This window comes from Halichoerus grypus, chromosome 3 (genome assembly GCF_964656455.1).
Source record: "Halichoerus grypus chromosome 3, mHalGry1.hap1.1, whole genome shotgun sequence".
Classification (NCBI taxonomy): Eukaryota; Metazoa; Chordata; class Mammalia; order Carnivora; family Phocidae; genus Halichoerus; species Halichoerus grypus.
Genome location: NC_135714.1, coordinates 182,429,219 through 182,717,576, shown reverse-complemented (window position 1 = coordinate 182,717,576; position 288,358 = coordinate 182,429,219). Strand labels below are relative to the sequence as shown.

The 288,358-nt window shown below is 43.8% G+C and overlaps 3 protein-coding genes, 1 long non-coding RNA gene, 1 other non-coding gene and 1 pseudogene across 14 annotated transcripts; 2 read left to right on the top strand and 4 right to left on the bottom strand.

Annotated features, from left to right (window-relative positions):
* Positions 1 to 10,367: 10,367 nt before the first annotated feature.
* TRNAM-CAU (transfer RNA methionine (anticodon CAU)) lies at positions 10,368 to 10,440 on the bottom strand. Its single transcript has one exon. It is a non-coding gene; the product is annotated as a tRNA-Met (tRNA).
* Positions 10,441 to 48,756: 38,316 nt separating this feature from the next.
* On the top strand, positions 48,757 to 50,985 carry CLDN23 (claudin 23). The gene has a single exon (XM_036073678.2). The coding sequence runs from the start codon at positions 49,544 to 49,546 to the stop codon at positions 50,417 to 50,419; it is 876 nt and encodes a 291-aa protein (XP_035929571.1). The 5' UTR covers positions 48,757 to 49,543; the 3' UTR covers positions 50,420 to 50,985.
* A 7,191-nt stretch (positions 50,986 to 58,176) lies between these two features.
* Positions 58,177 to 97,883, bottom strand: LOC118523861 (prolow-density lipoprotein receptor-related protein 1-like). 5 transcript variants are annotated; one of them, XM_036073671.2, is made up of 33 exons: positions 97,751 to 97,883; positions 94,769 to 94,882; positions 94,129 to 94,248; positions 93,489 to 93,728; positions 92,534 to 92,647; positions 91,334 to 91,453; positions 90,274 to 90,399; positions 89,140 to 89,343; positions 88,241 to 88,409; positions 87,752 to 87,920; positions 86,392 to 86,617; positions 85,751 to 85,876; positions 83,735 to 83,959; positions 78,770 to 79,081; positions 77,896 to 78,108; positions 76,521 to 76,718; positions 75,765 to 75,980; positions 73,974 to 74,212; positions 72,754 to 72,883; positions 72,350 to 72,534; positions 71,396 to 71,582; positions 70,599 to 70,817; positions 70,023 to 70,206; positions 68,641 to 68,842; positions 68,391 to 68,555; positions 68,012 to 68,212; positions 66,465 to 67,014; positions 65,922 to 66,047; positions 64,722 to 64,832; positions 63,182 to 63,418; positions 60,589 to 61,066; positions 59,047 to 59,155; positions 58,177 to 58,252 (listed from the first exon to the last, which is right to left on the bottom strand). In XM_036073671.2, the coding sequence occupies exons 1-33, from the start codon at positions 97,824 to 97,826 to the stop codon at positions 58,226 to 58,228; spliced, it is 6,318 nt and encodes a 2,105-aa protein (XP_035929564.2). In that variant the 5' UTR covers positions 97,827 to 97,883; the 3' UTR covers positions 58,177 to 58,225. The 5 variants fall into 5 exon arrangements, with proteins under 5 accessions (XP_035929564.2, XP_035929568.2, XP_035929567.2 ...); XM_036073675.2 differs by lacking the exon at positions 83,735 to 83,959; XM_036073674.2 differs by lacking the exon at positions 94,129 to 94,248.
* A 15,588-nt stretch (positions 97,884 to 113,471) lies between these two features.
* LOC118523860 (ubiquitin-conjugating enzyme E2 N-like) lies at positions 113,472 to 114,212 on the bottom strand (annotated as a pseudogene).
* A 45,406-nt stretch (positions 114,213 to 159,618) lies between these two features.
* MFHAS1 (multifunctional ROCO family signaling regulator 1) lies at positions 159,619 to 257,746 on the bottom strand. 6 transcript variants are annotated; one of them, XR_013446653.1, is made up of 5 exons: positions 254,147 to 257,746; positions 181,512 to 181,595; positions 172,319 to 172,445; positions 166,573 to 166,682; positions 159,619 to 162,374 (listed from the first exon to the last, which is right to left on the bottom strand). XR_013446653.1 is itself a non-coding variant. In XM_078069665.1 (4 exons), the coding sequence occupies exons 1-4, from the start codon at positions 257,142 to 257,144 to the stop codon at positions 162,341 to 162,343; spliced, it is 3,243 nt and encodes a 1,080-aa protein (XP_077925791.1). In that variant the 5' UTR covers positions 257,145 to 257,745; the 3' UTR covers positions 159,619 to 162,340. The 6 variants fall into 6 exon arrangements, 4 of the variants coding, with proteins under 4 accessions (XP_077925791.1, XP_035929560.1, XP_077925792.1 ...); XR_004911291.2 differs by lacking the exon at positions 181,512 to 181,595 and having other exon boundaries at positions 254,147 to 257,743; XM_078069665.1 differs by lacking the exon at positions 166,573 to 166,682 and having other exon boundaries at positions 254,147 to 257,745.
* Positions 256,531 to 279,924, top strand: LOC144381422 (uncharacterized). The gene is made up of 3 exons (XR_013446654.1): positions 256,531 to 256,667; positions 262,344 to 262,517; positions 277,037 to 279,924. It is a non-coding gene; the product is annotated as an uncharacterized LOC144381422 (long non-coding RNA).
* The last annotated feature ends 8,434 nt before the right edge of the window (positions 279,925 to 288,358 follow it).

Genomic DNA, 288,358 nt, shown 5'->3' with positions numbered 1-288,358 from the left:
CAAGAAACTGAAGGCAAGAGCGTGCATGAGATTAGAAGCTTCAAGCATGGGGCACAACTGGAGGTTAGTGACTGAGAAGGGATGTGGAGAGTGGAAGCAGGGGTGGCTGCAGGGGACTTTATCTCTAGGGCAAGAAGAAGCTATTGAAAGGTTTCAGTCAATGTTAAGTGAATCTACTCTTTCCCAGGCCTGGTTTAAAGGATTCATGAAATCATATTTGTAAAGTACATCTGCAACCTTTAAACATGAGTATGAAGGAAAGGCAAGGTGTTTATAGCTCTTCTCCGAGATGGTAAATGCAAAACATCATCCATAAGATCTTGAGGAAAGAAACCCATGGATCTCCTTTTAATTGTGAAAGCAATCCCAGACATTTCCTCACACCAAATCCCAAGAAGCCCAAGTCACATATGTCTTAAAGGGCAAATCTCCACATATTTATAAACAGCTCTGAGAGAATTACACTTCCAAAGATGCTTTTGTTCATAATTCTCTGTAAAGTGGCAAAACCATCACCGGCCTGTGAACTAATTCTTCTCGAACACCTCAAGTCTACCCAGGTAACAACCACCAAAGATTCCCAAACCACCCTCAGTGATGGATTTCGGAGGCCCGCAACGAATGAGTAACCACAGCCCTGATCCAGGGAAAACTGTAGCAGATACTGAGCCCGTTAGAGAAAAGTGGAAAAATCCACTGTCAGAAAAGCCAGAAGATTAAAACCCAATTCCAGGACCCAGTGGGTCATGCCGCAACATGCCTAGGTAATCACTACTTTGCCAACAGGGACACACAATAGGTACACATGAATCTTCATCTTTCTTTATCCCTTTCTAGCCTAAGGACAGTGATGGATGATTATGACCATCTCTCTCTAGAACTTATAATCACTATGCCTATTCATCCATTCAACAAATTTTATTAAGCTTCTGCTCTGTTCTGGGCACTGTGTTGGGCACCAGAAAAGAGAAATTAATAGAACCTAATCCCTGCCTTTGAATCGCTCACGGTGAGATGGTAGAAGTAGGCAGGTTTAAAATATCTCCATATTTGTAACATAGAGTCAGGCCTAACAAGCATTGGAATATACCAGACTTTATTTGAACCTCTGAGATCTATGTTATCCCCAGAACCAGGGTCAGAATGAAAAATAAACAGGAATTCCCAGCTGCAAGGTCCTACCAAACAATCCCTTTTACCCAGGACAACAGTTAATCTCTAATAGGAAAACAGGAAGCATCCTATTCAAAATCCTGGCTGAAGGATGCAGGCTGAATATTCATTAGGATGGGGGTGGAGGGGAGCAGGAGTGAAAAAACAGCAGGAAGCCAGGAGCACCCAGGGCAGGAGAATTTCTCAGACTGCTGAGATGTGTTTCCTAAACAGTCTCCCCGGAGGAGGGATGTTGAAATTTTCCTATTGTGAAACTAAATATGACAATATCACCAGTTTAGATAACAAAATGTTCTTTAGTCCTCATTATGGTCAGTTCACAAACTCTAGATACATTTTTGCATTAAGGCACATGACAATAAAAGCATCCTTTGCTTTCTGTACTGTCACCTGAAGTCAGATTAAAGGAGTTTAGAAGACATATGAAATGATAATTATGATGTAGGGCAGCCAGGGAAGCTAACAAGAAAGAATACACTTTCTTCTTGCCCATTCTGTTGCTATTATTAAGCTCCTGCTTTCCTGCTACTGATAAATGCCCTCATTGGGTTTGGCTGAATGGGTGGTGAACAGGTAAGCCTAGAAGCTGACTGCCAGAGAGGGGATCATATATGTACAGTAGTGCTATAAACGCTGGACAATGAAATAGCTCAAGAAGAGTGAATGGCTGTCTTTTTCTCTCTCCTCTCCAAAAAAAAGGAAAGAAGAAATGCATATTGGCAGCATAATTAATAGTCAGCCTCCTTTCTGAATTGAGACATCATCACTGAACGCAGCTCTTCAAAGGGACAGCTCGGGAAATTTTAAAGGTGACCTAAAAAAGGGGGTTTTATTATAAGAACTGAAAAATAATTTGCTGGCAATATTTGAGTAGAAGCTAAATACATTTGGCTGTGCCACATAAAGGAAATCAATGTTCTCTATTAGCTAAATTTGAGGTCATTTGCGTTTGCTTTCCCAGCCCCTGAGAATTTATAAAATCAGACAACCCAATTCTTTCAGAGTGAGTCACAGCCTTCTCACCTTCCTTCCCCCCTCCCTCCCGCTGCCCACTCCACCTCCAGCACGCATCCTCTAGCTCTCACAAACCCTAGGAGCTTGGCAGGATCGGCCCTTTGTGTTCCTGCTCTTTCTCCCACATCTTCCTGAGGGAAGGGTCTGGGGCAGGGGTGAGAGCGGGCTGACTCCCTCACACTGCCACTCTGCCACCAGAGCCCCTTGTGGGTGTGCAGAGAACACCAGCTCCAGTAAGGGGGTCCCAAGGAGGCAAATGACACCACATACTCTAGGGTCACCTCCCCTTCCCCCCTCCCCACAACAGCCTGCTGGAGGGCATGGTGGGGTGTTCAGTAAAGTGAGCAAGACTGGAAAAGGGAATTTTGATTCAGGTTGATTCGATTCGATTTGATCTGAGAATATAGGTCTTGTGGTTTGTTATTTGCACGTCTTTCAAGTTGCCCCAGCTCCTTTCCTCCCTACCACTCTACTAAGCTCCCCACCACTGCACACAAGCCCTTCCTTTCTTTTTTTTTTTTAAAGATTTTATTCATTCATTTGACAGAGAGAGAGAGCACAAGCAGGAGGAGCGGCAGGCAGAGGGAGAAGCAGGCTTCCCACAGAGCAGAGAGCCCATGTAAGGCTCGATCCCAGGACCCCAGGATCATGACCTGACCTAGAGGCAGGCGTTTAACCAACTGAGCCACCAGGCGCCCCAGGCACCCTTCCTAAAGAAAGGAGGAAGCCTTTGGGAGGAAGGATCAGTGGTCACCTACCCTATAGCCAGGAGTTCTCTCCCCAGAAAATGAACATACATACATGTTTGTAAAAATACTTCAGCACTAGTTCTCTCCCAATCCTTCCCATGGTCTGCTTCTGCAAGTCAGAAATCCACCTCAGAGCTCCCCAGAGGAGGCCCCATCCAGCCCCTTCTTTGTGTGACCCCGCCAGGTGACACCAGGATGTTCCCTGGGGCAGAGCCACCTCCAAAATCTGAACTGCCCTCTCTCCATGCCTCAGATCCAACCGCCTGTGCTGCGGCATGACTTTGCCCTTTATAAAGCACTGCCATATATGTGATTCCATTGGAACCCTCTGGAACTTGGTGTGGTTTGTCATCCCATTTCAGGATGAGACACAAGGGCGTGAATGCATCTTGCCTGAGGTTGTACCCCCAGCGAGAAGGAGCTGGAACTCCAACCACATCTCTTGACTACAGGGCCCCCCACACCTCACAGCTTGTTGTTAGCATCTCCTATGTTAAGCCCTCATGACTGGGCACTTAAAATGAGATTCTGATCCAGATATTTGCCCAAGAATTTGGGAACCCAGGGAGTTCCACAATCAGAGTGAAAAATCCTTTTTTTTTTTTTTTATTTAAAACATTCTTTGGCATTGCATAGCATGAAAATAAATACTTTAGTGTACACCCCTTGTCTATTGGCGGATTTTCCACAAAGGGGTCCTTCAACATTCTTGTGAGACCAGGCTCAGCATTCCTCTTCAGCGCTCCCTGATTTGCTCCTCATTTGTTCTCCCTCTCCAAGAACAGGGCATCTGAAAGGCCAAAACCTCAAGGTGGTTAGGAGCATGGGATGTGAGGTTAGCAGTTGGCAGACAATTAGCATGTTGCCAGAGCTAACTTTTCCCAGCTTTGTTCTTTTAAAAAGGGTTTCACAAGAAAGCAATTTCAAATAAATCGTTTCATCTCTCTGGGATAGAGTCTCTCCATCTATAAAATAGGCATGACCTGCTTGACCTTTCTGTATAAAGCAGAGGCGTAAGGAAGACAAGGAGCTCTTCCGCGGTCAGAAGGCTTCCGGGCTCCTTGGTGATGGCGAGTGCGTCAGTGTCGTAGGCTTGCCTTAACCAAAGACCACGCACTGAGTGCCTTAAACGACCAAAATGTATTGTTTCACAGTTCTGGAGGCTAGAATTAGAGATCAAGGTTATCAGCAAGACCATGCTCCCTCTGAAGACACTAGGGAAGGATCCGTTCCAGGCTTTTCTTCTGGCTTCTGGTAGCTTCTTGGCTTGCGGCAACATAATACCAGTCTTCACATGGTATTCTGTGTGTGTGTGTCACATGGCACCCTTTTTATTTATTTATTTTTAAAGATTTTACTTATTTATTTGAGAGAGAGAGAGCGCATGAGAAGGGGGGAGGGTCAGAGGGAGAAGCAGACTCCCCGCGGAGCAGGGAGCCCAATGCGGGACTCGATTCCAGGACCCTGGGATCATGACCCGAGCCGAAGGTAGACGCTTAACCAACTGAGCCACTCAGGCGCCCAATGGCACCCTTTTTATAAGCACACTTGTCATACTGGATTAGAAGCCCACCCTACTCCAGTGTGACCTCATCTTAACTGATTACATCTACAATGACCCTATTTCCAAATAAGGTCACTAAATCAGGTGCTGGAGATCAGGACTTCAACATATGAATTTGGGGGGTGGACAGTGAAACCCGTGACAGCAAGCGATAATACCATTGCCCAGAGAGGACAGTCCTGTGTTGACGTGCCCATGTCTGTTATCAGTAATGGGTCTCAGTCATTCAAGGGCTATATTAGGGGAAGGAAAAAACAAACAACTTGCCCCTGCTCGTAAACTGTATGGCTGTGGGCCTGCCAGTGTTGAAGTAGGACTCCGACAACTGCCATGACAATTCCAAGTAGCCAAGGGGAGGTGACCAAATTCCGGTGTGGGGCCTTACAAGACAGCTGGCTTCGTTGGCTGATGGCCACAACAAAGGTGGGGCAGAGAGTGACCCCAAGAGGCTTGCAGGGTCCCAGTGAGAGTGTGGCATGAGGCTTCTGAGGCCTCAGGCAGACGGCCCTAGCTCACTGCCTTTGCCGTGTGCAGGGGCTGCCCCTCACCCCACCAGTGCCCTTCAAACAGATTCCCGGAGGCTGACTCACCTCACACTCAAGCCCGCACACTGAGATACCAGCTTTTTATTTCTGCTGAAGGTTATTTCTTTCCAGTAACAAAAATGCTCCCATTTCTATCAGGAGCCCAGAAGCTTAACATCCTAACATGAATTAGAAGGATGCTGAATGAGCTGGGAGTGAAGTCCGGTGAAGCCTGGTGCATTTTCCTCCCCTAACCCACCACGGTCAAGGCCTTTCTGGTGGGGAACCCAGGGGAGGGTGCCTGTCTCCCTTGGACATTCTGGGTGAATACTGCCAAGCTCTGCCCCTGCTGTCCTTTCTCTGCGCCCGGGGCTGGCCGCTTCCTGATGCTCACATGGTCTTTCTCTACCGAGCCTGCACTAAAGTCTTGTGAGGGCTCATCCAAATGTCCCCAAAGGAGCCCAGGGAGGGAAGGGGGAATGGGGGCCCTTTGTAGTCTCCATGGGACTAATGAGATCCTCTTTCTATGTGTCTGAGAAAATGAAGAAGGCTTCCTCTCTCCCCACCTTCACCAGCCCCCAGTAATCCAAAGGTCTTTTCAGCAAATCTACCTCAGTGAGTCATGTACCTAAGGATGAGCACAACTGCTTGGGGGGTCTGCTCCAGCATCCAGGCAGGTCAGAGGTCAGAGACACTCTAGGGACCACCCAAAACAAGGATACAGAAGTTCAGCTGCACCCTCTTCTCCCTTCCTAACACACACACACACACACACACACACACACACATACACACAAAGGTGTTCACTGGAGCTTTTCTTATATAATAGGAAAAGTTAAAAACCTAAGTGCTAGCATTGGGAAATGATTTTAAAACGTATATTTTATCCACACAATGAAATATGAATCAGCTGATTTAAAAACAAATTCTTGCAGATTTTGCAATGTCTTTGGAAGATGCCCACAAAATAATTATTAAAAGAAAAAAGGAGGCTCTGAGACTGTATTAAAATAACATTCTCTAGAAGGCTAGTGGTATTTATCCTTAAGTCTTAGTATATAAGTGTTTTAGTTTTCTTCTTTAGTCTTTTTTTTCTTTTTCTTTTTTTTCCTTTAGGCTCTTCTGTATTTTCTAAGTTTTCTATAATGAATATGTGTGATATATATAAACAGAAAAAAAACAACAACAATAATGGACGCATAAGAAAGAACCCATGTCTTGTTCTTTCCCTGATACCTTCCCACCTGGACCCTGGGCCTTCTGTGGGGGAATTTCCCCACTTCTTCCTGTGGCCCCCTAAAAAGTAAACAGTGCTGGATCCAGATCCGATACCTAGCCCAGGTCAACCTTGCTTTTCTTCACTAGAACAAGTCACTCTCCTAAATTCCTCTCCTCATTTCTCCTCCCAAGGCCCTTGACACTCCCAACTCCAACAGAGAGAATCCTCCCAAACTTGGCAAACAGCAACCTGGTCTTTGCACCTTGGCCCTGCAAGCTCCCCTTTGTCCTAGCCAGAGTGAAATCCCCAGAGAGAGCAAGCAAAGGAAGGAGGGAGAGACAGAGACAGAGAGAAAGGGGGTGGGGGACAGAAGTTGACTCATGTGGCATTCGGCCATCTTGGATGGAATTTGTCCAGTTCGGACAGGATGAATGAGGAACACAGGCCCGTTCCTTCCCACATGTTTGGAACCCTGACCCCGAGCCCTGAGCCCAGCATTCCATTTATCCTCTTTGTGGGCTGAACAGATGAAATTGCTTTAGCTGAAGAAAGTGGCATGAATTTAGTCATGTATTAGATTCACAGGATGCATCCATCATACCGACCTTTGGATCAACTCAAATCATGAGACAAGTACACACTCGAGCAGACAGATGAGGGCCAGGCGCTCATGCCTCGGGGCCGACAGGGTGGGCAGCGTGGCCCCCATCTGTGCACACGGGTCGGGGGCTGGCGGGCTGGGCCACTCCCCTTCCTGCATGTAGGGTGGATTTAGCAACGCTCACGAGATCCCACAACTGGAGAGAGGAAAGACTGGTCACTGGGACTCCACTTTCCATCTTGCCGCCATTGTGAGACATGGGCTGGAGGCTCCACACAGAGCCTCACCCCCCCCCACCCCCCCGTCCTTCCTCCCACAGACAAGAAACCATTTAACAAAGAGCTTGGCCTTGTTTCGTCCCTCACCTGTTCTAAGACATCTTAGGCTGAAATGCCACAGGGCCCATCTCTGATGAATATTAATATTAAACCACTCTCCTTCCCAGCACCAAGCTCTCCTCCAGACCTCAGAAGGCAGCCCCCATCCCCAGGCACTCGGTGCTCCAATTGCCCGTTCTCACACCCCCACGATGGCTGCATTCCTCCCTTGCCTGCCTCCCTTGCCAGACAGAGGCAATGTGTTAACGTGTCCCCACCTGAGACAAAGAAAGGAGCCTTTGTTATACCTGCAAGATCCTAAATATTATCATCATTTAATTACTGCCATTCTCCCAAGCCAACTTCTTGGCAGCAGACGCTCCTTCGGTTAAATAGGCTTTTAAGTTTTCCCAGGGAGGCTGCTTCAGAGGTAATTTGTGAATGGAGACTAATTTGGGGTGTTGCTGCTGGTATAAAGAGGTGGTTCCAAGGTAACAGAGCCTTAAAACACAAACGGGGGACAGGTTAAGCATGTCCATCAGGCACAGATTACCTTTTGGAAAAGGCCACTCCTCTCAGATTCAAGGTCTCGGGCATAAACCAGTGGACTGCATTATTAACTGGCCCAGATTCAATTCTTTGTCTTTTTCTTTTTCTCTCTCTCTCTTTTTTTTTTTCCCAACACGAGAAGAGCTGGGTCCCATTCATTATGCCTTTGGTTGCCAGGAATTGTCTCTGGGTTGTGTGCTCGGGCAAAAGGACAACTTTACTTCAGTCTTCTGGTATGTGCATCAGCCAGGAGTGTCTGCTTGACCCTAAAAGGTGTCAGAAGCTTTCAAATTCTAAAATGCCGCTCCATCTGCAAATAGTACACAGCATTCCACATCTGAAAGGACAACATTCCAGGCAAAAATGGCCCAGACCTTGGAAATGCGAACCCTGATTTGCTGCAAGCGTTAATGTGACCGTGGGAATTCAGACGCAGCTCACCCTGCCATTTCCTTATGACATTCTCATGGAGCATCTCTGATTATGGGTTGCTTTAATGCTCCCAGCTGTAGCAGTTCTTCAGTGGTACTCAGTTTGGGCCACCTAGGTTGGAAAGAAAATCAGCTCAATCAGGTCAATGAGATCACTGACCATTCTTGATGTCAGAGGACTGGAGCTAACACCCGCGTGCCCAGCCTCTCTCTTTCCGTCCTAATCTTATTATTATTATTATTATTGGGACATAAACGACATATAACATTGTGTAAATTTAAGGTGTACAATGTGTTGACTTTATATATTTGTATATTGCAATGTGATTACCATGGTAGCATTAACTACACCTCTATACATCACATAATTATTCTTTTTTGTGGTGAGAACAATTAAGATCTAGAGTCTTAGCAACTTTGAAGTTTATAATACAGTAATTGACGACTGTATTCTCCATGCCACGTGTTAGATCTCCAGTAATTATTTATCTATTAGTTGAAAGTTTGTACACTTAAATGACATCCCCCGGATCCCCCCAGCCCCACCCCCTGCTAACCACCATTTTGCTCTTTGTTTTTACCAAGTTTACCTTTTTAAAATTCCACATATAAGTGATATCATACAGTATTTGTCTTTGCCTATCTGACTTACCTTACTTAGCATTATGCCCTCAAGGTCCATCCATGTTGTGGCAAATGGCAACACTTCCTTCTTTGTCACAACTGAATAATATTCCGTTGTGTGTCTTCCAATGGAATATATACCATCCTAATCTCAAAGTTAAGGGTAATTGTACCTTGCAAGTTCTATCATGAGAAGTCATTCTTGGAGCACCATTTCCTTCCAAACTCTGGAATAGCTAATGAAATTATAGCAACAACTAAGAAAACGTATGGTGAGGTCAGGGGAAAGTGGTCAAATTTGAACTTGGGTGAACTCTGCAGACAGAAATTAATGATGATATGGCCACAAAAGAAAAAAAAAGAGGGAGAGAGAGAATACACATCACCATGATGGCACAACTTTTTTTTTTTTTTGGTAGATTTTGTTTTTATTTTGTTTTTATTTTTTTTTATTATTTTGTTCAATTAGCCAGCATATAGTACATAATTAGTTTTTGAAGTAAAAATTTTTTTATTTAAAAAAAAATGAGATAGATAGCTCATCTATTATCTCACTATTTTTATCTCCTTAAAAGGTATATATCAAGATTATCCCTCACATGCTTTTATCCACTGTCAAACCCAAGTGACCATTCTTGTTACATATGGAATGTAGGACAAGTCAAGAAGAGGGTTGAGGCGAGCGTAGGGACATTACCAGAAATTGCACCCTAAGAGGCCCTGAGGAGAAAAGTGAAATGGGAGATTAGGGCCCTGCTTAGAGAATCACCCACTCAGAATCCTTAACGTTTCATTTATTTCATCTTGACATTGTCTTCTTGGTTCTGGTGTTGAAAACACCGTGCGGTGGAGGGACTCTGCGCACACCGCCCGGCAAGGTGTGCGTTTGTGTTTGTGCGCTTGTGTTCAGTGACCCTTTCTGATGCCGCGTGTCTGTGTCAGCCGTCAGGTGCTTTGCTGGGGTTCTGCAGTGTCCGCATTGTCATCCTCTTTGAAGAGACGTGCAGCTCCTGGACAGCAATACCACACCCTGTCATCGCTGGGCAATGCAGGTAACCCTTTTCTCAAGGAAAAATACCCCAGTGCCCTTCTCTGCATCCCTCTTCTTACACTGAGAACATCAGTTACAGGACCACTCACTACCTGCCAAAATCTGGGATAAGTATCTTCCATTGACTGTAATATATCCGTATCATTTCATGTGTTCAGCTCACCTTGCCAGTTAGGTGTTATTATTCCCATTTTACAAATAAGGAATGAGCCTCTAAAAGTTAAACAAAACAGAATGGAAACTTTGTTCCAGGTCACTGGTAAGACGTGGCAGACCTGAGATTTGGAGCTGTTTTTTTAAGTTCAAAACTCCCACTTTTTTTTTTTTTTTTAATTCTTGGGAGAGCAGACAACTTCCTTTGGGCTGTGGCTTGCATCCCTTCTGTTTTGAATGAGGTTGAATGATCTGCGTGCAGATTGGGCATTTACCCACCGATGCCTTTGTGGGGGGCATCCCTGTATCTGCCTGGCCACAGGGAGCCTCTAAGCACCTTTGCTGAAAGTTTTTATTATTTTCTTCAAACGCCCTTTTATAGCACAGCAAAATAGCTGTGCCCTCTCTGAGGCTCGAACTCAGGACCTTCAGATTATGAGACTGACGCGCTGCCCTCTGCGCTAAGAAGGCTGTGGTGCTAGCCTTCAACATGAGTAATAACGCCTCCTTTAATGGCAGATTCCTTAAAGAGAAAGGTATCAACTCGTCTTTGTAGTTGAATCCAATGATTGAGTGGATTTGGAATAGCATCAAAATGTTCTTTTCCCACGTCTCCTCCCACAGCAGTAGATTCCTAAGTAATCTGGAAGATAACTCAGCACATGATACATGTACTTTGGAGAAACAAAAAGACCGCATTATGTTCACTGTAGGCCATAAGCAAAGGAACCAAAATGTATTAGGCTCATCTAAAAGAGTAGGTGTATAAACATACAAATATTAACAAAAATTAAACGCTTGTCAACTCTGACACAACTATCACTTCTTCCTTGGGTATTGGAAACTTATCCATTCTAGAAAAACCAGAGTCAAGGTGTAGACAGTTGAGTTGAAAAATTATTGAACAAGACTTCTGAGTGAAAATAGAGCAATGAGTGCACCTACCTGTGGCCACTCCTTCCTGAAGCCCTCATGAAATAATAACAATAAAAGGATTTTGAATGACATAAATGCGAAAGACAAAAGGAGAAAGAGAGGGGACAATAGCAAAACTTGGAAAATGGAAAGCAATGTCATGGAAACCCTGTCTTACTTTGTAGAAGCTTCCAGAAACTCAAGAGTAGCACCAGATACTTCTGAAACTGGAGGTAAAGATGGAGCTAAAGACAGAAAATTGGTCTACTTAGTTTGTTAAAAAAAAATAGTGAGGCCTTCAGGTGACCTCCCCAAATCCAAGCACCAGGCAGATTCTCCTGCCTTCACCAGGAGCAGACTGGAAGTATATTCTCTACAGGGTAAAACAGAAGGTCTCTGGACAAGAAAGACCAGGCCCATGGAGGGTGGGGAGCCATGTTGAAAATGGGCCCACATACCAATGTAGAGCTTCTCTAGCCTTTTCCCCTAGTTGGCTCCCAAAATACTGGAAGTCAGGATTGGACTTCTGCTTAAAAGTTCATTCTCTGTGGAATATGACCAGCTCAAGAGAGGGAGAAAAAAAAGAAGGGTACTAACATCAGGAATCTCCTCCAAGAAAATAGTGCAGCAAGATCACCCTACAAGGAAGACCACCCACAAGCACAGGGTTCTAGCAATCAGCTGTTTAGTACCTCATGCATAAACATGAGCAGAAAGTCACGGATCACCAGACATTTGAGGAAATCATATAAAATGAAATACAAAGACTTAACCTGTATTTTAAAGGTAGTTGGAAGAAACAAAGATTATATGGGGGTAAGAAAAAAAGTATTTAATTAATATTCTTGGAGAGATAAGATATATTCGGATCCATAAAGCAAGAATAGATGATGCACAAAATGAACATTTGGGATACATAAATTGCATTCTATTCATACGATAGAGTTAGAAAAGGCACTGAGACTGAATAATTATTGCTGTGTATTGTGATGAATCTCACAAACATGATGTTGAAATTAAAAAGCCAGGCACAAAAAAAGTATGTATTCTGTGATTTCACCTATATAATGTTCACCCAAAAAAAGGCTACAATGTTAAAATTCAGCATGATGGTTACTCTGGAGAGAATGTGTGGGGAAAATCTTTTCAGTTTCCAATACAAAAATAAAAATAAAACAGGTTTTATACAAAGAATCGGAGTCAGAGTAATATTGAATTTCTCAACTGCAACTGGAAGCTACAAGGTAATAAGCGATGCTTCAAATTTCTGAAGGAAAGTGATGTCCATATCCTGCTAAATTATCAATTACTTGTGAAGTTACACTAACGATATTTTCAAACATACAAGGTCTTTCAAGATTTACCTTCCTTTTACCTTTTTTCAGGCAAGCAACTGGAAGAAATATACTCAGGAAAAGGGACACAAGGGACCCAGGAAATAGATGCACTAATGGAAGAAAGAAGCAATGAGAAGTCCCAAGATGGCAGCCAAGGGGGAGCCCAAGGTGACAGGTACGCAGCAAGCCTAGAGAACCACAGTACAGTGATGTCCTCAAGATTCATTGACCCACCACATAGAGAGAAGAGATGTACACAATTAGGGAAAGTTTAGGATTAAATATATGTATATTAGATATATGTACTATTGTAGGTGTATATAATTAAATGGCATACGTGTAGTACTGTAACTAATATATTATGCACATTATGAAACAAAATGTAAATAAGAAAGGATGAAATAAAAATAAATACAAATAAGAATTCTATTGTTTTCTTCCCTTACCCTGGTTAATATCGGACACACCTCCTGCTTGCACCCCACAGTTCATCTCTAATATAAGTGATAACTTCCTTGTGGTGGGTGATCGGATTAGCCAAGGAAGATGGTGCCTTGAGGAAATGGGCCACAGAAAAGGTAAATGTTGACACCTGGGAGAGAAGATCAAACAGTGGTAAATGCCAACCTCCCCTGTGGTGGGTCTTGCCAGGTACCACAAGCAAGCCCCAGCCAGCATGAGGTCCTAGAGCCTCAAAAGGCCTGGATCAGAGAATCATAAACTCTCAGAGAAAGCAAATGCTTTTAAGACCACCTCAGTTATAGTTCTCAGTTTACCAATGAGAATAATTTACACTTCAGAATCTTGCCTAAATCTAGTTCTAAATCCACTTAACATTTCTACATTTTATGGATTCCCAAATGAATGTATGAAAAGAAAATATAAAGAAATTTGTTTATTTTTTTTGTATTTTCAAGTAATCTCTATACCCAACATGGGGCTCGAATTTATAATCCTGAGATCAAGAGATGTGTGCTTTACTCGTGTGCTCTACCTACTGGGCCAGCCAGGCACCCTACAAATGTAAAGAAATCTTATGTGTGTTTAATTTCCTGTCCTCATTGTCTTCCACCGCCTAACGGGGCTGCCAACTCTCCTGTTTGCCATGATCCAGAATATGTGCTTTCTCCTAATCAATGCCTCTGCAGCTCCCATCAGGCTCTGAGCCAGAGCTAGGTAGTTTCTTCAGAAAACATCCTCAGAGCGCCTGGGTGGCTCAGTTGGTTGAGCGGCTGCCTTCGGCTCAGGTCACGATCCCAGGGTCCTGGGATCGAACCCCACATTGGGCTCCCTGCTCAGTGGAGCGCCTGCTTCTCCCTCTCCCCCTGCCTGCCGCTCTGCCTGCTTGTGTTCTCTATCTTCCTGTCAAATAAATACGTAAAATCTTAAAAAAAAAGAAAAGAAAACGTCCTCTGAAATATTTTTTAAGAGCTTCACAGAGCCCTTGTTATCTAATAAATAGACCAAAAATCTGACTGCAGGCATGTTTTCCTTTTCTGTACCATCAAAGGAAAAATAAAGATGAAAAGACTTTTTCTAAGTGCTTATGTCTTATTAGGACATTTTTAAAGTAAATACCTTTAGTCATAAATGTTAGAGGCAATCTGCCTAAAACAGAGGTATATTTAAGTGGCTAGATTTAATAAATTCCAATTTATAAATTGAACTCACTGACCATAATTGGTTGCAACAGTTGGCTCTAAACAGAGAGATTAGCATAATTGTGATTGCAACTCCTATTAGCATTTATAAATATAATTAGAGCCAAGTATTGGGCTGTGTTGGAAAGATGCCATTGCAATTTCTCTTGTAAAGACGTGAGAAGCACATGTTCTTCCACCAGGAGGCAGCATCATGATTAAAGGATGGATTGGTCCCTGTGACCTCTAACCTCTCAGTGTCTCATTTTCCTATCAGCAAAACACTGTGTTTCAATATGCATTTAATATGCATTCAGTAGCATGGTAAAGAGGCATTCCATTCAAGATGGAGTAAAAAGGACAGATTTTGCCTGCTGCCTGAAAGAAACAGATGCACAAACAAAAAGCAAAATATATGACACGACAGTTTTCAAGATACTGGCTATCAGGCAATGGAGGACATTGGTCTCTGAAAGACAGGAAGCAAATTTGGAGAGCTTTACTATTGTCCCAGCTTACTACCTTGAGAGAGTCTCCAAGCTATGGGTAAGAAGGGGGAGTCCAAGCAGAGCCTGGTGGACTCTTCTACTACCCAATGCCCGAGGAAGACACAATCTGATAGGATCGGGTAAAACCAGCCGGCACTCTCACAGGGCCAAGAATATAGCCTGTTCCTACAGTCAGCCTGGAAAAAAAAAAATCAGACTTTTCAGGACATTGGGCAGAATACTTATGACGGTGCCTCAGTAGTGGGAAATATTTAGACCCAGACCAAACACTGACCCAGATCCACCTCATAAATCAGAAGATAGATCTGAAGAGCTCAAACTATTTCCAAGTAATTTAATGGCTTCCCAGAGCAAAGCTCAAGAATGGCTATAGGAAAACAAAATATCTCACATCCAAAGAAGGTAATAACACAATGGCTGGCATCCAATCAAGGATTGCCAGACAGTGAAAGTATAAGGAGAATATAACCCATAATGAGGAGAATAATCAATCAATCAAAACTGACTCAGAACTGAAATAGATATTAGAATATTAGCTATCAGGCAAGAATATTGAAACAGTAGTTATAACTGTATTTCAGATATTAGGAGTTAAGTATAAACATAAAGAATATTTCCAGAAAAGCACACCCAACTTGAACTTCGACAGATGAAAACTGCAACATCTGAAATGAAAAACCGATGGGATTAATAGTAGATTAGACTTTGCATAAGAAGACATTTGTAAACTTGAGGGGAACCTGAGTGGCTCAGTCAGTTGAGCAAAAAGCTCTTTTTTTTTCTTTTTAAGATTTTATTTATTTATTTGACAGAGAGAGACACAGCAAGAGAGGGAACACAAGCAGGGGGAGTGGGAGAGGGAGAAAGAGGGTTCCTGAAGAGCAGGGAGCTCGATGCAGGGCTCGATCCCAGGACCCTGGGATCATGACCTAAGCTGAAGGCAGATGCTTAACGACTGAGCCACCCAGGCACCCCAGCAAACAACTCTTGATCTCAGCTCAGGTCTTGATCACATGGTCGTGAATTCAAGCCCTGAATTGTGGAGCCCACTTTAAAAAGGAAGGAGGGGCGCCTGGGTGGCTCAGTTGGTTAAGCGACTGCCTTCGGCTCAGGTCATGATCCTGGAGTCCCTGGATCGAGTCCCGCATCGGGCTCCCTGCTCGGCAGGGAGCCTGCTTCACCCTCTGACCCTCCCCCCTCTCATGTGCTCTCTCTCTCTCTCTCATTCTCTCTGTCTTAAATAAATAAATAAAATCTTTAAAAAAAAAATAAAAAAAAAAAAAATAAAAAGGAAGGAAGTAGGGAAGAAAGGAAAGAAGGAAGGAAGAGAAAGAAGAAGGAGAGAGGGAGGGAGGGAGGAAGGGAGGAAGGAAGGAAGGAAGGAAAAAAGGAGACATTTGTAAACTTGAAAACATGGCAATAGAAACTAAGCAAAATAAAACCCAAAGAGAAAAAAATCTGAAAAAATGAAGAGTATCAAGTGGCCTAATATATGTGTAATTGGAGTTGCCAAAGGAAAGGAGAGAGAAGAGAGATGATGGAACAAATATTTGAAGAAAAATAAGGCCAAAAATATTCCTAATTTAATTAAAATTATGAACCCACAGATCCAAGTTCAACCAGCCCCCAAGCAAAATAAGCATGAAAAAAATTACATCAAGACCTGCCATAATCAAATTGCTAAAGAAACCAGTGATAAATGGAAAATTTGAAAGCATCTAGAGATAGGGATAAGATATTACATAAAAAGACACAAAGATAAGGGTGGGAGCAGATTTTTCATCAGAAACAACGTAGGCAAGAAGATATCTTTAAAATACTGAAAGACAGGGGCGCCTGGGTGGCTTAATTGTTAAGCGTCTGCCTTTGGATCAGGTCATGATCCCAGGGCCCTGGGGTCAAGCCCTGCATGGGGCTCCCTGCTCAGCGGGAAGCCTGCTTCTCCCTCTCCCACTCCTCCTGCTTGTGTTCCTGCTCTCGCTATCTCTCTCTCTGTGTCAAATAAATAAATAAAATCTTTAAAAAAATAAAAAATAAATAAAATAAAATACTGAAAGACAAAACTGTCAAACTAGAAGTTTATGCCCAGCAAGAATATCTTTCAAAAACAAAGGTGAAAAAAAAAAAGGTGAAATAAAGATGTTTTTGTTTTTTTAAAGATTTTATTTATTTATTTGTGATAGAGAGCAAGAGAGAGAGCGCACAGGCTCAAGTGCGCATAAGTCGGGGGAGGGACAGAGGGAGAGGGAGAATCAGGCTCTCCATTGAACAGGGAACTCCATGTGGGGCTCAATCCCCAGATCCTGGGATCATGACCTGAGCCGAAGGCAGATGCTGAACCCACTGAACCACCTAGGTGCCACAAAGATGTTTTTAGACAGACAAAACCTGTAAGAATTTACCAGCAAACCCACACTATAGGAAATTTTAAAGAAAGTCTTTTGAGCAGAAGAAAAATAGTACCAGATGAAAATATAGATCTACTTAAATGAGTAAAAAGCACCAGAAATGGTAAATATTATTTATTCTGATTAAATCTCTTTATATGATAATTGATTATTTAAACAAAAATTGTAACAATGTATTTTGGTGTTTATAATATATGTATAGATAAAATATATGACAACAATAGCATAATAACCAGAAGGAGGAGATGGAAATATTCTATTCTATACATGCATGAAGTGGTAGATAATTACTAAAGACAGTGATAATTTAGAGCTGTATACTACCTTATACACTGTACACACCATATTTTAGCAGCCATTAAAATAACAAAACAAATGTTTATAGCTAAGAAGGCAAAAAGGAGGGTTGATGGAAGCACAAAAAAAAAAAAATCAGTTAATCCAAAAGAAGGCCAAAAATAAGACAAAGTGGATGAAGAAGACATGGGACAGACAAAAACAAATAGCAAGATAATAAACTAAACTAACTATATCAATAATCACATTAAATATAAATTATCTAAACACCTCTGATTAAAAGACAGAGACTGACACATTGAATAAAAAAAACAAGTTGCAAATGAATGCTATCCATAAGAAATGTGCTTAAAGTATAAAGTATAAGTATAAAGACACAGGTCAAAGTGAAAGGATAGAAAATGATACACTATGCTAACACAAGTCAAACGAAATCTGGAGTGGCAATATAAATAACAGAAGCACATAATAATAGAACTTCAAAGTACACGAAGCAAAAACTGACAGAACTACAAAGACAAATAAATAAACCCAAAATTATAGTCAGAAATTTCAATAATTATCTCTAATTGATAGCACAAGTAAAAAGAAAACCAGCAAGCATATAGAAGATTTAAAAAGTCACTCTTAACCAACTTGATATAATGGACATTTATAAAACATTCCACCTAACAATAGCAAGATCCACATTATTTTTAAGTACACACAGATCATTTACCAAAATAGACCATATTCTGGACTATGAAACAAATTACAATAAATTTTTAAATGTTCAAGTTATACAAAGTATATTCTCCAGTCACAGTGGAATCAAATTAAAAATAACCTGTGGAAATAATCTCTGGAAAATCACAAATTTTTGCCTAATGGAAACTAAATAATACACTAACAAATACTAAGTGAATTAAAGAAGAAATAAAAAAAGATACTCGAAAATATTTTCAGTGAAGTGAAATGAACATATCAAAATTTGTGAAATGCTCTTAAAGCAGTTCTTAGGGGAAATTTATAGTACTAAATGCTATATACTTAAAGCAATTACCTCAACTTCTACCTTAAGAAACTAGAAAAAGGAAGACCAAATTAAATGCAAACTTTACTTATAAGAGTCTTTGAGTTTGCTTAACACTTATGAATTTTTTTATGATCCCTGCTTTAAAGTCCTTGTCAGAAAACTCCAATATTATATCATCTTATCATTGGTGTCTGTTGATTGTCTTTTCCCATATGCGTGGCGGTTTCTGCAGTTCTTTATATGTCAAGTAATTTTGGTTTGTGTCCTGGACATTTTGGTATTATGCTATGAGACAATCAATCTTATTTATATCTGCTACTTTGATAGGACTTAGAATTCTGGGCTTCTCCCCAATCTGCCTGCTGGTTTATTTTTCAGAGTTCTCAAACAGCTGTTCTAGCATTCTGTCCAGATTTTAAAGTTGAGCTCAGTAGGAAATAAAGGGAGATGTGTGTTAATTTCACATGATTCATAGACTTCTAAGATAGGTCCCAAAATTCCTGCCCCTCATGTAGATGCCCTTCATAATCCCCTCCCCGTGAGTGTGAGCAGAATTCATAAATATAATGGCATATCACTCCCATGATTATGTGACTTTTTTTTTTTTTTTTTTTTTGATGTAGTCCTATAGTTCTTTGTATTTTTTTAAGTAAGCTTTAGGCCCAACTTGGGGCTTGAACCCACAACCCCAAGGTCAAGAGTTGCATGCTCTACCAACTGAGCCAGCCAAGCTCCCAGATTATGTTAGTTTATATAGCAGTAGGGATCTTGCAAATGTAATTAAGGTCCCTAATCAGTTGAGTTTGAATTAATCAAAAGAGATGATCAGATCAGGATGTTCCTGATCTAATTAAATGAGCCCTTAACAGCAGTCAAAGAGGTTCAAAGCCAGATAGGCTTTCTGGCTAACCTTGAAGATACAGCTAGAATGCAGCTGAATTCTGCAAAGCTGCGAGGAAATGTATTCTGCCAGTAGCATATGCATTGAAAAGAAGCCATCAAGCCTCAGATGAGACCACAATCCCAGCTGCCACTCTAATTGCCATCTTGTGAGATCCTGAGCAGAGGACTCAGGTGAGCCCTGCCTGGACTTCTGACTTAGAAGAAACTGGGAAACTGACCCAATCAGTAGTGTTGCTTTGAGCCTCTGTGTTGGTGATAATGTGTTACACTACAAAAATCTAATATACTTTCTCTTACCTGCAACAGTGTTGGAAACAAAGTGCTGGCACTCTATGAGCAAATGTTATTCCAAAAGTGTTGATTATTTCTCAATATGTTTTTAACAAAGGTCTTTGTTGGTTTTTCTTCCTCTGAATTCCCAGTATAGTATTAGGAAAATAGCTCAACATTTCAGATCTGCTCCATATCAACTTTCTGGCAGAGTTCAATGTAGCAACTCATCTGCGTGTGATCATAAGCTGCTTTGTTACTTTCATTTCCTTCGCTCCTCTTGGCTCATGAGGCTCACTGAGTTTTAGGGAAGAAAAGCTAATCTTATTAAATTATTGTATTAATTATTACCACATGAATCACCCAACAGGGACAAATAGCAAACCTTTTATAATTAGTAAACTAGAAGTAGCCATTTATAGCCACCCATCAGATATGCCAAATTAAGGTCACCATGAACTGACAAGTTTTTTCCCCAAAATTTAACAGCTGTCAAAAGAAAGCATGATCTCCTGGTGAGAGATGAGAAGTGTCATACCATCTAATCCACATATGGGGGGGACATGGGACACATAGAAACAAGACAGCATATCTTTTGGGATACTCCTTGAGGAAAAAAAAAATCTCTAATCAAATATTTGGAAAACACTGAATACAAACAGCCCCTCTAATAGATTCACAACACTTAATAAAGACAATCCAGGACCTGTTTAACTTGGTTTATGCCAGCATTTCTCAAATTTATGTATTCTGTCCAGGTTTTACAGTTGAGTTCAGTGGGAGGCAAACAGAGGTGTGGGTTTAATTCACATGCTAGGCAGAGTCATTTCTTTGGCACACTTATTATCCCCTAGACACTCAAACATTTTACATGGAAAATATTTTGGGAAATGTGGATCTACAGATTTAAATTGATCGTGTGTTTACTTATCCTATCGATGATACTCCACTCCAGGCCAAGTGTTGATAGCATGTGAATTGGTGGGGAAAATCCCTAGCATAACTACTCTCAAATAGAAATTGCTCCCCAGCCTCACTTCAAGCTGATGCAAAGCACCGATGCTCCTGAGATAAAAGGCATCCTCTGGAACTCAAAACTATCACACCAAAGCATTCACCAGACGTTTGCTAGGAACCGACTTTGGGCTAGGCTCAGTGCATTCCTAGCATGCCAGCAGGACCCTGGCTTTGCAGGTTCACAGGGGCGTGGCCCTAACTTACGGAACCCCCAGAGGCTCCGGGGGGAAGAGGATGAGCAGCCAGGCTGGAAAGTGACATTCAGCCCCAGTACAGAGAACCTCCAACAAGGTGATGGGGTGACTGCTGCCGTGACCTCTCAAGCAGGGTCTTGGATGGGACCGGATGGGGTAGGGAACTCACCCCCCCCCAAAAAGCAAAGCCAATTTCCAGCAAGCATTAGGTTAAATCAACCCCTGAAGGAAATTTCTTCAAATTAAGAGAGAGAGAAGGAAAAAAAAGAGTAGGAAAGAAGGAGTTAATTTCCATTTTGCGCTGATTCTAAGATGTGCATTTTTTTCATATTTTAACAACTCTAAACTCTGAAATCAGAGTACATCTTGTGATGCAGAGCATCTTACAATCGCTGTCCTCCAGGCATCAGCGCGACCCCGTTGGCATCGCCTGGGTGTGCCAACTCGTTCATAGGCGTTGCTGTTGTCATCACTTCAACAAGGATCAGTACCTTGTGGTCCTGATGCAGGACCCCACTGCCCAGGGTCCCACTGCCGTGTAAAGTGTCTTCAGAAAGATTCCACCGTGATTCAGGACTGAACGGAAAGCTTCCGTGTATTCACGAAGGCGAGGGGACAGAGCAGTGGGGCATACATCTGTTATCTGTGAAGTGAATGTTCCTTAGAGGAGAAATGCTTGCGATTCCTTTGTTGCTTGCAAAGCAAACCAAGTGTTTTACCCGCGCTACTCAAACTGTGGTCCACGGACCGGCAGCATCACCTGGGACATGGTGAGATGCCGGATCCCGATCTCTACCTTAAACCTACCGAATCGGGATCTGCATTTCAGCAAAATCCCCAGGTGACTGCCCGTAAAAGTTTAAAGAGTACTGCTTTAAAGGACATGATGTGAAGCTCAGTCACATTGAATTATTGAGATACATGCAAAGGAATGCTCGTCAGAAGCCAAGCGGTGCAGCCGAAGACGGGGAGATTGTCAAGTCCTTCAGAATGGATGACAGAAGTTTCAACACAGGGAGAGGCACGTGTGACCATTTCACGCACAGGGAGGAATGTCATTAAGACACTGTCACAGCCTCGTTGGCGGGTTTTTTTTTTTTCTTTCCTCTCTTTGTGGTACATAAAACAATGGTATGACTTAAAATGGAGGGAGGGCATTTTCGATTCAATTAAATGTGGCATAGAGGGGCGCCTGGGTGGCTCAGTCGGGTGAGCGTCTGCCTTCGGCTCAGGTCATGATCCCAGGGTCCTGGGATCGAGCCCCGCATCGGGCTCCCTGCCCAGGGCGGAGTCTGTTTCTCCCTCTCCCTCTCCCCCTGCTTGTGCTCTCTCTCTCTCTGTCAAATAAAATAAATGTGGCAAGTAACCTTACTCCAGGGCCATGTGAGAAATTACAATAAAGACATTTCCTTCAGTGCAGGGGCACCGGCAGGGCGCAGAACAGGGAAAATGGAACTGGAAATCTGAGAGAGAAATCTGAACCTGGCAGGGGAACGGAGGCTCGGAGGCCCTGGGGGGTGCGGCTGAGTGTGAGCCATCCCACCGGCATGGTGGGTTCCAGGCTGTGCACCATCCTCCAGCTAATGACAAAAATGACATCTGACTCCTTATCTTTTCAAGTAATATTTACATCCATTATTTTGTATTTTTTCTTTGATAACTCTTATTGGGTTTTAGCCCTTTATCATGTCCTTGAGTCTGACAGCAATCCCTGGCGAGTTGCAGCATGAGCTGGAAGTGGGAAGGTTGGGTGTTACTGTCCTCCCAGGGTAGAGATGAGGAAAATGGGTCCAAGATTGCCCTGTTGGTAAATAGCAAATTGGGATTAGAACCTCAAGCTTCTGACTATACTTTGAAAGTTCTAACAGGAAAGCAAGTATTGTTGGCCTTTTGTGCAAGACAAAACAGGCTCAGGAAGTTCAAGTGTCACCCACGCATGAAACTGTCACAGTTGGGGGCTATCACCCAGTTACCCTGGCATCTAACTTAACAGCTGTTTCTTCTACTCCCGACTCCTTGGCAAAATCCGCATAGTTGTTCATGATTTGAAGAGCTTTCTGTTATGGCTACAAAGAAAAGAGCAGAATGATTATGTTAACTTCACCAAAGAGCATAGGTATTATTTGAAGTCCTGAGGCATAGCACTCACATGTATCTTTGAGTGTCGCTGGGGCAGAGCCTACACCTGCCACAGCTTTTATGCCAAAGCCCCATCCCCTCCCGTCTGATCCCAGAGAACAACAGAACAAGGCCGGGGTACTAGAGCCAGGCCATTCCTGCCCGGTGGAGGAATCTTCTGATGGTCAGTCCTCGCTCTGGGACTCCCCACCAGCCTGGCCAAGACTTTCTCAGAGAGGCGATGTGGACCGAGTGTCCTACCTGCTCCTCTCATGTCAGAGCTGCATGAGGTGTGGAGGTCTTCTCTGCCCGCTCCCGCTTCCTCCCTCATAAACCCCCTCTGCACATCTTCCTCCGAGAATTCTCTTGCTTGTGTATTTCCACCTTGGCACCTGCTTCTCAGAGGACCTGAATGAAGACACTGCCTTTTAAAAGGAAACTTCATAAATGAATATGATTGTGTGCTATTCGCAATAGCTCAGACCATTTTATCTGTGTTCCTCAACTTACCTTTCGGTTCTTCCGATTTTTTTCACTAATTTATTAAGAAATCTGTTTTTCCTCTCTACATTTCTTCCTTCGTAACCATTGGTAGACAGTAATATAAAAGGCTATGGAAAATAAAGGTCGAGAGGGATAATAAAAGATAAAAAGTGAAAAAATTGCTGTGATTCCAGAACCCAGTGTTATTCTAGCATTTTTTAAAAGATTTTATTTATTTATTTGAGAAAGAGAGTGAATGAGAGAGAGAGAGCGAGCACAAGCAGGGGGAGGGAGAGGGAAAAGCAGGTTCCCTGCTGAGCAGGGAGCCCCATGCGGGGCTCAATCCCAGGACCCCAGGATCACGACCTGAGCCGAAGGCAGATGCTTAACCAACTGAGCCGCCCAAGCACCCCCTATTCTAGCATTTTCTAAATTAAATTTTTAATTTTAAAAAAATTATAGATTCTCACACAGTTGCAAGAAATAATACAGAGAGCTCTTGTGCATCTTTTACCTAATTTCCACCAGTGGTAACATCTTGCAAACCCATCATACAGTATCACAACCAAGATATTGACATTGATATAGTCAAGACATAGAACATTTCCACCACAAGGACCTATGTGGCCCTTTTATAGCCACACTTCCTTCCCACCTGCCTCCACTTCAAGAATGTTATGTAAATGGACGCATGAAATGATGGAGCTTTGAGGGATTATTGGTGTTTTTTTTTTTTTTCCACTCAGCATAATTTCTCTGGAGATCCACCTATGTTGTTATGTGTATCAACCTTTTGTTCCTTTTTACTGGTGAGTAGTATTCCATGGCATGAATGCGGCACCATTTCCTTAACCATTCATGCATTGGAGGACATCTGGATAGTTCCAGTTTCTTGCAATCACAAATAAAGCTTACTATAAACATTTATCTACAACCTTTTATGAACATAAGTCTTTATTTATCTGAGATAAATGTCCAGGAGCACAATTGCTCAGTCATATGGTAGCCACATGGCAGCTTTTTAAGGAACTGCCAAACTGTTATCCAAAATAGATGTACTATTTTATATTCCCACCAGCAATGGACAAGTGACCCAGTTTCTCTGCATCTTCACCAGCACTGGGCATTGTCAGGGTTCCAGATTTTGGCCATTCTAATAGTGTAACGGTATCTCACTGTTGTTTTCATTTGCATTTCCCTGATGACACATGGTATGGAGCATTTTTGGGGGTGCTTGGTTACCATCTGTACATCTTTTTTTAAAGATTTATTTATTTGAGAGAGAGAGTGAGCGTGCCCAGGGTGGGGGGCAGATGGGGAGGGAGAGAGAGAGTCTTAAGCAGACTCCACACTGAGCATGGAGCCCGACGTGGGGCTCAATCTCAGGACCCCAAAATCATAACCTGAGCCGAAACCAAGCGTCAGATGTTTAACCTACTGCGCCACCCACGCACCCCCCATATGTACATCTTCTAAGGTCTCTGGCCCATTTTTTAATCTGGTTATTTGTTCGCTTTTCCACTGTTGAGTTTCGAGAGTTTGAAAATATATTTTAGATGCTACTTTTTTGCCAGAGGTTTGATTTGCAGATATTTTCTCCTGGACGGCAGCTTGTCTTTTCATCTTCTCAACATTCTGCTAAAGTTCAGTTTGTCAGTGTTTCCTTTTATGGATCCTACTTTTTTTGTCATGTCTAAGAATTCTGCACTTAGACCTAGATCCTAAACGTTTTCTCATATTTTTCTCTAAAACCTTCACGATTTTACATTTTTACATTAGGTCCATGATCCCTCATTAGTTAATTTTTTGGTATGAAGTGTGAGACTGAACACTGAGGGTATTTATTTATTTTTCAGCCCATGGAAATCCAATTGCTCGGCATTATCTTTTCAAAAGGCTATCTATCCTCTGTTAAATCTGCACTTTTGTCAAAAATCAGTAGGGCGTATTCACGTGTGTCTGTTTCTGCGTTCTCGTTCCTATCACATGGACCTATGTGTCTATCCTTCTGCCATTACTAGTTTTGATGATTGTCGTTGTAAAGGGCATCTCAAATTTGGGTAGGCTGATTCCTTACACTTTATCCTCTTTCAAAGTTGTTTTAGATACTTCCGTCCCTTTGCCTTTGCATGTGAATTTTAGAAGAATTTTGGCATCTACAGAAGTTTCATCTTGCTAGGGCTTTGTTAGAAACAGTGTTGAACCTGTAAATCAATTTGGAGATATTCACATCTTTACCATATTCAGTCTTCCAATCTATGAATCCGGTATATCTCTCCATTTATTTATGCCTTCTTTGCTTTTTTTTTTTTTTTAAGTAGGTTCCACACCCAGTGCGGAGCCCAACACGGGGCTTGAACTCACGACCCTGAGATCAAGAGTTGCATGCTCAACCAACGAGCTGCCAGGCACCCCTACCTTCTTTGCCTTTTTATTAGCACTTGTTGTTTTTAGCATACAAGTCTTATACATGTTTTGCTAGATTTCTACCTATTTTTCTGTTTTTTTTTTAGCAAATGATAAATAGTATTGTCTTTTTAATGTAGGTGTCCACCTGTTCATGGTTAGTACACAGATATACAATTGCTTTTTGTATTGTAATTTTATATCTTGTAACCTTGCCAAAATCACTCATTAGTTTTAGTACTTTGTAGATTTGGGGGAATATTCTATGCTAGACTTTCTAGCATTATGTTGAATCTGAATCCTGAAAACCAACATTCTTGCTTTGTTGTCTCTTTCTTCCTGGTTTTCTAAATTTTATCGTTTTACCTTTTCTTTCATGTTTGGAAAACTTCGTTTAGCCATTCTTTGAGGGGAAGTCTGAACTTATTTTACAAAAATCAGAGCAGAGCCCTGGCCATTTCTTCACATATTGTCTGTAGCTGCCTTCCTCCTGGAATGGCACATTTGAATAGTTGGAGGCAATGTCCGTGAACTTTCTTCCACTCCATGCGTCTCGCCAAATTGCAGACATTGAAGGCCTCGATGTAATGTTTTCTAATTCTTCTATACCCCTAACACTTCTGCCTTTCCCACATTTGCCAGGTCGGAAAGTTTCTTGCAACTCCCTGAACACCTATTGTGGAATGGAGGAAAGAGAGATTACTGAGGAATCTCAGCCCAGGTAACCACACCGCCCGCGTCCTGGGTGCCATGTCGGGCAGCAAATGGCCTCTTGAATCCCCTCCGCAGGAGGCTGAAAGCTGGTTGCCCAAAGATGTCAGGTTCTAATCTCTGGAGCCCGCAAAAGGTTACCTTATATGGTAAGTCTTTGTAGATGCAGTTAAATTAAGGATCTTGAGAAGGAGAGATGACCCTGGATTATCTGCATGGGCCCTACATACAAACTCACGTTTGCCTATTAGAGAGAGGCCGAGGCAGATTCTGCACGCAAAGGAGTAAAAGGCAATGTGACCCTGAGACAGAGACTGCAGTGATGTGGCCACAGGCCCCAGAATGCCCCAGAATGGGGGACAACCCTGCCAGACTTCCAGCTTTCAGACCGCAAGAGAATCAACCTCTGTGGGAGCTTGTTGGGGCGGCAACAGGGAACCAATAAACCCTTCCTTTACTTACCTGTGCAGGGGCTAGAAGTCAAGTTGTTAATATAAATTGAGCTGTTGTCAGCTCACGAAGTAACGATGAGGAGAGGCATTCGGTCATGTCTCTCACCGAAATTTTTTCCTAGTACTCTACTTCTAGAGTGCACTATGGAAGTAGAGAAGTAGAGAAGGCTAAGGCATTCTGGGGGCACCTTATCCTGAAAGGTCGGTAAGGGTTTGTTCTCATCTTTACAAATAAGTTAGCAGTGGCTCAGAGTTTAAGTCATGGAAGTACCCAAAGTGACAAAGCCCCTGAAAGATTTGCCCTGATATTTACCCCCAATCGCAAGCCATTTCTCAAGGACAACACTCTGTCTCTTTAGGGAAGCCATAGCAAACTCCGATAGAGGCCCTCCTGGTAAGTCACTACCCATTTGCTTCATCCCTCTCCCCCTGCCCCCATTTGGGGACAAAAGACTGCATCTTGGGACCGTGTATTTTACTCCCTGAGATTTACTGCCACCTGCTGACAAAGGGAAGAACAGCACAGAATAAAGACGTTTTTGTAAAAGGACCCCAGCGCAGCCCCGCAAAGCCACCGGGCAGAGGCCGATGTAAACTTGCCCGCAGGAGACCATAAGAGAAGAGCAGAAAGCACTAGAAAAGACACCAGGAGCTCTGAGCCTGCCCACCGGTCTCAGATCAAGCAGATAGAGCCACAGGACTTCCCGTTGCGCCATATAAACACTCTATGGTCTCAGAGTTTCTGTGTCCTGGTCTGCATGTAATTAATAGGGGTTTCATTTCTTGCAAGGCAAGTATTGAACTCACGGAGTCACGGTGAGCAGATCCCTGCAGTTCCTTGCCTCTGCTGTCCCGTGGCACCATATGAGACACATCCTGGAGATATCCTAACTAGCCTCTTACTGACACAGGTATGTTTAGATAAAAACCACCATGAACAGAAACATACAAACGCCATCCCCTTTCCAATTGGGTCTAGAGACAACCACCGCGTCTGGGCTTTTAAGACAACAAAATACCACTTTTTTCCACTAGGGGGAGCCAAAAGATCAGCCGAAGCTCATCCTGGGTCTTGACAAGTATTTTCCAGCGCTTGGCAGTTTTAAATTTGGTGGGATCAGTGAACAAGGTTTTAGGGAGCCCATAGCCATCCTCATTTATATGTCCCCCACATCAGCCATCCTTTTATGCATAACTTACTCTTCCGCCAAAACCCAAAACCACCCCACTGTGTATAGATGGGAGCTCTGAGCTCCAGGCCTTGCCTCCCTCCTGGGTACTCTCACCCAGTACATCTCTCTCTAATCTCAGCCCTAAAACTGGCAAATCATGCCATCAAAATACCAAAATGTTCCACCTCGCAGAGGCTACTTCTTCCTCAACTGTACTGACCAAAACAAACAAACAAAAAACAAGGAAAGAAACTGTTGATTGAGTACCTACTGTATTTCAAGCATTTCCACATGCCATCCACAGACGAATGGATAAACAAAATGAGCTACATACATATAATGGAATACTATTCATAAAAAGGAATGAAATTTTAGGGGCGCCTGGGTCGCTCCGTCGGTGAAGCGTCCGCCTTTGGCTAGGGTCAAGGCCCCAGGGTCCTGGATGGAGCCCCGCATCAGGCTCCCTGCTCAGCGGGGAGTCTGCTGCTCCCTCTCCCTCTGCCTGCCACTCTCCCTGCTTGTGCTCTCTTTCTCTCTCTGTCAAATAAATAAATAAAATCTTAAAAATTAAAATTAAAATTAAAAGTAATTTAAAAATAAAAAATAAGGGGCACCTGGGTGGCTCAGTTGGTTAAGCGACTGCCTTCGGCTCAGGTCATGATCCTGGAGTCCCGGGATCGAGTCCCGCATCGGGCTCCCTGCTCAGCGGGGGGTCTGCTTCTCCCTCTGACCCTCTTCCCTCTTGTGCTGTCTCTCATTCTCTCTCTCAAATAAATAAATAAAATCTTTAAAAAAAAAAAAAAATAAAATAAAAATAAAAATAAAAAATAAGGAATGAAATTTTGATATATGGATATCATATATCATATATCATATATGGATATATGGATATGCATGGATAAACCTTGCAAACATTATGTTTGGTGAAATAAGCTACACACAGAGGACAAATATTATATGATTTCACTTACAGGAGATGCCCAGAATCGGCAACTTCATAGAGCCAGAGAGTAGAATAGAGGTGACCTGGGATCAGGGGCGGGGGGAGTTATTGTTTAATGGGCACAGAGTTGTGTCGAGATGATGAAAAGCTTTGGAGATAGATAGTGGTTGCACAACATTGTGAAAGTATCTAATTCCACTGAATGGTACACTTACAAATGGTTAAAATGATAAATATCATATTATGTATCATATACAGGTATGTATTTTTACACAATTTTTTAAAACATGTCCTTACTTACATGCCTACCTCACCTACCAGATTGCAACTTTCCAAAGGACCAGATTTTACTCATGTTGGTATCCTCAACCCCAAGCCTGGACCCTGCCACACGGAGACAATAATGGGCATCAGAGTAAAAATACACAAAGAAAAATCATAGATTTTAAATTCATTCCAAAAAAAAAAAAGGACAGGAGAAACCAAATCTATTGAACGCTTACTGTTTATTAGCATTTTAAAAGTCTCACTCACTCCACGCCAATGTCACGAGCATGTCCTCTGTGCCAGGCCCAGGGATGTATCGTGAGGAAGATGGATTTCTCTGTCCTCACAGAGTGTGTATTTTACGGAGAGGAGACATACCATTGATGCGTAAGGAGATAAGTAACGAATACACCATCAGATGGAGCTGGATTCTGAGAAGAGAGGAAAATGGGGTCACAGGGAAGTGTTGGAATGGGGTGGAAGCCTCCCTTTGCCCAGCACGTCAGGGACAGCCTCTGAGAAGGAAGCATCTAAGACCTAAATCATGAGGAGGGAGCCCCTGACAACCTCAGGTAGAGAAGGTGCAGAGGGGCCAAGGGAGGAGGAAGCAGGACGTGTTAGAGAGACAGAAAGGTGATCACTGAAGCTGGATCCGGATGGACGAGGAGGAACTGCTGAGGATTTAGGTGGAGAACATGTCGGGCGTAGGGTCATGTTGCAACTAGAGGCTGGGCCACGGAGTTTGTATTCTATTCTAGTAGCAACAGGGGCTATTGGGAGGTTTCGAGCAGGAGGGTGGTGTCATCTGATTTACCCGATCACTCTCGTTTCTGTATGGATAAGGGATCGTCAGTGGACAAGACACCGGGTAGAAACCCAGGTGAGTAATCAGGGTGGTCTGCATTCCAGTTTTAGTCATGGAGATGATGAGGGTTGGATTCAAGATACATTTTGGAAGCAACCCCAATAGAACCTTGATGGGTTGGACGGGAAAAAGGAAAGAATGAGGTCCAGGATGACTTCTAGTTTTTTTCCCCCAACCATTAAATGGAAGGTAGAGTCACGGAGTCAGAAAAGGAAGACTAGTCAAGAGGTGGAGGGCGATGAAGATCGGGGGAGGTTCAGTGGGGCTGAGGTTGGGGTGCCTATGAGACTTCCCGGTGGACAACAGCGCCACAGGTCATTCCTGAGATGACAGACCAAGAGTCATTGGCATATGCATGAGATGGCCTGATGGCCTAAGCAGGGAGGGGAGAAGAAGAGAAATCTGTCCCAGAGCGGGGTCCTGGAGCACCCTCACACTTAGAAACCCACAACGAGAAGGGAACTACAGAGACATGAAAAATGGACTGTGCCGTGAGAGGAATTCCAGACAGCTGTGAAGTCTCGGGAGCCTGGAGAAACGTGTTGTCAGAAGGACAGAGTGCTCAGCCCTGAGACACTGCTCGGAGGACAGAAGACTGAACATGAGATAGCAGATGGAAGTCACTGGCGAACTTCACAGGAGCCATTCCCGTAGAATTCTGGGGACAGAGGACTGACTGGAGTGGGGTGGGGAGGGACAAGGGTGAGAGGGCAGGCGCAGCAGCAACTCCTTTGAGATTTACCCTCGTAGGAAGCCAAGTCCTGCGCCAGTCTCTGAAAGGAGATATAGGAATCAGAGGATGAAAGACAGCACAGTGCACTATACTTTCTCAGTTCTTCTCATCAAATGATAGTACAGATATTGTCTTGATTTCATGCATGAGAAAACTGAAAAAAAAAGTTAATTTCCCACCCGCCAAAAGTTTAAAATTAACACACAGCAAATGCCACCGTTATATAAGACCCGAATTATTTCCACTAAACCCTGTCACCTCCCATCAAAACAGAAAAAAGCAAAGGTTAAGAACCTCTGTTTTCCTGCTCAACACAATGACCCGGTTGAATGCCAAGCAGTATAAATGGCTATATTTTTTATCTTCCTGTTATTTGTTTACTTGGAATCATTCATTAAATACAGAAAGGTTTTGGTCACATTTTAATCACTATCCCGTGTTTGCCTTGATCAAGCCTAAATTTGGTTTCCAAGCCGGCAGTCCTCCTTCTAGCTTCACCTCTCAAATCTTTTGTGGGAAACGACACAAATTTTGAAGGCATCAAAAAGTTTCTTGTTATATTGCTCTTTTAATTCTTAAAAGTAGTAATCTTAGTTATCCTTGAGATTTTAAGGCTTACCAAGGCTTGCAAAGTCAAATGTTATCTTTAGCCATGACAGATTTCCCTCATAAGGCATAAAATCAATTGCTTATTTTGCTGAGATTAATATTTATTTGTTTGTTTGTTTGTATAGCATCCACTGTGTACCAGGTATGGTGTTAGATGCGGCTGGAGGAAGACACGAAGGGAGCGCCTATTAAGAATGAGGCAAAGTCCCTGCCGAGGTCGAAAAGGGCAGAAATACATAATAACCTGTTCCGTATGAACTGAGCAGACTCTATTCTTGAATTCCTATGCAAAACAATAGATACATTACACACAGAAGGCAGTAGTTTTTTCACTTGTTTGGAATTGTCTTAGAATTAGTTTTTTTTTTTCTAAGAGTTTTTCTGTTTTAGATTAAATATTATATACATATAATTATATATAACACAATATACAATCTACATCTATTATATAAGTATATTTATATTAAATGGTTTTAATTTTAGATCACAAACTTAATCAGTCGTTCTTGGGAAAATGCCCCAAACTGTCCGCGCGGAATTCCGCCTGACCGTGACTGCCAAATGAGATCCCCCTGGGCTCCTGGCCTCTGGCCAGGGGGCAGCGCCCATTGCCCTGTACGACTGGCGACCTTGCGTCTCGGTAGCGCTCGCAGAGAGGGGGTGCGCTCGACGGGAGCCGCTCTGCGCAACGTGCACTTGAAGAGCGATTCCGACCAACGTCCATTTTGCAGGCTCTGTAAGAAGCAGAATAGGGGGAGCCGGGGCTGGCACCGTGTTTCTGATGTATCTCACATATTCCTTTTCTTTTCTTTTCTTTAAGATTTTATTTATGTATTTGTCAGAGAGAAGGCACAAGCCCGGGGGCCGGCAGGCAGAGGGCGAGGGAGAAGCGGGCTCCGCGCTGAGCAGGGAGCCCGATGCGGGGCTCGATCCCAGGACCCCGGGATCATGACCTGAGCTGAAGGCAGACACCTCACTCACTGAGCCACCCAGGCGCCCCTTTCTGATGTATTCCCATGGCACCCTGGCATCCCTTGCTCCTTTCTCTGTCTCTGCTCTGTCCTGAATTTTTTTTTTCTTTCTATCAGCTCAAGTCAAATGGTCCACATTTATACAGTGAAGATTCTAGGAGGCATAACCAACATAATTCAGGGCCAGCAATGGGAAGAAATCCCTTGTGTCTTGGTGGAGAATCTGAGAATGCTGGATGCCAGCAGCTGGCACAGGCTCCCAGGAGAAGGCAGCCTTCAGAGACAACCTGAGATTTCTCCACAAAAGTGCCCTGTTTGGGGATTCTGCTTCCGGGTGGCCTGGAAACGTAACTGAGTGTTGCTATGGGTTGCGTTGTGTCCCCTCACCCCCACCACCGAAGATATGTTGAAGTCTTAGACCCCGGTATCTCAAAATGTGACCTTATTTAGAAATAGTGTCCTTGCAGATGTAATTCACTGCATGAAGATGAAGTCAGACCAGAGTAGGATGGGCCCTGAATGCAATATGACTGGTATCCTTCTAAAAGGAGGGAAATCTGGACACAGACACACAGGGAGAAGGCCACATGATGATGAAGTCATGCAGCCACAAGCCAGGGAGCTCTGGGCTGGGGCCACCAGAAGCTGGAAGATGCAAGGAAGAAGCCTTTGCTCAACTTCAGAGAAAGCATAGTCTTGCCAACACCTTGCTTTCCGACTTCTGGCCTCCAGAACTGTCAGAGAATACCTTCCTGTTGTTTTAAGGCACCGATTTGTATTACTTTGCTACGGCAGCCCTAGGAAACTAATGGAGGTGTGAACTGAAAACTAAACAAACTCCAAATGCCAACATCGCCCAAGAGCAATACAAGAAGGAAAGGGGAGGGGGAGTTCATAAGCTCGCTTCACAATATCCTTGCATTCCTTATTCTAGGCAGATATTCATAATAACACTTCTTTTCCACTTATTTACTAGTTTACTTATTTAATATTTACTAGTTCAGATGGGAAAATGGACTTTTGCGGTTGTGGGGTATACCGAGCCTTTGCTCCAAACTCTGGGAACCAAAAAGGACACATGTGGAGTCCAAGGGGCTTTGGTTTTTATAAGAAATAAAACTCGAGGGGTGCCTGGGTGGCTCAGTCAGTGAAGCATCTGCCTTTGGCTCAGGTCATGATCCCAGGGTCCTGGGATCGAGCCCCGCATCAGGCTCCTTGCTCAGAGGGGAGTTTGCTTCTCCCTCTGCCTGCCCCTTCCCCTGCTTGTGCTCTCTCTCTCTGACAAATAAATAAATAAAATCTTTAAAAAAAAAGAAAAAAACAAAACAAAAACTCGAGCTATCCTGAACCATACAACAGATTGAGTCTGACATGCTTCTAAAGCTGTCTTTTAGAACACAGCTTTCTATTCCAGCATAAAAATGCGGAATGACAAACTCAAGTCCTGATTTCTCTCAGTGGATTGTTTTTTCCACTTTGTCTCGTGTAGCCTGGAGGCGGGGGACGGGTGATGGTAGCAGAACAGGTTCTACAGCGATGTCTGGCATCTATTGTTCTCCAGCTTCGAAGACTGCCAAATACATGGGGGATTCGGAAATGTCACATTTAACCTCACGTTACAAAAGCATAAAATGAGTTGGTGTGAGCTCAGGATTTTGCACCATGCTGGCACACTGAAGTCGCCCAGAAAATGCAAGCCATTATTGTTTCGTCATGAAAGATACATAAGCTCAATTTTATACTCGGCAGAACAGTTGCTGAAGGTCGCCAAAGTCTTGAACCGTACCCATAATCGGAAATTCCACTTCCAGAATAATAAAGTTTTCATGTATCCCACTGCTTCAAGGCTCAATGAATGGGGATGAAAATGCTATCAATCTGAGCTTCCCAATGCTTCAAGGAGACATTTAGAGAAGGACAGAGTAGGCGGTAGTTGACCAACTCTGCAGGGCACAGACCGGAAAGACGTCCCAGTGTCTATTACTTCCCGCTATATGGGAAGATGGGAAAAGAATATTGAGAGAGGAAACACAAGCGGATAAATACGAGCTATGGGTATAAAGGTAAAAACAGAGTATGGAAGGTAGGAGAGCTGACAGCTCTATACTCTTCAAAAAAAAAAGTATTGTTATGTTAGTCGCTTTTATTTCCAAGTGGGTTGACCTGTATTGTATTCAATTTCACTCTAAATATTAGAACAGTCCATTTCAGCCGATGGTATATATTCATCTATCAGTGGGCACTTGGGCTACTTCCATAATTTTGCTTATATAAATAATGCTGCTATAAACATGGGGGTACATGTAACCCTTTGAGTTAGTGTTTTTGTATTCTTTGGTAAATGCCCAGGAGTGTGATTACTGGATTGTAGGGTGGTTCCATTTTTAACTTTCTGGGGAACCTCCATACTGTTTTCCAGGGTGGCCACACGAGTTTGCGTCCCCACCAACAGTGCAAGAGGGTTCTTTTTTCTCCACATCCTCACCAAAAGTTGTTGTTTCTTGGGTTTTTTTTTTTTATTTTAGCCATTCTGACAAGTGTGAGGTGATATCTCATTATGGTTTTGGTTTGCATTTCCCTGATGATGAGTGATGTTGAGCATATAGAATCTGTTCGGTTTTTTTTTAACTTCCAAAGTATCCAAAGGCAAATTCACCCACACTCACGTCCACAAGCCCTAGCCCTCCTCCTTCGCCAACACCTAAGAGTTACGAGTCCTTATCTTAACTCTTGGACGTGGTTTTCACCATTCATCCAGACACCAGGCTAAACACCACCCCCCACCTTTCCCTCACCACGTTAATTTTGCTTTTCTCTTCTCCAGTACAATCGCTTCTGTCCAAGTCTGACATCTGTCACCTGAAGCATTACAATAAACAGCCTCCTAGCCAGTCTCCCTGCCTCCCACTTCTCTCTCTCCTGCTCAAGAGATGGCTCAAAACCAAGTCAGAACATGGCGGTGCCTTGCTTTACAACCGCGGCACTTCTCTTGTCTGCGGAATGAGGGCGCCCCTGAGCAGGGCAAGTTCTTTCAGAGCACGCGCAGTGGCCGCCAGCTGGTGCTGCCGAAGCAGCCGGCCATGAGATTGCACACGCACACATTTATACAAACACACATTTGCTGATTATCAAGAACCACTCCGTGGTTTTGCTCCTACAGGTTCCTCTGCCTGACCCCCTTTCCCCTTTATCAGCCTGGTGAAGTCTCATCTCCCAAGGACCAGTTCACCCTGTGTCCTCCCGCTGGCTTTCCTCAAGCCACCCCCTGCCCCCTCCCATCCAGGAAGGGGGTCACCGCCCTGTGTGATAGGTGGGCATTGTTCCTCCTGAGGATCCTGCCCAATACCCGGCAGAATCAACGTGTGCGCCTAGGATGGTGGGGACAGAGGGTAGATGATGCCACTCAAGAAAATCAAAGCAACAAGAGGACATCGTTTTAAAGTGACAAATATGGAAGCAAACTAAATGAAAAGGCAAGAGTCACTGAAACGAGAAGAATGAAGCATGTGTGACAATGTGTCCATACTTTTAACTCACAAAATGAGACGACATGATTTTTTATTTTCAAGTAGCTTGGTGTGACATTTTGTCCAAGTTTACTTTAAGCACTGGAATAGTACAATGCAGCCTTTAAAAAAAAAAAGAGCCATTTATTTCCACATTCACCAGGAACAAGTAATTTGGCAGGTGCTCAGAAAAGATTCTGATTTCCTTAATAGTGTCAACAGCGCAACTTGTGAATGAGGATGGGGGTGAGTCAAGATAAAAACAATATTTGACATATTTTTTCCCTTTTATCTACAGGGATAAACAGATTAGCTAGACTACAGGCTGGAATTTTAAAACTCCCAGGAAACACATTTCCTTAGTTACATAATGAGACAATGAGAAACATTTGAGTCTGGGCCACATTCCAAAAAATGATATTCAGATACATTGCATCAGGAAGTTCAAGGGCATGCTTTGATGAAAAAGGGGAGTGTGCTGGAACAGATCAGGGTGAATTCATAAGGTCTCATCTTCCATCTTCTGCCCAGAAGGAAATCAATCCATTCATTTCAGAAATGCAGATTATCTCCAGAAGGCGAGAAAAAAAGAATTTGACTATTGGGTCGCCCAGTGACCCCCTTAACGACAACACTGCGGTTGGACAGTTGGCCCGGGGTGGAGAGTAGCACAGAAATGGTGGCTCCAGTATGAAGAAGAAGATCGACTGGTTTTCCTCCTATGTCCAAAAGTCCCTGAGGCTCTGGGCTCCCTATGGTGAGCTGTTCCGGAAGAACCACCACATAGAGCCCCGGGCCCCATCAGTCCCGATCAGGGGCGCCGGCCACCTGAGGCCTCGCAGCTTGAGGTCCCCGAGGGCATCCAGATGTCCAGCGTCCCCCTCCACAAGCGGGACAGGGGTTACTGCGCCTTGGTTTTTGCCATTGGGGGCATTCGCACTTCGAGTGTCCTGGGCGGCCACGGAGGCCAGAGCCTTGGGAGGCTGAGCTGGCAACGCAAGGCTGCAACCAAAGTCTCAGCCTTCCTCCTTAGCTTCTCTTCCTCACTCTCCCCTCAGTCCCAACTGTAAAAAATCTCCTGGCAGCTCGTTAGAGCATTTCTTGGGTCCCCTCGGGGCCAACAGGAAACTTTTGCAGTTTTTTCCAAGTATCTGGGGCCAACTGCATCTTTGAGAATGATCTTGGCCTCGGGAGAACCTGGGGCGATCGCTGTGTGTTTAATGAGAGCCTCTCTCAATCTTTCTAAGAAAACCATTGGCGTTTTCTTCCTGAGTTTGGGTGGACAGTTAGCATGTTTACCAACAGACGCAAATATCCTTTACCAGAGACTTGGAAAGCTTTCTTAACAATTGCCCATGAAAACTTGGAGACAGACAAGATTAACCACCATTTTTTACCAACAGACCCAAATATCCTTTAAAGGCGCAAACCTATGTCCGGTAATCAATGCTTTAGCACTTTATCCTATTTGCAAAAGACCTAGATGTAATCCCATTGATCATCCAAGCAAAACTTTCTTAACAATTACCCAAGAAAACTTTGAGATAAACAAGATTAACTGCAGTTTTTTTTTAAGATTTTTATTTATTTATTTATTTATTTTAAAGATTTTATTTATTTATTTGAGAGAGAGAATGGAAGAGAGAGAGAGCACATGAGAGGGGGGAGGGTTAGAGGGAGAAGTAGACTCCCTGCTGAGCAGGGAGCCCAATGTGAGACTCAATCCCGGGACTCCAGGATCATGACCTGAGCCGAAGGCAGTCGCTCAACCAAATGAGCCACCGAGGTGCCCAAGATTTTATTTATTTGACAGAGAGAGAGAGAGAGAGCACAAGCAGGGGGAGTGGCAGAGGGAGAGGGAGAAGGAGACTCCCCTCCGAGCAGGGAGCCTGATGCCGGGTTCGGTCCCTGAGCCGAAGGCAGACGCTTAACTGACTGAGCCACCCAGACACCCAGATTAACTGCCATTTTAACGTGAGTTTATTTGACCTTCAGCAAACCTAGATAGAATCATTCCCAGTTCTAAACCTCATCAGCTTGGACAACTGAACAGACACTTTGGTTTTTTCCACCAAAGTGGAAATATGCAGTCCATGTCAGGCTGGAGAAGACAGGGAATTTTCTCAAAACAAAGGGAGTTTCAGGAGTTTTGTGGTTTTTTGTTTTTTGTTTTTTGCTTCCATCTTCCAACACATCTACCCTCAAATTTAGGCTGTTATCTAATTTCATTGCTTAGCCATTAGTCATTTCTTACCAATGTCCTCCCTTACTTTTACCTGCCTTATCATGCAGTTCAAAACTCACATACTTTATAGATCTCTCTCTCAAGAAACTTCCTCTTCTCCTAACCATTTATAGATAAGCACCCTTGCCTCCAGGAGGTGACTCTCATTGCCCCTACAATAAGCAACTTTTTCCAGGTGATGTGACTAACAAGTAGCGCAGCCAGGTTTCTGAATCCTAGGTCATTACTTCGCTTGGAAGTCTTCCAGCTGACTCATCCTCCACAGCCAGCCTCCTCCCAATGGGATCGGCAGGGGTTCCCCCAGCAAAAGAGGGAGCACATCTTCCAATTAATCAAATCTGTTATTTATAGCAGAGCCAGCAGCCAAGTAACATCATGACTAGAATTGTTTATGAATTGCACTCTAGTAAAATCAATTGCCCAAGAAATTTAAAACATATTTATTTTATTTAAAGATTTTATTTATTTATTTGAGAGAGAGCACAAGCCAGGGGAAGGGGCAAAGGGAGAGGGAGAAGCAGACTCCCCGCTGAGCAGGGAGCCTGACGTGGGGCTCGATCCCAGGACCCTGGGGCCTTGACCTGAGCCAAAGGCAGACGCTTAACCAACTGAGCTACCCAGGCGCCCCTTAAAACATATTTAAATCAAAAACACGAATAACATGTGGCTGGGGTCTGATAATAGCATAATAGCATAGGGTATCAACTGGCCATCCTTCTAGGTATCAGACAGAAAGTTTCCAATTCTGATGTGGTCACTTTCTTTTGATTCACTGTCTTCCTCGTTATACCAACGATATTTTGTATATCCTCAACGAAGTGTTATTCCAATTTAGAATTTACACGTGTATTGTCCAATTATATATAAGCATTCTACTTTCAGAAATGTTCTACTACATTTTCAGTGACTGAGAGAAAATATTTTTAATCAGCTTTAGAGTTCTGTATCAACACTGGCCAGAACCAACTTCTAAGATTTTTATGTATCCCCTTCTGCAAAATGAACTGAATTTTTAAAGTATGCAGGTTTTCAACACTTGAATTTGCTTTACGGAATGAATAACTGAAATCTGAAGATAAATGGAACAAGAGCTAAGGATTCAGGTTGTTGTTAATGCTACATTGGTTTGTAGACTGGACGCACTGGTTTTAATGCCACGGCGTCCCATGCTGTCTCTTTAGCTTATACCCCATAGCTACAGAAAACTAGATATACCTAAATATTGCCTTTTATTTCAAGTCACTACCACATCAGCAACATGAACACACAACTCTCTGCTATGCCCTTGAGACTTACAGATTCCCATCTTTGTTATATTTTGGAAACATTATAAAGGTTAACTCATTCACCTTTATAACAATCTGGTTGAGCAGAGACTAACTGCTCCGTTTTATAAGGTAAGATTCTGGGAATCGAACTTGCCCAAAGGCAACCAAAGCGTGGCAGCGCCGGACTTAACTCTCACATCAGTTCAGCGTCAAAGCAGGAGCTAAATACCTTCACTCCATAGACCTGAAAGTCACTTCTCTCCGCACCTCTGAGTCCACATCAGGAAAATAAAGAGGCTGGAACCCCCTGAAGGTCCTGCCAGCCCCAACATGTGTTTCCTTGGACACACCCTGGTAGGCTTGCCCCTTTCTCCGTTGCTGAGTTTTGTCTGGGGGGTCTTTCTGATGTAGAACAGGGTCAGGAACTGAAGTGCGTCTGGTCAGTCATTAACATTATGTGCGGTTATTGATCCAGGGGAACCGAAAACTGATAAAATGCCTGGCTGATGGCATCCAGCTTCGCAAACAACTGACGAGTTTTACGAGTTTAACAGGTTCTGTTTGGAATTGCTTCTACAACGTGGAGGTGGAGAAGAATGCTGGGCTGGCGAGAAAGGGGTCTTTCTCAAAAGCTCTGGCTGAGAAATGGCACTCTGGTATGGCATTCATTTGCCAGCTACTAGACTAACCAAACCCCACACCAACTGGAAAGGGAGTAATAACACATTTCGGCAGGTTTCTCGGTGATGTGCTAGTGAAATCACTATCCAGATATCAGGGATATAAAACCCCTCTGTTTCTCATACTCAAGTTGTTTCAGTGAAATTCCCCCCAGTCTCTGTCTGTTAATGTGAAACGTAATTGTGAACGGGAACAAGACAGGGCAAAGAACTTTCCAGCGCAGTCTACACTGCAGTCTCCTCTTAGCGATGAGGGGCAGGGATTGAAAATGTGCAACTGTCCAGACAAGAGGGATTATCTTTGCTCTGAAAAGGAAGAAGACACATTTTCTTGTATTCCTTTTTCATTACCGAGTCCAAAGGATCCATCAAGCAAAACACCTGCTTGCTACATTTATTACCTTTTACTTTGTCCCGATAAATTACATCCTATGGGATAGGGCAATAGTTCCCTTTAAAGGCACTATAGTTCTGATATCTTTAGACTAAAACTTCCCCTTTAGTCTAATTTAAACTTCCTAATTGAAGCCTATGGACTAGCAGTATACAGTTTCTGCCTGTTACTGGGTTCAATGCATTTCCCACAGGTATTCAGACGTAGCATAATATGGTAAATACAACACTGAGTCATTCATAGAATTGTATTATGTGCTTAGCAACCACAGGAAAGTGTATTCAGAGTTCCAGGAAGAAAAGGAGAGAAATATGTTTCTTAATATTCATAAGTATAAGCATTCACCACAATTACGAACATATCATTAAAAATGCCTTTCCAAAAGAAGAAATAACATAAAAATGAGAAAATGGGATGTATGGTCATTCGGTTAGGAGTGAGTTGGACTGTGAGGTGGATGGTTAGTCAGGCCAGGGTCCCCAACAAGAAAATATGGAGTCAGGACAGCTAAGATAAAACAGCACTGACATCCTGTTCTGCAGCTTAGACAGGACCCGCACTAACATTCTGCTTGCAGCCTTTGCAGAAATGACTTCTGCAAAATGTCCTAAAATAAGATAATGAACCACAAAGCATTTGTCAATATCACGGACAAGGGGCAGTTAAGACACAAGCCCCCAGATGTAAAAAAAAAAAAAAAAAAAACCATCTGCACATTGACATTAACCTAATACGTAGACAGATATATGACCAAAGCCCGGTTTGCCATGACTCAGCACACCCTGATTGCTTAAGATATTGCCTTTTATTTCAAGTCACTACCACATCATCAACACGAACACACTACTCTGCTATGCCCTTGAGACTTACAGGTTCCCATCTTTATTATAGATTATAGATTTGTTGCTATGTAAACAGTGTTTCTATATTTATTAATATATTATAGATTATATATTTGTTGCTGTGTAAAGAGTGTTTCTATATCATGTATAAACATCAAAGATACCTGGAAATATAGAGAACAGCACCCAATTTTCTTCCTGAAATAAGTGCATATCATTTCTTGTGCATGCATTTCTGAGAACAAGTCAATGCCACATCACAATAGAATTCAGCTCTTTCACTTTTCACTTAAGACTAGGCCTACTTGCGGCCAGAAAAGATGATGCATTCACAATTGTGAAAGAGATATTTGTGTCGTAAGAATATGGAACTTGACTTTCAAAGTCAGAAAAACGGGGGAACTTAACTGACTGTGAACTTTCAAAAGTTCTGTTTTTCAAATTTAAAAAAGTCTACAGGAAGGAAATTTTGAAAATTTAGAAAAGCTCAAAGAAAATGAAAAGCAATTGTAAATCACACCACTTCAAGAACAGCTAACATTTTAGTATATCTCCTTCTAGTATCTTCCAATACCCACATACATCTTTTTAACATAATTGGTTTCATGATGCAATGCTATTTTATAATCTGTTTATTATAAAGGGTACTACAGTGAATATCCTTATAGCTAAAGTCCTCAGTTTATTTCCTTGGGGCAAATACCTAGAACGTTAATTGATAAATCAAAGAGACAGCACATATCTAAGGCTTTAAAAAACAAACTGTAACATTACCTCTACAATAAATACACGATTTACCTTCCCTCCAGTAATGACTTTTTCTCCAACTCTAGCCAAAATTGGGTACCATTTTCCCCCCCTTAACATTTCCGGTTTAAGAAAACTGGTTCCCCCATGTTTGGCTTTGGATTTATGTGAATGAAAGAGTCACTTAATTGATCACCTTTGAACAAGGCTTATTAGATGTTTATTTTCTTCTGTGATTGTGCATTTTCTTTGCCCGTTTTTCACTTTTAAGTATTACTATTGATTTGTCACATAGATATGAAATAGCAACTGATTTTCTGCCACGAAAACTAAAAAGATTTGCCCAAATTTTGAGGAATTATTAAATTTAAAATGTTAAGTTTCCATATAGTTAAGTGTATCAAATTTTTTCTCTATAATTGTCATCTTTGATGTTTTGCTTAGAAAGTCTTTCCTCAGCCTATATATTCACCTCCCCCTCTTCTTCCTTCCTCTTCTCTCAGGATTCCTTTTTCTATGTAACTCTGCAGCCCACCTAGACATTTTTCCCTTTGTTTTTCTACATATTTTGTGATGCAGAGACTTACATTTTTTCTTCCCCCAAAGCTCAGCAGTTGCCACAACACTACTGAATTTTCATGCCTTTTTCTACAAGCCGAAATCCCACTTTATCACATTTATAAGTTTGTACATAACTGCGGTCTACTTTTTGGTCTTGACTATATTTTATTAAGCCACCTTCCTATTCTAGTGCTATTTTCACACTATTGAATTATTACTTACAGCTTCGTAGCACATTTAACAGCCAGAGTGTGCATGCCCTTTCCATTTCTGTTGTCTCCAGAAATTTCTTGTGTATGTCACTCATTTATTTTTCCAAATGAACTTCGAAATTACCTATTTGATCCTAGCATGACTTTTTACTGGAATGGCATCGAATCTTCGCATTACTTTGGAAAGCATCACGATCATTAGTGTACTTGGTTTTTCCGTTTAGCAGTTTGCCACGGTTACCATGGATGATAAGTTTTTGGCACACACACGCGCACTCACGCACACCCACACAAAAACTTGTAAATAAAAAAATTCCATTCTTAAACTGAAAACTATCTCAAAGGCCTACAGGAACCTCATCCGTGGCATGGCAAATATTTTTGATCTGCGGTGGACAGGGATGGACAGGGTTGGAGAGAAGCGAGTTCCGTAAGGCAGCCGGGGCTGCCTTTCCCTACCCACACCATGCAGCCTCATTTTTGCCCAGCAGCAGCCTGATGCTAAGGCAAGAAGGGTTTGAAGCCTTTATTTTTTTAAAAAAGATTTTATTTATTTATTTGAGAGAGAGAGAGAGAGAGAGAATGAGCCGGGGGGAGAGAGAGAGGAAGAAGTAGGCTCTCTGCTGAGCAGGGGGCCCGATGCAGGGCTCGATCCCAGGACCCTGGGACCATGACCTGAGTCACACTTAACCAACTGAGCCACCCAGGGGCCTGGGTTTGAAGTCTTTAGAAGATAAAACTTAAGCAAGCTTTTTTTTTTTTTTTTAAGTGGCATGATACCTTCTGATATGTATGAGAGGGATGGCAAATAGGTTCTTGCTTTGGGTAGGCAATCACCATGCAGAATGAAATGGAATCAATTAGAAGTGATATGCCATCATAGAACCATTCTTCACAAAAGCCAAAAGGTGGAAACAACCCAGTGCCCATCGACAGATGACCGGATAAGCAAAATGTGGTATACACATACAATGAAATATTAGTCAGCTTTAAAAAGAAAGAAAATTCTGACAGATGCTAGAACGTGGATGAACCTGAGGACATTATGCTAAGAGAAGTCAGTCATGAAAAGACAAACAGTTTATAATTCCACGGATATAAGTTGCACAGAGTAGTCAAATTCATAGATTTTTTTTTTTAAGATGTATGCTGTGGGGTGCCCGGGTGGCTCAGTTGGTTAACTGACTCTTGATTTTGGCTCGGGTCATGATCTCTGGGTGGTGGGATTGAGCCCCGCGTCGAGCTCGGCGCACAGGGGGAGTCTCTCTTTCTCTCCCTCTGCCCCTCCCCCCTCTAAAATAAATAAATAAATCTTCTGTATGCTGTAACTTCCTTATGTGTTATTGTATGGACATTTTACAAAACTCCTTTCATCAGTTTAGTACATGTTTACATATTGCAACGACTGAGTACTCACTATGAGCTAGGCACTCTTCTAGGTGCCGAAATTACAGTCACAAACAAGACCAGCAAGGTCCCTAGTGTTTGGAACTTAACAAAGCTGTGGGAGAAACAGACTATAAATAGGTCAATACATAATTAATAAAACAAAATTTTGGTAGTGGTAAGTTTCATAAAGAAAATAAATTAGGGTGATGTGATACTGAGCTGACTGGGTGCTCCTTTAAATGAGATATCAAAAGTTATTATTATTATTTTTTTATAATATGAGGCACAAAGACTAGCAAAAGAGCTGTTGGGCTATTTGCCAACAAGGAAAGCTAATGTTATATTGAAGGGACTTTGTTCAATGCTAGCTGTTTTAATGCTGTTTTAAAATAGAGAATAAAAAACAAAATAATGATTATAGTTTAATTTTTTATAATTTATTTTTTATTCTATAACCTACTGAATTTGCCATTGAAAGACTAACGACAGTGTTTAGGGCCAATGTAAGGACCTTGCAGAGCGACTCTGAGGACACCTCACAAGAGCACACTGATGAGGTGGGCCCCTTGGGGCCTGCCGAAGTTTGTTGTGTGACTTCCAAGATAAAGTCAGTGCAGAAGACTGGAATTGTGTGCTCGGTGTTATCTGTGACCCAGCCTGTGAAGGCTAACAGGGGACCTAGCCTTAGTCCCTTTAGAATTAGTGGCTGGGAGCTCACTCTTCATCTGGAAACCTAGGGCATTGTAAATAGATTCTTGTCTTACAATAGGACCCGTCTTCAGAAAAGAAAGCTATTATAGGGCCTGGGGATCAGCTTACACTGACAGGTACTAATCTTAGCAATAATTCATTCCTGCCGCACTATGATTCGTGCTTTGTTTCTCACTCAGCCTTACAATGAACTTGGAAGCCCATGGAACAAAGAGAGAGAGTGATGCAGGTCTACAATCAGATGCTGCACTTGAGTGCAAACTTTTCTTTCTCTTACTACCATAGAAAGTTAACCCACAGGGCTACCCTTCTTTGTCAGAAATATCTGGAGCTAGCCTATTTTTCATTGTTTTCTATGCTGATGAACACTAAGCGCTCATACAACAAACAAGCAAATTTGTTTACTGAGATGCAGTAACAACCTATTTTGGCCAGGCAGTCATCTGGAAGAGAAGTCTGCGGATACTGTGGGGAAGAATGCAGGGCAGAAGGAGATACAATTGGGTTGTTGAGTGGCTACTGTGGCCAGGCCCTAAGATGGATTTCAGGGCAGAGCAGAACAAGACAAACATTACCCCTGCCCTCAAAGAATTTACAACCTAGCCAGACAACCAGGTAGTTCAAGTAACGAGAAATTGTGGCAGGTGCTATAGTAGAAGAGAGTGGATGGCAGGACACAACAGGAAAAGTTAACTCAATCCAGGAGATTGAGAAGCCCTCCCAGAGAAAATAGTATTTAAAGCAAAGATCTGAATGGTGCCTTGGGGTCCGGAAAGGGTAGGCAGGACTCCAGGAAAAGAAACAGCATATGCAAAGATCTAAGGATGAAAGGGAGCACAACACTTTGAAAAAAAAAATGAGAAAAAAATCCAGGTTTTTGGGGTAATGGTGTGGAAAAAGAGGTGGGCGGGGGAGGTGGGCAGGAGTGGGTAGTTCGGGCTGGGATGTAGATGGCCTTAAAAGGGGTTAATGTAAGAGCGCCTGGGTGGCTCAGTTAAGCATCAGCCTCTTGATTTCAGCTCAGGTAATGATCTCAGGGTCTTGAGATCCAGTCCCAAGTCAGGATCCACACTGGGTGTGGAGCCTGCTTAAGATTCTCTCTCTCCCTCTGCCTCGCGCCACCCCCTCCCCCCCCCCCACCGCAGGTGCTCTCTCTCTCAAAAAAATTTTTTTTTGAAGGCGGTGGTTAATGTAGGCACAAGATTCAGTTTCAGTTTTACAATGGCAGTTCTGAGGGCCTGGGTGGCTAAGAGAAAGGGAGAGAGAGAAAGCGTGAGTGTAGGAAACCAGTTAGAAGCCTGTTTAAGGGGAAGATGGTAGAATGTCATGGGTTGAGGTAGAGGCAAAAGGGAAGAGGAGATGTGCAAGGGCAGGAGACAGATTTAGGAGGCAGAACAGAGCAGATTCCCGTCCTCCTCCCAGGTCACACTGCCTGGGCTTCATTCATTCCACGCAGGACTCTACATGGGAAAAAGATTCAGATCCCATAAAGTCTTTACGAAGTCTCTCTGCTGTTCTAAACAACAGTAAATTAGAGATAAGCTGTGAAATGCATTCAAAGGCAAGTGTCCTTTCAGAACTGAAGGGGATTTCAATTGTTTTTGCCTACACTGGCTTTGTGTCCCATACTTCTCTAAACCTAAGAATCCCCTGGGGGCCTGCAAACCCTCAAATACCATCACACTGCCCTGGGGAATCCCATTGGGTGGGAATCTGTATTTTCCCTAAGTGGTAGCCCCAGCTGATCTTGAGTTCAGACAAATTAGGGGGCTGCCGGACCCGAGGAGACGCCGATGGTCTCTTGTATGCCGTCTACATTGTCTGAGGGCGCTCATAGAAAATTCTAGAAAGTGCAAACCAATGTATACTGACAGAAAGCAGATCAATGGCTGCCTGGGGATAGTGGTTGCCTGGGGACCCTGGGGATAGGCAGGGAGAGAGGAGAGGGAGGATTACCAAGGGCAGAAAGAAACTTCTATAGGTGATGGATGTGCTTACCGTCTTGATTATGGTGATCGGTTCGCAGGTGTTATGTATATATCAAAACTTAGAAAATTTAATGTGTGCACCACATTGTATGTCATTTATACCTCATTAAAAATATATACAGGTCAGTAACTTCAAATACTCAGAGAGTGTCTTAGATCGAATTTCAGAACACATTCATCAACAACATATTAGCAAGCAGGTGCAAAAACAGTCTTTGGATCTGTTCCGTAAATTTGGCGAAGTCTCAGTTCTCTCTGTCCATTGAGGTGCTCCAAGAGCATCTCTCAGGAAAATTCACTGGAAGCAATATTCTAGCAGCAGGATTAGCTAACCCTCGGGCTGGGGTCAAGAGAGATAGACTTCTCTGAAGCAGCCTCTAAACACAGGGTAACTTATAAATCAAGGCTAGGGCAGTATTCTTGCAGGTATTGGGTGTCTAGATTCTAACACCCTGTTCCTGGAGGGCCAAGAATGCCTTGCTGGTATTTCTAGCCAATCCACAAATCTCAGACAGGAATGACTTCGCCAGTGAAAGAGCATTAGTAACAGGTATTGTGTTCATTATCAAAGTACTTGGTACTGATTGGAGACAAAGATGGCTGAAGCCTGTAGTTTCGGCTTCTGGAGTGTGACTTTTTGATTCAAGGCTCTGAAATGTCACCTAATCACCCATACAGCAACTCAGAAGGTGGGAGCAAAGTGTGCATCAAAGGATGAATGGATAAAGAAAGCAAGGACATTCTGACACATGCTACAACATGGATGAAACTTGAGGACATTTTCTAAGTGAAATAAGCCTCATAAATACTGTATGATTTCACTCATATGAAGTATCTCACGGACTCAAATTCACAGAGACAGAAAGTGGGATGGTAGTTGCCAGGGTCTGGAAGCATGAGGAGTGGTGGTGGAATGGGGAGTTATTGGTCAATGGGTAGAGTTTCAGTTTGGGAAGATATAAAAGTTCGAGAGATGGTGATGGTAGCACAACAGTATGAATGTGCTTAATGCCAATGGGCTGTATACTTAAATATGGTTAAGACAGAAAATTCCATGCCATGTTATTTTACCACAATTTTTTTTAAAAATGTTTTTAAAGACAAGGGTAGTGATTCCTATACCTGGTTATTATCCATTCTAGAATGTTTTATTTCAAATCAACACAACTTTGATTTTTAGAAATAGTTTTCAGTTTAACCAATTATAAAGGTAATACACTTCCATTGTAAGAAATATGGGAAAATGAGAAAAATATTAAGAATAATTTTTAGAAAAATGTAAGATGACTCTCACACAAATATAAAATGAACATGTGTCAAAGATTGTATTTAACTCATTATTAATAAGGGAAGAGGTGTGATGTTACAACCAGTTCAAAGAAGAATGCAAAGAACACATTTACAGGTAAACAGCTAAAAAATTTACAAATCAATGTCAAATTGGTCAGTATCCATTGGGCAATCATCATTTAGGTTCTACTGACTCAAGTTCATTTGCATTTCCTTTTTTTTTTTTTAAGATTTATTTATTTATTTTAGAGAGAAAGAGGGGAGGATGTAAGGGGTACGGGCAGAGGGAGAGAGAGTAAGTCCCCAGCAGACACCCTGCTGAGTGCAGAGCCCCAGGCTGGGCTTGATCCCACACCTGGAGATCACCACCCCAGGGTTCCGGAATCAAGAGTCAGAGGCCCAACCCACTGAGCCACCCAGGCGCCCCTCATCTGCATTTCTGTGAACAAAAGTCACTGGCCGTACTATAGGCTTTCTACAATTTACAGAGGTATAAAGTAGCTCAAAGGCGATGACCAGACACTGGGACCCTATATGGTCAGATACAAGTGAAAAGTGTGCCACACAGGACATCCAGTAACACCCTTCCCTCTTTTGGCCTCTTCAAAATTTTCCATGGGGCTAATGATGATGATAATAATAATAATAATAATGATAATAAATCCTCTGGAACGCCTCATCCCAGAAAAACACTCCCTTCGATTCTTTCGAGTCGAACTGGCAGTGGAGTACGGAGCTTTCACTAAGCACGCTGAACAAGGTTTCCGAAGCAACCTAAGCGCAGCATCCCGGGACGCGCTACTCGACGGGGACCCCGGGCGCACACCTGCCCGGCGCATCGCCCGCGGCGCAGGGAGCAGCGCTGGCGCCGCCCCCTCGGCCGCGAGTGGCCCAAAGTCAACCGCGCAAAACTTGGAGCGGACGTCGGACCCGCTGGGAGTGGAGCGGGGAGAGGCTGCCTGCGCCGGGCGGACGGGCGGGGACGGAAGAAACTCCGGCAGAAACTCAGATCCGCCGCGAAGCAGGGCAGTTGCGCGGCCACCGAGCCAGGTGCGGCCGTCCGGGCGGCGCCGCCTCTTCCCTCTCCCCCCCTCCCCCCCGGTCCCCGCCCAGGGCCGGCCGGGGCCGCGGAGCCGCGCGAGGAGCAGGGGCGGGGCGACCTTTGCTCGGTCCCGGAGAGCCCCGGCGGCGCGGCGCGGTGTGGACGCCGCCCGGAGCCCGCCGCGCGCGAGCTTCCCCGCCGCCTCTCCGCTCGCATCCACCCCCCCCCCACCCCCGCCCTTCCCACCCGGGCGGGCCGGGCCGCGGCGGCGGTGACCGGGCGCTCGCGCCTCGGCCGGCGGTTTCGGTCACACCCGCCCGCGAGCTGGTTTCGACTGGGGCGGCGGGCCGGGCGGGAGGCCGGAGCGGCAGGGGACGCGCGGCGGAGCGGGGACGGTCCCGCGGCGACTTGGGCGAAGGCGGCAGGTGCGCGGTGAGGCGCGGGCGCGGGGCGCGGAGCCCGGGATGCGGACGCCGGTGGTGATGACGCTGGGCATGGTGCTCGCGCCCTGCGGGCTGCTGCTCAACCTGACGGCCACGCTGGCGCCCGGCTGGCGGCTGGTGAAGGGCTTCCTCAACCAGCCGGTGGACGTGGAGCTGTACCAGGGCCTGTGGGACATGTGCCGCGAGCAGAGCAGCCGCGAGCGCCAGTGCAAGCAGCCCGACCTGTGGGGCTACTTCGAGGCCGAGCCCGTGCGCGTGGCGCGGGCACTCATGGTCACGTCGCTGGCCACCACGGCCCTGGGGCTGCTGCTGGCGTCGCTCGGCGTGCGCTGCTGGCAGGAGCGGCCGCGCTTCCCGCTGGCCGGCCTCTCGGGCGTGGTGCTGCTCGCCGCCGGCCTCCTCGGCCTCGTGCCGGTCTCCTGGTACAACCACGTCCTGGCCGACCGCACCGTCCTGCCCGCCGACGCCAGCCCGGTCACGGTGCACGTCAGCTACAGCCTGGTGCTGGGCTACCTGGGCAGCTGCTTGCTGCTGCTGGGCGGCTTCTCGCTGGCGCTCAGCTTCGCGCCCTGGTGCGAGGGCCGCTGCCGCCGCCGCCGCAAGGAGCCCCCCGGCGGCCCGCGCCGCAGCAGCATCAGCACGGTGCACGTCGACTGGCCCGAGCCCACGCTCCCGCCCGCCATCAAGTACTACAGCGACGGCCAGCACCGGCCGCGGCCCGCCGAGCTCGGCGCCGCCCGCAAGCCCAAGGCCGGCTTCCCCATGCCGCGGCCGCAGCCCCGCGCCTTCAGCAACCAGCTAGACGTGCTCCGCGGGGAGGACGCCCACTGCCCCGGCGACTCCTTGGGCAGCACCGGGTCCTGCCACGCCTCGCTGCCCTGCGACTCCGACCTGTAGACGGCGCCCCCGCCTCCCCGCTCCGCCCCCACCCCCCAGGCCTGCTCTGGGCCGGTGATGCGCGGACCAAGGACTCGCCCTACCGTGTCCAGCCTTGAACTTGCCTGTTACCTTGCGGCTGGAAACACCTGACTCGGAGCCCGAACCCGGGACGCGTTCCTGTAACTGGCTTGGAGGGTGATCTTCCTTTCTTGTGGCTGAGCTAGACTTCTTGGACGACTAGGTCAGGTTGGGTTTGGTTTTCTGTCTGTAGAATTTAGTTTTCCTCCCCGGAGGGATGAGGATCCTCTTACGGAGTGACGGGCTTTTCATACTCGAAGCTGAAAGAGATCTAGAAAGGGCGCCTTTGCATCGTGTTGACACGGGACGAAAAGTCAAAATCAGCAAAAAGAGGCTCAGAAACCATGTTAACACCTTGAAACAGTATCCGGAAATGCCAGCGAACCTTACATCAATATCATGTTTTTTCCGTTGTATAATTTATTCTCCTGCAGGCTCTCAAGAGACCGATATACTGGCCATGTTTGATTGAAGCTCTTAAAATAAACGTAGAGCCATGCACACACCAGCAGCTTCTGTGGCTTTTGTGGAATAACTTGATTAACTCTCATTTACATTTCTTCAAGTATACACAGGATTTACCTTTATTACTTATTTTTGGTGTGAAAGTTGAGGTCACTGCCGTTTCTCTCCTAGAAGCCAGGTGGGATTGAACAGACTAAACTCTATACTGCTCTATTCCTTGGCTACCTCACACTGGACATAGAGGACCATAAATTAAATATTTGGTACAGAATGGAACCTGTAAATCACATTATGTTAAAGAACATGGGCATATATCTCTTATAAATAAAAGCTGAACACAAGAGTTTCAGTACACACACAAAAGCTTTTTTGTCTCCAGTACAAACTTTGGGAGTTTACTCATCATTACTAACTTCCCTGGCTGCCTGGGCACTGTTTCTGAAATCTGGCACTCAGATCTTTGCCCCCCTTTAGCATAAGATTACTAAAAGGAGCCAACGGGCCCCACTTAAATCCCTGATTGCTTTATTTTCAAGTTCGTGCTGTTTTCTGGGCAAAGCCAAGTCTATTGTTGAAAAAACTAGAAGCACCAGTTTCCAACATGAAGTGAGACTGGAAATCTTTTCCTCTTGTAAACAGTGGAGCCTAAAATCACAGGTAGGCAGCTCTGTGTTCCAGAAGGGGACTAAATCTCAGGCAGGGCCCGCTCTAATTTCAAGGGGTTGGTTGATTTACGCGTGCCTTTCACGGAGTTGAATTTCATCTTTGAAAACCTACCATTGGCAGCCAATGCAGAGGTAGGAACGTTCAGTTCAGTAAGCACCGATAACAGAGACCTATAGCAGAACTGACTGAAGAGCACACTCTACTCATTAGCAGTGGAAGGAATAGTACAGATACACTATTATTTTTACACGGGAATCACCTGTTTCTACCTTTTCGCGACCAAACCCTAAAGTGCAGACGTATCACCCGGTGATCTCTTTCAAATGCAAATTCTCATTGAGTAGGTCTGCAGTGAGGCCTGAAACTGATTTCCTAGCCCACTCCCAGGAGGGAGCCAGAGCAGATGGTTCCTGGCCCCCACTTGGGGCTGCAAGACTTTCCTTGGGACGTGCTTCGCTCAAATTGCAACCCCGACTGGCGGCAGAGAATCAGACCTTTGAGAGCTTGCCGCCTCGATGAGCTAGGGCACTTGCTCCAGGGAACAGAGCCAGATGGAGAAAAGGCAACCCTGGTTTCTCAGTTAACACCTCCAAAGGCAGGGATAGGGGGTCTGGGAAGTCAGGACCTAGCCAACAACAAACAAAGAGACTGAGTTCCTAGCAAGTACTGAATCTACTGAATCTTGTCTGCGTGATAGTTCCAAATATTTCTCAAGGAGGCCTGGGTAAAAACAAAACTAGTGTTTTGTGTGTTCTTACTTTTCCTCCCTGCCCAATTATCCTCTTGTGGCTTATATTCAGAACACTCCGCCTCTGCTGATTAAGGATTTGTTGTCAAGAATGAGAGCTCTGTTTTTGCCCTAGCAACAGAAACGAAACCAAAACTCCCTTAAAAAATGCAAACTGGTTTTTGCTATAAAAATAGTCAAGACAGCATGGCAAGGCACTCCTGCGTCTGGCTGGGGTCTGTTTTGGGCACACGGGTCATTCTGTGCCCCAGCAGCACAGAGACACAATGACTTTGACACGCAAGATGCTGGACCAGGCGGGAGCCTCCGGAGCCTCTCTCGTGGGCGTGAACTTACCCTAAACTGAATACCGACTAGCCGGGCAACCTCCCCACAGGGGAGACACTGATGGGGAAGAGCCCTGCCCCCTTGCACCATCACAACCTGTCGTTAGTGATCCCAATCACATACAAAGTATGTGTCCCCAATTAATGGGCGAAGTCTTCTCAAGATTACTCAGATTGTGCCTGCAGGGACCGAGGAATGTGTGAAAGCAGGGCAGACTCCGCATTCACAGGGTTCCTGCTCTGCCTGTTGGCCAGTCTGGCTCTGATCTAGAAGCCCTCACTAAGGAGGGGTGACGTTCTTAGCACCCAAGCTGTTGAACCTTTGCAGACGCTGGTAGGAGCTGCTGCCAGAGATGCTTCCCGACCCCTCTCCTCTTCACTGCATAGATCATCCAACCAGTAGGTATGGGGACACCTGTCGTTTTGTCAGCACATTTGTGGACACCTTGGGAAGCCACCATTCCAGCTCTGCCTTTGGGGAACTTACACGCCCCAAGCACAGCCTGAGAGCTATGTACAAGGAAAATGATGAGTAACAGACCAGGGACAAGGGCTGGAGGAAAAAAGCTTGGTATTTTAGGAAAGGTGGTCAGGAAGGAGGAGATGCTTGAGCAGAGAATGGAAAGAAGGGAGAGGGGCACGTTCCAGGCCCAGAGAACAGTGATGGCGTGGCAGGCCTGGCACCAGCAGCATGTTTTGCTTCTCCTGGGCTCTAGAACTGGCTGCTAAGGACTGGAAGAAGCTAGCCGTGTCTTTGAGTGTGGCTGGGAAAATCTTCCCCTCTACCCTTTGTCAGGCTAAGAGCTTCTTGAGGAGGGAATGAAGTCTGGCACAAACTCAGCCTTTTATAGAATGTTTTCGGAATCAAATATAAACAATTTGACTTGTGACTACCTCATGAGGAACATCCTATTCTGTCAACGTATAGACAGCCCACGGTGCGGTAGGCAGAGAAATGCAAATCTCCAGGCCTCATCACATCCCCAGAGTTGTGGATCTCGCCCCCATACCCACCCCATACGTTCAATCCCACCTTCTGAAAATGAAGGCCTGTCAATCATGTCTTTAAAAGCCTCAGGACCTTCCTTACGTGCCATCCACTCTCAGCTCAAGTGCCATTCATGGCTTGGCCAAGGCCTATGTTATCACCCCCACACACCCTAAATGGCTACTTTCTCCCATCAGCTTCGAGGGGTCATATTGGAACATATCACTCCCGTGTTCAAGTGTGGCATTTTCTTGATGTACTTTCCTGTTTTACCTCTAGATTGAAGGTAAGGGCGTGATGGTTTCTATGTATCTTTGTAGTCCCAAAATGGGTATTAACACTTGTTCAGGGCCCGTTAGAATTTTCTAAGTTAAAATTACCTCTAAAATCTGTTTCTGTACCCTAAGTGTCTCCTCGCCTTATACACAACTTGTACAGGAAGTCATTCGTGGCCTGAGGCCACGGGCCTACGGGGGTGGAGGTGCACTGACGCGGGGTGTGGGGGGAATGGGCCACAGGAGCAGCTTTGTGAACTGGGCTATGATCGGCTGGCAAAGACCAGTCCAACGCAACTGGTGCCAACACATCACAGAAGAGGTTTTCTCCATGTGAGGGGAACAAAATAAGAGACACCATCACGACTTCAAATAAAAACTTGTGTGAGGGGCCAGGGACGGGGAAAAAAAACCAAACTTGTATGCAATTCTCATCCAATCTTCCCAATGGCCTCCGCGTACATTCCTCTCTTTCCTCACTGCGCGCAGCTAAATGACCCCCTCCAGCAAATCTCCATCACACAGGCCTGAACCCAGGAAAACAAGGACCTTTGTCCAAATCAAGGAAACTACAGACAAGGCTTTTGGGGTGGAGGGTGTGGCGGGGGGGCAAGGCTGACGAGGGGCTTGCTTCTCCAGTTTGGCGTGTGTTGAGGAGGGTTAAAACCCACGTTAAAGACAACTCCACCGCCCTCTGGTCCCACCGGCCTGTCCAACACCTCCTCGGACAGGCAGGTGGGCGCAGCCAAGCGCATAAACCAGCGTGAGGTCCAGGCAGGGACCAGCAGGTGCACTCACAGGTACCCAGCGCCTCTGCTCTTCACGCGACAAATGCCCCCGCCATGGCTCTCTCCAACCACCACCGGTGCCTCCCAAAGAGCTGCCACTCATCACAGGCCTGAGGGCCACTGCAATTTCAGAATTTGGGGGACAGAGGCTTTCTAATAGCGGAAGCCCTGCCCTTGTGGGATTTCAGTTTTCTCATCTGTACAAGTGGGAAGACGGGTTAGATGTGGTCACAGGGCCTTTCTAAATTTAATATCTTGGGCGCCTGGGTGGCTCAGTCATTAAGCGTCTGCCTTTGGCTCAGGTCATGATCCCAGGGTCCTGGGATCGAGCCCTGCATCGGGCTCCCTGCTCAGCGTGAAGCCTGCTTCTCCCTCTCCTACTCCCCCCTGCTTGTGTTCCCTCTCTCGCTGTGTCTCTCTCTGTCAAATAAATAAATAAAATCTTTAAAAAAAATAAATTTAATATCTTAAGAGTGAAGTTTAAGAATTAGATGAGGCTGAGAGGAGAGAAGTAAATGTGAACAGTGAAGGCTGAGGAAGCAGACTGATCTGTAAATATAGTAACTGATCTGATGGCAACAAACTCCGAGTTCTAGATCCTGGTTTCTCTGAATTTCACAAGCCTTCCAGCAGTTAAAATAGTAGCAATGTGGTGCATCTCTCCCATCATCAATGATCTCTCCCCCATTTGTTTCCTAAAACGAGTAAGTATCAAGAGTTTAACTGAATTGCTAGCTAGAAACCTAAAAGGTCAAGTTTTGCATAGGGCTCTTTGAACCTAAAGCATGAACCCATGAACTTTTCTATTTTTTTTTTTTTAAGATGTTATTTATTTGACAGAGAGAGAGAGAGTGCAAGCAGGGGGAGCAGCAGAGACAGAGGGAGAAGCAGACTCCCCCCTAAGCAGGGATCCCGATGTGGGGCTTGATCCCAGGACCCTGGGATCATGACCTGAGCCAAAGGCAGCAGCTTAACCAACTGAGCCACCCAGGTGCCCCCACCAATGAACTTTTCTAAAGCTCCTTGTCCCTCTAGAAGAAAACCCAGACCTACCACCAGGTTACAGATGTTGAGTTTCTATAAAGAAATTCAAATTTTACATCTGCTATGGGGTTTACTGCTTCATCTATTTAGGTGGAGAGAAATTAAGAAATTAACACCTGATACTGAGATCATCACAAAAGAAGGTTCTTACAGTTAACATGCCTTTGCTCCAAACAGATAAGATTATGTAACTGACATATGAAAGCCAATTTTGGGGTCAGGGGTGCCTAGGGATTGTTAATCTTATGAATGGGTACTTCACATTTATACTTAAGACTTTCCAGTGAAAAGGACGTTCAGAGGTGTCTTATAAATTCTTGAATTGGGGAAGCATAACAGGATGCATTAAACTACATTCAAGTGGGATAATACTTAGGCACACATTCACAGGACATCAAGGATAGGGAAAGACATAACTAAGCCAGGGCAGGAAGTAGAGGGAACGGGTGCCTACGTGACCCACGGATTTGGCTGTTCCCCGGAAGAGGAAATGGTGACTATGTCTGGGGTCTAACCAGGAGGCGGGGCTTGTGGAGTAGAAGGTGGGGCGGGGCCTGCGGGAGCCCGGAAGTCGGAAGTCGGAGCTAGCCGGAACTCTAGCCTTGGAAGGCTGGTGGAGGCTTAGGGTGTGAAGGAGGTGAAGGCGACAGCTAAAGTGTGTCCGGACAAAGTGATAATGCTGCTGCACTGTCATTCGTGCGTGTTTTCAAGCGAGACTCGCATGTCTTTTTTACTCACTTTTCCACAGATGGAGGGAGAGCCTTTCCAAGGGCCAGCTTGGCCGGGAGATGGTTCTTGGGAGAGGTGGCAGGGGAAACCAAAGAGTCCCTCTGTGGCGAAGAGGGGTCTCGGGCGCTTCGGTGCTGAAAGGGTTTCTCTCAAACACAGCTAAGCGCGGGAGGAAGCTGAACTCCCGGTCGTGTGTCTCCCAGCCTCAGGAAGGGCGGAGCCGCCAGCATTTGTTTTTCCGGTCACGTTGATCTGTGCTTGGGAATTTTTATACTTGACTGCAAAGCACAGTCGATTTTACGTACCATACCTACAGTAATAAGCTTAGGATTTCTCTTTACGCCTGGTAGCCTACACAAACGCATTCTGCAAGAAACTTTGAAGAGTCTAGAAAAAAATCCAAGCAAGAAAAGACTTCCAAGTCAAGTCGTGCTTACAGTTTGGACTTAGGTTCTCAGCCTCTGGTCCCATGCACTAAGCAGTGCACAGGCATTTTTGTATTTTCAAGCAATGATCCATTGGCTTGATGTAGGTTCTGTTGATCCCCTTGTTATCATTGGGGAAACAGTTTCATGATTAAGTGATTTGCCCAAGATTGCTATTGAATTTTAGACAACACTCCTGTCACCCATCTCCCATCACAAATTCAGTGCCCTTGATTCCTTACATAAGAGTATGAAATAAGATGTCATCTGGAGGGTCAAAGGGAGTCTGGGATCTAAGTAGCATCTGCGTGTTTCCCCAGCAGGCAAGAGCTCATTAAGATGAACCCCAGTCCATACCTGCAACGCTATGTTGAGGCTCCCAGTCTCTACCCACTTTACTTCAAGGCTTAAACAAATCACTTGTCTGAGTTTCTGTATCAGTAAAGTGGATTCACCTGCACAGTTGATCCTTGGGCAGACGGGGTTGGAGCACCCACCCACTGCAGTAGAAAATCCACATATAACTTGACTCCCCCAAAACTTAACAGCCTACTGTTGACCAGAAGCCTTACCCATAACAGTCGGTTAACACATATTTTGTATATGTATTATATGCTATATTCTGACAATAAAGTAAGCTAGAGAAAAGAAAATATTACTAAGAAAACCATGAGAAAATACACTCACAGTATTGTACGTACTGACTGAAACAACCTGCACAGACGTGGACCCATGCAGTTCAAACCTGTGTTGTTCAAGGTCAACTGTACTTAGTTTTAGAATCAAATGAGAGTGTAAGAAAAACACTTTTTATAAAGTTCCAACAGAAGCGAGTACTAACTTTGTAATAAAACGTATCTAGAGGGAGTGATAAAAAACTAATACTTGAACACTGGCTACAATGCAGAAACTTGACCTTTACCTGAGAGGTAAAGATTTAAGAGAGATCATTCCCTTCTGTAAGATGAAGAAGCCGGTTCAGAGCAATTAAGTACACCTCAAAGTTAGTGACAGAGCCAAGATCCAAATCCAGCACCTCTGACTAGCACTGGGCCAGGCAGGCTGGGCTTCGACAGTTTCCGCAGGTGAACCCTCACCTAAATCACACGGAGCCTGGGCTGAAATCGGACCCCGCCTGTGACTATTCCGTCACCCGGATGACCTCCTCCCATTTAAAACGCAGTTATTTTAATAAGTTACCATTTCAGCACATAGTTACAGACATTAAAACAGTACACAGTGCAACGTCTAAACAATTTTTATTGAGATGTTTCAGCTCCTTTTTTATCAGGTTAGTCACTTTGTAAAGTTAACAATTCCTGTAGGAAAAGAGACTTGAAGTTAGAGAATATGCACTACGATAGTTTTTTTGGTTTTGTTTTGTTTTTAAAGATTTTATTTTTAAGTAATTTCTATACACAACATGGGGCATGAACTCACAAACTCTAGATCAAGAGTCACATGCTCCACTGACTGAGCCAGCCAGGTGCCCCTTAATATATATATATTATATGTATTATAATATATAATATATATATAATATATAATATATATTATAATATATAATAAATATATATATATTTTTTAAAATTCTTATTTATTGATTTATTTTTTTAAAATAAGCTCTATGCCCAATGTGGGGCTTGAACTCATGACCCTGAGATCAGGAGTCACATGCTCTACTGACTGAGCCAGTCAGATGCCCCTGAATACACACTACATTAAAACAAAGCAAAACACAGAGGTGGTTGAGTGACGGAGAGGTTAGGAGAGATCACAGGGGGACATAATTTTAGGGGTAACTCCAACTAACCCTAATAACATCCCACCCCACCATAGGACTGAGCCCCTTGTGGAAGTTCACCAAAAGCTGAATGTCTTGATTACTATTTCATGTGCATTTCACTTTGGTTTGAACTAGAGATTGAACAGAGTCTAAAGATAAACAAGTTACTGAACATTCATTTGATACACATAATAGCATCATTCACCCATTACAAAAAGCTCTGTAAGTTAACACTGCCTACTTTCAACCAGCTGGGATTTTTCAGAAGGGGCATTCTTTAGCTGTATCTCACAATCTGTTTTCCTCAAAGACACTTCCCAGGCATACCTGCTCATCATAGGCTTCGTTGACAAAAGTCTCACTATTCATTAGATTCTCCTCTTCTTGGCCATTTTCTTCATGGCGGGTCGAATTTTTTGATGCTGCTGCACGATTTCTAAGAATCAAAGAAACAGAGTCAAAAAGAGTTGTTCCAAAAAAAAAAAAAAAAAAAAGAGTTGTTCCTTGAGGTTGAAGCTGGGATGGGTGGATGGTTGGAAAGGGCCAACTCAACCCCTATCAAAGGCTATTGTTATGGGAATTATGTTCTGTCTTTTGAATGAATCAAATGACCTAGAATGGGTGATACTTGAGTCAATTATGATTTGTTACTAGGCATTCACTTAACTTCCAAAATAATACATCTTCTCAACTGGGGGACTCTACTAATTGGGGTCAAGCAGAACAGAATCCAAGGACAAGTTAGTGGCGATTGGATGCAGGTGAGCTAAGAAAGCAGATTAATGTGGTAGAGAGACCTGAGGTGACCATCAAAACCCCACGGGTAGCATTTCAGTCAGTCTTAACATTAGTAATCTATTAACCAGGGTTACCTTGGGCAAAGATACACCATTTCTCCTCGCCTTTTTCTTCAGTCTGTGAGTGCTGGACAGAGACATCTCTCTATTTCTTGATACATAGGCTGCTTAATGTCCCTTCTCAGCATATGAGTGGACCCTAACCAGCATGTGTAACCTAATCAGTGTCTTCCGTTACTATAATTTCTTATACTAAAACCACTTTTGTCATCATTCCTACTCTAAGCCAGCATTTTGTTATTCTTGTTTGTTTCTTTAATCTCTCTTGCTCTCGGGCAAAACTTAATGTGTTTGCTTTAAATCTTTCCCGAGTTCATTTCACCTCCTGCTATGGGCTGAGTTGTATCCCCTCCAGATTAGTATGTTGAAGGCCTACTCTCGAGTACCTCAGAGTGTAACCCTTTTTTGGAGATAGAGTCTTTAAAGAGGTAATTATGTTAAAATGAGTTCATCAGTTTGGGCCCTAATCCAATATGACTGGTGTCCTTATAAGAAGAGATTAGGACACAGACATGTACAGAGGGAAGACCATGTGAAGACACAGGGAGAAGTCTGCATCTATAATTCAAGGAGAAACCAATCCCACAGACACACCGATCTCAGACTCCCAGCATCCAGAACGAAGAAAATAAATCCGTTGTTTAAGAAACCCAGTCTGTGGTGTTCGTTATAGCAGCCCCGGCAAACTAACCCATCTCTGAATTTTTTTCTCCAGTCACTGGCACGAACTCTGCCTCGTTGGTAAAGAATCCCATCACTTCATCTGTGATTGAGCCACTGACTGCTGCTGGGGCAGATTTTACCTGCACGAAGGCCTCCTATCCCTTACAATAGCATTTGTCCCGGGGCTCAAAGAGGTGGCCTCTGTTGTCTCTCCGGGTCATCTGCTTCATCCCCTAAATCTTTCCTCAGAGGACAGGTTCTTAGGGGAAGAGTCATACCTCTAACCCCACTAATCCTATAAGCCTTCTTTGAAATGAACTCTCCCATGAGGACATTAAGAGCTGCTCACCTTTTTAATTTGCGTTCCCTTCTGAAACAGACAAATGCTCCCAGAGCGACTAGCACAACTGGTAAGACAATGGTTAAGCTGAGGGCGATGTAGCCAGGGGCAGGTCCATGAGCTGGCTCTTCACAGAACTCCCCGCCATATTCCATCAGACAGCGGCACTTCCTCAGCTCGCCTACCACTGTGCAGATTCCCCTCCCGTTACAGAAATCCGTGCTACAGGGCAGATGTTTTGCCCTCTGTGAGTCCTTGGGCTGCACAAGCTCGCCTTTTTCCTTGGTTTCTGGGGTCTTGCTTTCTCTAGCAGGAATTGGAGGGATTAATGTTTTTCTGACAGGATAACTCATCCCTTCTGGACCCGGATATCTAGCCTTGGTGGACTTGGTAGCTTGGAGAGGTAGGGCAGCTTTTGGAGTCGACCTTTTTCCAGCCTCTGCATTTTTAGATGTTGGTGTTGAATGGGTTTTATCTGGATAGGTACCTACAGAAACAGGTATGAGTGTGGGTATATACACATATTTGTCAGTTAAAAAGGATTTCGGAAGAACAAGAACTCTAGAAGACTTAACCAGATAAGTTTGAATTTATGAAATCATCAAATCATTACCATTACCTTTTGGCCAACCAAAAAGCTATTAAAAACATATTTGAAAAAACTGCATATCCTAAGGCACTTAAAATGTTTGGTGTCGGGACCAGTCTATCATACCACTCTATTTTTAAATGATGGTATGTCCAGTTTTAGCCATAGCAGATTCCCTCAGCTACAAAAATATTCTCTTCTATAAAGCATAGTATGGTAGGTCTAAGTGGTAAATATCTAGAAAGATTTTTAAGATGTATGTTTATCTGTAAATATAATTTTTTTTTTTTTTTTTTTTTTTTTTAGTCCAAGTAAACTGCTGGTTTCACAAGATCTATAAGCTGCAAATCTTGGACCAGATTTGGTGGCAGTAATGGGCAGGAGGGAGTAGGCAACAGGATGCTTCTAACCGACAATCTGAAAGTTAGGTTTGCGTGTAAGACCCTATCTCCCATCATTGTTGGCACAAGCATCGTTCCATACGGAAATACCAAAGACCAAACTACGGGGAGGGAAGGCAGCAGTGTTACCAGTAAAACCACCCGCTGCCTCTGCCTCAAGCTGGTGTTACAGGAGCGTTTCCACTGCTGGGCAGTTTGGGGTCCTTGACAGTTGGGTATATACAGAGGAAGGCAGTCTAGCTTTATATGCTCAGTACCATCCCCCCCGAAAAAGTTTCATGTCCAAGTCAGCGTGAAATACTTATTGAGGAGTAGAGCCAACTCCTGGTCATCAGGATGGGAGAGCATGTGAGGGTGGGTTAGGCTTCCGGTTTAGTTCTAAACTAAAACCAGATGGGGATGGCGATCCATTTCTCACTCACTGACCTGCCTCCTAGAGTCACTATAACATGGGGCTTCTGAGAAAACCACCCTCATTCACGAGAATCAACTCTGGGAATCGAAATCTATTAATTTTTCTATTTAAGATGAAGTCATTAGGGGGAACAACTTGTATTCCAACTCCTCAGCTTTGAGGAAGATGAGGATTTAAGTTGAGAAGTCGGTAAGCACTCTTCACTGTAAGATTCCTTTTCTAGTTTGTTTCCTTACTAGTTATGAGAAGTCTCGGGGCTGAGCCCACGGTTTCTTCAATTCCACGGCTTACATGACTTGGCTACCGCTGGAGTGGTGTAGAATTTGAGGATAGTGACTACCAGAGAATTGGATATCACAGTTGCTCAGCTGACTGGCCATGACAACACCCCTCCATGAAGGCGGTATTCGGCAGCAGCATTTCTGTAACAACCATCTACTAGCCAGCATTTAGGAAGTCACTTGACAATGGTATGTGCTAATATGGCAGTTTTATTCACACTCTCTTGTATTCCGTAACTCTTTGAGTTAGAAAGTGCTATTTCTTTTTTTTTAAGATTTTATTTATTTATTTGACAGAGAGAGATAGCGAGAGCAGGAACACAAGCAGAGGGACTGGGAGAGGGAGAAGCAGGCTCCCCGCGGAGCAGGGAGCCCGACGTGGGGCTCGATCCCAGGACCCTGGGATCATGACCTGAGCCGAAGGCAGATGCTTAACGACTGAGCCACCCGAGGCGCCCCTAGAAAGTGCTATTTCCATATTAAAAAGGGGGAACCGAACCAAGACAGGTTAAATCATTTACCCCACCCCCTCCTCCTGGGCTATGCTCACTATGTGATCAATTTAAATGGACAGAATCAAATCTAGTTAAATAAGTGCTACTTCAGACAACATACAAACTGTTGAGCCCTTTGGAGCTATCATATTGCCCATTCTAAAACTGAATCAGAGAGCACATTAGCTTTCCAGAAGGCGTCCATGTAATCTACAGCCAATTGCCCATAGTTAGAAGTTTTATATTGTTCAGTTCAAAAATGCCAGTAATAAAAGGCAATGATTAAGAGGATAAAAGCTTCAGGAATATTATATAACTAGATACTAAGAATTAGATTGAGATATTAAGAATTATTTCATTAAATATTCAAAGTATGTCATATATGGTGATGAACAGTGGGCTCCTAGATAGGAATTACTCACAGCTCAGCTCATCAGATCCATCCAGACAGTCAGCATGACCATCACAAACTTGCTCCATGGAAATGCACTTCTGACCATCCTTACAGGACTGGGACGGCTCAGAGCACGGGACAGCTTCAACACATTTGCTTATGTTAGCCAAGTAGTGCCCACTGGGACATTTACAAGTCACTCCTTCAGGGTTGGGTAAACACATATGGCGGCAGCCTCCATTGTCTTTTGAGCAGCCGTTACTACCTGTGGATCGACCCCCAAAAAAACCCATTGATTTAGATGGTTTCAGAAGGGTCTTTTGCAGATGTTCTATAAATACGCTATCAGAGTTACAGGACCCAAATGTTTTTTCCAGAGTGGATAGCTTTTCAGTTTAACTCCTTTTGGTCAACAAGGTACCAAGTGATCGGTGATTCTTCTTCATGGGTAAGGATGGCTTTAGAAGGCTGGGAGTTCAAACAAGGGACCAGCTTAATAACAATTAAGCTGAACGCTGGCCCATCCAAGACCCCATTGTGAGTTCTCCTTTCCCCTCATACCAAGCACCCAATATCAAAACTAGAAGGGTCTTAGAAATAAAGCTCTCTTTAGGTGAAAACATGAAGGCTGTGGTGTCTATTATCCCGAAGAATCTGAGTAGTAAGTCAGCCATAAATGTATAGCTGACCGTGGCTCTGCAAGGCTCAGATCTTTAACTTCTAGTAAGGTCTTATTTTGAGATATTCCAGAAATTGTGGAATAGGTATGTATACAGCGCAGATAAAACAGACCTCAAGAGTGGCAAGGACCCTCCTTCTGCCTCTCAGAACTAAGCCACAGATTATCATCACTTGGATGATTAATCACACTGAAGAAGGTTCTCTCCAAAAAGCCAAGACTTCAGAAGTTTAAGCATGACTAGCACTAGTTTACAAAGCTTAGCTTTCCAAAACAAAGAAATGGAGCAGCATTCACTTAAGACCAATATACTCTACATGGCCGTTAAGACCAATATACTCAACATCCATGGTAGTGGTAGATGTGGTTAACATTTGAGCTCACATTGTTCCTGTTCATCTCGACTAGGAAAAGACTGTATATTGTTACTTTAACTAAGCCCATCATCACTCTACTCAAACATTGGAGAAAAACATCTGAGTACCCCCAAGTTGGTATTTCAAGGATTAGTTAACATCACAAGTAGATACAAGTGACAATAAGTAGAATAAAGACTAGTTCCACCGCAGAGCTGAGAGACGATTTCAATTATACCACAGATGAATTCCATCTACAATAGAACTTAAAATTATACCAAACTCCAGCCCCAAATATTTACCACTGTTTTGTCTCCTAGAAAAGTAACAGGACTCATTACATACCAGAACTATACTATATATAACTGCATAAAGACAAGAGAGTTATGCAGATCTGTAAGAACTTGCCAGAGAAATAATTTAGTGGGAAATACAAAGCCATTTCAAGGAGATATTGCAGGAGACAGAGGATCCCCTTCACGGGGAAATTCAGCAGGCTTCAGTGTTGTTTTAATCATTGCAAAGTTGCTTACCCTGTTGACGAAGTTTACTATAAACTTTTAAATCCACAATCTCCTGGTCTATTTGGAACCACTGGTTTTCTGAAAGTTCTGCCTTGCTGTACCAAACTTTAGTGATCTGGGCTGAAACAAAAGCCAGTGAACAATCATTAAGAAAAGCAAATTTTAAATACTTTTAAGAAAAGCAAATTTTAAGACAACTTCCTGTGCAAAGAAAATTGCTCACTATGAAAACCGTCACCCATCTGCAGAAACTCCAGTTGAATAACAAGGGTTTTACAGAAGAGAAATGTGTTTTTCTAAATTTTTTTTTCTGGGAAGAAATTTCAAGACAAAGAAAACTAGTTCTATGCTTTCCTCTAAAATAAAGTCAAGTGTAAGTTATGTTGAGCATTCATATACATCCAGATATACAAAGATAGATAATTAGGACATGAGACACCTAAATGTAGTCCATGCAAATGATGGGTAATGATTTTAAACATTGTTCTAGAACATATATGAAAATGGCTTTCTGCAATAAGTGTCACCAGTGGATTTTAAAACAGTTAGCAAAGGTCTCACCACATACCTAATAAATTAGCACCTCTGGGGGTAGGATCTGACAACTTGTTTTTGCAATTGTGCCCAACTGGTCAATGGACCAGCATTTGGAAATATTAAAGAGATAGATTTTAAATAGCATTTTCCAGTTTCACCAAATCTAGACTCTAGCCAGAAACAACATACTAGAACACTGTTGTTTAGGCAAATCTCTTTAAATACTAGTAATACCCTGCAAGTACAGAATATTCTGTAGTTCACCTAGTATATGTACTGAGTCAAGTGAGACAGGTACTGTCCTCATTTTACAGGTAAGCTGTTATAGCTACTAACTGACAGCGCAGTTACACTACCTGGTTCCAATTCCTGGCCCAGTTCTCTCGGTACCACATCACAATGTCTAAAGAAGAGCGCCTCAGATGAAAGCCAGAAATCTCAGGCAGAACAGGATTAAGCATCTTCATAGATAAAGAATGACCAAATAAGTCAAAGCTTCCCCAAGTCATAGAATCCCTGTTACACATACTTGTTAGATTAGGGAAGTTGCTTAATTATTCTTCCAGAAGAAAGACCTTGCCAAAGATCAGTGCTAGGCATTAGCAGATTCGCTTTAGAGACCCAAGAGTAAATTCAGATCACAAAGACAATCAGAAGTTGAATAAGACCTACCATCATCAATTGTCATCCAGAACATCATGCCTTGGCCAAATGTAAAGAAGGTAAGGCCCTCAATTCCTCTGCGGTCCACTCTGTATCTAGAGCCATCTTGTTGAATACTCTCTATGAGTCCTCTCCCTGGAAAGAGAGGCTCAGTTAATTTCACTTAGCCTGCACAGCTCCACTCTATCCTACAGCTCTTTGCATCTTGTCTTGCCTCCCCTCCAGGAGGACATTGTCTACCATGTGTTTTCTGAAGGACAGTTCTTCATTCACTCTACTCTAACAGTGATACACCAAAGATTTGCTCATGCACATTTGTTAAGTTCTCGATTTTATTCCTTCGCAAAGGGACACCTGTATGATTCTTCGGGCTATTACATTCTACTCAGAATGGGGAATCACTGGGTTTGTTTGGAAGGTGGTGTAGAATATGTAAACTCAGACCTAAAAGCTGTTCAAAGTCATGGCTGAAGACCAGAAAGCAGAATGTCACTATTTCACTCTGGTCAAAGTCCTTCAGACTCACGGTTAGGGTGTGTTATAATTGCTTACCAGTATCAGCCCAGTAAACTCGGGTTCCCGAATCTGAAAAGGTCAGGCCCTCAGGGACCTGGGAGTTCTGCCACAGCACCTTCCTCCTGCTGCCGTCCATGGAGGCACATTCAATGCTGGACCCACGCCTACCATCATCCTGGGCACCCAGGTCCACAAAGCACATGACTGCAGAGGGTGGGTGCAGCGCGACAGAGGTTGGGCGGTAGAGATTTTCACTGACCAGGACAGTGGGATACTGGCCTTTTGAGGAAGCTACATTGATGTGAGGATTCTCACTGTCAATCCAATATATGTTTCCACTCAACCAGTCCACAGCAAGGTCGATCACTGTTCCCTCCACAGATATGATTTTCCTCCAAGAGAGTTTTCCAGATTCTTTGAGCCTCAGTAGCCTGATATCACCATTATCCAACTCTGAAAGGTAGAGAGCCTTTTCCTGGACTATGTAGTCCAGGGATGCAAGCTGTTTCACATTGGTAAAGGGAAGTATCCTATGTTCTGGTAAAGTTGGTTGTCCTAGTAAAGCTTCTAGATTTTTCAGATAAATCTATGGGGAAAAAAATTAGGTGGGTGGCACCAGCTGAATCTAGTGTAATTCTTCATCTTGATTTTGCATTAATGTGACAATATTTAGAATATATGAAAACCTGAATTTATCATCTAAAAAGAGATAGCCATTATTTCTCTCCCTTCCTGGAGTTTTAAGCACCCAAAAGTCCTTGAATCCACATGTTTCAAAGATTGACTCCTTTGTTAAATGCCCTCCCCTTTCTTTTGTAAGTGTTTAAGCTATAATTGACATAATAACATTTGTCTAAGTTTAAGGTGTACAATGTGTTGTTTGGCTACATTTATATATGAAAGGCCCTCCCCTTTAAATGAAACTCTACTAGTAGTATCTTACTGAAACTGAAGTCAATCCTCCAACCCCAACATTTGTCATTTTAAAGTGCCCAAGTTGATAAATCCTCTATATAGTAGAAGTTAGAAGTGACTTGTTTGTTGGTATCTCCTATGACTTAAGAAAAGTTCCCTCATAAAATGTACTTCCCCCCTCACCAGGCTAGGAACCCAGCTGAGTTGCTTGGATTTAGAACTACTCTATATCATCAGTGAGGTGCTTGGACAACTACACTAGATGAACCATATCTCATATCCCTAACCTAGCTCTGGCATACTAGTTCTCAAGGAGTCTTTAGCACATAGCCCCTTTATTTTGGTCACGATAGCTCCCAGCACACAGCAAATACTAAAATTTAAGTTGTTTTTGAAGAATATTCCGGGGGGGGCCGGGGGGGAGCGCCTGGCTGGCTTGATCAGTAGAGCATGCAATTCTTGATCTTAGGGTCGTGAGTTTGAGACTGACGTTGGGTGTAGTGATTACATTAAAAGGATTAATTAAAAATTAAAAAAAAAAAAAAGACTACTCCAAGGGCCAGGGCCCTTACTATATATATCACTGTGCCTGGAGAATTCTAATTACTCAGTTCTGAAACAGACCACAGCCCAGGCACAGACATGTGAGTAAGGCTACGGAACAGTACCTGCATGATAACTGTGGGCAACATGAGGAACAGAAATGCAGACTCCTCCAGCGGAACACAGGTGATGCCATCATCCGCCAGCAGGAGTCCCACTGGGCAATGACAGCTCCCCTTGGATCGCGGGCTCAGAAGGCACAAGTGAGAACAGCCAGTGTCCAGACAAGGATTAGGAGACTTGGGCTGGAGCACTTCGTGCATTATCTGCAAGAGAGTAGCTGGATGTCACTATGCATTCCTGAATCCTTACAAACAGCAAATGAATAAATCTTGCTTTTTAATCATGATGGGAGGAGGTCACTACAGTTTGTACTTGGGAAGCTCATACACGTAGCCTTTTCAGGGAGAATTAGGGGGATATTTTGAAGAGTACACAGTAGACCTTGAGTCCATGAGGCTGTTGGGAACGCTTGATGAGGACAGCTCTGTTCTTGCCTGTGGTCTTCTTCATGCGCTGTACTGTTCTCGTCTTCATCTCAGACCAGAAGACTTCATCTTCGAACACAGCGACTGAAAAGGGGTGCTTGATTTGCGTTAGCTGCAACATCTAAAATGGGGATGATGAGGTTTCTGGGATGAGTTTTGTACAGGCATAAGACATCACACACAGCCTAATACCAAGGAATACTTACACGAACACCAGTACCATCTAGATTAGCAGAGCCAATACAGTGAAATTTGTCATCAGACCAGAATATCTTCCAGCTCAACCGGTCGAGAGCTATGCTGGTTGGCCAGCCAAGACCTTGACTGACGAGGATTTTTCTGCTGCTACCATCCATCCCAGCTTGTTCTATTTGAGGTTCTCCTCCGATTTCAGACCAGTACATTAACCTGTGTGGATAAAAGTCAGCTTTAAAGTATTACCTCACAGACAATATCGATTCATCCCTTAAACCACTGATTTCTAACCCAATTATTTTTTCCTCAGACTTGGTCTATTCCTTAAGTGAAATTGTGAAGTAAAAGAGAGTTTCCCTTGAAATCTTATGATGCTTGTTTAGTCATCACTTGGGGATAAAATATCATGACAGTTATAAGCAGCCAAGGAATACAGTAGTTCCTGGGCCTGGAAAATAGCCAGGGAACCTGCCAGTCTCTCCTGGGCTAGAGAGAGCAGGCTGGTTCTATGGGAAGATGTGCACCTCGGACCTTAATACTGGTCACAGCCAAGGCCATTAGATGCCTCAGAAACTACCGTCAATTTTCTGAGGACCATGGTAACAGATTCCTGGTTGAAGGTATTGAAAAGGTGAGAAAAGCAGATAGAGCGTACCCAATCTGGGTCACCTTTCGGTCTTAAGTTTTGCTCCATCTTGTTCTTACATTTGATATACACATGGCCATGCCAATGAGGGCTTGGCTCTGACAGCTAGGAAATGTTGTCTCTAAGTTCCTGGCCTTTTCCAAAGAGAAAGGACTCTGGATCAAGAACCTAGATTCAACCACAACACACAATTATTTCCACCACTACTACCAAGCACATTAGTGTAAATTAAACACTACCCTGGGGCGCCCGGGTGGTTCAGTCAGTTAAGCATCCGACTCTTGATTTCAGCTCAGGTCATGATCTCAGGGTCCTGGGATCAAGCCAGGCGTCGGGCTCTGCACTCTGTGGGGAGCCTGCTTGAGGATTCTCTCTTTGCCCCTCCCCCTGCTTGCACTTTCTCTCTCTCTCTCAAATAAATAAATCTTAAAAAAAAATAAATCCTATCCCTAGTTCCATTCTCCTTCCTCCTGCCATTTAAAGCCATAAAAAATTATACCTCTGAATGGAGAATTATTTTCACAGAAGAAAGTACAGGTGGGCCACCAAGTGAGAACACCTACATCTCACCTCACTGAAATAAAGAACTTTTATCAGAAGCTTTTAAGATTACTATACATATGGTTGACCCACATCACCATAAGATTTTAAAGTCAAGTCAGATAGGTTTTTTTTACTCATTCTGTGTTGAGGGAACACAACCAAAGTAGCACCAGACTTGACTGGCATTTTGACCCCCAGACTCACCCATTTAGGGGATCTAAAGCCAAAGACCGTGGTTGAGTCAAGTCATCATCTAGGACAATCGTGTGCTCGGATTTTCCTCTCCACACAGCGGTCAGCTGAACTGCCAAAATCTGGCCAGCTGTCCCATCCACCCAGTAGAGGTTCCTCCCAATCCAGTCGACCGCTATACAGTCTGACTTTATCCCTGAAGAGAGAGCGGAAACCATTCACCATGTGGATCTAGGTTACATTATGGCTTTTACTAGGTTTCAGCTCATAGGCATCAGACTTGAATACCATGTTAATTCATTTTACAACTGGTATATGCATCTCCATCAGAGCAATCTTTAAGTGCCTCCAAGGTTCTATTTGTAGAGGAAGATGACCATTAGAAATAACGGCCACTGGCTGACAGTTTGGCTGGCTCGCGTGGTCTACTGAGGTAACAATGCAGCTTTCCATTTCTAGCCCACTAGCAGGACTTGGTCCCTTTCAGTTAAGAAGATTTCACTGAATCAATGTTTAGAATGTTAACGGCCATTTTTCATGTTATGCATCATTCATGAGGGTAGGATGAAGCCCACACAGGGGACATACCCTTCACCACGGTCCCTTTCTTCTTTGTGTCCATACTTATCCACTTAATGCTTTCTGCACCGAGATCAGTCCAGAAGACTTTCTGCCCCACTAAGTCATAGTCAATAGAGAAAATCATCACGTTCTTGTCTACAGTTGCCAGAATGTCTTCCTTCAAGCTCCTCAAGCCATAGAGGAGGAGGTTGAACTGAAGTGCCACCAGCAAGATTGGTTCAGTACCTGCCAGATAAGAACTGTGTTCAGCATGTGGCCTTACGGAGCCTGAACGTTGAACTGAGCCCTGGCTAAGGAGTAAGAGAACAAAGTAGTCTTTGCCTTCTCACTTCCAGACCTGGGACACCAGTCGGCTGGTGCTTCTCCCCTCGATGTGATGCTTGTGCTAATACCCACAGTTTAAAGATACTTAGAATCAAGGCATGAGTAGCATAAATTGGAAAAAAAAAAAACAAAACCATTTCTAACTAAGTATGTAAGCGTAGGCGGGCTGGAAAGAAGGGCTTATCAAGACTTCTGACATTTATTCTAACTTGAGGTAAGGCTGACCTGTGGCTACAGGGACCAGAGTCGTGGTTCTGTCATCATGATGGCTTATCTGTCGACACCTTCAGATCTAATTCCATCTGAACTGCTGCCTTTAAAAAGGGAATCTGGAGAATGTGCTAGGCTTGCTCGGCAGACAGAAAGCAGGCGGGAGCATTTAAGACTTGAGAAAGAAGGGTTGCATTTGTATTCCTGGGAGATTCAGGACTTCGAAGTTCCTGACCCAGGGCTTAGGAGATATCCCAGTTCCAGCTTACCTGTCGCTTTACAGGTGTGGCCATCGGGCTCCAGTGAGTAGCCAGGGTGACAGGTGCAGCTGTAGGAGCCCTGGGTATTGACACAGGTCTGACTGCAAGGCTCACTACCCGGCTTCTCGCACTCGTCCACATCTTGGCAGACCTGGCCACTGCTCCCCAGCTCGAAGCCTTGCTCACAAGCACATACCTGAATGGGTTTCAAAAACATTAAGACTTCCTGAAGACACTGAGACATAACCTTGATGAAAAGGCCTGACCTTGCTATTAAAAGCACATGGCGATGAGCTTGATTTCAGCAGCTCAAAACAAAAAAGTTCTTAGAACCGATTTCACTTAAAATACCATCATTCTCTCGGTCTTGTCAACGCTGCCGCACACCTCACACCCTGGCCACCACCGTGGGTCCTGAGTTAACGAAGGGATCCAAGTTCAGCCCAGGACACCTAGAACCCCAGCAGAATTGATAAGAGGCGAGGAGACTGAACTGAACGGGCTGCCCGCCAACAGAGACGTTACCGTGATCAGACGTGAGAACACTGTTTCCTTCTACTTGCCCATCAGAGCTAAGTTCACGATGTTCAGCCAGCTAATAATGCTAGACCAGAACACGGGGCCAGTCCTCGATTTAAGGGCTGGTCACATTCCAAATACACATACGGAAGAGACATCCACAAAAACGTGTGGCTTAGTCCCAAGTGTCGCCCGGAGCTCACAGCAGCAGGGCTTCTGGAGGCTGGGTGGTAAAACTCCAGGAGACATGACACAGGGAAGGAACCTGACGGGACTCAGAAGGAGCCAGGAAGGGCTCCGCGGACACGAGAGGACCGATCAGGACAGCTCAGCCACGTAAGACTCAGGGCCTCACGAGCAGTGGGGGCCAGCCTGACTGACGAGGTTGCCCCCGTCACTAAACCAAGTTGACAGCTGCTGGTGAGCCTGGCCGCATGAACTCACAGGCCCGTGCGGGGACTGGTAGCAGGCGTGGGGACACCGCGCCCGGCGGCATGCTGACGGCGAGCACGTTCCACCTTCATCGGAGCCGTCGGCACAGTCCTCCTTCCCGTCACACACCAGGCGGAGGGCAAGGCAGCCGTGGGAGCGGCACTGGAACTCAGAGCTCTGGCACTTCGCGGGGGGGCCTGCAGAGGATGACTTTCCACTTTTACAGTCTGCTCCCTGCCACCCTGAACATCCCTCCCACGGCAAGGATGGAGTCAAGGCACCTCCATCCTGGTCAGGGAAGGGATGTCAGGGCCGGTGGCACTTGCTGGCTGAGCCGGCTTCTCAGGCCTAGAGGAAGCAAGCAGCCCGCGCCCCTGGAAGCCCCCCCCCCCCTCAGTGGGCGTCCCCGCGCTTACACCCAGCCTCGTCACTGCCGTCCTCACAGTCTCTCTGCCCGTCACAGCGCCACATGCCAGGCACGCACTGGTCTCCGCCGGCACAGGACCACTGCCTGGGGCCACAGCGAAGCTCCTCCGGGTCACAGTCCTGAGGGGACAGTGACTGGGTCAGCGACACCCGCACTCAGAGCCCAGGATGGGGTTCTCGGAGGGAGAACGAGCCTGGCTTACAAGACAACGCTCGAGTCCCTTCTGCAACAAGGCCAGAGAAAGCCCCAAGACTCAGAAAAACGTTTTCAGCAGCCAGAGTTTAGGTGAGGAGGTCTAGGAAAGCGAACCTGGCTGTGAAGTGAAAAGAAAGGTCTTATTTTGTCAAACCAAGACATCTTCATTTGAGAAATCCAGGCATAAGAATGTGCTCTTGGAACCCTTCTTTAGAATTCCTTTGCCATTTGGGGGCGCCTGGGTGGCTCAGTTGGTGAAGCGTCTGCCTTCAGCTCAGATCATGATCTCAGGGTCCTGGGATCGAGTCCTGCATCAGGCTCCCTGCTTCTCCCTCTGCCTCTCCCTCTCCCTCTGCCCCTGCTCATGTGCGCGCTCTCTCTCTCTCAAATAAATAAATAAAATCTTAAAAAAAAAAGAATTCCTTTGCCATTTCAAAACCGCCCCTAGCACATTAAACGTTACGGCATCCTTCGCACCTCTCCTGACTTGGACACTCAGCTCTGGGGCAGGATGTACTAGAGGAGGGGAGGGGCTATCTGTGCCCCTGCTAACAGCCCCGAACCTTTAGATGCATTCTCAACCCCTCAGGCACCACGAGGCCTATCTCCTACCCATTTGACAGATGAGGAAGTAGAACATGAGGGAGTTAGTACTTTCTTCAGGTCAAACGCAAGCATCAGGACTCAAGCCAGGCTGCATGTCCCACAGCGTGGCAGGGTCAGCGCACTTCTCAGTGATGGGGAAGCAGAGCTTCAGAGCAGATCTCTGGGGGGACATTTACACCACGGCCATGAAGACCTAACCCTTGCAAACCTACAATAAAAACCTCTTAAACGTTTGTCTTTCGACAAGAGCTCTTATCACTCTGGACACTTTGTTGTCATGACGAGTGGTTTTCTGGGCAGTAGGGATGAGAGCCTTCTCTGTTCTTGGGTTTTCTCACATTTTCTATAAGGAAGGCACATGTTGCGGTTGTGAGGAGAAATCAGTTTTTCTGAAGAAGGGTGCGCTACCTGCTCATCGGTCCCGTCTTCACAGTCAAAGTCCCGGTCACAGAGCCATGTGGCGGGCACGCACTCTCCACTCCCCCGGCACTTCACCTCCCCCAACGGGCACCGCAGCGGCCAGGCCCCAGGACAGCCGTCCTCGTCGGAGTGGTCCACACAGTCTCGGTTCCCATCGCAGCGCAGAGAGTTCGAGATGCACTGGCCATTCTCGCATCGAAATTCCAGGGCGCTGCATTCTGCATGAACTGGAAAACAAAGCTTTAAGTAAGAACTCAGCCAGATGTGGAAGCCATCTGAAGACATGTGAAACGTTGTGAAGACTCTCCAGTCTTCTGCTGTCACCTGGGGAACTAAACCCCAGCCCTCAAAGGTGGTTTGAATAGTGTTAGGCCAGAAAAGGCCTACTAAGCTAGCCCAGAAAAACCCCATCTTGGAGAATGAGGGCGGCGGGGACAGGCAGGGGACACACGTAGGACACCGGGATAGGGTGAGGAGTAGGGCTCTTCTCCAGGACCTTAACATCATCCATGAGGAGAGAAAGTCTCTCATGACATCCAGCATACCCTACATGTTATGTTCTTGGGCTCAGTTCCTACAGACAGAAGTTGCTTGACTTGGCTCAAGAAAAAAAGCTCAGGTCCTAGGCAAAACCATAAATACGCACTGAAAAGTAAATTATCCTTGGGGTTCCCTCCTGCCTCTCCTCCTGATGTTCTCGTAAGTCCGAGTGCACTGATATTGTCTGGCTACCCAGTGGCCTCCGTATTCAAATCTATCATGGTACTTCACCCAGCCTCCTCCTCTTCCCACTTCAACTCTCCAAATTCTCTCTTCTACCCTATTCTTACAATGTGATTAAGGTTCTTGAAACAGGTCACTGGGAAGACTAAAAAGAAAGATTGAGTATCCCATTGACAAGAGGGGAAAGCAATCACATCTAAAAATAAGGACGGCCCACCACATGAGAAGACCTAGGATCAAAATTAAAATCTTCAAGATGGTCGATTCTAGCTCAAGAAACATTGTGTCAAGTAGACTGGTTTTCCACTAATAGGAATCTCGTTACAGAGAGGGAAGTCTTGTACCATGAACTCCAATAGCCCTCCAACTCAGACCCTTTCATCCCAGTCTGCTAACTTCGTGGTAAGGACAGTCCATCTTCGTTATCTGCAGATTCATTATTTGCACATTCACCTACTTGCCAAAATTCGTAACCCTCCCCCCAAATCTATGCTCCCACACTTTCACGGTCATTTGAGGATAAGCATACACAAAGCAGCAAAACACTTGCGTTGCCTAGCGCACGTTTCCAGTTGAGATGGAACAAGGCAACGCTCTGCCTTCTCGTTTCAGTCCTCACACTGCAAACAAGTGTCCTTTCTGTGGTCTATTTAGAGCCATACTTCCCACGTTGTACTTTAGGGGGATTCTGCAGTTGGAAAGGGCCCCCAAGGGTAGTGCGGAAACGCTCTCTCGCGTTCCTAGTGCGAGATGCCTGTGAGCTGCCTTACAGAGCGAATACATGTGTTAAGCTTTGTTCGGGCAGGAGTTATAATGCTGTTGGCTGTGACTTCAATGTTAATGAGTCAACAATACGTATATCAAGTAGTCTTTAAACAGCAATACACCTAAAACAAGATTATATGTTGATTAGTTGACAAAAATATCATCACGAGAGATTCTCAGAAACCTCACCTTATATTTTTCCTATGAGCAATGATGTGATATCTGTTCATTCAGGGTTGGTGGCAACCCCGTAGAACATAACCTACCACAAATGAGTTGCACGGTACTTACCGCATCCTTGCTCATCTCTCTTGTCAGAACAGTCTGCATTGCCATCACACAGCCAGCTCTTGGGGATACAGCGGGTCTTGTTGTCACAACGTAAAGAACAATCTTCAGTGGGCTTCCAGCAGCCCAGCTCATCAGACCCATCCGAGCACTGCTGAGCCCCGTCGCAGTGGTATTTCTCCTCGATGCACTGGTTTCTGTTCAGACACTGGAAGACCCCTTAAGTGGAAAGGACCAAGGGCTCGTGCCATCTACTCAGTCCCACTGAAGGTTTAAAGTTAGATTAACTCACCCTCATCCTGGACTTTGAGGGGTAGGCGGACTGCATCCTAACTGTTCGAGCTCTATAGCTTATCTAATCCATAAACAAGCTTTAATAAAGTGCTCAAGTCAATTAAATTCGCAAGCTGAACGAGGTTGTTCAAGCAATAAGGGCTCATATTGGTTTGGTGACTTTAACAGCTTGTTGAAAAACACTGCCAAATCTGTTCTAAGTGGTCCATTCAGGTCGGTTTATGGCTCAGCCTTTAGAGAGGCAAATATTGGAACACTTAAGCGAATGTGAGGAGGCAAGGAAGCAATAGTTAAAAATTACACCTGGTAAAACATCTGACTTAACTGTGATAACATGGACACTGGCAGAGTCTGTAATCTGACAGACTGGGACCTTCAGCTACGACAATTAAGGAGAAGCGAGGGTGATTGTGATCAACGCCACGTGCCCAGAGCTGAATCAGCATTCCTGGCACAGAGACAGACCTGGTCTGTTGCAGAACCGGAAACAGTCCCCTTCGTCCGAGCCGTCCTGACAGTCCGGCTTGCCATCGCAGAGGTACTCCTGAGAAACACATCCCTCCCCGTTCCGACAGGGGACAGAGGATGGGGTGCAAAGCAGCGGGAGTGCTATAGGAAGTGCGGGGGGAGGACCGCCTGCAGCTGCCTCTTCAAGCTCAGGATCTACAATAAACGGTGGCTTCAGTGAGGCAGGCCCCGCGGTCTCGGCACCAGAGATGGGCTTCTACTGTCCCCCTCCTCCAAAAACCATTTTGGGGCTGGGCAGCTACATGTATCTACCTCGTAGGAAGAAAAAAGTGAAATGGCCTCAAAGCCTAGATCCTTAGGTGAGATGTGGTCCATCGGCCCATCATCTAATGGCTTCCTATTTGGGCAAATTGTTTTCTCCTTCAAGCCCAATAACTTCTTCTCACTGCCTGATGCTATCTGCTAGGAAGGAAAAGTAAAGTTTTGGGCGCCTGGGTGGCTCAACTGTTAAGTCTCAGTCTGCCTTCAGCTCAGGTCATGATCCCAGGGTCCTGGGATCAGCCCCCATCGGGCTCCCTGCTCCGCGGGAAGCCTGCTTCTCCCTCTCCCACTCCCCCTGCTTGTGTTCCCTCTCTCGCTGTGTCTGTCAGGCAAATAAAATCTTTAATAAATAAATAAATAAAGTTTCTGCAGACAGGGACTTGTTCTGTCTGGCTTCCTGTTATACCCTATAACAAAGCCCCCCGGATCCTGTGATAGGATTTCTGCTTTGTCTGCCTCAAGATCCAGGATCCGATTTTTTGGCGCCAGGCCAAAGGCTTATGTGAAGAGGGAAAAAAAAAAAAAAGCAGCTGTAAGCAGGGTAATCTGAACTACGGGTGCAGCTTCAACAGCCGGAAGGACTGCTTGTCCTGGTTGGTATCCACAGCCCCAGAATGGTTTCGCAAAGGATCCTCGGCGAGATGCTGCCGCATCTCTCTAAGCATCTTCTATCCTTGACCTAAAACGTTAAGACCATGGGGGTTCCTCGGTAAAATCTGTTCGGATAAGTGCTTTAGACAAATTAAATGGATCTCTTTACCATCAGATTAAGAGGTTTAAGGTGCTAACATGCGAGAGGACTCCCCAAAGGGGTTATGGTGGGCAAACTTCTGGGAGTTTTGCCTGGGGTCTTGTGTCATTTAGCAACTTTGAGAAAGGTATCCGATTCTTACTCCTCCAGGATAAGGCCAAGTTAGGGAGAAGGCCTGCTGCACTGTGGCTCAGGACAACTGCCAGTACAAAGATACCCAGGATTTTATCCTCTGAAAACACACAGGCGAGAGGCAGAGAAAGTGGATTTCAAAGAAGAACCCCACAGAGGAAGACTCGCCTGAAACCTGCTGATTCTCTGCCAGGATGATCATTTTCCTCACGTACGGCTCTTTGGACACCGCGAAGGGCTCCGGCGTCCTCCTGTCCCACAGCAGGAGGGCTCCCCTGTGCACGGTCACCAGGTAGGGCTCGTGAGCCGCTATAATGCCGTCACTCCAGGTTTTGTTCAAAGTGTACGTTCTATTTTTTAGGAGACTCAGACTTTGCAACCCTAAGGAAGAGTCAAGTGCTTACAAGCTGACAGAGAACAAGTGACCCGTGACAGGGGGCATGGGTAGCCCTCGATTAAGGGTCAGTGAGCCCCACTGATAATAAGCACAGATTCTTCCTATCGAGTTTTGTAGGTTTTAGTTTTGTAGTTAAAGATAGTCCCAGGAAGTGTTTAAAGCTCCAGGAACGTGAGATCTGCCGCATGGAAGCGTCAGGCGTGCCATTCCTGTCTCCCAGGCGGTGTGCCAACACGCTCGGTCGCCTGCACACAGCCACCAGCCATTGGAGGTGGCTTCTGGAGGAGACCATCAGGGTAGAAGTCGTATCTGATATCCAGTGCACCTAAAGCACCTCTGTTTCATTTGCAATGCAAGTTTGGGTCTATTACTTCTACTCATGGAGACAGAAACACATTCCGAACAAAAAGCGACTAAGTATATGTTAGCTCTGCAGTTTTCTACCTCTCAAGTCAGAAATCTAGACTTACAAAGGAAACCGAGTTTGAGCTGAGGGACGTGTGCCCAAGCTGTAACTATGAAAACCAGATTTTGAGCCGAGGTCTAGCTAGTTCTAGGACCGACAGCGATCCTCATGCTGAAACGAGCCTTACCACCACCACTCCCCCAGCTTCTTCCAACCGCACTGCTCTGTGTCGCGCTTACCTGACCCTTTGGTCGTCCAGAGGATGCTAGACGAGCCAAGGTCTAAGGCCATGTGGGTGTCCGCCGTCCAGGTGCCTGTCCAGACTTGCTGTCTGGTTTTGCCATCGAGAGTCATACTTTGCAAGTGTTTCCCACTTTCTACCCAGTAGAGCACTCTCTTTGGCCAATCGAGAAGAAGAGGCAGTATAATGCTGCCTGTTCTGTAGAGGGTCCGGGTGTCTGGGCCAGGGATCCTAGTCTTCTGGATAGCGCTTCGGTCACAGGGCACCCAGTACAAGTTCCCCGTGGGTATGTCCACATTTGCTGAGCAGACTGTGAGGGGAGAAAGGAACTCCCATTAGAAAGGACATTCAAATACATTCGTGCATGGTCTTAACGTTTTGGGTCAAGGATAGAAGATGCTTAAAGAGATGCAAAGCCTGGTCCCTAACAAGTCTACATCCCTCATTCACATGAGGAGTCCCATCATGCTTACTCTGGTTCCAGCACCTTATCTCTCATACGAGCCCACGTGATCCTCACAACCAGCTGGTGAGGGAGATATCCACCGCCTTTTAGAAGTTAGACATCTAAGTGGCAATGCTTACGTTTGCATGCAGACCTGCAACTTTGGATTCACCTCCCTTTTTGTCAGTTAAGTATGAAAATCAATCAATGATATGCCCAGTGGCTAGAACTGAAATTGCTATGGGAAAGCAGAGACTGGGTAAAGTGTCACCACAACAGTGGTATGAAAGGTCACCGGTAGAGTGGATGGATAATGAGGAGACCTACAGCTAGAAGACAGAGATAGGGTAGGGACCAAGTATGTGAAAGCCACAAAGTGGTAGCTTTTAAGTGTAACAGACGTGGGCACTAACCCACCAAGCACTCCCTACTCCCATCCTGGCCCACTAGAGCTGCACAAGTGGGTCTCAGCTACGTAGTACCTACCCTGGGGTGTGCTATAGCATAAAAGTTAGAGCAGTATTAGGCTAGCAAGTCAGATTGCCATTTTTGAAGCACATTCCAAAATAAGGTGTCAGCTAATTACTATGCCTCAGTTTCTGCAAATGCCTGGTTGGGACAGTGCTTCTCTCAGTTTTGAGGATTAGAGTTCGTACCTATGAAGAGCTTAGGAGAGCATCCGTTATCTTAGAGCGATGTGCTGGAATGGCCAGTTGTTAAATTCAGGAACGCTGCAAGCTTGCTGTCCGGTATAATCATTATTAAAACTAGATTACATCAACTTAATCACATTTGAAACGAAAATACTCCAGTCCTCACATTCCTGCATTTTGCTACCGCACACCCCTTCCTAACCCCACGTAAAGTGACATTACATTGGGAACTTGAAACCTGGCACTGTGGGTGTATTTTTAACCAGAGCCATTGGCAAACACTCCATATCAGGGCTTGATTTGTTTTCGGTTTTGTTTTCTAGACCAGGGACTGACAAACAATGGCTCTTGGGCCAATTCCAGCCTGCGGTGTGTTTTTGTAAATTCCGGGGGAACACACCATGGTCATTCGTGCACATATGGTCGTTGGCTCCTTTGCAGATACAATGGCAGAGTGCCCGAGTAGCCTGAAATAGTTAACTGTAGTTACCGTCTGGCCTTTTCTAGAAAGAGGCCGACAACCCCTGGCCTGGACTTAAGTGGCAGAGGAAAAATGTTAATATTGCAAATTAAACTCACGTAAGTTCCACCTATGGCCATGACATTTTAAAGACCACAAAAGTTGGGGAAAACATTTTCCTAGTATTTGAAAACAATTATCCAAATCGACAAATAAGTCCTTTGGGTCAATAAACTCATTCCAATTAGTTTTCACTGGTGCACTTCTCGCTTGTTTATGGAAACAAGTGTCAAATAACATTACAGCAGGACTGTATTCACTCAGCAATGGCAGCGACTCCTTGCCAAATCAGATCGCAATCAAGCATGTATTCATGGTTGGATTTTGTTAAATTTTGATTGAACTATAAACTGCTTTTTTATTCTGAATTCTTGGATCTGTAGCCAATCTGAAAATCATGTAGCTATATGAAATTTACAACAAAGGACGTTGTATATTTTGTTATTTGTAAATTGTTACAACCTTTATATCAGTAAGCTTTATTACAAACATATATAACGTATCTATGCGCACATCCCCCACCCCCCAGAGAGCTGGGTCTTAATAGAATACCCTGTAGTGTGCTGGGACCTATTTCAGAACTCAAATGTTAACTACGAGGGAGGTGGACAAACAGACGAGGCACAAAGCTGGGGCATGGGTAGCAGAATGGAGAAGTCTGTGCACACAGGATTCGTGTGTTCTAGTTCTTCCCACTGCCTGAGTGTTAGGGTGGGAGGTCTTACTATTCCTCATGTTTTCACGTGGAGGAACTTGCACAGAGTTGTCCCGCACATTCCTTAAGTCACTCTAGAAAAGAAGGGACTTGAGGTTGGCCAGTTAGTAAGAACGGACTGGCCACACCCAGTTCAGCTTCTCTCTTCTCCTTTGGGCTCTGCCATCCGCACAGAAGACAAGTTCTCCCTGGCATTAGATCTCACTAGTGCTGTGCGGATTCAAGGTTGAATGGCCAGTTGTCGGGACACAGAATGTTCTTTGAGCAATTCTATGCAGGTTCTTAAAGACATGAACTCTTGCCTAAAACAGAATTTTGAAGTCCTCCCATTTTTTATTAGCAACCTCCTCTGTATTTCCCAGCTACACTTTTCAATGAGGACAAGATTAACTTATTCAAGAGGAAACGCCAGGGTGCCTGGATGGCAGAGTCAGTTAAGCATCCGACTCTTGGTTTTGGCTCAGGTTGTGATCTTGGGGTCATGATATAGAGCCCCACGTCGGGCTCCATGCTCAGCACAGAGTCTGCTTATGCATCTCGTTCCCTGTGGCCCTCCCTGCCATGTGTGCTCGATCTCTCTCTCAAATAAATCTTTTTTTTTTAAAAAAAAGAGAAAACACTGATATTAGCACCCTCTAATATAAGGATAAGCTGAAAGCTGCATGCTCATGGGTTGTAAGGAGGTCCTGAGATCTGCAAACAGGTCCTGATAGGTAGTAACCAGCCTGATCCCTTCTGTGAAGGGCCTGCCTGGCTTTGTCACGCTTTCAGCCACTGTACAGGAAAAAACACACCCGTGCGGCACCTTTACTCCTCCAACACTTCTGACACCAGATGTGGGTGTGTGGGGGGGGTCCCCACACCAAGCAATTCTGCAACACTAGCCAAATGTCCCACAATTCAGTTCTGACCCTGTCCTCCTAGAGCTGGCATCAGAGCCCACGGGTTCTGTCCCAAGACTGCCCCCACTTCTGATGCCAACCACAAGTCTGGTTGTCACCTGCATTCTGATCTACTGGCTCTAAATCGGGGTTCCTACAAACCCCTTGAGTTTGAGGATTTGCTGCTCACAGAACTGAGGGAAACATATTTACTGGTTGATTTCATAAGAGATACAGATAAACAGCTGGACAAAGAGATCCACAGGGCAACATCCAAAGGGCCCACAAGTAGGAGCTTCTGTTCCCATGGAGATGGGGAATACCACCCTCCCAGCATATGGATGTGTTCACCAACCCAGCTCGCTGAACCACCTACTTTGGGGATTTCATGGAGGCTTCATCACATAGGCATGGCTGATCACTGATTCCATTTCCAGCCCCTCTCCCCTCTCCAGCGAACAGGGTGTGGGGCTGAAAGTTCTAAGATTCTAGCCGTGGCTTGGTCTTTCTGGTAAACAACCTCCCAGGGTCAGTGGTAAGGTTTTTAAATTTGTTCTGGCCTTAAGTCTGGATAATGTAGAAATGGACCTTAAATTCAATTTTGCACTGCACTGCAGACCCCACCAAAATTGCCTCATTCAAACCAAGCTCTTCCTATCACCTAGAAAATTCCAAAGGACTTAGGGGAGCTCTGTGTCTGATGCTATCACTTAGGAAGTTACAAAGGTCTTAGGAACTCTGTGCCAGTAACCAGGGACAGAGACCTATATATTTTCTATTATTTCAGAGCCACCTATCACAGGGACTCAACATTCCACAGTAGAAGCCAGCTCAAATGAAATTGCCAGTCCCTTACAAATCCTTGATGTGATCACTGTAACACAGAAACCTATTGGCTAAGATTAGCCAGTGGAGTGAAGGTGGCATTTTAATTGGTGGGAAGAAATGGGAAGAAATTCAAGATCACGAGTTTCCTCAGACAGCCATCAGATGTATTTCAAGAACGCTGCCCATTTCACTTTTTCCTGAAAGTTCTCCGGGACGGGTATTGGAAGTTCTTAGGTGCCAGGCATTGTGCTTGCCCACAGGACTCGGTAGAGTCTACTGCTCTGAAGGATGTCTCAGGAACACGCATTTCAATATGGCGCTTCTTGTAGTAAAGCATATCACTGGTACTTAGAGTACCCAGGGCCCAGACATTCAGAAATCAAATTACTCAGCCTAGAGCTCTAGCCTCATGTTCTCTTTTATAAAGTAGGTGTTTGCCTTTAGGTGGAGTACAGGGCGATAAGGGTGGGCTGTGCCATTCAGCAGTGTGGGAGAGGAGAGAAAGTATATATTACCACAATAAGAAGATATCTTGCTAGTTCCCTCAGAAATCTGCATTGCAAATCACTTCTAAATTAGTGCAAGAAAAATCTGCAATGCAAAATTGAAATATTTAAGGTCTATTTCTATCCTACCCAAACTTAAGGCCAGAAAAATAGAATTGAATTTCAAAAATTTACCACTGACCTTAGGATTTCCCAAATCATGGTAGCCTTTTAACAGCCTGTGCACCTTTTGTAAGTAAAAGGGTAAGTCAGATAGTTCATATTTAAATTACTTTAAAACCATTCTTTGGCATTAAGGTTGATTCAGATCAGGAACAGCTAGTTTTTTGTTTGTGGTTTTTTTTTTTTTTTTGGCTCTCATTAATTTTAGAGCCAGAAAATAAAGAGGAAAATCCAAAATAGCCACACAGCTTACCTGTGTGCTCTGTCCAAATCTCTCGCTTTTCTCCTGAATAGCCACTTGAGCAGAATAGCTGTCCCTGGGCATTTGTCCAGTAGATGAGGTTTCTTTTCCAGTCAATATCCAGTAAATAGATGTTCCTAGGATGCTCTTGAACTAGGGTTCTCTCTATAGCAGTTCCCATAAAACCAACTTTCAATAAGTAGAGACGTTTGCCAGAAGAAAACACTAGCTTTAACTCTACCAAGAAAAAGGAGAGATTTACTGTTTGGCCATTTGTCAGATAAGCCCCATGCTCCTTTCTTGAGCAATCTCTCCAGCTGAGGTACACTTCTAAAGGGGTCTTATAAAATTCCCTTCTGAAACACATATACAACACCAATGCCCTAGCTTCCTTGGAGAAGGGAGTCATTTGGGCAAATGAAGAATTGCTCTGCTTTCCCAAGGCACTAAGTCTTTCGAATTTCTGCTGAAAGTTTAACACAGAACCACAAGGATTAGGGCTGGGCGGTGCCCCGTTTGATTCAGTAATGTCCTTAAATCCTTGCTCATGGCACACAAGTCTCAGTAGAAAGAATTTTAAATTCGATTGCCTATTTAAAGGAAAGTTACTTGGGTATTTAACTCTATATATAATGTTCAAGATACAATTTAAGCTCAAGTCCTGAGTTTGGCACAACAGCCTATTACATACACCATGATCACATTCAGTGGCTACCCCTGAGAATTATGTTATTTAAAGGTAGTTAGAGCATGAACGTATTTACATCATTTAACCTTATCCTTAAAATCTGAGTGTTCTTTAGCAAAAAGTAATTGGGGGGGGGCACCTGGGTGGCTTAGTCAGTTAAGCACCCGACTCTTAGTTTCAGCTTAGGTCATGATCTCAGGATTGTGAGATTGAGCCCTGCATTGGGCTCCATGCTCAGCGGGGAGTCTGCTTGAGATTCTCTCTCCCTCTCCTTCTGCCCCTCCCCCTGTTCATGCTCTCTCTAAAATAAATAAATAAAATCTTTCAAAAAAAAAAAGTAATTTGGATAGAGATGCTCAATGGAGCTTATAAGCCTCAATATTTCAAAGACAAATCAATTAACAATACTGAAGTAGACCCTGCTTACAAACCTAAGTCAGAATACACAATAGTCATAAGACTACGGAGAATTTCTTTTTCATACCAACTTAATTTTTGGGTAAAACTGAGAGGTGTTAGCTATTTTTTCCTGCTTCAAAAATCAATCAAACCCAAATATTCATTGATGGATGAATGGAGAAACCAAATATAGTATAAATAAAATGATTATTCAGCCTCAAAAAGAAAGGAAATTCTGACACATATTACAACATGTACAAACCTTAAAGATAGTAAAGTAAAATAAGCCAGCAACATAAGGACAGATACTGTAGGATTCCACTTATATGAGGTTCCTAGAGTTGTCACATTCATACAGAAAGCAGAATGGTGGTTTAAGGGTGGGGCTGGCGGGAAAAGAATGGGGAGTGATTGTTTAATGGGTATAAAATTTCAGTTTAGGGAGATGAAAAAGTTCTGGAGAGGGGCGCCTGGGTGGCTCAGTCAGTTAGACGTCCGACTCTTGATTTTGACTCAGGGCGTGATCTCAGGGTCATGAGATCAAGTCCCACATCAGGCTCTGCGCTCACTGGGGAGTCTGCTTGAGTTTTTCTCCCTCTCCCTCTGCCCCTCCCTTTTGCTCACACTCTCTCTCTCTAAAATAAATAAATCTTAAAAAAAAAGAAAAAGTTCTGGAGATGGATGGTAGTGATAGCTGCATAAAAATGTGAATACATTCAAAGCCACTATACACTTGAAAGAGGTTAAAATAGCAAGTTTTATGTTCTATACTTTTAACACAATAAAAAAAAAAAAAACCTAATCAAGATCTTTGGATAACAAAACTTATCAAAGTAAGGATGTCAGTGTAAAAGTGATCCCAAAATGGAAACTACATTATTTCCAGGCCTACCATGGAATGTGCCTCCTTGAGCCAAGCCCATTTCGCCCAGCACACTTACCACTACATATCCCAGAAGGTAAAAGGAACATTCCCTCTGGACAAACACACCGATAGCCCTTGGGATGGACGGGGGACAGGAGACAGAGGTGGCTGCATGAGCCCGGAGTGCATGCTGGGTATCTGCCTATTTTCAAACAGAAATAGGTTAGATATGATCTCAGAATTCTCCATACTTGTTCAAAACTTAATACTCAAGGGGAGTTAAGTTAGTTTTGCCTTAAGAGGAATCCCAGTATACTCGTTACCTTCTAGGTAGGCATGCTGACCTTTAAACTCCCATGACCCCCTTTCGGATAGTAGCAATTACTTATCCATATTAAGCTCAGGCCAGTAAGTCTTCAACTAACAGCATCTTCTGCCCTAGAGTTAAGGCAAAAGGACTGCCTGGTTGCTGATAGGAAGACTCCTCTAGAAGTAAATAGTGGTCTCGGCTCTCTACTTCAGTGAGTCTCTCGGACCCACTTAAGAAGTATTATCTGAGTTGAATCTGACATATAATTTCTGATTAACAAAAGCTTTTAACTCCTAGTCAATGAATATTTGACTTCCTTCTGTAAACAGGATGCTGGGCTTTCTTCAATTTTCTGTCAAGAACTGAAAACTTCTACGTCATCAACAGTTAACATGTCAGTGACATACCCTTGGGCTGTTGGGATTTGTGGAGGACCGAGAAAGCAGATATGGAAGCATTGAGCAATACCACTCTCTCCTTTGGGGTGTGGGGCGAAGTGTGAAACAGCCGTATTTTATTTGCCCAGAAGAAAGAGTTCTCAAATACAGCTAGTCCTATTGGGTCGTCATCTTCCAAGAAGATCTCAGGAAAGGTGTGCCTCCCACTGCCATCCACGTTTACTGTCTCTATGGACTGAAGGGTAGAGTCATGAGAGCCGGGCAGCATTAGCCAGAGGGGCTGACATCAGTGCGCCTCTTGCGTGGACACCGATTAAACATCTTCACACGCTATCAACTTGACAAAGATGAAAGCATCTTAGAATTCACGGAGGCTAATGCCAAAGCCAGTGGTTGGACTGGCTGGGATCACAGGTACGTTGTATAAGTAGCTACCATATCTTACTGTCTGCATCCAGACATTGTACCAAGTCCTTTCCCTACATTCTCTAACTGCTATCTGAGATAAACAGAGAGGGCAATGGGAGCTCAAAGAGGTGCCATAAATTGCCAAAATCACAGCTGAAGTAACAGACTTAAAAATACCACTCCCGGGGTCCCTGGCTGGCTCAGTTGGTATAGCATGCAACTCCCAAAGTCAGGGCTGTGAATTCGAGCCCCACATTGGTTGTAGAGATTACTTTAAAAAAATGGGGGCATCTGGGTGGCTCAGTCGGTTAAGCATCTGCCTTCAGCTCAGGTCATGATCCCAGGGTCTTGGGATCGAGCCCCACGCCGGGCTCCCTGCTCAGCGGGGAGTCTGTCTCTCCCTTTCCCTCTACCTCTCCCCACCATGCTCTCCCCCGACCCAAATAAATAAATAAAATCTTAAAAAAAAAAAAAAAACCAAACTCTTAGAAAAAAACTATGACCCCCAAGCCTACGCTTTTAGCCACCATGTCATATTGGTCTGTCAGTTTGATGTTTCCAAAAATAAGATAAAATCAACAGTAATATTAAGACCTAGAAATAGGAGTACAAGTAAGTACTAAGTAAGAAGTACTTAACGACATGATTTCAAGGAGGCAGTGTGCCATCTTAAAAGGTTTTATATCCTGGGTAACAACATGGAATATGACCTATACTACCAGGAAATTCCAGTGTTAAGTTTGACTGCAGTGTTTGAGAAAGCCACACTAAGTCTCCCAACCTATGTTGATCTGGTCGGGCTCCACCTAAAGATACTGTGCCATCATAGCTTGCTTTTCTCAGTCCGCATGGCCAGAAGACACCTTGCAGTGTTGATGTGAGACTTAGGAGAACTTTGTAGTTACCCACAGTCCTACCAAGCCCCTACTAAATGTTTTTCTTCCTGACCTCTCTCCAGTACCTCTTTATATTCACTGATCCAGTAGAGCCGGCCAGCCACGTAGTCCAGCGTCAGTCCCACAGGCTCCTCCATGTGGACAGCTGCGAGCACCTTCCGGTCCGAGCCGTCCATCCCTGCAGCTTCGATAGTTCTCGTGCCTTTCTTACCACGATTTACCCAAAACAAGGACCTGAGGAAAGAAAAAGCGCAAAGTGTTAACAGTAGCCCCCCCAACCCCGGACTGCACATACACTGCCCTGAACAGCCAGGCCCCCTTAGCGCTCTTGTTCAGGCCCCAGGTCACTGCGCAGCTAAGAATGCAGGAGATTTCTGCCCTCAGACTCAGTGGGCTGAAAAGCTGCTCTCCCTAGGATTCCATTTAGACTTAAAATGAAGACATTTTTGGAGCAAATGAGACCTACGTTGAAAACGTGGAAGGGCTCCCTTATCAACTTAAATATCTAAGATAACCAATGATTTGGGATATATTCTCAAAGAAACACTACTTACTTCTCCGTGGGAAACACGATCAGCTGCTCTGGCACCAGATCCTTTTCCAAGATCCTGACGTAGCCTCTGCCATCACTCAAGCCAGCACCGATGACCCTCGCGAAGCTGCTAGCCCAGTACAACTGCCCCGTGAGCCAGTCCAAAGAGATACTGTCCACGGTTTTAAGTTCTGGGGATACACGAGACAGGATTATGCTCCCGTATTCTTCTACCTTCTTCCTACCTTGGAAAAAAGATTCGGACTAAACTTTTCTACATCTTCTGACTTCAGGCTATATGAGGCAGCAAACGGGACACAGGGAAGGAAGACCAGAGATGTGCTATGTCCAATATACAGTGGGCAGTAGGGAAAGAGAAGGACCTTAGCGGGAGCAGAACCAAGAAATCCAAGAGAATGCAATGACCTCAGTTTGGGGCAACAGCTATTGCAGAAGTCTCAGGGGAATTGTTAGGAATTGCAACTCTTAACTGCTAGCAGAGGATTTCTATGTGCCCAGGACAATGCCAAGCACTTCCTCACATGTACCATTCTTCTTGAATCCCCCCTTGCTTACCCAATGAAACAAGGGCTATCCCTTTCGTCTTACTGAGCGTGGCTCAAAGGAGTTAACAACTTGCTCAAAGTCACATACCTAGTGATGGAGCGGAGACTAACCTTGGCCTGAGGCCACATCCCCAAACTTTCTGTACTTCTTTAGAGTGATCTCATTCTCCGGTTATGCTCTACCAAAGCTCCTGTTGAGCCAAATTACGTGGTCTTATCTCAAATCGGGATTGTATACACTCTCATGATTCACGACAAGTGAGTCCACAGACGGTGTCCAGATAAATACATAGGTTGCTTATACTCTGCTGAAGTAGCTTTAAGAAGTTAAGGCTCTTAACGTCAAGAAATATACCTGGATAGAGAGGAACCGAGTTTGGCTGCCCAAGGACGAACACATGTAAGACTTCATCCACCCAAAAGTACATGCTTCTCTCAAGATCATAGGCAACAGAAGCAGGCCTCGATTTTATAGGTATCAGGGTCTCATAGATGCCTGTTCTTCGATCCAGGACACCAAGTTCTCTGTCTGCCGCTATAAGAATTTTAACAGCATCATCTGCAATAGAAGGTGGAAAAGGAATAGTGACACATCCCTTTGACACTTTCTTTCAGGCCATTCTCTTTCACCAAAGATGCTGTCCCATCTCCCATGCTAAAATCCACTTATCCCTGAAGTCTGGACTCTGGTGTGTCCAGAGGAGATCTAGCTGACCACCCTAAGTTACAATTCCTCCTCTGAAGTCCAACACTTTCCAACTCATCTTTGGAACTTTGGGCCTATTTGATTTCGATGCAGCCCTTCCCCTACCTAGACAGAGGTCCCCTCCACCATCACCCCCACCTCGTACACAGCAGCCAAATGGAATTCACCATTCCATCATCAAGGCAGAGCAGGCCCAATCAACATTTTATCGGGGCGGGGGGGTCTCTGGAGCACCTAGGTGTATAGACTACAGAATAGCTAAGTCATTTTATTTTTTTAAAAGATTTTATTTATTTATTTGAGAGAGAGAGAGCATGAGAAGGGGGAGGGTCAGAGGAAGAAGCAGACTCCCTGCCGAGCAGGGAGCCCGATGCAGGACTCGATCCCAGGACTCCAGGATCATGACCCGAGCCTAAGGCAGTTGCTTAACCAACTGAGCCACCCAAGTGCCCCAGCTAAGTCATTTTAAAGATACTTAATATGGGGGCACCTGGCTGGCTCAGTCAGGAGAGCATGCAACTCTTGATCTTGGGGTTGTAAGATGTAGCCCCATGTTGGGTGTAGAGATTACTTAGAGAAATAAAATTAAAGAAAAATAAAGACACTTAATAGCAACTGATACTTGATTTGGCCAAGGAATGTTGTAATGGCAGCTTCTTTATGGAAAGAATAAAGTCACCTCTAATACTAGACCCTAAAGTGAATCATCGATAGCACTTCTATCTATAATTACCGCTAAGGACAGAGCAAGGGCTAGGCTTTGCTTAGGGTCGTGAAACTCACCTGTAACTCGACAACTGGTACCATTGTAGAGCTGGTGACCTTGAACACATGCACAGGAGTAAGAGCCTGGGACATTACGGCATAGCTGGCCACAGGGACCGTAGGCCTTGGAGCACTCATCTATATCTGAAAGAGAGTCAGAAGTCAGAGATGACCAGGGAGCAATCTTTTGAGTGTTTTGGGACCATTGGGCCCCCTTTCCGATGCTCACTGGACATGTATTATGTGGAAATCCCTGTGCTGGGTGCTGGGACGGACAGTCCCCACCTCTATGGAGTTGCCATACAAGTAAGTGTAATTCAGCAGGAACGTCAGTGTGGAGACCCCAGATGTGTGGCCGGTACAGAATCCAGATGGAGGTTACCCTAGCAACACTGTTGGCGGTGTTGCTGATTCAGAATGAATGGTAAGATGCGTATGCACTGCTGGGGGGAATGTCAAGTGGGGCAGCCCCTGTGGAAAAGAGTTTGAAGGTTTCTCAAGTTAAACGTAGAAGTTACCGCATGATACGACAATTCCCCTTCTGGTGCGTACCCCGGAGTATCGAAAGCTGGGATTCAGACATATGTACACCAGTTGTCCATAGCATTGTCCACGATAGCCAAAAGGTGGAAACCACCCAAATGCCCATCAACAGATGGATCAACAAAATGGGGCATATACGTAGAATGAGGTATTTGGCCTTAAAAAGGAAAGGAGAGTCTGACACCTGCTACAACATGGATGAACCTTAATGACAGGCTAAGTGAAATAAGCCAGACACAGAAGGACAGATACCACATGACTGCACTTACATGTAGGACTAGAACAGGCAAATTCAGAGAGACAGAAAGTGGGTAGAGTTTCCCAGGGACTGGGGACAGAGTTATTGTTTAATGGGGACAGACTGTTGGGGAGGATGAGAAAGTTCTGGAGATGGATCGGGGTGATGTGTACACCCATTGTGAATGTGGTGGAGGCCCCTGAATTACACCCTTAAAGTGATTAAGACGGTAAACCGCATGGCATGTATGTCCCGCTGCCATAAAAACTTCGGAAGATGCACCAGATGAACTCTGACCTGCACAGCTCTGCCCGTCCGGCTGTAACTGCCACCCAGCTCCACACGAACACTGGACTCCCCAGCTGGTGTCACTGCACTGCCTCTCACAGCCCCCATTGGCCAGGGAGCAGTTCTTCCCTGGTAGAGACAGGGCAGCGGTCAGGAGAGCTGAACACGGTACGGATCAAACGTGGTGTTACAGCGCCCTACACGGTGTGAGGACTAAGCTGTGGTGTTACAACGCCCTACGTGGTGAGAGGACTATAGAGGACCTCTGAAGAATAACCTTTGACCCTGCCCTCTGACCTAGGAATGTGGAGGCTTTGGGGAAAGACCGTAGAACAGGGAAAGTGAGGAATCACGGAGCAGGGGAAAGGACTTTTCTAGGCAGACAGTCTGGATAATTTCAAATGCTGGTGTATCGCTCACCCACGGAAGGGCCAGCAACCTCTTCCCTATGTTCTCTAGAAAACAGAAGTGGCCAGGACCCTCGCCTCAGGAAGCGATATAGTAATTTCTTAGTCTCAGCGAATTACCTCTATAGCACCGGAAACCTGTGCTTTGTCCCACTGTTCATGCTTTCAGTGTCCTATGCGTTCCTTTCGTAGAAAGCGGCTTTCACAGCCCTTAGCAGCACTACAAAGGTCTCATCATACACATCTAAGCCCAGATTTAAGGAGGAAGTGAGACAGATGACAAAGTGACCTGGGGACAGGTGCTCCCTCCCCCCCGGCCCAACTTGAACCAACAGTGATTTTTATAGTGAGAATCACAAGGTTTTAAAGTTTGAGATGCTTGCTCAGGAGCCTCCGTCCTCACCAGGAAACAGTCTTCCTCAGTCCTTCCTCAGTTAAATCCTTAGAGAACTCACCATATGGTCTTGAACACGTGATTTGCTTCTCAGTGGCAAAGTCTATGTTTTTTTATTCCAGAATTTTCGGAGCAATGTGGTTTGAGGCGTTTAGTCTATTTAGCCGTTACGTGAGGAGAACTCGCAAAGTTTTACAGCTCAGGTAAGCTTTGCACACACTCAGGAGACCAGAGCCGAGGCCCGGAACTTGTAAGATGTGGGGGACCCATCACGGAAGGATGACTGCTGACGTAGGGGTTTGGTCCAAGCATTCTCTGAGAGCATGGACCCCCGTGATAACTAAGGCATTGGCTGATGCAATCAGAGTCTCCCCACCCCCACGTGACACCCGGCAATTGGGTCCTCACCACACGTAGTGGGCTCATCAGCACCATCCGTGCAGTCTGCCTCGCCATCACACATCAGGGATTCCAGGATGCATTTCCCTTCATCACATCTAACCGTGCCTTCTGGACAGGAGGCTGTGTAGGAAGGAGAGCCTTCTTTTCCAACAGCACATGGGGGAAGGGGGAGCCAAACAGACGATCATTAATTATAGTAAGGTGGCAGGATTGTCAGAACCCAAGGCAAGTCTAGGTAGGAAAGAAAGTCTTATCATTTTAAGCAGAGTTGTCAGGGAACTGGGACTTAAGACTTGATAACGACGAAGTCACGCAAGCCACTTGGGCACTGGGTTGAAATAATACTGAATTCGAACTGAATTAGTATTAAGTAGTTGTAATTGAAATGGTGTTAAAATCTGTCAACATGAGCCCTAAAGGAAGACCCTCTTACAAAACCAGTTTATACATGATAAAAATGTTAGAATCTGAATATATTCAATATTGCAGATTTAATTCTAGAAAGATCAAGTGGGATTGTGGTTTACTGTGAAGCTGGAGGTTCCATTGCATTGTGTATGTGGGGTAAAGAAAAGGAACGTGGTACTCATCAAGTTCTTCACAGGGGTTGGGGGGTGGGGGAGGGAGTCCTCTTTTAATGAGAAATTTCCCCCTGTCATTGACTGCATAAGGACGTGAGGCATCCGTTAGGAGGCTTCCTTCAGATATGGATGCTCCGGGGTTCTGAGCCATGGCCATACTGCCTAGAGTGTCCAGCACAGAGTTACTATTCGAGCACTGCTCGATGCTTCCGTGGACAACTAACTACGTCTTGGTCATTGCTAGGATACACCCTATTTTTAGATATAGGATGGAAGTCTCGGTTATAGGAATGAAAATGCAACTTTTAGAAAGCAGCCCACGTGGTACAACCGTCCTCTTTAAAGGACAGGCCGGGAGGGGCGAGGGGAGGGGCACTCACCACAGGCGTCCTCGTCCGAGGAGTCCCCGCAGTCATTGACCCCGTTGCACCTCCAGCTATCCGCAATACACAGCTTGTTCCTGCATTGCCACTGGCCCGCCAGGCAGCGGCTCGGGGAGCAGCGTGCTTCATCGAGCCCATCTCCACAGTCCCCAGGGACGTCACAGAGTTCCCAAGCCTCGCGACACTGAGAATGTCCCGGACACTGGACTTTCTGGCCAGGGCATGCCATGGAGACCTCTGTAAAAGGCAGGCGTTGGCTCAGTGCGGTGGAATGGCTGAGCTGCAGGCTTGTGTATTTGGGTATTCACAGTTTGCTCATGGATTTGTTCTCCGCAAAACCAAGAACCGAACGGGATGCTGGCCACTGGACATGTGGCCCCAACTCTGTACACTGAAGTTTCACCCCCAAAGCAGCTTAAAAAGCCAAAAGAGGCAAGAATCTTTTAGGTGATTTTGCAAAATGCAGAAGTGGATAAAAGGTCACCTGTCATCCCGGCGACAATCGAACATGTGGATTTAGCCCCCGTCCGGCAGAAGGCTATCTAGTGACTTGCTGGTGTCCCTTAATAGCGTGGAGGTTCATCGATGTGGCTAACACAGAGAGAACATGTCCGAAGAGAAAATAAATTGTACGTACCACAGTTAACCTCATCAGAGCCGTCCAGGCAGTCCCCTGCGCCATCACAGAGCCAGCTAACAGAAATACACTTCCCGTCATCACACTGCCAGGCCTGTGGGTGTCCACGACACACTTCCTCTGCAGGCAGGGGGTAGTGTTCGAGAGGCAGAGAGGAAGAGGTGTCTGTCAGGGCGTTGGCAGCTTTTCAATTCGGGTTTCGTATGAAGTATTTTCATTAGCAAAAGAACAAGTAAGTCCCGATCTGCCACGGAGTCCATCCTAAATTTGCCTGTCCTTTCCGTGTCACCCCGAACAACACACCATACCCCTGCCTTCCAGCTTCAGTACTTATTTAAAATGTTTTATCCCAGTTTCAGTACTTGTCACATGTTTAAGCTAGACTTGAAGGTGAGAAAAGCCAGACTTGTGCTGGATTTTCTATCCCAACTAGCCCTCCACACTTGTCTTGAGAACAATGCTACCAACATGTACATCCCCAGACTTACCTGCTGAAAGGCTGCAACAACCCAGCACACCTAATATTCCTGAATACCCCCTAGGAGGGAAAACCCTAAGACCTGACCCCGTCAGCCAGGCACACAGCACTAAGGGCCATTCTCATCCATGATGAGAACACGATAGGGCGAGGAGTGCTCACCACACTGCTCATCAGTCCCATCAGGGCACTCTTGCCGTCCATTGCAGAGCCAGGTCACAGGAATGCACCTTTCCCCACACGCAGCTTGCCTCGTCATGTTACACCTTACTTCATCTGCATTGGATGAACAAAAAGCAAATCCATGCCAGTTCCTGGCTTCCTTGGGTACAAGAGAACACCTTTTCATGAGAAGCTGCGGTGAAAAGGTCATTCAGAGGAAGGTCCTTCAACTAATACCCACAACACTAGGGGGATTCAGTACCATAAAAATCCATAGGACTTCCGCAGTAATGATCCTTGGAAACTGTTCTTTCTGGTGGTGTGGAGTTGGGAAATTGCCATTCGCCTCCATTTTCCCATTCGAATGGGGTCCACTTGCACTGTTCTCAAAGAGACCCAGCTACTGCTCCAGATCTGGTTTGATCTTAAAGACTCTGTATGAATAGTTGTGCATTTAGAAGTCTAAGCTCAAAGTTTGGGCTCCAGTTTACTTTTTTTTTTTTTTTAAGATTTTATTTATTTTTTTTGACAGATAGAGACATTGAGAGAGAGGGAATACAATCAGGGGGAGTGGGAGAGGGAGAAGCAGGCTTCCTGCTGAGCTGGGAGCCCGATGCAGGGCTCGATCCCAGGACCCTGGGATCATGACCTGAGCTGAAGGCAGACACTTAACGACTGAGCCACCCAGGCGCCCGGACTCTAGTTTACTTTTAAGCATGTGCAGACACATTTAAAAATTAGATTAGGATTTTGGGTCCTACATACTATCTTCATAAGAATGACTCTAATAAGTTGGTTATAAATATTTAAGGTTTCAGTTATTTGCATGAGACTAATTTACACTATCTGTTTTATTCAAGTCATGAACTTGTGTTTATCAACCTTGAATGATTAATGCTCAAAAATAAGCCTGTTATGGAATGTGGTCCTCAGAAGGAAACACCAGGAAGGGCTGACTATACTGAATTTACTACACTGTCTTAACTTTCAAAGAGAAAAAGCCAATCTTTAGTTCCTAGAAAAGATAAACCACATGGCCTGTACTAGAAGTCTCTGCAAGATGCAGTGAAGAACCCCCCCTCCATGGTCCTACTCCCAGGAACAATTTGTACATGGAATGGAAAGTGGTACACAAGGTTGTGTAATGGAAATTGACAATGGAAGGCCATTGTGTAGACCACACCTTCGTTGGTAAGCGACCATTTGTTAGTCTTACTTGTATCCCTCTAAGATAGTACTTTTAGCTTAGCTACTCAAGGTTTGATTTTGTTTTAAGGCTGACTTATAAAAAACATTTTAAATAAAATATTCAGAAAGTATTGGTTACTAACGGGTAGCTAACAACTCTGCCATCTACTCAGATGCCATGCAAGCAATCTCACTTAGCTTGACCAAAACCATTGAAAGCAGGTGATATTGGCATTTTAGTGAGATCACTTACTAACAATATGACCTTGGGAGAGTTACTTCCTCTCTCTGGATCTCAGTTTTCTGCCTATAAAATGAGACTAGTAAATAAGTGATCAGAAGAGAAAGATTCATAGATTAAATGGCCACAAAGCCACTTGGCCCGCAGTATACCCACCATATAAATCTTCATAAAGTGTTAACTCTTTTGCTACCACTTCTGGAAGGTCCTTCCAGAAGGATCCCAATTAGGGCTCCAGTCAGCCCTCAAAGACTCACACTTGCAGGTGAGTCACACCTGGAACAATATTTTGCCCTGGTGATTCTCAGTCTGGAGACCAAGTGTGCATATAGATTCTACACATCTGCAGAGGGGTCTCAAAACATTACTTCTCACTTATGTAGATGCTTCCTGTGAATAAATCAGATATATTTTAACATATTTACTTATATGTTAAGTATAGGGTAGCTTTCTCATAGTCTGTTAATATGCCAAGTAGGGTGATCACATGCTATTCTAGAACAGACATCCTAAAGAGGGCTGCATGCCATAAGGCTTCGGTAACCGCTGCTTCGTAAAAAATGCAAGTAGCTGCAAAGGTGCTTCAGTAGTGATGCGAAAAGACCACACAGAGCAAGGGCTTCTCATCACTGCAGAGATGCCCCACCAGGTGAGGCAAAAATCCTGTGGGTTAGAATCCCTCCTGGAAGACAAACAACTCAGTTAAGTGGCACCTCCTCCAAATTAGTTAACATCCCCTTGACCAAGAGTCTGCATAAGTTAAAATGATTTAAAACCAGCCCTCAATCTATGAGGGCCATTGAGGAGCACCTGTCGGGAGAGATCCGCAGGCCAGATGGTTTGACAAATGCTAGGCGCCTCCTAGACATGGCTAAGCCACCAACCGGCCACCCACCACTTGGGAACTGTGGGTGTCTCAGTCACCCTGGGGCATGTACTCAGCTCTCCTCTGCCCTGGGGTCTGCCTAAACCTGAGTGGTAGATCAACAAGTGCCACAGAACTGCACCTCAGACCCAAGCCCCATTTCCCCGTGCTGTTTCTGGAGTGAGGTTATGTCTTCCCGAGGCCCGGGGCCTCCACCCCGGCTAAATCTGCTGCCTGGTGAACCCTGAGCTGCGGGTCCCCTCGGAGACCAGGGCTAGAAAGCGGATCCCACTAGGCCAGGACGTTGGGGGAAGGAAGAGGGTGCGCCCTGCACTCAGGTGTGCGGAGCTCTCTCCCACACGCTTGGGGAAGGATGAAGGAAAGACACCGAGGGTGTCCGCGGAGCCCACCTACCCTTCCACCCACTGGGCAGAATGGGAAGGAGTCAAGGGCAGAGAAGCAGGGGACCACGCGACTTATCTGGCGCCCCCCCCCCCCAGAAAGCCCGACGTCACCCTCCTCTGTGGAAAGTCACTGCAGAACGGGGGGTGGGGGGGGTCGCGCACGCCAGCCAGAGTGCCCCAAGCTCTCCTCCCGCCCCTTGCAGCGCCCCCCAGCCCGCCACCCCTGTACTCTGCGAAGCGGGCTGCAGTCCCTTCCAGGGCGCCCCGCCCGCGGCCCCACTCACCGGTCCCGGAGCCCGCGATGCCGCCGAGCGCGGCCAGCACCCGCGGCAGGAGCAGAAGGAGCGCCCGGCGCCCCATGGCGGGGAGCGGACTGGGCGCCTCGGGGCTGGCGTCGCGCTCGCGGGAGGAGACCGCGGGCGGGAGGACACCGCGGGCGGGAGGAGCGCGGGCGGGAGGAGCGCGGGCGGGAGGAGCGCGGGCGGAGCCGGCGGCGGGCTTTCCTCGGCTCGCGCCGCTCATTGGGCCTGGCTGGGGCCGTGGGCGGGGCGTGGGGAGCATCGGCTGCCGGGGGCACCGCGCCCGCCTCTCCGCAGGTCTCCCCTCCTGCCGTGGGACAGCAGACACTCGCCTAACTCGGGGCCTGGCCATTGCCACGCTGAGAGGCAAAGTGGGAGCGCTCAGCCATGCTTAACCAAAGGATTCCCAAACTTTGAAGAGCACAGGAATCACCTGGCCCTCTCCTTAATAGGCAGACGCTGATCTTGCAGGTCTGGAGCGGGGCCTGAGAGTCTCTAACAAAATCGTCATCAGGTGATGCCTTTGTTGCTGGTCCTCAGACCTCACACTGAAACCCCAGGGCTTAATAGCTTCCAAACTAGGGCAGCACTGTGACCCCAGGTCTCAGGAACCCTTCTCTGCCAGGACTCCCGCTCTGCTTCCTGCCTTCCCAGCGCACCTTGGCAGAAGCAGGCCCTCCTGACCTGGGTCTGTGCTGATGGCTCTGAGGTGTGAGCCCTGAAAAGCACCAAAGCCCTGAAAAACACCATTCCTCTTTCAGACTGTGTCCCTGCAGGAGTGGAATGCTCTCATCAACCATGGGACACCGACATGGATTTGGTGGGTGGAAATCCCTGGAGGGTTGCAGACTTCTAGGACTGGAAGGATTCGAAGGTCATTTTATCCAAATGCTGCCATTCGGGGATGAGATTATGGATAAAAATGAGAGTTGGTGACACATTACCAAAGACATAGACCACCTTTCCATCCCCTTCTTTAGCTAAGCTGTGGCATTCCTTCTTTCCAGTACGCCCGGAGAAGTGAGTGTCACCTTCTTGCAGAGAACACGACCAAGTTAGAATTTTAGAATGTAAGACTGGCAAGGAACATTTATAGTGTTTGGGAGTGCAAGGCAGCAATAAAACACCAGGAGAAAAAAAAAAAGAAACAGAAAACTGAATTGCAAAGTGCCTTCTTAGATTTTATTTGCAACACAGTACTGCAACAGCTTTCTTTTAAATCATACCTCCTCTTCATGTTCACTGCTGGTCCCACCAAACCACACTTTGAAGATATCAGAATGCCATATGCTCTGAAGTTTTCTTTAAATTCGTTGTAGGCTCTGATTGCATAAGCCACTTAAAAAGACCCCTCCACTTTTAACAAAAATCTCCTAGTATATCATATTGATTTCTGCTGAAACATCGTTGCTTTAGAAACAGATTATCTCAGATGCTTAATGGTCTTGAGTGACACAGTAGAGCAACTCAGAGTTTTAAGAATATAGACTAGTCTTCCTCCCAGAAAGGAATTGAAGCTAGGGATGAGTACCTGGAATTGAAGTGTGGGAGACCTGGGTTCAGCCTCAGCTAAATGAAGTGATATGTGGATACAAATGGTAGCTATATTGTTATGAACAGCCAGTGTCGGCTCTTAATAACCCACACCAGCTGAAAAAAGCCACACACATGAGTGATAGAAGTAAAAATTTCAGTAACATTTATATTTGTCTTTAAATCCTTATATTCTGACTCATTCTTAGTGACATGTGTTGTCCTCTCCTAGGTCTGTCCCCACATTTCACCTTTTCTTTTTTTTTTTCAATTTTATTATGTTATATTAGTCACCATACAATACATCATTAGTTTTTGATGTGATGATCCACGATCCATTGTTTTCGTATAACACCCAGTGCTCCGTGCAGTACGTGCCCTCCTTAATACCCATCACCAGGCTAACCAATCCCCCCTTCCCCCTCCCCTCTAAAACCCTGTTTGTTTCTCAGAGTCCGTAGTCTCTCATGGTTCATCTCTCCCTCCAATTCCCCCCTCCCATTTTTCCCTTCCTTCTCCTAATGTCCTCCGTGCTATTCCTTATGTTCCACAAATAAGTGAAACCATATGATAATTGACTTTCTCTGCTTGACTTATTTCACTTAGCATAATCTCCAATCCCATCCATGTTGATGTAAAAGTTGGGTATTCATCCTTTCTGATGGCTGAGTAATATTCCATTGTATATATGGACCACATCTTCTTTATCCATTCATCTGTTGAAGGGCATCTCGGCTCTTTCCACAGTTTGGCTATTGCGGACATTGCTGCTATGAACATTGGGGTGCATATGGCCCTTCTTTTCACTACATCTGTGTCTTTGGGGTAAATACCCAGGAGCACAATTGCTGGGTCATAGGGTAGCTCTATTTTTTAATTTTTGAGGCACCTCCACACTGTTTTCCAAAGTGGCTGTACCAGCTTGCATTCCCACCAACAGTGTAAGAGGGTTCCCCTTTCTCCACAACCTCTCCAACATTTGTTGTTTCTTTCCCTGTCCATTTTTGCCATTCTAACGGGAGTAAGGTGGTATCTCAGTGTGGTTTTGATTTGGATTTCCCTGATGGCTAATGATGATGAACATTTTTTCATGTGTCTGTTAGCCATTTGTATGTCTTCTTCAGAGAAGTGTCTTTTCATATCTTCTGCCCACTTTTGGACTTGATTATTTGTTTTTTGGGGGTTGAGTTTGAGAAGTTCTTTATAGATCTTAGATACCAGCCCTTTATCTGTAGCGTCATTTGCAAAGATCTTCTCCCATTCTGTGGGTTGCCTCTTTGTTTTGTTGACTGTTTCCTTTGCTGTGCAGAAGCTTTTTATCTTGATGAAGTCCCAAAAGTTCATTTTTGCTTTTGTTTCACTAGCTTTTGGAGATGTATCTTGAAAGAAGTTGCTGTGGCCGATGTCAAAGAGGTTACTGCCTATGTTCTCCTCTAGGATTTCACCTTTTCAATCGGCTCTGTCAGCCTGTGGTGAGCAGAATAGTGTCCCACCACCACCCGAAAAAGGTAACATTCTAATCCCCAGAGCCTGTAAATTGTGATTTATTGTTGTTTTGGTTGCAGGATATGAAGAAAATCTGGCCTCACACAGAGAAGTGTTGGCTACAGAAGAAGTAACAGCCTTTCCAGTTAAGTGTAGTTATTCTTTGATGCTGTTATTGGTTTGATTTTCTGCCTCCCAAAAGATATGTTGATGTCCTAACTCCCAGTACCTCAGAATGTGACCTTATTTGGAATAGGGTCTATGCAGATTTACTCAAGTTCAGAGGACGCCATTAGAGTGGGACCTAATCCAATATGGCTGGTGTCCTTATAAAAGAGAAATATGGATGCAGATATATATAGAAGGAAGACAGTGTGAAGAAACACAAGGAGAAGGTCATGTGAAGGTGGGGACAGAGATAGGAATTATGCTTCTACAAGCCGAGGAGCATCTGAAGCTCCCAGAAGATGGAAGGGGCCAGGAGGATTTTTCTGCTAGAGCTTTCAGAGAGAACATGGACACCTTGATTCCAGACTTATGGCCTCCAGAACTGTGAGGCAATACATTTCTGTTCTTCTAAGCCACCCAGTGCTGGTAGTTTGTTATGTCAGTCCTATGAAATTAGTATAGATATGAAGACCAAAATTTAAGAAGTGGTCATTTCTGAAAGGTTAACTGCAGTGTGGAATCCGAAACCACATCAATTTCATACTGTTCTTGTTAAAATCCATCAGCCTAGGGGCACGTGGGTGGCTCAGTCAGTTAAGCGTGTGCCTTTAGCTTGGGTCGTGATCCCCAGGGTCCTGGGATCGAGACCCTCATCGGGCTCCCTGCTCGGCGGGGAGTCTGCTTCTCCTTCTCCCTCTGCCACTCCCCTGGCTCACACACACACACACTCTCACTCTCTCTCTCGCAAATAAATAAATAAAATATTTAAAATAAAATAAAACCCATCAGCCTATTTTGTACTTTGAGTGGATCTTTTACCCATGCATGACTTTGTAACATCATGCATTGATCATTTGGAAAATAGGGGTTCGCTAAGTTACGTTGATATTCCAGATGTTGACACCTTCTATCCTACAATATTTTAAAAGTCACCTTTGTGAACATCCCTACTGCTCTCATCAGAAAAGGTTTTGACTGGTGGAAAGCTAGTAAGCGCATGAGGGTGGACTCCAGTTTCCAAAAACTATAATTTTCCTCGGGCGCCTGGGTGGCTCAGTTGGTTAAGCGACTGCCTTCGGCTCAGGTCATGATCCTGGAGTCCTGGGATCGAGTCCCACATCGGGCTCCCTGCTCAGCAGGGAGTCTGCTTCTCCCTCTGACCCTCCTCCCTCTCGTGTTCTCTGTCTCTCATTCTCTCTCTCACAAATAAATAAAATCTTAAAAAAAACAAAAAAAAAAACAAAAAACTATAATTTTCCTCAAAAGCTCAAATTATATCATTGGTAATAGATACTGCCAGTTGTTTTCCTTGAAGGGACACATATGCACCATTCATTTTTGAGGATCATGTCTGCCAAGTACCCGAGCCTGAATAACCAGATGTCTATCAGTCATTCTTTCCTATAAAAATGGTATCTGTGAGAAGTGGGGCTCATTATGCTTGCAACTCAGAGGGTGGCACAGGTGGTTTCCTCCTCTCTGGTACACAGCAGATGGGCTTAATGCAAACTCCCCATTTAGTAACAGAGAATATTAAAAAGCTATGTACTACCAAAAAAAAAAAAAAAAACTATGTACTACCAGGCTAAAATTTAATAAAATCAATCATTTTTACCGCATGAAGTACATTCTTAAGTTTTTTTTGTTTTGTTTTGTTTTGTTTTTTAAAATTTTTTTTTTTAAAGATTTTATTTATTTATTTGACAGAGAGAGACAGTGAGAGAGGGAACACAAGCAGGCAGAGTGGGAGAGGGAGAAGCAGGCTCCTCGCTGAGCAGAGAGCCCGATGTGGGGCTCGATCCCAGGACCCTGAGATCATGACCTGAGCCGAAGGCAGACGCTTAATGACTGGGCCACCCAGGCGCCCCGTTTTGTTTTGTTTTTTTAAAAGGCAGGTGCCTGGGTGGCTCAGTCATTAAGCATCTGCCTTCGGCTCAGGTCATGATCCCAGGATCCTGGGATCGAGCCCCGCATCGGGCCTCTGCTAGGCGGGAAGCCTGCTTCTCCCTCTCCTACTCCCCCTGCTTGTGTTCCCTATCTCGCTGTGTCTCTCTCTGTCAAATAAATAAATAAAATCTTAAAAAAAAAAAGGCATATTTTAAAACTACAAGGATGTGGCAGTGCAGAATATACTGACCACAGTACAGTACAGTTTGGTACCACTGCCTTGATTCATGGTAAGGAAGCAGCACTTCTACCCACCATTAGTGTTTGTTTGTTTGTTTATTTGTTTACCATCAGTACAAATGTCAACATAACAAAAAAGGCAAATATTATTTTGAAAATAGTTTTGGCCTTGCAGACCCACAGGTATCCATAGACCTTCTCAGAAAGGTCTCATATCCACCATATATAAAGAACTCTTACAACTCAATAAGAAGCCAGCTGACCCCTTTCTTGCTCCCAGCCACCTTGGCAGTTGCTCTTGTTGGGGCTGTCCCTCACCTAAGGCAGGAAGATGGTGGCCACAAAGAAAACAAAAGTCTTTGGATTCAATAACTCTAGGCTCCAACTCATTATGGGAAGTGGAAAGTACGTGCTGGGGTACGAGCAGACTCTGAAATGATCAGGCATGGCAAAGCAAAATCAGTCATCCTTGCCATAGCTGCCCAGCCTTGAGGAAATCTGAGGTGGAATACTACACCATGTTGGCGAGAACCGGTGTCTACCACTCACAGTGACAATAATATTGAATTGGGCCCAACATGTGGGAAATACTACAGGGTATGAGCACCATCTCTCATTGATCCAGGTGACTCTGCTATCATTAGGAGCATGCCAGACAGACCGATGAGAAGCAAATCACGCAAAAGTTTTCTTTAAGAAAACTGGCCAGAGCTTATTTTTTTAAAAAAAGCTAAATGACCAAAATTTTTAGCTGGTTAAAGATTGGAACAGCCACTTCACAAAAGTAGATGTATGAATGGCCAATAATACATAAAGAGATTTCTATACTTGTAATTGTCAGAGAAATACAAATCAGAACAAATTAGGTAGACACAGCTTTATAAGCACCTAGATAAGCTAAAATAAAAAAACAAAAAAACACACAGTAACTTGATAATACCAAATGTTAATCAGGATGTGGAGCAACTGGAACTCTCATCCATCGCTGGTAAGATGTAAAATACAACACCCAGTTTAGAAAAACAGTTTGGCAGTTTCTTATAAAATTAAACATCTACTTAATATATGACCCAGTGATCCCTCTCCTAGATGTTTAATGAAGAGAAATGAAAACATGTGTTCAAAAATAGACTTTTACGTGAATTTTATAGCAACTTTATTCACTCTAGCCCCAAATCGTACTAATGCAGATATTTATCGACAGTGGGTCAACAGTGTGTGAGGTATATCCATACAATAGAATATTATTCAGCAATAAAAAAGAACAAACTACTGATAGGTCCAACAACTTGGATAATTCTCAAAACCATCATGTTAAGTAAAAAGGACAAACACAGAAGAGTACATATTGTATGAATCCATTTATATAGAAGTCTAGAACAGGCAAAACTAAGCAACAGAATGGAATTCAGACCATGCTTGTCTGGGGCGGGTGACAGGGACTAAAAAGGTATAAAAGGAAACTTTCAGAGATGATCTCGCATGGGATGGTGGTTGCACAAGTGTGTTCATTTGCTAAAACTCACTAGACTATCCTCTTAAAATGAGGGCATTTTATTGTAAACTATAGCTCAATAGATGCATTTTTTTCTTTTTAAGTGTTAGGCTCAGGTGAGATTTTTTTTTTGCCTAAGATCTAGTTTGCTTTTAAAGGAAAGATAATTTGGAAGCTATTAAAACTATTACTGATCAGAGAAAATTTTGGAAATAACTCCACTTTATCTTATGAAATTAATATAATTTTAATACTTCATAACAGACATATTATATATGAAAATGGAGGCAAAAAGTCTAAACACAGTAAAAGTAAATTGTATCAAGTAGTTTAAAAAACAATACTGAATAACAAGTATGGTTTATTTTGGTAAGGCAAAGTTCATTATCATTAGGAAATCTTTAATATAATTAATTAACTCAAAAATTAAAGGGTTAATGTGATATTATCCATATGATTTGTAAATATATGCTCAAAAACGTTGATAAAATTCAGCAGCCATTCCTGTAAGACAGGGAAACATAATAGACAGTATAAATAAAATGTATTATAAAAGAAAGAAAATATTTTATTTACCAATGCTGCTATACCCAGAAAACTTAATAAACCCTAAGTTAAACTAAAATTAGTAAGAGAATTTGCTAACATGGGTGAAAACAATATAACAGTACCTTCTCTGAAAGCAAAAAAGCAGTGGAAATGGAAATGCAAAAAAAAAAATTAAAAATAACAAAATCTAGGGCGCCTGGGTGGCTCAGTTGGTTAAGCGACTGCCTTCAGCTCAGGTCATGATCCTGGAGTCCCAGGCTCGAGTCCCGCGTCGGGCTCCCTGCTCAGCAGGGAGTCTGCTTCTCCCTCTGACCCTCCCCCCTCTCGTGCTCTCTCTCCCATTCTCTCTCTCAAATGAATAAATAAAATCTTTAAAAAAAAAAAAAAAACAAAATCTATAAAATACTTAGAATAAAAAAGATATAGGACATAGATTGAAACTATAAAAACTTACCAGATTTTATTAATATTAAATATATGCTAAATATAATATATTACATATTATAATATTATAATATTTCTATTAATATTAAAATAGTATATTATAATATTTCCTAATAATATTAACACAAAGATACATATGTTTCTAGATATAAAGACTTTAATTTTTTTTTAAGATTTTGTTTATTATTTGACAGAGAGAGAGATCACAAGTAGGCAGAGCAGCAGAGGGAGAGGGAGAAGCAGGCTCCCCTCTGACCAGGGAGCCTGATGTGGGACTCGATCCCAGGGCCCCGGAATCATGACCTGAGCTGAAGGCAGATGCTTAACCAACTGAGCCACCCAGGTGCCCTGGTAAGAACCTTTTCTTAATCATCTTTGGGCTCCACCATCTAGCACATTTTTGGTATAAGTGAAAAATCTATGATAGTTGTGTGGGTGAGTAACTTCTAAAGGAGAGGACCCAACTGTTCTGTTCTCTGCTGAAGACAGCGTCCTTCTATAACAATGCTCCAGAACCTGGTGGTCAAATGCTTAACTGGCTTTTGGTGTGGCCCAACAAGACACATCCTGCAATCATCTACAGGGGCTAACTGAACCGGTCATGATAGTTAATTTTATGTGTCAGCTTGAGAGGCTAAGCGATGCCCAGGTAGCTGGTAAAACACTATTTTTTGGGCATGTCTGTGAGAATGTTTCTGGAAGAGATTAGCATTTGAATCACTACACTGAGTAAAGAAGATCCACCGTCGCCAGTGTGCATCATCCAATCCATTGAAGACCCCGATAAGAACAAAAACATGGAGGAAGTTGTGAATTCTCTCTTTCGTCTTGACCTCGGACATCTGTCTTCTCCTGTGTTCCAACATCAGAGCTCCTGGTTTTCCAGCCTTTGGACTCCAGGACTTACACCACCAGTCCCCCTGGCTTCCTGATTCACCCGCTTTCAGATGGCATATCGTGGTATATATAAACCCCTATAATCATGTGAGCCAATTCCCATAATAAATCTCCTCGTATCTATATATCTATATCAATGTCTCTCTTTATATATCCTATTGGTTCTGTTTCTTTGGAGAACCCTGACTAATCCATCAGTGTCATGAAATTTGAATGAATGTCATCCTAAATTTGAACCATATATAAAACCAAAATCTAGACTCCAACCCCTGGGCCGCTAGAGTTCTATTAGGTAATTTTTTGGCATGTTCAAGATTCTGTCTGGAAAAATCTTATATTAGTTCTCCTATTTTTATACATATCTTAACAGGAGATTTGCATTTATGGTTATGCCCCAAAATTTCAACCTATATAAGGAAAACAAGACAGAAAAATTATATAATATAATCTGCAATGCTGAACTCTCACAATTGGGATCTATCATGCAGGTATCCTGAAATTTTATATTTTTACTTTTTTTCTGAAGTTCCATGTCTAGTGAAAATGAAGCGATATCTTAGTAACCAGTGTCCTGCCTACACGATATACATGATAAATGTTGAACCAAGTTGAACTGCTCTTAATGATTGTTCTGCTGTTAAGGGTTTTTTTCTTATTTTTGATTTTTTAATTTAATGCCTCAGCCTTCTGATCCGATCTAGAAAATACAGGTTGTTTTATGAAAACTAAAGTGCTTTATGAATTTAGTTGATTAATATTAATAAAACAGCCCCCCCTCTGAGCTCTGGTTGATTTAAAGGAAAAAAAAAATGTCAGGAAGTGAAACTCTGCACTCTATGCAGTAGGCTCTTACAGAATTTTATGGAGCACCAAGCACTGAAGATTCAAAATAATTTAAGATATGTGTCCTACAATTTACAGCAGTGATAACAGCCTAGCACACCAATGAAGCCCCCACAGACATTTCCCACAGACCAATGGCTGCAATAGGACAGGACAGTAGGATAAATGTAACAGCAGGAGCACAGAGGTATGTTATGGACACAAAGAGGAGACAGGGGTTGGCCTGGGAGATGCACAATCAGGACAGGCTTCAGAGAGGTCATGATGTTGAGCTAATTTTTGAAAGACATGTTATCTGTGTAAAGAACATTCCAGGCAGACAGGGTAGAATATATGAAGACACGGAGGCATGTTCTAAGAAATTCCCATTAATTGAGGATTGCTGGAGTGAAGGGTTCTCATGAGGTGGTAGCAGGCGAGGAAGCTGGACTGTCTAGGTGGATCCTAGAGCATGAGGTGCCTGATGAGCTAAGCTGAAGAAAACTTTGGACATCCACATAGGAGTACAAAGATTCAAACTAGACCCAGGTTGAGCCTTCAAGAGGTAAAGAGGAGATCCAGTGGGGAGGGGACAAGGTGGTGAACAGGTTGCAGGAATAGCCATTCTAGAAGTTCTAACCGGATGGAGCCATGGTCCAGCAACTGGAAGTAAGAAACCATATCCATACTGCTGGATTCCCTCTCCCTGGCCCCTTGGAGAAGGGTAGAGTCACCAGACATGGAATCTGCCAGGAGATGAATGGTCTGGAGGCAAGGATGGACAACAACCTTTATTTCAAAATCCATTGGCCATAGATTCTTTAATAACATTGAAGTTCATAATTAAGATCTCAAAAAATCTTTTGAACTATCAAAGATATACTGAAATGTAGTGACATGGCAAAGAACTTGGAGTGAATAGACCTGAATATTACCATACAGCAACACTTTGCTGATTTTTTGGCCCCTTGGGATCTGGGCACCTTCTTAAGAGCACCTAAATTGCTTTGTGGAATTACCTCCTCCCTGCTGTGGGGGCATCTTGGTGGGAGCCTAGCCCCTGCCTCCCCCTAATGGCCAGGGTCAGATTCTTTCTCTGTCCTCTCCAGTAGGGTAAGGGAGCAGGTATGTAACCCAAACATGGCTGATTCATCTCCCCTGGGACTTTGAATTTTGAGCCAGCAACATTCCCAATCTTGAGGGAAAGCATTCAGACTTTCTCCATTATATAAGATGTTCACTATGGGTTTTTTTATAGACGCCCTTTAACAGGTTGAGAAAGTTCCTTCTATTCCTGGTTTGTTCAGTATTTTTATCATGAAAGGAGTTAGATTTTGTCAAGTGCTTTTTTTGAGTCTATTGAGATGATCATGTGGTTTTTATCCTATTTTCTACTAATATGATATATTATATTGATCTACTTGCAGATGTTAAACCAATGTTTTGGTCTGGCCTCAGCCTGTCAAGTAGGAATGCCTGGGGCGCTCACCTGGGCCCCACTACTCACTGCAGCCCCCACAGACATTTCCCGACCAAAACTGTGGCCGGATCGGCCCTTGCGGTTCTTATTATGATTGCAATTAATAATAAAATGATGGGGCATATTGCTACAAAGCTTTATACCAATGATTGATACTAAAGTTATTAATTTGGTGTTACAAGTATTTTATCTTCTAACTGTGGGATTTGCTAATTTGTATATGTTTAAGCATCATGAATCTGCATCAGTGAGCTGATTCACCAATACCTTATACTCTGCCAAGCTGGGTAGCAGAGAACCGTGTGGGTGTCCACGTAAGTCTCAAACAGCCAAAAGGAATAACTGTTGAATGATGATGTGCCAAGAGATATTAGTCTGGAAAGATTTCATGAAAGAGGTGAAATTTAAGCAGCCATTTGAAAGAAAAAAGAAACATGCTACAGAGGATCATTTATATAGCAAGTCAGATCTGTGTTAATTTCCCTAGCGTTGATTTGGCAGCATGGCAAGCTGAAGCATGTTGGAAGCACCCATCTGTTGGAGTAAAAATACCAGAGAATCACCTTTTCCCAGCCTCCCTTGCGGGTGTCCATCTGGGCCATCTGATTAACAGATTGCTAATATAATCTGGTGTGACATGAGACATTTTGAAAACGGCCACCTGCTTCTCCACCAATGACTTTAACCATGTTTCTTGGAGGAGTCTCCATTCCATGGATGCATTTGACTTCACTCCTTGCCCAAATCTGTGTCGTTGGATTATTTCCATTTAAAACACCGCACTTCCCATTTCTAAAGAGTCATTCCAATGTTATTGTCACCAGTAAAAATGAGTCATCTTAACTCTTGCCATGTTTCTCCAAAGAGCATGCCCAGGGGCACTCAACCTAAAACGCAGAGAGTAAAAGATCTCGGAGTTGTAGAGCAGGAAGAAATAGTAAGTCCCGTACTGGCATTTCCTTTATAGCATTATTAGTCTTTATCTTAAAAATACTGGCAAATGTCAGCATGGAATCATCACAAGCAGGGACCACAAAAGGTACAGACACAGCAAGACTTCAGAGCTGCAGCCGAATGTTTGGGGACAGTGTCCGTGCCAGCACGTTCTATTTACATATTAAGTTTCTAACAAGAAAAGCACTCGTGGGCGCCTGGGTGGCTCAGTCGGCTAAGCATCTGCCTTCTGCTGTGGTCATGATCCTGGGGTCCTGGGACCAAGCCCCTCATGGGGCTCCTTGCTCAGTGGGGAGCCTGCTTCTCCCTCCCCCTCTGCTCCCCCCCATGCTCTCTCATACTCTATCTCTGACATAAATAAAATCTTAAAAAAAAAAGAAGAAGAAAAGCATTTGTTAGTGAATTTCCTCTATACCCTAATAACAGTTGCTTTGTTGGTTCCATCAGGTATTCATCAGGTCAAATAATTCCACCTATTCTACCTGGTTCTCCCTCTCACGTCACCCCCCCCTCCTTAGTCCCCTGGCCGCACCCCAGCTCTGGCCCCGGGGGCACCTCCCAGGTGCCCTTCTCAGAGGTTTGCATTCAGTGTCTGTGCTTGGCACCCGCGTGCTTGGTTGCTGTTCATGTCCCCGCAGCAGGCTGCTCTCCGACGTGGCCACAAGCAGTCTTATATTCCATGGAATACAGATCCTACTGTATCAGAAATTTTCTTTCTCTGTTTCTTTTTACCAGATACTGCAAGATCGTGACTAAGAGAAAGATAGAGCTGTCTGATTGTATTAGACTTTTGGAAGTGCAGCTTGTTATTTCATTTACCAGATTTTTTTTTTCTTTCTCCTCCTCCTTCTTTCTTTCTTTCTTTTCTTTTTTATCTTTTGTGGTGGTGGTGGTGGTGGTGGTGGTGGGTTTTGTGGTCTTGATTTGGTTCTAGTTTAGGTGTGTCCTGATAATATTTGAAGATCATACTCATTCGTTGATAGAACATTGATAAAAATTACTGCCCAGGAAGATCTGGGTGGTGAAGTGGGGAAAGAAAGCCATGGTCTAGAAATGAAGAGACCTGAATTCTTCCCCTTGCCCTGCTGCTGATTTGCTTGATGACGTTTATTAAACTTTGGAGCCTCTTTGGACTTCACGTATAAAATCAGATGATGGAAAACCGATTCTCTTCCAGATCTTTCTAAACTTCAACATTCTATGAATTGAAAGCCAGATTGTTACAAACATCTAAAAACACTCTTGAAAACCTATAAGGATGGAATTCTGACAAAATGTCAGGTTAAGTGTACATTTCTGGACCTTCCAGCCTCTGACCTCCTTTCCAAGGCCACCCAACAACCAAGATGACTATGATGCGCCAGCAGGTGTCCATGGCTGGGGGCAGTGGCCCAGGGCATGATTCTTTTATACTTTAAAATATGGACAGATGATCTAGGGATCTTGTTACTATGTGCATTCCTTTTCAGTAGATCTGAGGGGGGCATGGGAGTCTGCATTTCTAACTCCCAAGTAAGGCTGCTTCTGCTGCTGGACATGCATAGGTCCCTCAAGGGGTTCTTGAGTGCGTCTGAGGATTACATTCTCCAGGCGCTGGACAGGTGTGGAGACTGACTTTGGACATGCCTGGTGGAAAGCAGAAAGCTTTGCATCTCCCACAGAGAGGCTTCAGGACACAGACTGCAAATGCTGAGGTGGTCTGAGGAAGCCCAACTGAGAGACTCCAGTGGATCTTTCTGGCACTCTGCGTGTTTGCTGCATGTGGTCCTGGGGAAGACTGCACAACCTGAGCTGAGCCACATAAGGAATGAACTGCTCCCCACCCACCTCCAGAAGAGACTTTCCCTATAACACTTCCACCCAATGTGCATGGCTTCCCCGTTCCTAAAACAACAAACTCCCCCATCCACTATCAAACTAATTTGCCACAATGTCCTGCCGGTTCACCACTTGCCATGGCTTTCCACAGCCTCACTTTGGTGGGGGCTGAGGGACCCCCCCCAGCCCATTAGCAGGCAGTGAGTGAGGAAGAATGGGCAGGCTGGTTGAGAACAGGGGGCTTCGGTTGAGGTAGAATCAGCACACAAGACAGGAGGACATTTTAATAAATACATAAAAATAACTCTTTGGAGATTTAATTGGAGCAAAAAGAAGACTTTCAGAACTTCAAAATACGATTTATGGATTTAAAAAGTCAGCAGACATGAGAAGTACAGCGGTTACTGCCGAGAGCCGAACTGGGATTGGGAGAAGAAATGGAAAAAAAGAGCAGAGCCCATTGAACAAAACACAAAGAAATAGAAAATATGAAGGAAGAGATAAGAATGGGTCTTGCCTGGAGATTTATTATGTGAATAATAGAGTTTCTGAGGGAGAAAAAGCACTAGAGGGGGAAAATTAATGCTTGTATAAATATAGAAGAAAATCTCCCTAAGCTGAAGAGAAAATGTTTTCTGTCAGAAGGTGCTTGCCAATTCCCAGGCAAACTTAATGAGAACAGACTTCTATCTGGCCATACATCACTGAAATTGCTGAACCCCGAGAATGGAGAAAATACAATGTTTCAGACAGAGAAAACAGTACTTGCAAAATAAGAGAATCTAGGCTAGCAGCAAATGTCTCATGTGCAGACTTCTGGTAGACAAGGGCTGTGATCTGGGAGCCGTAGACAGAAACATGCCATTCAGATGCGAGGGCAGAAGAAGGAGATTTGTAGACATTCAAGAATTCAGAAATGTATCACCCTTGTTCCATTACCAAGGAAATCACACAATGCTCCAAAAAAAAAAAAAAAAAAAGAAAATTTAATTCAATTCCAAAACCTAATGACCAAAAAAAGTGAGAATACAAAAAAAAATTGTGACAAGCATATATATTCCTATAAAATGTATAAATTTAAATTGATAAGGCCAAATGCAAATGAGCACAAATGATATAAAGTTGTGCCGTCTCTCCCTCTTCCTTCCTTCGTTTTTTCTTTAAGCCTGTATTTATATCAACATGACCTGAGTGATTCTTACTTTATGCTTTCTGTCATAATCCAATACTACTTTTTATTTTTATTTTTTTTAGAATAACAAAAAATATTTTACTAAAACACAAGATTTATAGAAGTTTCCAGATAAGCCATACAAAATGGTCACAAGTTTTTTCTTGACGGAAGGATTCTACACAGTCACAATATTACTAGTGAGGGCTGTGATGTTTGTTTAACGTTCCCATTTGGGTTCAAACAATCAAGTTTGTCCATCTACAGCAACTAAATAAAGTTAGACTTGGCTAGAGAACATATTCTAAAGAACTGGTTAAACTACTTTTAACCAATGCAATTAGATCACCATAAAAGGGGGGAAAGGAGCTCATAAAATTAAAATAAAACTACCTCTCTGCTGCAAAAAAAAAATAATTTAAAAAATGCCCGCACCCCTGCATCTAACCCTGACAACTACCTTCATGCACAGTGCTTTATACTTAAACCACGATGGGGGAAGTGAATAAAAGCAGAGAAGGGCCACTGCTTTTAAACGTTTCACAACAATCCAGATGGTACTTCTAGCCTCTCTCATGCTTTACAACAGTGAATCAGGACAAGACATAGATTTGCTAATGTGCATTTAATCACCAAAGAACTGAAGATGTCTGGGCTTTTATTCTGTAATGTTTCTAAGACTGTGTCCATTAAATGCAAACAAAAAAGGAGGAACTCTTGGCCAAACAGGAGAAGTGATGCACATTTGATGATCAGATCAATTTTAAATATTATTCATGGCATATAGCCTAGTCCATGCTCTAGCTCTATGGCTTGGGCTTCATTGGTCTTCCACTGCTCCTCTCCATCATTTGCTAATGGATCATCTGGATTGGGAGCACTTAAAGCTGGATCGACAGCAGAACTGTGTGGATCTGCAGTGCTGGGGACCACTTATCTTTCAAAATATCTAAACATATTCTTCCCAACTTGTCTACATCAGGATGATAAATTTTGGTCACGAAACGTACTTTAGGGGCTGCCATCGGGTATTCTTCTGGTAGGAATAGTTCAAGCTTAAGGTTATTCATCTAGAGAATCTATCATCTATCTATCTATCTATATCTATCTATCTATCTATCATCTATCTATCATCTATCATCAACTATCATCTATCTATCTATCTATCTATCTATCTATCTATCTATCATCTATCTACCGACCTACCTACCTATCGATCTAATCTATTAACACGGACTGATTAATCCCAATATTTTATTTTTAAAATTTTTATTTTATTTTTTTTTCCCTCAAAGGGAAATCCTGGGGGCCAGCAATGACCACATGAAAATAATAGGCCTTGCTCTCATCTGGTTCTGCTTTAATGCCAGGAACTGGTTCTGCCAGCAAACGCTGGGTTTCCTTGATAATCCTGTGGGGCAGCCCGGCCATCTTGTCAGATCCCGAGTTCGGCCTCTGGTCTTGATTCTCCCAATACCACTTTTTAAACATCTCTTTGCTCAAATTGTTATTGTGTATGTGTGTACAGGAAGGAAGGAAGGAAGGAAGGAAGGAAGGAAGGAAGGAAGGAAGAGAAAGAAAGAAAGAAAGAAAGAAAGAAAGAAAGAAAAGAACCAAAGAATCCAAGTACCTTGTGAACACAGTATGTGCCTACATTGCCTCATTCTGGACCATTGAGGTGGAGGAAGAATTGAAAATGAATCTTGAGCTCTTTTTAGTGATTGGCTTATTTTAGCAGCATGGACAAAGTACTTCTGAAACTATTTTAGCTGAATTAAAGGACTGAGCAGACTAAACGTGCTGATTGTTGGGAGCCAAGTTCTCACTGCAGAAGAAGGGACACACAAATATGACTCCCACTGCCAAATATGACACAATTTGAGTGCCAAAATAATGAAGTACAGTACTGAATTACAAACCATTAAAAATATTGGGATTAATCAGTCCGTGTTAATAGATTAGATCGATAGGTAGGTAGGTCGGTAGATAGATGATAGATAGATAGATAGATAGATAGATAGATAGATGATAGTTGATGATAGATGATAGATGATAGATAGATAGATAGATAGATAGATAGATAGATGATAGATAAAATAAGGGCCCTTATTTATAGCAAAATGCCCAAAGCTAATTGGTAAATGTGCAGGAAGTGACAGAGCTGGAAAATCACTATTTTGCAAGCATCATAAGTAATGACTGGATCAGGCAAGAACCATCAGTGGATGATAAATCTAGGGGGGAATTTTGATAAGGAGCAGGATAGTTGCATGGAAATGAAGTATATCAGTCCGGACTGCTTATTAGTGGCAAGGGAGAAAAAGAAAACCATAATGACAGAACAGAGAATAAGATAACAGTCTGCATGGGTGATCAAACTTCACATCAGCAGTGGAGGGCAGGTAGGTATTGTGTGAGGGTAGATGAGATAAATTAAGGGAGACCCAAGCTCACTTGATGAGAACGAGATGAGGATGAATAACCTGAATTAATCATGATGGAACAATCAGACAAGCACAAAATAAACAACCTTATATTTTTTAAATGTCAAGGGAAACTCTGCTCTTATAAAATGTGAACGTTTTCCAAGAAGACATCCAGATGGCCAGCAGACACATGAAAAGATGCTCAACATCACTCATCAGGGGAAGTGCAAATCAAAACCACAAAGAGATATCACCTCACACCTGTGAGAATGGCTAAAATCAACAACACAAGAAACAACAAGCGTTGGCAAGGATGTGGAGAAAGGAAGCCCTTGAGCACGGTCAGTGGGAATGCAAACTGGTGCAGCCACTGTGGAAGTCAGTATGGAGGGTACTCAAAAAATTAAAAAGAGAAGTACCATATGATCCAGTAATTCCACTTCTGGGTATTCACCCAATAAAATGAAAACACTAATTCCAAAAGATACAATTCACCCCTATGTTTATTGCGGCATTATTCATAATAGCCAAGATTTAGAAGCAACCAAAGTATCCATCTGTAAGTAAATGGAAAAGAAGAGGTGGTAAATACACACACGCACACACACACACACACACACAATGGAGTACACTCAGCCATAAAAAGAATGAAATCTTGCCATTTGCAACAATGTGGATGGACCTAGATGATATAATGTTCAGTGAAATAAATCAGACAGAGGAAGACAAATGGATACTCTCTTACAATGGAAATTGTAAGAGAATATCACTCTTCTTAGGAAATACACACAAAGTGTTTAGAGATAAGAGTAGATATTAGGGTATATATGTAACCTACCCTCAAAAAATAATTATATCTGTGTGTGTGTGTACAGGAAAGTAAATGATAGAGGACATTGGGGTAAAAATGTTGATAGGTAAGTCTGACAAAGGGCAATGTAGATGTTCTTTGTACCAGCTTTCTTTTTCTTTCTTTTTTTTTTTTTAAGATTTTATTTTTAGGTAATCTCTATACCCAACATGGGGCTTGAACTCAGAACCCTGAGATCAAGAGTCACACGTGCCACTGACTGAGCCAGCCCAGGCATCCCTAGTTTTGTTTTTCTAATCATAAAATTGTTTTCAAAAAAAGTTAGAAGAAAGGATCCATAACTACGAATTCTAATTTTATGAACAAAATATAGAGGTCAGGAAGGGTTGGCAGGAGGACAAGGATGATGTTAAATCTTTAGAGGGTCAAGGGGACACTGTGGTTTCAGCACACTGATGGGGACTTCCAACCTGAAGGATGAGGTAAAACATAAGAGCTATAGAGTAACAGGTATGTTGCCCGGGATGAAAGAGGACAGGGAAAAGAATTTGAAAAATGAATGTCCCGATTAATCTGGAAGAAATGTGAAAAGGGGAAAAGCATGAACAACAATAAATATAGCAAATGGTAAAGGTAAAGTAAGAAGGAAGGCAGGAAATCAAACTACCATAAGAGAGGGGAATGGGGTGAAGTCCAGGATCAGATAACAGGGACTCTCAGACTGGGTTAAGATACAATATGGAGCTCTATGCTCTCTACCAGACACATACTATACATTTTTTCACAGAAAATTTGAAAATTACGAGATAGGTAAATATAAATCAGGCATATGCAAACCAGATATCAGATGAAAGGAAATTCCAAGGCAATCATTTTGAGATTACCTATAGGAGAGCCACATGGGTTTACAAGCGATGAGAAATCATTTTACACTGGGGCGCCTGGGTGGCTCAGTCATTAAGCCTCTGCCTTCGGCTCAGGTCATGATCCCAGGGTGCTGGGATCGAGCCCCACACCGGGCTCCCTGCTCAGCGGGAAGCCTGCTTCTCCCTCTCTCTCTGCCCCTGCTTGTGTTCCCTCTCTCGATGTCTCTCTCTCTCTGTCAAATAAATAAATAAAATATTTTTTAAAAAAAGAAATCATTTTAGACCTTGCCATCTTCTCTCTACCCGTCGGAGGGTCTGCATTATTTCCACAAGGGAGAACGTGTGGGGTGCCTCCGGGGCTCAGTCAGTTAAATGGCTGACTCTTGGTTTCGGCTCAGGTCTGATCTCAGGTTCGTGAGATCGAGCCCTGCGTCATGCTCCATGCTCAGCACAGAGTCAGCTTGAGTTCCTCTCTTTCTCCCTCTGCCCCTCCTCCTCCTAAAATAAATAAACAAATCTTTTTTTTTTTTTTTAAAGGGGGAGAACTGGGGGCGCCTGGGTGGCTCAGATGGTTAAGCACCTACCTTCGGCTCAGGTCATGATCCCAGGGTCCCGGGATCGAGACCCACATCAGGCTCCTGGCTCAGCGAGGAGCCTACTTCTTCCTCTCCCTCTGCCTCTCCCCCTGCTCATGTTCTCTCTTTCTGTATCTCTGTGTCTCAAATGAATAAAAAAAAAAAAAAAAAAAAAAACTTTAAAAAAAAGGGAGATCTTGTCCCACCATGAATAACATGAATGATGGCTGTCACGGGCCATAAGTTGGAAGCTATCTCTCATTAAATGTTGAACTTCACCTAATAGTGCCCTATTGCTGAAGACATTCTGATTTTCTTTTTAACATAAAGAACCACAGGGGTGCCTGGGTGGCTCAGTTGGTTAAGCGACTGCCTTGGGCTCAGGTCATGATCCTGGAGTCCCATGATCGAGTCCCGCATCGGGCTCCCTGCTCAGCGGGGAGTCTGCTTCTCCCTCTGACCCTACCCCCTCTCATGTGCTCTCTCTCTCTCATTCTCTCTCTCAAATAAATAAATAAAGTCTTAAAAAAAAAAAATAACCACAAATGCATGATTTGGGGGAGTTTGTACAAATGACCTCAGATATCTTCATTCATGCTGAAGAACAGATAAGATAGCTTCAAATGGTGTGTCAGATCTACAAATTATGGATGTTACAAGCTTCCAGGTCTTTTATATAAATTACTAAAAGCAAGTAGCAGACCCCCTACAGGGCAGTTCCATGGAAGGCTTTATGGACTGGCTTTTTTCCATGCCTGAGTTTCTGCTGCCACCTACAGTCTAGTCTGAGCACAGCACTCTGCCCTTGCGCTATTCCTCACTGTTGCCGGAAGGTCCCTTAAACATCCCTGTGTGCGGCATCTGGCACAATGATTATGGTGTGTATCCAGCACGTATAGACACACATCTATGTGTCAGGGAGAAAATGAAAATGACACAATTAATTCATACTAGGAACATCTTCCCTTGCCAGCCCTGAGATGACCCGAATGTAGAATCCCAGGGTCACACATTCTCAGCAGGGAAGTTCCACTTAGTCCACACTGACCCATGCTCCTCCCCTCCTGAGTTACCCAGAGGTAGAGACGAGGCCTCAGCCCACCCACCCCGGGACTCCAGTGCGAATAAGAAACGATATTCACAAGAAACCCCCACATTTATTTCACTCTTCCTCTGTGCCAGGCACTTCGTCTGTGCATCATCCCATTTATTCTTCACAGTACAATCAGACAGTTACTCTTATCCCCTTCTTTACAAACAAGGAAACAAACCAAGGCTCAAAAAAATCAAGTTCCTTGTCCAGAAAAATAATACAGCTAGTAAATGATAAGCCCCAGTTTCAAACCCAAATCTTGGGGTTCAGAGTCAACAACTCTTTACGGTACGACATGCTTGATTCGCTCAAGTATGTGGGAAGATCACCACCACGGCTGAGCAACTGGGACAACCCTCCCCGCCAAGAAAGATAAAATGTTAGTTCACCATGAGGCTTTTCCATATTTTATTTTCCTGATGGTATCTAGAGAGAAATGTCCCATTCAAAAAACCTAGAGTGGAGCGTCTGGGTGGCTCAGTTGGTTAAGTGACTGACTCTTGGTTTCCTGAGTCCTGAGATCAATCCCCCCCGGGGGCTCCTCACTCTTGGGAAATCTGCTTTAAGATTCTCTTGCTCTGCCCCTCCCTCCCAAATAAATAAATAAATCTTAAAAAAAAACAAAAAAACAAAAAAAACTAGAGCAACTGGGCGCATGAAATTGCTAAGTTCTTAAGAAGTCAAATTAGTAAGGGCGCCTGGGTGGCTCAGTTGGTTAAGCGACTGCCTTTGGCTCAGGTCATGATCCTGCAGTCCCGGGATCGAGTCCCGCATCGGGCTCCCTGCTCGGCAGCGAGTCTGCTTCTCCCTCTGACCCTCCTCCCTCTCAAGCTCTCTGTCTCTCATTCTCTCTCTCTCAAATAAATAAATAAAATCTTTAAAAAAATAAAGAAAGAAAGAAAGAAAGAAAGAAGTCAAATTAGTAAAATGGCCATATTAGGTGACCACACTAGCTTCAGTGAGCTGTTCATCTGGTAAAAATGTTGCCAGTCCTTCCCTCCCTCCCTCCCTCCCTTCCTCCCTTCCTTCCTTCCTCCTCCCTCCCTCCCCTTCTTCCTTCCTTCCCTCCCCCATTCATTCATGTCAACAGGTGTCTGGAGCTGCCCTGGCCACAGAAACCAAACCGGGGTACAATGCAGTAGTTACACCAACAGGGGTGTGTGGGGCCCACGGGGCACAATGTGATACACTATCATCTGTCAGCATTCATCTCGAGTCAATTACCGCATTTCCTTCTTCAGATACCTTCTTCATGAAAACTGTCTGATATCTTCTTCAAACTACAAAGGTGATGCAAACCTTTCTTTTTATTGCTATGGGTTTCAAAGTTTACATTTTCTTAATTTTTTCCACTTTGGTGCAGTTTTCCGCCTTTTGCTTGGTTTGGCTTCACTCTATCTTCTCCCTCCCCCACGTTCCTCGGGATAGCCCCCACGTAGCAGGATAACACATATTGCAAATATTACGTTTTTTCCTCTATGTTTATATATTCACATGTGGACATATAAATCCTTACACCTTTGGGGGGAGAAAAGCCAAGAAAACACTTCTTTCTGTGTGTACCTATAAAGTGTGCAAAGCTATTGTTTGGCTGTTATCTTTCACCTGCTCAGCTTCCATGCACTCTTGCAGCTGGAAGGCTCCAGAACCCAGCTGCTTCAACCCCTGCTTGTGGCAAGTGATAGCCAAAGCCTGCACCTCAGATTATTGTCCTCTTGAAGATCTTCCTGATCAAAGGCTCAGTGATGACCCCAGGCAGGTGAACAAACATGTCTGTGTTTCATCTTTTAGGGCAGATACAATGTTTTCTTACATCTAAGTAACAACTCTCCAGCTTCATTTAAATCCACTTTACAGAGTAAATATTTATCCGATCCTTTGTTTCTAAAATCCTTAAAAGTTATTTGAGGAAACAAAACCTGCCCTAAAGGAGAAAGTACCGATGATTCCAGGGGAAATTCAAGGAATGGAAAGAGCACAGGCTCTGAAGTCTCAGACCCAGCCTCATACCTGCAAGCTGTGTGGCCTTGGCCAAGCCAGTTCACCTCTCTGAGCCTCTGCGAAACATTATAAACTCTTTGCCGTCACAATTGAGATAATACATGCAAAGCACTTAGCCAAAGCCAAGACTCGGGCATTAATGATAGATTTTAGAAAAATACTGCTGACCCAGTTTTCTACCCGAGAAGAGATTCTCCCCTTGGCTTGGCAGAGAGAAACAGAAGGGATGCAAACATGAAAATGCAGCAGGGTGACCCGGAGAACGGGGTTCTGAGTCCACATCCCACGTCCCCACATTAACCGTAGGGCTTGGGATTTCAAAACCCCCAGAGGAGCTGAGGATCTGAAGATGGAAGTGGCCCATATCTTACCTCCTGGGTGAATCCTGGGAGACAGCAGGACCGTGGCATCCCGTCCCCCGAACGGAGGAGAGGCCGCACAGGGCGTCACTCTGAGGGCAGCTGAGACAGCTCCCCTGAAGGTCCCAGTGACACTGGTGGGCGTCACAGTGGCCCAGAGAGGACTTGAGGTGTCAAAACGCAGAAGTAGCCTTATCTGTGGCTCTTTCCATGGGAAACCCGAATGTGGGCATCTTCCAGGTGGCCAGTGGTAGTGGGATTCAGCAGAAGATGCCGGTGTGGACACACACAGATGAGGAACCGGACGCCCCCACATGCACCTTGACTCTGAACCCCCGTGGAACTGAGATGCAATGCTGAGGAGGGAGGGGTGGGGTGAGAACCCCGGAATTCACAGCAGAAAGCCTGAATTGGTTAAGATGGCATTCCTACTCTCAGTGGAATGTGGGCCCCAAATATGAATTCAGAAATAAAAAGTAACTGATAAAGTTCAGGGGAAGAGCTTGTGTCTGAGACCCAAGCAATCTGTTTCTCTTTTGCAAATAAAGCACTTAGCCGAGCAACTGACTGTCATAAATGCTCCCTCAGTGTTAACGAGGATGATCGTTAATTACAATGCAGGCTAAAATAACAATGCAGTGAGGCAGGACGAGAAAGTTCCGAATGACAAAGGTGCCCAAGTGTGGGGGCCCTGGAGGTGCACGGCCCAGACCTCCTCCAGCAGGGAGCCAGCGGACTGGCCACGCTTGCATCTCCTCTCCGACTGCTCCCGGGCCAAGGCCAAGGCTGAGGACTGGGGCTCCTCTGAGCCCGCTTCGGCCCTGGAACTCCGCTCCAGCCTGGCCCAAGAGTCCTTGGAGCTGCACCTTCCTCCCAGCCCTCCCTCCTGCCCCCTCTCTCCCCAGAGTCAGGGCCTCCGGTCCGCAGGCTCCTGGCCCGTCCTGGCTTCATCCTTTTCTGTGGCTCCTGCTTCATCCTTCACAGCCGACCCCCAGGAAACCCCTTGCACATGGAATCCGATCTCTGTGTCTACTAAATAAGGGTCCCGATCCCACAGTCACCAGGGCCAAAAAGGACCTAGGTGGCTTCATGAAGAAGTCAGACTGGGGGACCAATAGGAAATAGATATGGCCCGGCTTAAATTCAGAGAATGAGCACTCAGACCCACGTGACCTTTGGAGTGTGGGGCTGGGCTCTGGACGGTTCTGCTCGAGGCTGGTCCACCCGCAGACCTGGTTTCAGAGGCTGGGCTTTATGGAGCAGTCAGTCGGACCTTGTTGAAGGGCTTTGGTCACGAGGACAGAGGAAGAAAGAGCTGACAGCAGCTGGGGGACTCTGCTCTTCAAGCTTTATCTTTTACTGTGGAATGCAAACCCTTATCTTTTGTCAAATGAATTCTATGCTTTAGCCAGTATTTGAGGAAAGGTATCTCGATGTACCACACAAGTGAAGGCTGATCCTAGAAACACAGAAGACTTGGTATGATTGCTGCAGAAATACCCAATGTAAAAAAAGATTCTTTATTATAAAAAGTATGCAAGGTTTGGGGCGCCTGGGTGGCTCAGTCGTTAAGGATCTGCCTTCGGCTCAGGTCATGATCCCAGGGTCCTGGGATTGAGCCCCGCATCGGGCTCCCTGCTGGGTGGGAAGCCTGCTTCTCCCTCTCCCACTCCCCCTGCTTGTGTTCCCTCTCTCGCTGTCTCTCTCTCTGTCAAATAAATAAAATCTTAAAAAAAAAAAAAAGTATGCAAGGTTTAACTGGGGAGGAATCATCAAATTATTTTCCCCTTTCGAGCCTTAGTTTCAGGAAGCTAAACAAAATGAAATGAAACTGGTTTTATTGCCTCTATAAAAATCCATTGCTGCTCTGCTCACCTGCGCTTTTCGGAGTCACCCAGCCATGAGCGGTGGCATCGTTTCAAATTTCGTTTCAATAGCCGGAAGATGCTAAGCGGGTCGTATCTGCCAACGCTTAACACTGTGTCACCGAAAAAGATTTCTAAACAAATGTGTCTTTCTTGTGACGTGAGACTTTCAATTTCATCCGTTACACGAATAATCGTTGTTGACAGTTTATACTGACAAGTGTTTGAGCAGTTGTTGGTAAGATGTTCATTTTATTGATTCTTTTTTCTTACTTGTATATAATGACTAAAATCTCTGCAGCTCAGAGTATAAATATTAATGAGCAGTAAGAGCTCCCTGACACATGGCCATAGAATCCGAGGCTTCCCCTCTGATGCTCATGTATATTAGAAGTAACAAGATTTCCGGAACAAAGGCCAGAATGCAGGCAGGCTTAGATTGGTGTCTGAGTAAGTTATCAAGAAACCTTAAGAACAGCCACAAGTTTCTTTAGAGATGATTATCAAGATCCCTCCGGTGGATAGAATGAGGCGCCAGATCAGAAAATGGAAGTGAAAGTCTACATATTGCGCCAAGAAACACCCCACCCGGTCCCTCCCTCTGCCCCCCCACCCCCGCTCCCTAACATCTGGAGCCAGACTTACAAGCTCTTGGCAGGTAATGGGGGGACATGCATCTTCCTCAGGGAGCTATTAACATTGAGACGTCACCCAGTGAAGCAATAATAAAGCATTGAGGTTCCTTCCCAGCCGTGCTACAAAGAAACCCACCCACCAGACACTAACCTCAGACGACACACAACTTACAATCAGCTCAGAAATAAGTCTCTCCCATAAATGGCCTGGCACAACTTGCCAAGTATTTAAGGAGAAGACCTAAAACAAAAGCAAAAATAAAGTAAAAGAGACAAAAATAAGCAAGTGGAAGCCAGAATTCAGAAGAAACAGAGACAATGCAGGGAGCGAAAGAAAATTCCATGGAAATGATGAATATGCTCAGAGAAATAAGCCAGTGTGGCATCTATGAAACAAGATGAATATAAATCTTTAAAAAGAATGAAGAACAAGGAAAGCCTTGGAAATTAAAAATCTGATAGCCTGTATTTTTTAAAAATCAGTAAAAGTGTTGAAAATCAATCTCTCAGTTTTTTTAAAAAAATAAGAGGAGGCGAAAGGTAAATGAATCAGAAGATCATTGCAGGAGACACACAGCAAAATAATCAGAATTCCAAGAGGAGGGAACGGAGAAAATAGTGCAAAGAAAATTATCAAAGACAAATAGAAGAAAACTTCCCCAAGCTAAAGACACAGTTCTCCAGACTCTAGACCCATGGAGTGCCTATGACCATAAATAAAGACTCACAACAAGATACATCGCCCATAAACTTCAGAACTGGAGATGAGAAGAAAAATCTAAACATTTCTAGAAGAATCAGGACATGGACAATAAAAAACAGGAATCCAAGTGGTGTCAGACTTCTGAATGGCAACTCTGGCAGTAAGAAAATAATGGAACAATGCCTTTAAAATTCTGAACGCAGGGTGCCTGGCTGGCTCAGTCAGTCAAGCGTCTGTCTTCGGCTCAGGTCATGGTACCAGGGTCCTGGGATCGAGCCCCGCATCGGGCTCCCTGCTCAGCGGAGAGCCTGCTTCTCCCTCTCCCTCTGCTCTTCCCCTCCCCTCCCCCCACTCATGGGCACTCTCTCTCTCTTAAATAAATAAATAAAATCTTTTTAAAAAGAAAAAATAAAATTCTGAATGAAAGTGATTCTTCCAACCCAGAAATCCAGACCCAGCCAACAATCAACAATTCTGGGGCAATGTCTAATCATCTTTGGATCCTCTAAGTTGCCCAGGCCAGTGACTTACACATAGTAGGCATTGATAAAGAACAAATAAATAAGATTTGTAGAAAGACTTTCTAAATGTTGAAACATGGGGCACTTTATATATAATAATAACAACCTAGAAGCTTAATATATACAATACTGCATTACAGAAAAATAAAGGATGGCATAGCCATGAAATAGAATATTGTGTATTTATTTGGCCTGGCAGAGTGTTCATGCTATAATACTGCAGTGTTGAAAGAGAGTTACAGGTCTGTAGGAAGTGACATCCTACACACACACACACACACACACACGCACACACGCACATCCATACACCTGCTATATTTCCCGATTTAGTTACCCCAAAAGACAGAAATTAGCAGAAATGCAGTTGCTCCCTGAGGGAGCAGGTGAGAGACTTGAGAGATGTGTCCCCGCCTTTGGCTTCCAGCTGAAGAAGCTGGTGTCACTCCCTGTCCAGGTGACCCTGTCAGAGTCGAGAAAATAGCTCAATCTTTGCAGAGTTACTACCCTCTCGTGCTGAGCTTAGCATCAGCAACCCACCATAGTGTGCACCCATCATCTATGTGCTTCCATTTGAATAAATACTTCTGAACATTGATCTTTCCTTGTCCTTGAACCTGACTCCACAGCCCCAAGGCTGTGTCCTCTTCCAGGTAGCAGGTAAAGGCTGTACCTCGGGGGCCCGGAGTCATATCTCTCCACGCTGCTCTCTCCACTGTCCCAGGAAGCCTGTCCCCACCAGCCACCCCTGCTCTGATTCCATCCCCTGCTCCCCGGCTGGTTCTCAGACTATGTTGGCTTTCGGCCACCATCACACATCCTTATAGTCCACGATCTCAAACAGTCAAAACCATGGATGAATGGGGTTAGAAGAAAATAGGATGAAGTATTCATACTAGCTGCTGGGATTACAAATAGGTTTTTCTTGCTGTTGTTCCTTTATTTTGTGTTGTTTTGATTTGGCTCTAATGCTTTTTTAATACTTGCTAAGGGCAGGCATTGGCCAGGGCAGGGGAAGCCCTCCGCACAGTGGCCCGGGCACGCTGGGGCTGGGCACAGCCAGAAATCGTTCGCCTGGGGCGCCTGGGGGGCTCAGTCGGTTGAGCGTCTGTCTTCGGCTCAGGTCATGATCCCAGAGTCCTGGGATCGAGTCCCGCGTCGGGCTCCCTGCTCAGCGGGAAGCCTGCTTCTCCCTCTCCCTCTGCTCCTCCCCCTACTTGTGCTCTCTCTCTCTCTCTCGCTCGCTCGCTCAAATAAATAAATAAATAATCTTAAAAGAAAAAAAAGAAATCATTTGCCCTGTATCATTACTTTTACTGTCAAAGACGTACGCTATTTTTTAAATGTGCTATGCAGAGATGTTGAGTATCTTGCCAAATATCATGGGCATACTTGTTTCTGTAAAGTTTTGGTCCATTAGGACTATAAGTCCCTGTGAGATAATAAAAAAATATATCTTGGTCTCCGCCCCTGGTTTCTGGCACAAAGGTCCTATAACCCTTATGATTTCCTGGGGGACAACAGTGTCTTGGTTCTGATGAGGAGACTCTGAATGGCTCCTGGATGGAGGCCGGTCCCCAGAAAGCTCCCACCAGGTTTAGAGGCTTGGAATTTTCGGCCCCGCCTCCATTCTCCTGAGAAAGGAGAGGGACTGAAAATGGAGTTAATGATTAATCATGCTTATGTGATAAAGCTTCCATAAAAATCTCAAAAACATGAGTTGCAAGGAACTTCCAGGCTGGTAAACACATCCAGATGCCAGGAGGGGAACCCCAACTGCACGGAGGCAGGGGCTCCTATGGCCAGGCCCCACCCTGTGCATCTCCTCAGCTGGGTGCCCCTCTGCATCCTGTACCAAATCCTTTAACAAACTGGTCAGCAGAAGTAGGCGTTTCCCTGGGCTCTGTGAGCCGCTTTGGTAAATGACTCGAACCTGAGAAGGGGGTCGTGGGACCCTTCAATTTGTAGCCAAATCACACAGAAGTCGTGGGTAACCTGGGAACCTACTATTTGTGATTGGCATCCGAGGGAGGGGGCAGTCAGCATGAGCCTGTGGGATCTGCCCCTCTTTCCGGGTAGAGAGTGGCAGAATTGAGTTAAATCGGAGGATGCCGAGCTGGTGTCACAGAAAATTGTGTGGTAGGGGGAAGGAACCCACGCATTCACTGACCAGGAATGTCAGGAGTGAAGTACTCCGTGTGAGTAGTGAAGGAAGCACACAGGAAGGGGGAAATAGAGGTTTTCCTAATAGTCAGCTTCTAGCACCATACAGTTCATACCATTTTCCAGTAAAATCCAATGTGCCTTACATCTTTTCAGCTGATGGTGAGGCATAGTTCTGAGAATTGGTGGGGGGAGGGGGGGCAGGACATCCCTTCTGCTGCCAGGCACTGCGCTCTTGGGTACATGTATGAAAACCAAAAGAATTCAGAAATCGAAAAAATAAGGACATGGTCTTCAAAAAGCAGAGGAAGGAGAGAGTGTGAAAAGAATCGAAATCCCAACAAACTATTTAAGATCAGACTTTTAAATGAATTTCTATTTCCTATTTTGGGAAGAGCCGGAAGCCTGGACAAATGATTTGGAGAACCTAAGACATCCCATGGCACCAACTATCACGTTTCTGTGGACAGAGTTCGCAATCCCCAGCCACAACTTCCTTAAATTCCAACCACACAGTTCCAACACCCTGCAGAATTCTCCATAACCAATCAGTGTCCATCAAATAACCTTAGGGGGCATTAACTTGTTCGGTGATTTCGGAGGCCCCTTTTGTAGCTCCTTCCTCGTGCTCCAAATCAGCTGGTCTTTAATTGCTAACTTCGCGAATCCATAGATCAAAATTAGGCGGTACTGACGTCATTCCAGCAGGTGAGCGACTGGGATGGACACGTGAGAAAAGTTTCAGCAAAAACTATGTCTCTCACCTTATAGAGAGAAGGCCGCGAGCCCCAACAAGCATATGTTCATTTGTTGGAGAAAAATTCCCATAGTGCCTCTCCTTAATCAATTTCCAGTCCCCACCTAATTCTACCATAAAATTATTAATGCTATTCTTAGGATATGGACAATTGATGCTTTTTTTGGTGATCTGTACCATGCAACATAAAAACAAAATTCTTATGCAAATACATGCAGCTTTCTAGCACATCCCCTACCCTCCCACCTCCCTGGGCTCAGGCTGTAGCCAAGCCCTCCCAGAGAGAGACTCTAGGGCAGCACACCATTCAAAGAATGACCTCACACTTTTTCACTCCTGAAACAGAATTTGGTAGAAACTACACACTTCTTTGCACGTGGTTAAGCTGACAAAGATATTTCCTCATCCCAGTTAAATCGCTACAAAAGATGTCATTCCTGATGTATTTGTAAATGCTGACATTTAGAAATAAAACTTGTAGTCTTCTAATGTATTTAATAGAATCCAAGCACTCCAGAGATTTAATAACCACCACGGTTCATTTTAAATATACAGGAGCTCCTTTCATAGTAAGACATTTGACATTGTTTCTCTTCCTCCTCGACTCCATTTCATTTCTTCCAGAATTGTATCCTTTGGCAGCACTTTTTTAAGCTTGCAAGTCTTTTTTCAACAATGCTTCATATTTCTTGGCCATCAAAATATATGTATCTAAGTAGAAATTTGCATCTTTTGTAGTTGTTGTTGCCTATCATCATAGAACTCTAAGCGCTACATTTTTTTTTCCTTTGGACTATCTTTACAACTAGTAGTACAATAATTTTAATCAAAGCAACATCGGTATCTTTCAAATTGTGATAAATATTCAACATAAGAAGCGTAAATGCATTGGAAGTACATCATTTAATTAAACGAATGTGGCTCTTTAATTGCTAACTTCGCGAATCCATAGATCAAAATTAGTTCGAACAAAATAAGGTTCAGCATCCAGTCTCTTCCTATTTTCCCTTATTAAAGACTTCCCTTATTAATCGAGGGGCACCTGGCTGGCTCAGTCCGTGGAGGGACAGACTCTTGATCTCGGGGTGGTGAGTCGGAGCCCCACGTTGGGTGTAAAGATTACTCAAAAATAAAATCTTTAAAAACAAAAAAGACTTAAGCAAAGAGGTCATTCACATAAATAAATAAGTGGAAATGACAGGTATCTTGTTGCCACAGTGTTATCCACGTCTTTGAATTCCTCTGCAATGATACACGGAGAGCTACACCATGATCTATCATGTCCTCATTGCCAATCATCTGTCAGCTGACAAATCTCTCTTTTTCATTTTGCTCCTGACTTGCAAAAGCATTTGTTACCCGGACATTAGAGTCCATCAGATACCGATATACAAACCTGTTCTTCTGCCAGGTACCACAGAGATTTTTGCACTCCTGGGCAACGAACAGGCTTGGGGGCGGGTGGGGAGTGGGGATTGAGGGGGTGGGGACGAAAAGGGCGTTTTGGGAAGAGACGCCCCCTGGTGGCGCCGCACCTTCAATGCAGAAGGATTGTGACCTACCTGTAAACAAATGTCCGAAAACGACCTTGCAAGAAACCCTTGTAAAGTTTCTGTGCAAGATCAGGGCTATGCATACCCCGGTTCGAAGACTACTGATTTGGAACTCCAGGACTACAAGATCTTGCTAAAAGTACAGCCTGCTAAGAGAAGCGCTGGTGAGGCAAGATGCAGAAGGGACTTGGCAACGATCCACTTCCGTAGGGTCTATGTTTCTCTGAATGGGCTTCCGGATCACCTGCATCCAATATGACCTGGGTGTTTATTTAATATGTTTAAAATAAGGATTTCTAGACTCTGCCCCAGGCCAACTGACCTGGAATCTAGGAAGAGAGACATAGGAAGCTGTTTCTCTTTAACGAGCAAGCCTGTGTTTCTTAGGCAGAGTAAAGTTGGAGAATATTCTCTTGGCCAGCTAGTTTCTATTTTTCTGGATCTAGCTGAAGCACCAGAGAGCGTATCTTTTGCCCACAGCTGTCTTTACTGAATTTCATCTTATGTCTGAAGACTTTGTAAAAGTTACAAACACATATATGTATGGTGCTGTCACATCAGTTTATTACATTGTTACAGAGCATATCAATGTCTCTATCACTCAGTCTCCTGCATTGTAAGCCTCATTAAGGAATTTAATTTAGAAAGCAGTGCTTATTTTTTTTTAAACATTTTATTTATTTATTTGAGAGAGAGAGAATGAGAGACAGAGAGCACGAGAAGGAAGAGGGTCAGAGGGAGAAGTAGACCCCCCCGCTGAGCAGGGAGCCCGATGTGGGACTCAATCCCGGGACTCCAGGATCATGACCTGAGCCGAAGGCAGTCGCTTAACCAACTAGAAATACAGTATTTCCCTTGCTGGTCTGGCATGAGATGCAACACATTGTAATGAAAATGTGCTGACCCTGTTTTTTCCTATTTTGCCCTGAAGCTCATAAGTTAATTTAAAGTTTAATCACACCAACTATGTTGAACGTCAAAATTAAAAAAGGAATATTCTTTTTTATTGATCTAGAATTTTAACACCATTTTTAAAAAAGTCATTGTCTGTGCTTTTGCAATAAACTATATTCAAATATAAATTTTTAAAAGTTTTATTATTTAAGTCATCTCTACACCCTGCATGTGGCTCGAACTCACAACCCTGAGATCAAGAGTCGCTAGCTCTTCTGACTGAGCCAGCCAGGTGCCTCTCAAATCTAAATATTTGACAAGACTTGCTGCACGTAACTTAAGCCAGAAGGTTTAGTTATTTCTTTTTTATATTTTGTTACAGTTATTATTTTTTGTTTATTAGAATAATATAGGTTAATTATACACAATTTTAGAAACCCTGATAAAAGTATAAAGAAGAATCGATCCACAATCTTATCATTCGGAGACAGTCACAGTATTTTCTTGCTTTTCTTTTCTTCCTTTTCTGTATATATGCAGAGTTTTTAGGGTTTTGGGGGGGGTTGTTGTTTTTACAAAAGTGGAATCCTGACTTTTTTTAAATTTAACATGATTATATCTACAAAAGCATTTAACTATGTCATTAAATATTCTTGAGAAACCTAACCTATTTATCCCTTCTTCTGGATATATCAAAATATATAGATCTCCTCTGGTTGCTTCTAGTTATCTTCTGCTATACCAATACTGTGATAAGCATATGATACACACGTTTTATGTTCACCTGTGATCATCCTGAGATAGACTTCTAGAAGTAAAATCACTAGATCAATGGGTAGGAACATGTAAGTCTTTTGTGATTCTGTGCCAATTCACTTCTAGAAATGCTCTCTGAAACTTGTTTAATTCTCTAGTTCCCCAAACTCCATAACAATAAAACCCATCAGTTCTCCTTCCGCAGAATTTCTTTTATCCATTCCTGCGGCCCTTGTTCAAGTCCTGCCATATCTTACCTGGGCTGTCAGGAGCCCTCCCCACCCATGGGTCCATCTCTGATTCTTCTCTTCCTGTCCCTCCTCCCCTCTCCTCCTGCCTGTCTTCCTCTGCCCTGTCACCTCCTCCATCTCTTTTTTAATTGGGATGCTTTCTTTTGCATATTTTGTTTTCCCTTTGCTGAAATTAGCTTTTCTTCCTCTTTTATTATTTATTTTTTATTATTTATTTTTTTAAAGATTTTATTTATTTATTTGAGAGAGAGAGAGAGAGCATGAGAGGGAGAAGCAGGCTCCCTGCCGAGCAAGGAGCCCGATGCAGGGCTTGATCCCAGGACCCCGGGATCATGACCTAGGCTGAAGGCAGTGACTTAACCGACTGAGCCACCTAGGCACCCCCTCTTCCTCTTTTAATGAGTGAATGGTTGCTCATTCCATGACACAGAGCTTTCCAGAAGTGGCTAGAGTAGTGAGCAACATTCTTTACCTCTTGTTAAAAATCCAAGGCCTTATCTTTATCAGGCGAGGAGCTTGAATGCCCTGTTTCCCTAAGAGGAACAGAAGCCCGCATTTGGCATATGTGTCCAAAAAAGGTTGGACAGATAGCTTCTTTAATCATGGATCTGACTCTCTTACTTCTTTGCTTAAAATCACTGAAAGGTTAATGTTTTACTACTACCTGGATGAAGTCCACATTTCCTGCACCGTAATCAAGACCATCAAGATCTGTTCCCAGCCTGGTTTCTAGTGTTATCGCTCATTACTTGTGCCTTGTGAACTTGCTGTTCTGATTCCAGCCAAAGTGCATGACTGGTTCTGCTGAAAATTCTCCCAGTCTGGCATCTCACCCCTTGATTTGCCTGGCCCTATAGTCTTCCTCTGTCCAAATTCTACACAGACTTCAACATCAGTTTTCATGCCCCTACGAGAAACCTGCCCTTCTGCTTGGAGTCCGTTGCTCTTGGCATTAGAACCCACAGAATCCTGCTTTGCCTAATGCTTCCAAATGCATTCCTTTGCCTCTACCACAACCCTGGGGAGTCTTCAGGGCAGGATCTATGCCTTCTTCTGCATATCCGCATCTCCTAGCCAAGGGGCCAGCACATATCTATGCTCAAGAGATATTTGTTGTATTGATGAATTAATACTAAGTGGGAAATACAAAAACAAAGAAGATGGAAGGAATAGGTGAGGACCCCCTTGCCTGCTACATAAGGTTAGTGCTTAATTGCATACACTAAAGAAAATCATGATGGGATTTCACAATCAAAAGGCAGCCTCCATATCATCTCTATCTGAGGACATATGTTTTCTATTATCTTAAAATTATGTACCGAGATAGGGTCCGTGGTGGAAAGGGCAGGATAATGGGATGGAGGATAGGGTCATGGCTTTAGTTTTTGGAAAGATGGGCTATCAAAATGGAATGTGTGAACACCTATCTGCTGAGGACCCTGTAATCCTCTTAGAAGATAGTGACAAGAACTTTAGGATACTTCTCAGGACATTCACTATCCAGATTAATATGTATAAGCCAAGCCTGGAGATGCTCTCTACTACTCTGGAGTGGGGGTGGTAATCCCAGAGGACAAAAAACCTTGCTAATTTGTTAGTCAAGTCCTTTTCGGCTCAACGTCTGCGAATTTATCTTCAAGACCTTCATATAGGAGATTGTAAACTAAAAGAGTCAAGTTACCCACCAGAAGCCTAATTAATGGCTGAAAATCCCGGTGGGTGAGGAGCTTCACTAGGAAGAGCCCTGAAGGATGAGTGCAAGACAGCAAGATAGCAATTGCTTATTGTAACCACCAGGTGGCACAGCAGAACTCCAAACTCTCAGCAGTCCAGGGCAAACTCGTCTTTCGGCTGTTCCCCCCCAAAGAAAAGAAGGTTTGGAAACGGAAATTTGTCTGGAGGAAGGCTCAGAGTCAGACACCATTGAGACTATAACCCAATACCTTAATTTCATCCTTCTCCCAATTTTGCACTAAAAAGTACTTCCAGAAAATATATTATCTGATAGAACTGACTCGTGAGAACCAATCGCTAAATTTTAAAATTAGAATTAGATTATATAAATTTACAATTAACTAGATTATATTTAAAACAAAGGCAATAAACACTCAAAGTGTATTGTGTCCTAATTCTTTTACTACGTTACCATTTTTCTGTGCTCTTGAGGTTATATACATCTATCGTAGTGAGAGGATACAAACACTATAAAATGGGGTACACGTCTACATGATATAAATACCATATAATGGAGAGTGCTACTGCCCATCTTTTCCCAACTCCACGTTCGATGACATCGAGTTGGTGATTTGAAATTGGCCACTTGGAAATTGGCAAAGACTCCAGATCAGCTCTTCAGAGGGCGGGTTGTTAAACATTCACCAAACACCAGTGGGCAAGGAAGAGGGGAAACTAGACATAAACAGTGCCGGGAGGCAGAAGGAAAGCAGGGGGGACATTATGATGAGCCTCCGATAATAACTCAGACATAGCAAAATGCAGCAGCTAAAAACTTGTACTCTGGAGTCAGGATTGGGCTCTGTACCTTCAGCTACTGACTCCCCGTGCCTATTAATCTGTAAAAAGGATATAATAGTCCCCCTCCCCGGTCATAAGGTCATTGTAAGGATTCAATGAATTCCTACATATATGTCACCTGAAATAGCTACAGGTGTTGTCTATTAACCCCCAGGACAAAAGTAGTGATGATGCAAAGAGTAGAAACACACTTGAATTCTAAAACCCTAAGGCCATCTATCCATCTTGTTACATTTTTACATTTAATTCATCATGATTTAAGTTTATTTTCTGGAAAGAGACTAAACACAATGTCAAATTTCAGTACAGAATAATACATGTTTACTGTCATACCTTCCTGTTTTAATATTTGGGAAGTAAATTTTAAATGTCCAGGGTTCAGTACTAAAGGCTTTTATCCTGATTTCTTAAATATTTCGTAAACATCAGAAAATCGGTTGGGGGGGCGCCTGGGTGGCTCAGTCGTTAAGCGTCTGCCTTCGGCTCAGGTCATGATCCCAGGGTCCTGGGATCGAGCCCCGCATCGGGCTCCCTGCTCAGCAGGAAGCCTGCTTCTCTCTCTCCCACTCCCCCTGCTTGTGATCCTGCTCTCACTGTGTCTCTCTCTGTCAAATAAATAAATAAAATCTTTAAAAAAAAAAGAAAATCGGTTGGGTTTTCCCAAAGAGCATGCCATTTAACCCAAGAGTGTATTTTAAATCGTCAGTCAAACAGAGGGTTGCTCAGAAATTGGGGTAATAGAAACTCCATGTCAAATGCCTCTAATGGGGGGTTAGGAATTCTTCTCCATATCTGAAAGGCGGCAGCCTTTGAGAATAAATTCAGGGAATGATCTCTCATAGTGACAGAAAGGAATGAGAAGAATTTAGAATGATTAGACATGTGATTCTCTTTCCAAAATCACAAATTAAACGAAAGACCCAGCTTCGTGATGTGAGGAGCTTGATCAGTTAGGACTGAATTTTTCGTGATACAAAATTTAGGATGTCGGCTTAGACATAGTTGTGAAAGCCCTTTCTGGAAGTCTTGGAGAATGTCGGAGTGCTGCCTACCCTGTGAGATCCCGAAGTCTTAACGTTTTGCTGCTTGAAGCCAGAGGAAAACTCAGTGACCCGCCAAAGTCACCTCCAACTAGCAGACACTGGAAAGCTGTTAACTACATGGGTCAGAGACGGTCAAATCCATTGCATTCATCCAGACTTTAAAGCTCGGACTGCAGGGTGTCCTACTCACGCCAGTCCCTCACCCTTTTTTGATTACTTTTCCGTTAGCTAATCAAACTAGCATTTAATGTCTCTCTGTGATTTATGCCCCATATTGTGAGAAATGCTGTTTTAAAATTTATTTTTAAAACTATAAAGGAAAAAGAATACTTTTCCAAGATACACAAAGATTAAGAGGGCAGGTTTTATAAATCTGTAATAAATAACAATTCACTCTAAAAAAAAAATCAATGACACTTTAACAATGTACACAAGTCCAAGTTCATCACTCTGGACCTCTTATGCCCCCCAGAAAATCACAGGGTGTTTCTGCACCGGAGTATGCACATTCTTAGGATTCCTTCTGTTATATGATATACTCATGGCCTCAGGGGACAAACATGGGACACTCTAAGAGACTACAGCTGTCTTACTGTCACAATCCCATTCAAAACTATTTTGGCCCTGCCGCAGCTGCTGGGAGGGCCCAGATGGGTGTAACCACACACGAGGAGAGTAGTGATATGGGCAAGACAGCTGAACGGACAAGATGCCATCATGACATCAAGGATGACAGCCCTCGGTAGTGCTTTTGAAAATTTTAAATATATGTATATGTTAGAAAAACAGATACATGCCCATGGTTGCATCTGTATAAAATATAAAAGCATAAAGAAGATTACTTTTCTTCTCTTTCCCCCCAGCTTTATGGAGATAGAGTTGAGAGACAACATAGTGTAAGTGTAAGGTGTACAACATGATGATTTGATGCAAGTACAGACTGTGAAATGTTTACCACAGTTAGGTTTGTTAGCACGTCCTTCATCTCATGCAATTACCTTTTTTGTGGTTGTTGTTATGGTGAGAACATATAAGTTCTACTCTCAGCAACTTCCAAGTATATAATAGAGTGTTGCTAATTGTAGTTACCATGCTGTACATTAGATTGCCAGAACTTACCTTATAACCAAAAGTTTGTACCCTTTGACCAACAGGGCCCCATTTCCTCCACCCCCTGGCAACCACGATTCTGCCCTCTGTTTCTATAAGTTCCGTTTTTTTCAGATTCCACATCTAAGTGAGAACATACAGTATTTGTCTTTCTCTGTCTGACTTATTTCACTTAGCATAATACCCTCTAGGTCCATCCATGTTGTCATGAAGGGCAGGATATCCTTCTTCTTTAAGGCGAAATAATATTCTCTTGTGTATTTTCTTTATCCATTCATCTATCAGTGGACACTTAGATAGCTTCTATGTCTTGGTTATTGTAAAAAATACTGCAATGAACATGGGCAGGTATCATTTGGAGTTGGTGTTTTCATTCCCCTTGAATAAATACCCGGAAGTGGAATTGCGAGATCACATGGCAGTTCTATTTTTAAAGTTTTGAGGAACCTCCATATTGTTTTTTTATACTGACTGCCTCAATTCCCATTCCTACCAGCAGTGCACAAGGCTTGCCTTTTCTCCACATCCTTGCCAGCACTTGTTATTTGTCTTTTTTTTTTTTTTTTTCGGTGCTAACCATTCTAACAGGTGGTAGGTGATCTCTCATTGTGATTTGGATTTGCATTTCCCTGATGACGAATGACATTGGTTATCTTTTTGGGTACCTTTTGGCCATCTGTCTGTCTTCTTTGGAAAAATGTCTATTCAGATCCTCTGCCCATTTCTAAATCAGACTGCTTGTTTTTTCCCTATTGAATTGTAGGAGTTCTTCATTATTTGGATATTAACTCCCCATCAGATATATAATTTGCAAATATTTTCTCCCATTCCGTTGGTTGCCTTTTCATTTTGTTGACAGTTTCTTTTCCTATGCAGAAGCTTTTTAGATTGATGTAGTCCCATTTGTTTATTTTCACCTTTGCTTCCTTTGCAAGAAAATTAATTTTGAATGGAATGTCCCACCATCTAGATATAAACACTACTCACACTTTTGCAACATTTTTTTCAGACATGTTCCTGTGTGTTTGTGTGGAGAGAGAGGGGGTAAGGAGAGAGAGAGGGAGAAAGAGAAGAAGGGAGGGAGGCCGGGAGGGAGGGAAGGAGAAAGACGTTTTTTTCTTTTTTCCCCTCACTAGCTCTCCCATTTATTTTGAAATAGTTTCAGGCTTACAGAAAATTTGCAAAAGTAGTATCAAGAATTCCATGATACTCTTCACCCAGATTCCCTAAATATTAACATTTAATCATATTTGCCTTTTATCTCCCTCCCCCCATATGTGTTATATTTTTCTGAGCCATCTGATAAAAAATTGCAAACTGTTCCCTGGCTTCTAAATAATTCTGCGTGTATTTCCTAAAAACAAGACCAGTCTTATACATACCCACACAGACTCAACAAAATTGGAAAATTAACAGCGATACCATCATATTATATAATCTACAGAATTTCGCCACGGAATTTCACCAATTGTTCATTGTTCTTTTAGCAGAAGGAAAAAAAAATCCGGCCCCAGGGCCAGTCCAACATCACTTAACAGAATTTAGTCTTCTTTTGGGGTCTAATGTGGGTGGTTCTTTAGCCTTTCTTTCTGGCTCTTGAAGATTTTCTTGCTGGACATTTTTGAAGAGTACAAACCAATTATCTTGTAAGAGAGTTTGAAGTTTGTTGCTGTTTCCTCCTAATTAGATCCACGTATACACATCTTCAGCAGGAATGGCATAGAAGCAAGGCCGTTTTGTTCTCGGGGCATCAGATCGGGCCACATGCTGGGGTGTTGACGTGTTACTGGTGACGTCAAGTTTGATCGGTCGGTTAAGGTGGGGTCTGCCAACATGTTCTACTGTAAATGATACTATTTTACCCTTTGTAATAAAAAACTATCTTGTGGGGAGAACTTTAATACTATGTAAATATCCCATGACTCTTGCATTGCTTTTACCTACTATTTTTACCATCCTGGCTGATTTTGGCCTGAATCAATCATCATTATGGTGACTATAAATGTTGATAATTCTCTAATTCCATCATGCCTCATTTACTAGCTTACATTATCCAGCGAGGAAATGCTTTCCCTCCTCCTCATTTATTTATTCACTTATTTATTCAATATCAGTACCCACAGATTCTCATTTTAGTCTCTATTTATTCTGATGCTCACATTGGTTCACACTTGGTCAGTGGGCACCCCTTTGATCTGGCTCCAAAGTCTTTTTGAGATGCGCCCAACATCCTTTGTCAACGTCCTTACTTATCTGCACAGTAAGAAGTTCTCACCCTGGAATCAGCCAGTCCTCCAAGTACTCTAGGTCCTTTTCTTGGAGAATGACATTTAAAAACCAGACGTGGGCACTAAACGTGTTCATCGCTCCTGGGGTGGCCATTGGCATAGATGGTCTCAGCAAACAGAACCAAGAATATGTTTGTGTCCTGAGATTCATGTTCATTCCTGAATCTATATATTTCATAACTGTATTTACACTAACACCTCCAATTCCAGTGCAACCCCACAGGATATATTCTAGGCTTCTCCTTTCGTGTATTTGTAATTTTATTCTCTGATGGTGAAAAACCTGGATCCCATTATTTGCTCAATCTAAGAGTCTCCATAACATAGTTTCAGAATTGCTAACATATACCACTGCGGGGCGGGGGGGGGGGGGGGGGGGGCGGGGAGAGCCCAAACCCCCACTAACTACAATAATTTCAATAGTTTTTGTCTTTAGCCTGAGGGCATAAAATCAAGTTACTGTGTTCAAAAATTCCTTAATTGGTTCCCTATGCTCCCTTTCTGTATGGTTGTCCTTTGTCTTAAATACCATTAGGATTATTTGTTTCTGCTCATGTTCTATTTGCAGCTTTTATCCCACATCCCAATGGATTCTATTTACTAATGTGTTTGTTTATTTATTTATTCTTTCAGTGTGTGAAGAATACACACGTTTCTAAAAATCGAAACTATACAAAAAGCTTACTCAAAAAAGCGTGACTCCATGCCATCCTTGTGACTTAGGGCTTTATTTACTTGAAAGACATTGCAAATTTTAAACATGGCAGTGACATTCTCAGGTTTCCATATTTGAAACATTAAAAAACATAACATAAACTAGAAAAAAAAAGAAATGTAGTAATCTAAGATAAGTCATGTAGTACAGGGCTAAGTTCATTTTAGGCATTTAATAAATAGAACTTGCATTGTCCTATGTTTGTGTATGTCTGGGACCTCTCCAAGGACACGCCTTTATATTTCTTAGCATGCTCCATGTTGCCTAGAAATATGCCATTTTCCCTATACAACCTTAGTTTATAATGATTAATACCTATTTGTTGAATGAATGAATGAATAAATAAAATGTACTTCTACCCAAAAAAAAAAAAAAAAGCGTGACTCCCCTCACCCATTCTACCTCCCTGAACGTGATCAATCTCATTTATTTCTGGTCTATCCTTCCTATCATTCTTTTGACACAAATAAACAGGCATGTAAATATTTTCTTATTTCCCATTTCTTTGTTACACAAAAGGTAGTAAAACATAGAGACTCCTTTGCACACAGCTTTTTCACGTAACAGTGCGTCTTGAAAATTATTCTATATCAGTCCATTGGGAGATCTTCATTCTTCTTTTTTAGGTGCAGAGTACTCCATTGTGTGGATCATGGTTTATTCAACCCCTCCTGTATACAGCCCTTGGGCTGTTTCCAATATTTTAATGCTGCAGGGCATAAACTCGTGCATATGTATTTTCATTTTGCTGGAGTTTATCTGCAGGATAAATTCTTAAGAGTGTAATTGCTGGGTCAAAATGTAGTGTTTTTTTGGTTGTTAGTTTTTTAAAGATTTAGGTATTTGAGAGAGAGAGCGCGTGTGAGCTCACAAGCAGGGGGAGGAGCAGAGGGAGAGAAACTCAAGCAAACTCTCCGCTGAATGGGGAGCCGGCCAGGCGCTTGATCACAACGCAAAGATCACGACCTGAGCTGAGACCAAGAGTCAGATGCTTAACTGACTGAGCCACCCAGGTGCCCCCAAAAGGTAGTTTTAATTAGATAATGGGGTTATTAGATATTGCCAGAATCCCCTTCAAGGCACTATACCAGTTTCCATTCTCATCAACAATGCTCAAATTGAGTATATTGTCATACTTTTTAATTTTCACCAATACGATAGGTGAGAACTGGCATTTCAGTGAAGTTGTAATTTGTATTTCCCTAATTATGGGTGGGGTTGAACTTTTTCTTTTGGGGGGAGTGAATATTTTTCACATATTTAGGCTATTTTTGGATCTTTTGTGTGTGTGAATGATCTTTTATCTTTTTTTTTTTTCTATCTAGTTTTGGTCTTCTTTCCCTTAATTTTAAACAGTTCTTAATACATTGGGGACATTATCCCTTAATCTGTGATAAATGTTGCAAATATCTCCTCGCAGTTTATCAGGTATATTTTGATTCTGGTCATTTTTTTGGCAAAAGATTTTATTTTAATCAAAAGATTTTTACCATCTTTTTACTTTTTTGTTTTGTTTTGTTTTTGCTTCTGGCCTTTGAGTCTTAGAAAACCTTTCCTCACATACACGTAATAACAGATTTACCTCCTGCTTTCTTCTAGTACTTCTTATGATTTTATTCTTTAAAAATTCAGATAATGGGTTTTGTACCCCTTTTTACAAAGTTTATATTATATATGAAGCCTTTCTTGTCTTTCTTTTTTTTTTTTAAGATTTTATTTATTTATTTGACAGAGACAGAGATAGCGAGAGCAGGAACACAAGCAGCAGGAGTGGGAGAGGGAGAAGCAGGCTTCCCCTCAAGGAGGGAGCCCGATGCGGGACTCGATCCCAGGACCCTGGGATCATGACCTGAGCCGAAGGCAGACGCTTAACGACTGAGCCACCCAGGCACCCATTTCTTGTCTTTCTTGATAAAAATTTCTTGTCTTGATAAAAATTATCTGAAGAGGGGCGCCTGGGTGGCTCAGTCGTTAAGCGTCTGCCTTCGGCTCAGGTCATGATCCCAGAGTCCTGGGATCGAGCCCCGCATCGGGCTCCCTGCTCGGCAGGAAGCCTGCTTCTCCCTCCCCTACTCCCCCTGCTTGTGTTCCCTCTCTCGCTGTGTCTCTCTCTGTCAAATAAATAAAATCTTTAAAAAAAAAAAATTTATCTGAAGATACGGTTTTTAAATGCTCCATTTCTTTGAGTGGGATTGATTATAATTGCTTGATTTATCTGTTATTGTTGGACATATTGGTAGCTTCTGCTTTTTTGATAATCTAAGTAACACTGTAATATATATGTATTAGGATATATATATGGATATATAAGTGTATATATATACATATACATAAATCTTTGAACAAGTCCATGATTGTTTCCTTAGAATAAATGTCTAGAAAAATAAAATGGACAATTTTATGCCAATAGGCAGGTGAATCCATCCATTAGTGATGGTACAACCATACCATGGAATACTACTCAGCAATGAAAAGGAAAAATCAGATGCATGCAACAACATGGATAAATCTCACAATCATTATGTTAGGTGAAAAAAGTAGAGACCAAAAGAAAAAAAAAGGAGGATGAAATGTATTATGTAATTTACATAAAATTCTTAAAGATGTAAATTAATCTATAGCGACAGCAAGTACAGTGGTGGTTTCTTGCGGATGGAGGTCAAAAGAGCACTAGCTTATAAAGGAATAGATTATAATAGATTATAAAGGGAATGGATATTATATAGAAACATTTGGGGGACATTTTCTTGATTGATGACAGTGTCATGGGTGTATGTGTATGTCAAGCTTATCAAATTGTGCCCTTTAAATATGTGCAGTTTATTGCATGCCCATTATACTTCATTAAAATTGTAAACAAAAAAGATATCAGGCCAAGTGGACCAGGAGAAAACAGATAACAGGCATTTCAAAAGCCCTTTATACTTACTGCCAATTCCTGGCCATTTTACACTTTATAGAGTAGATGTGTATAACCACTTCTCCACAGTTATTAGCAGCAATTTGGCATCTTTAAAAATCTTTGTTTTTACAAACAAATATCAAAACAATCTAAGATTGTTCTAAGGGGGAATTTCATTAATAATGCAGTCCAATATTTTCATATATATGTGTGACTTATATTTCTTCTTCTGTGAATTGTATAGATTGACCACTTTGCTAAATTTTCATTGATTTTTAAGATTTCTTTTTATAATATACCATACCTTCATTCCTGTATGTTGCAAATATTTCTTTAAATTTGTCTTTTGCAAAAAAAAAAAAAATAAAATAATAAATTTGTCTTTGCTTTCTTATGTTGTCTATGACATTTTTAGATGGACAGAATTTTTTTTTAAAGATTTTATTTATTTATTTGACAAGGGGGAATCACAAGTAGGCAGTGCGGCAGGCAGAGGGAGAAGGAGAGGCAGGCTCCCTGCTGAGCAGAGAGCCCAGTGTGGGGCTCGATCCCAGGACCCTGGGATCATGACCTGAGCCGAAGACAGACGCCTAACTGACTGAGCCACCCAGGCATCCCAGATGGATAGAATTTTCAAAAGATGCATACAATCAAATGTGGTGATTTCCTTCATGGCTCTTGTTGGAAAATTCAACCACATTCTGAAATCAATTCATTTTATTTTCCTAATGTTTGTTTAATTTCAATTTTTATACTTAATCTCCTTATTCCCCTCTGGAATTTACTCAGGTGTATGCTAAGAAAAAAAAATCTAACTTTTTTTCCGCACACGTAGTAAAACCTATTTCTAAGGATCATTTTGGTGATATTTCTAAAGAATAAATGGCCATTAAAAAAAAAAAACAAAAAACCCAGAGATTTGTAGTTCTATTGTCCTAGTTGTCCTATGTGTAAAGTAGTTATAGTAATTTCCACCCCATCACTGTATCACACATAGGAAACATTAGCTTACGCCAAATTGGGCTGGCTACTGCTTACACTCATGATAAGCATTTTGAGAAGAGGATATGATCCCCTGATGCCCTGAATTAATGCACCAACAAGGGCTTGAATCAATTACATCTGTAACCCATCCAGAGCTAAAATGAAGCATTTTGGCAGAAATGTGCTCACTGATGACATTCTCAATGTTATCCCTAAGCCTCTTGTTTTTCTCTTTTTCCAAACCCTCTATGGACCATTCATCAGACATAAGGGAGGTAAATCAGATCAACTGCAAGACAAGGAGAGGGAAAAAAAAAAAAGACAAGGAGAGGGAAAGAGGAGTGGATAGTAAAATTCACCAGCTTAAAAGAGAATCTACAACTAATTTCACCTGCATGAATTTGACTCCAGAGTTTTCCCTCTATATGTTATTCCTATATTTATTCCTTAAACACAAATGTTTGTTTAAGAAAAAAATGTGATGTACTGACTCTCACCTTTACAGACTCTTTAAGGATTGCAGATGTAACTCCTAGCACCTAATATGTGAAACTTCAAATTTATATAAAATATAAATTAGAGGGTCTGTTTGCTACTACAAAATTATCAACTTTATAAATCCTTTTAAATAGTTAGCTGTCCCAGTACACTTAAACTCTGACCGAACTGACAAAATACAATGTTCGTGGGCGGAGAAAATTAAGCTCATGCCATTTCTGTTTGGCTTTTAGTCTATATATAGCTGAACTTCTACCCGGGAAACACTGGAATCATCTTTTTGACCTTCATCTAGAAAGTATTTTGTAAGTGGCCTCACTATTTTAATAATATAGGAACCCTTTATAACATTTTATGATCACAGGCTTGGATAAACCATTGGTTACATTATGCACTTATAAAACAGTCACTGAATAGGAACATTGCATCCTTAGCAAAGATTCTGCCAAACATGGTCAGCTTTATTAGCATTTCCAGCCTTGTGGACATTGGTTCTTTTCTTCTCTCCCAGGAAAACCTACACAGACATTTGGAAGAATCTCTGCAGAGCCTAACGGTGCTAATATGATTGGTGAAGCCTTCTCCTTGAAGGGCTTGTATTTTGGTGGTCTGTCTCCCTGGGGTGGGGTCATGCTCCTTGTCTGTCTACTGGTATACATAACTCTGTTGGATTTGCTATACCAAAACACCATAGACTGGAAGCTTGGGAGTCCAAGATCAAGGTGCTGGTAGATTCCTTGTCTGGTGAAGGCCTGCTTCCTGGTCCATAGATGGCCATCTTGCTGAGCCTTCCCATGGCCAAGGGGCAAGGGAGCTCTCTGAGGTCTCTTTTATAAGGGCACAATCCCAGACATGAGGCTCTACCCTCATGACCTAATCACCTCCTGAAGACCCCACCACCTAACACCATCACAGTGGGGGTTAGGTTTCAACATATGAATTTTGGGGGGCCACAGACATTCAGTCTGTAGTGGGGCCTCAGAACAGTTTTAATGCTATGGATTCCTTTTTAGTTTGAGGCCAGTTCTTAGCCACCTACAGGGTGGGGCCTCTCTTTGGAGAAGGTGGAACCTCAGCTTTTTTAGTGCGTGGAGAAAGTTTGGGGAGGAGGTAGAAGAGAAGTGGCGTTGGGAGAATTCTGTCTCAGAGAGTGGCAGGGAAAGAGTTCATGGCTTTTGCCAGATCCTGAAAGAGGAGGTGTGGTGACCCGGACATCTACCTAGTAAGGCTTCAAGGATTCTAGGGACTGATTGCAAATCCTGCCTTGTGGGCCTATCCTCCCCTCCTCCCTTCCCCACTTCCCTACCTTTCAGCAGGAGTACACGGTCTGATGGAGACAGCTCAGGGCCCCTAGGCCCCTCTCTCTCTCCGGCATTTATAATACAAGGGTTCTCTGAAGGTCCTACCCAGACTGAGTCAGAAAGTCTTGGGGTGGAGCCCAGCCGTCTAGGGTATAAGAAGGCCACAGGTGATTCTGAGCATGCTGAATTTTAAGAATCGTTGCTGTTAGGTAATTGTATGTTAACTTGTCTCTCCTCTCAAGACCGTGTCTTCAGGGCAGAGACCAATGTTTTTCTCAACGCCTTCAAAGTACAGAATAGCAAAACTGTTTGGTGAATGAATGAACGAAGCCCATGAATTCCTGCCCAGTCTTAACTGTTTAATAAATGCTCGGTAAATACTTTTGACAGCATCAGACTCAAGGCGGATCTCTAAGGAACCAGAGCCAATGAGTTGCTGAGAAAAATCCCTCCCCTACCCTGGAAATAAAAGACATCTAGCTGTGAAAACAAACATTTCTCCAGAATCCATTTAGGACTCATTTAAGTAAAAGTTTTGTTTTTTTCTTCCTGATGGGAAATGGAACCAGTTTCATTGTAAAACAATTAGAAAATGCAAAGAAAGTATAAAAATGAAAATTAAAATGTATCTCTTACTCTACCACCTTCTGAGTCTTGTCTATGTACTTTTATACATATCCCTCCATTGTGATGTTAAAAATAAAAAATAAATCTTTTCTTTATACTGAAATGCAACACATGCTCAGAAGTTTGGAAAATACAGGACAGCATCACAGGGAAAATAACATCACCAATAATTTCATCACTCAGAAAGGTTAATGCCCTGGGGAATCTCCCTCCAGACTCTGTGTGTATCTGTATGTTTTTTAAAACCTGGATATGCTCTTAACCTCCTCCTCTGTGATTCTAGCCCCCAGCTCCAGCATTTCATACGTGATTTCTTCCTGCGTTGTGTAATGTACAAGGCACACTCACAATGGACTTGCAGGAAAGCCTGTATGCTGCATATGGCCCAAAGGCCCAAAGCTTGAATCTGCTCTCTGATTTTCCTTAGCACCACCCTGACTTCTTCAAGGATGAGTTAATTTAATGGGCAAAATGCTGGGAACTTTTTAAGTCTCGGGCTTTCACTGAATAAGAAGGCTGTTCTATTCCAAGAAAAAGTATGAAGATCACCGGGCTTTCCTTGGAGGATGAGCTGGGCTGACATCAGCCCACTCTTTTCTGGCCCTTGGCTGATGCGTAGGATTTCAAGAACAAGCAGTCATCCATAGATGCTCATCTTGCTGTGTTTCTTCCTATTGTCTTCAAGGTAATCATTTGAAAATAGATAGGATATTGCCCCCACCCACCCATCCTGGAACTCTCCGCTAAACCTGTCTACATGGACTATGACCTTTGTAATCTTCACCAGCAGAACTGAATTCTCTGGCTTTGATTTCCTCGTTTTCAGCGTATCTGTGGGGAGAAAGGGATGGTGGTGATGAATGGGGAGACAAGGCAATCTCAGATAAGGGTGGGACACTCATCAGCTTTTTGTAATGATATTGTAATTTCAAGGTAAAGCTTATTGTGGGTAATTTGGAAAGCAGAGTAAAGTGTAAAGAAGGAGCGAAAATAATCACCTGTCCTCCCAAATCTAAAGTAAGCCCCATTAGCATTTTGTCTTTCAGTTTTTTGTCTGTGCATTTATCTTCATAAGCATTGAAAAAATATTGTATATAAAACTTGCAACCTCATTTTTTCACTGAAAATTGTAGCAAAATTTTTGTATATTATAAAACATTCAGAAGCATAATTTAAATGTCATTTCCCAACATATACTTTCCTGAATCCTTTCCCTATTTTTGCTTTAAATTTTTTTATAAAGATTTTTATTTATTCACTTGAAAGAGAGAGAAAGCATGAGAGGGAGCAGGGGAAGAGAGAGACAACCAGACTCCCCGCTGAGTGAGAAGCCTGACGTAGGGCTCAATCCCAGGACCCTGAGATGATGACCTGAGCTGAAGTCAGACCCTCAACTGACTGAGCCACCCAGGCACCTTGCTTTAATTTTTTTTTAAGTTTTTATTTTAATCCCCTGGTGCTCATCACACAAGTGCACTCCTTAATCCCCATTTCATCCATCCCCTTACCCACCTCTGGTAGCCATCAGTTTGTTCTCTATAGTTGAAAGTCTCTTTCTTGATTTGTCCCTCTATTTTTCCCTTTGCTCATTTGTTTTGTTTTTTGATTTCCACATATGAGTGAAATCATTTGGTATTTGTCTTTCTCTGACTTATTTCACTGAGCATTATACTCTAACTCTATCCATATCATTGCAAATGACAAGATTTCATTCTTTTTTATGGCTGAATAATATTCCATTGTATAATATGTAGCATATCTTCTTTATCCATTCATCAGTTAATGGACACTTGGGCTGATTCCATGTCTTGGCTATTGTAATTAATGCTGCTATAAACATAGGGGTGCATATATCCCTTTGAGTTAATGTTTTTGTATTCTTTGGGTAAATACCCAGTAGTGTGATTATTGGATCACAGGGTAGTAATTTTTTTTAAAGATTTTATTTTTTATTTATTTTAGAGAGAGGGAGAAGGCACATATGTATGAGTGGGTCAGGGGTGGGGAGGGCAAAAGGGGAGGGAGAAGGAGAGGGAGAGATTCTCAAGCAGACTCTGTGCTGAGCGCAGAGCCTCATCGGGACTTGATCCCACGACCCTGAGATCATGACCTGAGCCAAAACCAAGAGTTGGACACTAAACAACTGAGCCACCCAGGTGCCCCATAGGGTAGTAATATTTTAACTTTTTGAGGAACCTCCATATTGTTTTCCACAGTGATTACACCAGTTTGCATTCCCACCAACAGTGCACGGGTGTTCCTTTTTCTCCACATCTTCACCAACATCTGTTGTTTCTTGTGTTTTTGATTTTAGCCATTCTGACAGGTGTGAGATAATATCTCATTGTAGTTTTGATTTGCATTTCCCTGATGATCAGTGATGCTGAGCATCTTTTCATGTGTCTGCTGGCCATCTGCAAATCTCCTTTGGGGAAATATCTGTTCATGTCTTCTGCGCATTTTTAAATTGGATTATTTGGTTTTTGACTGTTGAGTTTTATAAGTTCTTTATGTATTTGGATACTAACCCTTTATCTGATATGTCATTTGCAAGTATCTTCTCTCATTCAGTAGGTTGCCTATTAGTTTTGTTGATTGTTCATTTGCTGTGCAGAAGTTTTTTATTTTGATGGAGTCTCAACAGTTTATTTTTGCTTTTGTTTCCCTTGCCTCAGGAGATATATCTAGAAAGAAGTTGCTATAGCCAATATCAGAGAAGTTACTGCCTGTGCTCTCTTCTAGGATTTTGATGGTTTCAGGTCTCACATTTAGGTCTTTGTTCCATTTTGAATTTATTTTTGTATATGGTGTAAGAAAGTGGTCCAGTTTCATTCTTCTGCATGTTGCTGTCCAGTTTTCCCAACACCATTTGTTGAAGGGCCTGTCTTTTTCCCCGTTGGATATTCTTTCCTGCTTTGTCAAAGATTAATTGACCATATAATTGTGGGTTTATTTATGGATTTTCTATTCTGTTCTATTGATCTATGTGTCTATTTTTGTGCCAGTACCATACTGTGTTGATCGCTACAGCTTTGTAATATAACTTGAAGTCTGGAATTGTGATGCCTCCAGCTTTGCTTTCTTTTTCAAGATTGCTTTGGCTATTCAGGGTCTATTATGGTTCCATACAAATTTTAGAATCGTTCTAGTTCTGTGAAAAATGCTGTTGGTATTTTGATAGGGATTGCATTAAATCTGTAAATTGCTTTGGATAATATAGACATCTTAACAATATTTTTTCTTTCAATCCATGAACATGGAATGTCTTTCCATTTCATTGTGTCATCTTCAATTTCTTCCATTAGTGTTTTACAGTTTTCAGAGTACAGGTCTTTCACCTCTTTGGTTAGATTTATTCCTAGATATCTCATTATTTGGGGGCAATTGTAAATGGGATTGTTTTCTTAATTTCTCTTCTTGCTGCTTCATTATTGGTGTATAGAAATGCAACAGATTTCCTGTAGATTGATTTTGTATCTTGCGATTTTACTGAATTTGTTTATCAGTTCCAGAAGTTTTTTGGTGGAGTCTTGGGTTTTCTGGATATAGTATCATGTAGTATGCAAATAGTGAAAGTTTTACTTCTTCCTTACCAATGTGGATGCCTGTTGCTTTAAGTTTTTGCTAAATATTCTTACCTACGTAGCTTTGACCATATTTCTGTAAAGCTGGGGTAGACTCCTCAGAGTGGAATAAAATTTGGATACATTGATGTCTTTGATAGCTATTCCTAATCACTTTCCAGAATGGTCCAACTTCCACTGCCATGACCTCAGCGTATGAGTGCAAAAGAAGCAAACATGAAAGGTGCACTGCTCAGGAATCTTCACAGCACTAGATGGCCCAAGATGTCAAAACTCAGGTGGGTTTACTGACATGATCCCTCTTAGCATCTACATTCTACAATCCTAAAAATGCAGCACAAGTCTCTTTTAGATTCCATCTGGGGAGTTTGGCCTCAGAAATGGCTCCTATTATAGCCTGGTCAGCCCATGTTTCGAAAACATGGGTTTCAAGCAAGGCATTCTAGAGGTGTCCCCAGGTGTAAATATTTCTGATGAAGCTAGATTTACTGTTTTCCTTTAACTATGTTGAGTTTTTGTAAGACATCACCCTTGCACAGAAAATGTATCGCTCATCCAACCTCTCTACTTAAGAACTTGAACATTTAGTTCTTTTCACTTGAGTTTAAAAATAACACCATGATAAAATCCTTGAAGGCCAGTGACCACATGCATTGGTTCATTAGCTATTAGACTCTGCTACTGAGGAGACATGAGTCTGAGAGGCTGGTTCCTTCATACCATGTATGGGTAAGAGGAAAAGTGTCTCGGCCCAACCAAATCCCATTACCTTAGGCCACCGTGTGACCGATGCAGAGTTAGTCACAAGGAGAAGCAGGCCAGAACATGTGTGTGGTTCAGGTCAATTAGAAAAATGACCCTAATGTTGGTGAGTCAGCTCTAGTAATTTTGTAGATGTGGGACAACAGTCTAATGAACTCTCATAGATGTGATGCAAATTGTGGAAAGGACCCTGAGCAATTATCGAGTACGCAGATAAGCAATTAAGAAGTCAGAGACAAACCCAAGATCCCATGGCTTGTTAGTGGCTCTCTGGGTCTTTAACTAGGTCTTCTGATCATAAGCTAAGTGCACTTTCTAGTACTACATTCGGTGCCTCTCTGGCCCATGTCCACAGAGTCGTGGCAATGTCAGCTGAGCTTGGCAGAATGGGTTGAGAAAGAAGCCTGGACTTGTGAGAGGACCTCCCTTATTATTTATGTTGCTGTCACCTGCAAATAGTGGAATTTTCTGGTGCAGCCCTGAAGCTGACAGTCATCCACTTATCCTCGTATGCATCTATCAGGAAGAAATAAAACGCACTTAAGAATTCAGTTCTCTCGCCCCTTATTTATAGCAAACCCCCTCTATGTGAAAGGATAGCTCCAAATCAAGATTCCTTTCCGATGAGATGCAACCCGATCTGCAGTGAAACATGTAGTCAGGGGACTATAATTTCCTGCCCTCAACATCATTAAACCTCAGCAAGGCCATCCCATTAGCTTGTTGTCATGTAATTGTATAAACACAGGTTTGCCAGTTCAAAGCACTTGGAAGTATTTCATTTGCCTTCTTCATAGCTAGGCAATACTGACCACATGCTGAGGCTAAAAAAAATAACTAGCTCGTCCCAGCTAGTGATTTGGATTTGTAGGAAGGCAGCTGGACAAGTCTTCAGATATATGCCACCATTCTGTGGCCATCTGCTTGGGTGTGGAAGCTGGGAATAAAAGAAAAGGGTGAATGTCCTCCTTGGTTTCTCCCTCCCTTGTTCCTCATAGGCTGAATTTAATTCAGTTGAACCAACATGCATGGAAGGGATCCCAGGTGGAAGGTTCAGCAATAGGCCATGGGGGGAGGAGGAATCAGACCCATTTCCTATTCTCAAGGACTTCAAGTTCCTGAAGATGAGATAGGCATATAAACAACTCTAACTCAAGGCGGAACAGCAGGAGTGTCGTGATGGCTACGGAAGCGCGATGTAGCACAACAAAGAGGGAAATTAATTTTGCTTGAGAGATTCTGGAAGGCTACATGGAAAAGTGTAGCATTTAGCAGGTGAAGGGAATTCTCTGAAGAGGAACCACTGTGAACAGTATGAGTCAAAGGCACATGGCCAGGGAAGTGCAAGTGGGGCTAAGGAATTCAGTGTGAGTAGTGAACATCATCTCTGACCACAAGAAGATCAGGTGTATGCAGAGGCCCGGTGGTGTCCTCATCTCCAGCAGGGCCAAACAGCACTTAGCATGTCATGAGTGCCTGGTAACGGAGGGAAGGAATTCCTGGGAAAGAGGTCCTGCTCCAGCCGGGTATTTTTGGTGCATATGCAGAGATCCATTCAAGTTACTTCTAGCAATGGGTGGTTCCTTTTAATAATATATTTGGACTGGAACAATGGAGGCAACTCTAAGGACCCCCAACTCTAGGGACCACAGCAGGTGTGGTCTCTGGAATGCTTTTTGGCATTGGTCAGCTCTCCTCTCTTACAGCCAGCTTCCTCTGCTTCAGCCAGGTCTCGGTATGGAAGTGGTTCCAATCGCCACTCTGACTCCTCTCTCCATGTCACAGCAGTCCCCCTGCTCCTACTGTTGTTTGGCTCAGGCTCTTCCATGTCTAATGCTAGGAGCAGGACACTTGCTGGCCCGGACGATTTTTGCATACCAGGCCACAAGATGCCCCTACCTACTTCAACCAGCAATGCCAGGCTGGCAGAGGGCCAGCAAGACCTGCAGGCAAAGGTGTCTCCCTTAGAATTGGGGTACGGTTGCCCTGAGAGTCTCAAGTACACCTGCAGAGGAAATAGAGTTGAGTTAGGTTTATGCCGGTTGACCAAGGAATCTGAACTGTGTTCGGTAGGCACAGTGTTGTCGAAGGCTTTTATGAGCAGAGCCTGCTGACTCCATATCCTTTTGAATCCTCAGATTCTATCATGCCATACGTCAGCAGTCTAACAACTCATTGCCCTATAATATTTTCCTTTATTTCAGTATTGTGTCTTCACTTGCAAACCTTATCACTCCATTCCCAATTTGGCTCCATCACTCCCTTTGTTCTCTGTGCCCTCGGCAGATGGCCCCCCATGAGTGGGCCTCGTCTAACCAGTTGAAGGCCTGAACAGGACAAAAGCCTGACCCTCCCCTGAGTAAGAGAGAATTCTCCTGCCAGATGGCCTTCAAACTGAGATCAGCTCTACAGATTTTGGACTTGCCAGCCTCCATAATTGTGTAGGCCAATGCTTTCATTAATCTCTTTCCAATATATGTTATTGATTCTGTTTCTCTGGTGAACCCTGACTACCACACTGCCCTAAAAGAAACCCATTACCCCATTAGTCGTCATTCCCTACCTCTCCTCCCTCCAGTCCCAACCAACCACTACATAGGCCTATACTGGCTTATTTCATATAAATGGAATCATACAATGTGTGGTCTTCTGGAACTAGCTTCTTTTACCTAGCATTATATTTTTAAGGTTCCTCCAAGTGATAGCATGTATCAGTACTTAGTTTCCTTTTATTGCTAGATAATGTTTCAATTGTATGGATATACCACATTTTAGTTTTCCATTCATCAGTAGGTGTCTATTTGGATGGTTTCTACTTTTTGGCTATAATGAATTGTAGCCATAAACACTTGCTGACAAGTTTTTGGATAGATGTGTGCTTCTATTTCTCTTGGGTATAAATTTGGAGTGGGGGGAATGGAATTGCCCAGTCATAGGTAACTATGGTTGACATTTTGAAGAAGTGCCAAACCATTTGCCAAAGTGTCTTTACCATTTTACCAATGATGTATAGTCCCAATTTCTCCACATCCTTGTCAACACTTATTGTCTATCTTCTTTTGGTAGCCATCATAGTGGGTGTGAAGTGGTATCTCACCAAGGTTTTGCTTTTCATTTCTCTCAGAGCTAATGGTTTTGAGTATCTTTTTATGTGCTTATTGACCACTTGTATATATTCTTTGGAGAAATGTCTATTCAAATCCTCTGCCCATTTTTAAATTGTGTTATCTTTTTCTTATTGAGTTTTAATAGCTCATAAATGTTCTGAAGAAGAGTGCTCTTCTATTTTTGGGAAGAATTTGAGAAAGATTATTATCAGTACTTTTAAGATTTGGTATACTTTACCATGGAAACCATTTGATCCTAGTCTTTGTGAGAAGTTTTAAAATTACCAATTCAATCTCTTTTCTTGGTATAGGTCTGGTCAGATTTTCTACTTCTTCTTGAGTCAGTTTTGCTACTTTTTATCTATAGGAATTTGTCCATTTTGCCTAAGTTATCAGAGTTATTTCCTTTTTTTAAAGGAGGGGAGGGGCAGAAGGAGAGGGAGAGAGAGAGAAGGCTCCTCTGCCCAGCGCCGAGCCTGACCCGGGGCACTATCTCACAACCCTAAGGTCACGACCTGAGCTGAAATCAAGAGTCAAGACACTCAACCGACTGAGCCACCCAGGTACCCCTAGGTTAACAGAGTTATTGATTTGAGATTTTCTTTTTAGAGGCATGCCTTTATGCAGATTGCCTTAGCTATGTCCTACAAGTTTTGGTATGTTGTGTTTTCATTTTTATTCATCTCAAAGCATTTTCTAATTTCCCTTGTGTTTTCTTCTTTGACCCATTGGTTACTGACTCCTGTGCTGTTATATTTTTGTTCATGTCCCAAATTTCCTTTCCTTCCTGATCGATTGACTCTTTTTCACCATGAAATGTCCCTTTTGGTCTCTAGTAACATTTTTGTATGTGGGTGTGCTTTAATGTCTATTTTGTCTGATATTGGCATAGCTGCTTCAGCTTTACCATGGCTGTTTTTCGCCTGGCTTTTTTTTTTCCATCCTGTTATTTTCCGCCTATTTGTATCCTTATATTAAAATCTGCCTCCTGTGCAGAACATAATTTTTTAATCCAAAGAGGCAATCTTTGTCTTTTAATTAAGTTGCTTAATCTCATTGGGGCGCCTGGGTAGCTCAGTTGGTTAAGTAGCCAACTCTTGATTTTGACTCAGGTCATGATCTCAGGGTCCTGGGATCTAGCCCTGCATCAGGCTCCGTGCTCTGCAGGGAGTCTGCTCGAGGATTCTCTCCCTCTCCCTCTGCCCCTCCACCCTGCTCACTCAATCTCTCTCTCTCATAAATAAATAAATCTTTAAAAAATAATCTCCTGATATGAATGATATGGTTATTAATGATATGGTTAGATTCACATCTGCCATATTGATTTTTGTCCTCTGTATATCTCATTTCTTTGTTCCTCTATTCCTCCTTTACTGTCTACTTTTGCATTAAGTGGATATTTTCTAGTGTAACATTTTAATTCCATTAACTTCTTAAGTGTATTTTTGAATTATTTTCTTAAGGGGTGTTCTAAATCTTACAACATACATCTTCACTTACCAGAATCCACTTCAGATTCATACTAGCTTAGTTCCAAGGAAATACAGAAACTTTATTCCTACATAACTCCATTTCTCGCATGCTTTTTTGTGCTGTTATTGTTAATTTACATTACATCCACATCTTACAAAAAACAATACATTGTTGTAATTATTGTTTTATATAACATCTTTTAAAGATGCTGAGGGAAGGAGAAGAGGAAGTATATACTGTAACATTTGTTATAATAGTTTTATTATTTACCCTTTTGGCTCATTCATTTCCTCCTTTGGATTTCAATTACCATCTGATGTCATTTCCTTACTCTATTGCTTCCTTTGTGCTCATGTTGTCAAATATATATTATGTTTGTGTATATTCTGTTATATATGGATTACTTTGTCTGATTGTTTTAAATCAGTTAAGAAAAGAAAGAAGACACGTGCAATCATACAATTTTTTTCATCTCCTCCATAGTCTCCTTTATTGGGGCTCTTTGATGTCCCTGCTCAGATTTCCCTCCTGATTTTTATCTTTTAACCCCACAAACTAGGGGTTGCCCCTGGTTCTGCATAAGTCACTTACTGGTCAAAAGTTGTGCATAAGCCAGCAGTTAGATCTTTGCCCTCTACTTGTTGGATGCCTGTGTAGCTTGTAGGTTGCTATCACGTTTCAGGGAATTTACATTTTTTTGGTTCCACATTCAGCCAGAGACTAGTAGCATGGAGTTCCTCTCTGATTACTCCTCAGAGAGCTCAGTCTTGGACACGCACAATCTTCTAGGCTCCCAGGAATGAGTGTGATTTTTGTTGCAAGCCTGCCTTCCTAGGAGTAGCCCCTTAGTGGGAGTAGCTTACTGTTCAGTCGGTGTTTGCTCAGAGGTTATGTTTGAGCCCCTTGTGTCAGGGAGGCTTCTGCCCTGTGATGGTGGGCCTGGGTGTGGCTTGGGGATGCTTTGAAGTCTGCCCCATGTCCTGCTCTGATTACTCCTGAGTGGGTGCAGCCTAGAGCACCCCCAGAATTGATTGTGATCCCAGGAGTTCTCTTCTTGGCTCTTTCCCTGGTTCTATTAAACGTCCGGCTGCTCTGCTGCTTTATGTGTATCATGGAGTCCCCAAGCCTCCTTTACTCTCCACCAAGCTACGCACTGGTTTTGACAACATCCTTAGGCATGCTGTTCTCCAGGCTCTGTTCCAAATAAAGTCAGTCTTCTCGGGCAGAGCTGTGGTGCTACTCATCCTTATGGCCTGCCTTTCCTCTGGGACTGACCCCTGTGCCTCTGCCCTGGAACCGAGGGTGGGGATCCGCTTTTTCTGACAGTGACACCCCTGCTCCACAAGTGGGCACAGCAGAAGGAGGAAGTGGTCCTCCTGGCTCGCCTCTCCCGGGCTGGGGAGGGGCAGGGACGGTTCTGTCCCACCCTGACTGCCCTAGAGCTCCGCCTGCAAGCAGGAGGCCCGGGTCCTCTCAGCTACTCTTGCCTGGAACAGAGCTTCTGCCACAAAGGGCTGGGGAGGATGAGAAATGCAAGCAGCCTGCCTCTCTCAAAATGCAACTGCAGCCCCTGACAGGGAGTCAGGGGGAGAGAGAACCTCCATCTTCTTGGCCACGTCTATCCAAAGTCGAGGGCCAGGGTACCACTTCTGGAACATGGAGCTGTGGGGGAGGAGGGGTCAGGAAGGCCCTATCTCAAAAGTCACAGACCCTGGTCGATTTTGTATTTAGTAGGTTTCCTTGAATGAATATTTATCCATTTGCTCTATGTCCTTAGGACAATTTCTGGAGATTTGAAATGACCATGGCTGTGTGTGTGTGTGTGTGTGTGTTTTCTAAAGATTTTATTTATTTATTTGAGAGACAGTGAGAGTGAGAGAGACCACAGAAGGAGAGGGAGAGGAAGAGCAGGCTCCCCAATGAGCAGGGCTCAGGGCTCCATCCCAGGACCGTGAGATCATGACCTGAGCCAAAGGCAGATGCTTAACCAACTGAGCCACCCAGGCGTGCCTGTGTGTGTTTTTAAAAACACTTTCTCCTATTTGAGAGAGAATCTACCCTGAGCTCCTTACTCTGTCGCTCTGGAAGCCCGCTCATCTGCCACCTTGGCATACTATCTGGAGTAGGAAAGAAAAGAAGGAATGTATCGCTGGTTTGCCGGGCATTTCATCCACCCCTGTGGCCTGTACCCAGCTTCATTTCATGCCATGATTCCTCTAGTACTGAGTGACTATAAAGCCAGGAGACAAATCGGTTAGTGAGATTCTGCTTTTATTTCTGATGAGTGAGAACAGGAGTTACTTTTTCAGTCTGGCTTCAGTAAAATATTCAGAGAAAAACTTTTTTGTCTATAAGCGTCTTCTAGGAAAACATTAAAGTTTGCACAAAATCAATTTTCCCATTCAAATTTCAGTTGCGTTTATATGAAAAGTTTTTGGCTGCACTGAACCATTTAAGATGTAGTGAAATTTCTTTTAAATTTCAAATTTAAAAAATACTAATTTTCTAATAATAATTCTTTGTTAATCTTTCAGTAAATTTTTCTGGTGGAAAATTTAAAACTGTGGGAGTGTCCTTAAGAGCTTTGGGCTCTTCTGGGGCACCTGGGTGACTCAGTCGGTTAAGCATCGACTCTTGGTTTCGACTCACGTGTGATCTCAGGGTCGTGAGATCAAGCCCTGTGATGGGCTCCATGCTCAGCGAGGAGTCTGCTTGAGATTCTTTCTCTCCCTCTCCCTCTGCCCTTCCCCCTGCTCATGCGCTTTCTCTCTCTCTCTAAAATAAATAATAATAATAAATAAATAAATAAAAAGCTTTGGGGTCTTCCAGACTCACAGGGCAATTTCCTGGTCCTTCCATGGGTTGTATTAGATTGTGTCGCTCCATTACAGTACCCAGACATTCACATACCATTTTCATAGTTTTTTGCCATATTTTCACTCTTTGTGTGCCACCTGCATTTAGTCACTTAATATTTTTCTTTCTATTTTGAAGTATTTATTTCTAAATGCATTCATTTTTATTTTTATTTATTTTTTTTAAAGATTTTATTGATTTATTTGACAGAGAGAGACACAGCGAGAGAGGGAACACAAGCAGTGGGAGTGGGAGGGAGAAGCAGGCTTCCCGCGGAGCAGGGAGCCCGATGTGGGGCTCGATCCCAGGACCCTGGGATCATGACCTGAGCCGAAGGCAGACACTTAACGACTGTGCCACCCAGGCACCCCAAAATGCATTCATTTTTAAAGCAAACATTTTATCACTAGGGCAAATAACCAATTAGTAAATATGATAAAACCAAAAATTATTAAAAATTCCTCCCTCCCTCCTTCTCTCCCTTCCTTCCTTCCTTCCTCCTTCCCTTCTTCCTTCTTTCCCTCCTTCCTCCTTCCTCCTTCCTTCCTTCCTTTCTTCCTTCCTTCCAGACTCAGGCTTGAGGCCTGCTTTCTTGGTAAAAAGGGGCACCATGCAAACAAAGAGAATGAGCTTAGCTGCATTTGATCAGTGCTCACCAGTGCTGGGCGCTGTCATAAGCCCTTTATGCGCAGAACCTCATTTGACATTTATAACAACTGTATGAGGTAGGCTGGTCTCCCCCACTCTGCACATGAGGAGCATAGATAGCAGGGCCAGGATTCAAGCGGAGGTGGTCTGGAGTGAGCGCTCTTCATCACTCCTGCTAACATAAAAGGCCCCCAGAGCAGTGATCATCGCCTGATGCTATGACCACCTGGCCCACAAGGGGCAGCCCCAGACCCTGGAAAACCTGCTCTCGGAGGGGATCCGCAGCCGACTAGGGAGAGGCTTCCTTCCACACTCATACGCGGAGAAATGCTGCACGGAGGGCCCTTCCCCTCTGCCCTCTCCCTGCTCGCAATCTATATCCGCTTCTAAGCACTTCTCAGAGGCCTGCGGCAACAACTGGTTATTTAACGCAGCATTTCCCAAACCTATTTGATCTCGCACTCCTCTGCAGAAGAATATGCATTAGTATCTCAGGAGATAACGAACGTCTCATGGAGCAGTTTGAGAAACCTAAATTAGTCTCAGTGTTTAGAACGAAATCATTTCATCCAAAGACATCTCTTGCATGTAAAGATGAAAAAGACGCTTCTTACTTGAGCTTAAGTCTTCACATGGGGTTTCTGCTGCCAGGTGGATTTCCTCACGCCTTCAAACCCAGGCAACGTCCAAGGATCAGCTGCTTAATAAAACCTCTCCCAGCAACTCTGCGTCCCGGCTCCAGGAGTCAGTGCAAGAGCGCCTAGTTCTGGCGGGCAAGGGCCGTTCCTCATTCCCACCACCACTGGGTGCCGGGGGCCCGGACGCGGGAACCCCTGGGCTTTTGAACTCAACGCCTGAGCGGCCCCCACCTCTGGAGCACTGTGTATTCAAAGCAAACCCGGAATCAACTTCAAAAAGTTCACAGTGAGGTAGGAGCAGATTGGAGAGGGAATGACAGGTGCTAAATCATTCACCGTAGCTGTCGCCACCAGCACCTGCGAATCCGGGCCGTGCTCAGCAAGTTCGAAGAACTCCGAGTTTCTCGGTTTAAAAACAACGAAACCAAAACAACGAGGCCCCAAATGACCAGTTATGTTCCCTGTACTACTCTCTTCAGCGGGAAGGGCAGCAGCAGGATGGAGGACTCTCCTGGCACCCAGAATGGGCTATGGGGGGGCCCCCTGGCCAAGATTTTTTATTTATTTATTTGACAGAGAGAGAGAGCACAAGCAGGCAGATAGGCAGGCAGAGGGAGAGGGAGAAGCAGGCCCCCTGCTCAGCAGAGAGCCCAATCGGACTGGATCCCAGGACCCCGGGACCAGGAGGGACCAGGACCTGAGCCGAAGGCAGATGCCCAACCTACGGAGCCACCCAGGCGCCCCCCTTTTGAAAATTCTGATGGCCACACCCAGGTGTCAGCTTTCCGGGCCGGTAGAGGTGCGTCTGGATCGGAGGCCCCCAGAGGCTTCACCTGCCTTCTCGGCAGGCCCACGCTGAAGGGGTCAGGTTGAGGGGCCCAGGGTGGGCTTTTCTGCTCTCAGTCCCTCCCTGGAGGCCGCAGCTCCTGTAGAAGCTGACAGTTTCTCTCCCTCGTCTCTGACCCAGTACCTGCAGGTCCGGTGAATACAGATCCCTCCCCACGCCCGGGGCAATATGCACGCGGTGGAGACCCGGCCTTCTGCTAAGAAAGGACATTAGGAGTAGGAAGGGAAAAATGAAGAGGGGGAAATCTGAGGGGGAGATGAACCATGAGAGACTATGGACTCTGAGAAACAAACTGAGGGTTTCAGAGGGGAAGGGCGTGGGGGGATGGGTTAGCCTGGTGATGGGTATTGAGGAGGGCACGTTCTGCATGGAGCACTGGGTGTTATACGCAAACAATGAATCATGGAACACTACATCAAAAACTAATGATGTACTGTATGGTGACTAACATAATCAAAAAAAAAAAAAGGAACTTGCAAAGTGTGGTCGATGCCTAAGTTTGACAGAAGAGTATAATGGAGCAGCGCTGATAAAGGGTCTGATTGAAGAAAGAGCCCATATTCAAGCGCTGAATCTGCTGTCTGAAAAGAGGCATGGTTTTAAACAGGGACCCTTCAGTTTTCCTTCTGGGGACTCCAACCCCCCAATAGCGTGGCCACCATCCATCTCCCATTAGCTCAAAAGCGACTCAAATATATAAAAGTTATTCCTAGAACTGAAATGAAAGAAACGAAAAAACAAAAATAACTAAACTCTGCAAATACAATTGCTTCATCATTTCTTTGTATTTTTATTGAACTTTTTTGACTTTTTTTTTTTAATTTCTGCCCAGTCAAGACAATTCAAGGGGAAACCACAATTACAATTTACAAACTGTGGCATGAAAAAGAACACACACACCCCATCAGGAATTATACCAAACCCTTTCCTTTTTATTCATTCAAAAGAGTCCAATGCACAAATGTCAAATATGAGCACTGTCATTTTTTTTTTTCTCAGAAGGGGGAAAAACATTTATCCTGGCAGCACTGTTACAATTCCAGGAAGTGGTTTTGATACCACAGGTTGCAGGAATAGAAACCATAACAAACTCGAAGGGCGTTTGTTTGCGAGGCAAGGGATCACTGGGTCTCAAAAGACGCCCCTTGTGCTTTAGTGACCCGCCCGTCAGCCTCGGCTGGCTGAGTCTTCCCAGGTATGCAACGGCCTGCTTTGACACTGAACATTCCCGTACAGCAGAGTGTTTTCTGTATCTCCAACCCTCCCCCGACCCTGAAGCAAGGTCTCGAGCTTTTCTGGAGCTTCTTCTGGTCACGTGACCCTCAGTCACAATGACCATTTTGCTAAAACACGTGACACCAAGATTTCTTCTTACACTGCTTCTCTAGGGTTCAGATGACAGCACAAAACATCATTTGTCAAAAAATAGCAGATATTAAGAATGTGGGCATTTATGTTCATAAGAATAACAAACATTTTGCAGGGTATGTCACCCAAAGGAGCCTTTTTTTTTTTTTTTCATTTAATATGGTCCCCTGGGGAGTTAGCCCGAAGTCACATCCTTCAGAGTCCTTGCAAAAGACTGGTCAAAGTTAGTTAATCTGACAGTTTAGGAACTGTCTCGTGCCAATTACAAAACTCCTATGCCCAACAATTCAATGGTCCATAAAGCAATTAAATGTTACCATTCGGCTCACACGCACACAGATGCACGCACGCACACGCTCACACAAGAACTGACCAAAGGATTAAGCAGGTGATCTTGTGACTGTGTTCTAAAAGGAAATGAAATCTCAAAACTGAGGTGTCATATTCAAGTATCCAAAAATGCAGAAATGGTCTGATCCCATTTGATTTTATGGCCGTGAGAAATCATACTCGTTTAACTGAGGTTCTGGAGTCTCAGCTCCTGGGGCACAAAATCTACGAAAATCAACTCGGGATTGTTCACAATGCAACCACTTGCTAGTTTGTTATTCCTTTTAAAAATACGTCGAGACTTCGTATACTGGCATTGCAAGAGTCAATACTTTATAAAAGAAGGAAGAGAATAATACCAGCTGACTCACTTTTCATGCCTTACACTGGTGAGAAACAGTTTGTTTTACACATTTTCCCATCAACACGCAGAGGAGGCAGCTGTAAACAGAGTCCTTTCCATTCTTCACAGAATGTGTTACTACTGCGGCAGATACGTTTGGCCCCGATTCGGAGTGGATGAGAGAGCAATCTGCTTTGCTTTTCATGTTCCACTCTGTGGAGACTGAACAACAATGGTTTTACTAGTTCTTGGCAGGTGACCATCCTATCAAGGCTCTGCATTTGTAAATAACCAATGTGGGATTATGCTCTCCAGTGAGGCAACTCACTATCTTAAGGTCTGACAGCCAGATGTGGAGGGCTGGCAGAGTGCTCTGCTAAATTTCACAGACTCTGTTGTAGAGAGAGAGAAAAAAAGGACTCGTTAGCAAAGCTCTTTGCACCATTCACAACTGACTCCTGATTATCTTGAGCTATTGAAAGACTCGGGTTTTCCACGGACTCATTGACCCCTCTCTGTCCCTGTCCCCTGAAGAATCCCAGCGCCAGGCCTCCATCAGCACATCAGCCAGTGACAACTCACTGTCGACACGAAACCCAGCCTGGAGCAAGGACCACTCGGCCTGGTGCTAGTGGACAGGCGGGCAGGGGGACAGAGGAATCCTACCAGCCCGCCCAACAAACAGGCTTACAGGCGGGGGACCTTCATTTAAAAGAAGGGGAGGAGACTGCCTGCCGTACACGTTTAAGGTTCTTGCTGATTATTGGCAGCCTCTATGACCCCAGCACTTAATCCGGGGGCAGAGAGATTTTTTTAAAAATCTCAGACGGATTGAAGAATAAAGAATGAACAAAAAGGTCTTACGCTAAAATAAGAAATTAGCCCCATCTCGGCACAGTTCTCATGCAGAATATTGCACCCAGTGTGAACTAACGCTAGAAGCATCAAACTGTATAAATTTAAATGTATTTGCATATTATAAAAATAAAGATAAACATATACATATTTTACACTAGTTACGGAACAGCAATGAACGGTCAGTCGATCCCTCTTTCACATTTAACAGAACTGAAATCTGAGTGCTCCAAACACGGCCACCTTTACTGGAACTATGGCTTTTATGTGCACAGAAAACAAAATCCCTGAGAAGCCATTCGACTTTTTTTTTTTTTTCTTTTCTTCAAGTAGCGCTCTCCTCGGAGGATCACAGTTCTGAGGTTCGGGCTGTAAAACATTTGCTCCATGTTCTCCCCCAGCCTCCCCCTGCCCCTCCCCACTTCCTCTACCGGCCAGCTGTATGCCCTGCTCTGCGAGCACCCCGAACGTCTATTCGCTCAAGTTCATGGAACATGCGCGGGAGCATGGAGAGGGTTTGCCAGGTATGAAAGATGGTCCAGGTGAGTTCGGATGCTCTCTTTTCTCCACGGAAATTCCATAGCCATAGAAGTCATTGGTTCCTGTGCTTTTCACCAACGTTCTTCCTATATGGGCAGATGAGAAGAAAGCAGAGCAATGACAAAAGGTGACAGAGGATGAGATTCTCAATGATAAGAACCAGAAGCAATCATAGGAATCAGTGTTTCTTGGCAGATTTTAATTTCTACTTCTGGAATTCCTTATAAAAATGTAAATGTCAGGCAACTCATGATCCTTCAAAGGAAAGTGTCTTTTCACTAGAAAGCTGGGCAAACGCTTCTGTTCGTGACACGAAGTTCAGACATAAAGAGGAACTATACTAATTAGTAATAACCACCTAAGCCATTGTAATTTCACAGCTGAACTAGATTTCTAATCAAGAACCCCAAACTCTAACCACAGCCCTGGGTCCTCTCAAGAAACATCCACGGACACACACACACACACAGGCTAAATAACCCTCTACAAGTAGGAATCCATGCTGAGAAGTGAGAACTCTTAGTTTAGGATGTCTACCTGGCCTAACGCGTTAGAGGCAAGGCTGTCAAACTAAAAGCCAGAGTCAGATGAATAGGAAATGAAGAAACTCCTGCATCGCCACCTAATTAAACAGAGTGGCATTCGATTCAGACAAAGTGGTTAGACGGAAAAATGTCAGAGGTCCCCATCCCTTATATCGGCTTTCCTATAATGACACGCAGACCCTCCACCCTCCATCTCTATCAGTGCTGCTTGATTTTAAGGAGACTGAGTATAATATTAGCTACTTTACCAAAAATCTGCACCCTCCATTTACTAGCTACTCACTACATGCCAGGAATCACACCACTCACTGCAGTGCATTATTTGATTAATCCTCAATTCGTCACGCGCCCATGAAGTAAGCCCATCCTACTCTGCATTCACCAAGAAGGAAATTAAGGTTCCAAGAGGGTAAAGAACTTGCCCGGGGGGACACACCAGTACACAGCAGGGCCAGCTGCACAGCTAAAAGCAAGGTTGGGACGTTCAGGGCCCTAGGGATGGTTTCGTGTTTCTCTGGCACTCAGAAGACTGAGGACTTTTTGAAGGCCTATTATTATAGTAAACTTCCCAGTAGAGAAAGTTTTGAAAACTGCCTCAAATTCAAGTACTAATATAATAAATCTAACGGTAAAGAGGATGGCAGCGTGACAACTCACGTCTCCACCAAGCAGTTACCTTTGGCGGTTTGAGCTCTGGGTTTGGGAGGGGGGGTGTGCTGGGCAAATGTCTTTCTCACTGACTCTAAGGAGCCTTTGGAAACACAGACAGCTGTGTCTGGCTGTCTGTTCCCCTGAGCCACACGTACGACAGAAACACAAGAATGTCTAAGCCAGGGCACCCAGAGGGAATCGTCCACTGTTCAAGAGAGAAAAAAGGAAAACCAGTTTGAGTATATTTCCACATTGATACCACTTTTCATGTTTAGGCTCTTCAGGAAAGGAAAGAGCCATCACATCACCAACCTTCCCCACCTCACACTGCTTCTCCATCCCAAGAGATCCACCTGAATGCCACTTCCTACAACTTTTCTCGATCCTTCCTGGTAGAGTTCTTTCCTCTCGGTGCCCCCCAGGACTTTGTTGATACACCCACTGAGGCAGGGATCACATTTTAATTGTAATTAGACACTCACAAGTTTGTTTGGTTAAGTCTCTGATTCCCATTCTCCCCAAAGAGACTCTTAGATTCATGAGGGCAGGGTCTGTCTGCCTATTCCTGCAGCCTCAGCACCTGGCATGATGCCTGGAGGGTAAATCCTCAACAAAGCCCTGCTGAATGAATAATGAATAAGATGCGATGAGAAAGTCACAGGTGAAAAACAGCCAAGATACTATGAGACCATTACTGTCATGGCGGTGTGTAAGAAGCGAGGCAAAGGGTGATTACAGTAGAAGGGCTGAAGATGGCGTCTCAGGGGAGCTGACACGTGACCTTGGCCTTAGGGACAACGGGCCTTCTTCACCAGGTAGGAGAGGAGGGGTGGCAGCTCTCCATGGGCTGAGACCCAGCTGGGCGTGCTGTATGGTGGACCCCTCCCTCCCACAGTAAGGGAGTGTTGCACGTATCAGAAGGGTGGATGGGGGCTGTGAGTCATGCCCAGGGGTTTAAACTCGAGTCTATAATCATTAGGAAGCCATCTGAGGCTTTTAAATAGAGCAGTGGCAGGGTCTGACATTGAAAGATAATATTGGTTTGAAGGAAAAAACGATTAGAGAGACGGAGGCCAGTTGAGACTCAAACACAGGTAGCTTGGTAGGGACAGGTGCATCTAGGGGAAAGCACGGGCCGAAGAGAAAGTTGTCTGGCCCAAGGTACTCATGTCGAGGCACCCTGAAAAGACCGGAGAAGAGGCCTCAGCGGAAGGCTGCGTGGGGGGACAACGGAAAGGGCGGCCTTGCAGCTGACAGACTCCTAGTTTGGCAGTGGGTGCAAAGCAGTGGCGGGAAGCACAGACTGATGGAGAACACGGAGGGGGAAGACCCTAATTCATACCTACAAAGCCTACGGGACCTCCCGGGGAGCTGCAGTGGGACGCCGGCAAGAGAGGTCAGCACAGAGGCTCAGACCCACAATCCTCTCGGGTTATTGAACCTGCTCTTCCCGGAACACAGCACAGTTCTTCAAGGTACTTAGAAGCTTAGGCTGAAACTGAAGCTATCCCATGTCGTACTAACCAGGTCTTTTATTTTCTGTTTTCTGATGCTTTGACATCTGGGCCCTGGCTGCCCCTGGCGGGACTGCCCTCCCAGCGTTAGGCAGTTCCCAGAGATAGCACACAACTCCAGTATGAGTGCGCCTCTCAATACAGACCAACTCTGCAGAGCCCACACCCTGCGGGCCACCTCCTTTATCAGGCTCCAACAGCTCAGGCCGCTCTCTATTTGCCCTCCTCACTCCAGGGCCATGTACCAGACACCCAGCAACTGCCCCCACGCCCCACAGCCCGCTGAAACTACTCAGACTGGCCATGCCCGGCCAGCACCTTCCCCTGGAAAACATAGTACAGGCTCCTGCCCGGTTCCTCTCTCTCTGCCTCCTGCCCGAGCCCTGACCTGCTGGCCTTACTCTACATACCTCCAACGTTCTGTTATTACACTACATTCTGAAACAAACGTGTAAGTAAGAACTTGGTGTGAAAACGGCGCTGAGCCTGGGAGCTACGACGTGGGTTTGAGGCCCAGCTGCACCGCTCGGTACCTGCGGCTGTCAGAACGTGGCTGGGTCTGGAGCGCAGAGCTCCCTGCCCTGTGTGACCTACAGGGTTGGTGGAGGACATGAGTTAGGGGGCTTTGCTCTGACGGGCTCAGCAGGTACCACAGGCATTTGTGATCATGATATGAAAGAAATGATACCACTCATCTCCTCTTTCTCCCATGCAGATGGGGTTAGGACACTGCAGGGGGCCTTAGACACAGATCCTCTGGGGTGAAGGGGAAGGGAAGCCAACATTCTTCCCCACCTACCCGGCACACACGTTTACCTTCCTTGGGCAGGCACCTCAGTTAAGAAACTCAACGTTGCTAGGCAAGTCAGTGAGCACATTTCATTCTAGGATCTAGATTATCTAGATTTGCATTTTGAAATTTTATTTTTTAGGATTACCTTGATAGGCCACCCACAGTGCACACCACTAACATTCCTGGTAGAAAAAGCTTAGTAGGGACAGGTGCACCTGTTTGTTGAGTGCTGTGCACTCTGTAAGGCATCGTGCCAACCATTCCCCTCACAACGGTCTCTCTAAATGCTCACAACAACCCCACAAGACAACCGCTTCTGGAACCTGCATCTGCCAGAGGTCTATAGTCACAGTACCAACAAGTCGCAAAGATTCGAACTCGGGCAGCGTAACTCCGGAGCCCAAACTGCCTTGAGAAAGTAAATGCAAACACTACTTTTAAGAAGCTATTTGCTGTGTTGATCCACTTGAGATTTTCCCGATATGACATCCGTGCATAATAAATTTTTTTAAATGACTTCTTTTTTTCCAGCAAGGAACTAAAGATGACTAATGCATGCAATATCATAGTTTTAGGCAAAAGAATCAGGCAGTTTCCTTATTCTTAATCCCCAAAGGCTTCTTGATTCGGGATAAGCAAAGGATTTGTAATTTTGAAATGCACTGCCGTATAGGATCTCTTCATCCCAAACCCCACCCCAACCCGTTTTCCCCCTAAACTCTCGAGGCCTTAGGAAGCCCTTATCTATTTAAGAAACCCTCTCTGCTTCCCAGAGACTTACCCTTAAAAATTGGTGCTCCTAAAGTCACAGATTGGGTACAGAAAAATGATGACATAGGGGAAAGAAGCACTATCTTTTCCACTTAATTTTCCAAGAAAGTATGGAGATACCTAAGCAGAGAGGAACAAATTCTAGTATCAGTGTGGCTGACGGGGCACTAAATCCAACAGACACTATTTCTCCTGGCCCTAGAATGCAGCGAGGCAATGAGCTGTCTCACTCCTTACAAAAAACAGAGCAAATCAACGTGATACACTTCCTAGGCCACCTCCACATTGAGCTCCCTTTCTTCCGAAATACCATCCCCACCCATCATGCTTTACAACTCTGTGGTCAGTAGAAGATTCTCCCATCGTTATAAAGCCAAATTCATGTTGCTCCATTGATTTCATAAAAAAAAGAAAGAAAGAAAGAAAATGATCAAGTCCATACTAACTAATCTGAGTGCAGTCTAACGTATTTTGCTTGTTTATCTGATGAGATAAAGGCCACAGAGTCTCCAACCTACTTTTTATAAAAGGGCTGTTTCCATGGGTCTTAAATATCCTTATGTCATAACAATGGAACTGCCAAAATTCCTATGCGTGGTCATCACTGTATCTTTGGGACTACTTATAAACAGTAAGAAGCTGGAATTTACCGGGGTCTTGCTTGAATGGGAATGCTACAGTATGTATGCAATGACCCAAGTTTAAAAGGTAGTTCTGAAAGGCAGTGTCTCGGCCCTGCCTTTCATCCTCAGTTGTACTTTCTGGAAAAGGAGAAAGCTTATTAGCTCAACAATTTTCAAACCAGCCCGTGTTTTCCAATTTGGTGACACACGAACTGCCCCGATCCGGACTGACTTCCGTGGTCGTGTCCAACACTCCACGTGCAGCGCACACAGACGTGGGGCCACCGCCGGAAAGATGGGCAGCTGGTAAGAGATAAAAATGATACAGTCCCATTTCCTGTACGTTCAAGGGTAAGTCCATTAAGAAACCGCACGGAAGAATGTGGATTGCATTTCAGTATGCCTTAAGGTAAAACATTTTTAGATGCTAACCTATTGGATTCTGTCTCCTAGATGAAAATCAGGAGATAACCTGGGTCATCTGGCAGCTTATTGGAGCCTATATGTTACTTGGCAGAGGCAGGGTTGGTCTAAACCTCTCTGGAAACGAGAGAGAGGAATGTTCTACAGGTACCTAAAAATAAAAAGCAAACAGTGAGCTGCCCCTTGCCTAAAGAAGTTCACACTTCCCTTCTGAACTGGAATTTTAAGTGTCTCGACGTGCGGGGCAGGCAGGATAGAGGCAGGAATTCACAAACAAAATTTTTTAAAAATAAACTTAAAAAATGAATCTACTTTCTCCTTCCTTTCCCCACTGAAAGGATATTTTTGCCTCTTGTGACTTGTAATGTCCAAGACTCAGTATCCCTTTCATGTCTAGGCATCAGGTAGGCTGACCATTCAGAATTTCTTTTTTTTTTTTTTTAAAGATTTATTTATTTATTTGAGAGCGAGAATGAGAGAGAGAGAGAGAGTACATGAGAGGGGGGAGGGTTAGAGGGAGAAGCAGGCTTCCTGCCGAGCAGGGAGCCCGATGCGGGACTCGATCCAGGGACTCCAGGATCATGACCTGAGCCGAAGGCAGTCGCTTAACCAACTGAGCCACCCAGGCACCCCCATTCAGAATTTCTGAAGGATGAGTATGTGAGGTGTTGGACGGGGTGATTAACTAGATGGCGAGAACCCGTTCACAATGTACCATATATCAAATCACCACGATGAACATTTCAAATATCTTACAATTTTATTTGTCAATTAAACTTCACTAAAGCTGAAAAAAAAAAAAAAGATCAGTGGTTGCCAGGGGTTGAGGAGGGAGGGAAGAATGACACAGATGGAGCGCAGAGGACTTTTAGGGCATTGGAAATATTGGTTTTGATACGATAATGGTGGATACACAAACCCATGGAACGGACAGCACCAAGCGTGGACCCCGATGTAAACTGTGGACTTTGGGTGACAAAGATGTGTCAGTGTGGGCTCATCCACTGTGACAAATGTGCCACTCTGCTAGGGGGACGTCGATGTGGGGCAAGTCATGGTGTGTGGGGGCACGGGGGACACGGGATCTCCCTGTACCTTCTGCTCAGTTTTCTTGTGAACCTCAAACTGCTCTACAAAATAAAGTTTATGTTTTTAAAAAATGCTACCTATACTAAAAAAAGAAAACGGTCTGAAGGAGGCTACTCTCTCTGCAAGCAGCTCTACTTCACCCCTGCTGTCCAACGGTGGGCTGGCAGCAGGGTGGGGGCATGCGATTCACTGCCTTTGGACTGAATTAGGCAAACAAGAACACTTTATAAGAATTGCTTTGAAACTCACAAATCTGCGTAATATCAACACACCAGGCGGCAAAACCATTCCTGAAAGTGACACGAAAAAATTTCTTGACTGCACAGAACGAGGTGTTGCATTAGACAGAAGCGGCTGCAAACAGGCACACATTTCCTTTAGGAGTGATGAAAACGTTCTACAATTAGACCGTGGTGATGGCTCTGTACCACACAGTAATATGTCAATAATCACTGCATTATTTAAAAAACCTACCAGACAGAACCCACATATCCTTAAGGAGGTCAGAGTTTTTCAGAGCAACCTAGCAAATGTGCTACGAGGTGAAGTTTCACCTCATCTCAAAAGCAAATATCCTTGAAAATCAGCCCAGGAGAGCCAAAGTCTGAAGATGACTCACATTTCTATCTGGTAATCAACAAAGAGGACAAGAAGCCACTCAGCTCCTCAGTTATCCCCTTGGAGGGTGAGGCAGAGGGGCGGCATCTCATTCATATGACCGCTTCCCAGTGGAAAGTTGGTGGCGACCCGAATCGCCGATCGCCAAAACAAATGATGAAAGGAAGTCGTCTTTTTAAAAAAATCACTACCTACTCTTTATTCTCTGTCTCTCCCCATAGGGAAATAAAACATAGAAAAATTTTTAAATGAGAAACAGAAAAGCTTGGAATTGATACGGAAGATCCAATCAAATAACAGTCGTCGATGGTTTTTCTTTATAAAGCACATGGCAGCACCATTATTTTATACATGGTCAGAGGCAAGCTTCAAGTTAAATGACAAGTCTCTGATTTGACCTGTAAAGGAGAGGAGTAAGCTGGTTAAAGAGCTTGGATTGTCTTTTCAAAAACCACCATGAGATCTAGATCAATGACATAGGAGTGGAGGGTGATGATTCTGATAGGTCTGGGAAGAGTTTTCTGGCTGAGGTCTGTTGTCCTGGCATAATTAAGAGTGCTCCTGTCACCCTCAACCCTTTCCTGATTTGAGCAATAAAATCCTGATCCACGTAGCACGGATCAGCGTTGCCTTGGTGCTGATGACTGGTTACTGACCCGAGAGAGGCTCTGTAACCAAGGATAAAGCCCACAGGCAAGGGAGCCCACCCTTCGAGTCAGGGACGGGACCCCAGCGATCAGAAAGGCCAGCACGCACACATTAGAATCAGCAGGGGGACGACCGTTTTGCAGACTAGCACCTGGCCCTTCCCCCTGGAAATTCTGATATATATGCCTGATTCAGAAAGACGGATCTCCACCATCCACCTGCATTTTAGGGGCTGACCGAGAAGTAAGAAATCACTCGCCATGACTTGCTGAAGTTAACTTGGCTGGAGTTGCAAAGCCAGTGCGGTGATAGCCCAAGACTGCCAAGTCCACCTGCCTGCTGGCAGCCCCAAGTCTGTCAGGGTCTGACCCAAGTTGTGACCCCATGACAACCACTTCCCATGACAGTTTTCCTCCTCAGTCCCCGGAATCTCCTACTTGCAATACCCTGTCATCGGCGTGTGAATCAGCCCTCCGCTGGGCAAGGCCAGGCCTGCATGTCTATGTTTGCTTTTACGGATATTCCTTCATTTAGAACTGAGACTTCACTCCAAACCTGCTGCCCATTGTAAGAGACTTAAAAAAAAAAAAAAAAATCCATTTTGAAATAAAACTACTCATATAACTAGGTCAAAAATAGTTCGATCCCTAAAGGTATTCTCTCCAGCATCTAGACGTTGGGAGGCTTTGCGGCTCTGATTACCCAAGACCTTCAAGCTGCTTAGTCAGGTAGGTAGAACAAAGTGTGAGAGACAGAGGGGCTGATAGCATGTTCTCCAGGCTGGTGTAAATGCCCTTCTGTGGCAGTACGGCGAGAAGCCCATGGGAAAACACGGATAAAGCTGGCTCAGTGCCACGGTCATTTCTCGTACAAATGAGTATGTTAACTTCTACCTCTAGCTCGCCTCTGAAATGCCACGTGGCTACGGCAAAACAAGAGGTTAACATTTCTGCTGGCTCAGGAAAATCTACACAAGTGCAAAGCATATTGCAAACTGTTGCCCTCCATGTCACAGCCTGCGACTTCTGTAAATCCCCTTAGGCTTTCCCTACGTGTGTCTGAAAGAAAGGGACCCATGTATGCCAAAGGACAATCACACTGCTGTCGTTTGATATGTTCGGGACAGGGGATGCTCTGGTTAATAGGAAGTTACTATGTAATCCTAAGAAGAGCTTCGCGATTTCACAATGTCTTAGGGGCACATTAGTGATGAATTAGACCATGCGCAGCAGGTTCGCTAAAATAGCATTCTGCTTATAGAGCCTGAGCTAAGAGTTTCCCTTGGGCATTCAGTGATATTTTCCAGCAAAGATGATGAATTAAGGCTGTTCTAATGAGTCATCCGCTTTGGAGAAAGGGACGGCCCTCTTCGGCAGCTGCTAAGGAATGAGCGCCCACTGAACCCCTCGCTCTGCAGACAACACACCAAAGTCAGGAAAAGGGACACTTCAGGGCAGAGGCATGAGCCCCATTCGGCACAGGGCTCTCTGGAATGCAGCCTCGCGGCAAGTTTCTCAAGATGAGGAGGACGGGTCACCATTTTCAAATGCAAACTTCAGAAGCGCCCTATAAAAAGCTTATATATATGGAAAAAAAATTCTATGTGGTCAACTAGAAAGAAAAATGAAAGTCTGCTGTCTGAATACTTTGCTGTACAGATCACGTCGCCACCATCCCCCAGATAACGAGATCGGCTCCCAGAAGACTGCAGCCGCCACTTTTCAAGATTTGCGGTGAAAAGGTATTTCATCTCAGTTCAGGAGTGGCCTGTTTGGTTCCTAATACTACAAAAAGAGACAAACAAAAACCCAACCCAGGATGAGTCTGATGTATAATACTAACTGTAGCCAAGTTAGCTCACGCATGCACATTCTTTGGGGGAAGGTGGGAGCTTCCTTCTGCACAGCCGCTGATTACTAAGGACTGAGAATCAGAGATCTACAAAGAAAAATAATCTACAGATTTTCTGTAGGCTTTTCTTATTTAATGGGCCCTCACTGTTCTCACGATCCATAAAAAAAAAAAATGCTCTTTTTGGATGCATATACCTGCAAATATACTAAAAGTCAATTACATACTTTAAATGAGTGAACTGTATTGTATGTGAATGATAGCTCAATAAAGCTGTTAAACACTCCTTTATCAGCAAAGCAAAAAAAAAAAAAAAATCACAAACAAGAAAAAAAATTCCTAGTTTGCTACATAAGCCCTGGTGTCTATGTCACCTAGATATCTAGGTCTGCCCTGGGAGAGTCTTCGAGGTTTGCCAAAAGGTACTTTAACCTGGCTTTTTGTTGTCACAACTACTGAGGCAGGATGAGGAGTGAGGGACAGGGGACCACGTCTGGAACTCACTTAGAACAGGGGCTGATCACAGTCGGTGTAGGTGGGTAAACCAAGGCAACATTCACTCGCTCGCTGCCGTTCTTAGGGCAAATGATCTCTGCCACTCCTTCTGGTCTGGGCTGACTCAGCAACTCCCCTGCAGGAAGAGAGAGAAAATGCATTTATGAGATGTACCTTACGAATGGGACCATTTCACAGAGTAATACAGCGCTCGGGGATGGGGGAAGCAGGGAGGAGGGCAGGTAGTGAGCAAGTAAAGGGTCTCCAGACAATGGAGTCAGAGAACAAATATGCACCCAGAATCACAAGACTGGCCCTGCTCCCACTCCACTGCCTTAATTCTCATCTGCGTCACCATGGAGAACATTCTCATGGTTATGGCGAAAAGGCCATCGTTCCAGACAAAGACAGCCTCCGCTAGCATTTTCCTCACCTTCCTTTTCACAGACTGACTCTGGAGATCTTTATCTAGATGTCGCGGCGAATTGAGCGAGGATCCCTAGAGCCCGGAGAAGCAAGGGCTGCCAAGGTGTCCGTAATTAGCATTTGGGGGCAGATGGGATTCAGGCAGACTGTAGCAGCATTTCAACAAAGCCCTGCAGAAATGATCTCGAAATGCAGCCGACTAAAGGTATTATCAAGGTAAACAGCCCAGCTTCACCCTGGCAAGAGGATTTGCTAGGTAGGTATGTGTGAGGATTTGAAAGCACCAGCATAATGTTATGAGTAATGGAGTCTAGTAAAAACAGACAATTAACTTAACGGATTACCACAATACCCAGGGGAAATCTGCGTGCTCTGCACACCCCGGATACAATCGCTCTCCAACTAGATCATTAAATCCCTAAGAGCAGTGATGACTTCCATTCCTTCGTCTCCCCTCTGCCTCGTCTACTTATGGGCAGTGGCCTGCCCTCTCTCTCTTCTCATGGCTAGCATGGTGCTCTCGCTCAGAGAAAACGCAATAACCAGCAGCTAGCTGAGGATGGTACCTGTCATTGCCTAAATCCCCCTACTTAAACCTAGAAGTTAAACAGACCAAACCAAGGACACAAAATGGATACCAACTACAGAGAGCTGCTACTGAAAAAAAACCGTCAACTCTTTGGCAGCCATCGCTTGTATAACGGATCTGAGATTCTAGCGATCCTGAAGTTAAGCCAACAAAGGATAATAAAAAAAATCCTTTGCCTCAAAATACCCTATTTCTAAAGGCCCCACCTTCAGCAGAACTCACAGTGATAAAGCATGGCCACGTGCCGGTCCTTGTACTGAGAGCTTTAAATGTACATCTCATTTCATCTGTGCGATGTCTCTGTGAGGGTTACCCTCATTTTACAAATGAAGAGGCTAACGGTCAGGGATGTTATGTGGCGTACCCTGAGTCAAGGGCTAGCAAGTGGCAGACTCGGCATGTGACCTTGGGAGGTCATCTCTGGATAGCTTACTCTTTGCCACCACCCTCCGAGACCTCCCAGAGTGGGAACTGCTTCTTTATGCCAGAACACATCTCCTAGAAGAGCAATTTTAAAACACTATTTTTAAATAATGAACTAAGCATTGACATATTTGTACTTTTATGATAAGGCATTTGTTTCCTGCTTTGAGCATTTTTATATGGCTTTGGACAATATGAACTGAAGATAATTTGAAGTTCCTTAACCAAATTACTGTCAACACCCAATTACTGCAAAGTTAATTTAGCATGACTAGCTTATATCATGGATACATGGGTATCAGAGCTACACTCTGACACCAGCTAGGAAAATATTCCAAAATATAAAAATGCAAGTTAAAAATGTAAACACTAAATGCTATCAAAGCAATAAAACGAACCAAAGTAATAATAGCACGTTAGAGCTGGATGAATAGTTGGAAGTCATCCGGCCCAAACACCATGTTCTAAGTCAGAAACTCTCTGAGTTTAACGGATTTGCTCCAGGTCCCACAGAGCTGCGCATCTTTGACCCAACCCAGCCACCACGTGACTAGGACTGCAAGGGGGTGCTCTGAACACCCCAGGCCTGGTAACACCCTGGTCCTGGACCACTCTTCCCTGGTTCCTTATGGGATATTTTCAATTTGCATTTTCTGTCCCAAGATTACCCCCAAGGCCTGAACACAGACTCAGCTTCTCTGGTTTCCCCTGAGAACGCTCTCCTGGTTGGAAGTTCACCCGGGCCTCTCTCAGCTGCCCGAGTGCCCGGGATCCAGCTGCAGATGCCAAGCCCCGACTCGGGCGCCCACCCCCAGCACAGGGGCTCTCTTGCTGGCTCTGCTGGTTTCCGGAAGCAGCCAGAGCTGAAATAATCTGTAGTAGACCAGTAAGCATCTGTTATCAATTTTTATTAAACCAACAGCTTTAGTGCAACCACCCCCCCACCCCGATTCCCAGTATCCTCCAGAACCAGGTAACCGGCTTGTTTGGGTCCTCCTCCCAGCAGCGTGGCCAGACACACAGGCAGCATGAAAGCTGAGGTACCAAGAGGGCTCACGCATCCGAAAAATTCACTTGATGCTCCACAAAACGGAGCACCGGGCTGCACGGGTCACAATCCGCAGCACATCCACGCACTCCCACAGGCTAGCACATGCTGCCGGGATTCCTAGGATGGGAGATTTGGCTAAGATTGCTGAGCAAATAAGGAAAGTAGCTGCTTCTTCTCAAAAAACGTACCACAAATACAAAAAGTGGTTCATAACTAGTGTTGTCTACTAAAATAGAAGCTCATTGTCTCAAATTTCTTTAACACAAACTTGATTTTCAAACTAAAGGGCGCCACACCTTCGGCTCAGGTCACGATCTCCCGGGCCTGGGATAGAGCCCCACATCGGGCTCCTGGCTCAGCCGGGAGTGTGCTTCTCCCTCTCCCTCGGCCGCTCCTCCCTGCTCATGCTTTTTCTGTCTCAGGTGAATAAACAAAATCTTTAAAAAAAAAAAAAAAAAGCTAAACTAAAATAGAGCCAAAATTTGGACCCAGGACTATGTGACTCCACTCTTTTTTTTTTTTAATTAACGTATAATCTATTATTTGAGTGGAGGTCTGTGATTCATCAAGTCTTACACAATACACATACCCTCACCATAGCACATACCCTCCCCAATGTCTATCACCCAGCCACCCCATCCCTCCCACCCCCCTCCACTCCAGCAACCCTCAGTTTCTTTCCTGAGATTAAGAGTCTCTTATGGTTTGTCTCCCTCTCTGGTTTCATCTTGTTTCATTTTTCCCTCCCTCCCCCTATGATCCTTTGTCTAGTTTCTCAAATTCCTCACATCAGTGAGATCATATGATAATTGTCTTTCTCTGATTGACTTATTTTGCTTAGCATAATACCCTCTAGTTCCATCCACGTCGTTGCAAATGGCAAGATTTCATTTTTTTGATGGCTGCATAATAGTCTATTTATCTGACTCCACTCTTAACTGACAGGACACACTACTGTACTGTCCTGGGCAGGGATATCATGATGATTAAATTAGATAATATAAGAAGTACTAAATGTTGTATCTGGCATCTAGTAAATTCCTGACACTATTACTATAATGATGAAATTTTTTTTTTTTTAAAAACTTACTTTTCCAACTATATAAAAAATTCATTTACAAATATATGATCAGTAACCAGGTTCTCTATAGCAAAGCAACACGCAAGGATTAGACCATAAAGCATCTGCCAGCAAAACACCATGTCGCCAGAGATTTGAAAACTTCAAGTGAAAAAAAAGATTAGATTTATTACACATCTGTCATCACTAGCAAAAGCAATTAAGAAATAAATCCCAAAGTTGGTGGGAGTTGTAAAAAAAAAAAAAAAAGAAGCTACATTTACAGAAAACATGTTAGCAGTAAAGTGAGGACAGATATACATGTGACCTGGTGTATTTCCATTTTCAGGAACTTGCTTCAAGGCCTTTCTCTCTGACAAAAATTATACAATGATTGCTCATAGCCACGCTATTTACAAAACAGTGAAAACTTGGTAACCCTCTCAAATGTCCGACAACGGGGAGATGATGAAAAACTACTACACACTAATAAGGTGGGATCCTCTGCAGTCATTAAAAATTATGAGACTGACATTTCTGGGTGGCAGAGTCAACTTAAAAGTACATTCTAATTAGAAAGAGCAACTGACAAAGAACACAAATGAGTTTAGAGTGAAATGGGCCATTCAAGATGAAATGGTCCTGAGGTTATTTATTTATTATTATGTTTGAGTCAATAGTAAAACAAGACAAAAGCATGTTTCACAACTGAAGGGAAAGGCCAGCTGTAAATGCTAATGCATTCTCTTCTGTCGGAGATTTTCTATTCATGTGCAGTAAGTACACAATGCCATCCGTCTTCCTGAAGAAGCAGAAATTTGGCCTCATGCACAGAACACTGCAATCACTAAGGTTGTATTAGGCTTTATCATGAAAAATTATTGAAAATTATGAAAATTATTGAAAATTATGAAAAACTGTTCTTAATTACTCCGGCTCGAGATTTCTGGCATTAAAAAGCTACCACATCAACTGTTTCCCCCCCTCCGTGGAAGAACAGAATGCTAAGTCTTATTATGATTTAAAAAAAAAAAAAATCAACAGAAGATAAGTGGAACAAACTCTTTTTCACCTTTTTCTACTAAGTATCAGAATTCTCAAATATTGGGCACATTACTCAAAATACTACAAACTGATCATAGTAATGACTCAAATCACAATATTAAACGCCCCAAACACTTCTTTTCAGTGTAAATGAAACCCACTTCCTGATCCGGGATAAAGATCTCAGTTATGAACATCCCTCAAAACAAGCAGAGTGGTCTTAGGTATTAAAACAAACAATGATATAGGTTCTATTAAGTAACTTATCTGGATGTCTTTCGGGGTACCTTCAGCTCTACTATTCTAAAAGTCACACCCCTCGCCCCTCCAAGTCCACTGCTGTATTTTAATGAAGTGCGACTCTCGAGTAGCGGCCATGAGGTGCACGAATGCATGGTTCCCACGTCTCCTCAGGGTAAAGGCAGCATCGTCCGAAACCATGAGCACGAAGGTCCCCCCACTTGGCAAGCCCACCAAGTTATCAGAGACAGCAGAGACCGGAGAACTCCACGGTCACTTTATATGGAAGAGGAGAGCCAGAAGGAGGGAACAGGACACCTTGTCTTAAGACGAAATAAAGCCCAGAGAGTATATACACAGGAGAAGTAAACATTCAACATTAAAACGTTCAATTTAAAAACATGCCATCATGCACACTTACGAGTGTGAGAAGAGGCAGACGAGATCCCCCAATACCTGCTGGTTCCACATAACCAACCATTTGTAGACTTGGCTGCCATTTCAGAGGAGGGTCCCCCTATGCCTGCACCCCCTCCCACGACGGTGCCTCCCTCAGGACCACGGCTGGGCGCCTCCTGATTGGCCACGGCTCAGAAGAAATAAAATAAATAGACCAGGTTGGGTGTTTTGGTAGTCTTTAAAAGAAATTCCATTTTGTTAAGCAGCTTTGGTCTCAGCCCTTTGATTATTAATTCTTTCGGCGGGGCGGGGCGGGGGGGGCGAGAAAGTGACGTGCGGGAAGGAGTGTAGCGAGTCTGTAAAGAGCAGAAACAGATGCGGGTCTTCCGTTTCGGAGCCCGGAACTGTGCCCATCTCTGGCAGTCGTCCTTCTCATGGTCCTCTTCTTCAGGACAGGGTATGGTGCCGGCCCCTGGAACCGTAGGCCAGACAAAGCCGGCAGGCCGGCACCTATCCTCTGGGTGCTGACAAAATTCCCTGGGAAGCTGTCTGGGGGTGGGGAGAGCATGCTGTCAAGCTCACTCAGAGGCTGGAGGGGGCACCGGCTGCAGTCCTTGGAAAATTCCCTCCGTGGGTGCCGCTGAATTCATGGGAAAGCCAGCTGGGACACCCCCAAAACTCCCTGGAAGGTGCCCACTGAGCTTGCCAGGAAACCGGCTGGGGTACCCAGAGGTTCAGCAGGAATCTTCCTGCTGGGTCATTGGAAGTCAGCTCCAATACCTGCAGACATTGTCCAGCACTTGGCTACAGGTACTTCTAGAGAGTTCTGGGACTCCAAAAAGGCTCCCCAAAGCCACAGAGATGCTGCATTCTTCCTGTGAGCAGAGTCTGCTTTTGGCTCAGTTAGTTCCTCTTGGAAATGAGTCAATGAGAGGACCACTTAATAACTGGATACATCCCAAGGTATGAATTCTAAAGGCAACTGCAAAAACTCACACCATCAGAAATTATGAACTTCTCGTAAAATTGTGTTTTCATTTTCAACATACAGCCCTGCGATTCTTCAAAATGTAGGAATCTACTGAGTTCTGGGCAATTTAACAATGTGAAGACATTTCTGTCTCCAGCCATTTGTTGAATTCTCAAGACCAGTTTTGATTCTGAAAGCTGGGATTTTTTTTTTTTTTAAATATTCAAATGGCCTTCTATGCCCTGATGCTTTGGGGACAATTTGTGAAGTCTCATCAGTAAGAGTACAATCATCAAGCCAAACAGAAGCAGGTCAACTGGGGTTCTTGGACATGCCCTTGAACTAAAGGTGCAACTCAGTTCCTAAATTCAGCAAGTTTTCAGGGCCTGCTCGTCAGACTGCACTAAACAAACTAAATTTCAACACGTTGCTTCAACTTCTCCCCAATATCCTCCAAGGTGGTGGTGGTGGTGACAGTTACAGGCAGGAGAAACAGAGATCACAATCTTGATTACTTCTGTGACTCACACAGTGATTCTAACCTGTGAAGTCCTCAGACTCTCCTAATGAATAACAGAAGCCAAGCCGAGCAGGAACCCCACACTGGGCACAAACGACTGATACCTTTAATTTTTCCTTTTATGGAAGGTGCTCCGTCTGGAGTGGGCAAACTCAGCTTTTCCTTGTTTGGCCCAATTCCCAAGAGAGGAGTGTCCTAATAGTAATGTCTGCTTACTAATTACATAAAGCTTTGTTTGTTTGTTTGTTTGTTTGTTTGTTTGTTTGAGGGACAGAAGGAGTGACTAGTATCTCGGGCATGCTTCGCCAAGAAGGGCTGCATTCAGCCCCTCCCTGATGGAGAAGTACTCTGCTCTCTTCTGGATCAAGAGTTGAGACCTAAGGTCACAGCACCCCTTCCAAAGCATTTGACCAGAGTTCAACCAGAAGGAAAAAAAACCTGCTAACATGATTTCTTTTCAAATCTCCGCCTGAATTTTGTCACTTCCTTCACATTACAGGCTCACACTTCCTTGTCCTCAAGTCTGTTTTCCTTTTTTGTTTTTTTATTCACATACATCCAATCCTCTGTAGCCTTCTTTCCTACCACTTCCTCATGCTTGGCTTGCTGCAATTGCCTTGCCTACAGCCCCCTATTTCTATCACCTAGAGCGGATTTAGAGCCCCATACCCCCCTCCTCCAGGCTGCTGTTGTGCCTAGACTCTGCACCTGCTGAAAAGCCTCAGGGTCTCTGATCTACAGAGTCTCCTTCCCCCAGTGTTCATCACTGCACTGGGACGAGATACCAGGTAGAAGCTTCATGAGGATTCCACTTTAAAGGGTGAGGTTCCAGCAGACACAAGATAAATATTCCTGGGGGCCAGAATAAACATCTAGGACAGCAGGTGAACCTGGCCATGGTGGTATTTATTACACGGAGGAGAAATGACTCCAGGGAAGTTGCAGGAAGTTCAGGAGCCTACTAGGAAGGGCTTTGCCTTTGGATCTAAAAGAGTGAACCCAGCAAAATAAAAGATTATATCAAAGTTCTTTACACTTTCTGGTCTCGGAGTCTTTATCAGTCCCAGATTAGCCCAAATAATATACAAAGTGCAATAACACAATAACAAGATATCCTATTTTTAGATTATATACAAGATTTCTCTAGAACGTCTAAAAATAAAGCCCGATGCATCCTAGAAAGGCAGAACCATGAGGCACCACTGGAAACTTAGATGAGGTAGTTTTCTGACAGGAAAGCGTTCAGACCATGGCAAGCACATTTTAAAACTCACTACCCACAGGAAGTGCCAAGGGCTAGTCCAGAAAGGGTTGACAAATTCATGCAGGTCAATCAATAATGGACACACTGTGAGAAAGTAAAGCTTCCAGAGTTGAAGTTACAGAGGACAGCTAAGGCCCTCTACAACACTATTCTCTCAGTAGCAACAACAAACATGAAGTGAATGAATCCACCCCATACACACACAAATCCCACTGGAGCTGTGATCTGAAGGTAACCCGTCGGCTGCTGGCTCAGCCAGGCTGTTGGTGATGGCCCCACGTATACATTCGTCCCTCAGAAAATGCCCATGAGGACTTATACCGCCCTGTCCTCACTGACCCTTAGTCTGACCCAAATCAAAGCTGGTCCAGGCCTCTTCCACCATTGACTCAACTTGCCTCTCCTCACACGCATGTGCCTGCCACTTGGCTCCATTTTCATTGCTAAGGGTTTATATAAATACAAATCCACCCAAGAAAGGAAAAATATTTCCCTTTTTCCTGCTCTGGATAAAGTTCCAACAGACTTGGCTAAGGATTAGACATGCTTCACAGATCAAAGTGTGTATGGGGGAAGGTAGGGGGGGAAGCAGAGCCCAAACCCAACTTGGCCCTCCCTCTCTCAAAAGGCAAGTGAGGATTATAAAAAGCCCACACTGCTGGCCTGAAGTGCTTTCAAAAGGTTACTCTTTATTTGGATAGCCTGTCACCTACTTCTTAGTGGAAACGGTTCCAGGCTCAGAGAAGTGAACGCAGACAGCATGAAAGCATTCCGACTAAAACTGTCTCTCTCCAACCGTAGCTTTCCTTTCAACTGTAAATGGGAGGAACTTTTATGATTTGAACTGAAATTTGAAACACTGGCCCAACAGCCTTATCAAAATCGACCTGATTCGGAAGTGCTAGGATGATCAGAAGCCATAGATTTGCTTGTCTCCTAACAAGGAAGATGACAAGATTTCTACAAGTTCATTTTTCTTGGGAGGAAAAAGAAGTGAATGTCAGCCTGGGTCGGGCAAGCCAAGGAAGGGCCTGGGAGACCAGAGAAACCCACAAACTTAAGTCTGGAAGGAGCCCTGAGATGGTCCAGCTTGCTTATTTTGCACATGGCTGATCTCTCCCACACGCATAAACAAACCCTACAGGAGAACCTACAGCGGGGGGAGGGGGGGGGAGGGGGCGAGGTCTTCCCCCAACATGAGCTTCCCTTTACTTACCCCCCCCTCGCCCGAGTCTCATTCCCGGAAGATCCAGACTGGACTTGGGGCCATTATAAACAACCAACAAGCATCCATGATGACCTGAAAAGTATTAAATTGCATGAACGGTGGAAACCCAGAACTCCTTGGCCTCTCTAACCTCTTACAATTGCAATTACAAACAAGAAAGAATTCTTTATATTTCAGTGGCACCTCATCTTGAAGCAGATACAGCTGTCTTCCAGACTGAAAGCTAAATACAGAGAGAGAAAGAAAAGAACATAGTCGTGAAAGCATTAAAGCCAATTAGAAAGTATGGGATCACCCAAACGGGCTTAGCTTCACGTGGGGAAAGGGTAGTACCGAGGAGGAGCCAGTTCTCTGAGCAGTTTGGTCTATGTAGAACCCACCACTCAACTAGGCCATTTGCCTTGCCTGGGTCTCCATTCACCTTGTCTCGAGCTTTTTACTGAGTATCGGACCAAGATCCAACTACCTATTAAACATGGTCACTTGGATACTGACATGTCCAAAATCAAACTCTTGATTCCATTGGCCCTACCTCCCCGAAGTTACTCCTTTCCAAGTCCTCCCCATGTCCATAAGTGTCCACTCCGTTCTTCCAGCTACTTTGGACAAAAAATGTAGAGCCACCCTGACCCTCCTTTTCCCTCACATCCCACACCCACATCCCACAGCATCAGCCATCCTGCTGCTCTATTTCAATCACACCCAACCTATCTGACCACTTGATCAGCTCCCTTGCCCACGCCTAGCAGGTGTGCCCTCCTAGCCCACCTCTGGCCTCCATGGTCCATTTCCCCACTAAAGCCGGATGGGTTCTTTTAGAATGCAGATCAGGTCATGTCACTGTACTCAGAACCCTCGCTGGGAACAAAGCCCAAGTCCTCACAAAGTTCTACAAGGTCCCATGTGATCTGCTCCTGTCTACTTCCTGCCCTTGTGCTTTCATCCTGCTCCCTGTCCTGACCACTTTGCTCCCCACCCTCCCCTCATCCCCCATACATGCTTCATTCAGGTCTCTGCTCAACTATCACCAACTCAAAAAACAAAAAAAACTCCCTGACCACCTTGCATGAAATGGCATCCCCACCTCCCCGTCCCTGCACATTCCATTGCCTCATTTATTTTTCTTCATAAGATTTCTGTCTACCTGACACAGATGGTGTGTCTCTTGTTAGACCAGGTAAGCTCCACAAGTGTGGAGATTTTCCTTGCTCACTGTTGGATCCCCAGCATCCAGAACAGTGCCTGGCGCACAGGAGGCCCTCAGGACATGGTGAAAACCTGAATCAATCAATGGGGGAATCCACAGATTGAGGGCACATACAAGGCAGCCTCTCAAGTTCCCTCAGGTCTCTGGTTCCAAATCTGACACTGGTCAGTGCACAGTCAAGCCCTTAGGGCCGAAGTCTACAGCCTTTCCTTCCAAAGGGTATACAAATGCCCAGTCAGGGCCGGTTGCCAAACATCCCCGCACACACTGCCTCCTCCACGCACCACGGCCGGGGGCAACAACCAGAAGGGCCCCGGGAAATCACCCTGCTTTTCTGTCTTACTTGATTCTGCTATCTTTTTCAAACTGAAAAGCCATTACAGAGTCAAAATCCCCTTGGGGAGATTCTAACGTCAAAATCTTCAAATATTTTCTAAATGTTAAGGATGACACAGTTCAGAGACACTTTAGGGAAACCTGTAAGTGTAGCTAAAAACGCCCTCTTCTGAACTGCCGCTGAAAATGGGTTATTTTGAGAGTAGTAGGGATGAGCGGGGGAGACAGGAGGGAGCAGAGGTACCACGAATTATTTAGTGCTCTGGATGTGAGGTAGGGGAGACTCCAGCTGAAATAAGTTCTTAGCGCCCCGCTTCTTTTCCCAGTCGTAGGGTTTCCTCTCATACAGGCTCTGAGCAGCACCCTGCTGGGTTTTCCAGGGGACGCTGCTCCGCAGATCTCTGGAGTTCCTTCTCTTCCCCAGGCCTCTGTCCTGCTAACTCTAAAGCTCTAGTTCCCTTTGGCTCCTTCACTCAGGGAGCCGGCCAGGATGCCTTGGTGTCCTCCCCACCCGGCAGCCGAGGGTGCTAAGCTGGGGCAGTTATGAGGCCCACTTCCTTTGTTCCCCATCTCTCAGGATCACTGTCCTTTGTTGCCTGATGCTCGGGGTCTTGAAAATCATCATTCTATATATGTTGCTGGTTTGTTTTGTTTTTTTCAGATGTGACGGTAAATATAGTCTCTGTTACTCTATCCTAGCTAAAAGTGAAGTGTGGCTACTGGATCTGAAGTACTTCCTATACTATGAGTGAAATCATTCCTTTCTAAATGGTTAGCTTGTCATCAAGGTTAAAAACTTCAATGCTTCTAAAGACACTGAATCAAAAGACAAGTCACAGATGGGGAGAAAGTATTTGCAAAGGATGTATCGGATTTAAAGGACTTGTATCTAGAATATATAAAGAACAAAAGTCAAAACTCAATAAGAAAACAAAGAAACCCAGTTTTTAAAATGGGCAATAAATAAATTAAGTTAAATAGGGGCACCTGGGTGGCTCAGTTGGTTAAGCATTTGCCTTTGGCTCAGGTCATGATCCCAGGGTCCTGGGATCAAGTCCCGCGTCAGGCTCCCTGCTCAGAAGGGAGCCTGCTTCTCCCTCTCCCTCTGCCTGCCCCTCCCCTCTGCTTGTTTTCTCTTGCTCTTTCACTCTCAAATAAATAAATAAAGTATTTTAAAACAACAACAACATAGCGTCTAATACCTAGTAATAATTGGTAGGTGACGCCAACCACCAATGGCTATAAAATTAGTAGGTCGAAGTAGTTAGAGATAATTGATGGTTGTAAACTTCTGAGGAGGACCAATAATATGGGACAACCAACGACAGCTTCTACAGGACAAACATGCAAGAGCTGACATATAAGGGAAGTCAAGGGGTCAGACGCCCATGTGCCTCTAATCCCCTAGAGACATGGAAGCTTGGCTTCTTTCTCCTCTCTTCCTCTTCCACTTCAGGAAATTGCTCTCTGCCTATTACAAAGTTAAGAGTATTATCACACAGAAGTGAGACTTACGCTTTCGTTCATCCAACACCATTCCACCAAACTTCTAGGAGACAAGGCTAAGGGTAAAGACACTGGCTCCCATTCAGTCTGGAAGCCCAGGGGAACCCAGTGGCTGGCTCACAAAAGCAGCTCAAAAGAGCACCGCTGTCTCTCCACTTAGACTGGAAATTACACCAGAAAATGCGCGCATAATGCTCTCCAGCATCTATGAGAAAATTTGTCCTGCTTTTTATGGGGGAAAAAGCTCCTTTATTTCGTGAGCTGAGAAAGTATGCCAAATTATATCCAAACTCTTTAACTGAAGCCAAGTTTGCATCAGAGGTTACCAGTCTAAAAAAGCCATTTGAAACAAAAAAGTATAGGCAATTGCCAACCTACAAACATTTGACTTTCGAAAATAATAAGTGGCCTCACTCCTCTTAGCAGTGATGCTTTTAATGATTCCAAAAAGCAAGCCTTCTCTCGCCCTGTCTCCTTGGCCCCAGCCCCAGCCTCACTGTAGCCAGCCCAGGCCTCAGATGTGGGAGCTCTGGCCTTTCGTATCTTCATCCTCACTGTGGCCTCTTAGCCCTTATCTATCCCTATGTCCTCACCCACACATTCCCCTATGGACAGTGCCAAGACATATGGCCACGAATACTCTTCCAGAATTTTGTAGGTTATATGGGTTTTGTGGTTCAGCCCGGAAGCCAAACCAGCACTTAGAGCACTGTCACTTCAGGACTATGTCTTCCCCTTTAGAGTCAGTAGACGAAAAGGAATTTTTGGAACACAGCCCTTTGTAGGTCACGGACAATCCACATAACCCCACAACAAACTCTGTCCGTCCACCCCACAGACCCATGGAAAGGGATTTCTGAGGCACAAGCAAGATCACACATCTGTAGGTCAGACGTAGGTGACGTCGGTCTTCTATGACTAGCTCATCGCTCCAGTGCATCCCCAGATTTTCTGCAACACAAGAGCTACAGAGATTTCTAAATTTCCAAGAGACAGGGGAGGAGGATCAACATGAGCATGAGTGCACTGACAAAGTCTGAGAAGTGGCTTTGCCACTTACCCACTGTGTGGCCTTGGGGAAGTTATCTAGCCTCTCTGAGCCTCCCTGCTCTCATCTGTGAAGTGTGGATAAGAAACGCCGAACATATACCTCATAAGAGTGCTAGAAGAATGAAACTGACCTAACCCTCTGCCTGGCACATGGTAGCAGCTCACTAAATGTTCATTTCTTCCTCATATCCTTGTTCACCTGAAACCAAAGTTTATGCAAAAGTAACTTCTGGAAAGAGACGGGCCTATCAGAAGAGCAACTGAAAAGGCCTGACTCTCCTATCACCTTCCCCCAAATCCCTGTTGCTACCATTATGGTATATCCCACCTCCAAGGCAGCATGGGCCCTCTAAAGAACACCTAGCACTTTTGTACATTTCTGGAGGAAGAGTCAATGTGTACCCCTTCTTTGGAGAGAAATTTGGCATTCCACTTTGACGTATTTCTTCTACAGCTATACCCACAAATGTCAAAGGATATAGTCCCAAGTAGGTCTTTGGTATGGTTTCTAAAGTGAAAGACTGAAAACAACTCAAATGCTCATTGATAGAAGCCTGGTTAAATAAAAACAGCTTAGGGGGCGCCTGGGTGGCTCAGTCGTTAAGCGTCTGCCTTCGGCTCAGGTCGTGATCCCAGGGTCCTGGGATCGAGCCCCGCATCAGGCTTCCTGCTCCGCAGGAAGCCTGCTTCTCCCTCTGCCCACTCCCCCTGCTTGTGTTCCTTCTCTCGCTGTGTCCCTCTGTCAAAAAATAAATAAAAAAAAAAACTTTAAAAAATAATAAAAATAAAAATAAAAACAGCTTAGATAATGGAATATCATACAATCAATAAAAAAAAACACCAGACAGCTCTACATGTATCAGTATGTCCAGAGTGTATTTTTAACTTAAAAAAAAAAAAAAATGGCCCAAAGCAGTGTTTCTATTCTGCTACTATTTTGGAGGCTGGGGGGTGGAAACCTCTCTCTTCCCCTATTAATACATGCCATATATATTTGTAAAAACACAGAGCATCTCTGCAAGGATACCCGGGAATCCTGGCTGTCTCCAGCGGGGGGTGTGGCGGGGGATGGATGGCCATGGACAAGAGAGAAGACTTTCTTTTCCCCATAGAGCCTTCTGAGAGATACCCACCACTTACAGAGACTACCTATTAAACATAAAACTTAAGTCGAGCCTTGGCTGGCTCAGTCAGTAGAGCGTGTGACTCTTGATCTTGGGGTTGTGAGTTTGCGCCCCATGTCAGGCACAGAGATTACTTAAAAAAAAAAAAAAGAAAAGAAAAGAATATTTAAAACCAAAAAATAAAGATAAAACTTAAAATAATCTACCCCAGTGTAAGTTTAATTTTTTTCCTTTTTTCTCTTTAGATTTCTTGTTTAAGGATTTCTTTATATTTATTAATTATAAAAAAGTTAACTCGTGCTGGTTTTAACAAGTAATTAACATAAAACGTGTAAAGGAAAAGTGAGAATCCCTTTCCTCCCTTTCCCCCTTCCCAAGTATCCAGGTCCCCTTCCTTTTTTTAGATTTTATTTATTTATTTATTTAAGAGAGAGAAACAGCATGAGAGGGGAGAGGGGAGAGGGTCAGAGGGAGAAACAGGCTCCCCGCCGAGCCGGGAGCCCGATGCGGGACTCAACCCCAGGAATCCGGGATCATGACCTGAGCCGAAGGCAGTCACTTAACCGACTGAGCCACCCAGGCGTCCCCCAGGTCCCCTTCCTTGCCTCTCTCCTTGCTCAGCTCAGACATACTGAATGCTTATCTTACACACCAGGGATTTTTTTGGTTGATTTCTTTTCCATCAGGCAGAAGCATAAGTGCAACATTCTTTTCTTTCCTCTGACTGCATATTAGCTGACAGAGGTGTCAGAGTGACAACTACATTTGTTCGCCATTTCTTCATTCATCTGATATCAGTATCTTTCTCTTCCCTGGCCCTCATTCCCCTGCCCACACTCACACAATTTTACAAAAATAGACTCATGTCACACAACCATTTTTTAATGGGGCCCTTTTGTTTGGTTGCTTTTTGCCACCACCCTCCCCCCCCCCATTTCCTGAACAGTCTCATGTGCCCCCGGAGGGTGAATTTGCCGCCCACAGCCCCGCCCTGAGGTCCTCCCCAGGGAGCCCTCCCCGCCCCCTCCCCACGCCCCCAACCCTCCCGCAGGGCAGGCGGACTCCTGCGCTGGTGGCATCTCAGAATCAGGAGTGCCCCGGGGCAAACTGCAGTCAGCTGGCCAGGTGGTGAAGCAAGGGGCTCTGGCCAAGTACTAAGCGTGATTCCAGACTCAGTGGAGATGCCATTTGCATCGTGGAATGAAATGATCTAAAAGGAGAAGCCACTGGAAGCTTTTCACAAACCCAGATCACACATCTAAGAAAAAATAGCACAAGTGACAGAGAAAAGCTCCTCCAGCAAGCAGAGGCTTCTAGTTTCCGCATCCTTTCCTACCCTTCTTCCTTTACAAGCCAACAGAGGTGAGAGAGCACGTGAGTCGGAAGGGGAAGGTATCTGGGTCTAGGTTACACAGCTGGTCTGAGCGGCTCCCTGCCTGGCCTCGGGGTGAGAGGGGGCAGCTGCTGGATGGAGCCAGAACGAAAGGCTGGGGGATTAGCGGCTTCTGTGCTGGGTTTACTGTGCCCCCAAGGCCCCTGCAGCAGGAGGTCAAAGAACAAGGAGGAGGGAGTGGAAACAGAAGGTCACTTACTACTAAGCCCATTTCCACCCTCCATTTCTCGGTTCTTAGATTGCATCGCAGCAAATTTCACGGAATGCAAGGAAGTACTTAACCATCTTTGCTCAGCAAGGAGGATGGTGTGCAAAGGATCACCTCCCTCCCAAATACACTTACAGGTCTTCTGTCCATGTAAGATCTTTACTGGTGCCAGGGGCTACGAAAATATAAACCAATCTCCACTGATTAAAAATTTGATTTATGCCAGAGCTTTGCATTTTCTTTAAAAGAGGTGGGGGGGGGGCGCTTTTTAAAATCCTGACAACCAGCTCATGATGTTGAAATCTCACTATGGCATTTCTGCGAGGACTTGACCTAGATCAAAGAAATCCTTGTCGGGCCCCAAGCGTGTGAAGATGTTAGTAGATATCACGCAGGGTCTCAAGCCAGGTTTTCATAAAATCCTACTGATCTCAAGTCTACAGACAGCCCAAGGGCCTTAACAGTAACTTCAAAACGCATGCAAAAGACAGCTGGGTCTACCTAGCATCAGAGCACGGTGACTTCCCGGGAATGCGCGGACTCGCTTCAGAAGAGCCCAGCACGAGGAGGAGGAGGGTGCAGTGCTGACCTCAGGGGCTGGCTCCCAGCCGCACCACCTCCCGGCAGTGGGTCCCTGAGCAAACGGCTTTAAGGACACTAAGCCCAGGTGTCCACGCCCCCCTGAGAGACGACACTGCATGCCTTGTAGGCCCGGCGTGAGGACTGAACGAGGTCATACACACGGGGTCTAGCTGGAGGCCGGCTGCCTTTCCCAGGGCTCCTGAGGCCCCCAGGGTCCCTGGCCTCTGCCCAGGGCTGGCCACCCGGCCACAGGCAGCCCGTTCTGAAGAGTGGCAGCAACTCGCAGCCTGGTGAGAAAAGGTGAAGTAGGCGGATCAGATGGCTCCGTGGGGAACTGGGAATTGGGGTGAGAGACAGAATTAGTGAGTGAAGCAGAGAGAGGCTGGGGCGGTCACCTGCATCACATGTCAGCTGCAGAGGAAGCTGGTCTGAGGGGAGAAAAAAATGGGGGCAAGTCCTTAGGGAGAGAGAGAGGGACAGAAGTTGGGAGGGAAACCAAGCTGGGGGACAGGGGACTGAGATGGGGGTAGGGGATCAAGTCAGGGGACTGGAGATGGGAGTCAAGGTGACCGACAAGTTGAATGACAGGACCTGAGGGCCCATCAGACAGGGGATGGGGGACGGGGGACTCAGAGAGAGACTGGGACAGAGGAACAGAGCAACACACACCAGTCCCAAGTTCCAAGTCACATAAGGAAAGCTTGGACTTGTTTCCTTTCCTTAGATTCTGAGGATCACTCTAACTCTTGACATAATCCTGCTTTTCATCCCTTAAATTAATTTGCAAGCACTGACTGGAACATAATAATTAATAAACAGCTTTTACTGAGCATAACCATTTCTTTCATTAACTACAAGGTATTATTTTCAACTAATTACAAAGCTCTCATAAGTTATTATAAAAACAACTTTTGAAGACTTGGCTTTATGAGTAACAAGGTATTTCTCTATATCTAGGAAGATGCTTTGTGAAAGCCCAGTAAGCATCGCTACTGGGCAAGCATGACACTGAGACCTGGGTTCTACTCCCAGGGCTGCACTGACTCCTGCACGTTCCTGACAAACCCTGACTCTTCTGGGCCCCAGTCCTTCAGCTGCCAAAGGAAGAAGCTGAACTGGTTTATCTTCAGGGTCTGTTCAGCTTAAAATAGTCTGTTCCAGCTTAAAATACTGTGAAAATGTATTTTCTACTAAATTTTCTAGGTTTCTCAAGTTAGACATGCAAATTTGGCATGAAGTAGAACAATCTCTCAAACAGGCCAAACAAACATGGCCTGGGCTCTCCCCAGCCACCCTCTCATCGATTCCCTACTTTACCCCCCTCATGCTTCGATGCAAGGGACCGCATCCCACTGGTACCCAGAGGATGGTATGTGTGGCTCTGTCTCACACCCAGCACAGACAACAGTCAGGGCCCCAAGAAAAGATATGATATGGCCCGTAAAGCCTTCTTCTCAGATATTCATCTGTCTCCCTAGGCTTCAAAGAACTCAGCCACCCTGTATATATAGGAGTTTGAGTGCTCACAGAAAAGGTCTGTTACTCTTCGCTATCATGGCAAAGTTCCCTAGAGTGGAAAAAAAAAAAAATCATAAACCATACAAAAAGAGCAAGATTTAATTTTCTATATAAATAAAAGTGCGTTTCATTCCCCACTTAGTAAAAACCAGGAGCTTCCAGGAGCTCACAGTTGCGTGCATTTAGCCAGACCTAAATATTTCCATCTGTGCAGCTCTGTGCTCACCGGCCTGTCCACAAGGTAGACCTGCTGACCAACGAGGCGACCCCATCCCACCCAGGCTACACACTTCCTGAGAAGAGACTGGTGAGCAGACAGGCAAACCTCACAGATGAGGCTTCCCTCTCCAGGGGCTCAGCAGGGATGGGAATGCCGTGAAGGCAACCTCTGCTCACCTTCAGTCAACTGACAGCTGTTAGAAATGCAGGCCTGGTTCCCTCCTAACCCAGCACATGGGTGACCCTGCAGTCATTATCCACTGGCACAGGGAAAATGGCCCCCCAAAAGTTCAAGCCTCCCTTAAAGAAGGACCACTGCAGGCCATTTCAGAGTCCTTTGGTCCTGGCGGAGGCCAAGGCCCTGGCTCAGGCAGAGTGTTAAGCTGGAGGTGTGCAGACCCCAAAACCTGAAACTTCAAGGGCAAGGGTTTTCTCTCTCTCTCTCTCTCACTCACTCACTCACACACACACACACACACACACACACACACACCCTTTCCTGCTCCATCAGAAGTGGAATATAATTCTTGCCAGTATGTATTTTAAGGCAACTCATATAATACAGGATCCCAACACTCAGGTGCAGATCATCTGTAAGAGAGAAAATTGTTTGTGATCAAGATGGATTTAGCCATCAGAGGCCAGAGTGAGGGAGAGCATCCATCGGTCCTAGAGTTCAAGGAAAGAAAATGGATCAGAGACCAGGCAAGAAAGCTGGAGGCAGGGCTCCAAGGAACCCGGGAATGAGGCATTCACAGCAAGGAGGCCCTTTAGAAAGCCCTGTCAGAGATCTGTCCCAGCCCACATTCAGTATTTCCAGGTTCCCAGCCTAGTCACCCTGGAGACCAGCTTTCACCTGGGAAAAGAAGACGGGAGTAGCCAAGCCTAGGGCAATCTCGACTATCCTGAGATTCTGTAAAACACGGAACTATCCCCACCAAAGTTTAAAGGGATAGAAGAATGTATTTGTTTGCTAGGGCTGCCATAATATAATGTCACAGACTGGGCGGCTTAAAGAACAGAAAGTGGTTTTCTCACAATGCTGGAGGCTAGAAGTCTGAGATGGAAGTGTCAACAGGGATGGTTTCTTCTAAAGCTTCTGTCCTGGGCTCATAGATGGCCATCTTGTTCTCTCCCTGCTCTCCCTGTGCCCTCATGTGGTCTTCCCTCTCTGTTTGTGTCTGGGTCCTAGTCTCATCTTTTTTTTTTTTTTTTTTTTAAGATTTTGTTTATTTATTTGAGACAGAGTGAGAGAGAGCATGCATGAGCAGGGGGGTGGGGGGTGGGCAAAGTGAGGGGGAGAAGCAGACTCCCTGCTGAGTGGGGAACCCGATGGGGGGCTTGATCCCAGGACCCTGGGATCATGACCTAAGCCGAAGGCAGACGCTTAACTGACTGAGCCACCCAGGCGCCCCTAATCTCATCTTCTTATGAGGACACCAGTCATATTGGGTTAGGGCCTTCCCTCATGACCTCATTTAATTTTAATCTCCTTTTTAAAGACCCTATCTCCAGGATGCCTGGGTGGCTCAATTAAGCGACCAACTCCTGATTTCTGCTCAGGTCGTGATCTCAAGGTGGTGAGATCGAGCCCCGCACTGGGCTCCACGTTCAGTCTAAATTAACAAAAATAGGGGCGCCTGGGTGGCTCAGTTGGTTAGGCGACTGCCTTCGGCTCAGGTCATGATCCTAGAGTCCCTGGATCGAGTCCCGCATCGGGCTCCCTGCTCGGCAGGGAGTCTGCTTCTCCCTCTGACCCTCCCCCCTCTCATGTGCTCTCTCTCATTCTCTCTCTCAAATAAATAAATAAAATCTTTAAAAAAAAAATAAATAAAAATTAATTAATTAACAAAAATAAATAAATAAAAGAAAAATCTTGAAAAAGATCCTATCTCCATATAGAGTCACATTCTAGGGTGCTGGCGGCTAGGACTTCAACATATGAATTTTTTTGGGGGGTCACATTCAGCCCATAACGAAGACTAAATAAGAACATCTTCAAAATGCTAGGTTTCTTTTGTGACCAATGAGGCTGACTCTTAATCCTCTTCTTTAGTTTCTGGAAAACGTATAAATTATAACTTGTATAATTTGAGGAGGCTCAGACCTAGAAGGAGTCCAAGATACCAACTGGCTGGACAGCTGTACCCAAGGGGTTCTGATAATGCACTGATGTCAACTTCCTATCAACTTCCTTCCTTTACATTTAACACATATTCATTGTTTAAAAAAAAAAAAAAATTCCGGGCCTTGCCCCTGGCCCAGGCACCTGCTGGGGGCACCCGCAGCTCGAGCACCCTGGCCCAGAAGGAAGCCAGAAGCAGCGGAAGTGTGCAGGGTTTGTGACCCTGGTGCCAGCCAGCCCCCAGCCCAGCTGTCTGAGAGCCCGTGGGAGGCCCTGCCATGCAGTCCATCCCAGTGGCAGACGAGGACACAGGGCTGGAGGACCCTGAGGAGAGGATCCGGGGCAGCTCCTGCCCCCTCCCAGCCTGCCTGGCTCGGCACTGTCAGCCGCCAGCCTGGGCAGCCTCCTGCTCACCCTCTGCTGCTTGTGCATCCAAGTCCCCTGCCGGGGGTCTCTCAAAAGGACGCCCACCTGGGCCCCCTCTGCCCTGCCCCTCCATCAGACCATGCTCATGAGGAAGGGCTTAGCTCCCTTCTTTATGGGAACCATTTCATACTAATGTCAGGTACAGAATAAACTCAAGGAAATCGCCCCCCCAACCCCAAAACAATTCTCAGTGGGAATTAACAATATAAAGTGAAAAATAAATGTCCCTCTTTCTCCTGACTGCTGGTCAGTTCCACAGAGGTAACTACAGATGATCCAGGACTTACAATGGTGTGAAAGCCATATGCATCTGGTGGAAACCACACTTCGAATTTTGAATCTGGATCTTTCCCCGGGCTGGCGACCTGCGGTGTGATCCGTTCTCAGGAGGCTAGGCCCTGGCAGAGAGCTGTAGCTCCCAGTCAGCCACATGATCACGAGGGTAAGTGACCCACACACCCGGACAACCACTCCGTACCCACACATGCAATCTGCTTTCCACCTTTAGTAGTCAATCACAGTTACATGAGGTATCTAACTTTCTTATAAAATAGGCATTGTGTTAGATGATTCTGCCCAACTGGAGGCTAATGTGAGAGTTCGGAGCACGTTTCAGGCTGGCTAGGCTAAGCTATGATGTTCAGGAGGTTAGGTGTATTGAATGCATTTTCAACTTACGGTAAGGTTTATCAGGACATATGACGGATAACCCCACTGTAAGTCGAGGAAGACTGTACTGTTATCCAATTCTCAAGTACCTTCCAGAAGTATCGTATGCAAACACAGATTGTGTGTGTGTGTGTGTGTGTGTGTGTGTGTGTGAGAGAGAGAAAGAGAGAAAGCGAGAGAGAGAGAGAGAGAGTGCCACACTTCTAGCTGCCTACCTAATATTCCTTCTCCTCTTCGTCTATAATCACAGAACCCTTCATTACATGTGAGGGAAAAACATGTGCCTAATTAAAATTCTTACCTTTGCAGCTTCCCTTAAAGATCTAGAGAGCCGTGGAATAGTTCTAACCAACAAAAAGTAAGCAGAAGTCTGCTGAGGATTTCTGGAAACATTCTGGCTTTTATGATACAGACGTCTTCCCTTTCTCCTACTTTTCTCTTTATATCTTTTTCCCACCTGGAAATCCAGACATGGGGCTTGGTAGAGCACAGCCATCTTGCTGGGATGAAGGGAAAAAAATATGAGGGCAGAGGCCCACACAATTAGGGACGTAGAAATGAAAGACAGCGTGCGGGAGGCACAGATGGCATACTTGGGTCCCTGTACCAACCCTGCACTGCCAACATATGCAGATTTCCTGTGGCATAAGATAAATACACCCACTCGGGCTTTTTATTATTTGTAGCTAATACCTTCCTGACCGATATAGATCTTTTTTATAAAACACATGATATCAGACTATACACACGGATTTGCTTTTTAATATCTTGACTCAATCAGGATATTGAGAATTGCAACTTTTTTTATTAAAAAATTTTTTTAAATATTTTTAAGTAATCTCTACACCCAACATGGGGCTCAAACCTACAACCCTGAGATCAAGAGTTGCATGCTCCACGGACTGAGTCAGCCAGGCGCCGCAGAGAACTGCAACATTTTAAATCATCACAGCGTTCCACTGGGTACTACTGACATGATTTGCTTTCATTTTTTTCCCCATTATAAACACTGTTACAACAAATATCTATGTAGCTATTTTTGCATACTTGCTGGAAAATATTTACAGGGTCAGTAGAATTCCTGAGTCTGAGGATAATGACCTTTTAAATTCTGATAGATATTGTACAAATGACCTTCAAAAACACTCATCAACTATATATGTCTGCCTATTTCCTTGTATCATCTATAATAGTGGGTATTACCAAACTTCATCATGGTCCTCTCATAGGTAGAAAAGTGAGATCTCATTGTTTTCAATTGAACTTCTAAACAGAGTAAAGATTAGGATGTTTTAATATGCTTATTTCTGTTAATATCAGTTCAACCTCCTCATTGTCCATCTTTTTTCTTATTGATTTTTAAGAATTCTTTCCATATGAAAAGAATTGGCCCTCTGACATACATACCGCAATCATTTTTCCAAGTACATTCTTTGTCATTTGACTTCATTTATGGAATTTTTGCCAAACAGAACCTTTTAATTTTCATATGAAATGTCCCTTTTTGGAAAGTTCGTCTTTTCCTTTATGGCGTCCACGTTCTGGGACATGGTTAGGGGGGAGAAAAAGTCTTCTGTCTCCATTCCAAGATATATTTAAAATTTACTCATGTTTCTTCTAATAGTCTTTATGACTTCGTTATTAAAGTTTAAATCTTAGAGCCATCTGTAATTTATTTTTACATATCTTATCTAAAGAATGAGAACGGACTCCAGTTTTCTCTTTTTCCAACAGGTATCCAGCTCCTAAACACCATGCAGTGATGAGTTTGCTTTCCCCACTGATTAGAAATGCCACGTTGTTCACGCCAAAAGGCACAGTGCAAAGCAGGCGACATCTGGCAGGACTCAGATTCAGGTCCTATCCTCACGGGCATCTCAACGATGCTGGTGGAAATATACAAGGGAGCTCATAAATCATTCAGTTAGCTTATAACCAAGAGAACGAATTAACAGGCTGAAACCAGAGATTAAAAACAAAACAAAACAAAAAAAACTCAAAAGCCTGGAGCAACAGGAAACGTATAATAAGATAATGTCTAAAAGGAATGTAGTTAGAGCCTACAAATACAGAATGGGAAGTAACGTGGAAACAAAGACATGGCAGGTGTTCTCGGGAATTCTGTGAGTAGCTTTGATGTATGGTTGTTAAAGAGTTAAAGTGATGATACATGACCTTCAACGAAGCAGGTCCGTATCTTAGGCCATTTTAATAGAAAGGGGGTACTACACTGCTCAGGTATTCTACATTATCTGAAGCACTTAATTCTGTTCTGGACACCACCCTTTAAGGAGAATATTGATTAGATCATTTCCATGAGGAAGAAAGCCAACGATATAGGAGTTAAAACAATATCACATGAAAAAAATTTAAAAAATAAAATGACAAAAAAAAAATTAAAAATAAAACAGTATCACATGAAGAAGGAACAACTTGAGATGTCCCCTGCCCCACTAAACAGTGAAATTCTGGGGTGGGGGGCAAGGCCCAGGCCTTCTTTATTTACACATCCCCCAACCCGAGCAAAGTCTCTAGAAAGAATTGGTCTGTAATAACTAGGTATTGAACAAACATGAAGAATGTAGGGGAAAGGATTTGTTCTTTGGTTTTCTGAGGCAGACCCATCATGGCCCCCAGAGGCCAAGCCCTAGCTGCTCACCCCCAGTTTCATCCTTCATCATCTTTCCTTTGGACTGTCGACGACAGGCTGGGAGTGCTCCCTGTCTCCACCTCACCGCCCTCAGATTCCTTTGGCCTTGTGCAGCTAGCACTTACCTTCCTAAAATACAAATCTATCTCCCCCAGTGTCCTAGATTAAATAAAGTTAACGCCTTCGGCACTGCATGGATGGGCCCTTTGTGACGGACCATCGTCACATCCCCTGCGTAAGCAATATCAAACTTCTCCGGGTCCCCCAGCACCTGACATCTCTCCGTGGCCTCTGCAAAGCTCCGCTCTCTGTCTGAAATATCCCACCTCTGTCCCTCTCCGGAAGCCCTTCCCCGTGGCTAGCACACTCCCACTCCACCCTTCACCTGGAGGCCTTGCCCAACACCGTGACTCTGACAGAATCAGCCACTCCCTCCTTCGTGCCTCCTCAGCATCCCAGCCATGATCTTCACGGACGTCATCACACGGTACTGCAGGCCATTCATGGACATTTCTGTGTCTAAACTAGATGGCGTTCTTCGAAAACTCAGACTGTCTTATTTATCTCTGTGTTCTCCGTGCCTGGCACATTGGCAGCACTGAAGGATGCCTGCGAGTTACACTACAAGGTATAGGAACATGGATTTCACATCAATTTAAAAAAAAAGGAACATAAACAGAACTATCCACAAATGGAACAGACTGTCTCTGTGGGGTTACCCTCAGAGATGTCTAGAGGCCAGAGGGTCTGGTGGGAAGGCCAAGGAGAAGATACTTACTGTCCAACTTGAACAGTGCTTCTCAACCTTTAATACACAGACCTGTGAATGCCTGATTCGGTAGGTTTGGGGTGTGGCCTGAAATCCTGCATTTCTAACGAGTTCCCAGGTGAGGCCAAAGCCGCTGGTCCAAGGAACACTTTGAAGACCGGGGGGGGCTAGATGACCTCTGCTTTTCTCCAGTTCGGAGATTTATCCATGGACCCTGATATGAGAGGTAGCCGGCCCCACAGCCTCTGGCCCGTGGGGCCATTAACTAAGTTAATAACTTAAGAGTTCTGTGTTGAAACACCAAGCTAGAATTTAGGCCAAAGTAAGGAAAAACTATAAAAGCTCCTAAAAGAAAGAGTCCAGTTGTGCATCAAGATTTCCTGAAGCATTTCCACTAAAAGGGTACAAAGTTATTATTAAGTGTCAGTCATTGTTTTCATTAAACTCTTTGGTTTTCGGTACTGTTTTTGCTTGGCTAGTTTAAAACTTGAATCACAGCATAGTGTACAAATTAAAGAGAAAATTGTTGATGAGCCATATAAAATTACAAGTTAGTTAGACTCAAATGGGACATCAGTGAGCACTATTCTAGAGTCCTCTAGACCCATCTTCTCATTTCACAGGCAAGGAAACGGAGGCCCAAGGTCATCGAGGCTGACACTGAAGCAATATCACTTGTCCTTTATGCTCAGTATACTTTCTCTGCCTTTAAAGGCAGTTTAATGTCCAAGTTTGAAAAGAAATATGCTTATTTCAGTTTTCAGAGGTACAGTTACTGAATAATACATTTGGAAAAAAATAGTTGTATAAAAGAAATCAAATGTAAAAATACATCCTTCTCCATCATACTGCCTGATTTCAAAATTGATCACAAAGCTACAATGGTCAAGGTAACGTGAACAGACAGACAGACCAATGGGACAGAACAGAGTTCAGAAATAGACAAACATATCCATGGTCAATCAATTTTTGACAAAAGGTCTAGTTAATTCAGAAGGGAAAGCAGTTTTTTCAACAAATGGTACCAAAACAACTGGATATCTGGATGGGAAAAAACCTCAACCCTGATTTCATGACATACACAAAAAATAACTTGAAATGGAACCTATACCTAAATGTAAAAGTCAACACTGTAACATTAAAGCATGATATTTCCTTCTAGAGGAAAATCTAGGGGAAAATTTTCTTAATCTTGAGAGCAAAAACAAATAAGAAGTACTAACCAGAAAAAAACCTGATACGGTGAAATTTTAAACTATTGCTCTTCAAAGGACACTAGGTTAAGGAAATGAAAAAGCAAGCCACCAACTGGGGAAAAATCTTTTTCATACATACATCTGGCAAAAGGCTTGCATTCAAAGTATATAAAAACTCTTATAACTCAATAGTAAGATAAGCAACCCAATTAAAAAATGGACAAAAGATTTGAACAGACACTTCACACACACACACACACACACACACACACACACACACACAGGCAAATAAGCATATGCAAAGATGCTCAACATTATTCATCAGGGTATCACAAATTGAAACCATACTAAGATATACAACACACCCAGTAGTAGAACGGCTAAAATTTTAAAAGCTGACTATACCAAGTATTGGAGAGAATTGAAGCAACTAGAATTTTCGTACATTGTTGGTAGAAGTATAATGGTATGATCACTTCAGAAAAGTTTGGCAGTTTCTTATAAAGTCAGACATGGGTTATTATATGAGCTAATAATTCTAATCTAGAGAAAGGAGAATATCTGGCCTACACAAGGGCTTTCACATGAATGCTTATGTTTATGGGAACCCAAATGCCCCTCATCAAGTGAATGGATATACTGTGATATTTCTGAAAATGGAATAGTATTCAGAGGAGAAAAAAAAAAAAGGAATGAACTACTAACACATCTAACAACATGAGTGAATCCCAGAAACATGATGCCGAGTAAAAGAAGCTAGATCTGTGGTTCCCAAACTGTGCACTAAAGTCAACCCAGGGCACCATAATGGACTCACACAGGTGTACCACAGAATATTTCAAATTTATGAGGGAAACATAGCAACGCCAAGTACCATGCAAAGTACTTCAGCTGAGTTCTCTGGACCTAATGGAACTGTTAGGTAGTGCTTTTGGCTTACCATGAAAAAAATTACTGATTCTCTAAGGGTATTATGAACCAAAAAAGTTTAGTAATCCCTGAGCCAGATACAAGAGAGTATATACTATCTGATTCCATTCATATGAATTCTAGAACAGGCAACCCTAATCTACAGTGACGGAAAGCAGATCAGATCAATGGTTGTCTGGGGCTTGGTGAGGGAGAAGGTTGATGCACCTTTAGGAAGATGGAAATGTTCCCTATCTCGATGGAGATGGTGGTGGCATGTCAAAACTCATGGAATTTGTCATACACTTAAAAAAGTTACAGTTGGACTGTATGCAAATTATACCTCAAGAAAGTTCATTTTCCAGGAAAATGCCCTCCAAAAGTTAAAAACACACAATTACAGAAATATTCTCTCTCATGGGCCTTGATTAATTTTTCAGGATGGTAAGTGCCTCAGAGCAGGAACTGTGTGTGACAGCCATCCTGGTAGTCCTCAGAGCCTGGTCAAGCAGCACTTCCCACTCGGGAAAACATTTGTTCATTAATTTCCTAATTTTCCTCACAATGAAGATGTTTCCACAAGGAAATGAAACCAACACTGAATTCCAAACTTGCTATATAATTATCTTTTTATGAGAACCAATTTTTATTTCAGCAACTTAAGTTTTAGCATTTATAAATATTTATAAAGCTTTTCTCTCTTACTCCCTCTGGATTTGAGTCACTGAATAAAAGTTCAAATTAAAATTTTAAAAAATCGGGGCACCTGGGTGGCTCAGTCGTTAAGCGTCTGCCTTGGGCTCAGGTCATGATCCCAGAGTCCTGGGATCGAGCCCCGCATTGGGCTCCCTGCTCCACAGAGAGCCTGCTTCTCCCTTACCCACTCCTCCTGCTGTGTTCCCTCTCTCGCTGTGTCTCTCTCTGTCAAATAAATAAATAAAACCTTTAAAATTTTAAAAAATTGCTTAACCCTCTGAGAACTTCTGGGACCCCAATAATACCATGTGGAAGGGTCAACATTTACAGACAGCGCTCATTAACCATGTGTTGAGATTAAACTTTGCACGGGCCCCTGAGAGAACAGCTATCAGCAAAGTAAGGCCTGCTGTCTGCTCTTATAAATAAAGTTTTATTGCCAGTCCTTTATGTATTATCCATGGCTTCTTTCCAAGATGGTAAAACCCTGCTTTCAACTCTGCTACGACAGCAGAGGTGAGTAGTTGCCAGAGACTCTATGGCCTACAAAATTAAAAATATTCTATCTACCCTTTACAAAAAAGTTTGCTGAGCCCTGATCTGGGATATATCTGACTTAAAACACTATATGCAAGACAGGAGAAAACTAAACACCGAAATGAAAGATGACATGCAGGCTGTGATTGAGAAGTTTGTTATTTCAAATGCAAATTTCAGGCTCTAAACTTTTTAGAAAAAGTACCCAGTTTTCCATTTTAAACACTTCCTGGGCGATGGATCCATATGTCCATTAACTCAAGGTCTTATGCGCAATATTATTTCAGGAGAGAACAATGAAGTGGAGATGGCTTTCTTTTGTCCCCCTTCAACTTATATGGGTCTGAAAAATCTGATTCTTTTTTTCCTCTTTGAATTTCATCATTTTTCTGTAAGTGAACCAACCTTTCTTCTTTCCTCTTTTCTGTCCACAGTAAGTTATCTTGTTGTTCATTTAAACTGGCTCTTTACATGTGTGTGAATCTCATTTTATCTCTTAATGTAGGGCCTAAACATAGTTCCATGTAAAAACATTTTAGGTAAAAAAACAAAAACAAACAAACAAACAAAAACTTTAGGTATTTTAAAAAAGTTGAACTGTGTTAGGGAAAGCAGTGGGGAAATAGTGACCCTGTGACTTTCACAAAACATAACTATGTTCCATGTCTAAAAATATTCATTTAGCATTTGAAATATGAACTATTATCATATGTAATCAGCAACTAGATGTTCATATCACTGTAGTTTTTAAATGATGATACAAATGTTCTGCTAAGGTGGACACGCTCTTCTTAAAACAGATGGCCAAGTAAGTTATCCTGCTAGGCTTTGAGGACAAAAGATTTTTAAAAGCAATGAGGCAATGCTTGACTTTCTGCAAAGAAGATATATAAATAGCCAATAAGCACGTGAAAAGATATGCAAATCAAAACCACAATGAGATACCACTTCATACCCACTGGGATGGCTACTATAAACCAAACCAAACCCAGAAAATAAAGTGAGGAGGACGTAGAGAAACCGGAAGCCTTGTGCACTGTTGGTGGGAATGTGTGATAGGGCAGGTGCTGTGAAAAATAGTATGGCTGTTCCTTAAAAAATTAAAAACAGAATTACTATATAATCCAGCAATATACCCAAAATGCCCAAAAGAATTGAAAGCAGGGTAGGGCACCTGGGTGGCTCAGTCGGTTAAGCATCTGCCTTCGACTCAGGTCATGATCCCAGGGTCCTGGGATCAAGCCTGCATTGGGCTCCCTGCTCGGCGGGGAGTCTGCTTCTCCCTCTGCCCCTTGTGCGCACACTCGCACACACTCTCTCTCTAGCAAAAATAAAATCTTTTTTTTTTTTTTAAGATTTTATTTATTTATTTGGCAGAGAGAGAGACACAGCGAGAGAGGGAACACAAGCGGGGGAGTGGGAAAGGGAGAAGCAGGCTCCCCGCGGAGCAGGGAGCCTGATGCAGGGCTCGATCCCAACACCCTGGGATCATGACCTGAGCCGAAGGCAGACACTTAACTGACTGAGCCACCCAGGCGCCCTGCAAAAATAAAATCTTAAAAAAAAAAAAAAAAGAAAGAATCGAAAGCAGGGCCTCAAAATGATACTGCTATACCCACATTCATAGCAGCATTATTCACATTGGCTAAAACATGGAAGCAACCCCAGTGTCCACTAACAGCGAATGGATAAATAAAATGTGGTGTACACACACAATGGAACAGTATTCAGCCTTAAAAAGAAAGGAAAATCTGACACATGCTACATCAAGCATGAACCTTGAGGACATTATACTAAGTGAAATAAACCAGGTAAGTACTATATGATTCCCTTTATATGAGGGACCTAGAAAAGTCAAATACATAGAGACAGAAAGTAGAATGGTGGTTGCCAGGGGCTGGGGAGCAGGAAGAATGGGGAGTTATTTAATGTGTACAGAGTTTCAGTTTTGCAAGATGAAGTTCTAGAGATGGATGGTGGTGATGGTTGCACAATAATATAAATGTCCTTAATACCACTGAATACTTAAAAATGGCTAAATTTATAAATATTATGTTATTTTACCACAATAAAAAAAGGGGGTGGGAAAGTAATGCAAGAAAGGACTTGCATCCATAATATATAAAGAACCCTTAGAATTCAATAAGAACACAAACTACCCAATAGAAAATATGCATAAGGTTTTAATGGACACTTCACATAAGAAGACATATGAATAGCCAATACACATGAAAAGATGCTCAACATCATTAGTTAAGAAAATGCAAATTAAAATCACATATCCACTGGAATGGCTTAAAATAAAGATAATACCCCAATGTACCTAGCACACTCATACAGTACTAGTGGGAAAATAAAATTATGTAATCCTTTTGGAAAAAAGTTTGACAGTTTCTTATAATAAGTTAAATATATACTTACAGTGTGACCTAGAGATTCCACTCCTAGATGTTTACCCAAGAGAAGTGAAAACATATGTCTGACACACACAGATTTGTACATGAATGCTCATAACAACTTTATTTATAATAACCCAAACCTGAGAAAAACCTAAATGTCTATCAGCAGATGAATAATAAACACACTGTGGTATAGTTCTAAATGAAATGCACTCAGCAAGAACAAGGACCAACTACTGATATATGCAACAACACGGATCAATCTCACAAACATTACACTAAGTAAAAAAGCCAGACAAAAGATAATCCTTTATGATTCCATTTATATGAAACTCTAGAAAATGCAAACCTAATTTATAGTAACAAAAAGCACACTGGTGGTCAGTGAGACTGGAACAAGAAAGAACTGACTGGAAAGGGGGAATGTTTAGGAGTCTATATAATCTTGAGTGTAGCAGTGATGATACACGTGTATAAATTTGCCACAACTCATCGAACAGTAAATTTAAAATGGTGCATTTTATTTTATGTAAATTATACATCAATAATTTTTTTTAAGTTATTCTGTTGGGCTTTCAAATCAAAAAAATTTTTTAAAGCAAAGCAAAAGGCCTGTCCTTCTTCCCTCCATACCCTAGTCTTTCTAATAAACCTCATACACAAAATCCACACAATATCCTCAACTTTCTCTTTCCCCTCCTGAGTATCCATCATGTCGTTATTTTAGAGGACTTTTTCTTTGTCTAACAGAATGAAAATTAAGCAAAGGAATACATGATGATACACACAGGACTTGTCTGATACTTAACTCTATGCATGTTAAAGAGAGACTTTAACTTCAGTCACAATTTGCTACTTTAAAAGATAAATGCTATTAAGCATTATAGAGAGAGAATAAGAGAATAATATTGACAAACTAGAGCACTAAATTTTATGAGATCAATAAGCACATTTCCTACAGGAACTATTTGTTCTGGATAGTAATTACTGTTACAACTTCCCTTTTCAAGAAAATCATGCCTGGGGAAAGAGAATAAAAAGAAATCAGGATTTTAAATTTAGAAGATTTTACGCAAAAATTAACTGAGAAAGAGAAAATGAGGTAAAACTGGTTCTTCTCAAGCCTCAACGGACATTAAGTAATTTAAAGATAACATTATTATTCAACTTGTGAAGAAAAGGTGGTATCTATGTAAAAGCCTTGTCAAACTGTAAAGCTTTGTAAACCTTTGAAAGCTACCATCATAAATGAGCCAGACTGTCCCCTTTAATATGGTGTAGTAGTCAGGTTCTCCAGAGAAACAGGACCAATAATGAGAGGGGAGGAAGATTATATATTAAAAAAAATAAATCAAAAATATGTGTGTGTGTGTGTATGTATATACATATATATACATAGGGTCCCCATCTTGCAGACAGCATGAGAATTCCCACGCTGTGCAAGATGGGGACCCTGGAAAGCCGGGGGTGCAGTTCAAAGGCCTGAGAGCCCAGAGCCAATGGTGTAGACTCTAGTCCCCGTCTGAAGGCCTGAGAATGAGGAGTACCCGGGGCAGGAGAAGACTGATGTCCCAGATCAACAGTCAGACAGAGAGCAAACTGCCCCTTCCTCCACCTCTTTGTTTTATTTTCAAGGTAAATGGAAGGGATTATATGCCCATCCACATTAGGGAGGGCCATTTGCTTTACTCCATTCACCAATTCAAATGCTAATCTCTTTAAGAAACACCCTCATGAATACACCCAGAAGCTATGTTGAATCTGGTTATCTGGGCATCCCCTGGCCTGGTCAAGTGGACACATAAAATTAACCATCACACATGGTATCAGAGAGAACACCGAACTAAAAATTAGATATCCTAGTTCTGGTCCCAACTCTACAGATTATGATCTAAGTGACCTTGGGCAAGTAACTACTTGCCTTTAGCCACAGTTTTCTTATGCAGACCCAATCTATACCCTTCTCATGTATTGCTCTGGAAACCTGATGACTACATATGAACAAACTCTTAAGACCATCAAGACTCTCAATCAAAGGTAATATTATTTATTCTTATCAGTTTGGTTCAGACAATTTAACACATTTTTTTTTAAAGATTTTATTTAATGGGGTGCCTGGGTGGCTTGGTCGGTTAAGCATCTGCCTTCGGCTCAGGTCATGATCCTAGGGTCCTGGGATCGAGCCCCGCATCGGGCTCCCTGCTCCACGAGAGGCCTGCTTCTCCCTCTCCCACTCCCCCTGCTTGTGTTCCCTCTCTCGCTGTCTCTCTCTCTGTCAAATAAATAAATAAAGATTTTATTTATTTATTTGTCAGAGAGAGAGCACAAGCAGGGGGCGTGGTAGCAGAGGGAGAAGTAAGCTCCCCACTGAGCAAGGAGGCTGATGCAGGGCTTGAGCCCAGGACCCCCGGGATCATGACCTGAGCCGAAGGCAGGAGCTTAACTGACTGAGCCACCCAGGCGTCCCAATTTAACACATTACTGATTACACATATCAATGGAATATTCTCATGATACACTTGGAACATGAGCCCAAGGAGTAACAATCACCTGGTTGAATCCAACTGTTTCTAAGAAATAAAAATCATCTAAATTCATTTAAAATGATGGTAGAAGATCCAGTACCTTCAATGTCTGGACCTGATCTGTCCCAGATGAGTATTTCCAGAGTTTTGATATCAACTCAAAATGAGCATAATAATTGGAGGGAAAAGCCCCATTAGCGTCTGGATGCGTTCTAGTATATGGAAAAAAGGATTTGCATATTTGTGCACTGTAACTGAATGTTTTTAAAGGATTGTTACTCATCAAAACATACACCCAAGGGTGCCTGGGTGGCTCAGTTGGTTAAGCGACTGCCTTCGGCTCAGGTCATGATCCTGGAGTCCCCGGATCGAGTCCCGCATCGGGCTCCCTGCTCAGCAGGGAGTCTGCTTCTCCCTCTGACCCTCCCCGTTCTTGTGCTCTCTCTCTTTCATTCTCTATCTCAAATAAATAAATAAAATCTTTAAAAAAAAAACAAAAAAAACAAAAAACATACACCCAAGCCCCAACTGTCCCCAGTCCCCTGTTATCTGGGAGGCTCCAACGATGTAACAAGATGGCTCATTACCATCTGCACTGCCCTGCCCAAATCTCAAGGGATGGGCAGCCATGAAATCACTGGTCACAAGACCACCACCGAACATATCATACTACACGAGAGCAAAGTGTCCTCCACTTGTTTTAAGGCACAATCTTTTTGAATGGATGATCATTTCTTAAACTTTCCTGTAGGGACGAGTCCATTATAGTTGGATGCTACGGATACTTAGAATCCCTGCTCCCCAGTCCCACATCACTGTGCGTCTACTGTAATTCTATCTGCCTCGAAGTCTGATTTAGTGATTTGCTTTGCTTTGTGTTATAAGTGTGCTCCCAAAATGATGGTGTGGAAGGGAACACTTAAAAAATTCTTAAAGGAACTTACCAATAATACATATTGTTATCTATTATAAATCCTTTTTTAACTAATCCACTTCTTATACAAAAGTATATTCTCCCATTGGGTTGGTTTTAAGCAAGGTAACATTGTGTGTAAACCTAGGCATTAAAAGCTTACTTGTATGTAATATTTTAAATATCTTCCTTTAACCCTAAATAACTAAAGAAAATAATAAAATGGAGGGCAATTACAAAGCAAAGCTCCCTAATAAAAATCATCAACTTACATATGCAACATCTCCTTAAGGATACTTGCAAAGGGGCACCTGGGTGGCTCAGTCAGTTAAGCGTCCGACTCTTGATTTCAGCTCAGGTCACAATTCCAGGGTCGTGGGATCGAGTCCCATGGCAGGCTCCGTGCTCAGAGCAGAGTCCGCTTGAGATTCTCTTTCCCTCTGCCCCTTCCCTCCCCCGAGCTGTGTGCACACGCGCACACACACGCACACCCCTCTCTCTCTCTCAATAAATAAAATCTTTTTTTTTTTTTAAAAGGATACTTGCTAAAAATACTGATGGCAGACTATGCAAAGATATTTCTTTTTGTTGTCTTATGGGAATGAAACCAGCACACACAAATCACTAGCTCCCTGTAAGCAAGCACACTTAATGCAAGAGGCAATATGAGTTCGCCAAGACCTTTTCAATAGTCAAGTAGAGGATCCTTATTTCAGAAATGACAACACTAAGGCCCATCGAGTCTTACGGAGCTCACTCTAGGTTACAGAGACAGATCAGGAATAAGAAGCCCACTATTCCCTGTTCTTCACTGCTCCACAAAGTCTCCCCCACCCCAGTGACACTACACCACCCTGTATTTGTTATGTGTTGATCATACAAAAGCCTTGATCTTACTACTCCAATCCCAGAATATGTCACCCCTTATGTTGCTGCGTAATTTTGGGAAATACGCCATCCTATTTTGGCAACTTGATGTAAGATTTTCTGAATTTAAAGAAAGAGGGGTATGTGTTCTGTCTTGGTACTAGAAACAAAAATGCCTCCTCAGTCTCGGCAAGGCATGCAGTTAAAAATAATCAGGGTCTGATTCCACAGTGAAAGAAAGCAATGTGAGAGGTGGAGAGTAAACAGGCTTTTCCTTTTTAATAACCTGATCTAAGTCATTGACTTCCTGATGTAGATTTGAAAGGGAAGCCCAGGAAGAAGCCCATGCACTCCTCCACACATTTTTGAGAGACTGTAATTTCAGCTGACTAATTTAGACACTGACATTACCTCAGCACACAGTCTATCACTCAACTTTTAAGTGACTGGCAAGGAACGTACAAACCCTGCTAAGAAGTCCATCCCTGACAGCATGCTGACAAGTGTGGTCTGGCCCAGCAGCACCAGCGGCATCTAGGGGCTGGTTAGGAATGCAGGACCTCCAGCCTTGCCCCAGACCTTCTGGATCACTATCATCCATTTGAAAGAGATGCCCAGGTGACTTGTGTGCATGTTCAAGTTTGAGAAGCACTGCCTTAATCCTGGCAACCACCTGCACTGTCCCAAGGAAATCCCGGGATGCTAGCTCGAATTTCTTCCCAACTGGCACTTTAAGACCTAAGGATGTTCACGGCATTCCATATTATCTCTTAGTTTTCTATCTTATGTTCTGGCAATTTTGATCTGCAAACTGGTCTGGCTTTAGCCAATACGAAAACAAGAAAGTAGGCACCTGGTTTGCATGCAAGAAAATGAGAGAGAAAGAGAGGGATCTGTGTTAGAGAGAGAAAGAAAGAGAGCGAAAGGCGGACAGGTTCAGGGTGGATGCCGAGGCCAGGAACAGGAAGAGGAGAGAAGGGAGGGCACAAGTGTGATTATTTCTGCCCTGCACTTCACCTTGGGCCCCCTCCCCACAAGCACTAGGAAATTCAGCCACATCTTACAGGCTAGAAACAGAAGACTGGCATTAATCTTAAATTTAGCTTTTACCCTAATGTCAGTGATAATGAATCAAAAATGGAAAGATAGAAACTGAGGAATTCTCTCTCTTTTTATCATTATCTGGGGCAGAATTACCCGCCTAAAAGGACAAACTATAAATAGCAGAAACCTATTTTATGTATGATTGTAGGATCAATTTAATAGGATTAAAAATCTGCTCTTCTCTGGGACTCTGACTGTATGGATGTCATGCTGAAAGACATGGGGACACAAATTCTAATCACTTAGAAGAGTGTGACAGATGGAGAGGAGAGCCCTCCCTCCAGTCTAGCCCTTTCACTCACGAGGGGGGAGAGCCTCGGGCAGAGGGTCCAGCTGCCATCAGCTTAGTCATTCCAAGAAATGGGAGAAATCAAAGTAGACAGTCCCCAAAAGTTCTTCCCTTCCAGCCCAAAAACCGTTAAGATTCTAACTTATATAATCATGGTCCCAACATTACTACGTCTTGTAAAACTGGGACAAACAACCCACAGTTGTTCTCACCAGATGCTGGCTTCAAATGCGTTATTTGTTCACTTTGGAAAACAGTAAAGCCTTCTTCAAGATACGACTCTATTCACACTTACGCAGGTTTCTTTACAAAAATACAAATAAAATATGCATGGGCCCATACATCAATCCTGTCATTGTTTAAAATTAGCATGACTCTTGGGGCGCTTGGGTGGCTCAGATGGTTGGGCGTCTGCCTTCAGCTCAGGTCATGATCCCGGGGTCCTGGGATCGAGCCCCGCATCGGGCTCCCTGCTCGGCAGGGAGCCTGCTTCTGCCTCTACCTCTACTGTTCCCCCTGCTTGTGCTCTCTCGCTCTGTCAAATAAATAAATAAAATCTTAAAAAAAAAAAAAAATTAGCATGACTCTTGCATTAATTTCTTATCTGAGAAGATCTCAAACTACACAGTTAAGATGCTTGAGGTTTTTTGTTTTTTGGGTTTTTTTTAAAGATTTTATTTCTTTATTTGACAGAGAGAGAACACAAGCAGGGGGAAGGGCAGAGGGAGAGGGAGAAGCAGGCTCCCCCGAGCAGGGAGCCTGACATGGGGCTCAATCCCAGGACCCTGGGATCATGACCTGAGCTGAAGGCAGATGCTTAACTGACTGAGCCACCTGGGTACCCCAAGATGCTTGAGTTTTGCAGAGGGAAGCTGGCTTCCATCCCCCAGCTGACCATAAGCCAGGAGGCCATGCAAGGTTAGATCTTGATTTCAGATGCTCCCTTCTCAGATCATCCCATGCACTGCCATTCCTCTCTATGCCAGGGCTCTCTGTATAAATACTCCAAACAAAGTCACATATTTGCATACTGGACTACTGTTCCCCCACCCCAATTAGATTTTCAACTCCTGGGTGCAGGGGTACTGGTTGTCACTGCTGCATCCCGAGGCATCAAACAGTGCCTAGCACATAGGGGTGCTCCATGAACACTGCTAAATCAGCAAATTAAGGTTCTAATACTGCGCACTTAGGTTGTTGCTTTATTTTTTAAAGAAGGCCCAAATATTGTCAGCATCACAAAGTGACTCTTGAATGAAGTTATGAACAACAACAAAAGATGAAAAAGGAAGAAAATGAGAACTGATTTCAGTTGCAATAAGAGGAGGAATAAGAGGACATTCAAAATGGACTAAGCTGGGGCGCCTGCATGGCTTAGTTGGTTGAGCGACTGCCTTTGGCTCAGGTCATGATCCTGGGGTCCTGGGATTGAGCCCCGCATCGTGCTCCCTGCTCAGCAGGGAGTCTGCTTCTCCCTCTCCCATTCTCCCTCCTTGTGTTCTCTCTCTCTCTCTCTGTCAAATAAATAAATAAAATCTTTAAAAAAAAATAAATAAGTAAATGCAGTTATGTTCTTTTTCCCTTAAAGCTAGGGACAGAGATTTAAACTGGCCTGCTTTCATCGATGTACAAAGACAATAAAGTAGTTGTTTTTTTTTTTACACTCTACTCAATATTGTGATTCTTTGTCAGGTATAATCAGCTAAACAAATAATGGACTTTTCTAGGTTAGTTCGCATAAAAATCAGAAATAGTTCTGAAAGGAAGAAAGAAAGGGAGGGAGGAAGTGGGGGGAAGGGAGGAAAGAGCAGAGCTATTTTCACAGTGAAAACCAATACTGGCAAGATTGCAACTGATCCATCTATGATGTATCAGAAAATCCATATTCCTTTTTAGTAGTATTAGCCCCATCACACAGCACATTGGGTAGCAAAGTGCAAACCTGGTGCATACCCAGTTAGAGCCAGACACAGGAACACTTTTCCTTCTGGAAAAAGGTTCTCAATTAGAAGCCTACAGTTTAATTAAATTGCTTTTTATAAGACTCTCTTGCTGGGGCTTGTATCATGCTCCTGGGGGTGCTTTCTCCTAACTGGCCTTTTCTGATCTTTATCCTAAATTTTTCTCTCCTTGATCCAGTGTTTACATAGCTTAAGCTTAGCGTTGCCCTGAGATTTATTAATAAAAGCACACTTATGTCTATGGAAAAGCATTGGGAAGATTAAATGAGCCAATAATAGCTTTTAATAACTATCATAATAAAAAAACTAAATAGGTTCCACACTCAACTTTTTATTTTTTCCCCTCAGAAATTCCTCTTCTCCCTGTCTTTCCCACTTGATAAACGGCAACTCCATCATTCTGGTTTCTCAGGCCAAAAACCTTTGTCTCTCTTGACTGCTTTCTCTCATAAGCCCAAGCCAAACCATCAACAAACCCTTTCGCTCTATCTTCCAAACAGAGCTAGAATATGACTACATTTTACCAACTCCTCAGCTAGTATATAGACCAAGGCACCACATTTCTTGCCTGGACTACTGCAAGAGTCCTACCTCACCTCCCTGCATTTACCCTTGCCTATCCCCATAAAACCTCTGGGGTTTTTTAAAAACATTTAATTTAAAATTTCCTCAGCTCAAAACCCACCTCTCAACTCTCATGGAGTTGGTGAGATTACAAGCATCTTTTATCTTCTCCTTCCTGCTTTAATGCAGGGACAATAAACATATTCTATTGTCCCTAGAAGGTACAGCCACAGGATTTTTAGTTTCTGCTTCCAATAAACTAGTTAGAAAAGTCTTGAGATGAAGATTCTCCGAAGTAGAAAGGATTTACTTAAAATGTAGAAATATGAAATAGAATATAAATTCATTGTTAAGAAAGCAAGCAGTTATATACTAAGAAATAAAAACAACCCATATTTAAAGTCGTCATGTATTAACTACCTAAATGAAGACAACTTTGCAGTAAATTCCCTGCACATCCCAGACCTTCAGAAAACATGAAAATTGACTAAAATTCTGCCTTTATCATAGTGGTGAAAGGAATATTTCCATTCTCAACCACTTCAAATAGCAGTCATCTAAAGTCAGATTGTTCTGCTTAGTACAACCGATACTCGGTACCGCCCATATGGCTGAACAACCTCCATTTCCCACCACATTCATGCTTAAGAAAAAAAAAATCTGCAGACAATGTGAGGGGGAGCATATTTGGTATCTCATAAGTAGGCACAAACAGGTACACAAATACCCCCTCCGATTTTGGCCTGTCTTCCTCCCTGCTGGGATGAGAGGTGAGAAAAGCCAAAGCACCAGCTAGACGCCGGCAGAACTGCACTGCTCGGAAACTCACCCGGGTCTGCCGGGCCCCACACGGGCCGCCCCGCGCGGCCATGGCTAATCCGTTCGCGCTTCTCGGTCTTTGCACGGGACGCAGAGGGTGTCCCGCCCGACAGCAAATGGCTCGGGATGGCCACTTGTGTCCCAATGTACTCTTGTCTTTAATGATTTCCAGCACATTTATCATAATAGCATTCCTCCTAGTCTTCAAAGAAAGGATTATAACCCCAATTTACACACAGCTGAACATGTTAGCCATTTTGAGGGAGTGACTCTCCTGTCATTTTCTGAAGAGCCAGTCAGGCTTAAAAATAAGAGTCATCCAATTTCACTTGCTTCTCCATCTCGAGCAAAGGATAAAAGGGAACACTGTTAATATAAAGAGACACAAATGTATCAGCAAACAGAACTCATGGGGAACTCAAAATCCCCTCATCATTGAACTTGAAACTGAAATATTAGAATACTTCAGGAGATCAAGGCCAGCCGTCTGGTTAGCAGCAGAGCTGGATAATCATTTTTAAACAGTAAGTAAAACATTCAGGAGAAAACTGAAACAAGGCTTTCTGTCCTTACATGAGGACTTTTTTTTTTAGGTTAAAAAAAAAAACCCCACCACCACCACCAACAAAACCCCAAACAACTGAAAAACACAGACTACTATATGGCAAGCCACTAGCCCACAGGCTACTTAACACAAAGAATTAAATGTCCACACAGCTCCTTTTACCAAACTCAGTGTGATATCGGCTTCCACACACAAGACTGGTTCAGAAAAAAGCGGTTAAATCAAACAACTTCTTTTTTTTCCCTGAAGGTGGGAAGGAGGTTTACCTCTGATTCCAAACATCCATTAAACCTACTTTCCTCTTAAATTGCTTTTTACACTTACCATTTCGCCCCACGCATCATGGGTAAGAGTACATAGTAAAGTAGAACACTCTGAAGCAATTCTGAAAGTGAACAGGTCACAGACTTTCATTCCTTCACCTACCCAGCCATGTATGTATGTGCGTAGGTATGTATCTATACATACAGATATGTAGATATATTCTATTTTGGTAATATATACTACTATAATGACAAAGTAACATAGGGGCGCCCGGGTGGCTCGGATGGTAAAGCATCTGCCTTCGGCTCAGGTCATGATCTCCAGGTCCTGGATGGAGCCCCACATCAGGCTCCCTCTCCCTCTGCCTCTCCCCCTGCTTGTGCTCTCTCTGTCTCTCTCTCTCAAATGAATAAATAAAAAATCTTAAAAAAAATAAATAAATGACAAAGTAATATAAAAATAGTAAGATACGTTACTAAATAGCAATATAATATATAGTAACATATACAACTACATAGTAACATCATATATATTGTATATATTATTATACATTAGCAATATGCATTCTGTGTATATATGTATGTTAATATGTATATCATGTATACATATATATGTATATGTTATACACACACACACACACACACAAATACTATGTCAGCGAGAAGAACATGGGGTTATCATAAAGGTATTTACTCAGTTGCACATTTGTACCTTCCCTCAGAACTCAGCCCGGAGTCTGGCACCAAAAGAGCCTCCTGTGGCCTGAAAATACATTGTGTCTCCTGGACGCAAAACGAGCAGCCTCAGTAGCTGCTTTACTGTGGTCAAGGGACCTACCCTTTTGTATAAATATACACTCGTCCTTTCTTTAAACTGCAAATAGGTAGGGGTAGATAAGCTTTACTTTCTAGCAAGAGCAAAAGTTATCTCCTTTCCCTTTCTCTCAAAGGGAACCAAACCCTGGGAGATAATTTATGGCTCAGAGCCCTAGTTGACTGGTATGACCCAGGGAAAATTCCATTTTGAGAAAATGTACTTTCCTTAAATACTCTGAGACAGAAAGCAGTCAGGTCTCTGACGAAGCAACTAGACTTTCTCAGGATTAGGTAGAAACTTTTAGAAAATCAAGGAAAATTAAAATACGTAAAGCCAACACTTTGAAATCTTTACCCCGAGCAACACTGAAGGCTAATACTATGCCTGTTCTAATGAAGATAATTTTATATGAATCATCCACTTTTGACCAGGTTTGAGGCTATAAAAATGAAAAATCAAATTGTAAACTTTTCAATCCAGTGGCAACTGCTTGCTATTAAACTAGTTTGCCCTTATAAACTATCAACTCTCAGCTACACCCCTTGCTAAATGTTAATAGTCACCTAAAGTTCTCTTTCATTACCTGAAACACAAACAACTTTAACATGGGTGTGACAACACACACTAATAATTTCCCACTTTTTATAAAATGTTAATAGCAAAAGTAACTCTCACTGAGACCGAACCTGAAAATACTTGCCGTATTGGAGACTTTGGCACTGATATTTTCCTGACAGTGTATTTCTAAATGATAGCAGAATTTTAAACCAGAAGAGACTTCAGGGGTTACTTAATCCAGCACCTCATATTAAAGATTAGCTGATAGGACCAGAGCGTTGAAATGTCCAAAGTCACAGAGTTAATATGTAGAAATAATATCCGAGGACCCTGAATTCCCAGACCACCACACTATCCATCAACCCACCTAACCCTTTACCACTAGTGTAATCTCAACAGAACTTTTTTTTATTATTATTTTTTAAAGATTTATTTATTCATTCGAGAGCGAGAGAGAGCAAGCATGAGCGGGAAGGGCAGAGCGAGACAGAATCACAAGCAGACTCCCCACTGAGTGCGGAGCCCAACACAGCGCAGGGCTCGATCTCATGACCCTGAGATCATGACCTGAGCTGAAATCAAGAGTCAGGTGATTAACTGACTGCACCACCCAGGCACCCCTCAGCAGAACTTTTCTTTGCCCCCATCTCCCACGCAGCCACTCCCTCTTCTAGCAAGTCCCGGATACACTCCAACAGCTCCGTGGATGGTTTTACTGCTCTGGGAACTCATCACCTACAGCCCATTGGCTTCTCCTTAAAGTAAACCTCCTCTGCTTCATAATCCAGAATGTTGCCTAGGGCTATGAATGGAAATTTGCCTCAAGGACTTAGGAGAAAATTCCAGAGTCAGGTGAATTACAAAAATTACCAGTCCAAAGTTTGTTTTCCCTTTTTATTAAGCTTTGCTTGTTTTCAGGATTCCCCACTCTCTCAAAAAGAAGCTGCCCTTTCCATTTGTGCTATGATTTAGATTTGGGTGCCTGATTCCTAGGAACTGGATTTACTGTCGGATCCCAAATACTGATGCTTAGTATCCTTAATATTTCTGGTCCTTAATGTTTGCAAAGTTTCTGTCATTTGAATGAGAAGTACACTGGCAAGTGAGGAGGACACTGGGCCTCAGACAGACACACGATGAGCAGTTAGCAAAATTCCTGCTGCGTGAATTCACAGATCAGTGCAGACCGCTCTTAGAAGTAAGGTCTGGATGCCACAAAACAGCCTCTCAAACTCTGCATGTGGAGTTGCAGTCTAGACAAGGTGATGGATTTGCTTGGCCGTTTAATCAAATTCAATACACCATGTAGTACTATAAAATGGAGTTTCAGTGTCTTGTTCAACAACCAGGGAATAACAAGTTTAAAGTACTTATCTACTGTTGCAAAACGGGACTAGAAACAAAACTCTATTCTTCCATATTATACCCCTTCCCCTTGCTTTATTTTTCTCCTTCCATTCACCAAGTAACACTTCAACTAAAGAATGGACTTAAAATAAAAACAAACACGGGAAGTTAATCTGAGTAAAACACTAGCAATAATGTTAAACTAAGATACATGGAAAATAGGAAGTCTCGATGCCTCCCGTGAACAAGGTTTTCTGGCACTGGTGACCTCAAGAACAATCACCGTGTCCTCCATTCTCAGTAAGACCACGGAGGCAGAGAATAAATATTTTCTCTGGGCACAGCTGAAGCTGCAATGTAAACTCCCGGCCACCAAGTGCATCCCTACAAAGGACTGAACGCTCCTCAGAAACCCTCCTGAGGGGCCCAGAAAGTGGGGGTGGGACGCCAGCTTCCTCTCAAGGGAGCCAGCTCCAGCACCATGCAAGCCACCCCCCGACCAGAGATTCTCTTCCAGAGGGTTGAGGTGGCCGGGGTGCCTGGCACGTACACATGTGATTAGCACGACTACCGAAAACATACCACGCGAGGTTTTCTATCTAGTGTCTGCTGCTTTCAGCGGCCTCAGAACCAATGGGAGCATTTTGTTTCTTTGCAAATTCTGTGTTTTCAGAACACCAGCACACCCTCATTAAGGCTGAGATTGCAACTTCTGTGGCCATTTGCCACTGATGCTCTTAATGACCATACATTGATTTGGTTCTCAAGTCTAGAGAAAAGAGCTTTCTATTTTTGCTTTCCCTAATAGAGTACAGCCAACAGAACACACCCCACCATGCAAAGCTCTAATTTGGCTGACAGCCGAACAAAGTCTGCTAAACGGTTTCTTGTATTAGGCTGTAATTGTTCTTAGCCCTACTGAGTCAAATTTATATTCTGGGAGAAGGGCATGAGTCCTCACTTCCAAAGACTTAAGGTCAGGACTGTTTATGTTTCCACAAAAACATTTATACCCAGACCTATTTCAGAGTCTTACTTTGTGGATGGGAAGATGGCCTAAAAAACCAATATTACCCAAAGGAGGCAGGAGCTCCTGATTCTATTCTCAGCAGCAACCACTGCCTGAATCAGCCTGTGTCTCTGCTCTGAAGCCCCTGATTTCATCCCTACACGCTCCACTTTCTCCTACCAGGAAAACGGGGAGATCACTCATGCTTATGTAGTTATGCTCTGTATACACACTGACCCACATATACATACTCACACACCCCGCAAAAATCTGGGGATTTAAAATACCTAGCGTTGTCATACCCTGCTCTGATCCCCTCTAGCTCAACAGATGACAATCTCCGTTCCTGCCTGTCCCTGCTCACCTCTCAGGAAGGAAGCAGGGTGCTGGAGAGCTGCAATGAGAGGAACAGAAAAGGAGAAGGGGTGAAGGGGGCCAGTACTTGACTCAACCACAGTTCCATAATCCCAGACAACTATTTCATTTGGCAATATGCATGATCTCCCAAGATGGCGGCTCAGGAACATAAAAAACTTGGATCAGGAGTGCCTGGCTCACGGAAGGCGAGGAACACTAGCAAACCCAGTAATTCAGGTCCTCGCTACATTATTTCTATAATCAAGGCTATCTAGTTGTTGCAGGTGAAATGGTCCATCTTCACTAATACTACTTGTGAAGGAGGGTAATTACTCTTATTTGCAATTTCCATCCTACAGTTCATGGACGTGACCAAGCCCCCTAAACACCTTGATTTGCCTTAGTTGTGGTCATCGTAGAATTATACCATTTCGGTTCAAAAAAATAGTTTCTAAGTAATGGACATTATAGAGGGTTGCCAGATGTAGCAAATAAAAATACAGGATTACCAATTAAATCTGAATATGGCATGGGACATACTTACCCGAAAAAATTATTTGTTGTTTATATAAAACTCAAGTTTATCAATATATGTATATATTGGACATACTTAGAATAAAACTAGTTGTTGTTTATCTGAAATACAAATTTAACTGAGCATCCTGTATTCTATCTGGCAGCCCTAACATTGCACTAGGCCCTGGAGAACAAAGATGAGTAAGATATGGTATCTGACCCCCAGGAGCTCACTGTCTGGTGAGAACCAGACCTGAACAAGAACAATACAGGTTACAATGGAGGATTACAGGCACTTACCAGGTACTTTGAAAAACACAGGCAAAGGACCCACTAAATCCTAATTTAGCACACCAATAAATTCTCTACCTTTTGTAGTAAAAAGAAATACTATGGAATTTTTTATTCTAGAGTTCTCTATCCTACAGATTCTATAATCCTGATTCATGAACTTGCTTAAGTGTTCCAAGTGTTCTTCCCCACCAGTGGGACATCACCCATCATTCCTCCTTCAGGAGTATTATCTACAGCGTTAAGAAGTAATCCCCAAGCTGGTTGAAGTTTCAGAAACTTCCAGGGATTGCTTAACTCAGAGAGCTGTGTCGATAACTTCAAAGGAACCCGCATGAAAGCACAGGGCCATGTGGCTTGCATACAGCAGGTGCTCAGTACGGGTCATCTGGATAAGGAAACTGAACTCTACCACTGCCACACCATCTTCATGTGTAAACCAAAAATCTCAACCACTGTGAAGAACATTCATTATGCTTTCTGCCATTCCTTGCATCTGAAGCAGGTTAGTGTTGAGCTAATCTAAAAGGAGTTCGAGAATACTGGCCATAAAACAGATTTTAAAAAGACAGATGAGCAAATAAACCGAGTTATTTACAATGCCAAATAATCTTGATGACTTGTGTGCTTTGAGAGTTAGCATGGTTTGAGAGTTTGCCTCTTTCAGGGGCGCCTGGGTGGCTCAGTCGTTAAGTGTCTGCCTTCGGCTCAGGTCATGATCCCAGGGTCCTGGGATCGAGCCCCACGTCGGGTTCCCTGCTCGGCGGGAAACCTGCTTCTCCCTCTCCCACTCCCCCTGCTTGTGTTCCCTCTCTCGCTGTGTCTCTCTCTGTCAAATAAATAAATAAAATCTTTTAAAAAAAAAGAGAGTTTGCCTCTTTCAGATACAGCTTAGAGGACGATCTTCACCATCTCTGTTGAAATGAGGGATTCCCCACATACTACTCATGTACACAGCTCTGAAAGTAAGATTTTGGGCCCATATTTGGAAAACTAACTCTCCCTTTTATATCCTGAGGTCTTTTTTTTTTTTTTTGTGCCAGCAGCCAAGGGAGTTGGGCAAGGCACAGAGTGGACGGGTCAGGTGGGGTCAAGCAAGGACAGTGCTGGAGTGACCTGCCCCAGTCCCACGTGATTCTCTCTTGATGGTGCTAGGCACTCTGGCAGGTGTCATCTGCCCAGCCTGGCACAGATATGCCTCCAGCCTACAAGTCACCTGAACCCCCTTACGAAGGGCTACTTCATTTCCCCCTTGATATCCAGATCACAGGAGTAAAAGCAGAAGGAAGGTAAAAAGAAAAAGAAGCAAAAAAAAGAAATAGGTGGTATGTACCTATTTCCTGCTGGAATTGCCTTAGACTACGGTAAAGAGGACATGAGGGCTGTCAGGTGCATTAGGTAAGGCTTTGGGGTCCACTGGTGGAAAACCCAGAACATATCAAAGACAATAGTTCAGACTTAAAATTGGGTAATTAGCTTAACATTATTTTACTTACAAGGTTTCATGTCTCGGCGTTAAAAATACTAACACTTTAAAAAATAAAATTCCCTTTTATTCCCAGCCCATTCATCTGTGCATCCCCAGCACTTAGCAGTGTCATGGCACACAGCACATGAGCCATGATGTCTGATAAACCGATGAGCTCAGGGATGGTACCCGTGAGGTTTCAGCCCTAGCAGCCAGGGTCCCCATCACGGGCACCCACTGGGTACTGCACACAGGAAACTCTGCAGCTCCAGGGTTCTGTTGATACGCTTTCCTAACAGCCAACATCATTCTCTAGGTGATGCAGAGAAATAAGTATATTCAAGTTCTCATCTTTCAAGGCCCGAAATTAGAACTTACTCAAAACCAGACACATTTACAAGTCAGAAAAGCAAAAACACGATTTCCTAATGCATCAAAAAAAAAAAAGAAAGTCAACCTGTTTATAATTTTGTTTTGGAGGCAGTACAGAAGGAAACATTTTGGAAAGCACTGCCAAAATCTAAAAAGAAAAACAAAATTGTAAAAAAGCCAAAAACAAATTCAGGCCATTAAACAAAAAGGGGGGCGGGGACTGCATTAATTCAAGGCAATAAAGATTTAAACATAAAGTTTGTGAAAGATTTAATTCCAGATGCGGCCCCACTAGTTAACTATTAAACAGTCAACTTAACTTTCATTGGTTGGAATAGGTTTGCTTCTAATTTAATATCCCTTTCAGATCTCTGACTCCATAATGAGATTCCGTGCAAGCCAAAATATGCCAACTTTTTCTGACTTGAAATAAACATGTGAACTTTCTGGACTTAGGTACTTTCTTTTTCCTCTTATTTAGCTACAAATAATCTAGTCATCTCAGCCACATTCAATAAGCAATGTACAAATAAAAACATACACATATTTGTATATAATATATACACATAAGTAGTATATATATAACATAATATGCGTATAAATTAAAAACAAAAGTGAGTACAAATAACTGACAAGTGAAATTAATTAAAATAATGAAATTAATTTTAAGAATAATTTTAATTAAAAATGAGTTCAGGGGGCGCTTGGGTGCTCAGTCATTAAGCGTCTGTCTGTCTTTGGCTCAGGTCATAATCCCAGGGTCCTGGGATCGAGCCCCGCATCGGGCTCCCTGCTCCACGAGAAGCCTGCTTCTCCCTCTCCCACTCCCCCTGCTTGTGTTCCCTCTCTCGCTGTCTCTGTCAAATAAATAAATAAAACTTTTTTAAAAAATGAGTTCAGGGGCACCTGGCTGGCTCAGTTGGTGGAGCATGTGACTCTGGATCTCGGGGTTGTGGGTTCGAGTCCACACAAGTTGTAGAGATTATTTAAAAATAAAATCTTTTAAAAAAATGAGTTCAAAATTAATCAGTCTTCTGTTTTGTGAGCTTCTGTTCGAGCCCCACGTTGAGTATAGAGATTACTTTAAAAAAACTTATCAAACTGTACACTTGAAATATGTGCAGTTTATCGTAGGTCAACTGCACTTCAATAAAACTATATGACTTTTAACTCTCTGTTAACCTAACAAAAGGTGACATTTACAAACTAACTTTAAAAGTTGCCTAAAACCTAAAGCCACTTTTCCTCTCTCGTTAGCCGGTAGCGTCTGCTCATCTGCCCCACTTACTGATATGGACACAAAGTTACCAATAATCTATCAACACCAACTTTTGGGAAAACATTCTTTAAACAGATTGAGAAAAACTAAGATGATTCAAATACCTGAGCGGCACCAAGCAAAATGCTCTAATACTATGACCAGTGTATACTACTCTGGGTCAATCCCTCCCTCCAAGTCCGACCACCTTTGATCCGACCCAGAGCGATAGCATCTGTCTAATACCTGGACACAAACTGGAAGGGGGTCGGGGGGTGACTAAGGAACCAGGAAGGAAAAGAAGGAAATGGTCTAGTAAGTGCTTACAATGTGCCAGGCATTGTTACGCACTTTTACACACATTCTCTTACTTACTCTTTACAACAGCTCTATGAAAGAGATGTAGCTTGTATATACTGAAGGAAACAGACTCAGATGTCTCCACGTCATTTAAACATAAATAAATCAAAGTGCTTTTGTTCACCCTCTTTTTATTACCCTTTGATACGTAAGAAAATTCTAAATGGCCCATCCATTTACAGATTCAATATTGAACTGTTTATTGGGACCTAGAGCTACAAACTAGGTCTATACTACTTAAAATGATTATGGGGGCGCCTGGGTGGCTCAGTCGTTAAGCGTCTGCCTTCGGTTCAGGTCATGATCCCAGGGTCCTGGGATCGAGCCCCACATCGGGCTCCCTGCTCCGCGGGAAGCCTGCTTCTCCCTCTCCCACCCCCCTTGCTTGTGTTCCCTCTCTCGCTGTGTCTCTCTCTGTCAAATAAATAAATAAATAAAATCTTTAAAAAAAATGATTATGTGATACCACGATTACTATATTAAAATGATTATGCCTTTTGGGGTGATAAATATGTTCATTATCTTGATTGTGGTGATGGTTTCATGGGTATATACATACATCAAACTTATATTGGGGCACCTGGCTGATCTTGGCAATGTTAAGTTCGAGCCCCACGTTGAGTATAGAGATTACTTTAAAAAAACTTATCAAACTGTACACTTGAAATATGTGCAGTTTATCGTAGGTCAACTGCACTTCAATAAAACTATAAAAAGAAAGTTTATGCCATGGATCAGAGCTAAATAGATATAAGGAAAGTGAAAATATCCATAACTGATAAGGTATTTTGAGTCAAAAAAGCTATACAATGAATACAAGCAAGATTTCTCTATCAGCATTTCTCAAAGTATATCCTATATAACACCAGCTCTAAGGGATGTTAACAAGTGTTACACACACACACACACACACGCACACACGCACACACACACACAGAGGTTCTGGAGTCACCTAAGTTTGAGAAATGCTTGGCTAAACAAGGCTCACCATGTTTCTTAACTGTGGAACTTCTCAGAGGCTTTCTCCTATGCTGAGATACTTGGTGCTTTTCAAAAACAGCTCTATAAAAATATAGCTTTTCTGAAACTAATTTGACCAGAAACCTTTTTTTTTTTTTTTTTTTTTTTCAGAAGATCTCCTGGGATTGCTAATCCACACAGTGCACTTTGGGAAATGCTGCTCGAATTCACAGGCTCGTGGGATCTGGACTGGCTGAGAGTTTCGAGAGCAGTGAGGCTGGGCTTCTCCGATCTCAGTCCCAAGTGTAACTGCAGCTGTCGCTCGCTCACGAGTCCCCTCCTCCTTCACAACAACGGGGGACAGTGAGCACAACTCAGGCAATAGAGAACAAGGAGGGTGTGAGCAGATATCCCTAAGTCAGGTCCTGCTGCAGAAGTCCTCCCGATCCCTTCTAAATTCGTGTACTAGGGCTGCTGTAACAAAGTACCACACATTTGAACAGGAATGTACCGTCTGACCATTCTGGAAGCCAGAAGCCCCAAATCCAAGTGTGTGCAAGGCTGGTTCCCTCTGAGGGCTGGCAGGGCAAACCCTGTCCCAAGCCTCTCTCTCTCTCCTTGGCTTGTAGATGGCTGTGCTCTCCCTGTGTGCTTGTCTGTCTCCAAGTTCCCACTCTTTATGAGGACACCAGCCATGGTGGACTGAGCCCCTCTAATGAATTCATTTGAACTGGATTACCTCTTTTCAAGAGTGTCTCCAAATAAGGTCATATTCTGAGGTACCAGGACTTAGGACCTCAACATAGGAATCTAAGGGGACACAATGCAACCCATACCACCCTTCAATATAGTGTTCAACTGGCAAGAGATTTGTGAGACTTCCAGTTTACAGATATACCCTACCTATGGAAATTGTAACCTGCCAGATTTTGTTATCTATCTGAATATTCTTCTGTATTCTCTGACGCTTTCATTGATACTACGGTTTGGTAAGCTATCTTTATTCTGTTATAGAAATAGATTATAAAAAATGTTTCCTTCATCTGAAAGCTACATATGGGTAGCTTTTACCCTGTTTCTGTTAATGATCTACTGAGCCCACCCTATGTCGGGCACATTATTCATCAACCTCACGTCCCATTAAAGTCAGTATTTTTTCATATTTAAAGAGAAGGGGGGGTGGGTCGGGTAACTTACCCGAAGTCACACCGCTAGCAAGAAGCCAAATGTTGGGATGTGCATCCAAGTCTGGCTCCGGAGTCCCCCCCTCTCCTCCCCACCACACTCCAGCTCTAAATCCGGGATGGCTGCATTACCTCCACACTTTTACTGAGGTTTAATTCACTCAGCAGGGAAAGACGTAGTCTTGAGAGGGGGGGAAAAATCAAGAGCTCTATTTTAGACACGAGATGCCTATTAGATATTCAAATGGAGGTACAAAATAGGAAGCTAAATATGCTAGCCTGAAATTCAAGGGGTAGTTGGAGCTGGAGATCCAAGTTTCTCGTTCATCTGCATATGTATGGTACATGAAGACCAAGGAGTGGATGACATCACTTCCTGATACTGGGCACTTGTCCGCAAACTACGTGCAAACAAGCCACCTCTTCTTTTGTATGATCTGTGAGCTCAGAGACTTTTGGACATTTTTGAAATGGTTCGAAAAATGAAAAATATTTCAACACGTAAAAACTGTCTGAAATTAAAATATCAGAGTCCATAATAGTCTCCCTGGAACACAGCTACACTCCCTCATATTTATGGGACACCAACAACTGCTTTTGTGCCACAGCGTCCGAACTGAGTAGCTGCGACCACACGAGATGGTCCGCAAAGCCCACAAGACTTATTATGGGGCCCTTCACAGCAAAGTTTGATTTCCCCAGAGGGAGAAGAGAAGCCTAAGGCAAGACATACCCTGGTGGCCTGCAACACGAGGACACTGGGGCGAGGAAGCACACCCAGCAAAGGCGACTGGGCAAAGCAGATAGTGACGCGAGAAGACCACCGCGCGTAGGATGATCCCCAAAGCAGCAAAGAAACAGGAAGCCAGGGCAAGGCAGTGTCTCCAGAAGGATGGAGGGAATGACAGTGGGGTCCAGTGGGAAGAGGACGAGGCCACTACCACATGGGCATCACTGAAGACCAAGACAAGAGCAGCTCTGGAGAAATGGTGGGGACAAAGTCTGACTGAAAGAGCTTCAGAGGGGGGCACCTGGGTGGCTCAGTCAGTTAAGTGTCTGCCTTCGGCTCAGGTCATCAACCAAGGGTCCTGGGATCGAGCCCCGCGTCAGGCTCCCCGCTCAGCGGGAAGCCTGCTTCTCCCTCTCCCTCTGCCGCTCCCCTTGCTTGTGCTCTATCACTTGCGTGTGCACTCTCCCTCTCAAATAAATAAATAAAATCCTTTTTTTGTTAAAAGAAAAAAAGGGGGGGCTTCAGAGAAAGAATGGGAAGCGAGGAAGTAAATACGGAGGATGAACAATGTTTCTGAGGAACTTTACTATAAACAGGGTGGAGACAGCAAGAGAGGACCATCAGGTAAAAAACATGCTTTGGTTGTTCAAGAAAGGAGATATTACAGGCGCACAGGAATGATCAGGTGGAGGGGAAAGTGAAGCGCAGGAGAGCGGGGAGCACTCACTGTAAGAACTGAAGGCTTCAGAGGAGACAAGCGTAGAAGGCGTCCCTGAGTAAGTGGCTGGGACAGGGGTGGCTCGTCTATGGGACAGGCAAGGCCAAGACAGGATATGGGGACAGATACACTAAGCTGGCAGATATAGTGCCAGGAAGATGAGGAAGTTCTCATCCTACTCCTTTTTCCCAGTAAAATAAGAAACAAAGACATTAGCGGACAGGGGGACAAAGGCTGCTGGACACTCACGGAGAAGAGAAATAAGAAACTGTCACCCCTGAGAGGGAGAAGGTAAACCGACGAGGGTTGGGTAGCAGGACTGTCTCACATTCTCAGGGGACACTTGAGAGAGGTGATGTCATACATTTAAGGGGAAATTGTGCAGCGTGGTTGCTGGCCTTCAGCTACGTTCCAATACTGAACAGCAAAAAGATCGTGTGACAAGGAAGCGGGGCTGAGGGAACTGAGGTGAACAGGTGGGGTGAGGAAGTGGAAGACAGGGTCAAGGCGGCCAGGTCCACACACACTGCAAGTCCCAGGGGGATCAAAGAATGTTTAAGTAGATTATGCAAATAATTAACTCAATATGCCCTATACATGTAGGTCTTCAAATATTACATTTTTCAAAACTCCAAAGCAGAGTCTTGTCTAGAATCCAAGCTGGGATCTGGTGGGAGTTTTCTCGAACAAAAATATGATATCTTAAAGAAGCGGTCACCCCTAAGCACCTACCAATCAATCATTTTCTCCAGTCAGGGGAAAGGACTCTATGAAGGTCCAATATCATTCACTTCACATCTTCTCTGTGAAGCCATGAGTGATGAGACACGTGAGCAAAGCAAAGTGGGAGGAAGGGAACAGGCTCTGGGGAGGAAGCAGATGCAGCCCAAGTGGGAGAGAAGGGAGAATCCGGAGGAGGAAGGGGGGGGAGATGAGGTGAGAAAGAAGGAAGGGAGGAGATGGTGACAGTAATGATTAAAACCACTTAAAAAAAGGGGGGGCGGGAATAAAAGAAGTGATGAGTTCTACACACGGTGGTATCAAACATTGTTCATCCTCCGTATGACAGAGAAGTCATCAGCACTGGGGCTCCAAACTCATCAAACACCAGCTGCCCCTTCTTCCAACACACTAACTGTCATTTTTAAACATCATTTTTATTAAAGACAGTGTGTTAGTTTCCCAAGGCGGCCATATAAAATACCACAAACTGGGTGGCTTACACAACACAAATGTACTGTCTCATTTCTGGGGGCTGGAAGGCTGAGACCTAGGTGCTGGCAGGATGGTCCCAACTCTGAGGGCTGACCCAGGTCCCCTCAAGCTTCTGGTGGTTGCTGGCAATCCCGGGTGTGCCCTGGCTTCTGCTGCCCCACCCTGACTGATACCCACCTTCGTATCCACACAGCGTTCTCCCTGTGCGCATGTCTGAGTCTACATTGCCCCTGTTTCTAAGGACACGAGTCACAGTGGATTAGGACCGACCATAACGTTCTCACTTTGACTGATGTCCCTCTGTAATGACCCTATCTCCAGGACCTCCACATTCTGAGGTACTGGGGGTTAATGCCAGCTTATCTTGGGGGGGGGCCACAATTTAAGCCATAACAGACAGCAAGGCTAGTTAGAATGCAGATAACCTAAGGGCAGATACCCATTTTCAAAGAATTGCCTCCAAAGATGGAGGGATTTTATACACAAAGTACATATTTTACAAATTTGGTAGGGACTAATGTTAAATGTGGAACAAAACACAGTTTTGTTAAATTTCATGTCAATGTATGATTACATTAGAAAGAATCTCTCAAAGCAAAGGAAGTAGTTTTGGAATTAGACTTTCTGCATTCTGGCGTTTCCAATGCGCAAGAATATGTAAGTGATATTATCCTGAGAAAGGAGGAAGGGGAGAAGAAGAAAAAAGAAAAAATTCCATATTGCACCCCCCACGCTCTTGCCACAACCTAGAAAAGTAATTCCTAACATATAGATGTCTTTTTTTATCATAAGCTGAAGATTTTCCTAAATTTGGGGTGATATAAAATATAAATTAAGCATAATTTGTACCCCAAGGCCCTTTTCAAGAAGAAGCCTTTGGGACAGAGGGAGGGCATGATTATAAAGGAGCAGCAGGAGAAGTTTTCTGGAGAGTAATGGAATGTTTCTGTATCTTGTTAGTGGTGGTGATTATATGAATCTATACATGAGTTATAATTCATAGAACTATATACCCAGAAGAGTTAATTTTACTGTATGATAATTTTAAAAAGAATATTTAATGAGGTGCTTGGGTGGCACAGTTGGTTGTGTGGACAACTCTTGGTTTCAGCTCAGGTCATGATCTCAGGGTTTTGAGATCGAGCCCAGGGTGCAGCTCCGTGCTCAGCATGGAGTCTGCTTAGGACTCTCTCTCTGCCTCTCCCTCTGTCCCTCCCCCTGCTCAAGCACTCTCTTTCCCCCTCTCTCTCTCAGATAAATAAATCTTAAAAAAAATAAAAAGAATATTAGCACTTGGTGTCTATTTTTCAACAATTTTAAGTGACATCTGATATTAATCCCATTTTTTCAGATAAGGAAAATGGCAGCTTGAAATTAAATAACTTGCTTAGAATTAAAACACCTTACATGGAGGATGCAGGATTTGAAACCATATTTGGCTGGCTCCAAAGCTTCTACTCTCTTCTACTGTTCCAAAATACCACCAAAAAAACCACTGAAGGACTTCATTTGGATATGCCTGCCCCTTCTCGTAGCTGCAAATCCTTGATCAAAAGGCTATTGTCAGAGGGAACACACACACACACACACACAGACCTGAGATTCCATAAAGAGAGCACAGAACAAAACATGGAAACCCATCCCACTTCCATAACATCGTTTCTTGGGTACACTCTCTTCTGTGACAGATGTCCAAAAACAGCCTATGTGCTAGGTGTCAACAATCTCATCTCAATTGCTAGGATAACTCCATTCCACATAAGAAGAAGAACCACCTGCCCTCCCCGTCCTCTGCACTCAATTATTAGAAAGAGGAGAAAACATACCATAGTTAGGAAACATAAAGCATACATTCCGCTCTTCTCTTCCATTTTGCTTGAATGGGTCTCCACTTAGACACCTAAGAAAACAGGGCATCGAGGTGACAGACACTGGTCACTGTTGTATTGGGTTCTCTAAAATATGTCTTTTGGAGTTTCCCAGGGTTCTTCACGGATGCTGAGTGTGGCCCCTGTCACCATCTTAGCAAACAATGAAGTTTAGTCATAGAATGAAGTGACAGCCACTTGTCCAACTGGTCTTCTGCACTCCAAATGGAAGACTAGGAAGACACCCAGAAGCAAATCTCCTTAAGCACTCATCATCTCACTTAAGACAATGGCTCAATACATTCAACCAATAACTAATGAGTCAGTAGGAGGTCATCCACTAAGTAAGGGCAAACTGTACCGATTCCTTTTGAAAACTGTTAAGGGAAGCTTGCTCTTGACAGAATGCTCTAGTTTTCAGGCAAACCGAATTGCTGGTCTTGTTTCCATTTTTTTCTTCAGGTTCATATGTATATATGTTTATGTATACAAGTCCACAGCCCCTTATTTCTTCAGTAAGAAAACCCAAATACCTTTTTATAATCGCTACAACGGAGACAATGACAACCAAGAGCTGTATTTTAGTCTCGTCTGTGACCATGACAAAGTCTACACCTGACTTTTAATTTCGTCACCTAAATTCCTTTGGGCAGGAGCAACAAATTCATCTGTATATCCATCCACTGTAATTCCAAGGTCAAAGCCCTCAAGGTGGCAGAGATATATAAAGTATCTACTGAACTGAATTAAAGCACAATGAGGTAAAATAAAAATGCATAACTTAGAACGAAAAACTGAGGCTTGTCTTACAAAACCCTTGGAATTTAACCACTGCAACGTAGTCTTAAGCTGTAGCCATTGCCAAAAGTCTTTCTAATGAATCAGAAAGCAAACAAAATGTCTCCTATTAGTTGAACCATATGAAATTGCTGCTTTTTTGTAGGTCAAAAACACTAGATATCAACATTTCCTGCGGTTCGACCTAATAAAGTATAATCAACCACACAAGTTAAGGTAGAAAACCTGGATATATCTTCAGTAACATGTTTCACTGACCAAAATATTCACATATAAAGGATATGATCACAAGGCATATAACTGCGTTCATGTGAAAAAAGAGTATTGTTTCTGGAGACCTAAGGAAATCATTTTAATCAGAACTTACTTTTGCAAGTTAAAGCTTTAATGAGGTCTAATTTCCATAAAATAAAATTCGTTGATTTTGAGTGTAGAATTTGATGTGTTTTGACAAATGTATCCACTTTTGTGATCACCACAATCATGGTGTGGAATATTTCTATCACCCAACAAAGGTTCCCTTGTAGACATCCCCTCCCCACACCACTAGCTTCCTGTCAATGTAGCATTCTGCCTTTTCTACAATTTCCTGTAAATGGACTCATACCATATGTGCTTTTTTTTTTTTAAGATTTTATTTATTTGAGAGAGAGTGCACACATGATGGGGGACGGGTGGAGGGAGAGAGAGAATCTCAAGCAAACTCCCAGCTGAGCGTGGAGCCCTACCCCATGACCCTGAGATCATGACCCCAGCCGAAACCAAGAGTCAGACGCATAACCGACTGAGCCACCCACGCGCCCCCAGTATGTGATCTTTTGTGTTTGGCTCCCTTCACTTAGCACAAAGCTTTTGAGATTCATCTACACTGTTTTACTAGTAGTTCATTTCTTTTTATTGCTAAGTAATACCCCACAATTTGTTTATTCATTCACCAAACAAGCTGTTTCCAGTATTGGGCCCTAATGAAAAAAAGGTTATGAACATTTGCATATAAATCTTTTTTTAAACATAGATTTTCATTTCCCTTAGAGTGAATACACAGGAATATAATTGCTGTGTTGTATGGGTAAATAGTTTTTTTAAGAAACAAACACAGTTTCTATATATATACAATGGAATATTATGCAGCCATCAAAAGGAATGAAATCTTCCCATTTGCAACAACGTGGATGGAACTGCAGGGTAGTATGCTGAGCGAAATAAGTCAATCAGAGAAAGACATGTATCATATGACCTCACTGATATGAGGAATTCTTAATCTCAGGAAACAAACGGAGGGTTGCTGGAGTGGTGGGGGGTGGGAGGGATGGGGTGGCTGGGTGATAGACACTGGGGAGGGTACGTGCTATGGTGAGCGCTGTGAATTGTGTAAGACTGTTGAATCACAGACCTGTACCTCTGAAACAAATAATACATTATATGTTAAAAAAAAAGAAGAAGAAGAAGATAGCAGCAGGGGAAGAATGAAGGGGGGGAAATCGGAGGGGGAGACAAACCATGAGAGACTATGGACCCTGAGAAACAAACTGAGGGTTCTAGAGGGGAGGGGGTGGGGGGATGGGTTAGCCTGGTAATGGGTATTAAAGAGGGCACGTACTGAATGGAGCACTGGTTGTTATACACAAACAATGAATCATGGAACACTACATCAAAAACTAATGATGTAATATATGGTGATTAACATAACATAATAATAAAAAAAAATGAAACAAAAATTCATGGCAATTAAAAAAAAAAAAGAAACAACCACAGTTTCACAAAGTGATTATACCATTTTGCCTTCCCAACAGCAATACAGGAGAGCCTGACCTATTACACATCCTCACCAACACTTGGTATAGTCCGTCTTTTTAATCTTAGCCATTCTAGGGGGTATGTAGTGGTATCTCCTAGTGGTTTCAAGTTTATTTCCCTAATGACTAATAATATTGCTATCTTTTAATCTGCTTATTTGCCATTCATATTCCTATTTTGGAGAGTGTCTATTCAAATATTTTGCCCAGTTCTCAACTGGATTTTATTACTGTTAGAGTTGTAAGAGTTTTGTTTTGAATCAGATATATGTTTTGCAAATATTTTCTCCTGAACTATGGATTGCCTCTTCATTTTCTTAACAGTTCTTCTGAAGACCAAAAGTTTTTCATTTTAAGTCTGATACATCAAAATTTTTCTTATATAGTTTTTGTGCTAAAAAAAAAATCTTAGCCTATCCAAAGTTTACAAAGAGTTTCTCCTATGTTTTCCTTGTAAGATTTTATAGTTTTGGCCCTTACGTTTAGATCTCTGATTTATTTCAAGGTAATCTGTGTGTATGGTGTGAGGTATGGGTCAAGATTCATTTTTATGAATACAGATGTCTAACTGTTTCAGCACCATTTTTCGAAAATATTACCCTTCCCTCTCTTTGTACTTTTGTCAATCAAAAATCAAGTAACCATATACGTCGGTCTACCGTGTTGCATAGATTTGCCTATCCTTACACAAATACCACACTATCTTGATTACTAGCTTCAAAGGAAGTATTTAAATCAGGTAGTATAAATCCTTCAACTTAAAATACCTATTTTTAAATAATTTAATAACTTGTGACTGATTCCCCCTAGGACAGTTCACTCCCGATGGACATATCCTAAGACCTCTAACTGATGCTATTGCTCTTCCCATCACCACCACCACCCCTGTTTCTTTAAATTAACAGTGGCTCCCTCCATTCATATCAGTGGGACTTCAAAGCCCTTCATCTACTTCCTACATAGATGAGGCATAATGAATTCCTATCCAGTTGACCTTACCAAGAATGGGCTCTCACCTATACTGTTACCACTAAAGCTCTTTTCTTGTTCCACCAACCATGACCTCCTGGACTCTTGGTTTCTACTCCTTAGCTTTTTCCAGACCACATTACCAAAAAGTTCCTAACCTCTCTCTTGATCATCTGATTCCTACACCTTTGGCCTGTCTCAGAGACTCATTTCCCTGGGTGCTGGTCCTAAATCTTGACTGTGACCTGGTTCACTGTGAATTTGGACTTTACTTTTAACCAGCCATAACTACAGATGAATAAATCAATGAACAAAGTCCTTCCATTTGTATTCCCAATAGGCCTGCTGCTAATGGCCCTGAGGGGTATTCACTGCCCAACTCCAGGTGCACGGTTTCCACTGACGCAATGGAATTGTGCAACAAAACGGCCCTGACCCCGCTCCGCCACCTCTGCTCCCCTCCCCCACTCCCACATTGGTAGATACAATGTCTTCATATTAAAAACTGCCAAGTGAAAATATATTTAATGTTCCTTGGGCCAAATTCATACCCTAAATATGAAAAGTTACCCTCATGTTAACTTTGATGTGTTTCGGGCAGGTCAAAATGCGGAACCATTCAAATAACTGGTTTGGTAAATCACTTTCAAATCTCTTCTTCCTAAAATACTCAAATATATATTTACATTATCTCATAAGAACCACAATAAGCATGAAATTAGCTATTCCCTTCCTGTGATTTATACCAGCTCTCTACCAGATGGTTTTGAAATTTATTTTCTTTATCATGTAAAATGAATTTTCCCAGCTGCATCCCAGGATAAAACCCGTAGGATCTGGAGTCACTTGGCAGTCATTTTACCTTTAAATTCACCTATGTGCTCTAGGTACTACTTAAAAGAAGAAAGACAGGCAGACAGACAGACACAATGAAGGAAAGAAGGAAAAGAAAGAAAAGTAGGAAGTGAGATATAAAGTTATATAACATAGCACTGAAGTTTTCTCATCCTAAAGATTACTTGCGATTTCTTTTGGCTTACGTATGAATCACAGATTAGCTACTAAAAAAGGATATCTAGTTTCCAAACTAATCAATGAGGGTTCCACCTAAGGTTAAAAAAAAAAAAAAGTTTCACCCTCAAAATTAGAAGATTAGATGCTGTTTCCTCATAAAGACCTAGCACCATTTGTTTAACAAAACTCAAAAGGCAAAACCTGGAAAGCTCCTGGGTACAGTGGTTAACGATGGGTAGGGAGACAGGGAGATAACGAGTTATCCAAACTCAGGCGGCATACTAACTCACCAGACCCAGCCCAGGAAAACCCTGTGGTGGGGGGGGAGGGGGGGTCAGGCTGAAAAACAGCACATGACACATGACATTCATTCCTCACTGGATGACTTCTCTTCATTTCAGAACGTGGCTGATGAATACAATTTTGTAGCATTCAACTGTCAAATCTTAGGCTACTCGGGGTAAGCGGCCTAGAACTTCTCTGGAATTGCTAGTAATTGTTATAAAAATCGACTTGCCAATATTAAACCATACAGCCCCTTAGCCCCATTACTTTTTGTTCCCAAATTGGAAATTCAGTATCTCAAAGGATTTAATTTCCAGAGTCCAAAAAGGCCAGAAGCCTGGTGTGTATAAAACAGTTGGGTGTCCTATTATTTCACTTGGGAAGACAGAACAACAAGGACAGGAGTTCTTCCTACAACAGACTAGAGGTCCTCCGTCTACACCGTTCCTCACTTTTTCCGAGCCTTTGCTCAGGCTGCCCTCCTGATAATGCAGGCACACAAAAGCACCAAACCAATCTCAAAAGGAGGTGATGACGAAGAGGCTCCAAGGCTGGGTCTCTTGGGACTTGGCCGGACAATTTTGGGAAAGCTTACCCACTGAGTACCAGCCTCTTTACCTGCATTTACAAACTGCGCTTACCTAGCCGCTTTACCTGCCCCAAGTGCTCTCCCTAACTGAACACTGTTTTTGCAGAAGATAAAACTCCAATGTTAAATGGGGATTTAGAAGAGGAATCTATGTATGGTTACCTAGTAGAGATCACTCTCAGAGCTGGTAAGAAGGATCGGTGATACAAAGGGGCCACTGATTCTCTTCTCCAATCTCCTACATGGTCTCACATATAATAACTGCTTCATTTGTTTTCTGCAGAAAACAGAACTGCCTGAATGTGATGGAAAATGTTCATGTTACTACTTGGATCTCTCCGGTCTTGTGAACTACCCTACAAGCAACTACCTCGGGGAAGCCTAAAATAAAATCATGACATGAAATTCGATAAGAATTTACTTGCGTGATTAGCCTTCTGTAGAGAATGGGGAGGTATTTATCTGACACCAGACAATTTTAAAACTATAATCCCATCATTTGCAAATAACTAAAAATTTAGAAGGTGACACCGAGCCAAAGGAGAGAGAGGACTCTTCTTAGCATACAGTTAAGCTACACATCATACAGTCACACGATGTTCTATATTGCTAAGATGCATTAGTATAATAGAGAAGGGGAAACAAAACAGAACTTCAGATTGAAGAAAACAAGATAATAAAGCAGATGGATGGAGCTCTTCAAGCCTGTACTAGCAGAAAATGCAATTAAACAAAGGCTATGCTTTTATTAAAATCACAATGGTTAATAATGTAGATAGACCCACTGAATTCTTCACCATGTAAGCTTTGTTACATTTTTATGGCACAAATTAAAAATTAATCTCACACTACTGAAAGTATGCCTTTAGCTGTTCCTAAGATAGCAAAAAACAAACAAACAAAACCCCAGAGGTTCCTAAAATGGCATAAAAATAAAAGGAGGTGCATATGTACCTTACATGTATCACATAGAAAAAAATTTTAGAAAACCAGTGTTTCTCCTCTTTTATTATTAGTTTAACCCCAGGATTTTACAAGCAATGCAAGCTATGATTACATGAGAATGAGCTAATAGTCATTCAAAAATTATGAGGTGAAGCCCAGGGATCGGATGCTCTCTCTAGAAGAAAAAAGACCATTTATAACTTCCTTATTCACAGCACACCTTTCTCACTACTAAGCGGAATTCTAGTTCCTCCATGACCCCACTCAGCTGGAAGGAGTCTCTTCCTCCTCTGGATTCCCATGGCACTCTGTCTAGATTCACTCCCTGATCTACTGCAGTTGTACACGAACCTCATCTCCCTTTCCAGACCAAGGTCCTGAAGGACGTCTCTTAGTGGGATTCCTGCCAGATCTTCCCGGCGCCCCTACGTTGTTGGAAGGCCAGAGTGAATTTCTGCTGAGTGAATGTGGGGTGAAGTGAACGAGTATCCTGACAAATGCCTACCTACATGTTAACTCTAGATGTTATCTCATTTCTCTATATTGCATGAGCACGGTGTTGTAGCTTTTGGTTAATGCTGATGAAGAGTTAAATGATTTTTCTTGGAGGGGCGCCTGGGTGGCTCAGTCAGTTAAGTGTCTGCCTTCAGCTCGGGTCATGATCCTGGGTTCCTGGGATCAAGCCCCACATTGGGCTCCCTGCTCAGAGGGGAGCCTGCTTCTCCCTCTCCCTCTGCCTGCTGCCCCCCCGACTCGTGTGCACACACACACTCTCTCTCTCTCTGTCAAATAAATAAATAAAATCTTTTTCAAAAAATGATTTTTCTTGGAAAGATTTTCTTTTAATTTAGTATGAGCTAAAACCATAATTAACCACGGAGATGACCAGCCTCAACCTTTTTCAACTGACAGTAAATTGGAACTGACTAATACATCGGAACCAGCCCTCAGTAGACGTGAACTTCACGGGGTGACCACAGGTCTCGGGCTTGCCTTGATGTGGAGCCACTCCCAATGATTCAGACCTTCGCCTCGGATCATCCCCACGAGTGATCATCTTAGGGAAGAGGAGACAGCTCACCAAGCCACAATGAAATACCAGGGTAGGCCCTTTCTAGTGAATTCCAGGTAAGCCCGCGGTGACACCTGTGTCTGAGAGGCTCCACCCTCGTAAGGTAGAGAGCCGCTCCCCTGCAGAAAGCAGTTACGGATGACTAAAACAAGCAATGTTACAACTGGCTTCTGCTTTCAGTCATCAGTACTTCATGCGTCAGATTTAAACAGTACCTTTGATATCCTTCTCCGATCCAGAAGAAATCTTTGCTAGGGGAGGGGTAGGGGGGAGAAAAAGCACAATCTAATTCTCTGCTGTGTTTCATGGTGTTTAATCCTCTCTAACTGCAAGAGTCTGGAGAAAATTAGTGGGAGAACAGATCATGGGCGTGTTCTTAATAATTTATTCCATTTTATTTTATTTATTATTAGGTTCCAAAGTAGTTAGGGCCCAACCTGCTCTTACACAGAGCATAAAGATCTTGGTGGGACTCACTGCCCTGATGAATTTAAAGAGGGCACAGCGAGGAGGAAGAAGGGGGCAAGAGGAGAACCGCTTTAGAAGCGCAGGGAGAGGTCCCTGCACTATGTTCTGCCTCTAGCCCGACCTGCAGCTGTCAACACCGGGGGCTTCCCCTCCCACTCGCCCCACATCCCCCCTACTGCACAGCCAGTCGATAAAGAATAAACAAAGCACAAACAAAAGCAACTAAGAGAAGAGGATGGCAAAAGGCAATCAGCCCGCACCAAACGGATCTCCGTAATGCATTTGCTTTGACCTCTTCTTTTGCAAGCACCACCACCGAAAATAAGCTAGAACAAAAGATGATTCGTTATGCGCGGCCATAAGGAACTCCAGGGCATGCTGCATACATAATTCATGATGCAAAGCAAGCTGCCATCAGCATCATTTGTCCTCTCGATATTTTAAAGTGGTGAAAGGTTACTAGATATTTATAAGGTCTCTTATTTCTGCAAGACCCTTCCAAATTCATGAACAAATGGGGAACTTTATTTTTTCTGCAAATGCCATTACTTAAGAACCAAAGACTATAAATTCTTCTAGGATTCACTTGGTATCCATCACACGAGGGTGGGTAAACAACCCTAATAAGCCAATTAAGTCAGCAAGCAACAAGTATCAGTCCTGTTGAAATTCATCTTCTCCAATCACTTCAGCTCTCTGTTTCACGAACACCTCAGTGTGGTTCCAGTTCATCTCATCCCATTCACCCAAATCAAAGGGAAATGCTGTATACCTCACAGACAAGAAACACAAGCCCAGGAAGGTTACCTGACACACCTGAGCCCTCAGGGCCAGGCAGAGAGGCCTAGAACTCAACCTCATTAACATCCTGGACAGTTCCCGAGGCTCCCCAAGACCTGCATCATTTACTGTGGGATTTACCTCAGAGCACCCCCTCCCACTGACTGCGTTCTTACTCCATTCAAGCCCATCTTCCATGTTGCCCGGAGCAGTCTTACAAAAGGTGACTGTGACCCTTCCCCATTTGGCCCTTCAATATTTCCCTCTCACCCTGGGGGGAAGAGAGGGGAATAATCAAATAAATCAAAATATTTTAGCTTTAGGGGCACCTGGGTGGCTCAGTCGGTTAAGCGTCTGCCTTCGGCTCAGGTCATGATCCCAGGGTCCTGGGATCGAGCCCCGCATCGGGCTCCCTGCTCTGCGGGAAGCCTGTTTCTCCCTCTCCCACTCCCCCTGCTTGTGCTCTCTCTCTCCCTCTCTGTCAAATAAATAAAATATTAAAAAAAATATTTTAGCTTTATATTGAGCTGCCAAGAATTCTGCCAAGAATCTTAGCTAATCAGGTAGACAGGCATGTGCACTATGCAGTGAAAGAACTGACCCCCAATAATCTGTCCCACCTTCTTCCCCCCACCCCGACTCTAGGACACTTCCGTGGCCCTGGTGGTTGGCAGAAAGTGCCCTAGCACCACCTCTGCTCAGCCGGAGACCAGTCCTCAGGCATCCAACCCCACCCACCTGGCTCCTGACGGGTCCCCTCCTCAGCCCCTCCTGGCCCCAGGAGATGTGTTCATCTCAGCCCTTACCACACAGAACCTACATTGTACGTTCGCACTTGCTTTGCCCGCCTGGACTGCAGCTGCCTGGGATCGGGACCTTCTTCACCTTGGACTCCCCAGCACCTGCCCGATGCCTCATCATTGCAGACGGCCAGCTCATGTTTCTGGGCCAGCACCATAGGGTTGAACGTTCATGCTTTTCCCACACATTATTCCATGTTCCATTCAACCAACCACCCACGTTTGACAGGTGGAAAGCTAGCATCTTCCTGAAAGGCAGTTCAGGGTGGTGACAGAGGGCATATGCTCTGGAGGACGGGAGCCTGGGCCCTGGCACCTACTGCGTACACCTGGCTAAGTTACTCAGGCAACCTACACCTCAGTGTTCCTCACCCAGAAACAGGGATCATTAGCCAACATGTATTAAGCACTTACTGTATGATAAAAAACTTCTCTGGATAGCTGGCATCCATTAATTCATTTAATCCTCATGACATCTAAGGAGGCTGTGAGAGCAGGAACAAGTGCTAAGGAAAGGTTAGAATGATTTCTCCTCCTATACCCATGAAGAAACTGAGGCTCAGGGCAGCTCCCCAGAGGTGCAGGCTTCTTTACTCCTTAATCCGCTGGCTTTGAAAGATAAAAGATATGAGGCCTCTCTCTCTCTCTCTCTCTCTGATGCTGCCTTAGCATAATGCAAGAAAGCTGCATGGCAGTATTCATCTCTAGCTAGAGTTAATGGGACCCTTGTCCTGTGTCACCCCCCACAGGACACTGTAGACTCCTTGGGGTAAAGACCTGTCCCATTACGGAAACAAGCTACGTTGCGGGGGGGTGGGGGCGGGGAGGTGAGGAGCTATTCATACTTTAAGTAGCAAGCACCGAGATTCCAAGCATTATAATATCATCTGCATGATGCATGTGCCTGACTCCTTGCAAGGCCAGAGAGCATGTGTTCTCTGGATGTGAACAAAGCCATCGACACACCACCAGATTCTTCAAAAGCAAATATTTGTCTACAATCGCAGAACCAGGATTCTTTTCTAACAAAGAACAATGTGCGCCATTCTAATTCCTGATTCTTGCCCCTAGTTTACAGTGGGCTCTGATTTCAATGGAAATCCCCCCATGAATAAACGTGGCTCGAATCACAAAGGGCACAATAAATCAGACCGTGAATAGGGATGGCCTGAGTATTCCAATCTGCACGTGGACTACCTGGGGCCAGGTATCCAGCAGTGTATCTGGATTGGCAAGAGTCACCTGGTTGTTGTTTTATTTGTTTGTTCATTTGGCTCGGTGAGAGAATTTTCATAGCTCTGGTCATCAACAAGCTATAGTCAGTCATCCCTGCTATTTGGGTAAGCTTGTAATGCTGCACTAAGTCACACAGACAAGGCTCAGAGGAAAGAAAAGTTTTCAAGAAGTAGCTGAGAGGCTAACAGATCTGATAAGCTCTGTCTGACTGCATTAAAGCCTGGCCCCACAGCCTCCAAGGCAAATTCCTGAAATGACCAAACAGAAAACAAGTGAATTTTCCTTTTCTCTATGCCACGGAAAGACATGGAAACAATGTAGTAATCAGAGAGAATGCACATTATGTTACATAGTAACCAGAGGGCATGCCTATGTTTTTCTTGAGGAAGGGAAAAGGCATACATAGTCCAAGAGGCTTAATAAAAGAAAGAAACTCAAAAGAACACCTGCCCTAATCTGGAGAGGGTTGGGCCACTCACCAGCCAGCTGGGGGTGAGCAATATCAGCAACAGGGACAGACGCTTCCTAGAAAGGCTTTGCATCCCATTTGCTGTTACTGTGGCCTGGGCACAAAATAGCCCAGCTCTCAGCAGACCAGTGAGCTGTTTAAGCATTGGAGTGATCTTCTGGAAAATTTATATCTCTCTTTTCAGTTCTTCCCTATGCAACTCATGAGCAACAAGCCCCGCTAATGAAAAGTACCAGAGCAATGCCAGGCCAATGTGCAGTGAAGGTATATCAGGAGCATCCCAATGAATATATATATTTAATAACATGTTCAGAAAATGTGGCATACGCTTTCCCTCATACTGCCTGCATTGATTTGGACATTTAATGTGAGATGGAAAATTTTAAAGACCAAACCTTTCAAGGAACCCTGTTAAAAAATCTTTCTCTAAGAAAATGGAGATTTTGTTAGCATTAAACAAAATATACAATTAAGTATCTCTTAAACACACCAGGTGCCTGGATGGCTCAGTCGGTTAAGCCTCTGACTCTTGACTTCAGCTCAGGTCATGATCTCAGGGTCCTGAGATCAAGCCCCTCATCCAGTTCTGTGCTCAGTGGGGAACCTGCTGGAGATTCTCTCTCCCTCTCCCTCTGCCCCTCCCCACTAAAATAAATAAATAAATCTTTAAAAAATAATAATAAACACAAAAGCAACTCTAACAGGATTGAATTCTTTACTGTTTTTACAGGTCAAACATTTAAGTATGCTGGGCTAGACCCATTCTTTATTCATTACACACACAGAAGAGCAAACAGTTCAGGTTATCTCTTAAATTCTGAACCCCTACTGGTACCAGGATAAAACATCCAGGCGCATCTCCTGTGCATAACAACCAAGCTGAGGTCTAGAAAATACGTTACAGAACTCTAGGACGAGGTGACAGGACAGAAATGAAAACTGTCCCACGGGCACAGGCAGACTTTTCTTTAGGTGACAATTGGGGTAAAAGGAGAAGCAATGTTTTGGATTAATGAGATACAGTTCATAATCAATTTTTTTTTAATTCCTCACATGGACACAGCATTATTCTTGTTGCCAATATCTTACTTTGATCCGTGGCATATTTATTTGTGGACATGCAAGGTTTGTCAGTATTGCTATGTCTAAACATGACATCACATTAAAATGGATGAATTAGGGGCACCTGGCTGGCCCAGTTGGTAGAGCACGTGACTCTTGATCTTGCAGTTGTAAGTTCGAGCCCCGTGTTACATGGAGAGATTACTTAAAAAATAAAATCTTAAAAAAATAAAATAAAATGGGGCGCCTGGGTGGCTCAGTTGGTTAAGCGACTGCCTTCGGCTCAGGACATGATCCTGGAGTCCCGGGATCGAGTCCCACATCAGGCTCCCTGCTCAGCAGGGAGTCTGCTTCTCCCTCTGACCCTCCTCCCTCTCATGCTCTCTGTCTCTCATTGTCTCTCTCGCAAATAAATAAAATCTTAAAAAAAATAAAATAAAATAAAATAAAATGGATGAATTAGGCTGTGAAATGCATAATCATGCTGACTGCCTATTCCAGTAGGCATCACAAAAGCCAATTTAAAAGATTATCATTATTTTAAATCACAAAGTTAAATTTTTATAACTCCCAGGCCCCTTTTCAAGTCCTAACATTTTGACTTACATATTTGTCTTTTTCTAATTGCATCTCAACAGTGTTCTAAGCACAACCCTGAATTACTAACCCTGAAGGAAATAAAGTTGAGTATCTCTTGGGACACCCATGTGGCTCGGTCAGTTGAGCGTTGGACTCCTGGTTTCAGCTCAGGTCATGATCTCAAAGTCCTGGGATAGAGCCCTGCATCGGGCTCTGAGCTCAGCAGGGAGTCTGCTTGAGGATTCTCTCTCTCCTTCTCCTTATGCCCCTCCCCTGCTCTCTCTCAAATAAATAAATAAATCTTTTTTAAAAAATTGAGTATTTCTCAAAATTCTAGAAACTGGAGAATTTACTTAGTGTAAAATTTATAAAACAACCTTGAGAAAATCAAAGGTTTTTCAGGATACGACCAACCAAACAGGACAGCCATTGGTAGAATAGAATTGACATACAGACATACGTCTGTAACGACTCATATGAGAGCATCTCCAAAGTATATTTTTAAGTGGCCAAATGCAAGGTGCAAAACAATGAGTGTAGCATTATCTCTTTCAGTTTAAAATATATGCAAATATATGCTTTCTATTCCTTGGAAGAAATCACAAGAAACATTTTACAGAGGAGAACGAAAACTCAGAGTGAGAGGTTATGAGAGATGGGATTTTGCTTTTGAACATACCATCCACATACAGATATTAGTTTTTTGTTATCGGTAGAGGTTGTATGGGTGGAGAGATTATGGTTCCCTGTGAGTCCTTCTGTTACTTCTCTGTATTTAGAAAAATAATAATGGTATTTCATTTGATCATGAGGAAATGATCAACACACTATATTGGATAAAATTTAAAACATCAAAACATCAAAAGTTTTTTAACCCTGAAAGGGGAAGTACACTAGAAAATAAATACCTTATATGCAAGAGACAAAAGGTTATTATCTTGAATACTGGCAAAGAGTTAATATAAATTGAAGTCTGTGGTTGTAAGAAATAAGAAATCACTGTGATTAAAAACAGAAAAAGAAAAGTACCACAAAGATGATGCCAAAAGATATTATTAAGCAATTCACAAAAGAAACAACAAAATTAGGCAACATTCATAGAGGAAAACACTCACGTTTCATTAATTAAAGTTTTAACCATCAGCGAGATACTGTTTTCCATCAAACGTTAGTGCATTTTTTTAAAAAGATTTTATTTATTTATTTGACATAGAGAGACACAGCGAGAGCAGGAACACAAACAGGGGGAGGGGGAGAGGGAGATGCAGGTTTCCCGCCGAGCAGGGAGCCTGATGCGGGGCTCGATCCCAGGACCCTGGGATCATGACCCGAGCCAAAGGCAGACGCTTAACGACTGAGCCACCCAGGTGCCCCAAATGTTAGTGCATTTTTGAGATGATACCCAATAGTGAGGAAGTACAGTGAAATCAATCTGGTGTCCTCAGCAGGTACGAATATGAATTGTGACCCTTCATGGAAAGCAGTGGAGACATGTACTGGACCTTAGACATTCCTTGCCTTTGACTGAATGATTCCACTTTGGGGATTACTGCCCAAATAAGAAAGAGCTTTTGTGATGAAATACCACCGTCAGAGAATTATACATAACAACAAAAAACTTGAAACAACTTAAGAGTCCAATGGTTAAATAAATAAAGGTAAAAATCCCTTTGATGTATTGTTATGCAAGCATTTATAATTGTTGTGTAGATACCAATAACATGAAACCATATTCATGATAGCTTACTTAGGTTAAAAAAAAAACTATTTAGGGGCGCCTAGGTGGCTCAGTCAGTTAAGCGTCTGCCTTCGGCTCAGGTCATGATCCCAGGGCCCTGGGATCGAGCCCCGCATCGGGCTCCCTGCTCCATGGGGAGCCTGCTTCTCCCTCTCCCCTCTGCCTGCCGCTTCCCTGCTTGCGTTCTCTCTCTCTGTCAAATAAATAAATCTTAAAAAAAAAAAAACTATTTCAAATATTTATTCAATGGGATTGTCCCTACCTACCTGTTTTAATAAATTTAAGATTAAGGGGGGAAAAAAACTGAAAAAAAAAAAAAGAATAATTTGTGTTAAGTAATGACATTAGACATCAGTCATGAGTAATTTTTTTCCTTTTACCCTTCAAATTTGTGTAATGTTTTAATAAAGGGGAAAAAGAGCACTTTCAAAAGAGCATCAGGTATTTATGACTAGGAATCACACTGTACTTACACTCCTTCCACAAAAATAAGAGGGGTTTTATCCATAAGCTTATCAGATTTTCAAATATACGTTTAGACTTGTGCTTTTTGGAATAACTATAGTAAGAGCTACGGCAGCTAACATCTAGTGAGCTCCTGCAATACCTCAAGCATTGTCCTAAGCAGTTTATACGTATGAACCCGAGCCTCGGGACCACCCTATGACATGGAAACTATTATGATGCCCCAAGTCAAACCCCTAACAAGTGGGGGAAATGGGGAATCCAACCCAGCCCTCCACTCAAGAGCCCTCGCATCTAACCACCCTATTATAATGCTTTTAAAATGCCACACGAAATTCCAAGTGTTTCAACTCAAAACAGAAAGTAAATACAAACAAAATACAAAGTAAACATTTAAAATATTTTGCGCGTCCTAGGATTTCAAGGAAAATGTAACTGAGGTATATTTTGATCAAGTAAGAGGCAAGGAAAGACAAAGTAGAATGCTACAACTAACAATCTGAGAAACTCTGTCCCGAGTATGGGAAGTGATGTCCAAACAAATGAGATGCATGAAATATGGTATTCCATTACTGCAAAATTAAAAACAAAAAACAAAAAACACAGTATATTCAGTCAGTGGTGTTACAAAAAAGCACAAAGATAAGACACTGAAATTTAGTCCACAATCAAATGCTAATTGTGTGAGGGCCAAACTGGCCTCTGTTGCAAGATCTGTTATGGTAAGATTTAGAGGAAGGAAAATCGATGTTCTCGGATGCATTCCCAGGGATTATGGAGGCATGCGGCCATCTGGCTGTTAGAATAACCAACTCTCCTTTTCTCCCCGTTCTCAGAACTGGAGAAAAGTGGCCAGCGGCAGGCTCAGATGAGGCTCTACCGGGCAGGTGTTCTGTCGGCCCGGCAACAACTTTATTGTAAGTCTGAGCAAATCACTGGAAACTGCCCTCCCATTCTCCCAGCCATAAATCTCTTCCATGGTCTCAAGACAGCATTGTCTGATGGAAGAGGAACGGGCTAGGATGATGCTTCCAACTCTAGGGTATGGGCCGGCGGTGGTCCCTGGCAAACTTGTATCAGTTCCTAAGTGTAACTTGAATGAAGAAGCCTCTTCCATCATACGATTGCTAAACGCTTTCATGCACACGCCCACGCCCAGGCACGGCTCGCTGAACCATCTGTATCAGCCTCCAACCCCAGACTTTTTAAATCCCATTCTAATTTGAAACACCCTCCCCACCTCCTTCATGTGGTTAACTGGAAATCACCCTTTAATGCTCAGCTGCACTGTGGTCCTTCCAGGAACCTCTCTGAGATCCCATTTCTCCCAGCACCTGACTGTGACCCCGCTGATCTCCACGCGGGCGGGTCCCATGCATTAGCAGACCCCACAGGCCCAGCACTCAGTGCTACAGATTGGACATGGAGCAAAGAGGAGGAGCGAAGAGGGGAGGTGGTGCATGTAGGAAGCAGTGGGCAGCCTAACCCTGAGGGGCAGAGCAGGACAGTGGGTAGGAGCAGAGGGGCAGGGCTGATATCCCAGAGCACTGTCACTCTGGGGGCAGTCCCTTAACTTTCTAAAGCTCAATTTCTCCACCTGCACATGAGGACAATGATAATACCTACCTCCCAGCGTTGCTGGCAGGATTAAACGAGATCATCCATAAGAAGCACTTAGCACTGTCTCTCCACCATGGTGGGAACGCAACAGTGTCCCTGACTCCCACAGTCTTCCCAAGCCGACACCCTCAGAAAGCCTGGCGTGATGATTAGTACAATAACAGCCTTTATGGCATGAAAAATAAAAATCTTACTGAAACAACAAAAAAGTTGCTAAGTCAAACAAGAGTCCCTGGGAAAATATCATTTTTTTCTGATTTTATTATTTTCTCCCTCCAATACTTTTTTTAAAAAAAACTTTCTTTTCAAAAAAAAGGAAGGAAGAAAAAAAAAGAAAGTAAGTAAAAAAAGAGGCTTGTTCTGCTACGCCCAATTTCATGACTACTGTAACGCAATACTAATACAAACACTTCATTTTCAGGGTGGGAGGATCTAAGAAAATTAACTCTTTAATTCTCTCAACATTTAACATGCTGAGAACAGAAAGCCACCTCCCCAAAGCTGCCTTCAACAAAGAAACCTGTAAGTAGCAGCCCTGTATTTTTATTATAACAGTATCCAATTTAATTTGTACCATCTTTGGAGGCAGTGTTCATAAATCTTTGCTGTCAGAAATGACTGATCACTTCAATCCCTCTCAAAAGGAAGCAAATCCATAAATGGTTCTGAGAAACGTGAAGGCTCCTGAACAGAACGCGCTCAGGAAAGCGGATTTGTTTTCAAAGTGTTTAGAAAGCCTCACCTACAATGCATTTTCTTCAAGATCTCTCTCCAAGATCTGCCTGAGATTTCTTGCAAATGATCCAAACTGAAAATCAACGGAAGAGAATGGCTTGGGCACCACTTTCCACCTACTTCTCCATGTCAAGCAAATTCAAAGTGGTAGCTGACTTTTCTCAGTACAATCACATTTTTTTTTCAGGAAAAATCAAAAGCCAGGTTTTCTTTTTCAGTAATTAGTCAAACCTGCAAATGAATTTCTCCGTATGTAGTCAGATTCCATATATACAAGAATCAAAAATTAGATCAACCAAAATCCCAACTCAGCTCCCCAGGCCATATATTTATTTTATTTTATTCTCCTCCAACTCCTAGTTCAGTACAGACTTCTGTATACAGCAGGCATTCAAGTGATTAATGACAGAATCCGGCTAATAAACTTATGGTACACTTGTCTGTCTAATCTGGTAATAACCTAATTTTGCTTCAATGCAAGTCCATCCCCTTAACTCTCCTGCCTATGGTCTTGCCAATCATTTCAGAGCTCTACTCAAAATTTCTGTAGAAAAACAGCACTGCGGGGCGCCTGGGTGGCTCAGTCGGTTAAGCACCTGCCTTGGGCGCCTGGGTGGCTCAGTCGGTTAAGCACCTGCCTTGGGCTCAGTCATGTTCCCAGGGTCCTGGGATGGAGCCCTGCATCAGGCTCCCTGCTCAGCAGGGAGTCTGCTTCCCCCTCTCCCTCTGCCCCTCCTCCGCACTCACGCTCTCTCTCAAATAAATAAATAAAATCTTAAAAAAAAAAAAAACAGCACTGCACGGAAGACGACAAGTGATTACACAGTACTTATATGTGCATCTCTTCTTTGTATTCTTTACGGTCAGCCCTCCATTAAATCACAAATGCCACAGAAAAGACCAGAAGGCCCATGAGCTTACTTTCTATCCTCTCATCAACACCAAGTAAGAGGATTCTCTCTGCAGCCATTAAAAGATGTTCATCGGGGTGCCTGGGTGGCTCAGTCATTAGGCGTCTGCCTTTGGCTCGGGTCATGATCTCAGGGTCCTGGGATTGAGCCCCGCATCGGGCTCCCTGCTCCACAGGAAGCCTGCTTCTCCCTCTCCCACTCCCCCTGCTTGTGTTCCCTCTCTTGCTGTGTCTCTGTCAATAAATAAAGAAAATCTTTAAAAATAAATAAATAAATATAATAAGAGATGTTCATCAACACAGCATCTCAAGGCCCAGTGTAACAAGAAGCCCTACTCTTCTCAAGTCATGCCTCAGAAGGAAAGTTTGCCACAAAGAGCCTGGTGAGAGAATTTTCCAGTCCATTTGCCCCAGAAAGGAAGCCACCAGCCTCCTCTGCTCCTTGCCTCCAGAAGCACTTGAGTTAAGGTGTGAGGGCCACGACAATGTGAATGCACTAAATTCCATGGAATTGTTTACTTAGGGGCGCTGGGTGGCTCAGTCAGTTAAGCATCTGCCTTCAGCTCAGGTCATTATCCCAGAGTCCTGGGATCGAGTCCCACATCGGGCTCCCTGCTCAGCGGGGAGTCTGCTTCTCCCTCTCCCTCTGCTGTTCCCCCTGCTTATGCTCGGTCTACCTCTCTCTCTTTGGCAAATAAATAAATAAATAAAATATTTTTTAAAATAATAATAAATAAACAGATGATAAAAAGAATTAATTTCATGTTATATGGATTTTGATTAAGGAAAAAAAAGGAGGAGGCAGTAGAGGAGGAAAACGAAGGAGCAGTAAGCCACTCCACTCAAAAGACAGAAAGACCCCCACGAAACAGGAACCTCCGAAGAGCAGTCTGAACAACCCCAGCTTTCTCCTCCTTGCGCTTCTCCCAAGTGCCCTTGTGCACAGAGCTGCAAGAGTTACGGAAAGAGGCAGAACAGCCCAGGTGCCCGGGGCTGCTGTCTGGGACAAGCAGTTCCTTCCTGAAGGGAGTGAGACAGCCTCCGGGCTCCCAATGCCCTCTGGAAGCCACGGCCAGTGCCCAGCAGTGCCCCACGACCTCCGTCCTGCTCGTTCTCCCGCCACTCCCACTTTCCTTCTCCTTTCGTGTTCTTTGCCTTCTGTAAATGACAAGGCTAAAGAGGAAAAAAGGTCTGCTGCCGGTTTTTCACTCATTTACTCTTTAAGAAACCAAGCACCAGAACTGTCAGCTAAGAGATTATGTTGAGAAAGGAAAAGGGAGAAAATGTTTTCAAGCTTCCAGTGCCAAAAATAAAAATAACTACGAAGTGTTCCTCCTCCCTCTCTACAAAGAAGTCAGGCCTGCTGGCCCTGGCGCTTGCGAGCTGTCATCCATCCGTAGCCCAGCGTGCACACGGGAGCACGTCCGCATCCGGGACAGCCCGCGACTCTTCCAGGCTCCCGGGAACTCCATCCCGCGACCCCAACTCCGTGCAGAGCTTCCGGGAAGCAACAGCACGGGGAAGAAGGCGAACAGCTGGTACAAACCACGGAAAACCTCTTCCCTGGACCCCCCCCCACCACACCTGCCCTCTCCTCCCCTACACTCTGCCCGTCTAGGGGACAGAGTCAAGGGAGGGCTGGGGATGAGCTAGAAGGAGCAGGCTACGGAACAGCAGCGGGGCCCAGGGGGCGGCGGCAGAGCTCACGGACTGACCCGAGGAGAGCAAATGCGAGATCCGGGGAAGAGGGCTTTCTGAACCCAGCTCCTGCACTTCATTCACCTCGACTTCCCAGGGAGCCCCTCCTTTGCCCACCCCTCCGCCCTTTCTGTCCGAGCTCGGAGATGTCTGTATATAGGAGGCAGGAATAAAGGCACCAGAAAAATCGCACGGGCAGATCATATACGTTTACGCTTGAAGGTAAAGAACATCATAAACAACCCAAACAAAGCACTTTGCCAAGGCATCAATTAAGAAACACTAGAATTTCTTGAGTTCTTTAAAAATAACCAATCTCTACGGAGCCCCCCCCCACCCCCGCTTCAATCTTCTCAGCCTTGCGCCAGGCACTGTCCAGGAGTGCTGGGCCATCACAGGGAACATCAGAACTCGGAGGAAAGGATGTACCCACAGAGTCACACGGCCATACCTCACATGGGAGAGAGTCTGCGGAAAATGTCATCATACGTGTTCTGGGGCTGTCTGGCATGCCTGCCGATCACTCTGCGCAGACCTGAGAAGCTAATCGGGGATCAGAGGGCAGCTTCTTTAATGCTAGAGCAGAACTGGGGAATGCAGGCCCAAATGGGGCCTCACCCTCCCAAGCTACTAGAGCAAAGGTAGCCAGCCCCCAGAGGAATGTCAGCCTGACAGCCACCCAGCCACTGGTTTTGCCATCCGAGCGGCTGACCCAGGGACAGCGGAAAGCTGGCTGGGCCCGCCACCAGCAGACCCTACCCGGTGTCCTCTCCACAGAGCCTGGAACCACAAAGCAACTCTCCACCCCAGGGCACAGGAGTGTAAAGATGCAGGAGCCAATGGAGGGCAAGAGAGGTCAGCACCTGCCCTGGGTCTTTTTTTTGTAAAAAGCACCCTAATAGTTGGATGACCAGGTCCTTAATCAAAACAGGCTCCCATGGAGAGAAGCAAGTTAACGGGTGAATGGAGAAAGCAAGCGGAAATGTTCACAACAACACCAGGCTGCACCCCTCTCCTGTATTACAGACCAGAAGCCCCACCCCCTCACTTCTTCAGAGACACAGAAAACAACTTTTCCTCGACACATCTTCTCACCTAATCCCCCGAACAACATTTTAGGTGGTAAAATGAAGTAAATGATTAAGAACAAAAACAAGTGAGGTTTACTGGGGAGTAGAGGAGCAGGTAGCAGAGCATGACATAAAACATCTGCTAACAAATAAGAAATACTTTCTCCGAGGATAATGCTAAACTACTTGTGCAGAGATGGGCTTGAGATTCTATTCTAGAGTTTAAAGAAGAGGCACCTAATACTTAAAATAATTTAAATACTCCAAAGGCCTTTCAAGTCTTTGATTTCTATTATGCATGGTATTTCTTTCTCCCACGGCATGATTAAGGTTTTGATTTTTATATGAAACAAAGCCCACGAGAGTTCAAAGAGGGCTGTTCACAAAATAAAAGCCAAGAGGCATCAATGTTAATAAAGCTAAACTAAAAAAGATATTTAATAGCCTTTGTGAAATTAAAAACAATGACTAATTCAATCCAAACAACTAGGTCATGCTCAAATTCCAGTAACTCTAAAACTGAGCTATAATAAGGCAAGAATTCTCCTTTGCTTCAGTGGTCAAAATGAAGGGCCCATTCAAGGGAAAGACCAGTAATACAAACACAATGGAAACACCAGAGGGACATTTGCGGGGTGGAAGAGGGAAGTTGGGACACAGGACAAAGCAAGATGATCACTACTGGGCCACCTGGGATTTTGACAGAGTATGTGAATAACAAAGAAAAAAAAAAAAGGTATTTCTCACAAAAGACCAAACAATCATTCAGCAAACATCTGAGCTCTTACAAAAGCCACAAAGCCTCAGGCAGGTCTCCTGCTCAGAGGAAGCAAGTGAACAACCTAATCAAAGAGATAGTATGACATCCAGAAACACCAACAGAGCGAGGCAGAATATGCTGAATGCCTCAGAGTTACACAGTGTACAAGAAATGGAACAAGGGCAAAAGGCACTCGGGAGACAGAGAAAGGCATCGAGTCACCGAGTGAACGAAAGAGACCAAATATGACGGCGATCATATGCTAATTCTCTGTCTACTGCTTTGGGTTGTTTCCTAATTATTCCTAAAAAAAAAAAACAACCTTTAATGATTTGGAAAGTAGGATATTTAGTGAAAAATCACATGCAAGCCAAGTTCAACTCACTAAGACCCACTCTTCCAATTTAAAAACCCACCTCCCTCATTCCATCCCTTGAATGGACCGGCATCTTGCTCGGACCTATATCCAAGCTTCCACATCTGACTCAATATGCCACAACATCATCCAACCTCAGGAGTGTTCAGCTCCTCTGGTCTAGATGCCCTATTGGTAGAAAAGAACAAAAGCATAAATAAATATTCCACCGGAAAAAACTTACTCTAGGACAAGAACATCCCACCAAGTAAGGAGGAGGATGCCTGGCTGGCAGAAACTGGCAGGAGGTAGGTACCTGGAGAAAGCAGGCAAACACACCTGGCACTCAGGCTCTGTCTAACCTCTTCTGAGTTTCCAAAAGCATCTCTTTGTCACCCAACCTTTTCGGCTTAGATCAGATAAATAGATAATCTAACAACATGAGAGGATCTTTTTTTACTAGAATTTTTTTTAAAGATTTTTATTTATTTGAGAGAGGGAGCAGGAGCAGGGGGGAGGGGCAGAGGGAGAGGGAGAAGCAGACTCCCTGCTGTGCAGGGAGCCCAATGTGGGGCTCGATCCCAGGACCCCAGGATCATGACGTGAGCCGAAGGCAGCCGCTTAACCAACTGAGCCACCCAGGCGCCCCTCACTAGAACTTTGAAAACCAAGTGGTCGTTGGCTGAGGGGTTTCCAAAACATCACATTCCTCTTGTAAACCAAAATCAGAAAAGAGAAATCCAGCATTATATCTCTCTAGGCCAACTGCATGAGTGCAACTCAGCCCAGAAAACGCAGTGTCCTTTTGACATTGAACAGGACCAATCAGGCTCCTCACCCCCCCACGCCCCAAAACACCTTTAAAGATAGTAATGCAACTTTACATTTCTTCTGTATAAAATCAAGGGAGATAGTAATTTGATAATTATTCTTATTTTAATGTCCTAAAGTTGAAAAAATTAAAAATCCACTTTTTTACCACTGAAAAAAATAAATGAATTTTTTTCCCCCAGTAAACTTTATTTTAATGGGTCTCAAATTTCTCTGACAGTTTTTTGCTCAAGTCATTTCTATTAAAAAGTACCAATTTGGGGGCACCTGGGTGGCTCAGTCAGCTAAGCATCTGCCTTCAGCTCAGGTCATAATCTCAGGATCCTGGGATCGAGCCCCACATCGCATCCCTGCTCAGCGGGGAATCTACCTCTCCCTCTGCCCCTCCCCCACTGGTGCGCACTCTCTCAAATAAATAAATAAAATCTTTAAAAAAAAAAGTTTGCGAGGGAACTTGATACTTTAATTGCATGTAAAACTAAGTAACAAATTGTTTCAATGTCTCTAAAATACAAAATGACCTCTTAAAAAGACAAAAAGGCTACTAATAGATTCAAAGGTTTCTGCTGGCTGAAAATACATTTTAATAACCTAGGTACTCAGGGACGCCTGGGTGGCTCAGTCCGTTAAGTGCCTGCCTTTGGCTCAGGTCATGATCCCAGGGTCCTGGGATCAAGCCCCACATCGGGCTCCCTGCTCAGCACGAAGCCTGCTTCTCCCTCTCCCTCTGCTGTTCCCCTTGCTTGTGCGCTCTCTCTCTCTCTCTGTCAAATAAATAAATAAAATACTAAAAAAATAATAACCTAGGGACTCAAACATATTTTTAAATGTATGCCCTAACTAACGGAACACTCAACATTGTAATTCTGTTCCTACACTGCCTTCTAGTTATTTACTATTTTAGCTCTTCCAAATCTTTCAGAATTGTGATAAATACTATCAAATGATGGCTGTTGCAGAAACATCTGAAAGAGGAAAATGTGTTTTTTCCCATCTTCTGTTACTTATTTTTTTTACTGAGATGTATTTAACATATAATATCAGTTTCAGATAAATAACATAAGGATTCAATATCTGTGTACACTGCAAAATGATTGTGATGCTAAATTTAGTTAACATCTGTCACCATCCAGTTACTTCCCTGTCTTCTTAATGTCATGAATGTACCTCAATCATCTTTTTTCCACTACTCTGTGCCCTTTGGTACTTGTCAAAGAAATATAATCCTAAATGAAGCAAAAAAGATAAATTAGTACTCTGACCATAAATAAGACAAAAATGCACAATCTCGGTTACAAGAACAACTAATGACTTATTCCTACTCGATATATAAGATAATTTGACAATTTTCACCATTTTTCTGTTTTTTACACTGAGAAAATCATCTTTTCCTTACAGCCTAGATTGCAAACCAGGTGTGCCTCCTTTGAAAGACAAACAGGCAAAACAAAAGCAAGAGAATGGGCTCTCAGTGTCTATAGCGTGGCACATGCTTGTTGGTGGAATTCATGACTGTTAAAAATAAAAAATAAAGAGCTGAGGTTAGAAAAAAAAAATTCTGGCCTTATGTTTACTCCTCAAAGTTCTTGGAATTCCCCTACACAGATCTCTACTTGTGCAATAATCTGGGTCTTTCCCTTTGTCGATAATAACAGATGTATTAATGCTCCATCTTTAGATTATGAATCAGCTGTAGGTAGCTCCTTCACTAAGTGACTCTGTGACTATGCAACTCTTAACCACTTTATTCAATCTAGTAACATAATAAAGAAGTATTTGCTTTCGTGAATAAGGTACAAAGGCAAATATAAAACAAACTAAAGAGTCTACCAAGTCACAGACAATGACACGACACCAGATAATCACTCACAACAGACAGCTCAATTGACTGGTAACTGAATATGGCGGCTTTTTTCAAGCTGGAGAATTAAACTCAGTCTAGATCTAGGGCAGATGTTACCCTTGGAAATACTGGTGTCCAGTTGCTTCCTGATACTATTACGAGCTGCATTCAGACTAGGACAAAGATCAGAGTGCCCTGCAGTCTTTCATTTCAGCACTGCTCAATGCACCCTGGGGGTGGGGACCAAGGGGAAAAACTGGCCATGATGCTATCACTGGGGCTTGTCCTCAGGTCACTTGGAATGTTGTTAACCATGCCTGCACCCCCAAAATCAGAGTTCTTTAAAGAATGCTCCAGTGTGAGAAATGGACACATTCCCAACTAAAGACTTAGGATATCAATTAACCTAGCTCAGAAAATCCCAGACTACTAGTCCTGGAATTCACCCACTCACCTATAATGGTTTAAAAAAGTGAAACAGAAAAAAGTCTGTTGCAAAACATTCCCCAAAAGAGAAAAAGGAAAACACACACACACACACACAAAACTCTTGTCAGCTTTTTGTCCCTTCCATCTCTTACAAAATATCACCAAAAAGCTCCACTCTCTAACACTTAGCAAAAAGCAAACCTTTAGACCTCTATAAACCACGAAATTGGCAGGAAATACCCAGGAAACTCCCCGGAGAGATTTCAGTCATCCATCCTCCCTGCCTTCCAGTGTGCTGGGTAACCCTGATCCCAGCACTCAGTCATGCATTTCAGACTGAAATTTTTGTCTTTACTAATCCATCATTCACCCTGATTACAAAACATTCTTCTCTAGAATTTCCTAAGAAAATTGAGCAATAATGTTTACATTATGATTACACTGAATTCAAACAAAAGATGGTGACAATGACATCCCAAGCTGAGAGCACCCCCCGGAGATGTGTCTAAGATGCGCAATAACCCAGTGCTCAGTGTGAGGCTCATGTCAGATGCGACCCATCTTCTGTTCAACTGGCTGAAATTCCTTCCATGAAAGGTAGGCTCAGCTGGAAGAGGGAAAGGAGATCCAAAATCCAAAAGTGGGACTGGAAACCACGTTTGAAGTCTAGGTCTTTTTATTAGGAGAGTACGATACTGGGGACCATTTCATTTTGCTCATGTATTTACTGTCTTTTGCTTATCCCCCCACCTGCCTTGTATTTACCCTGGAAAACTTTCCTGGGGAACCTGCTAGGTTAAGCAAATATCAAATAAATGAAAAACAAGTATCTTCAAAGAATGCGTCTTAAACCACTGCCACAGAAGAACCACATCCCTCTCCCCACTTACCTGGGAAAGCGTGTGGATTGGGCGACCCTCTCTTAAGGCACTTAGAACAGAGAATGTGCACGGTGTAGTGCAGTCCAGGCCATTCCTGAAGCAGGACATTCAGTTCCTCTACCAAGGGGGTTATGGCTTGCCATGCCGTCCATATATTTGGTAAGGATGCGTGGCTGGCAATGGACAGAGTGTCTGGCTGCAGGACCCCCTTGGCAGGTCTGTAACTGACCACCACGGGAACCTTTCCTCGATATGCAAAGATCTGAAGTTTCCCATCCGACCTGTGCACCACATGGCTGTTGATCTGGACGCTGTAGCGTGCGAACAGGCCGGGCGGAAAGGTAAAGGGGAAGCTATACTCGATCTGCAACTGCTCAGCCACGAAAGACTGCCCGGCCAGGTTGGTCCCATTAATCCAGGCCTCTGCATGGGGCACCTCGTTCTGCACGTAGCACGGGAACTTGTACCAAGCCGTGGACCCATTCAAGGGCTTGCCCTTGGGTTTATTGAGGCAGTAACAGAGTCCCATCTTCTCCAGCAGCTCCAGCAACAGCTGCAAGTCCTGCGGGGCCTGGACGTGAGGCTTCAGCAGCAGCCGAATGACGTGGGCTGGCAAGAGCCCGTGAAGCAGAAAGCCCTCCACGTAGTGATGGAGCTGGGTGGCCCGGAGCAGTTCCTGGCCCGGGGTGGGCGTCGCCATCGCTGGGGCGCTTTCGCCCTCGCCCTCGCCCTCACCGCTGGTCCCTAGGAGCAGCTTGTGCAGCAGCAAGGAAGGATCCCTCTGGAAAAAGACATTGAGGATGTCGATGAGGCGGGTGAGGTTGTGGAAGACGTGCTCCTTGAGGGCGGGGCTGTCCTCAAAGTAGAGCAGCTTGCCGCTCTCGTGCAGGTAAGAAAGGGCACTCTGCAGCCGGTCCTCGGTCAGACCCGCCTGCAGGCCCAGGCGGGCCGAGTCCCACCAGCTGAGCCACAGTCGCTGTGCCTGAGGCGGCTGGAAGTGCAGTTCCTCCAGCACCTGCCAGGATCGAGGCAGTACTCTGTGTAAATTGGGGAAGATCTCCCTGTGCTCTGCTACCGAGAGCAGTTTGTCCCGAAGCCGCTGTAACTGGCGAGGGTCCCTACAGCTAACAGGCAACACCGGGGAGAGGATCTGCAGCCGGTGGTTGAGCAGGTACTGAAAATGGGCCTTGCGCCGCCGAAGGTTCTTGTCTGAAACCCCATAGTAGGCCGCATGGGGGCTGGCGGAGCGCAGCTCGAAGTCCCGGGCCAGTGCCTCGTCCACCACCCGGGCCAACCGGCTCAGCCCCTCTGCGTCATGCTTCTCCTGCAGGGCGATCTGGCGGTGGATGTCCAGGCACTTCTCCTCCAGCTCCCGCTCCCCACACAGGTCTGCGTGCGTGCCCACGATGCACACCACGGCATGGGGCACGCGGGCCCCCACCCGATGCAAGAAGGAGCCCACGGTGGTGGGAAAGCGGGCTGGCTCATAGGTGGCCAGGTTCACCACCAGCACGTAGAGGGCTCCTGGGGAGAGGAAGAAGGGCTGGATCACCTCGTAACTCTCATCACCAGCTAAATCATACACGATGAACCGCAGTCCCCGGGAAGCATCAGCCGTCCAGCTGGTCACCTCGATGCCTTTGCTCACAGGAGGAGCGGAAGGGGGGTAGCTCTTTTCCTTGTCCCCTCCTCCTTGGTGTCCCTCCACCCTCTCCTCAGTGAGGCAGTGACGGAGCAAAGTCTTCCCAGCAGCCTTGTGGCCCATCAGGAGCAGCTTGAGGCGGGGCTGCACGGCAGGCTGGGAATGGGCCAACTCCTTCTGGTAGGCAGCGATGTAGGGGATCCCCTTCATGCAGACCTCGTAGGGGGGCTGGATCAGCGGGTTGTCCTTGATCTTCCACAGGCCCACCCTGGAGAGCTGGCCAAAGTTGTCGGGCAGCACGGCGATCTGGTTCCCTTGCAGCACCAGCTCCTCCAGGCCGGTCAGCTCCACGATGGAGTCGGGCAGGTAGCGGATCCGGTTGTTATCCAGCCAGAGGGTGAGCAGCCGGCCCAGGCCCGAGATCAGGGATGGCACCGAGGTGAGCTGGTTGCGACTAAGGTAGAGCTCCTCCAGACCAGCCAGGGGCAGCAGCGCGGCAGGGAACTCCTCAAACAGGTTGGAGGAGAGGTTGAGCATTTTCAGTCGCTGCAGGCGGCTGAACTGGGCGGGCAGCGCCTGCAGCCCGTTGTTGTCTAGCATGAGGCTCTCGAGGCTGGCCAGCTCGCAGAAGCCACTGGGCAGGGTGCCAAGCTCGGCGCCACTCAGCCAGAGGATCTTGACGGCGCGCAGGGCACTGATATCCTCAGGCAGGCCCCGCAGCCGGTTGCCGGACACGTCCAACTCCTCCAGGGCCGCCAGCTGCAGCAGCTGCCGGGGGAAAGCCGTGAGCCGGTTGTGGTCCACGTCGAGCGTGCGCAGGCGGAAGAGGCAGGAGAGGGAGTCGGGCAGGTGTGCCAGCCGGTTAAAGCTGACATCCAGCTCCTCCAGGTGGGCCAGGGCACCCAGCTGGGCGGGCAGGGCGGGCAGCTGGTTGTGGCTGAGGTTGAGCTTGCGCAGCTCCCGCAGGGCACTCACCACCTCCGCGCCCAGGGCGGTCAGCCGGTTGTGGCTCACGTCCAGCTCGGTGAGGTGCTGGCCCAACTCGGCCACGGCCGGGGGCAGCCGGGCGAAGCGGTTCCTGCGCAGGACCAGGACGCGCAGGCTGCCCAGCGCCGAGCCCAGCCCGTCGGGCACCTCCTCCAGGCCGTTGTTCCCCAGGTTCAGCACCTCAATGTCCCCGATGTTGGCCGGCAGCACGAGCTGGGGGGCTTCGGGGCAGTCGAGCTGCTCGGCGCCCGCCCCCGGGCAGCCCCCGGCCGCGCTGAGCGTGAGCTGGCGCAGGTTGGTCCGCAGCTTCCTGGCGCGCAGGGCGGCGTCCCGCCACAGCCTCACCGTCTTCAGGTGCCCGCTGTCCTTCCCAGCCATGGCGGGGCCCCGGGCCGACACCCACACGCGGGCGCCCGCAGCTACATGCCGCGCTGCGCCCGCGCGGGCGCCAGTCTCCCGGGCCCTCTCGCTCCTGCCTTCCCACCAGCCCTCGGCGACCGGCGGCCGAGGCTCCTAGCGCAGCCAGCGGCCGGGCGCCCGCAGCTGGGGGGCGGCGGCGACGCGAGCAGCTCCGGGGGGCGCCGAGCGCGCGGCGCGGGGGGAGGCGGCGGCGGCGGCCGGCGGGCAGTGCAGCTCGCATTCTCCTTGCTCCCGGGCCATGGGCGCGCCGGGGCGGCAGGGCCGCCGCCCGCCGCGCCGCGGAGGATGCCTGCTGCTCCTCCTCCCGCTCTGCCCGCCTCGCGGCGGCGCCTCGGTGCCCACTCCGGCCCCGCTACCCCCGCCGCCGCGGCCCCGCGGCCGGCAGCGTCGTCGCCTCCGTGAGCCCCTGGAGGAGGGCGGCGCGCGGCTCGGCGGCCGGCATGTTGTGGGCGCAGGGCCGGGGGCGCAGCCGGGAGGAGGGGGGGGTGGGGGGCGGGCGGCGGCGGCGCCTCCTTGTCTCCGCTTCCCCGGGCTCGGGCGGGAGCGCGAGCGCCGCGTCCCCGGCACTGGGAGGGCGCGATCGGGAAGCGGCAGCGCCGCCCGGCGAAGCGGCCCCCACGTGACCGGCGGAGGCGCCGCGTGTTCCCGGCACCGCCCCAGGGGCGGGAGCCGCTGGCGAGCGCCGGCCGCGGGGCTGAGGGCACCCCGGGCGGGTGCGGGCCCGACCGTGCCCTGCGCTTGGCGGGACGCGCGCGGGGAGCCCGGCGCCGGCTACGCAGCGGAGCTTCGGCGTTGTCCCGCTGGGGTGCGCCTGCTTCTGGCTCTTTGTTGGCCCTCCGCTCCTAAGGATTTCTTTCTCTTCCCTCCTGTGTCGGATCCGCTGGCTTCCCTTACTCATTCTTTGCAGCCCTTCTCGTTCCACTGGCCCTACGTCCACGCCGTAATGGAACGGGCAGAATCCAGGGGCCTGGGTTTCATTGTAGGAGCTTAGAACGAGAGTGTGACTAAACAAAAGAAGGACTAGAGCAGGCAACCATTCATTCATTTGGTAAATATTTACTGAGGCTCTATTTTGTGCCGGACCGACTGAGACCGACGTCCTCAGCTCCGCTGGGGAAGGCTTTGAGCAGGCTTCTTGCCGGCTTCGCTGTGGGGGTTGGGGCTGGGGGGCTCGCAGTGCCAGGGCTTTTGATGTGGGGTAGCCCATTTATCCTCACAACAACGCCGTGCAACAAATCCCATATCCCCATTGTACAGTTCTTTTGCTGTTAGTTCAAGAAAATGATGCTCAATTTTAAGGTTTATTTTTCCTCTGTGAGGACGTTTCCTTCAGATCACATCTACACTAAATAAATAATTTCTTCAGAATTTACCAGAACCCGGAAACCTATTAGGTGTCTGGATGTCGCCTCCATCACTGCTTCTAAACTGGTTAATGCTGAAGCAAATAGTTTTCAGAGACGCAAGACTAAATGTGATTGGTTAACTGCACCACCGAGCGCACTGTTGCTTTCCCTTCACGTGAGCTTGTTGTCATTCGGGGACCCATATTTGGTGCGGTTATTTCAGTAGTAATAGTTTGTCTCTTCAAAGAGAGCTGCCGGACATCTCCGTCTGGAAATCTGCCCCAGGGATGGTTATCCAGCCTTGGTCCCACACCTTGTAACTGGAGGATGCTCCTGGGGCCAGGCTGGTCCCAGAAGCTCCCACACCACAGGTGAAATGTGGGTAGTGAACAAGGAGAGCTGAGCTGGGTCCTGAAGGAACTTCTTGGGAGATCAAATTGCTCAAGGATTCCCGCAGCCTCCCACCCCCATTCACACCAGGCCCTGCAAAAGTTAGGGATGGCCCCGCACGTCAGGGTTTTCCTGAAAGCAAAGGGCAAATCATCTCAGTCTGGAGTAGAGGGATTCTGATTATTCAAAATTTTTTTGCCTTCGATGTTTAATGTCATGGACCTAATCTATAAACTTTGCAAATCTTTTCATTGACCCTATTTTTCTTACTCTGAGGTTGTTTTCATTTGGGGGGCTGCCATGATTATAATAACATTCCATGCAGATGGGCTTCCTCCCAGAGTGCAGACTCTGCTTGGGCACCAGTCCTTTCAGTCATTTTGGGGAATGGGAGAGCACACTTGAGGAGGCTGGGTCTTAAGCAAGGCCTTAAAGAGGTGGCTTGCTAGAGGAGAGGATCCTGGGCACTCAAGCAAGAGTCTTCTACTTAAATGTCTGTCAGTAATAGTCTAAATGGCCCTGGGGGCAGTGGTACCCCTTTCTTCCCCCCTGCTAAGCCTAGCAACTAGCTAAGCTCCAAGTAAGCTCTGGTTTCTTTCGCTGTGTCTTCAACAAACTCAACTTTCCTCCATCTTTTTTTTTTTTAAGATTTTATTTATTTATTTGACAGAGAGAGACACAGTGAGAGAGGGAACACAAGCAAGGGGAGTGGGAGAGGGAGAAGCAGGCTTCCCGCTGAGCAGGGAGCCCGATGCGGGGGCCTCAATCCCAGGACCCTGGGACCATGACCTGAGCCGAAGGCAGATGCTTAACGACTGAGCCACCCAGGCGCCCCTCCTCCAGCTTGACGGATTTTTCTCTTGACCTTGCTAACCCCCTAGCTATTGTCTCACTGCTTTACTTCTTTGCCCTGTCAAATATCTTACGTAAGTGGTCTGGAACCAGTGGTCAGGCTCCTCTCCACTGGTTCCCTCCTTGGGCCCCATAATCTGGCTTGCATCCCCACGGTGCCAACAGCATTGCTCCCTAAAGGGGAACTTACCCTTTCTCCTTCCTTGACCTCCCATTGTGAAAAACGGTAAGCAACTCCCTTAGGAAACTTTCTCCCTTCTTGGTCCATAGGATATTTGGTGTCACGTTAAGTTTGGGGTTTTCAAAAAGAGCCTTATAAAGGCTAATTATTTCCTAGTAGGAATCAAGTTTGCAATTAGAGTAAGTGCTATGAAATGACCCACTATGACAAGTACTTGGACAAACCTGCTAGGACTTGCTGAGATACGGATAGCTTCTTATGAAAATATTTAGTCATTATGCTCTTCCTGTTTGTATTTATATGATTCTATTTATATTAAAAATGCTTAATTTGGAAAATCATCTAAGTACCCTTTTCCACTGATTTTTAGTTTTATCAACCACAGCTTAATCAAGTATTTTAGGGTAACCAAATGTCCCAGTGTGCCCAAGCCTGAGGGGGTTTCCCAGGGTAGGAGACATTCTACACCTAAATCCAAGGCAATCCTAAGAAGCCAGCACAATTAATTAACTTGGTCTTTCAAAAGAGCCCTTTTTCTTGCTTTCTTTTTACCTTTCAGGAGTTCAAAAAGTACAGCTTCCCAGAAATGCAGCATTTCCCTCGCTTCAGCTGCTTTAGATTTTCAAAATAGTTCTGATTTACTTAGTAAATATATGCTTATTGACTTATCAGCGAGGACAGTCATGAGCTTGAGGTTCTAACTAACTTTGGAAACTACCTGTCTAGTCTTGAAAGGTAATTTGGCTCTCCCTTAAGCCTTCAGTGCAAATGAGACCTAGAGAAGTGGGTCACAGCATTTACTTAGTTCTCTCCCTGAAGTCTGGAGAGGCCAGTATATGCTGCCTTTATCATGAAAAGAGGGAAGGGCTTCCCACATTCTCCTTTCTTATAATTTTAGATCCAGCTAATGTTTGGCTTTAAAAAACCAATAACAGCAAAAATGCTCCTTTGTGCCTGGATAAAGGTAAGTAAGAGAAAAATCTCACCTCCACGATTTTAATCAAGCCATATTGTCCTTCGCTTGATTTTGTTGGAGATAGAAGTGGAGGAAATCAAGGGAAGAACAGAAAGAGGCAAAGTAGGTTTTAGGCTTGTCCTGAAGAAGAGGATTAGAAATAAACCTTGAGGGGCGCCTGGGTGGCTCAGATGGTTAAGCGTCTACCTTCGGCTCAGGTCATGATCCCAGGATCCTGGGATCGAGCCCCGCATCGGGCTCCCTGCTCAGCGGGGAGCCTGCTTCTCTCCCTCCCTCTACTTCTCCCCCTGTTCATGTTCTCTCTCTCTCTCTGTATCTCTGTGTCTCGAATGAATAAATAAAAAAAAAGAAAGAAAGAAAGAAACCTTGAGAATTGACATAGGAGAGTTTAGCCACAAAGGATCTTGGAAGTCATGTCATCTCTTTGCTACGGGGCATGACTAACCAAGATATCAAAGAATAATCACCCGTATCAGTAGCTAATGTGTATTAAAGGTTGTCTATGTGCTCAGGCACTGTGCCATAAGCTTTTCATGCAGGCTCTCATTGGATCTTCACAATAGCCCTGAACGGTGGGTTCCATTTTTCTCCTTGTTTTACAGATGGAGAAAAATGAAGACAGAACTATTGAGTGGTGCAATCCAGACTCCAAGGAAGGCAGAGTCCAAAACTCATGTTTTAATCACTGTGCTATTTCTTGGGAGGGGAATGGGTCTTGTTCACTGTCAGCAGACTGTGTATTTTAAGCTATAGAGAAGTGGTACCAGCTGGAGAAATTGAACTTTGCTCTTACAATATTGAAGAATGTCATATTGGAATACCGAATGCTTGAAACAAACAGTATCTCCAAACTACAAGAAATGGGTTTAACATCTGTTGTTAAATGTTACAGCAGGAAACAGAATTTCTCTGCCATTTGTAGATAAGTTGTGCTTGATTTGTTTGTCTATTTGGAGAGAAAGGATTTAATACAAGTGTCCATAAAAACCTATACTTCAAATAGAAGGCATTTCAGAGTCTGTCTTTTGGGAAGAGCATTAAGCAAAAAAAAAAAAAAAAAGGTAAAAAACGAAATTGTCAAGCTAAGATTAGGTACAAAGAATCTGACATCCTTTGTCTTTTGTTTAGGGGGAAAAAAAACCCCAAAATTGAAGTTTTCCTTATCCACGTTAGACTCACCATCTGATTTGAATGCAAGCCAGTTTATATCAGCATTGGCTAAGAAGGCTGAGTGGTCACTTAACTACCAACAGAGCATAAAAAATGTGTTCAAGACCCTGACTCCCCCAGAGAGCAAAGGCAAAATTGTACCAATATGTCTGTTGTTTTTTCTTTCCCCTGCGCTACAGAAAACAAATTTATCTTGGAATGGGCAGCATTCAATTTAACATTGGCTCTCTTTGTGTTTCCAGGTCAAGCGGGAACACATATGCTCCCTACTGAGGAAAATAAACTGCAATGTATTTTTAGCATCCGTTGGAAGTACTTTCAGCTGAAGAGATTCTGCAGGATCCAGACAATTTCACTGAAGGCCAAAGGATTGGCCACAATGTCACCTAGAATTCTAGAACTTGCCCTGGGGGTCTGTAAGTAGCAGTGCCCCTGAACCCCTCACCCCACCCCCCATCATTCTCAATGCCAATCCTGTTGCAAACATCCTCTTTCAGAGAAAAAGAAGGAAAATCATTCCAGAAAAAGATAAATGGAAAACATCTGTGAAATAGTCATGACAAATGGCGCTAACTATAGCACACTTGGCCCTTTGAGATGAAGCATGTCCAGGAGGAGGGAATAGGGAGCATGCGGAGCAGAGAGGATGTCCCCCACCCCTTTTGTGCCTAATGCTGAAGGTTAGCCATGAACGGGGAGCTGCTATATGGTGCATCTTTGTGAAAGGTGCCTCTGGGTGCCTTTGTGAATGGTAGAACAAGGCAGCACTCCCACAGACCTAGCAGCTCCCTGGCGTGCTGAGTGACAGATGGTTTCAGCTTCTGGGCCCTCCCTCCAAGGGTGGTGCGCGCAGCCTTGGCAGTGGAGTTTCAGTTACTAGGCTGAAATGCAAGAACTTTCCTCATGGGATTTGGCAACAGTGAGACAAATGGTTTGAGACTTTGCCTCTGTCTGCATAGTTTTGAAAAATATTTTTCATTTTTTAAAAAATTTTATTATGTTATGTTAGTCACCATACAACACATCATCGGTTTTTGATGTGGTGATCCACGATCCATTATTTTCGAATATTTTTCATTTTTAAAAGCAAATTTAATTGGGGCATCTGGGTGGCTCAGTCGGTTAAGCATCTGCCTTCGGCTCGGGTCATGATCCCAGGGTCCTGGGATCGAGCCCCTGCTTGGCAAGAGCCTGCTTCTCCCTCTCTCCCCATTCATGCTCTCTTCTTGCTATCTCTGTTGCTATCTCTGTCTCTCTCTTTCTCAAATAAATAAATAAATAAAATATTAAAATAAATAAAAGTAAATTTAGTTAACTGCTAGCTTTTCAATAAATGACATGGAAATATTGCATCCTCCTTGTGAAACATTCTATTTCTAAAATAAATACAGTCCACGGTGACATCTACAATGACACAGTAGAATACGTATCATAAAGTACAGCATACCATCAAAAATGGGAAGTCTTCCGAAAGAACTATAGTTCTGATTATTATTATAATAAAGCCATGTGTTTATTAAAAAACAGGGAAGCCAAAGTTACATTTATGTTCTTCCTGAAATTTTATTACTCCTGTAGCAAAAAGGAGTTTCTGTTTCCTCTTCCGAAATACAGAACAATAAAACCTGATTCCCTACCTACCCTACCTCATCCTATGAAATGGTGAAATGTCTTGGAATAATGCTATGTAAGTATAAGGAACTATGGTGTGTTGAAATATAAGCAGTTGGTCGTGGCTTCATTATTCACCCAACAAATATTTCCATAAGGCTCTGTGCAGGGTGCCTGAATACAAGATAACCTAAGAAGACTTCTGTCTCTCTTGTCTTCATCAAGGTGGACAAATAAAGTATTGTCTACTGTTGATTAAGACAGTCTTCAAAAGTGTGGTCCTCTGAGAAGTTAAAAAGCTAGTGTCCTTTTCAAAACTCTCAGAGCATATTTGAGGGAAGTCTAGAGGACTCCTAAGTTTTGTTCCTTTGTTCCCAAACTGCAGTGGCTCTTCAGATGTTAAAGAACAATTTGAGGAAGCTTTTCCCTTCCTCTGTAAGATAATACTGTTCCATGGTCTTTGTGGTTCTTGAGTACAATTATATTGACATTTAATTTATATTTTCAAAACTAGGAGTATGAAGTTCATGTGTCGGGAATTTGGGTTTTGTTCTAGTACAGAATATTAAATTTATTATTATTATTTTTACATTGGCTTTCTAAAATAAGCCTTTTAAAAACAAGTTTAACATGATGTACAAATTAAATAAAAATATGCTTCAAGATTAACTAGAAAAATTAGAGGAGCTTTATCATAGGAGTTTAAGTTTGTAAGGGAGGAAAAATAATTTTACCTATAATTTTTTCAGTTTTTGGCTGAGGTCTCTAATAAAAGACAGACTGACAAGAGAAAAACTAACAGAAGTTTATTAACATGTATATATAAATGGGAGATACCCAGGGGAAAACGAGTAACCCAAAGGGGTGGCTTAGAACTATGGCTCATATAGCATCTTCAGCTGAAGACAAAGAAAGAGGTGGGGGAAGGCCAGTGAGGGGCAGCGGGATTGATAATGCACATTTAAATCAGCGCTTTCTCTATTGATGAGGGTCTAAAGTTGTCCTCAGGGATTAACCTTTATCCTGCCTGGTAGAGAGGGATACCTTTGTAAATATATGTCTTGCTTTTTAGGCAAATGGGGGAAGATACAAGCTTTTCTTGTATCTGCTTCTCAGTTGCCTTCAGCTCAAAATAATTCTTGTGCTGAAGTGGCATATTCTGCTCCCCTTCAGGACTGAGAGTAAGAAAGTCAGTCTTTTTATGGGCCCAGATGTTAAACTGGAAACCATGAGCAGCTATCCCTAGACTATCAGAGGGACTTGGGAAGAGAAGAAAGCCAGTCCACCAAGAAAGAAAAAGGCTGATGTGAAACGATAGCAGATATAAGAGAGAACATAAAATTTCTTGAATTTCCAACATTTTGGTTTCTTGCCTGGTATTCATGAGTCTTAGCTACATTCCCTGCCGTAAAGGCTTATAATAAATCCCCTGCTTTTGCTAGAGCACCTTGAATTGGTTTCTCTTTGAAACCAACAGAATCTTAGCCTAGAAATTTGTATCTGGAAGTGAGTTGGCAAGTTACAGACCACTGAAGGAAATAGTCACGTCAAAGCAGAAGGGGTGAGAAGTGAATAGTCCTGGAAACAAAGGAGAATATGTTAAAGTGTGTTCAGTTCTTGCAGCCTTTCAAGGAAGTGCAATGAGAGCAAGAAGGAGATAGGCTTTGGGCCAGGGCTGCTGGAGAAAAGCAGAGTAAGAATACCACTGTGAACCAGAAGGCCTTCTGAGTGTAGCCAGCCATCTCAGACTGTTCAGTCAGTCTGAACAGCATTTACAAAGACAACGTATGGATCAGTACAACCAGATTCTGGGTTAGGACTGCTTTTGAAACTAAAATTGGGGGGCGCCTGGGTGGCTCAGTCGTTAAGCGTCTGCCTTCGGCTCAGGTCATGATCCCAGGGTCCTGGGATCGAGCCCCGCATCGGGCTCCCTGCTCTGCGGGAAGCCTGCTTCTCCCTCTCCCACTCCCCCTGCTTGTGTTCCCTCTCTCGCTGTGTCTCTCTCTGTCAAATAAATAAATAAAATCTTTAAAAAAATAAAAATAAAAAAATAAAAAAAGAAACTAAAATTGGTGGGTTGATCGAGAAAATGTATAATCTCAGCAATTAGAATGGAAATATCCATGAGAAACCAGAGGTGCTGAAGACTTCCAAAACTTTAGCTGTAACTCCCCAAACGCTCCGTGTGTCCCCTCCATTCATCCTCTCAGATAAATACAATGAGGGCTGTCCCCACTGTAAAGTAGTTCAGCTCAAATAAATCTGCAGATACGGGTGCCATTTCATGACACATTAGAGGAAAAAAGTGCCATCATAAGCTAAAGAAAATGAAATACAGGAAATATTTCCAATACATATAACGATTAAGTTATATTTTAAAAGAAAGTCATGCAGGGGCGCCTGGGTGGCTCAGTCCGTTAGGCATCTGACTTTGGCTCAGGTCATGATCTCAGGGTCCTGGGATCAGCCCAGCAGACTCCCGGTTCAGACTCTGCTCCTCCCTACCCCCCACCCCATGCTGTCTCTCAAATAAATAAATAAAATCTTTGAAATAAATAAAATAAAAAATAAAAATAAAAGAAAGTCATGCAAAAAAGTACATATATTTTGTTCAAGCGATCAGAAAAAGCACTTGTTGGATTTATGTTATATTTCCACATTTCAATTTATGATTTGTTTGAGAGCAAAGATGTTCATAAAGAAATCCCTCTCTGATCTGGAATATCAATCCAAGCTTCCTTCTTGGCCTTAACAGAACCATGATCCAACATGTGCAGTTTCTCCAAGTTAATTGCATGAGACTCTTAGAACTGGGCATTTTTAAATACTTTTCAACAGTATCAGGAATATGGTTGCCTAGTATTATAATACAATACATGTCCAGAACTCTCACTTCCAGCTACAGAAAAATATCTGAAGCACGTGAAGCTCTGAAAATGCTGCCTTTGCTTAGCTTTAATCCTGGTAAAGAGAGTTTTCTGCCTCACCCCCTCGTCTGACACCACATTCTCTAGCCCCTCCTCCTTGTTCTACAGACAAGTGGGCAAGTATGTAAAGGTGCAAGGTCAACAGCACGTAAGGAAGCCAAGAGTCTCAAAGCATGAATTCAGCATGAGAGAAAGAGAGTCTGGGCTAGTGACCCGTATCAGATTTGCCTTCGGCCAGCATTTGAACAGAGGACAGTGCCTAAAGTCCAAGGTAATGCAAATGTGCTCCCTGAAGACCCCACGTGTGAGAATCTGAGGCGCTGTCAGAGGCCAGCTCGGGACATTTAGGCCCATGGGCCTTCTCCTACCAATTGCATAAGTTTAGATGAACTCTTGCTTAGACATTTCATAACCAAGTGAAAGCAAAAATCGCTTTGTAACTAGAGTGAACTCTCTACCCTACCTCACTCTGTAGCTGTGGGTGGGCCACATAGCCAAAATTACTCTCAACTCCATTAACCGTAAAAAGAAGGAGTTGAATTACTAAGATGCTTAATTAAGGCATCGGACAGTCTAGGAACATATGAAATTATAAGCCAAATTATATGCATTTTTTTTTGAGAGAGAAGATGCGTATTTTTTTCAGATTCTCAATTCATGAATCCAAAGCAATTATGGCCCCCTGAGTTATATAACCTTTAAATTCCATTTAACATTAATATTCTATGATACTCCATTTATGCATATTTTGAATAGCACTTTTACTTAGTGGTATTAAAGAACTAACTAGTGATTAGAGAACTGTATTTTATAATATGTTCAGTTTACTCGCACTTCAAGTTGGTGAATATTATTATGTCTTCCAACTATCATATTGGAATGTGAAGTAAATACTATTATTTCCTCTCTCATGTACATGGAGTTTTGCTACAGGAGAGGTTTGTTTATGTACACAGAGCTACAAAATGCTAAAAACTTATTAAAATAGTTAACCAATTATATTTCACATAAATGATGGAAACTTTACAATTATGTGAAATTGGACACAATTTGCTAATTTAGTTTGACCAATTAAAGTATTTTAAAATTAATATATATTAAGAGCAATTTTACATCATATTATCTCTATATAATCCTGATGCTAACCTTAATATAATATTTTTAAACAATAGGTTGGAAAAAAGTTGGGAGAAGTCATAGAACTGTATTTCTAAGACCCTAAGCCCACCAATATATAGTTAACCTTAATGAATTCAGATCTTTAGATTTTCATTTCCTGCTTGACATCAATAATGCAAAATACCTATTCACATCGGTCTCCCTGACGTTCCCTATTCTTTCAAGAGCCCACACTGGAAGTGACTTGATGATGATGCAAGTACATGGCGTCTTGTTGCTCCTCAAGCCAACTTGCAGATGTATTGGGAAATTCTGTCTGGGATTGAACACGGGCCATGTCTTTGCCAGGGGTGCTGAATCAACACGCCAGGGCACAGTTCTCTTTCCCGACCCGCCAAACTGGGCAGACAGAGCCAGCCTTGCTGGTTCTGGACTCTCTGCAATGCTGTCTCATCATGTGACAGATATCATACCCACCAAACAAAAAAAGCAGCTGGCTTCACAAACTGTGGAGAGCGGTTTGTTTTTATTTTCGAAGTAGTTAACTTCAGATTGCCTGAACTCCTATGAAGGTCTTTAAAAAAAGATTTTATTTATTTATTTGACAAAGAGAGAAAGACAGCACAAGCAGGGGGAGTGGCAGGCAGAGGGAGAGGGAGAAGCAGGCCTCCCGCCGAGCAGGGAGCCCGATGTGGGGCTCCATCCCAGGACCCCGGGATCATGACCTGAGCCGAAGGCAGACGCCCAACCCACTGAGCCACCCAGGTGCCCCTCCTATGAAGGTCTTATAAAGGTTTAAATTCTGTCATTTGATTCTTAGATTCCTTGTCTCTTTGGATTTCGAAAAATATCACTACCACATGTTTTTTGTGCAGTGCTGTCCCTAAAGAATTTAGTGAATTTGCAAATAAAGACCGGAATAAAACAGTTAAGAAGAATTATGAGACAACTGAATACACAAAATGTGGCATATACATACAATGAAATATTCTCCAGCCTTTAAAAAGAAAGGAGATTCTGACACATGCTACAACATGGATGAAGCTTGAAGATATGTTAAGTGAAACAAGCCGGTCACAAAAGACAGATATTGCCTGGTTCTACTTCTAGGAGGTGTCTAGAGTAGTTACGTTCATAGAGACAGGAAGTAGAATGGGGGTTGTCATACTCCTGGGGAAGAACAGGGGGAGGAATTGGGAGTTATTGTTTAATGAGTGTGAAATTTCCTTTTGGGAAAATGAGAAAGTTCTGGAGATGGTTGCACTACAATGTGAATGTGCCACTGAGCTGTCCACTTGAAAATAATTAAAATGGTAAATTTTATGTTTTGTATATTTGAACCCTGACTGCATAAAGGAAGTATTGTTCTTTTTTTTAAAGACAACCTTTTTTTTTTTTTTAAGATTTTATTTATTTATTTGACAGAGAGAGACAAAATGAGAGAAGGAAGACAAGCAGTGGGGAGTGGGAGAGGGAGAAGCAGGCTTCCCACTGAGCAGGGAGCCAGATGTGGGGCTTGATTCCAGGACCCTGGGATCATGACCTGAGCCGAAGGCAGACGCTTAACAACTGAGCCACCCAAGCACCCCTAAAGACAACCTTTTAAAGATACATAATAAAATATTTATAGATAAAATGGTATGACACCTGTCATTTGGGCATAGATGAAACAATTTTGGCCATGCATTGATTAAATTTAAAAAGAGAGAGAGAAAAGAGCAAAACTATAAGCAGGTATTGCTGTTAACCTGCTAAATGAAATAAAAATATAGATTATATTTTTTACCAAAGTGCATTATCCACTATATTATTTTCTTTACTTTTTGGTTTGCTGTCCATATTTACTATTTTTAAAAACTTTCCTTCCTATTTTGATTGTGAATATCTTAATACATTTTCCTTTTTCTGTACTATAGTCTGTAAGATATAAACTAGAAAGAATTCACTGTGTTATTTTGAATGATCTTTCAACTTAATCAATAAATCTAGTGACGTGTTTGAGAGCATAGAGAAAATACAAATTATTCCTTTGGAGTCTCATTCCAGTGTCATTACTTTTTAGGAGTCACTTTTTTCTTTGCAACTTTACTAGGCTAAAAATAATTGATGTAGCATCACCATAGAATCTGCCTAAACCCTAACGCAAACTTAATATTAATGTAGTTGAGTTTGCTCATCCAAACTGAGGGTGAACCTACGTATATATTCTCAAAAATATATACTTCCAAAGAACAACATTTGCAGGTTTTTAAAATCTAGAATATAATGGGTACTAATAAATATTTAACTAAGAATGCCCAAGGCTCCCTTTTTGGAATTCCTATGCTGACCTATAAGCCATCACCATCTACTTGGAACAGTAGTCACTTTGATCTTATCTAGGTACTTTGGTCTTATGATGCATGGGTTAATATTAATATATTAATTTAAAATAACCCTCCTCACTCACTCTGACCTAGATACAATAGCCTTTGTATTATTCTTGAAGATCCTGAGCACATTCCACTTATGGTTCCCTCTGTTTAGAAATCTCTATCCTAGAATGAAAGAAAGAAAGGAAGGAAGGAAGGGAGGGAGGGAGGGAGGGAGGGAGGAAGGAAGGAAGGAAGGAAGGGAGGGAGGGAGGGAGGGAGGGAGGGAGGAAGGAAGGAAGGAAGGAAGAAAGAAAGAAAGAGGGGTGCCTAGGTGGCTCAGATGGTTAAGCGTCTGCCTTCGGCTCAGGTCATGATCCCAGGGTCCTGGGATTGAGCCCCACGTCGGGCTCTGGCTCAGCGAGGACGCTGCTTCTCCCTCTCCCTCTGCCTCTCTCCCTGCTCATGCTTTTTCTCTCTCTCTCTCTCTCTGTGTCTCAAATGAATAAATAAAATCTTTAAAAAAAAAAAAAAGAAAGAAAAAGAAGAAAAAGAAAATCTCTCTCTTAAGATGTTTGCATGAACAACTTCTCCCCTTTTTCTTATAGTCTTTCCTAGAGACCATCTATAACCACCCCCATTAAATTGGATCCCCTCTACAACTCTGCTTAACTCTCTACCCCTCTACATATCCCCTCCTATCTGTTCCCTAAGCACTTATCACTACCTGGTATATGTTTGTTTGTGTGTGTGTTTGTTGTCTCTTTCCCATGCAAGAATATAATTTCATGAGGACAGGGAATTTTTTTTTACCACCTAGGTGGTGACACATAGTAAGTCACAATTGACTATTTGTTGAATCAATGAATGGACAAAGGGTTGAAAATGAACATATGGTTAAGGAGACTAACGTCTAGGTAGAACAATGAACTTCAGTCATATCTTCAGCAACCTCCATAGGAACTCTCATGGAATTTAATTAAATGTATTTTTCACCTTCCATGTGCCTTGTAAAGAATTAATTCTTTTAATTCCTCCATGAAATAGATGAGAATATACTCCATTTTACAGATGGGAAGACTAAAGCATGGAAAAACTAAATCCCTAAAGATCAATGCATGAGAATCTTAGAGCTAGATTTAGAGAATTTTGGGTATTTCGTCTTGAACACCTGACTCCCGACATCATTTAATTATAGCTTGTGCTTATTATAATTCATTTAAAAGCATTTACTATTCCTGAATTTGAAAGTCTCTCAGGTAAGAAACTGATTTGTTGTGACAGCAGGTGACTCAGTTACTGTAAATGTTCTTTCAAGAACTTGTTCTTTAATCCATATCCAGTAATTCACAAAGTAAGTTGCTATCTTAGCAGAAATATATGGTTTGTAAGTAATTTACCAATTAGTTTCATTATGCTTGTCTCCCATTTAATTTAAAATGAATTCTACCACCCCAAATCTATTGCAAACATGAGGGAAATCCTTTATGTGGTATCAGTAAGAGATTTTCTCAAGTCTAATTTTACTTTTGATTCCTCAAACATTACTACAGATGATTTAACCCCAAAATTCAGTGTGCCAGGTGGATCACACACTTTGTTTTTTATTGAGAAGTCCCTTTTTAAATAGGGACAGTGGCTCCCAAATTTGACTGCATTTTGAAATCACCTGAAAAATTTACAAATACTGATACCTGAATCCCACCCCCAGAGATACTGATTTATTCAATCTGGGGTGTGGTCTGGGCATTACGATTCTTAAAAGCTTCTGAAGTGTAGCCAAGATGGAAACTTTTGTGGATTTCCTGACATGACCCAAGAATGAAATCCAGGAAAGAAGCAAAGCTAGAGGACCGTGGATATAATGGTTTCTAGATTTCTCTGTAATGCCAGATATTTTAAACTATTTCAGTATCTTTAGTATCTTACTGCGTTTTTCACTCTGGGGTTATTTCTTGGAAGGATCTGGTTTTACTATCTAAGATATAAATTTTTTAAGATTTATGTATTTTAGAGAGAGAGAGAGCATGAGTGGGAGGGGCTGAGGGAGAAGGAGAGAGAATTTCAAGCAGACTCCACCCTGAGCGCAGAGACGCACATGGGCCTCAGTCACACAACCCTGAGATCATGACCTGAGCCGAAATCAAGAGTTGGTTGCTTAACTGACTGCGCCACCCCGGCGCCCCAACTATCTAAGACTTAAGTTAAATTGGGCTAAGATGAAAAGGATGTCAACAAGATGACAACAACTGGGATAAAGTGTATCAAAAACACTCCTTAAAATGTAGCAAGCTATACAAATGTAAGAAACAATTAATGTTCTTCCAAATGCTGACACATTACATGAGCTATATAGAACCAAAGGCCATTTGTATATTATAAATATGTATATTATGAAGTGCCTTCAAAATAATTCTTAGTAATAAACAAAATTCACTCAAAATATGTCCACATTTATTTGGGAGACTTTGTACATTCATCATCAATTACTCTCACTTGCAAGACAGTGAATTTAGTTTTTCATGCCTGCCTTAAAGTTTTACCAATTCTAATACCTACAGCTTAAAGGAATATAGAACCCTATTGTAACCCACTAGTTTACAGTAACCAATTCAGATGCCCCCACAACAGAACCATTATGAAGAGTCAGACCCATATACGGTTTTTGTTTTCTATCAAGTTCTCACACTTGGAACTTCTTTGGTTTGCTTGCTTGCTTAATTGTGAATGGTAACAAAGGTGACATAGAAAAATAGCAACAAATGAGGAAAGAATTACTGAAAAAGAAATGCTTTTTTAAAAATCAGCAAGAGGGGTGCCTGGGCAAGTCAGCGGGTTAAGCATCTGACTCTTGGTCTCAGCTCAGGTCGTGATCTTAGGGTCATGAGTTCAAGCCCCATGTTGGGCTCCAATGCTGGGTGTGGAGCCTACTTAAAAAAAGGGGGGGGGGGCAAAAAAATCAGCAGGAAAAAAGCTCATGAACTCAGCTATGTAAGAGCAAGAAGTAGAAACCCTGCCTTGATCAATGGCTCATCTTGTTGGGTGCTCCTAGAACCCGGTTCCCCTGAGTACCCCCCTCCCTTCACAGGCTGTGGGGCTCGGTTTTCTGTCACTGGATTACTTAAGCTCTTTGAAAGAGTTGTTTTTCCCTACTTTGCTCCAGGCTGTTGGGCTTGCATTTGGTGTAGGTTCTCTGAAGCAATGAGGCTGGTGTTATCATTCAGCACTCTGATTTAAATACTCTCTTAATTCCTCCTGTTTAGTCTGGCTCATTGGGTGTTGCCCATAAAAAGTTTGGCTTCTGTAATCACAATTAGAGCAGGATGATGTGACTAATCAGTCTGTTCTCGCTGCATCTCTATCTTCTGTGAAGTGAGTCAGTTTCAACATTAGCTTTGTGCTCACATGGCACTCCCTACTCTCTAATGTTCAAGTCTATATTTGTTCCAGACTCTAGATGTTTAAAAAAAAAAAAAAAAAAAGAGGCTGTTTGTTTTCATTCTTAAAACATGTTCTATACTCCCTCTCGGGAGTGGAACTAACCCCACAGGAATTTGGAGAAATTCCCAGAGTGCTAGCTCACGATAGAGAATTTCCAGGGCAGGGAAGCTGTTTGTTCCCTCATTTGGGGAAATTGTACTGATAATACAACTAGTGCAGGTCAACACACACATAATGAATGTTTACCATGTGCAAAGCACTTTTCACATATCATTGTTTTAAAATAAGGTTTCTTTTAGGGCGCCTGGGTGGCTCAGTAGTTAAGCGTCTGCCTTCGGCTCAGGTCATGATCCCAGGGTCCTAGGATCGAGCCCCGCATCGGGCTCCCTGCTCTGCAGGAAGCCTGCTTTCCCCTCTCCCACTCCCCCTGCTTGTGTTCCTGCTCTCACTATCTCTCTGTCAAATAAATAAATAAAATCTTTAAAAAAAATAAAATAAAATAAGGTTTCTTTTAGAGCAGTTCTAGAAAAACAGCAGTTTGCAGAAAAATTACAGACAGTAAATTTCCGTATTTCCCATACCTAGTCTTCCCTATTATTAGCATCTTACATAGGTATGATATATTTGTTACAATTGATATAATAATATATTGATGATAGTGTATTAATGATTCATAAACTGATACATTATTATTAACTAATATTCATGCTTTATCCATATTTCCTTAGTTTTTACCTATTGCCCTTTTTCTGTTCCAAGATCCCAACCCAAATGCAATATTACATTTAATGATCATATCTTCTCACGCTCTTCTTGACTATGAGAGATTCTCAAGTTTTGAGGAGTACTGGTCAGGTATTTTGCTGAACATCCCTTAATTGTGATTTGTCTCATCTTTTTCTCATCAGAATGGGGTTAAATGTTTTTGAGAGGAAGACCACAGAGGTAGAATGACATTTGCAAAACATAATGTCAAGGGTGTATATTATCAACATGACTTATATTGTTGATGCTAACTTTGATCAAGTGGCTGAGGTAATATTTTGTCAGATTTCTCTACCATACCTTTCAAGTAACTTTGTCCTCTTTTTCCCCCTTTTTATTCTATATTCTTCGGAAGGAAGTCAAAATATGCACAGCTTATACGTAAAGAGTAGAAAGTTATTGTCCACCTCTTTGAGGGCAGAGTATCTGCATAAATTATTTGAACTTCCTATTAATTCAGTCATTTATTTATATCAGAATGGATTCAAGGATTTTTAAAATAATACTTTGAGTTATAACCCCCCAAATCCTTCTTTATTTATTTTCTTGCTCAAATTTTTCCAGCTTTGGCCATGGAGAGCTCTTTTATTTGGCTCCTTGTCCCTTTAACATGCTCCTTCATTGTGTGTGTGTGTGTATGTGTGTGTGTGTGTGTGTGTGTGTGTGTGCGTATGTGTCTTTTGAAACACTTCCTTAATTTCTGGGTCTACAAGATGTTCCAGGTTCATCTTGTATATTTCATGTCCCAGTCCTAGAACCTCCTATTTCTCTAAGGAACCTGGTTCCTTTTATTGGAGAATGGTATTAGGAATCAGGTTCTGGATGATGGATATGATCATTGTTACTGGAGTGTCTTTGCTTCCCAGCTGAAAGGGAAAGGGACTATATGTGCATATACTAAACCAGATATTTGCACATATGCACGAATATTTCTATATGTAACTATTTGTATCTATATTAAGCCAAACATGAGTTCATAGAGATGTCTCCAACTTCAGTCCATTACCACGTGGATCATTCTAGTCTCCTCCCTTTGCTCCAACAGTGAGATCCTGGGCTCCTACCATCCCCCATCCCTGTATTTAATTGTTCAATTTCAGTATACATATATAACAGTACCCAAATTGTTGGTAACATGTACCCCTGTGGGTACTACTTTTCCAGAGAGTCTGGAAGACATTTTTCTGGATGGCCATGGACCTGGTATCATACAACAATTCTGTTACTAAGGAAGAACGGGAGAATCAATAAGGGAACACAGTTAATGGTCTCCACCACAGACTGCATTGAAGTGACAGGTCACAAAAGAGAAAAATCCAGTGGCCTTATTTTGAATTTTAGCTGAGTTTCTATGCGAAAGTTAGTGGTTTTCTTCCTCAGACTACAACCTTTTGACACAATGCTCATTTCCTCCCTTGGCCACAACACAAGTTCCATCTTCTTTCGGCTTCCACAGCCATCAGCCATCACTAACAGCAGTAAGGGGAGCAACCCTATGGAGCACATTGCAAACTGAGACATGAGAGGGCACAGCGGAGCAACGAGATGGCGAGGGATGGATAAATGGAAGTGTCCACTGGTTGTTGGGCGGCGAAGGTAGCAGAGATTGCACCTGGGCGCTGACTGACCTAAGATACTGATATGACAAGGACAAAGAAACATAGATGATGGGATGACTTTTCCAAATGACCGTTAGTGAGGCTCCTTCCACAGCTTCGACTAATCTGTGCCCCTTCATTGATCTATTATCAAATCAGTTGTCACTGTGCTATTTTCATCCAGTGGCAGTTGGCAATTCTAAAAACAAACCCTTCCATACCCACTCTCCAGACCTGACCTGATACCTAGGGACTGTTATGCCAATATATGGGAAAGAACAAGCAACTCTGCACAGGGAAATCTAAAGTTTTCCCTACCACATGAGAAGATTCGAGACTAAGATTCTGGAAAAAAGAAAATGACACAGTAGGAAAGGGGGCTTTGGAGATTCACTCATCTGGGTTTGAATCCTAGCTCTGCCGCTGAATAGCTGTGCAACCCTAAATAAATCATTTGCTGCCATATATATTAAATTGATAATAAAATATTAAATGTAATTCCTTAAAATATCAAAATGGTATATTTTATTAATATTTAAAATTATACCTGACAAAACCTGTAGAATCTTATGGCACAAAGAGAGAACCTTAATGCATGCAAATTTACAAATCCTTTAGGAAGCCGAGGGATCCCAGGATGGAATGCAGAATGTGACAAAACTGTCTGAATCACACTTGTATGAAACAACCTCACGCCCGGGGTGGGAGGTGAGGGGAAAAGGTGTCAAAGGAAGTAACTTTGGAAATGTGTGGAGTGTGGCAGACTACAGGCAAAAGAAAGTGTACGTTCGGGGCGCCTGCGTGGCTCAGTCATTAGGCGTCTGCCTTCGGCTCAGGTCATGATCCCAGGGTCCTGGGATCGAGCCCCGCATCGGGCTCCCTGCTCTGCGGGAAGCCTGCTTCTCCCTCTCCCACTCCCCCTGCTTGTGTTCCCTCTCTCGCTGTCTCTCTCTCTGTCAAATAAATAAATAAAATCTTAAAAAAAAAAAACTGCTTTAAAAAAAAGAAAGTGTACGTTCACACTGTGCTTTAGTTGGAAGTGGAATGTGAAGCTTCCTGTAACCGTCCTAAAAATGAGAGGGGCTGCCCTTCTCCTCACTTTTTTTCTTTCCTCGTTGCCCAGGTGGAACATCCATCTTGGACATGAGGTGGAAGACAAGGGTTGAGAAGGCTGGGGACAAGAAGATAGAAGAAGCTTATCTTCTTTTCACGATTACGGAGCCACCAAGCCAGCTGAATTGACATAGAATGAAAAAGAAACTTCCGCCTTGTTTAACTCACTCTTTATTTGAATTTCCTGTCACAGATGAATCTAATCCCAACTAATACAGATTTTACTTGTACCTTTTCCTCCCTACCTTTTAACCCTTCAATTCCTGGATCCCTCAAACAAAATGAGGGTGCACAACTTTTCATGATATAACTGCCTCGTAAGTCGTTCTGTGCTATCCTTAAGCACCTATTCGGGCCAACGAAAGGGATGCGTTAAGTGGACTCTTGCTCACAAAAAGATGTGCCCTTGCATGGGATAATAACAATTGTCAGGAGCATAATTTGTATTAACTCATCATCCTCACAAAAGAGTTACTTAAATGGCCAAACAGTATACCTTTAGCTTTTGTCTCCTTTATATCTAAGTACATACTTAATGAATTTGGGGAGAAATGCCAAGAAGTGTAGCCTTTAAAAATGTAAAGGTTAGGTAGTAAGAGTCGAAGATCTCTCTCTCCCCTCCCTCCTGGACTTTGACGTTCCACTGGATTTGGGATTTATAAGTCTGTTCAAAAAATCATGGAGCAGAAAAGGAAGACGGCAGTTAAGAGTTGCTAGGTGTCCATTTCAAAATGGTTACCCAGCGACCGCTGGAGTCGGAGGCTACAAGGAGCAGTGCCAGGGGCTTAGGGTCAAAAGCTCACCTGAGCTACAAACTGACTCCACTAAACACTGTGTCTGCGTGGTTTTCTTTCTTTCTTTCTTTCTTTTTTTAAAGATTTTTATTTATTTGACAGAGAGAGACAGTGAGATAGGGAACACAAGCAGGGGGAGTGGGAGAGGGAGAAGCAGGCTTCCCGCAGAGCAGGGAGCCCGATGCGGGGCTCGATCCCAGGACCCTGAGATCATGACCTGAGCTGAAGGCAGACGCTTAACAACTGAGCCACCCAGGCACCCCTGCGTGGTTTTCAAAATAAGAATCAGCTTTTGGGGTTATGTGGGCTGATGCACAACTGACCATCTGTTTTGTTTGTCCTATCTCACCTTCTGACAAGGTCAGCGTGCTCGCTGTGTTTATAGAAAACCCACTCACGGTGTGAATAACATCTGACAGCATTTGAAGCCAAAACAAAATCTCTTTTAAAGTTCCTAGATGCCGGGGGTGGCAGCTCTGTGAAGACACAGATTCAAAAAAAAAAAAAAAAGTCCGCTTTTAACAAAATTAATTTTCCTTAAACTCACAGAATAAGGTTGAAGAGTTTAAAACAGTATTAAATTAAAAAAATTTTTAAGTATTCTAAGAATACTCTAACCTAGCCTCTCAAGTTTTCATCTATTTGTGTTCACTTCCAGGAAACTAAGACAAATACCTGTAAAGAGAGAAATGCAGGTTGTATTGCAGGAGTTGTGGTATTTGATATTTAGATTCTATCATTAAGCTGCACCTTTATTTCCTTTGTGTTAAGCCTCTCTCCTTGTTTATACCTATTTTCTGTCTGTATTTCAAAATCGTAAAAATATTTCATCTGTATGATTACTTTGTGAAGTCGTTGGGGTTCTAACCTCTCAAAGAGAAAGCCTCTCAATAGAGTTTAAATACACATCACACATGCTATATAGGCTAGAAATGAAATTTCTATTAAAAATAAAATTGGGGACGCCTGGGTGGCTCAGTCGATTGAGTGTCTGACTCTTGGTTTTGGCTCAGGTCATGATCTCAGGGTCGTGGGATCGAGCCCCCCTACTCAGTCTCCCTGCTCAGCAGGGAAGTCTGTCTAAGATTCTTTCCCCTCCCTCTCCTTCCACTACTCCCCCTGCTCATACGTGCTCACTCCCCCACCCAAATAAATAAATAAATAAATAAATAAATAAAATCTTTTTTAAAAAATTAAAATAATTCACAGGGATTCAAATAGTTATTTGTATACTAATGTTCATAGCAGCATTATTCACAATAACCAAAAGGTGGGACAACCCAAGTGTCCATTAGCAGATGATGGATAAACAAATGTAGCGTATGTAAAAAATAGAATAGTATTCAGCCTTAAAAAGGAATGAAATTCTGACGCAGGCTCCAACAGGGATAAACCTGGAAGACATTATACTAAGTGAAATAAGCCACAAACACAGAAGGACAAATGTTGGACGATTTCACTTATAAGAAATACCTAGTGTAGTCAAATCTGTAGAAACAGAAAGTAGAATGGAGGTTCCCAGGGGTCAGGGGGGTGGGGAATGAGGAATTATTATCCAGTGGGTGCACAGTTCCAGTTTTGGAAGAGGAAACAGTTCTGGAGATGGATCGTGGTGACGGCCGCACAGCACTGTAAATGTAGTTCATGCTGGTCAACTGTAGAGCTAAAAAGGGTTAGAGAGTCAGTTTCAGTTATGTATATTTTACCACGATTAAAAAAAAATCAAGTACATTCAGGCCAGATATTAACAGTGTTCTGATTTTTCCTTCTGCTCCAGTGTCCTAATGGGACATAATGATAGGAGGAGAAAAATCTGCTCTGGGTACTGTGTAATGTACATCCATGTACAAAAGAATAAACAATGTTATCAAAAGAGCAAAATTTTGTCCTGATTATTGCTAGAAAGTCTAACATCAGTTGAACCAAATTCTTTTTTTTTTTTTTTAAGTGAAAGAATGACTGTTCTGAGGGAAGAAGGGGCTGGCAATATATATTCTAACAAATATCCATGGTGTTGTTTCTTGTTGGTCTTTTTCCTTCTATGGCCAGACATTTCTTAAATTTGTCTATCCTGAAGAACTAAATAAAATACATTTAAAAGCCATTAAGACTTGAAATTATATGTCATTATTGCTTCCCCTAAGCATAACTTTTGTAAACCTTACACAGCTTTTATAAGTGAGCCTGTTCAACAGTATAAAATCCAACACTGGATTTTGCTTGTTTTCTCATCTGTGCCCTAAACTGAGACCAGCGGTCACTGTTATATAGAGATACTGCTATTTTAATTATAGTGTCATGCGTTAATCATGATTGACCCCAAATGAAGACCAAATTAGACTTTTAGGCTCTTCTGAGTCACGAACTTACAATGCGTATTTTTTATAAAGAAGACTCATTTCATTTAAAAGCATGATTTTTATTTCTTATTATACATTTTCTTAATTTTTCCTTGTTGCAAAAGCAAAGTGTGTCTGTTATAGAAAATCAGGAAATACACGTGGACCTAATAAATCCTGGGGGGCCATATAGTCCAGTGGCCACATGGGATTCTATCAAGAAGGATGGCCGACTAGCACGTCACCTCTAACAGTGCTATGCTGATTCTGTTCCATTTGCTATGCCCCATTTCTGACTGATGCACCCCCCAACCTTCTCTGTGCTCCTCTAATCTCGTAGAGGTCACCCCTGTACTGTGTCATGCAGGTTTCCTGCCTACTGGGTATGTTCAGCCAATGGAAGGACTAGCAGCCCCACATCTCTAGAGTCCCAAAGAAGTAACTACTTCCCCGAAGAAATCCAGTATCTTTTGGGGGGTTCTTCCAAAAGCAGATCTTGAAACAAGGACTTGAATGCAAGTAGTTTATTTCGGAGGGGATCCCAAGAAATAGTGGCATGGAAGTGAGAGGGAGAAACATGGAAGAGAAGAAAACAAAAGGGCGTATCATCAAGCAAGTCACCCTTATGGACATTGAGGTTTAATCTTTTGGGAGAAATCTTAGCAACAGTGAAGCACATGCACCTGAGAGCTGTCCCGCTTGAGCAGTGGGCAGTTAGTCTTTATCATCAATTCCCATCTGTCACTGACAGGAGACCGGTCCAGGGATGGTGTACGTGGCGATGCAAGGGCTGTGGGGTGTTAGGAGGAGCACTATCTATTGGGTCATGAAGACTAGAGAAGAGCAAGGAAAGGTCAAAAGAGTCAAAAAGCTGCACAGCATTGCTGTAGGTTTTGAACCCTGCCCGCTGATTTCTCCAAAGAAGTTGCTGGAAGGACGGTCGGTCTTAGTGGAGTGGCAGGGGTTGAAGCCAGAATGCTTCAGAGGAAGAAGGGGAGATAATATGTGTGGACAATTCTTTCAAAGAGCTTGATTCTGAAGGGGAGAAGAAAAAGAAGGCTCTAGCCAAAAAGTTATGGGGTTGGAGCAATGCTTTTCAAACTGGGATTGCTGAAGTATTCTTGGTTCATAAGACCTGGGAGTGTTAACACACGCACACTGTATCTGCTGGATGCCCACTTATAAATGAAAACTATTTCAAGAGTTCAGTTCCTCTGGCGATATTTGTGTTTACAGTCAAGTTGCAGCCGGGCAGGAACCCTTTAAAAGTATGTTTTGAACAGAAACTGTTCATGCCAGATGAGAAAAAGATGATGTCCATGAGAGTGAACATCCGCTTCTGTGTTGACAAAGAGGATCATGATCCTGTCTTATGCTGTTTGTTCAAGCTTTGGAGATATTTGAATCAGAATGAATATTCCCAATGGAGAATGCTTACGTTCTAGAAAAGACATTGAGAACAAAGAGAACAAAGAGAAACAGAGGGAACAAAATATTGGGGATGCGATATTTGTCATATTAAAGAAGAAGCACAAACTGAAAGCTTAGCACATACATCTGTCAAATCACTCTGGCTGCTATAGGGCACCTCTCTTCAAAGCAGCTCTGAAAACTTCCAAACACGAAGGACTTGTGGTCTTATTTTCAGAGAGGTTATATAAGTAAACGCTTCAAGCAAGATTGAGTGGGGAAAGGCTTCCATGTGGCCACAGCAGTGTTGAAATAGGGGGAATGTGGGGCACCTGGGTGGCTCTGTTGGCTAAGTGTCTGACTCCTGATCTCAGCTCAGGTCTTGATTTCAAGGTTGTGAGTTCAAGCCCCATGTGGGGCTCCATGCTGGGTGTGGAGCCTACTTAAAAAGAAAGAAAGAAAGAAATAGGAGGAATAGTAGGCAAGTAGATGTGAATGGCACTTGTTTGGCCACCCCAGAGAATCTTCCTGTCTGTATGGGAATGCAGGACATAAATACGGTTTGTGTATATTTGCAAAAAGCAAAGAGACCCTATGTCATAGGTAATCTCAAGATTTTGATGTTTAATAAGGAAGCTGAAGAACATAGCTTCAATGATTAGGATAAATAATCCTAGAAGTATTCAGTGTTTAAAGGAGTTTTACACACACACACACACACACACACATCCATGGAGAAAAACACTTTGTTTGAAGAGAGCAACTATTTGCAACTTGTTACGGTCTTTCCAGTCTTGCTCTATGTATGTATAGTTTTTAAACCTTTGTGGTCAATGTGTTGAATATTTCATGAGTGACCTCAGACAAACCACTTCAGTTTCACTCGTCTGTTTTCTTATCAGCAAATGGAGAGAATTGCTTCTATTTCACAAGGTTGTTGTGAAGAATAAATGAGGTAATGTAACATAAACACAATTTGTGAACTCAGAAGTATAAAATTACGAAGTATAATACGTGTGATTGTTTCTTATATGCTTTCCTATATATCAGTTTTAATGGTCACATATTATTCTAACTGAATTACTGCCATAGTTTATTTAACCGTTGTCCAGTTGTTACTCATTCTTGCTTCTTGGCCATCATAAATAAAGTTGATTATAAACATCTCTGCATGATTAGCATTTTTCCCTACTGAAATAGTTCCTTAGGATGAATTCCTAGAAGTGGAATAAGTGGGTCCAAGTAGTTGGAACATTCTTCTTTAAATGATGTACATCTTCTTAGTCCAGAAAAAAAAAACAACAACTTCAAAAACCAAAAAAACAAGTTAATTATGATGCACTGCAATTCAGATGAATTGAAAAACTAAATCTAATCCTGGCGATGATAACAACTCAGCACATATAAAACCACATCAGCATAATTTTCAAATAATTACATTTCCTTCGATCCTGGAACATGTCTTCCAATGGCTAAAAATCCTTTTTGGAATGTGGCAGGATAGAGCATGAAATGCCAAGACCGTGACCTGGTAACCTTCTTGTCCAGTTTTAGCAGCCTCTGTTTACAAGAGACCTCATTTTTAGAGGATAAATTTCTTCCCATCAAGGCTTCAGGCACTTTTTTTTTTTTTTTCAGTTGATTTAGATTCAGAGCAAAGTAATTTTGGTAAAGGATGATTTGCTACATAGATTTTAGGTTAAAGTTGGGGAGATGAATTCTGTGCTGCACATATATAAAATATGAAAATATATTCTTCATGTTCTGTTCCAATTTTCTGGAAATACTATCTTAATATTTATAAAGTATATGCAGATTCCTAGACTCCTGAATATAAATGCTTTTACTCTCTATTATCTAATACATTTTTGGAAGCTTAAATGCTCAGATTGGCAAGAGTTCTCTCTGCCTAAAAGATTCTTTTTTGAATTGAAATTCTGCTTTCCTCTGGGCCATTTCTTTAGGGATGGCTGCAAGAGTCAAAGGAGAAATATCTGAGAAACTAATATGGTTCAGTAAAAACGTTCCCTATGAGATGTTACAGGGGAATACTTACATCGTTAATTAAGGGGCCAATGTGATTGATCATTAAATGATTAGCTCTCCGGGGCTCATTTTGTTTCTCTAGATACTTCTTTTTTTAAATGCCTTGAGAGGGAGTTAAGAAAAGGTATAGTAGACAAGTACTGGCTAAGAGTTAGAATTGATTTATGGTTTCAGCTTTGCCACTAACTAGCTCTATGACCAGATCTAAGTTACGTACCTTGTTTGAGCTTTAGTTTCTTCAACTACAAAGTTGAATCTAGCAAACATTCTGTGGCTCCGTATGGAGCAAAGTCCTCCCCCGCCACCTCCCAACGAAGTCATCTTTTGGGGGCCAAATAACCAAGAAAAGTCTTCTCACTGTTGTGTTACTGCTAGCGCGTTGCCTTTGTGCAGGTGTGGGCGGCGGGGTGGGTGAGAAGAGAGATTTCCACTTCGCTACGTATCAGCAGTTGAAAAACAGATTGAAAAAACACTGCGCTCTCCTGTGTTTGGGCAAACAGGAATCAGGTCACCCTGACCTCATGGTCCCACAGACACTGCCAGGAAGCCTGCAAAGTCCGTCCAGTGCTGCTGAGACAGCAGGTTTGGCGGGGCCGAGAGGAAGCTGGAAGGAGCAGGGCAGCAAGGTAACGCTGTAAAGGGGCGAGTGTGGGGCGAGGACTAAGTACCGAAATAACACCTGCCCCACTGGTCATTATTAGCGCTTTCAGAAATCCCTTGATGACACAATTCACAGCGCTCGAAACAAATAATACATTATATGTTTAAAAAAAAAAAGAAGATAGCAGGAAGGGAAAAATGAAGGGGGGGAATCGGAGGGGGAGACGAACCACGAGAGACTATGGACTCTGAAAAACAAACTGAGGGTTCTAGAGGGGAGGGGGTGGGGGGATGGGTTAGCCTGGTGATGGGTATTAAGGAGGGCACGTATTGCATGGAGCACTGGGTGATATGCACAAACAATGAATCATGGAACACTACATCAAAAACTAATGATGTAATGTATGGTGATTAACATAACATAATAAAATTAAAAAAAAGAAATCCCTGGATGAGCCAATAGAATTACCTAGGGAGGGGAAAAATCCCTTTAACTTAAGCGAACTTCACTTCAGGTTCATTCATACTTGAAAAAAGTTAACTGCAATACTTGTACTTGTTGTTAAGGCATTAAGATTCCTTTCAGATTCAAATTCTGGCAGTGGCTTCTTTAGGTCTTCCTTCCATGTTTCTCCGGCCTTGCTGTTGAATCTCAGACCCAGGCTGGTTGGATCAACTCCTACCAAGTACCGTTGTGAGAGCTGAGTGAAAGCAAGCGCCCGGTCTCCTTCCCTTCCAGTCCCACTTCCTCTGCCCAGCCCCGGGGCGTCGGTGCCGGCCCTCCTAGCAGCGTGGCTAGCCTGGCCTGCACACCTCTGCTAAAGGCCCTCACTCTTTCACCCATGCCTAAAACCTCTCTGACCCTGACTTCTGCTCTTGGTGTATACCCTGCTCCTTCTCCCCACAAGCCCTTAGCTCCCGGAAGATCATTTGCCATAGGCTGCCAGTTGACCTTCCCTGGCTCTCTCTGCCTAGAAGGTTCTTGCCCCGTTTGTTGGCGTAGTAAACGCGTACACTTGCCATCCTTCAAGACTCAGCTACAATGTCTCTTCCAGGCACTGTACTGCTTCCTCCTTCCGCGGAGCTGCCTCAGCACCCAAGAAAATAATATACACACAGGACACTGAGTGTCTCAGGGTCATGCATTTTATTTTGGGTTTTATATTTTGAGCTCAGAATCAGGGAAAGGGGTGCTCAATAAAATGCTGAATACATATTTAGACCTGTGTTTCAATAACCTCATCTTCAATTCTTGTTTAGAACAAGGTGGTGGGGGGAGGGGTTTAAATGACAAAAAAAAAGTTGGGGGGGAATTTATAGTAAACCATGTTTGTAAAATGGGACCAGATGACCCAGAAGCCCTTTCAGGTTCAAAAATCTTATCTAAGAGAAAATTCCCTCAACACCTCACCCGACACCCTGTCCCACGAATTTCTCTTATACTTTCTATCAACCATGGACTCATTTAGATTAACCAGTTACTCTTTAAAATCTTTATTACTTGCTAGGAAAGCTAAGTGCAATTTACTGTAAATAAGAATCCCCCTAGAGAGAGCTATGAAGTGGGGAGGGTGAGCAGTGGTGAAGCACACTTTGAATGCGAAGGCTCTTTCCTGCCATCCAAGTCACAGCTCCAGTGCTAATTAGTGCTCCTGAACTTCAAGCCACTCTTGGCCCAAATTCCTGGCCCAGGCAAAGCCAGTCTCCATCGTGTAAAGAGCCAGGGCATCCTTGCCAGACAAAGCTAGTTTTAAATCCTGGCTCTGTCACATCCTGGCTCTATGATTTTGGGTAAGTTGTTTAACTACCCGAGCTTCTATTTTCTCACCCATAAAATGGTGATAACAGCAGTAGAGTCCTCATAAATTGGTAAGAGGATTAAATGAAATGATGGGGCCAACGTTGTCATATAGCAGGTGCACAGAAGTAGTAACTATTATATGTGTGCCTGCCTCCGGGGTCCTCAGACTTCCCGGGAGTGGGTGTGGATTGGGGGGTTACTGGGTCTGGCTCTGAACCGGAGATGGTGTGGACTGGGGGGTTGTTCTGGGCATGGGACAGGAGGTCTGGGGAGGATACTCGGTCAGGTATGGCCCAACATGGAATCCTGAGCTGTGATCTGCTAGGGCTGCCATTTTCCAAGAGCTCCAGGACAACCATGACCCACAGTCGGCCAAAGGGGGTGCTGGCTGATTAGATTCAGGGGGCTCTACTCCCTCTTCCAATGGAAGAGGAAAATCTTTTCCATTCCCAACTCTCTGAACTAGGAAGGACACTGAATTTTATAGAGCTGTAAAACACACAGAAACTTTTATTTGGACATGAAATAAAATACCAGAATCAGTTTTGTACCTGCGACTAATCTTTCTCCCTTTTGGAAGTGAAGCCCATGGAGGGTTATCTCTCACATTCTCTCTTAACGTGGGGAATTCTGAGCAGCTACCCTTGAGCCCCATCTCAGACATGTTGAATCAAGATCTCTGAAATGGGAGTGGAGAACTGACCTTAAATCAAGTCATCCAGGTAACCCCGATGCACCTTGAACCCTTGCTTCTTCCGGTGCAGTCCCTGGGCAGCAGTGTCCACATTACTCGGGAGCGTATAAGAAATGCAGAACTTCAGGGCACCTGGGTGGCTCAGTTGGTTAAGCGACTGCCTTCGGCTCAGGTCATGATCTTGGAGTCCCGGGATCGAGTCCCACATCGGGCTCCCTGCTCAGCAGGGAGTCTGCTTCTCCCTCTGACCCTCCCCCCTCTCATTCTCTCTCTCAAATAAATAAATAAAATCTTAAAAAAAAAAAAAAAAGAAATGCAGAACTTCAGGCCCTGCCCCAGATCTACTGAGTCCGCATTTTTAAAAAAAAGGGTGCTAAAATATTCACAGCACAAAATTTACCATCTTTGCTATTTTTTTTTTTTTACTGTCTTCACTATTTTTAAGTGTGCCTTCCAGTAGTGTTAAGTGCCTTCAGGTTGTTACGCAACCCATCTCCAGAACTCTCTTCCTCTGCAAAACTAAAACTCTACACCTATTAAAACAACATCTCCCTATTTCCCTCTGGCAGTCACCCCGAATCTGCATTTTCACGGGATCCCCATGTGATTCATATGCCCATTAAAGTTTGAGCAGCGCGGCCCTACATACGAGAACCAGAGGCAATAAAATCAGGAGCCACCGTGAGTTTACTGAAGCAACCAGGCCCCCTACTTGGGTGAGGCAATGGGGAGCAGCCTGCGGAGCAATGATCAGTTCCTCTAGACAGTTCTGGTGCGCGCTCATGTTTGAGACCCACTGCTGTAGAGCACTGAGATGCAGCCCTGCCCACATACTGGAATCATCTGAGAACTTTAAAAACCCATGACTGAGACCCAGCCCAAATTAACTCACTCTAGAGGCAGGGCCCAGGCATCTGCATTCTTAAACTCTGCCGGTGATTCTGGTAACGTTGGTTTCAGAGCCACCAATCTGGAGGGATGAAAGAGGCGAATAGGATAAAGTGGACTCCACAACAGTGTGTGGCCATTAGAGGGGAATGATGGTATCAGGGAAGGCATCATGACTGCTTTTCCATTTTATAGCTGCCCAGCTACCATGATAGGAGTGATTGCTCTGGGGAGCTTAAAAAAAAAAAAAAAAAAGCTGTGTTTGTGAAAAAAAAATAGCTATCTTATTAGAAGCTCTAACACTTTAATGCAAAAATCTCTGCCACCTCCTCTCCCATTACTTGTTATTATTTTGCTCTGCTTATTTTCTTAAAAGCATTTGCTACAATTAGCAATTATCATGCTTATTGTCTGCCTCCTCTCACTAAAGCGATAGCTTCATCTCCGGAAGAGCCAGGTTCATGAGCTCCTGCTCACCTACCTCTCCCTCTTACAGAGGCCTTCGAGAAATGCTTGAGCTAATGAAACACATATACCAATCAATCCTGCTATGCCACCAAATCACTTCCCAAATCTGTGGCCCTAGAGCAACGGAGCGTGATATAGAAAGAGCGGAGCAGTCTTCGGACGGTGAAAGAGACTACTGAACTGTCAGGACCGAGAGGCTCACGGTGGGGGGCGGTCTGCATAAAGCTGTCAAGGTCAGTGGTGGTGAGTTTTCCCAGGTGGAAGAGGCCAGTGAAGGTAGCAGTACAGACTG

What these genes read in the sequence shown, in the direction of transcription:
- CLDN23 (XM_036073678.2), top strand. Translation starts at nt 49,544, where the DNA reads ATGCGGACGCCGGTGGTGATGACGCTGGGCATGGTGCTCGCGCCCTGC.
- LOC118523861 (XM_036073671.2), bottom strand. Translation starts at nt 97,826, where the DNA reads ATGGGGCGCCGGGCGCTCCTTCTGCTCCTGCCGCGGGTGCTGGCCGCG. An exon ending in TGGATCTGATGAGCTGAGCT is followed by an intron (nt 61,067 to 63,181) that starts GTGAGTAATTCC and finishes CTGTTTCTGTAG; the next exon opens with GTACCTATCCAGATAAAACC. An exon ending in AGGGAACGCAAATTAAAAAG is followed by an intron (nt 59,156 to 60,588) that starts GTGAGCAGCTCT and finishes TTTGATTCTTAG; the next exon opens with AAATCGTGCAGCAGCATCAA.
- MFHAS1 (XM_078069665.1), bottom strand. Translation starts at nt 257,144, where the DNA reads ATGGCTGGGAAGGACAGCGGGCACCTGAAGACGGTGAGGCTGTGGCGG. An exon ending in CAATCCACACGCTTTCCCAG is followed by an intron (nt 181,596 to 254,146) that starts GTAAGTGGGGAG and finishes AATACTTTTCAG; the next exon opens with GTCATCATGGATGCTTGTTG. An exon ending in GAGACTCGGGCGAGGGGGGG is followed by an intron (nt 172,446 to 181,511) that starts GTAAGTAAAGGG and finishes CTCTTCCTGCAG; the next exon opens with GGGAGTTGCTGAGTCAGCCC.